The sequence below is a fragment of the Geotrypetes seraphini genome, chromosome 1, assembly GCF_902459505.1.
Source record: "Geotrypetes seraphini chromosome 1, aGeoSer1.1, whole genome shotgun sequence".
Lineage (NCBI taxonomy): Eukaryota > Metazoa > Chordata > Amphibia > Gymnophiona > Dermophiidae > Geotrypetes > Geotrypetes seraphini.
In genome coordinates this window covers 69,682,416-69,900,862 of record NC_047084.1, presented here as the reverse complement: position 1 = coordinate 69,900,862, position 218,447 = coordinate 69,682,416, and the positions used below count along the sequence as shown (strand labels likewise).

General features: G+C 43.0%; 2 protein-coding genes across 5 annotated transcripts; one reads left to right on the top strand and one right to left on the bottom strand.

Moving 5' to 3' along the window:
• Positions 1 to 12,969: 12,969 nt before the first annotated feature.
• On the top strand, positions 12,970 to 61,677 carry LOC117354866 (UDP-glucuronosyltransferase 3A1-like). Its single transcript, XM_033932833.1, has 7 exons — positions 12,970 to 13,077; positions 21,041 to 21,142; positions 26,130 to 26,247; positions 40,742 to 41,276; positions 48,327 to 48,558; positions 53,636 to 53,855; positions 61,225 to 61,677. Exons 1-7 carry the CDS (start codon positions 12,990 to 12,992, stop codon positions 61,496 to 61,498), a joined length of 1,569 nt encoding a protein of 522 aa, XP_033788724.1. The 5' UTR covers positions 12,970 to 12,989; the 3' UTR covers positions 61,499 to 61,677.
• Positions 61,678 to 71,950: 10,273 nt separating this feature from the next.
• Positions 71,951 to 204,888, bottom strand: LMBRD2 (LMBR1 domain containing 2). 4 transcript variants are annotated; one of them, XM_033932813.1, is made up of 18 exons: positions 204,263 to 204,439; positions 194,850 to 195,076; positions 182,924 to 183,042; positions 162,796 to 162,909; positions 157,609 to 157,776; positions 157,112 to 157,322; positions 144,926 to 145,000; positions 140,007 to 140,120; positions 135,252 to 135,435; positions 128,331 to 128,512; positions 117,220 to 117,353; positions 116,427 to 116,532; positions 110,323 to 110,420; positions 103,144 to 103,247; positions 95,621 to 95,667; positions 83,758 to 83,863; positions 81,120 to 81,249; positions 71,953 to 74,943 (listed from the first exon to the last, which is right to left on the bottom strand). In XM_033932813.1, the coding sequence occupies exons 2-18, from the start codon at positions 195,021 to 195,023 to the stop codon at positions 74,877 to 74,879; spliced, it is 2,133 nt and encodes a 710-aa protein (XP_033788704.1). In that variant the 5' UTR covers positions 195,024 to 195,076; positions 204,263 to 204,439; the 3' UTR covers positions 71,953 to 74,876. The 4 variants fall into 4 exon arrangements, with proteins under 4 accessions (XP_033788717.1, XP_033788704.1, XP_033788707.1 ...); XM_033932816.1 differs by lacking the exon at positions 204,263 to 204,439 and adding an exon at positions 204,715 to 204,888 and having other exon boundaries at positions 74,877 to 74,943; XM_033932821.1 differs by lacking the exon at positions 204,263 to 204,439 and adding an exon at positions 203,772 to 203,947 and having other exon boundaries at positions 74,877 to 74,943.
• Positions 204,889 to 218,447: the final 13,559 nt, after the last annotated feature.

Here is a 218,447-nt window from a genome sequence, read left to right as displayed (position 1 = left end):
AAGCAAGGTCTTGCCGATGCCTAGAAGAGGAAGCAGCAAAGCACACTGAGGACACAGACCTGCAGCCAGAGCGAAAACTGAAAAAAGGAAAGTCTGCGATCCTAGTGGGAGACTCAATCCTAAGGCAAGTAGATAGCCACATAGCAGGAGGGAGAGAGGATCGACTAGTGACCTTCCTCCCAGGAGCAAGAGCAAAAGACATCGTCGACAGAATTAAAAGGATCCTAGAAGGAGCAGAGACAGAAAAGACTACAGTGATGATCCACATCGGGACAAACAACATCAGCAGGAGAGACTACAGTAGGAATGCGCTGATCAAACAGTTCAAGATTCTGGGAAGGAAGTTGAAGATGAGGACTCAGAACATAGCATTTTCAGAGATCCTACCGGTACCAAGGGCAGATGTGAGGAGGCAGACAGAACTACAATCAATAAATGCATGGATGAGGAGATGGTGTGAGGAAGAGGGGTTCCACTTCATGAGGAATTGGCAACGTTTTGGGGCAAGAACAAGCTCTTCAGGAGAGATGGACTACACCATAGTGCAGCGGGAACAAGTCTTCTAGAAAACAACGTCAGGAGAGGAATAGAGTAGGCTTTAAACTAAGAAGAAGGGGAAAGCCGACAGTCGACCAAGTGTCGATGATTCAGAAAAAAGTGTCCCGAGAAGATACTGAGTGGGAAAAACATTGGGAAAACACAGCGGGCAAAAAACAAGAGTTGACAGATCAAGAGGATGATAAGAAGAACGTAGCACAGGGGGAAGACACAATGGGCAAAAAACAGGAGTTGTCAGTTCAAGATGAGGATGTTAAGAAGAACGTAGCTCAGGAAATGAAAAGGAAGACAAAAATACACCAGGACTTAAATTGCATGTATACTAATGCAAGGAGCCTAAGGAAGAAAATGGGAGAATTAGAAATCATGGCCAAAAAAGAGAACTTAGACATCATTGGGAACTCTGAAACATGGTGGAATGAAGAAAACAAATGGGACATTGTACTGCCAGGGTACAAACTCTATCGTGAAAACAGGTCAGGTCAGAAAGGAGGAGGAATAGCCCTATACATAAAGGACAACATATACTCGACCAGAGTAGACACAGTGGCGACGACCGACAAATTGGAATCACTATGGGTTAAAATACCGGGAAGAAATGGGCCCGAGATAAAGATGGGCCTGTACTATCGTCCACCTGGGCAATCCGAAGCAAACGATGAAAATATGAAAGCCAAGATGTGGCGAGAATACAAAAGCGGTAACACGACTGTTATGGGAGACTTCAACTATCCTGGGATAGACTGGAGTCTTGGAAACTCAAAATGTGCTAGGGATACCGGATTCCTGGAATACAGAACTGCTTCATGGAACAGCTTGTCAGAGAACTGACGAGAGGGAATTCCACTCTGGATCTAATCCTCAATGGGCTAAGAGGACCTGCAAAGGAAGTGGAAGTAGTGGGACCATTGGGAAACAGCAATCACAATTTGATCAAGTTCAAAGCTGAATTAGGAATATCGAAGGGGAAGAGAACCACAGCGATGACTTTTAACTTCAAGAAAGGAAACTACGAAGCGATGAGAGTAATGGTAGGAAAGAAACTTAGGAACAGCTCAAGGAAATCACAGACTGTAGAACAAGCCTGGTCATTATTCAAGGACACGGTGAGCGAAGTGCAAAATCTGTATATCCCCAGATTTAGAAAAGAATGCAAAAAGAACCGAACTAAAGACCCGGCGTGGATAACTAAAGAAGTGAAGAAAGCAATAGAAGACAAGAAATATTCATTCCGGAAATGGAAAAAGGACAAAAGTGGGGAGAACTGGAAAGAGCACAGGAAGCATCAAAAAGAATGTCACCTCATAGCCAGAAGAGCAAAAAGAGAATATGAAGAGAAGCAAGCCAGGGAAGCCCGAAATTTCAATCCGTTCTTCAGATATGTTAAAGGGAAGCAGCCGTCAAGGGAGAAGGTGGGACCGCTGGATGACGGAGACAGGAAAGGAGTGGTGCAGGAGGAAAAAGAAGTGTCAGATAGACTAAACATGTTCTTTTCGTCAGTATTTACAAAAGAGGACACATCCAACATGCCGAAACCTGAAAAAATCTTCACAGGAGATCAAGCAGAAGAATTAACATTGATGGAGATAAGCCTCGAAGATATACATAAGCAGATAGATAGATTAAAAAGTGACAAATCTCCGAGCCCGGACGGAATCCACCCTAGGGTTTTGAAGGAGCTAAAGGAGAAAATAGCGGAACTACTACAGCAGGTTTGTAATCTATCCCTGAAAACAGGCGTGATCCCGGAGGATTAGAAGATAGCTAATGTTACGCCCATCTTTAAAAAAGGATCGAGTGGTGACCCGGGGAACTACAGTCTGACTTCGGTTCCGGGGAAGATGGCGGAAGCGCTGATAAAAGATAGCATCGATGAGCATCTAGAAAGAAATAAACTGATGAAAACAAGTCAGCATGGCTTCTGCAAGGGAAGATCGTGCCTAACGAACTTATTGCAACTCTTATGTTCTTATGTTCTTATGTAAATGGACAAAGGGGACCCATAGACATCTTATACTTGGATTTCCAAAAAACCTTTGACAAGGTACCCCATGAACTTCTACTACGGAAACTGAAGAACCATGGGGGTGGAAGGAGACGTACATAGATGGATAAAAAATTGGTTGGCGGGTAGGAAGCAAAGGGTAGGAGTAAAGGGCCACTACTCTGACTGGAGGAGGGTCACAAGTGGTGTTCCGCAGAGGTCCGTACTCGGGCCGCTGCTGTTCAATGTATTTATAAATGATCTAGAAATGGGGACGAAGTGCGAAGTAATAAAATTTGCAGACGACACCAAACTATTTAGTGGAGTTGGGACTAAAGAGGACTGTGAGGAACTACAAAGGAACCTAAACAAACTAGAAGAGTGGGCGATGAGATGGCAGATGAAGTTTAATGTAGAGAAATGTAAAGTCTTGCATGTAGGGAACAGAAACCCGAAGTTCAGTTATACAATGGGAGGGCTGGTAATGGGTGAAAGTACCCAAGAAAAGGACTTGGGGTAAAAGTGGACAACACAATGAAGCGATCGGCACAGTGGCCTTTAAGAAGGCGAATAGAATGCTAGGTATTATCAAGAAAGGCATTACAGCCAGATCAAAAGAGGTCATCCTGCCATTGTACCGGATGATGGTGCACCCGCATCTGGAGTACTGCGTCCAATATTGGTCGCTGTACCTTAAGAAGGATTTGGCGATACTCGAGAGGGTTCAGAAAAGAGCGACGTGACTGATAAAAGGTATGGAAAACCTTTAATATAATGAAAGATTAGAGAAACTGGGGCTATTTTCCCTGGAAAAACGGAGGCTTAGAGGGGACATGATAGAGACTTACAAGATCATGAAAGGCATAGAGAAAGTGGAGAGGGACAGGTTCTTCAAACCTTCGAAAACTACAACATTGAGAGGGCATTAGGAAAAATTAAGAAGTTCTTCTTCACACAAAGGGTGGTGGATGCCTGGAATGCGCTTCCAGAGGGTGTTATAGCACAGGGTACGGTATCGGGGTTCAAGAAGGGATTGGATGAATTCCTGAAGAAAAAAAGAGATAGAAGGGTATATATAGAGGATCACTATACAGGTCCTGGACCTGATGGGCCGCCGTGTGAGCGGACTGTTGGGCAAGATGGACCTCTGGTCTGACCCTGCAGAGGCACTTCTTATGTTCTTATGAGTCTAATAAGCTTTATGTAAAATAAAATATGAAGATTGTAAAATAACTGTATTGTATATAAGGAAAGTCAAATAGATTTAGTCCAAAAGTTTTTCCGTTCTGGGGTAGTGAGTTGTAGATCCAGTTGTGTGTTCCAATTTTGGTTAATCATAGTTTGCTTCTTAGAGGTTTGAAGGATTTTATATACAATGGATGCTGATTTTGTTGATTGTAGAAGTGAAGAGGAAATACAGTAGAGATAATATGAGGATAGTTAGAAACATCTATTGTATTAATTGGAGAGTTACCTTTACAATGAATTAACATATTCCAAGTTGACACTTGTAAAGCTTTTAAACTAGAGAATGACACAGGGAAAAAATTTGTCCCCATCCCCGCAAGCTCGATCCCATCCCTGCCAGCTATGTCCCCATCCTGTCCCCGCACAAGCCTCGAATAGTTTTATACTGAACTTATTTTAATAAAGTATAAAAGAAACAATATTCTATACAATTGTCATTTTATAAATCACAAATAATACAGAGCAAGGATCAACAAAACCCTTGTCTCCCCTCTCCTCCCCCTCACAAATATCTCCTCCACTGTCGAGAAAACTGAAGTCAAATTACTACAGCATGCTACATAGAGAAATCAAGCAAACAGAATACTTCAGTCACGCATGGCAGGAATAGTGCTGGGGAGTGCAACTAGGGCAACTACCCCCTGGTCAGAGAGAGCCCTAAGCCAGCTGGAAGCTAAAGAAGCACAGCCTGTCTAACACCAGCTCTAGCAGGATACATATTTCAAATCTGATATATTCTAATCACAAAATAGAAAATATTTTTTTTCTATCTTTTGTTTTCTGGTCATTTTATTCTTTACATCACATTGGTCTCAGGCTCTGGTTTCTGTTTGCATCTGTCTACTCTTAACTCCCTACCCACCCCACCTCCACCACCATTGGTCTGGTAACCATCTTCTTCCCTCTGCTCCCCCCATGGACTGGCATCTCTGTCTTCTTCCCTTCCATCTCTCCCTCCCTCCCCCTAGGTGGTTTATAGCATCTCTTTCCTCCTTTCCTCCCTTCAGATCTGGTATCTATTTCCTCCCCCTCCCCCCATGCTCTGATATCTCTCACCCCTCTCCCTTTCCCTTCTTTTTCTGCTCTTCCTTTTCAAATTGTTTACTACTACTTTTCTACTTTCTTACTTTCCAGTCCTCAATTTCCCTTTCATTTTGTCTACCTACAGCTTGCCACCTTTTTCCCTCACCCCTTCCAGTATCTCACTAACTCTGTCCTCTTCCCCCAATCCAGCATGTGCTCTTTTTTCTTTATCCCCTCTGTCTTCTCCCACTTCCATGCAATGTCTGCTCCTCTCTCTCTCCTCCCCACTTCCATACGATTGCTCCCCTTCTCTCCTCCCCATTTCCCTTCAGCATCTGTTCCTCTCTCCCCTCCCCCTCTCTCTCCCCTTTCCTTCAGTATCTGCTCCCCTCTCTCTCCCCTCCTCACTTCCCTTCAGCATCTGTTCCACTCTCCCCTCCCCCTCTCTCTCCACTTCCCTTCAGCATCTGTTCCTCTCTCCCCTCCCCTTCTCTCTCCACTTCCCTTCAGCACCACTCAACCTGTTCCCCTTGTCAGGCAATCTCCCTCCCTTCCTGTCACCTTCACGGGCACTTTTCAGAATCAAAGTTTTTTTCTCTCTGACTGGCCCAGATGCTGCAGCCTTCTCACAAGTTGCTTGCGGCTGCCCTGAAACTTCTCCTCTGATGCAATTTCCTGTTTCTGCCTGGGCGGCTCACATCATAGGAGAAGTTTCAGGGCAGTCACACATGACTTGTGAGAAGGCTACAATGTTCAGGCCGCTCGGAGAGAGAAAACTCTGAAAAGCACAAGTGAAGGTGAGGGGAAGGAAGGGAGATGGCCTGATGAAGGGAAGAGATGCCTGGACCACGGGGCCCCCTGGAGCTGTGGGTCCCAGGGCAGCTGCCCTGACTGCCCTCCCCTAACACTGACCCTGCCTGGGTCGGCCCCTTCACGCTTCCTGGAGCGGGCCTACCAACCTCTTCAAAGCTTCCTGCAGGTAGGGCTGCTCGGATCGGAGCCTTGCCACTGAGTCCTCCTTCTGGATGCCGTCCTGCCTGGACAAAGTGCTGGGTTTTAAAAAGCTGTCCGGACCCCCGGACATCTGGTAACCCTACTTTGGGATGGAAGTTCAAAACCAAAATTGACCAAAAGGTCTCCAGCCTGAAACTATGTGCTGCTATGTGAAGAGATGTCAAGTTACCCAACATTCATGAGGCTAACCACTCTCTCTGTTTTTAATTCTGATTGCCTTCCTGTGTTTTGCAAAAGTTCACCTCTCTGCTCTTACCATTTCCATTACCCCTTTATACCTTTATGAATCTGCCTGGCAGGGATTTGCTGCGTTTTCCAGTGCTCTCTTTTGTTACTGATCAAAATTCCTCTGCATGATGTGTTGACATGAAAGTCTGCATGCCAAAGTCCTCCTGCTAAGATCAGGCAAGATATTCAAAATGTTGTCTACCTTATCACATTTGGAATTCACAAACTAGATTACAGTTAATGATTTGTGAACTTTGCCATGATTTAACAGAATACTAAATATTAAGAGTTACATTACTGTGGAAGAAAATGATTGAATCTCTTTTTATTGCCTGTTTCTTAAGGGACAGGACTGGGCAACATGAGCCTTATGGTCTATTGAAAAACTATCCAACTGACTGAGGATTTAAATCTCTGGTTCTCATTGTCCGTACTTTTCGTCTCTCTCCAATCATACATTTCCCTCCTCTGCAACCATTTCTTCCTGATCTTACTTCCAATTCTTCAGCTACTTCCATTAACATATCACAATCTCTCTCCAAAGATCCACTGGCCATCCACTTCAGACAAGTACTGTCCAAGTGTTGTTAGACAACTATTGATGGGCCTTTCCACTGAGAAAAGCTGTTTGTAAAAATGAGAATGTTCCTGCCTGTAACTTTTAACTCTGATTGATTTGTTCCCTTTACTAGTTAATAAGAAACACTGTTTAACCAGGTAAAGCATGAAGTAAGTGAATGAAAGATTTACCTTTACACTTAGGGCCAGATTTTATAAACAGTGTCATACCTCTGTCTAACTTAACTACTTTAATTGGTTTTAATTTTATGGTAATTGACTGCGCCATTAAAAAACAAAAACTCATTTTAAAAAGTATGCGCCGATAAACACCTACAAAAGTAAGCATTATAATTGCATCTAAGGAGATGTAGAATGGTGCCTAAGGTCAAAGTAAGCATGGTTAAGGGCGGAGGTGACCTTAGGTGCCATTAGACACGTCCTACTGCAGTCTAGCAGCCAATCAGAGTGCACATTTTTTTTTAAAAACCACAAGGCAGGATGCCTACACTGTAGACATTTGTCGTGGGTCTAGGGAGATAAGTAGGGACACTTAAGCTTACCCAAGGCTGGGGCAAGCATAAGTGGCCATAGGTATTTTCCTAGGGCCACAACAGATGCTGGCCTACATTTCAAATGTTAAAAGTTCAGGGAGTCCTGCCAGCTCAGCTGATTGGGGATTCCCTTGCTGTGATCTGCTCAGCTGGCTGTGTCTACATTTAACATTTGAGGTGCAATTCTCTAACCAGTGCTGGTGATATGGGCACTAGTTAGAGAATCGGGAAGGGGGGGTGTAAGACGTCTGTTTTTTAAGACAGATGAGATTCTGTATAGGACGCCGATACACCATTCTCAGCCGCTTCTTAGGTGGCCACCGAGACTGGCATCCTATACAGAATCAACCCCTGAGACTCCATCAGTCTTAATTCCTTCAGAAGAGTATTCCATAATGAAGGACCAACAACCGTAAAGATCGAGTCTCTATACATCTCCAGTCCAGTTGTTTGAATAAGTGGCAACAAATGATAGTGATAAATAGCATGGAAGTCAACATCTGTCCCATTAAAAAAAAATAAGTCATGCCGAGACCCTGCTGATGACTATCCACTCCACTTCTGTGCTTCCAACTTTGGATGTTTGGTGGGAAACGTCCATATTGGACTTAGACATCCTTTTCAAAAATAGCCTTCTTTATAACTTAAGAATAGCCATACTAGGTCAGACTGATGGTCCATTTGGCCCAGTGTCCTGCTCCAAAAAGTGGCCAATCCAGGTCACAAGTACCTGGTAGAATCCCAAAGAGTTGCAAGATTCATAAGAACATAAGAACATAAGAAATGCCTCCGCTGGGTCAGACCCGAGGTCCATCGCGCCCAGCAGTCCGCTCACGCGGCGGCCCAACAGGTTCAGGACCTGTGCAGTAAATTTCTATCTATACCCCTCTATCCCCTTTTCCAGCAGGAATTTGTCCAAACCTTTCTTAAACCCCAGTACTGTACTCTGCCCTATAACTTCCTCTGGAATTGTATTCCAGGTGTCCACCACCCGTTGTGTAAAGAAGAATTTCCTAGCATTAGTTTTGAATTTGCCTCCTTTCAACTTTTCCGAATGCCCTCTTGTTTTTTTATTCTCTGAAAGTTTGAAGAATCTGTCCCTCTCTACTCTCTCTATGCCCTTCATGATCTTGTAAGTCTCTATCATATCCCCTCTTAATCTTCTCTTTTCTAGGGAAAAGAGTCCCAGTTTTTCTAATCTCTCAGCATATGAAAGGCTTTCCATCCCCTTAATCAGTCGTGTTGCTCTCCTCTGAACTCTCTCGAGCAATGCCATATCCTTCTTAAGGTACGGTGACCAATACTGGACGCAGTACTCAAGATGTGGGCGCACCATTGCCCGATACAGCGGAAGGATAACTTCTTTCGTTCTGGTTTTAATACCTTTCTTGATTATACCTAGCATTCTATTTGCTCTCTTAGCGGCAGCTGCGCACTGTGCTGTCGGCTTCATTGTCATGTCTACCATCACCCCCAAGTCCCTTTCTTGGGCACTCTCATTCAAAAACTTTCCTCCCATCGCATAATTATACCTCGAGTTTTTGCTTCCCACATGCAATACTTTACACTTCCCAACATTGAATTTCATCTGCCATCTCTCTGCCCATTCTCCTAGTTTGTCCAAGTCTCTTTGCAATTCTTCGCAGTCCTCCTTTGTCCGAGCTCTATTGAATAGTTTGGTGTCGTCCGCAAACTTTATTATCTCACACTTCGTCCCTGTTTCTAGATCATTCCATGCCACCAATCTCAGGAATATGTAGTTGTTTTCCCCACATCTATCTTAATAGCAAATTATAGAGTTTTCCTCCAAGAACTTGTCCAAATCTTTAAAAACTGAACAGGGTAACTTACCAAACCCTGCCCTTAGTTGCCCAGGAATAATGACAATTGCACATATATTACCAGTCCAATATTGTTTATTAATATTAACCACAGATTCTTGTATCAAAAGGCATATGTGTAATGGAGACCCATCAGGCATGAAAATTACACCTCTCCTGAATACATGGTCTCAAAGAACCACTCCTGCAAGGTTCACTTATATACTTATGCAATGCCTAGTATGACATCACACTTGTCAACCAATCAACCAAGAGAGGCCGTCCTTAGGTTTGAACAAAGAAATTCCTTTTAACATAGTTACCAGCTCAAAGAAGAGTTTTACAAATTATACACAGCAATTTCTGAATGTATAATACATTAGAGCAGTAGTCTCAAACTCGCAGCCCGCCAAGTACTATTTTGAGGCCCTCGGTATGTTTATCATAATCAAAAAAGTAAAGTAAAACAGTTTCTTGATCATATGTCTCTTTAGCTATAAATTACAATATTATTATTAAGACTGAGCCAAAAGGAAAGATTTATAAACTATAAAGAGTTTTACCTCATGCAAAATTGTCATTTCTTTAATACCTCCAAATACCTCCAAATACCTACAAATCCAAAATGTGACCCTGCAAAGGGTTTCAGTTTGAGACCACTGCATTAGAGGAAAAGTTTGAATCCAAACCCAGTTCTCTATCAGGAACTTGTGCTTTGGAAAAATCTGACAGCTTCAAATTTCACTGACATACAAAAGAACAGAAAGACCCAGACCCCCCCCTTACTGAGAATTTCCTAATATGGGCTTAAAGGAGCCTTGTCTGAAACAGCCTCCTGGAATGTCACAGTGTAGAGAGAATTGCCTAGCTTAAAGGTCAGAGAGGTCAAACTGCAGATGTCTTCTCAGGATTTCTTCAAGTTTAAAATATATAAAATATGTTTTCAAAACCAATTCTCATGTTTAAACATACATTCACATTCATAATCACTCATGGGATCCTATCATCCTTACACAAGCAACACTCATATTTCATTCCTATCTCAGTCCTATTCCATAATTCTTTAAAACATATAAAAGAAAGATTCTTCTCTACCCAGCATTGGAATGCCAGGACCATCTGTTAATACTTAAGCCATGAGGTTTCTCTTATCCAAACAAAGAACACTAGAAACCCAGGCCTTTTTTAAGTGGGGAAAACTTCAGTATGTTTTACACCAAGAAGAGACACAAAGAACGACAGGAAACAAAATGGAGTCAGATTAATACAAAATGAAGTCATTAATACTTCTAGAAGTGTGCTATGTATTACCTGATTTCCCCTATGATCTGGGTTAATCCAGCCCTCCTGGTAACCCCTAGTGATTTTCTGTTATTCTCTAATATTATTTTTCTGGTCTTTGCTGCAATCCATATTCAGATTTGTTTCTATTTGTGTACCAACTTTACATAAGTTTCTATTGGGCGTGGCCTTAACTAACACATATACATGCATCTAACTAGATTTACCCAGAACCATATGAAAAGGTGACATCTCATATGTAGAAAAATCTACACATACTCCACAAACATGTCTTGCACACTATCCATTCCATTACCGCATTATAGTGCCCCTTGTCAGCCAGCCAGTGCCACTACTCAAAATCTAAATAGTTAACTGCTGTTACTACATCCTCCGGCAACAAGTTCCAGAGTTTATTCGTTGATCTCCAAATTCTATAAAGTTCACCACCTACATTGGCACACCTAGCCAATGTAGGTGCCTAACTTAATTAATAGGCCAAATTAGCACCAATCATTAGCACTAGAGAATGACACAGGACAAATTTGTCCCCATCCCCGCAGGAACTCAATTTCCCCGTCCTGTCCCCACAAGTTTTGTCACTGTCCCCATCCCTGCACCATTCCCGTAAGCTCTGCCTTAACCGCACAAGCCTCAGACATTTATGATTTTGCAGATGAGGACGGAGCTTGCAGGAATGGGGCAGGAATAAGTATACTTTGATAGACAGTATATCAAGTACAAAATAAACTTGGAAACTTGGAGCCCCCGTGGGGATGGGAAAAATTTTGTCCCTGTGTCATTCTCTACTTAGCACCTCATAATTGACATTAATTGAAATTGACAGGCACCTAACTTGGTAGGCATGATTCTATAAAGGTTATGTGCCTTGTCCAAAGCATCTACCTAAATGTGGGCATGGTTAGAGGGTGGATTGTGAGCATGTTTTGGAGTTAGGTATCTGTTTTTGACTTAGCCGCCATTGTGGGCCTAACTTAAGTGCACACCTCAAGAAAACCCTGCCATAAATATGGTGTGCCTAAAAGTTAGGACACCTACCAATGCCTAATGCCACTTAGGCAGCACTGAACATGATTCTATTTTTTATAGAATCACACTTAGCACCACCCTAGTAAATGCTGATTTTTTAGCCAATCTATATAGAATCGGGCCCTGAGTGAAAAAAACAGTCTTGTTTGTCATCCCTTTTCTAATGATTCCTAGCATCTTGTTTGCTTTTTTAGCCACCGCATATTGAGCAGAAGGTTTTAGTGTATAGTCTGCAATAACACCCAGATCTTTTTCTTGGATGTTGACCCCCAAGGTGGACCCTAGCATTTGGTAACTCTGATTTGGATTATTCATCCCAATGGGCATCACTTTGCATTTGTCCATGTTAAATTCAGCTGACATTTGGATGCCCAGTGTTCCAATTTCCTAAGGTCTGCCTGCAATTTTTCACAGTCCTCATGCATTATCTTTTTTAATCTTTTAATTGGCAAAGATACCTCATATACAACACGATGTGTAACAACAATATGTAAGACAGTGCATGAATTTTAACAACTTTGAACAGTTTAGTGTCATCTGCAAATCTCTCCCTACCTCCTCTCTTTGTCCAGCATCACTCCGCTCCTCCTCTCGTATCCAGCATCTACTGCCTTCCATCTTCCTAAGCCCCTCATGTCCAGCATCTCCTCTATTTCTCAATTCCCACCTCCCAAATGCTAGAACTTAGCATGACACCTAAACAATATTCTGTAACAGTGTGTGTAAGTGGCATGGTGCTTGAATGATGTGAGAGTATGGGCAAGGACATGGGTATGCCTGTCACATAATGACAGAATAGTATAACATATGTCCCTACCACATTTTACATGATCACAGTACCAGACTGATAATGAGTTACGCTACTGTTCTATAAAGCAAAGGTTCTCAACCCCAGTCTTAAGATGCCATAGCAAATTTGTTTGTTTTATTTGGGAAGAATGCACTTTTTTATATTCACCAGGTGAGGTAGTGTTTTCATACACTCATGGAATGTTCTGCATTAGAGCAAAGGTGTACAGATTACACAACTCCTGAGGCAGGCATTTTTATGCCAAAAGACAGCTCCATATCATTTGCTCCTGGTATTTCTAATAAATTTGTGCTCTACACATCCTTGAGACTTGTGTGCTATTCTTTTTTGAAAGGAAATCTGTATAACCCTCTGCATCCACAGTGGATATGCATGGATAGACTATGCAGATCTATCTTATGCATAGTCATTTAGGGTATCCTGAAAATCTGACTGGCTAGGTGTGTCTGGAGGACTGGGTTGAGAACCACTATTATAAAGGAATCTGGATACCCAGATACTGGTATGTTAGAATAGAACAGCCGTTGCAATCCAGTCCTCAGGGCACACCTTGTCCCATGTATGTTTCAGGATATCCACAATTAATATTAATGAGTTAGATTTGCATGCAGCTGAGGTAGTGTATGCAGATCTATCATATGCATATTCATTATGCATAGCCTGAAATCGGGGCGCCTAAATGGAAGGACCCCTAGATGTACAGTATAATTTCCATTCAATTGGACGCTATAAGGTTAGGGGGGAAAGCAGTGGTGGTTTTTAAAACCGGTCGAATGAGAACGAGAAGGGGGAGGGAGGCGGCGCTAAAAGTTCACGTCCACCCACTTAGTTCTAGTTTCTCCTTCAGTAGCAACAAGAGGATGGTACGAGCAGAAGCAGTGCTTCTGGTCTTTCTGCAGCTTTTCGTGCTGCCGGAGGCTGCCAGGATCCTCAGCATGTCCTTCGTGGGTGAGTGGGTCACATTACTGTGCAGGCAGGTTCGGGGTGCAACTGTTGCAAGGTGTGAAGCAGCGTTATCCGCAGGGTGAGGCCTTCGATTTATTGGGAATCTTGCCAAGGTTGGCTCGGCTATAGATGGGACACTGGGCAGGCATTCTTTATACTGTAGCAGCACGTGTCGCGGTGCCCCGGAACTGCGCTAGACGTATATTAAGAATTCAGATCGGAGCATTTCTCTCTTCTCCCAACCCCTCACCAAGTATATTAATTGCTTCATTAAACTAATGGTTAAGAATGCAGAGAGATCTGAAAGCTAGGAAGAGTTACTGCACACTTGTAATTAAATACCTTTAAAAGTTTCATCTCACATTAGCTTGAAAACAAATTTCTCCCAACTTTTTAATTTTAACACTTATTTCCTCTTTATCTCAATAGTCTTCTTACTTTTCTCTCCTTTTCATTTGACTGTCCATTTCTGCACACAGGTATAAGTGTTAGGAAGCCCTCAGCCTTTCTGACTTAGATCACTACCCCCCACCCCCACCCCCACCCCCACCCCCATCCCAATTAAATCAATAATCATGATCATTCCAAAACATTGCTAGTCAGTTTAGAGAATGGTTCTATAAAAAGCAGTTTTAATATCAGATAAGACATATGGAAACAGATAAGTAAATAAAAATACTGTACTGTACAAGTTATCAAAGGCATGGAAAGATTACTACAGTACTCTAATTTGATTGGAACAAATATGATTGATCAAAACACATTGTTCAGTAAAACAACATGAACATCCTAATGCCAATTCCTTGGCAAAATACTTTCAAGATAAGAATCAATTACTTTTAACTGAAAAGTTAGAATTAGAGGTATATATATGAATAGATGCTGGTCCTCTTTTGAGCAGCTTAATTTTGAGGAAACATTATTGAAAACATTTTTAAATCTTTCTGTGCTCTGGATAGCTGTCCAAATTATCTGTTGAGTAATCCACCCAAGGATATTGTATTTTGGATTATGACCTTGCTTAATATTGCCCTTACGAGGGGATTTTTTTATAATTCCATTGGAGAGATTGTTTTAACACCAATTCCAAAGGGAACCAGTTTAGATCTTTCTAGTGTATCTATAGATCAGTAGCCAGCATTCAATTATTTACTAAATTTTTATGCGTGAGGTAACAATGGATAAACAGGTATCCAATTACATTGACAAATTTCAATTCTTGTACAATCCCACTCAATTCCTGAACAAATCCTTTCTGTGGGGACAGCTCTGGCTATGGGAGATTGCAGACTTAATGGGCAAAGTCTATTTCCAGAGAGTTGGCTGCTTTGCAGTGCACCTACCTGGACAGCCTGCATTTACTGATTGGGGCTCAGGGACCGTTCCCTTGGGAGCATGGCTCATGCAAGGTTCACCCGCTAGTGTGTTTGAGCACAGGCTGCTTGACTCCATGGCAGTGTGCTCAGGATTGGGGCTGATGGCATTCTTCCACTTCTTAACATGTGCAGCATTTCCTGGTGAGGTGGAGGTCTCCGGCCGAGTCAGAAGACCAGAAGTCAAGGTTCCAACGCTCCTTAATAATTTTAATAATAATAATAATTTTAATTTTATATACCGCCAAAGCCATGAAAAGTTTGAGGTGGTTTACAACAAGAAGCGCTGGACAATCAGCGAAGAGGTCAACAATTCAAAGACATCTATACAATCTTATATAAAGGAAGAAGTAGAAAGCTATATAATTCTTAAGGTTAATGGTTGAATTTGCAATGCTATAAAATTCTTAGTTTACAAATTGATTGAACAAACTCGTTTTTATCAATTTTCTAAAATTGAGGTAGGTTGAGGAGTGCGTGATAACGTTACTCAGCCAATCGTTCCTTTTGCCTGCCTGGAAGGCGAGGATTCTGGCCAGGATCTTTTGTAGTGGCAGGCCTTTATTGTTGGGTAGGTGAACAGATGTATTCTTCGTGTGGGCCTAATAGAACTTGCCAGATTAAATTGGGAAACTAGGTAAGTGGGGGCCAGACCAAATATTGATTTATAACACAGACAAGAGAACTTAAACAGAATTCACGCCTCCAGGGGCAGCCAATGGAGTTTTTGATAATAGGGGCTTATGTGATCCCATTTCTTCAGCCCAAAAATCAGTCAAACTGCTGAATTTTGAATGACTCTGAGTCTTAGAATGGTTTTTTGAAGGATCCCAAGTAAATGATGTTGCAATAATCGAGCATCCTTAAGATGGAAGATTGAACCAGTAAGCGGGAAGATGCTGCATCAAAAAGTATTTTCTGATGGTTCTGAGTTTCCAAAGTAACGAGAAGCATTTTTTAACCAGTAAATCTGTGTGAGCATTTAGAGTAAGGTGGCGGTCCAGAGTCACTCCCAGAATTTTAATGAAATGGTCAATAGGGAAGACCTGACTGTTCAAGGAGATCGATGGGTCTTTGATTTTGTCGTTAGGGCTTGCCAGGAAAAATTCAGTTTTGTCTGTGTTGAGCTTCAATTTGAAGTCGGTCATCCATAATTCAATTTGTTTTAGAATGAATGATATATGAATCTTTGTCTCGGAGATCAGAGTAGTAATATAAAGATAGCAGATATAAATTTGAAAAAAAGAGAAATAACAAATCACTTTACAAATTAACAACTAAAAATAAAATGAAAAATGAAAAATAAGATAATATCATTTTATTGGACTAATACATTTTTTAATTAGCTTTCAGAGATCAAACCCTCTTTCCTTAGGTCAATAAAGTATACTACTGTTATAGTATCCTGTCCTGACCTGAGGAAGGAGAATTTGGTCTCTGAAAGTTAGTCAAAAATGTATTAAAATTAGTCCAATAAAATGATCACCATATTTTCATTTTCTATTTCTAAATATTTATCAACACAGCTATAATACTACTTTATCCTAAAGCAAAAAAATAGTAATTTTTCTACCTTTGTCATGTGGTTTTTGCTTTCCTCATCTTCTTGTCATTCTCTTTCTTCCATCCACTGTCAGCCCCTTCCAGAAACTGTCTGTCTCCCCCTGCCATTTCTCCTCTTGACCCCCCACCCCCTTTGGTCTGGCATCCATCATCTTCTCTCTGTTCCCTCATGGTCTTGCATCTCTCTCCTTTCATCTCTCTTTCCCTCACCCCTGTGGTTTTTAGCATCTCTCTCTTCTCAGTTCCTCCACTCAGATCTGATATCTCTATCTCCTTCCCCATTCTCTGGCATCTCTCTCTCTCCTCTCTCTTCCCTTTCCTTTTCTTCTCTGGTCTTCCTTCTCTATTTTCTGTCTCTGTCTAAATTAAATTCTTTCTTACTATGCAGTCCTCAGTTTCCCTCTTTTCACTGTGTCTACCCACAGCATGCGACCTCTTTCTTTCACCCCTCCACTATCTCACTAACTCTATCTTCTTCCCCCATCCAGCATATGTCTTTTTTCTTTATCCCCTCCTTCCATCCAGTATGTGTTCTCTTTCTCCACTTTCATTCAGCTTCTGCCCTCTTCTCTCTACTCCTTTTCCCCACTTCCATCATCTGCCCACTTCTCTCAATCTCTCCATCCACCCCAGGCCCATCTCCCTCCCTTCCTCTCACCTTTCTTTCTGATTTTGGCAACAAGATCAGCAATGGGCCCCCCCCCCCCAAATGACGGCACTCAAGATCGGCAACGGGTCCCCCCACGATGACACTCAAGATCTACAACAGGCCCCCGCCGGCATCAACAACACTTCAGATCAGCAACATGATACTCAATCCAAAGCGTCCCTCAATCCAAAGCTTCCCTCTGATGCGAACAAATACCTGGCAAAAAACCCCAAATAGTAGCAACATTCCATGCTATTAATCCCAAGTCAATTAGTGGCTTCCCCCATGTCTGTCTGAATAGCAGACTATGGACTTTTCCTCTAGGAACTTGTCCAAGCCTTTTTTTAAATCAGCTATGTTAACCACTCTTACCACATCCTCTGACAATGCATTCCAGAGTTTTAACTATTCTCTGAGTAAACAAATATTTACTTCTATTGGTTTTAAAAGTATTTCCCTGTAGCTGAGTGTCCCCTAAACTTTGTAAAAAATTGATCTACATGTACCCCTTCTACAACACTCGGGATTTTGTAGACTTCAATCATACTTCCCCTCAGCTGTCTCTTTTTTTAAACTGAAGAGCTCTGACATAAGAATAGCCTTACTGGGTCAGACCAATGATCAATCTAGCCCAGTATCCCATCTTCGTGGAGGCCAATTCAAGTCATAAGAACCTGTCAAAAACCCAAATATCAGCAGCATTCCATGCTATCAACCCATGTCTGTCTCAACAGCAGACTATGAACTTTTCCTCCAGGAATCTGTTCAAACCTTTTATAAAACCAGCTACATTAACCGCTCTTACCACATCCTCTGGCAATGCATTCCAGAGCTTAGCTATTCTCTGAGTGAAAAAATATTTCCTCCTATTAGTTTTAAAAGTATTACTCTGTAACTCTGAATGTCCCCTAGTCTTTGTAAATCTTGATGCAGTAAAAAAATCGACCCACTTGTACCCATTCTACACCACTCAGAATTTTGCAGACTTCAATCATATCTCCCCTCAGCTGTCTTTTCCAAGCTGAAGAGCCCTAACCTCTTTAGTTTTTCCTCATACAAGAGGAGTTCCATCTCCTTTATCATCTTTGTCGCTCTTCTTTGAACTTTTTCTAGTGCCACTATATCTTTTTTGAGATAAGGAGATCAGAACTGAATGCAATATTCAAGGTGAGGTCGCACCATGAAGCGATACAGAGGCTTAGTCTTGTTTACCATCCATTCTCTAATAGATAGTGGATGCTGTGGATGAGCAAACTGGATTGGCCATTTGGCCTTTATCTGCCTTAATGTTTCTATGTTTCCTCCATAGCTGATGATAGGAAAAGTCCTCCAAAGGATAAGGACCCACAAGGGGCAAGTAATTCTAGTGCCCCGTACTGGCCGAAGAGGTCATGGTACATAGACCTGGTGTGTCTACAAAGGGGCAAGGGGCTTAGGCTTCTCTGTCATATGAGACTCCTTTCACAAGGCCCAATTGCCCTGGAGGATCCAGACCACTATGGTCTTACGGCATTGCCCTTGAGCACAAACCTGTGGTGTGAAAAGGCTATTCAGACTTGGTAATAACCACCCAGCTAAGATGTAAAAAGCAGTCCACTGTGGCAGCTTATATGGGGAGTGTGTGGCGCAGTGGTTAAAGCTACAGCCTCAGCACCTTGGGGTTGTGGGTTCAAACCCACGCTGCTCCTTGTGACCCTGGGCAAGTCACTTAATCCACCCATTGCCCCAGGTACATTAGATAGATTGTGAGCCCACTGGGACAGACAGGGAAAAATGCTTGAATACCTGAATAAATTCATGTAAACCGTTCTGAGCTCCCTTGGGAGAACGGTATAGAAAATAAATAAATTAAAATTAAAAAAAGCTTAGAAGTGTTTCCACAGCTGGTGCAGTCAGAGACACACAGATCTGACTAAGGCTTCAATTGTCATGGCTCGATAAAGGTCTTGCATTGGGTTTTTTCAGGATACAGATAGTGGGTCTTTCCTGCTTTAGAGGGCCAAACATCGGAACTTGGCTTCTTATCCAGATGTGTCCAGATTTTTTAATGGAGAATTGCATCTTCACCCCACCAGCCCTTTCCATCCTGGAATCTTAATCTTGTCCTGCTGGCACTAGCTCAGGTTCCTAGGAGCCCTTGGAGGAGGCCTCACTCATGGACCTAACAGTCAATACTGTGTTTTTAGTGGCCGTAACTTCAGCTAGAAGGGTATCAGAATTGTAGGCTCTGTCCTACAGGGAACTCTTCCTCAAGATTTTGGAGACTGGTGTGTCGTTTCAAACGGTACCTTCCTTACTGAAGGTAATTCCATTTTTCACTTAAACCAGGAAGTGCATCTCCTGGCCTTTTTTCCCTCCAGGCAAAGATGGAAGCCAAGATCCTGAAATGTCTGGATGTCCATAGAGGAGTTATTCATTATTTAGAGATGACAAACAAGTTTTGCCTGTTGCATCATCTCTGTGTTCCTGGATGCAGCACGACAGGAATGGTCAGCATCCAAGGCAACCATTTCTAGATGGATTTGACTAGAAATTTCTTTCACTTATATTGGGAGTGGAAAACAGTCTCTCGTGGGAGTAAAGGCATACTCCACAAGAGGGGTGATATCCTGGCTGGAAGCTAGAGCTGTCTCACCTGAAGAAATTAGGGCAGCTATATGGTCTCGCCTCCACACTTTTATCAACTTTTACAGGGTGGATGTAGCAGCCAGAAGGGATACAGAGTTTGGTTCTGTGGTAGCAGCAGGCTCACTTGTCCTTCCCTAGGTACTGGGGACTCCTTTGGTGTGTCCCGTTGGTCAATACTGATACTCCTGTTGCACTAGAATGCAAGATTAAACTCTAACCTTTGCTAATCTTCTTTGTTGTAAACAGGAATATCAGTCTTGACACCTGCCCTGTCAGTTAGCCTGTTTTTTGTCTCACACATGTCTGGAGGGTCAGACGTCTTGTTTACTTCCATTGCCCTTAATGGTCAGGGAGGAGAAGAATTTATTACAGTAGAGTAAAATTTACAAATTGAGTAACTTTCTAATGGCTGATGCAGGTTGCACACAAGTTTCATTTTACCTTGTTATGCATTTCAAAATGTTTTAATTAATGCTGTTTTTGTTGAGCAGAACAGACTTGTGTTATCTCAGAGAGAATCCGCGCATCCCCTCTCTCTCTTTTTGTACCCATTCTAGGGCTAACTCACTGCTTTGATACAGACTGAGGAAATCTAGCACAGCCTGGAATGAGAGGAGGAGGAGCTGAAGAATATGTAAATTAGGCTCTCTAAAGACTTCACAGAAAGGGAAGGTAAATACCCACTCCCATTGGTCAAGACTGATATTCTTGTTTACAAGAAAGAAGATTAGCAAAGGTAAGAACCTAATCTTCCATTCCACAAGCAACTAGGAGGCATGCCCATGCCCCCTATGCATGTATGCCTCTTTGCAAATATGTGCTAATGCATCTATGTGTTATTTTATAGAATAGTGTACATACTGTACTTAAATGCCAATTATCTCTGCACATATGAGCTAATGCATCTATGTGTTATTTTATAGAATAGTGTACATACTGCACTTAAATGCCAATTATCTCTGCACATATGAGCATGTGAGCATTCGCACAATTAATAGAATTAATTATTAATTAATAGAATTATCTGAAGAATCCATTTATTTTGCTTCAGAATTTTTCAGTGCTAATATTATCTCAGAAACTTAGAGCAGGTTTAATTATTTTGCTCATTTGAACTTCCTCGTTTGATTACATGCCTTCTAGCCTACATTCCAAAAGGAAGCAGCTTTATGCAATTACTGTATGCATGTCTGTTCCAAAATAACTTTTCTAACTACACCAAACTTTCAGCACAAGTGAAGGGATCTAAGTGAATCGAGGGAGGAGGGAGATTCGTATAAAGCCAGGTGTGTGAGTGCCTTTTGAAAGTAAACTTACTTTGTCCTGCTTCTTGTTTTTATTTATTAGAGCTTTGTTGACTTTAAATTTCAGTTGCTGATCCTGCCAAGTAGATTTTGTAAAGAGCATTTGGGTGCAAATTAGATCAGTACTGAATAGCATATTTTACTATTCGGCCAAATACGAATATTGGACATTAAGATTTAACATAACAAATAATAAGAACATAGTGAAATCAGAGATCAAGATTTATTTCTGTAGGATTTAGCATGGTAGAGCAGATTATTCATGTTCAAATTTAAATCACTATTTGACCAAATTCAAATAATGTATTTGAGGCCAAATCGAATCAAATACAAATATTCAGTACAGCCCTAGTGCAGAGTCCTCTTGTAACTTGATGGAACCAGCATGAAAATCTTTTCTTTTTAAGAGCTGTATGTCCAACTTCTCATCACTTCTTATATCCTAACAGGAGGCAGCCATTATCTTATCTTTAATGAAATCTCCCGTGTTCTGCATGAGAGGGGTCATGAAGTAAGACTGTTAATGCAAAAAGACAGTGCCTTGATCACAGGTAAAGTAAAACCAGAGAAAGTTAAATAGTAAATATTTTAGAATGTTTTATAATGGAGATACTTCAATATGCCCTGTAATTCACACAGATGGTTTAAGCTCTGAACATTGAGCTCTTAAACCAGAGCTTCTCAAACTGTGGGTTAGGACCCCAAATGAGGTCACAAAACCTGCCTTTGGGTTCACAGCCTAAGTGGGCTGTCTATAGATGCATTGTTAATCTGCACTTCTAGAGGGTCAGAGTTTTATTTGGGGGGTCACAACTACAGAAAGATTGGGAAGCACTGTCTTAAAGAGTGTAGATTACTCACTGCTTCAGTTACTGAACATGAAATGTTTGTCACTGCAATATGCTCTCCCACCTTATGGAGCGAAGAAGTGGCCTAGTGGTTAGAGCAGCCACCTCAGTAGCCTGAGGTTGTGAGTTTGATACCCACTGCAGCTCCTTGTGACTTTGGGCAAGTCACTTAACACTTCATTGCCCCGGGTACAAAATAAATACCTGTAAAATATGTAAACTGCTTTGAAAGGGTATATAAAGTTCCATCCTCTTTACCTACTACTTTGGCATGAAGTGTAGGACCTCTTGTTTACTCAACGATGTGCTCTCTCTTCTCCTTCCACTCCTTTGGTTGGTGGAGCACAGGCTGCTGGCCCACCACAATACTCGGCTTCTGTATGGGTCCCTATTTATTCTGGTAGTTCGTTGATCTCCTTGACCCTTCATTCCATACTGCAGTAAAGCAAAATAACATATTAATATAAGTACTTAATCCTAAAATCATAGCTTGCATGGTCAAAGCAGTTGAAGGTGTGAAACAGGTTGAATTATAGGTTTTAGGGAAGTTTATTTTTTCATTAAGGAGAAGGAACCTGCCTGGTATGTGGTGCACAGGAGCTAGTGAGCACGAGGGAGCAGCAGAGTGTTTGGGTTCCAGGAGCAGGACTGTGACAACACACCCAAACCCACACTGCTGCCGACCCAAATTCTGCTAAACAAGCAGAGGTGGGGTAGGTGGTGCTGGACTATAAAGGAATATTTCTGTATTAGTTTTAACTATTTGACAGCATGCAGCCGCTCCGCCCTATTGCTACCGCCTGAAAGGATAGGAACTGAAGGATTTAACTCAGGGAAAGAGTCTTTCTCCCAGGCGGCCCCTAACTGCCGCCTGAAAAGAAAGATGAGGCCGTGGGTAGCAACAAGGCAAATTGGCCCAGCAAGCAACTGGAAATCCTATCCTAATACCAGCTCCAAGCTGGTGTTAGGGTTTGAAGCAGTAAGAGCAGGGTTTGACTTGTGCGCTTTTTCTGCTATCAGGAGGAATACCACGCACCTCGTTTACATCTGTTTGACTAACATTTGCATGTCATTTGCACTAATCTTCAGTTTTAACACTGTTCCCTGCACTGGTACCATCTGAACATGTTTTCAGTCTAATGCCAATACCAGTCCGGCGCTAATTGCCTCTAGTGCTTGGCATTAGGTTCTATTAGTCTCTTACTTTCCAACCCTGGGCAAGTCACTTACTCCTCTACTGCCCCAGGTACATTAAATGGATTGTGAGCTCCCCGGGACAGATAGGGAAAATGCTTGAAGTACCTATATTTAAACCACTTTGAGTGTGATTGTAAAAATCTACAAAAATTCTGTTGGCCTAATGAAAGGTATTTCAACATGCAAAATATCTGTCAGCTGTGCAGGATAAATTGTTTTTGATGCACACTATCTATTGCAATATCTGATGGTCAGGATTTATAAATATGTCATAAGGACATAAGAATAGCCTTACATGGTCAGACCAATGGTCCATCAAGCCCAGTAGCCTGTTCTCACGGTGGCCAATCCAGGTCACTAGTACCTGGCCAAAACCCAAAGTGTAGCAATATTCTATGCTCCCAATACAGGGCAAGCAGTGGCTTCCCCATGTCTGTCTCAATAACAGACTATGGACTTTTCCTCCAGGAACTTGTCCAAATCTTTCTTAAAACCAGCTACGCTATCCGCTCTTACCATATCCTCTGGCAACGCATTCCAGAGCTTAACTATTCTCTGAGTGAAAAAAATTTCCTCCTGTTGGTTTTAAGAGTATTTCCCTGTAACTTCATCGAGTGTCCCCTAGTCTTTGTAATTTTTGATGGAGTGAAAAATCGATCCATTTGTACCCGTTCTACTCCACTCAGGATTTTGTAGACTTCAATCATATCTCCCCTCAGCTGTCTCTTTTTCAAGTTGCTTGTTTTAGTCTTTCCTCATACGAGAGGACTTCCATCCTCTTTACCATCTTGGTCGCTCTTCTTTGAACCTTTTCTAGCACCACTATATCTTTCTTGAGATAAGGAGCCAGAATTGAACGCAATACTCCAAATGAGGTCGCACCATGGAGTGATACAGGGGCATTATGACATTCTTAGTCTTGTTAACAATCCCTTTTTTTAATAATTCCCAGCAAACTGTTTGTTTTTTGACCGCCGCCACACATTGGGCGGAAGGTTTCATCGTATTGTCTACAATGACACAAAGATCCTTTTCTTGGGCTCTAACCCGTAAGGTGGACTCTAGCATCCAGTAACTGTGATTCAGGTTAGTCTTCCCAATGTGCATCACTATGCATTTGTCCACATTAAATTTCATCTGCCACTTGGATGCCCAGTCTTCCAATTTCCTAAGGTCTGCATGCAATTTTTCACAATCCGCATGCGTTTTAACAGCTTTGAACAGTTTAGTGTCATCTGCAAATTTAATCACTTCACTCGTCGTTCCAATTTCCAGATCATTTATAAATAAGTTAAATAGCACCGGTCCCAGTACAGACCCCTGCGGCACTCCACTGTTACTCTCCTCCATTGAGAAAAATGACCATTTAATCCTACCCTCTGTTTTCTATCCAATAACCAATTCCTAATCCACAACTGAACTTTGCCACTTATCCCATGACTCTTTAATTTTCTCAGGAGCCTCTCATGAGGAACTTTATCAAAAGCTTTCTGAAAATCTAGATACACTATATCAACCGGCTCACCTTTATTCACATGTTTATTCACACCTTCAAAGAAGTCATGCAACTTTGTGAGGCAAGATATCCCTCGGCTGAACCCATGCTGACTCCATCTCATTAAATCATGTTTGTCTATTTGTTCCACAATTTTATTTTTTATAATCGTTTCTACCATTTTGCCCGGCACCAAAATGAGGCTTACCGGTCTATAATTTTCAAGATCTCCCCTGGAGCCCTTTTTAAAAATCAGCAAAACATTGGCCACTCTCCAATCTTCAGGTACTAGAGACAATTTTAGTGACAGGTTACAGATCACTAACAGCAGGTCAGCAATTTCATGTTTGAGTTCTTTTAGTACCCTGGAATGTATATAATCCAGTCCTGGTGATTTATCACTTTTTAACTTGTCGATTTGGCTCAGTACATCTTCCAGATTCACTAAGATTTCTTTCAGTTCCTCCGCATTATCACCCTTGAAAACCATTTGCAGTTCAGGTAGATCTTTTACGTCTTCTTCCGTAAAGACCGAAGCAAAGAATTCATTCAGTCTTTCCACTATGGCTTTATCCTCCCTGAGCACCCCTTTTGCTCCTTGGTCATCCAACGGTCCCACAGATTCCCTCACAGGTTTTATGCTTCTGATATACCTTAAAAAATTGCTTTGATTTTTTGCCTCTTTTGCAAGTTTCTCTTCATATTCTTTCTTAGCTGTCTTTATCAATGCTTTGCATCTAACTTGCCAGTGCTTGTGTTTCTTCTTATTTTCTTCATTCAGATCCTTTTTTCCATTCTTTAAAGGATGTTTTTTTGGCTCTAATATTCTCTTTCACTTCACCTTTTAACCACGCTGGAACTCATTTCCTCTTCCTTCCACCTTTGCTGATACATGGAATACATCTGGTCTGGGCTTCCACGACGGTATTTTTAAATAATATCCATGCCTGGTTTACAGTCCTAACCTTTGCAACTGATCCTTTTTGGTTCTTTTTAACCATTTTTTTCTCATTTTATCATAGTCGCCCTTTCGAAAATTAAACACCCCTACAGTAGATTTCTTTTGCAATGTTACTCCCAGTATCAGCTCAAATTCAATCACGTTATGATCACTGTTTCCCAGCGGACCCAACACAGTTAATTCCCATACTATGTCTTGCATGCCACTAAGGACCAAATCTAAAATAGCACTCCTCTCGTCGGCTCCCAAACCAGTTGCTCCAAGAAGCAGTCGTTTATGACATCTAGGAATTTTACCTCCTTAGCACTCCCCGATGTAACATTTAACCAGTCAATGTTGGGGTAATTGAAATCAAAGAAAAAACAAAAATTATATTTAACACAGTAATGATCACTCCACTAACCACTGTGTAGTACAATACAGGGTGAGAGAAAATCACAGTATATTGCACTCAGCTCAACATAGCATATATATATATATATATATATATATATATGGAGAAAAAAGCCTCAGTTACTGCTTCATGGGCTCAAAAAAAACTCCACATCAATATTTTCTGCAATTCTATCACAATGTCCATATACTGTTTCATCCACAGGATCAGTCAGCTATGTTGAGTTGAGTGCAGTACACTGCGATTTTCTCTCATCCTGTATTGTACCAGGGATCTTAAAGTCCCTCCTTGAGGGCCGCAGTCCAGTTGAGTTTTCAGGATTTCCCCAATGAAGATACATTGAAAGCAGTGCATGCACACAGTGGTTAGTGGAGTGATCATTACTGTGTCAAACATAATTTTTTGTTTTTTCTTTGATATTTGAATTATGTTATACTGATATATAGTAATTGAAATCACCCATTATTATAGTGTTGCCCATTTCTCCAGCTTTCTTAATCTCTAAAAACATTTCTTCATGTCTGCTCATTTTGTCCCGGGGGACGGTAGCATAACCCAACCTTTATATTCCTTCCCTTCACACATGGAATTTCTATCCATAAGGATTCCACACTGCTATCTATGTCAATTTCCTGTATTCTAGGTACAGATCTTAATAAAGAATCCAAGGATTATCAGATTACCATGTTGTCAGAGAATGAATATGTGAAGGAATTCAATAAATGGTTCTTAGAAATGCAAAAGGAATTTTTAAAGGGCAGGTAAGTGTATACTATTCTTAAGCAGACAGAGGTAACTGTACAAATGAGACATTTGAGTTTGTTGTGTGCTATATTTGTCAGGGTCAGTTTTAGAAATGCTGGGGCCCAAGGCAGAAATAAAGGAGGGGGGTCCCTCTTCTACCTGCCTGTCTCCCAATTTCCCCACCCACCTTTATATGACTCCTTCACACACAAAACAAACAGACAGGCCTTCACCAAATTTAGAACAATGGATCACAAATTAGAAATAGAAATATGAATGCCAAAGCAGAACTGGAAATCCCAAAAAGTTAAACTCGGCAAGTACTGTACTTCATTTTGAACACAATCAGTGGCATAACCATGAGAGGAGGCTGGACGTCCCACTTTGAACTTAGGCCCCCTCAAATGAACATCTCTCTTGCTGTAGCTGGTGGGGATTCCCAAGCCTCATCAACTGACGGCCACTCCCCCCACTTCCTCAGGTCCTTTTCAAGTTCTGCAGCTGGTAGCAATATTGCAGAGCTGTTGCTGCTGTCTGCCCTCCTCACTGCCCCCGCTGGCTTTCATGCATGCATGAAAGCAGTGGCAGCTTGAGGATATTGCCATTAGCTGCAAAGCTTGGAGATTTCTGGTTGCCAGACTGGAGGAAGATGTCTTCATTTGGCAGGGCTTGGGAATCCCAACGTGCTCAAGTACCTGTATTTATATATTGCACTCAGGCCAGGAGAAACTTTGGTGCCCATTCACTAATTTTGGGCTCCAGTCCCTCCCCAAAATCAGCTGTATGACTATGCCACTGAACACAATACAAAAATAATTGTGATGCACATATCCCAAAACCAAAATATTCCAGTTAATAAATTCAAAATAAAACAATTTGTTACAGCGTTTTGGGAATGGGTTAAGTACTTTGTTTCTGAGGTATTGATTGAATGCTGTCTGCTGAATGTCACCCCCTCTGGCATTACTGCCCCACCAGCGCAAATGGGTCACACAAGTAGTGACAGCTAGCCACCTTGGAAACGGCAGGAACTCCCCTTTTTGGATGGTATCCTTGAGAGAGTATACCATATATCTTTGATGTCCAAATTAACAGCTCTTCCTAGAAATAGGCTCTCTCATTTCCAGAAAGTTTGGGCTCCCTTTCTTGCATGGAGTGACAAATTTCAACCTGTGCTGTTTTAAGATTTTCATCTAATGCTGGCACTCACACTACACACCCTCATTATTTAGAGCTTGTTATATCATACAGGGAGGGGGGAAGGGGGGTGGTCTGGGTAGTGGTAGAGGGATACTTTCAGTATTGACAGTATTCTTAGGTTCGTAGACTCTCTTTAGGCGACATTGTCTAAAACCTATGGTATTATGCTGATGGTACTTTTATGTCCTTTTGCTATTGTCTGGTGTAATACAGCCTTTTTCTTGTATTTCGCTTCATATGGTTCAATAAAGTTTATACATTTTAAAAAATAAATAATAAAACAATTTGTTCTACCTTGTTGTCTGGACGTTTTGTTTTTCCATCATCTTGGTCCCAGTTTCTCTTTCTGCTTTTTGTCTATCTTCTACTAATTCTCTTTCTACTGTCTGCTGTCCATTTTATTCTCCTCATTTGTTCCATTCCCTCCTTATGCCTGTCTCCAACATATTGAATTTTTCCTTTCAGCTTTCCTAACTTTTTCTTTTCAGCCTCTGTTCACTCAAATCTTGCCCTCGTTCTTACCCTTCTTCTTTTTAAATTTTGAGCTCTCTCTCAATTCTCCATCTCCTCTCAATTCTCCATCTCTTCTCATCTATCTCCTCACTCCTTTCCCAGCCTCTGATGAGGCGCTTTTGAACCTGGGCGTGGCAGCCTATTAAAAATGCTCAGCTATGTGGTGGAATGGGCAAGCATGAAAAATAAAATAGCCATTATATTTTCCTTCCATTGCTCTGGATTTACTAGTCAGGGTTTGTTTATAAGATAAGGACCTATCCAAGGGCAAAGGAGGAGGGTTTAAATGGCTAGATAAAATTATAATTGGAGAAGCCAGAACACAAACCAGATAAGACAAACAGGGGATAATATATTAATCCAAATATGTGTTTTGTGCTGAGGTCACTGGAAACAGGAGTAGGCCTTCTCTCATGTTACTAGAATTAATATATAAGCTCTGTTGAAGACCAGAGAAGATACACACAGGCTGTAGCTTAGTTTTATGAAGTCCCATTGTTTCAATGTGTGCCCAGTCTGGTCTCCAGAGACCTGCAGAACAGATAAGGTTTGGCTTTTGATCTGGTTGCTACAGAGATGGACTTTTCTTCTTACTACAGAGATTACATTCAAGGGAAGGGGGTTCCCTCTCCTTTTTTGCAGGGTAAAGTTAGAAATGCTAATTGGATATACAAAATGATGAATTAAATTTTAGTAAACTAATAACATAGGGACTTTTATATTTAAGGGTTCAGATTGAAATATAATTACCTCTAACAATTGTACTGGAGGATGCATATAGGAAAATGTAGGGTTTGTGGGAGTGGATTGGCCACTCCCCTTTTCTTTCACTGAGACACGGGATTTTCAGTGCATGCTCTTAAATGACTCAGTCAAGCAAGAGCAAAGTGGAAATGTCCAATCAGAATGGTGCACAAAAAGAAATGTCTTTCAACTCATCTGATAAATCCAATGATCTTTATTCATCCAAACCAATTCAAACATCCAAAGCAACTCAACGACTCGACATGATCATGTTTCGGCCATCCGGCCTGCATCAGGAGTCTTAGGAGTCTTTGGGTATCAAATGGTCTTTAAAATAACAAGTGGACTAAAGTAAAATGTTCATGCCGTTGCTCCAAATCTACAGCACTGCAAAACAACTCAATCGGATGGCCGAAACATGATCATGTCGAGTCGTTGAGTTGCTTTGGATGTTTGAATTGGTTTGGATGAATAAAGATCATTGGATTTATCAGATGAGTTGAAAGACACTTTTTTGTGTGCACCATTCTGATTGGACATTTCCACTTTGCTCTTGCTTGTTCGATTTTGTGGAATTGGTTCCCCTGTTTTATTGTGCTTAAATGACTCAGTAACATGGGAGCAGTAGTTTGACTCTTAAAGAGAAATGATTTAAAGCTGTGTGAACGGATAATATTTCCTCTGTGAGTATATTATATTGTAATACTTTTTCCTGATTTCTTCTGTACCTTTTCTTTATTAGATAAGCTAGTATTAAAATGTAACTTTTAAGAATTCTTGTGTGAGGGGGACGGACTCTCCCCCAATATACATACAAGCGCCTTATATGGTATCAAGTATTCATGACCAATTAGATGCAGGCAGTAAAATGTCATCATGTATTAGGTATATTTAAGTGAACCTAGCAGAACAGAATTTTGAGGGCGTTAAGTCAGGGAAATTGCATTTATACTACCTGATTTGCAATGTGCCTCCATTGTACAAATGAATGTCTTGAAACAGGACTGTTTGTAAACTTTGAATAAAAAAAATATTTGTTGGGGAATATTTGTACAATTATCATCATTTCAGTGCACCTATGAGCAGGGTAGAACCAAAACTCTGCTCACCTCCCAAGTACTCACTGTTCTTGCACTCATCTTGTCATCTCCCTTTTGACTTCATCCAAATGGCTCACCACTTTCAGAATACTCCTCCCTCTCTCCACTGGCTATATCTCCCTGTCCCTTTTTTCCATCCCCTAGCACAGGCCTGCACAACTCAAAAATGATCTGGGGTCACATCAAAGTCGGAAAATATAGCGAGGGCCACAGGTAGTGGCCAAGGCTCAAGGTACCCGGAATTGTGCGGGCGTTGAAAAAATATGACCATATCACAGAAGCATTCCACGACTAACACTGGCTCCCAATACAAGCAAGAATACACTTCAAATTCTACTGCCTACTTTTCAAAGCTATTAATGGAGAAAGCCCATTCTACTGGAACAACCGACTAACTCAATCCACCTCAACCAGACACAGGAGAATCCACTCACTATTCACACACCCACCAACCAAAAATGTCAAACGAAGAAAACTACATGACAATCTAATGGCCACCAAAGCAACAAAACTAGACAGACATTTAAATCATCAATCTGCTGTCTTCAACCAGACTACAAAACCTTCAAAAAAGAAACTAAAACCCTACTCTTCAAAAAAATACATAAAACCTATTTAACATGACCAGTTCCTTCCCAGTCTCCACCTACCACACCATCTACCCCTTTCAAATCTAAAATGTTTCTAATTACCCAACATGTATCACCTCAAGTTCCCGACAATTCTTATGTAACTCATATGTAATTCCTTTGACAATTCTTATGTAAAGTTACAATTCTTATAACCTCCTGATAAATCTTATGTAATCTGCCTTGAACTGCAAGGTAATGGCGGAATAGAAATCATTAATGTAATGTAATGTAATCATGTGCATATGTGACATCATCACGTCTACAGTGTTCTCCCCAGAAATTTTTTCCAGCCGGGTGGCATGAAAAAGTAGCTGGGTAGGGCGGGACAGGGAAATTTGGTGATTAGAATAGGGTCATTAAATCCAGTGGCGTACCTAGTATATATGACAGCCAGTACTGATCATTTTTTAACAACCCCCTCCTCTATATAAAAAAGTTATTTTTAGCCACACAAGGGTGCACCAGGAAAAGGCAGCATTTTAAACACTGCAGTGAGCACTAGAACACCAACACATGCATTGTAAAACTAAACAAACCAGATCCTGCACAGTCGATGCTAATAGGAAACCATGTCTTTTTCATACAAACAGAACATAGAAAGACACTTTCGCCCAATATGGAATAATCACAAACTAAAAATAGAAATATGTAGACAAAAGTTAAACTAATGCAACACCACAGAAACAGTGACACATGTCCCCTAATACTGTGCAAAATATAAAGACAGTAGATGTAAATTTGAAAAAACTGATACATAACAATCACCACTTCAAAAATTAACAAATAGAAATAAAACAAATAACAAGAAATAAGAAAATACCATTTTATTGGACTAATCCATTTTTCAATTAGCTTTCAAAGGCCAAATCTTTCTTCAAGACAGTACAGTATACAGCTGTTATGGTATTACATTATATTACATTACATTAGTGATTTCTATTCCGCCATTACCTTGCGGTTCAAGGCGGATTACATCCAAACTAAAAACAAGAATTACATTTCAACTTTGAAGTAATAGAATAAACGATGAGATAAAATTTTAAGGGATAATTATGGGTTTTAGATAATGTTTGGTAATTAGAAAAAATTAGAGAGTACTAAGGGTTTATAGAGTGTTGGATGTTGGATTAGGATTGTTGTGCTGGATAGGTTTAACATGTTTTTTGAAGAGTATGGTTTTAATTTCTTTCTTGAAGGTTTTGTAATCTGTGGATGAAGATAACAGAGTGGTGAGTTGTTTGTCCAATTTAGCTGCTTTGGAGGCTATTAAGTTGTCATAGAGTTTTTTTCGCTTGACATTTTTGGATGGTGAATGGGTTCTTCTGTGTCTGATTGAAGAGGATTGATTTAGTCTGTTATTCCAGTAATTTGGGCTTTCTCCTTTGATAGCCTTGAAAAGTAAGCAGTAGAATTTGAAGTTCATTCTTGCTTCTATTGGAAGCCAATGCGAGTCATGGTATGCCTCTGTGATATGGTCATATATTTTTAGTGAATAGACAAGTCTCAGGGCTGTATTCTGCACCGTCTGCAATTGCTTCTTCATGGTCGTGGGACATGGTAGGTATAGTATGTTTCAGTAGTCCAGCATCCCAAGGATTAGAGATTGTACCAATAGTAGGAATTGCTTCTTTTCGAAGAATGATCGGATTTTTCTCAGATTTCTCATGGTCATGAATGATGTCTTTATTATTTTGTTAATTTGGGGTTGCATGTTACAGCTTCTGTCAATCATGATGCCAAACAATTTTAAAGTAGGTTGTATTGGGTATGAAAATGAATTTATTACAAGATTAGTTAATGTTGGAGTTTTGTCATTTTCAAGTAGAATGAAATTTGTTTTGTCAGGGTTAAGTTTTAATTTGTGCTCTATCATCCATATAGCCACCGATTCGAGGGTTCTGTGTATTGTGTTTGCTATGAAGGATTCTGGTTGGTTGAAGGGTAGAAGAATAGTGATGTCATGATGTATGAAATTATGCCGAGATTATCCAGGTAGTAGCTGAGGGAAGCTATGTATATATTAAATAGAGTAGATGAGAGGGGTGATCCTTGGGGAACTCCGCAGGGGTTGGACCAAGGTTCAGATTTTTCTTGCATTATTTTCACTCTGTAAGTTCTTGATTGTAGGAATCTTTTAAACCATGCAAGTACTTTGCCAGAGATTACTATTGAGTCAAGAGTTTGTAAAAGCATGTCGTGGTCAACCAAGTCAAAGGCTGCAGAAAGGTCTAATTGTATCAGCAGTATTTTTTTGCCTGTACTGAGGTGTTGTCTTGCAGTGTCCATTAGTGTTCCTAGAAGTGTTTCCTTGCTGTATTTGGCTCGGAAACCTGATTGTTTGGGGTGGAGTATGTTGCGATTCTCTAGGAAAGAGGCTAGAGTTTTGGCTATCCTGTCCTGACCTGAGGAAAGGGGTTTAGTCCAAAAGAAATTGCCTTATTTCCATTTCCTATTTATAAAACAACAACAAAATTATTTCTACCTTTTGTAGTTTCTGCTTTAATCATCTTCTCTTAGCTCTTTTCTTTCTATACGTTTGTCCTCTCTCCCTTCCATGCAACATCTGCCCTCTATATTTGCCCCTTCCACCCAGCCTCTGCTCTCTCTCTACCCCTTCCATCTATTGTCCACCCTCTCTCTGCCCTTTCCATTCAGTGTTCATCTATTGTCCACCCTCTATCTGCCCTTTCCATTCAGTGTCCGCCCTCTCTCTGCCCCTTCCATCTACTGTCCATCCTCTATCTGCCCTTTCCATCCAGTGTCCGCCCTCTCTTTCTTCCATACGGCATGTTCCCTCTTTTTATGTCCTTTCAGTAAACTGTATATCCTGTGCCCTTTCTCTCCTTTGTACATGATTCATTTCAGCTTCATCCCCTCTCCATTTTTCTGTCTCCACCCCTTCCCCTATGCTCTGGCATCTCTCTCTTCTCTTCCTTCCTTCCCACTCCACCCCATGGTCTAGTATCTCTATCTCCTTCCCTTCCCTCCCCCCTTGCCTGGCATCGCTTTCCTCTCCTATCTCTCCTTCATGCTCTGGCACCTCTTCTTCCTTTCCCTCTGGTCTGGCATTTGTCTCCTTAGTTTCCCTTCCCTCCTCCTTGCCCTGGCATCTCCCTCCTCTCCCCCTCCATTATCTGCCATCTTCTCTCCCTCTTTCCTTCCTTTCCCCTGGTCTGGCATCTGTCTCCTTCCCCCTCCCCTATGCCATGACATTTCCCTCCATGGTCTAGTATCGCCTTTCCTTTCCCTCCCTCTCATGGTCTTGGCATCTCTCTTTCCTATCCTCTCCCTTCTCCCTCCTTCCCTCTCTCTCCCCAATTGGGTGCAGCAGCAGCATTTCTCTTCCCTCATCCCCTCTCACTCTCCTCTGCTCTTCCCCATCCATTCTCCTTCTCCACTGCTCTCCCCTCAGTCCTGCTGCAGCTTTCCCTCTTCCATTTTAAGTCTAGCAGCATTCTCCTCTGTTCCCAATCCACCTCTCCCTCTCGCCTCCGTCCACCAACTCAGCTCCAACATCACCTCTCCCTCTCGCCTCCCTCCACCACTCAGCTCCAACAGCAACGCTCCCTCCCCTCCTCTATTCTTCCGTTTCCCCCACTGACTAGCTGCAGCACATCTCCTTTCCACCCCCAGGCCAGAAGCACCTCTCCTCTCCAACTAGCAGGGCTCCTCTCCCTTCCCTTTCCCTCCACTCTGGCTAGAAGCAGTACCTTATCCACTTACCTCCCAGATCTAGCAGCACCACTCCCTCCTCTCCTCTTTTCCTCACCTCCTATCAGCACCCCTCCCTCTTATCTCCCAGGTCCATCGGTACCACTCCCCCCTCCTGATTAACAGGCTATCACCGGCTTGGGGATTCCTCGGCCTGACTCGGCACTGTCTGAAGTTCTGTGTTCGACTCCAGCCAAATAAAGTTTAAAAAAAAAAAAAGACGATTTTTCAAACCCGCTCTGTAACACTAGCCTGGACTAAAAGCAGCACTGCTTTCTCCTTATTGGAATTTGCCTGACTGCTGCCCTAGTTTTAGCGAGTCTATTCCCTCCAACAGCCTCGGTACCTCTGCTAGGCCGTCCCGCCTCTGAGGAAGAAGGAAGTTGCATCATCGGAGGTCGGGGCGGCCTAGCAAAAACCCCGAGGCTGTAGAAGGGAATTGACTCGGGGAGGGTTTGAAAAATCGCCTGTTTTTTTCTTTTTTTACTTGATGGGCAATTGGTCTGACCCAGTAAGACTATTTTTATGTTCTTATGTAAGTCCATTTTGAAAGACCTCCCTGCTAAGGCAGTATTTCTGGTGGTCATTTCCTAGGCACATCATGTATTGGAGATTCAAGCTCTGTCTTGCCAAGATCTTACTGTATATGTCCTAACTAAAACTACCACTCCTCCATGTCTACCAGTAGATGAAGAATAAGACTTGGCCTACCCAGCTGCGTTTTAATTTAAGATGAGCACTATCAAATAATCTGTTTTTCTTGCAGACATGCTATATCGCCCATATGCCACTTTAGAGCAACCAATATCTTGGATCTCTTTTAATTGGAGAAGTTATGCCTCCCACTTTCCAAGATAGAACACAATTAGCAATTCACAACACTTTAGTTGTATTCTTTAAATGTGGTAAATTTCTCTCCCTCATCACCCTAAGAGCCCAGCCTTCCCCTGGGGTCTGTGCACATCTAAGAAGGAGCAGGGTCCCATAGTTCTGAGATATTACAGGGCCACTCTTTTGTACCAAACCATGATCCACAACAGCACACATACCAAATCCATAAATATCCAACAAGGTATCGGTTGCATAAGAACAACATAAGAACATAAGAATTTGCCTCCGCTGGGTCAGACCAGAGGTCCATCCTGCCATCTTTAACATCAACTAGGCTCAATGCAACAACAAACTGCATCACCCCAAAACCCCCTTCAAAACACGCCAAAAAATTGAACCCACCACATTCTGGGACAAAGCAGACCTCTTAATCGACACCAAAGCCCCCCACGAATTCAAATTTTAATGGCAAACCTTAAGCAAAACCATTCTGAATGAACTCACTCCAGAAAAACTAAAACTCAGAATCAGCAGACCGTCAGACAAATGGTTCGACACCGAACTTCTCCAATTAAAAAAGCAGTGCAGACAACTAGAAAGAGAATGGAAAAAAAAGAACCTAGAACACACCAAAATAGCATGGAGAAGCCTAATCAAACAATATAAGATCAAACTCAAGGAAAAACGGAAAGCCTACTACTCCAAAATGGTAAGCATGGACACCCAAGACACAAAAAAGCTATGCAATCTAGTAAAAAACCTCACTGATACCAAGCCTTTCCTAGCTACACAAGGAAATCATCCACCGTCAGCCATTCAACTTGCAGATCACTTCAAAAACAAGATAACCAAGATCAGAACCACCTTCAACAACACACGCACCCACCTTGAAGAAATAACTACAAACCCCACAATAGGAGAAGCCATCACCACTGACAGAAGCTGGACCAACTTCCCAGTAGTACATTGGTCTGACATGAATCGACTCTATAAAAAATACAGCCAAGCATCATGCGAACTAAACAATTGTCCCACATACCTGATAGCAAACGCCTCCACCAAATTCAGAGCTAGCCTCATGCAATGGATACAAACCATGCTAATGGAAGAACAATTCCCACAGGTCCTAGGAGAGATCCTAATCACCCCAATTGTGAAAGATCACAAAGGCCCAATAGACATCCCCTCCAACTACAGACCCATTGCTTCAATACCAATATACGATAAAATAATAGAAGGCCTAGTCGCACAATTCCTCACTAGCTACCTGGAAGACCACAACCTACTTCATCCCTCACAATCAGGATTCCGAACCAACCACAGCACAGAGACACTACTAGTAACCCTATTAGACACAGCTCGACAGCACCTTAGCAAAGGCAAAAAGATGCTGATAATTCAACTAGATCTCTCTGCTGCATTTGACCTGGTCGACCACTCCATACTACTACAGATATTTGAAGCCATAGGGATCTCAGGCAGTGTATACAACTGGTTCCAAGGATTCCTAAAATCAAGAATCTACAGGATAAAGTCCAACGATCACAAATCAGACCCATGGTCCAACCCCTGCAGAGTTCCACAAGGATCTCCACTATCACCTACGCTCTTCAACCTCTATCTCCTCCCTCGGAACCACTTTAGACAACTTAAATGAAACATCTTTCAGCTACGCAGATGACATCTCCATACTCCTCCCCTTTGACTCACCAGATCCCACCTCAACAATAAAACTGGAAAAAACACTAGATGTAGTGGAAAAATGGATGGTAGCCCACAAACTGAAACTAAACACAGACAAAACAAAATTCCTTCTGCTTGAAAAGGCCAAAACCCCCACCATCACAGAATTAGAAATTAAGGCCACCAAATACCCAATACAGCCTGAACTCAAACTCCTAGGAGTAACGATAGACAGATGCTGCACAATGCAGGCCCAAATCAATAAGACAATACAGAAAGTTTTTTTAACCATGAGAAATCTACGTAAAATAAGAAAATTCTTCGACATAGAGCAATATAGGCTCATTGTCCAATCCCTAGTCTTAGGTCTATTGGACTATTGCAATTTCCTCTATCTGCCATGCCCAGCCAACATGCTAAAACAGACTATACAAAACACCGCTCTCAGATTGATCTACTCACTGAGAAAATATGACCACATCACCACTGCTTACCTAGACTCACACTGGTTACCAAAACAGGCACGAATTCAATTCAAACTTTACTGCCTATTATTCAAAGCATTAAATGGTTCTGCCGGCTCTGCCCCCCCCCCCCCCCACACACACCTTAACAACCACCTAAATCAGACCCTCACTACTAGACAAAGAAGAACTCTGATCCCATTTACCTATCCTCCACTCAAAGGTACACAGCGCAAGAAGATGTTTGACAACCTACTTGCGACGCAAGCAGCAAAACTCGACCACTCCATTTCCAACCTGCTGACAACAACGAGCGACCTCAAAACATTTTGGAGATCAAAACCCTGCTATTCAAGAAATTTGTCCAGACACCTTAACTCTCACCCTCATTCCTCTCCTCCCTGGTAAAATCCCCTCTCAAAGCCTCCACTTCTCTGGTAATCTTTTCCTCTTCTAAATATCAACCAAGATTACAGTCCCCTAAAATGTAAAGCTCCTGGAAATGTCCAGCTTTCCCAATTGTTATCCTATTTATAATATTGCCTAGAAATGTTTACTCATCTTATTTGTTATCTAATTCGCAATTTCTCCTGGAAATATCCAGCTTTCTTATCTCACTTGTAACAAAAAATTGTAACTATCCTGGAAATGTCCAGTTAGCTCTTTTGTAATCCGCCTAGAACTGCAAAGTATAGACGGAATAGAAGTCACTAATGTAATGTAATGTAATATTCCTACTCTCTCCTGCCGTGTTGCACAATCATCTGACACTACTAACACCTCCCCAACCATCCCCACCCCTGCAGCAGGAAAGATGCCCACTCCTGCCGCTACCATAAGGTGACCCCCCCCAACTGGCAGCAGCAGAATGCCCACTCAGTCCTCCCACCAAACTGTGCACCTCCGAAACCCCCCTGGCAGTGGGAGAGATGCCCACTCCCTCCGCCATTAAACAGCCCCCATGCCTCCACCACCCCTATGCCCCTTACCTTACTTATGATGGCTGGTTGGAGGGATGCCTATTCCCTCAGGCCAACAGGCCCACCTCTTCAAAATGGCTGGCCTTCCCCTCCCTGGTGCATCCTGGGGGCCGCGCTGAAGAGAAGCAGCATTCAACTCAATATTCAGCGGGAGGTGCATCTGAGTTTGTCCCTGATGAAGGACAAGAAACGGGGCTCTGTAGGGTGATCAGCTAGCATTCCCTGTAAACAGACTTTCCTACTGATGGATGTTAGCAGTTTTGATTGAGATAAGTTCTTGTTGTAGCAGCCATTTTTGAATGCTCTTAATGATTGATATTTCTTGGTACAGCAAGGATTATTAGTAAATGACTTCACACTATTTAGTGTCTTTGATTTCTTGAATTGTATTATTTTTGCACTGGGTACTTTGGGTAACTCTGCATGTTTTAAATACTAATTTAAAATTTTAAAAATACAAATGTTATCAATTACAAGGTGTACAATATGATGTTTGTGGGCCATTCCTAAATGCACTCTAGGGTGCTAAATGCTGTGATAAACCCTGGTGAACGTTTGAAAAATGCTTTTAAAAAGTTTCCATGAACTGATCGAACACCCTGTACTTTAAAAATTAGTATTTTAGTATCTTGAATATTGTACTAAAGAGCCCTTAGTATCCACAGCTTTTATATTGATACCATTGAAACAAAATATCCACATTCTTTACAAAGTTATATTTAACACAATACAGAACATATTGGCTCTATATTCAGGGTTAACCTGTTTCTATTAAAATTGTTCAACAGATGTTGCTGCCATTTTTCCTCCCTATTGGAATTTTTTCTTTTGGAGGAATTTGCACAGAAAGACATGACATGAAGTCAGAAAACCATTCCATCTGCTAAGTAAAAGTAGAGTTCCTCATTCTCCTAGGGCAATCTTAGGCAGTGGTGTGGCTAATTCACTGTTCTATTTAATTATTAATGTTGTGACCCTAATGAAGCTGCTTACTGACTAGGTATTTAGGGGTTTGTTTACTAAGCTGTGGTAAAATGGCTAATTTCCTATTTTTTGTATTAATGGCAATGCTCTAAATCAGGGGTCCCCAAAGTCCCTCCTTGAGGGCTGAATCCAGTCGGGTTTTCAGGATTTCCCCAATGAATATGCATTGAAAGCAGTGCATGCATATAGATCTCATGCATATTCATTGGGGAAATCCTGAAAACCCGACTGGATTCAGCCCTCAAGGAGGGACTTTGGGGACCCCTGCTCTAAATGCTAAAACATATATTTCATTGTTGTAAGAAAGGAGGGTTTTTTAATGCCAATGACGTTCTTTTGACCCTGACTGTATATTACTCAACCTCTGGAGGGGAGTGGGGGGCTCTGAGGCTTTTTCCTCCTTATCTTATGTGGACTATATGAGCCATGCAATTGTTAGAATGATCTATTCACTTATCAACAATTGAAGACATTCTCTGTTTAGACACCCCTTATGTGAGATTTAAGGAGTGGCACATGGCTTTACATTAATTGCTCTGTTGCAGTTTTTTTGTTTTGATTTGATTGGTTTCTACAATCTTTGGGTTGGTAATGCTCTAATTTTGCCATTAGTGTGTATGGTGGCCATTGCATTCAAATTAAAAAAAAAATTACCACTTCCACCCATTTTGACAGAAAGTCTGGAGAAGGATTTTAGGCTTGCCTTGGACTGCCAGATGAACTAACAAATCGATTTTGGAAGAAATCAAACTGGCTAGGTCACGCGAAGCCCAAATGATGAAGTTATGACTGTCTTATTTTGGTCACACCATCAGAAGAGAGAGATCACTGGAGAAGGACATCATGTTTGGGAAGATTAAAGAGAGTGACCTGCAATCAGATGACTGGATACATTGAAAACAACCATGGAGATGACACTGGAGGACCTTTCCGGACAAGCACAAAAACGATTTCTTTTTAGATCCTCAACTCATCAAGTTGCTAGGACAAGAGCACGAGTCGATGGCACCTAACAACAACAACTTCAATGTAGATATGCTAACTGACATGTCCCCGCCAAATGAAATAGAAAAACATTTTTTTGTGTGGAATAGTGCATGCTAGAGAATGACATGGGGACAAATTTGTTCCCGTCCCCATGAATTTTGTCACTGTCCCTGTCCCATTCCTGTAAGCTCTGTCTTAACTAACCAAGCCTCGAACACTTATGATTTTAAAGTGTTTGAGGCTTATACAGATGGGGACTGAGTTTGCAGAAATGGGGCAGGGACAGGAAAAGAACATGCTGGGACGGGATGGGAAAATGAGTTCCCACAGGGACGGTGAAAAATTTGTCCTCATGTCATTCTCTAGTGCATGCTAAAATGGGCACTTACTGTAGGATGCCCGAGTGCATCCCACAGTACATCATTTTAAGCTGTGTTTAAACATGTGTTGGCAGCTTCTTAAAAGAGCCCCTTAGAGAGGAAAATATAAAGCTTGAAAATGGCATGATGGTAGTGAAGAGATCTGTTCTGCATTTCTGGTAGGCATTGTTACATTGAGTCTGCATAATAATTGTCTGCTTTCTCTATGACTTTTACTTCTCATGGATCTGTTCCCCTATTTAAATGCTATTCTGTAGTTATTTATACATAGCAAAACTAATTTGTTCTTTTATTTCCCCCAGATACACATCTGGTACTTATATCGAGTTAATGCATCACTTAGCAGTCCAGTGTGACAGCATATTAAACCAGTCTGATATCCTGAACTCTTTGAGGAATGAAAAATTTGATATTGCAATAATAGATGCATTTAATCCCTGCACTTTTCTGGTTGCAGAGAAGCTAGAGTTACCATTCATTGCCTTCTTTCATGGATCGATTATAAATGCTATCCAGATTGGTATTCCCAGTCCTCCATCCTATGTTCCAGTGTTTTTCTCCCGTCTTTCAGATCGGATGGATTTCTGGGGACGTATGAAGAACTGTTTCAGTTATTTCATGAGCCAAGTAATAAATTTCCAAGCAGAAGCACAGTTTAATTCTGTTATCCAAACACATTTCCAGGCAGGATCGAGGCCTTCACTGCCTGATCTGCAGCAAAAAGCAGAACTGTGGATTTACATCACAGACTTCTCCATTGAATTTCCTCGTCCACTTCTTCCAAATACGATATGTATAGGAAGTTTACTAGCAAGACCAACAAAACCAGTGTCTCAAGTAAGAAACTTTAGCATTTTACTGTTCTTCCTTGAATGTGATTATTTGTTGTTTTAGCCCATTTTAAGTACGGTAATTGAACAAAGAATCCAGCATAAATAAACTAGAAATAAATAACATTTGTGGTTAAAGGCAGAGAAAATTGATACTCTCAATTTATTCAGAGAATAGCCTAAGAAGAGGGAATGCAGGTCTCTTCATAAGGGACAAGAAGATGTTTATTCTTTCCCCCCCCCCCCCCAAATTAAAATAAAATTCTAGCTATGATAAGCAAATATTATTCCATACACCAACTGGAATAGCTTAGAGTCCAGAGAGAGAAACTATTGTTTTGACATTTTATTTCCCTTCTGACTTGAGCACAGGAGGGTATGGTATAAAACTACATTATACTTCTTGATGACACACCTCACCAACTAACCACAAAGTGAATTACAATTAAATTAATATCCCACACATAAGAAAGAGGGAGACTGGTGAGGGGGATGTGTGGTTAGTATGTATGATCAGTATATATGGTGAATATGTGCAGGATGGATGATGGACAGGGTAGGTATGTATGTTCTGAAATGCTCTTGCTATGAGTGAGGTATTGGGATGCAAAATAGTTTGTCTCTTGGGTTTTTTGATCATAAAAGACTGTGCGAAAAGGGGAATCAGTGGGATTCAAAGTTCTTGACAGCTATAGCGCCTGCTTTAACGTGATTGTTTCTAGTATCTATGGTTATATCTGTCAGACACGGTCTAGCTTCTAACCTAATATTTTGTGCTTTGGATTTCTTTTAGTCCTTGTACTTAAGTTTTTGCTGTACCTGGGTTGTACTGCATAAATAAAGTATTTAAACAACAAAAAAAAAGTAAAATAAAAATTTCCTACACATTATCTAATATAATAAAACGCTAGGCCGCGCATGCACACTCCCATCGCGTGGGTCCATTTTCCGTGATCTGTAGCGACCCATAGGAAGTGCGCATGCGCGGCTTACGGTTCTTTGAAAGACACAGCGGTAGCTACTCTCACGATCCCCGCCTGCGTCGGACTTTCGACGCTGGTGGAGATCATGAGAGGAGCCACCGCCGCGTCTTTCAAATTAAAAAAAAAATACGGCAAGGCGGATGTTGGCCGTGGCGGCTGTCGGCAGTTGCAGGCTGCAGCAGCTGTAGCCCACCGCGGCCGAGCATGGAGACGGGCCGAAGTTTTTTTCAACTTCTCAAAGACGCTGCAGCGGCTCCTCTCACGAGCCGCTCCTGCGTCGGAGAAGGCGGCGATCGTGAGAGGAGCCGCCGGGAAGTTACACTGCTGGGGGCTCGGGCTGTTAGGTCCGTGCAGGCTCCTCTCGCAGTAAATAGAGGGAGAGAGAATGCTGCGGCTGTTGGACAGGGAAGTAGGGAAGGAGATAGGAAGAAAGACACAGGGACAGGGGCAGGGAGAGAGACAGAAAGAAAGACAGACAGACAAAAGGGGCTAGGGAGGGAGAGAGACAGAAAGAAAGACAGCGGGAGGAAGAGAGACAGAAAGAAAAAGACAGGGGTATGGAGAGAAACAGAAAGAAAGAGGGACATATATTCTACCACCAGGGGGAGGAAGGGAGACAGAAAGAAAAGAAGAAAGACACAGGGACAGGGAGAGACACAGAAAGACAGACAGACAAAGGGGGCCAGGGACAGAGACAGACAGAAAGAAAGACAGCAGGACAGAGAGAGAGAGAGAGACGGAAATAAAGACAGACAGACAGACATATATTCTAGCACCCGTTAAGGTAACGGGCTAAAATACTAGCGAAGTAATCTATATATATAAAATCGGAGGTATGTATGTGTGTATGTATGTATGTGTGTGTGTATGTGCCGCGATCACGCAAAAACGGCTTGACCGATTTGAACGAAACTTGGTATGCAGATCCCTCACTACCTGGGATGATATGTTCTGGGGGTCTCGCGGCCCACCTGCACATGTGGGCGGAGCTACAAACATAAAATCAGATTTCACCCATTCATGTCAATGGAAAAAATGTAAAAAGCTGCCATTCTCACAGTAATTCAAAAACGGCTTGATCGATTTGAACGAAACTTGGTATGCAGATCCCTCACTACCTGGGGTGATATGTTCTGGGGGTCTCGCGGCCCACCTGCACACGTGGGCGGAGCTACAAACAGAAAATCAGATTTCACCCATTCATGTCAATGGAAAAAATGTAAAAAGCTGCCTCTCTCACTGTAATTCAAAAACGGCTTGACCGATTTGAACGAAACTTGGTATGCAGATCCCTCACTACCTGGGGTGATATGTTCTGGGGTCTCGCGGCCCACCTGCACACGTGGGCGGAGCTACAAACAGAAAATCAGATTTCACCCATTCATGTCAATGGAAAAAATGTAAAAAGCTGCCTCTCTCACAGTAATTCAAAAACGGCTTGACCGATTTGAACGAAACTTGGTATGCAGATCCCTCACTACCTGGGATGATATATTCTGGGGGTCTCACAGCCCACAACTCTATGTTGCTTGCTCAAGGGTGGGTTCACCCAAGAATTTATATGTTCTTGCTCCAGGAGGTGAAACTAAAAATGTTGTTTATAATCACGTTTTGCGTTAGTTGTATTGTATTCATTTTGTCAAATATTTCACATTATAATTTGAATATTGTACTTTTTATTAAGCTGTAAAAAAATAATTTCATTCACCACTATAAAGTATCTTTATTTGAATCCATTTACAGTGTTATTGCTATAATTAAATACCCGTGCAACGCCGGGGCATCAGCTAGTAATTAAATATAAATACGACACATTACAGCACTGTATATGTTTGGTAGGGCTATAGAAATAATTAATAGTAGTAGTAGTAGTAGTAGTAAATTCTATATATGGTACCTAAAAAATCAGTGCTGAAAAAAAGAGCTATTCCATAAATCATATATAAAGTTAGGCACGATTTAAAGACTAGCACTTAGGCCTGGGAACTGCACTTAAATTTAAGGGTGGCCATTTGCACTACCAAAAGTTGGCACAAATGTCTGTGCATAATTTTAGGTTTAGATGCCCTTATTCTATTACACCGTGCATAACTGCCAATGACCCGCCCATTTCCACACCCTCTCTTTTGATTCCCATGTAAAATTTAGGCGCATTACTTGTGTTAAAACACCAATTTTTGGCACTAATTAGCTTGTTCAATTAAATTGCATGCACATATCAGGTCTGCACTCAGATTTGCATGCATAACTTTCCTTACTTTTTATAAAATTAGGGGTCTACAGCATAGAACAAATGAGACAGGAATCGTTGGACCTCTGGAGATAAATCATCAATTCCAACATAAAACAAACCCCAAAAGTATAGGCATTTTCCATCCCCTGTCATCAGTTTCCAGTCATAAACGTTAATTTGAAAAACCATCTTTCAAGTACAGTACTTTTAAAATTTCCCATAATATTGAATCTGCCATAGTTCTAAGGCAAGATCATTCCTCAACCTAGAACACAATATCCCAAATACTTGCTTAAAAGTGGACTGCAATGTAATTACATTTAGCACAATTAGGTAACCTTGTTGGGAAGATCATAGATGTATAAGTGGTTCATACATTCTTAAAAGATCTCCTAAACACACAGGACCTCTAGAACAGGCAACTTTTATACCTAGCAAGCTGTACATAGGAAATTAACAAATGCACCATTATGTAATGTTGGAATCGGAAATGCAGAGAGCTGAATAGACTAAATAAATTAATAACTTTAAATTTAAGTAAAAATGAACAAACTGCTAGAATAGTTTGCTACTCAACTTGAAGCCAGTGTAATTCTACTAAAATAGGAGTCATATGATGAAACATAGAAACATGACAGCAGATAAAGGCCAAATAGCCCATCTAGTCTGCCTATCCACAGTAACCATTATCTTTTTCGCTCTCTGAGAGATCCCATGTGCCTATCCCAGACCCTCTTGAATTCAGACACAGTCTCTGTTTCTACCTCCTTTTCTGGGAGACTATTCCACGCATCTACCACCCTTTCTGTAAAAAAGTATTTCCTCAGATTACTCCGGAGCCTCTCATCTCTTAACTTCATCCTGCTTCTTTTTTGATTTCAATAAAATATGAGCAGTAGTGACAACCTTTTTAACTGATATTGTGGAAGACCACAATATAAAGCATTAAAACAATCTGTTCTGGAAATAACAAAACCATATAACACAACAGCTATACCTTTTGATCCTACAATGACTGCAGCCTACAAAGGAGCCACAAAATAACAATCCTCTCCCCCTTTAAAAAACTGTAGTGTTGATTTTAGCCACGGTGGTAACAGCTCTGACGCTTATAGAATTCAGAGCATCAGAGCTGCTACCACCACGGCTGGCGCTAAAAAAAGCTCCACAGTTTTGTAAAAGGGGGGATAAAATAGAAATACATAGACAAAGGTTAAATTGAACCAGCAAGAAGCTGGACTATGCAAAAAATGCAACACCACAGAAGCACTGACACATGTCTCCTAAAGCAATAAATAAATAGAAAATTTTTGTTCTATCTTTGTCTTCTCTGGTTTCTGCTTTCCTCATCTTCTTGTTACTGTCTTCCTTCCAGCCACTGTCTGCCATCTCTCTGCCCCTCCCTATATGGCATCTTCTCTCCTTCTATGCCCCTTCCAAAAACTGTATGCCTCCCCCTTCCATCTCTCCTTTCACCCCCATTGGTCTGGCATATCTCTCCTCTCCTTCCCTCTCCCACACCTCTCTTCTGCAATCCCTTTCTTCCCTCATTTTCCTTTTCAATTTATTTTCTGCATCCATCTAGATTACGTTCTTACTACCCTCTCATAATTTCCTTTTTTTTTGCTGTCTACCTACAGCTCGTCACCTCTTTCCCTTACCCCTCCAGTATTTCCCTAACTCAATCCTTTTACCCCATCATCTGCCCTCTTCTTTCTCCCCACTTCCATCATCTGCTCCTTCTCCCTACTTCCATCATCTGCCCTCTTCTCTCTCCCCTTTCTCCCACTTCTATCATCTGCCCCTTCTCTTAATCTCTCCCATCTACCACAGGCCCATCTTCCTCCCTTCCTCACCTTTCCGATTTTGGCAACAAGATCTGCAAGCCCCCCCCCCCCCATCCCGCGATGACATTTAAGATCGGCAACGGGCCTCCTACCCCTGGCATCAACAGAACTTCAGATCGGCAACACAGTGCTCAGTCAAAAGCGGAAACAGGAAGCTTTTGATGTGAGCACTAGAGAATGACACGGGGAAAAAATCTGTCCCTGTCACTGCACCGTCCCCTTCACCGCCCCGTCACCGCCATCCCATTCACTGTCCCGTCACCGTCTCCGCAGCATCCATACAAGCCTCAGTACTGCAATATTTAGCTTATTCCATCCTTATAAATCATTTCTGGCTGCTGAACTGGAGAAAGAGATATTCAGCTGGCAGGGCTTTGTTTATAAATTTTTATCAACACAACTAATATACTACTTTATCCTGAAGCAAAAAAAAAACAAAAAAACAAACGAATATAATTTTTTTTCTACCTTTGTTGCCTGGTTTCTGCTTTCCTCATGTTCTCATTCAATTCTTTCCATCCACTGTCTCTCTTCGTCTTCCATTTGCTCTGTTACTGTGCCTCTCCCTTTCTCCCCCTTTCCAAATTGGTCTGGCACCCATCTTCTTCCCTCTGCTCCCCCCATAGTTTGGCAACTCTGTCTTCTTCCCTGCCAGCATCTTCTCCCCACTCTCTCTTCCCCATTTCCCTTCAGCATCTTCTCTCCACTCTCTCTTCCCCATTTCCTTTCAGCATCCTTCCCCCCCCCCCCCCACCGGTCTTCCCCATGTCCTGTCAGCGTCCTTCTCCCCCCTCTGTTTTACCCATTTCCCTTAAGCATCTTTTCCTCTCCACTCCACCTTTCCTCCCTTTCTCCCTCCCTGCCTCCCCCTCCCCCCCGACCGACTGACAACAGCCCCAGTCCGACAAACCTCCCTGCCCTGTGGCTGCGAGTCTAAATTACTTTCTCACAGCAGCCGAGCGTTGTAGTTGCATATGGCTGCCGTAAAGGTCGTCTCTGATGCAACTTCCAGTTGCATCAGAGATTACCTTTACGGCAGCCACACACAGCTTCAATACTCTCTTTGCCTGTATATTTTATTGGAAGATTGAACAAGTCACTTTCTGACCATATCTCTCAGGTAGTATCTTCCTCATTTTACGACCTGCAACAACTCTGAAAAATAAGGAACTACTTTTCATAGTCTGACTTTGCCAACTACTCTATGCCTTAGTACTCTCCTTCGTGGATTACTGCAATGTGCTATTCAACGGTCTCATGGCGAAGAATGTATGACATCTCTAGCATGTTCAAAACATGATGATCAGGCTCCTAAAAAATCTCAGTATCCCATAAATGAAGACCACGTTTGAGATAAGTTTACATTATTAACTAAAGCTAAACTATTTATATATATATTTAATTGAATTATCATGAAATTATTATGATCCAATGAGGATTTAACACTTAAAGCCTAGGACTATGAATTATAGGAGTCCGAGGTGGTGTTTCTGAGGATCAATTGAATTATTTGAAACTATTCATATGAGAGCTACTGGTGGATCAATAAGTGATTGTTTCATCAATTGATATACAAAGCTAAACATACTTTTTCCATTTTCCTACAAATTAGCCAGCATGGACTGACTTTCTTCTTCCAAATGAATGCTATTTACTACTACCCTGTCTTCTGTCAGTCAACCACTTTTTTTTAATCCAATTGACTATTTTGAAACATATCTCCAGTTTGCTTATAAACCTCATATGAGGAACTGTATCAAAGGTTTTGCTGAACTAAGTATTATTCTACATCTAGTGCATACACGTTATTTAGTTCTCTAGTCACCCAGCCAAAGAAATCAGATTTTTTTTGGCACAATCTGCCTTTAGCAAAAACAGAATGCTTTGGTTCTTGCAATCCACAGGAATTATAAAAGTTAGATAATGGCTAATGTAGTTGTAAAGCCGACATTCTTCAAGGAAGTGTAATTTCATGCTTTTAATGCTTTCTACAGGAACTTGAAGACTTCATCGGGCAGTCGGGAGAAGCTGGTTTCATTATTGTGACAATGGGTTCCATGCTGTCCTCATTGGTACAGATGGACATGGTGAAGGAAATGAATGCTGGCTTTGCGCATCTTCCCCAGAAAGTGATTTGGAGGTACCAGCACTCTCAGTGGCCACAGGAGCTAAAATTGGCACCTAATGTAAAAATTGTGGACTGGCTCCCTCAGAATGATCTGTTAGGTAAGATAAGTTCTAATAGAAATGGAAGCTCAAATAACTATTCAATTTTGCAATAACTGAGTTTGAATAAGAATGAATCGCACAGTAGCCCATTCTCACAGTCAACAATACCTGAACAAAACCCAAGGAGTAGCAACATTCCTTGCTGCCGATCCAAGGCAAGCAGTGACTTCCTCCATGTCTGTCTCAATAACAGACTATGGACTTTTCCTCCAGGAAATTGTCCAAACCTTTTTTAAAACCAGCTATGCTATCCACTCTTACCACAACCTCTGGCAATGCATTCCAGAGCTTAACTAGTCTCTGAGTGAAAAAATATTTCCTCCTATTGGTTTTAAAAGTATTTCCCTGTAATTTTGAGTGTCCCCTAGTCTTTGTAATTTTTGACAGAGTGAAAAATTGATACTCTTGTACCCATTCTGCTCCACTCAGGATTTTGTAGATTTCATTGATATCTCCCCTCAGCCCTCTCTTTTCCAAGCTGAAGAGCCCTAATCTTTTTAGTCTTTCCTCATACAAGAGGAGTTCCATCCCTTTTTAACTTGGCCACTCTTCTTTGAACCTTTTCTAGTGCCACTATATCTTTCTTGAGATAAGGAGACCAGAATTGAACACAATACTCCAGGTGAGGTCGCACCATGGAGCAATACAGAGGCATTATAACATTCTTAGTCTTGTTAACCATTCCTTTTTTTATTATTTATTTATACAATTTTTTAGAATTACCAAGCATAAACAACTTGTACAGAAAAGTGCGATCAGGAACCAAATTAAGTTAATTTTTCAAAAATTGAAAAACAAAACAAAACATAAAAATGAAAAATACATAAAGTAAACTCACTTGATTACATTACATTACATTACTGACTTCTATTCCGCTCGTACCTTGCAGTTCTAGGCAGATTACAAAGAAGCTAACTGGACATTTCCAGGAACACACACTAGTCCTCATTAACTTAGATCCAAGATTTAAAGAGTGGAGCTAAATTAATCAAAATATTTATCAAAGAAAGCCATATGTCTACTGCAGTACAGAGAGCTAAATTTCATTAGGCGTAGCTATTCCTTTCTCCAGACGTTTCATTGAGAGGAAACTTATCAAATGAGATGGATCTGTAAAAATATACTTCAAAAAACAGTATTGGACTACACATTTGCATGGATATCTCAAAAAGAAAATACCCCTAATTTGAGTCACTTCAGGTTTCAAGATTAAGAATTCTCTTCTTCTTTTTTGAGTCTCTCTGGAGACATCAGGAAATATCTGAATATGGTGTCCCATGAAGTCCTTGGATCTATTTTTGAAGAAAAGTTTTAATATCCAATCCTTGTCTGGAGCCAAAGCCACAGACATCAAGAGATTGGCTGGAACAGCCAATTCTCTATCCGATTGTTCCAATATAGCGGAAATGTCCAATGGTCTTTCCCGAGATTCCCCACTTTTTTCTTTTTCTTTGACTTGGGATTTAACAGGAAGATAATATACCCTTGTAAGAGGAGATAGAGAGCTTTCAGGAATTTGCAACTATCCCTTTTTTAATAATTTCTAGCGTCCTGTTTGCTTTTTTGGCCACCACCACACATTGGGCAGCAGGTTTCATTGTATTGTCTAGAGTGACCCCCAGATCTTTTTCATGGGCACTAATCCCCAAGATGGACCCTAACATCTGGTAACTGTGATGAGGGTTATTCTTCCCAATGTGCATCACTTTGCATATGTCCTCCTTTTTTCACATTCTATATATTAGAGAGTGGGGATCTTACTATATGGTTGGAATTTTTTTAGTGTTGATCCCATTTACCATCTTTTTGAAAAACAATGTACAACCCTAGTCTAACACATTGATTGGTTACCATATGCTTGATTTTCATTGTCTATGATGCATATTTGTTTTTGTATTGCTTTGTACTACATTTTATGTATGTTTCTTAAACTTTTTTTTGTTCCCCACTCAACAAAGTTTTGAAAGAGTTAAAACAAGAAATTGGTGACCACTTTGTAATATGTAACCTGTCATTTAAAACTGTCATAGCTCCAAGGGATACTGAATGTAATGCCACAGTATAGATTTAACAAAGGGATATCTTGCCTTACTAAATGGACCTTTTACTAAAGCTTACTATGCACTAATGGACAGTAGTATACCCTAAGGCCCTGATTCTGCAAAATGCATCTAAAGTTAGGCGCCCTTTGTAGAATCGCGCTCAGCAGAATTCATCACGGTTTAGGCGTCTAACTTTTCATTTTTAAAAATTTTTTATTCAGTTTTTCATAAAACCATACAAACAGAAAAAGAAATAACAGGTCATGAAATATGTACATATTTGGAGATACATGGAAGTTGTAACCAAAGAAGAACTGACATGCAGAGGCATGAGCCAGAACCAGAAATCATGCCCTCTAGCAGGAAAACTGATAACATATCAACAGTAAAGTAGAGTCTTGCATTTGTGGATCAGAACCTTGCAGCAAAAATAAAGCTCAAATGTAAAAAGAAAAGCAGTGTTTTCATAATAGGCATGGGAAAGTGACATCATTCTATAAGTGGGACTGAATAAAAATGGGTGTATAGTAAGAATACATATAATTGCAAAAGCTTAAGAACAGAAAAAAAACCCCAGATACAGACCTTAGTAAGGCTTCTACTTCATTGCAAATGGAGATTTGCAGGTGCACAATGGTGACCTCATTGTGAGATCATCAAGGTGCTCCTGCAAGGTAGAATGCCACAATTAAAATATGTGCTGGGTAGCTGAACTTATGACCTCTGGAAGAGGAGCACAGGGCTTATACTTATTGAGCTATAGGCAGGCAGGTAGGTGTCTCTGATTGTCCTGTGATATGATAGCTAAGCTATCATATCACAGGGAAATCAGAGACACCTGCTTGGAAACTGCTATAGCTCAATAAGTAAAAGCCCTGCGCTCCTCTTCCAGAGGTCATAAGTTCAAATTCCAATCAGCTCCCCAGTGCATATTTAAATTGTGGCATTCTACCTTGCAGGTGCACCTTGATGATCTCACAATGAGGTCACCATTGTGCAGTTGCAAACCTCCATTTGCAATGAAGTAGAAGCCTTGCTAAGGTCTGTATCTGGTTTTTTCTGTTCTTAAGCTTTTGCAAATCAAGTTATGCATGCAATCTATATATTTGTAACCTCTATACCATTTCCAAGAAACCTCCCCTTACTGTAATGACTACGTTTTCACTGCAAACTTTCATATATTCATTCAGATTTTACTGGACCTCAGAAACACCTTCCTCCACCGTTACCCATACATGTTCTTAGAACGGGGAGCCTCACAGGTGTATTTAACTGGTCCTTGTTATTAAATAAACTTTTTTGAATTTTTCTTTATACGTTTAGGTATGTACTTATCTTTTTAAATAGTACAGCGGTAGGACCCGACATGTTTCGCATCCGCTTCATCAGGGATCCATGCAAAAACCGCTAACATCCACCCCGCTCTACATTCAAATTGTGGTGCCTTATTAAGTGTATTTTGAGCTTAAAAAGCAAAAATAAAAACCCAGAGAGCTATTTAGCAGACATTAAGGACATCCAAACTGTGCCTAAGTTCTGAAAGAATGTCCAAAGAGTGCCTAAGTTCCGTCCATAGAACTCAGGTCTATCTGAAGCCCAAACTGTGCACAAAAGTAGACCTGGCTTTCATTCGCCTACAATATAAGCATAATATGGACACCCTAAGTTGCTCAGTATTATGTAAATGAATCAAAGAAAGCTCAAATTGCATCATTGCCCAAATCACGCCCATTCCACACCCACATCTATTGAGTTAGGCGCAGGTTTTAAACATGGCTGCTTCTACAAAGTGGCGTCTACATCCTTTGAATGTCTAAGTACCAATTATCACTTGTTAAGACCTTTAATTGGCTCATTAACTACTTAGATTGGATGCCTAAAGCACGCCTAACGTTAGGTATGACTTAGGCGCCCTTTATAAAATCAGGGCCTAAATGCTTCACTTTCTATTTTATACCTATGGGCCACATGGCACTTAGGGGGAAATTCTAAAACTGGCATTCTACCAGCATCTAAGCTAATTGAAGAACGTCATTAGACATGACAAAAAAATAGCGAGGTTGAAGCACTTACCTGTGCCAGAATCACACCTATGTAGGCGCTTTAGGCTGCCAAATGCTGGAAGTGGTATTAAATGGCTTAAAGCACCTATGTAGGCACAATTCACACAAAGACAGGCTCCCTAAATGTAGACCTGGAAAACCCTGGCCTACATTTCCGGTGCCTATCTTTCCTGTAGCACAATTCTGAAACCGGTGTCAATGTGTGATTGATACATAATAGCGGCTGCCAATATCGGCGTAGTTACAGAATTTGGCCATTAGTGCATGTTAATGTACATTAGCACACACTAAGCTTTAAGAAAAGGGCCCCTAATTTATTACAGTTTATTTGGAGGTGTAAACATTATATATTAAGGCAAGTTAGTTGATGTGGAGACAGATTTTAGAAAGGATGTACAAACTAGAATTGAGACATCACAAGTTGTGTGCAGTTGAAGTATCCATTTTATAATCATTAATATCAACGAGTTCAATCTTGAAACAAATATGTGTACTTTTTCCAGCACAGTCTCAGACCCTGCTATCCTTTGCCAGTACCACTTTTGAAGGGAGGACAAAAAACAATGGGGAATTAAGGGGGTAACCACCCCTAATTCTTTCAGTAGAATGCTGTACAAACGAGCAACTTTCTTCAACCTTGTCATCTCCAACAGCACATGTAAAATATGCATCTTCTGAAACAGGGAATATATATACGTATATCTTTTTGACCAACCCTAGTCTCAACCAAAACATGCCCAGCCTATGTCCCCTTCCCAATGCATTTGAGTTTTGGATGTGTAGATCCTGGCCTTCAAAAATCAAGATTTTGACACATATGCAAAATGCACATCTAAATACCAGTTCGTGCACATCTCAAAAAACACCATAGTGTACTTAGATTAATAAATAATGAAATTACTTAAAAAAAACAAACTAATGTCTTGAAATGCCAGATGCTCCCATAACATGTATTTTGCTTTCATTCAGGCCATCCAAAAGCTCGTCTTTTGGTTACTCATGGTGGGCTAAACAGTTTAATGGAAGCGATCTACCATGGAGTTCCTATCTTGGGTATTCCACTTTTTGGAGATCAGTTTGACAACATGGTCCGAGCTGAAACAAAACAAATAGGAATATTCATGCCATCAGACCAGCTTACAGCAGACAAATTTGCCAAAGCAATGAGACAAATCCTAGAAGATGCCAGGTGCGTACTGTACAGAGTATGGTTGGAAAGCTTGTTTTATTTTCAGCTAAATACAACAAGCCAGACTGCCCTGGTAGTTTAGCAGCAGTGTATGCACTCCATTTTGAAGATCAAAGGTTGATTCTTGACCTGACTTTAGCTCCTCAAGCTGGTTAGAACCAACAGTGCTGCAGAGGAAGTGTTCATAATCACTAGGCTGGGGAGTCTCAGATATCATAAAATAGCACACTTACCAGCCAGCTTCATATTGGGTACAAGAGGGATAAGTGATCTGTGGCAGCTGTCTAGAGCAGTGTCTCTCAAACTTTCTCGAGCCGGGGCACATTAAAGGTAGTGACCATGGCTTGAGGCACCCAGAAGTGCGCAGACATCGCCATGATGTCATCACACTGACATCCATACATGCCCTCCAGATAGGCCCTGAAATGCCAGTAGGGTGTGCCAGCAGGGAAGTCTAACAAATATCAACTGAGTACCCCCAACCACAGACCTCTCAAACTGTACTCTAGACCCACCCAAGCTTTTCTCCAGATCCCACCCCCTTTACTACTTTTCATATATACACAATATACACAGCAGATATAAATTCTCAAAACTGACACATTTCAATCACTATATTGAAAAAATCATTTTCCCTACCTTTGTTGTCTGGTGACTTTATTTTTCTGTGCTTTTAACTATGTTTCCAGGGCCTTCTTATCCATTGACTGTTTTTCTCTACGTCTTCACTTTCTGCTTTGCATCCATCTTTGATGATGATGTTTCCATTTTTCTGCTTTCTTCTCAAAATCTACTTTTCCATGTTTTTCCTTCCCTTCTTATCTCTCTCTCCTTCCCTCCCTTTTTCCATGGTTTGACATCTCTCTCCTTCCTCCCAGTGGTCCAACATCTCTCTCCTTCCTTTCCTCCCTTTCCAGTCTGGCATCTCTCTCCTCTCCTTCCCATAATCTGGCATCTCTCTCTCCTGGTACTATTATTATTATTATTAGTTCTATAGCGCTACAGGACTCCTCTCCTTCCCTTCCATTCCCTGGTCTGATATCTCTTCCTTTCTTTAGTCCTCTCTCCTCCCCCCCAGTGTAACATTTCTCTTCCCCTTCCTCCTTTCTGCCCCCTGCAGTCCATCTCCTTTCCCTTCCTCCTTTCTGGACCCCCCTCCCAGTCCAACATTTCTCCCTCCTTTTCACCAGTCCAATATTTTTTTCTCTCTTCCTCCTGCATGCTTCTCCTCTGGACCTCCTTCCCTCCTTAAATTGGCCTCTTTTGAAAATATACTAATTCTCTGCCATAATAGCTTAACTCGGTATACTGTGTAATGCTCATATTATATGAGCAAACAAAAGGATTGTTTTCCTCATGATATGCAACATTATATGTAACCTTTAAGGTCTCAACCATGTAAACAGCACCCTAATTTGTAATTTTCCTGAAAATGTCCAGTTATCTTCTTTTGTAATCCGTCTAGAACTGCAAGGTATTGGCGGAATAGAAGTCACTAATGTAATATAATGCAAAAGATTAACAGCAACCTCATTCCCTTCAGCACCCATCTTTCCCTCACTCAAGCACATAGCCCTGTATTATCTAAATAAATAGTTATTATTTATTGGGTTTTATTTAATGTCTTTTGATGAAGAGATTTACCCAAGCTGTTTATAATATACTGAATAGTAATCAGGTACTGTTAAGTATTGTCTAGCATAGTTGTTGTCCAAATATGCCCATTTGATCTGCTCAGTTATGCTGTCCATATTGCTAAGGATACATCCCAGCTGATTGTTGCTGTTGTCTGGGTCTCGCCACATCCAGGTAGGTGAAGAAAGCCACACCATGATGGTTGAAATGTCAGTTCTACCTACCCAGCTGTGATGAGACCCGGACAACAGTAACAATCAGGACACCAGCTATGGAAGCCTAAGAGAACATATATCCCAGCTGTCAGCCCCAGAACAGACTTTTTTATGTTTTAATTAAGGGTTTGAAATGTTATATTCCAAGATAGAATAAGTAACCACTACATAAGTAACCACTACATAAGTTTTCATATTTAACTTACCCCCCTTTTACAAAACCACCCCCTTTTTACAAAACTGTAGTGTAGTTTTTAGCGCCGGCTCTGGTGGTAACAGCTCTGACGTTCATAGAAATTCACCGTGGCCATTGCTAAAAACCGCGCTGTGGTTTGTAAAAAGGGAAAGGTTAGTTTTCCTTCTTTTTACTTTACATCTTCTAAACCCAGATCACAGGAATGAAAAAAAGCATTCATATAGGCAAAATATAAAAAAGGGAATAATCTCATATTCCCAAACTACAATCAATTCAATTAATTATTCTTCCAAATTACTTTCTAACAACCAAGCAAATTACAGGAAAACAAAAACACTAAACCAGCAATTCTTGGAATTTCCAATTAGGTATGTTGATGCTGCATGCTCAGCACCAGTTCTATAACAGTATCGATGCACCAAGAAACCATCAAAGTTTCAAGTTTAATAATAATTTGTTATCCCGCCTTTTCAAATTACAAAGCGGCTATTAATAAAAGAAAAACAACAGAAAATGGGGAAATACAGACATATTAAAAATTAATTATATCAATAAAGACAAGTACAAAAGACGCACAAGACAGACAGACATGAGAGGAAAGAGGGAAGGAACTACAATAATCAAAGAAAAATAGAAAAGGAAAAAAACAAAGGGTAGGGGGGTATATTTACTAAATTATCTCTCTCACCACTTTGCGTTCCCAGGCACCAATCGAACTCGCAATGCCTATCTGTTTACTTACCCATCCTCAAAGGGATGCACCTACAAAAGATTCCTTAATAAAACTCTCTCATTCCAAGCTGGCAGATGGACAGATTGCCTGACCACCCTCATCTCAACTGCCCCATCTTACTCATACTTCAGGAAATCTCTCAAATCTTACCTCTATGATAAATTTCTCGAACCCCTCCCCTCCAAATAACTAAACCCTCCCACCTCTCCTCCCCCGATCTCTCTCGTACCGTTTCTTTCACTGTATAAATATCGCTGCTGTAGATGTACAGACTCCTGCACTGTAATTCTGCTTTGCTTTCCGCAGTATTAACACCTATGCTAAATATGTACAGTCCCTGCATTGTAATTTGCTCTCACCTGCATAGTACATTCCCTTACATTGTATCTTCGCTATATATGTACAGTCTCTTACATTGTAAACCGCTCTGAACTGTTTGTGGTATTGCGGTATACAAAAATAAAGTTATTATTATTAAAATATATCTGTCCTTAAAAAGACAATTAGACTGCAATCAAATTGCAAAAGCATCTTTAAAAAGTATTGATTATTAATGTACACTTGAACTGCCTAAATGTAGATGCAATCATTTACACCAGGTCAATGGTATGTGTAAGTAGGCATGCCTGAGTGAACCATGCAAAGCATATAATTTAAACTGTCTACAGAGCCCTTAGAAAGAAATTTTATAAAAATATGGGAGCCATTAACATCTTTTTGTCATGATTAAATGCCATTTTTCTATTAATTATACACCACTTAGTATTGGGTGGGGGGAAGGTTTCAATTGGGGGGTTTATGATCTTATAATGAATAATGGGCTTAGAGGGAGGGTGGGGGGAGGGTTGCATTTATATTTATAGGATACAATGATAAGATGTTCAAGTGGTCTAATTAATAGTGTTTATTATGAATTTTTGTACACTTGATGAAAGTTTAAAAATGAATAAAGAATTAAAAAAAAAAAAGAAATATTTCAATTTGTAGTGGCTCACAGAAGGTATATTAAGAAGTTCACCTCTAGTGTCACCAAGCACTGACAGGAAAACCTTAAATAGAATGTAGCATCAATTAACAAAACTTGTGCTACAATGTGATTGAATTGAACACAACATATTAGGAAAAATGTGTACCTTCTGGCCACAAAATGAGACACCCTTTTCCTTAAACTAAGGATTAAACACTGTAATTTATGCTGTTCAGAAACAAAAAGAGACAAATCCTATGTGAAACATTATTTTTTAAAAGTCTCAAGAAAAGCAGATAAATCAAAAATAATATTAGGCAACATCACTGCATCTAGGTATTCCTCAGGACAGACTTATGGTTGTTAGTTTTTGGGTTTTTTGGGAGGAGAGGGGGGTTGCCATCTTCCGTTGTATACCACTGTCTTAGGTAGTAGAAACATGATGGCAGATAAAGGCCAAATGGCCCATCTAGTCTACCCATCCACAGTAACCATTTTCTCTTTCTCTCTCAGAGAGATCCCATGTGCCTATCCCAGTAGAGTATGCAAGGTACCCTGTTAGTTCTCTCTAGCACACACCTTTCCCAGATTTAACCCCAGAATCCATAATAATCTAAGTAGCCAGTAGGTCTCATGTGACCATTGACCAACATCTGGTCTCCTGGCTTTCCTGCAGATCTGTCAGATAAACTTGACTACATGAGCACTAGCATTTCTGGTAGGGCTTGTAGTTATTAGAAAACATTCTGCATCTCAGACATTCCCAGCTGTCAATTCATTCTGCAAGGCAGCCTGTCAAGACAACCCAGCCTAATGGATGCCCATGTGACCACTAAAACTGCCAATATTTCATATTAACCTCTTTGTTGTACTGTATATTTTGACAGCCCAAATATTCATTGAATCATGTATGTAGGAATCCTCCAATTTAGTCACTAGCACATTTAGAGTTCCTTTTACAAAGCTGCAGTAGCAAGTTCCTCCAAGGCAAATGTGCTAAAGCCCATTCATTTCCTATGGGCTTTGTTGCATTTGCCATGAGAAAATCACTAACATTGTTTTGTAAAAGGAGCACTTAGCAACTAAGATCTTCTTTGTGCTTTTTAACAATTGGAGTTTAAATGCATACCAAAGTTTTGTTTTTTTCTTGTCAATAATTATCAAGCTATTTTGTAGCCAAATACTGATTTAAAGGCTTCTCTCTGAGGTCTTTTCTCCTTGTAAAATATTCTCATGTGGTGCATTTTTGGTCTGAGAATTTTTGTTTCCATTTGATGTGATGTAAGTATGACTCTCTTATTCTTTCTTAAATGGTCTGGAGTGGATAAGTGGCTTAATGGTTAGTACCATGGCCTGATAACCCAGGCAACTGGGTTCAGTTCCCACTGCAGATCCTTGTGACCCTGGGTCAAGACATTAAACCTCCATTGCTCCAGGTACATGACTTAGATTGAGAGTCCATTGTAGTGGTACTCATAGAAAGGCAGTATGTCAAATTCATGACCCTTTATCCCAGTGTTCTTCAGTTCAAGCCCCGTGAGCCAATGGCAGTCTGCGGAGACCTTCTGGGAGGCCTGTGCACATATCCAGAGTTCCCCCTCACTCCGCTCACCATTCTTGTTCTCAGCAGAGCTGCTCTTATTTTTCAGGCCACCGATAGCATGAGCAAAGTAAGCACGCTGCCTTCAGCAGCCCAGAAGGTTTCTCTCTGCTACTGCTTCCTGGGAGGGGTAATAGAGAGATGCTGGACTGTGGAGATGGGGAGGAAAAGGAAAGAAAGATGCCAGACCTCCAGGGAAAGGGAAGGGGAATAGAGATTCCAGACCATGGGAGGGGGAAGGAAACGAGAGAGAGATGCCAAACAAGGGATGAAAGGGAAGGAGGGAAGAAAGATACCAGACCACAGCAAAAGGGGAAGTAAAGTAGAGAGATGCTTGTTGCAAATTTCCAGGTCTCGCTGTATCTTTGTCAGGTAGAAACCATCGTTACACCACCATGCTCTGGCTTCCTTCAGGGTATGCTCTGAAGTCTGCAGTTTGACTTTGTAAATAGTGGGTTCACTGACCTGATTGGGAACAGGGCAGTCCACAATTTGAATTTTGGCAGGAAAGGCAGTTGGTCAGAAATTTGAGTTTTGTTGTAAAAGTCACACTGCAGACTTAAAAAAAAAAAAAAAATTTAAATTGAATCAGGTTGGGCAGACTGGATGGACCATTCGGGTCTTTATCTGCCGTCATCTACTATGTTACTATGTTCTCAGCACAACCTGAAGAAAGCCACAGCATGGTGGCTGAAACATCATTTTCTACCTGACAAAGACACAGCGAGACCCGGAAACCTGCAACAAGCACAATGCCAACTGTGGACACCCTGAGAGAACATCTAACCCAGCTCCATGGGGAGAACATCTTTAAACCTACCAGAGACTTTTTCCATTCTATGGATTTTCACAACAAAACTCAAATTTCTGACCGACTTTCCCGCCAAAATTTAAATTGGTGGACTGCCCTGTTCTCAATCAGGTCAGTGAACCCACTATGTACAAAGTCACACTGCAGACTTCAGAGCATATTTGAAGAAAGTCACAGCATGGTAGCTGAGATGGCGGTTTCTACCTGACGCAGAGACCTGGAAACCTGCGACAAGCAATTGCCAGCTGTAGAAACCCAGAGAGAAGAGAGATGTCAGACCACTGGATGGGGAAGGAGAGCGAGAGATGCCAGATCAGGGAAGGGAAGGGAGATATGCCAGAATAAGGTAGGGGGAGTTGGAATAGAGAGACCCCAGACCACAAAGGGGGGAGGAGGGAAGGGAATGAGGGAGAGATGCCAGACTATGGGAATGAGAGGAGAAAGATCCCAGACCAAGGGGGAGATGGTACATAGGGATGAAGATGAAGGGGAGAGAGGGAGGAGATGGTGCACAGGGAAAGGGGGAAAAGAGGCATGATTCTGGTGCTGGTTTTTTTAAGCATTGGTAGGTGCCTTGAAATTTGTTTTATAAGTTCTTTTAAACAGCATTTTGCACTTAACTTAGGCACTGGTAGGGCGCCTTTTATAAAATATGGGCCACAAAGTACTATAGAAACCTATGCTACTTTGTGTGCCTAAGTGCTTTGAAAATGAACCTCCATATGTCATAACTAAGTGGGTTCCCTCTCCTACCTCACTTACCTTACTCATTGTGACAATGGTTCTTGGCCAAGGGTCACTCACCAGGCATCTTGCAAAAATCCTGGGATCACAGGTCCTAAATATGACCACTAAGTGGCACTTGGGTGATGGATGAGATTCTGTCCCCAACCCAAATCCAACTAGAGCTGTGAACACTACCTCTATACCATGTACAACCACAGCCAGCCTTAGGAGCAGAGGCCTGGCTCCAGAAATGAACACAGGTGCTCTATTACAATTAAGTCACCAAACTGGCCTAAAGAAGTTCCTTTCAGCGATGAGAAAGAAGAAAGTTGTTATCCTTAGCCCAATTCATCAAGATCTTTTCTCGTATGGAAAATAAAGGACTAAGACATTTCCTAAACCATTCCTGTCCACTGGTTCATTCCTTAACTGTAGATTGAGAGGGGGAGGCTGTTATTTGGTGTATTTTTTTTTTCTCTTACACAGGTACAAGACAGCAGCAATGGCTCTCCGTAAAATCCGCCAGTCATATCCATTTACACCAGAGGAACAGCTCATTAGATGGGTGGAACACATCATCCTCTCAGGTGGAGGTGCCCACCTACGCCCCTATGGCTCTCAGCAGCCTTTGTATCAGCAGTATTTGCTAGATGTTGTTTTATTTCTAACTGCATCCTTTTTGCTGGTTGTTTACTGTTGTGTAAAGCTAGTGAAAATTCTTTTAAAGGTAATTTATCCAGGGAAACTTAAACAAACATGATTTCCACAAAAAAAATATTCACAGTAATTAAGAGCACAAAATGGCATCAATCTGACTTTAGACATGTTTATGTTATATGTGATAATTGTAGGGAAACAAGATTTTATGTATATGATATGGAAACTGCCTAGTTGTATGCGGTATATAAATTTTTAAATAAATAAATAATTATACAGTGACTTCATATTGTAGTTCTCTTTCTGATATACTGCCAGTCAAATTTAAGCATTTAAGCAGTTTGAGTACAGGTCAAATGAATTAGGGGTTTAGAAGAGGACAGGCACAATGGGTGACCTAGTCTACATGATATTCTCGATAATTTAGTCATTTTCTCCATCTTTTCCTTACTTAATCTTTAAAAAAAATGAAAAAAGGGGAGTGGTAAAAGATAGAACTCATGGGAAATGGTGAAGGAGTACATCTAAGTGGAAGAGGGAGTGTGTGGTACAGTGGTTAGAGCTACAGCCTTGGCACCCTGAGGTTGTGGGTTCAAATCCCACACTGCTCCCTTGTGACCCTGGGCAAGTCACTTAATGCTCATTGCTCCAGATACCTTAGATAGAGCTGGAGCGTGCTGGGACAGTTAGGGAAAAATGCTTGAGTACCTGAATAATTTGTAATCCGCATAGAGTTGTAGGATATGCGGAACATAAATTAAAAAAAAAAAAAGATCAGGACCTGGAAAGTTGGAGAGTACCCTAAACTAAAAGACAAAATTTAGTTCACTGGAAATGCCTTGAAATGATAGGTCTTAAGTGTTTGCTTGAATTTTTTAAAGGAAGTCTTAAGATTAATGTACAAAGGGAGCTGATTCCAAAGTGAGAGTACCTTAAAAAACAGGAATAGTTTATTGATTTAAGTTTTATGGCTCTATGTCATTCCTTTCTTGCTTGGGCTGAGAACTATTCAGCACCCCCTCATATGGGAAAATATATTATGGGAAAATGAAAATCTGTTGATGCTTTTAACAGTTACCTTACATCAATCTACTCAAGCATTCTAAAATTTATATACAACGCGATTCTCACCTTCCTTGTTACAACCTGCACCACAGAAAGATGATCTTTTGGGTTATGCAAAACAAATGTTATCCTTCCTAATGCAGAGGGCTTCTTGTGTCTAGTAAGATCTTAATTGCTCTTCAGTCCCTCTGGTATTCGCAACAAGAGCAGTGTGTGCGCAATGTACAATTCACAAATAATACATTTCTAGGATTTGTGGGATAATTCATTGCCCTTTCAACCAATTTATGATCAGTTAAAAATATGTCCCCTGGTACAGAAAATCACAAAAGTTTAAAAAAATTAAAGCCGATACACTGTTTAATATTATATACATTTATTTTTGTCATGCAATTGTTTAGCTTTTCCCAAATTGATGAGCGATTCAGACACAAACAGAAAATCTCAAAATCCAGATCAACCAATAAATGAAAATACTACAAAGAAACAACAGTTCACAGTATAATCAAAATAGACATTGTACATACATATGATTTTACATTAGGCAAATAAAACTAGTCCCTCAATGACTAGGACTCCCACAGCATTTAAGGTACACAGAGTTTAGAATGATAGCTATATATTCATCAATGCAAGGCCAATGGCAGACCCTGGAGACCTCTGGGGTAGCCATCATCATCATTCTGTTTCTTTGTGTGTGTTTGGGGGGGGGGGGGCTGCTTTACCTCTTCACCCAAGCTTGGGGTAGGGAATACAGCCAAACATTTGAAGGACAAGGCATTTTTCAATAGAAGAATACATTTGGAAGCATTCACCTCTTTGAGGAAACCCCAAATAAAAACGTTAAAGGCGGGTTGCAAAGAATGGATGCCATCGACACATACTGGTCAGCAGTGTCATGATCCCATATGGGAAGATATTTGGTGGCTTTCCTTCAGCTCAATTGATTCCAAAGTGGCTATATGTTGTACTAAGGATATCATGATATCAGATATTACACTTCTCACAGTAAGTCAAGTCTGACTTAACTGGTCACACTGCTTGGACAGAATGTGGTTGAGGCAATACAGTTGCATTGCTATTCGTAGGCACTGTTTACCCTTGTGCTGCTTTCACCTAGGTATCACGCAGTTGTATAAATGTAGATCACCAGGATCATCTTACTAACAGAGAATTTTAGAACATATTTTAAGATCATGAAATTGCTCCATTCCAACTTCCAAAATTCAGAGGAGCATCATGTTGTCAGCAAGAAATGTTTCTGCCTCAAATTGCAGTGAATAGCAAATAAATAGGATTTTAAAATATTGTTTCAATTTCCAGCTACAAAATCAAAACCCCCCCATAGCCATGGAATTAGTTTCCGCAGTTTCAGTTATCTGCAGTATACCATGGTCTGTTAACACTGAACAGAAATTTCAAGAAACTGCACCTGTTCCGAGTTACATGGCAAAACCTTCCAGCCTCACTGAACTCAGTACCTGACTCATCTGTCTTGATCCTCTGAACCCACACAGGCCCACTTTACTCACATCCAGTTAATAACCTCTAGCGTTCTTGCTGTCTGCTGTCATTGCTGCAGTATGTACTGAGTGTAAAGGGCACATTACTCACATCTGGTTAGCCTCTAGTGTTCTAACTATCTGCATTCATCGGCGCATCAAGCGAAAAATGTCTTATAGGGTTCGCTACTATCTGCAGTTTCGGGTGTTCACAGAAGTTCTTGGAATGTATCATCCACAGATATGGGGAGGGATTACTGTATTTCCAAAATGTGTTCTGTATAAAAATGATACAATCCATATTATCTCTTAACATTATTCAAGGGTAACAGATTTTATCTGCTGGAAAATTTGTCAGGAGAAAGGCACATTTGAATTAAAGCAGGGCTCATAAGGCATCCTCTCTCTGGAATTAAAGTATGTTTGTTTCTTGAATTGAGCCATTTCATAAGGTGGTAGACTACAAACCATACTCTCTCTAAATCTATAAAGCATGGTTTAAGGGGCTTTTTCAGAATATGATACAGCAGGGATATCACTCAGTCTTTTGAAGACAGCCATTTTGGCTATGACAATTCAGCTCAAAACAAAGCTAATGAAAAATGTAAAAATAAAATAACCAATTACTATAGAAGGCCCACTAAGCAAACTTGTTCACTTCATGGGCAAAAATACATTATAACAGCTGTAACTTTTGCATTGGCTCATGTCACTGCTTTCTGTATCCACACTAGTACTACTATAAGGATTGTTAGCAGCTCATGTCTAGGGAGTCTGTTGCTTTTACTATCTGGACGAGCTGCTGCTTATTTGGGTAATACAGACGTGCAGTATGTAAATATCTCATTGCCAAGACAGCTTACTGAAAGAAGACAGTGATCCTCAAGCCTCAGCATCATGTCAGGCCTGTTAAGCATGAGTCAAGTCTCAAAGAGGTACACTGCCAATCTTCTGCTTTAATATAAACTACAGTTTATCCTGTCTAGAAGAGCTGCATTAAAGACTCTTGAAGAATCATATTTGTTTCTTGACTCACATATTGAGTATCAGTGAACCAAAGGAACCATATAGGCGTCAGAGATTGTGAGTGCAGTAGGCAAAACACAGAAAACAGGAAATAAGACTTCAGTTAAAAAAAAAAATATCACCACTACAATCATTATTTACATAGACATATAACAGGTTTCCTTTTTAAGGAAAACTGTTAAAAGGGCCAACGATAAAACAGCAACAAAGCCAAAAGCCCTACAGTACACATGAGATGTAAAAATCTGGAACACTGAAAAATCATTGATAAATTACTCAATTCAGTTATAAAGCACAGACAGAAATTAGTAAATAAATATTTTCTCTTAGACCCGGACAATAGCAACAATCACAGTAAATAAATACTTTTCCTTCCCAATAGTGTAGACCACAGAGGTAGAGATTAGACTATTAGAACCATTACATCTTTACATTTAGTATAATAATTTGCCTAAATCATTTATAGCTTCAAAAGATGTTTAATATCAAATTATTAATGAAAAATAAGAGTTGCATTTTTTAAGCCTTCATATTACAAAAGAAGTACATAAAACCTACATCGTACAATGGAGGGGACATCCTTAAATAGCAAAACAGTCAGTATAGGCTCTCTCACAGCAATACTCAGGGTGAATAGATTTTATTAAATACTCTCTCAGTTCCAGAGATAATGCAATGATACTAAACTTTTTCTGAAACAGGATGCAGTTCTATGTTTACAGGAAAAAGTGGAAAAACAATCCACAAAATCACAAATCCTAATCCCTGGACTGGATGTGTGGTCTATGATCCTTTTAACACTGATGTAATTTCAACAAAGCCCCAAAGGAAAGAAAGGGAACTTCTGTTTGTCATGACAAAAACAATTTGGAAATTGTGTAGACCAGGGGTGCCCACACTTTATGGGCTTGCGAGCTACTTTTATAATGACTAAGTCAGAATGATCTACCAACAATAAAATTTTAAAAAAACACAAAGCACAATGAAAGGCAGAGAAAATGTTAATTATTCATATTCCGGGTTTTTTCAAAGAGGTCACGGCAGATGACTCTATGCAATGTCACCTCAGTAACAAAATACAAAAATAGACAAATACACCCCCTCCCTTTTTACTAAACCACAATAGTAGGTTTTAGCACAGGGAGTTACGCTGAATGCCTCGTGCTGCTCTCAATGCTCATAGGCTCCCTGCGCTAAAAAACGCTATTGCGGTTTAGTAAAAGGGAGCCATAGTGCAAAACACAGACAGCAGATATAAATTCTCAAAACAGACACATTTTGATCACTAAATTGAAAATAAAATCATTTTTTCTACCTTTGCTGTTTGGTGATTTCATGAGTCTCTGGTTGCACTTTCTTCTTCTGACTGTGCATCCAGTCTTTCTTCCTTTCTTTCAGTCTCCTGTATGTTTCCTCTCCTCCAGACCTCATTCTCTCCCCCAACTTTTTCTTTCTGTCTCCCTGTCTGCCCCCTTTCTTTCTTTCTCCGTGCCCTCCCCCAAGCCACTCGGTTTGCTGCCACCGCCATCGGGGAATAGCCCTCAAGCCACCGCCGTCCCAAGCTTTCCCTGCAGAAGCGTCGCGCTGACCAGCATTCCGCTCCCTGACGTCAATTCTGACTTAGGAGAGGAAGTTCCGGGCCAACAAGGCATTTCTCCTCATTCCATCCAGCCTGAGCCCCATCTCTCCTTGATCCAGCATTTCCCTTCTGTGTTTGTCAGAATTACCATTCCACCTATTTTCCAGCATCACCCTTCTTTGTGTCCATCTCACCTATATCCCTATCTCACCACTTTTTCAGAATCTTCATTTGTCTCTCTCCTTGTCTTTACCCCATGTTCACCATTTGCCCTTTCAATGTCTTTATCTCCCCCCCCCCACACACACTTTTTCAGCATTACTTCTATGTCTCTATTTCACCTCCTCTTCATGTCCCCTCTATATCTCTATCCTTATTCAGTAGGTCCTGCTTACCCTTTCTCTTCTTTGTGTCACTATCTCCATTTTCAGCTTTCCCCCCTTTTCCTTTGTTACTGCACCCGGTAGCCAGAATCTTTCCACCCTCCCTCCACTCCGGCCCAGCCCAGTATGAAATATTTCCTTTTGTTTCCCTCCCCTCTCTCTTTCTCTCTCTCTCTTCTCCTCCCTCACCCACGAGTCCTGCATCTGGCCCTCTCCTTTCTACCTGCACCTGGCAACACCCCCCCTGCTCCGCGGCTCTCTTCAGCAACTCGTCAGCAGCGGTGATCAAGACAAGCTGCCGACATCGAGGCCTTTCCTCTACGAGTCCCGCCTTTGTGGAAAAAGGAAGTTGAAACAAGCGGGACTCGCAGAGGGTAGGCCCCGACGTCAGAAGCTTGTGTCGATCGCTGCTGCTGAGTTGCCGAAGAGAGCCGCGGAGCAGGGGGTATGGCCGGAAGCAGGTAGAAGGGAGAGGGAGATAGGAAGGCTGTAGAAGCTCCGGAGCATGACACCGACCCCGGCCAGGATGATTTCTTTTTCAGGCTGCTGCTGCTGCCGCCGCTGCCACCCCCCACCCGAAATGACAAAAAACAGCCTAATGCTCGCGTCAGCGTCTTTGACGTCGGGGAGAGGAAGGCTGATAGGCCCGGTAGATCGGGACGGCAACACGAGTCTATCACGGAGCCCGGGATGGGCTCTGCGATCGACTCACGTTGCCTTCCTGAGCTACCGGTCGATCGCGATCGACGTGTTGGGCACCCCTGGTGTAGACTGTGATCTGTGAATGCAAACAATACAAGTCAGGGGGCTGATGAAAAGTTTACGTAAGAATCCTAGTAGCTTTTTATTTTTGTGCTGTAACCACACTTAATGAAATTACAAACCTTGATTATAGCCATAAATGAAAAAAAAAAAACCCAATATCTATCAGTGCACAACTAATTCTGTATGTCAGAAAATTTTACACCATTGGCAAAAAAATAATACCCTTTCAAACAACATTTTCTCACAACTGTACAATTTTGGGTATATGGAAATCTACCCCAGGTTAGGCTGTATATGGCCTTCAACTAATTTCATACTTCCTTTAAGGAAGGAAAATAATCTTCATAAAACTCACCCTCAAAGCTCCATTCTTTTCTATCCTCAACTTCCACCAGATTCAAAGATGAACTCCTAAAACTGTGTTTCTGAACTTGGGGCCAGATTCACTAAGATGATTGATCGTGTCCCGAGCAGTTTGCCCCCCCAACCTGATTCACTAACCTTCTGGCCGATCCTGTCCGCACCCAATCCGCACATGCAAATGAGGGGTAATGCATTTGGCAGCGATTCACTAAACAAACCGATTGGGCTGGACGATCCAAACGTGAGCAACTGCTGAGGACCAGATGCTCACGTCCTTGCCAACTGTCCTGCTCTCTGCTGCCCTGAAAAAAACAATTAAAAGCATCCTGCTCTCTGCTTCCTCAGTTCTCTGCCGCCCTGCTCCATTAGCCCAGTGCAGGATTCCCTCCGGCGACTGAACTCCCTGCTGCCTGCTGAGAAGCCCCCTCTGCGAGCCCAAGCTTTTAGCCCACGGTTTTAACCCACAGGCGAAAATGTTTTCTCCAGGGATCTGGGGCAAGATGTTTGAAATCAGCAGAACTCTATTGTTGCTTTGTTAAGTAATATGGTGAAGGGGGACGGGGAGAACGAGTGTTGCCGGCAACGGTCTTCTTAGGCAAAACCACAGACTACACGGCAGGGCTTCCTTGCGCGGAAAGCATGCGCAGACCATCTACAGGCAAAGAAGATGGTCTACGCATGCGTTGAGATCGCTGTTCAGCGATCCATGCAGTCAGTTGAGGCATCATTCCATTTCCTATTGCCCCTATTTGCATGCGAATCGTGAATCGAGCGGCTGGCAACCTCACAGATCGGATTGCTAATGGATTGGATCCGTGAGGTTAGTGAATCTAGCCCATAGTCCTGGAGTACTCCCCCCCCTTGCCATTGAGTACTCCCCCCCCTTGCCTTTTCACAATGAATATGCATGAAATACATTTGCATATAATCAAGGCAGTGTATTCAAATCAAGTTTATGCATATTCATTGTGGATATCCTGAAACCTGACTGGCAAGGGGGGTACGCCAGGACCGAATTGAGAAGCACTGTCCTAGAGGACAGGCCCACTCATTAGGTCCAGCAGGGATCCAAGCAACCATCCCTCCCAGTCCTACCAGCACCACCGCAAGCAGCTGAAAGTGCTGCACTCTAATAGAAAGCATATCACATTTTTCCCAAAAGTGCTGTGAACTGCTGTTTTAATAAGAAATGTGCCATATTACCATCTGTAACTATGTGCAATAAAACTACACATCTTAAATATTTAAAAAATACCCTTCTAGTTTAATTTAAGATACATTCTTATTTAAATAAGGTGCAAAGATCATATAATACAGTTTTTATTTCTAAACTAGCCTATATTTGCTTGAACTCACTAATATCACAATTGGAAATCTGGTAGAACCGTTAATCTCAGACATAAGATGCATGCCATATTTTAATATCTTCATACTTATAAAAAAAAAATAATACCACTGAAAATTTTAAAATATTTAAGCTTAGCAGATACTGCATATCTATTTCCAAATGTTACCATAGTGTGACAAACTAAATTCCTTGACCATGCAGATTTTAACCATCTTTCATGGCCATTAAATAAAAGAGACCGAGGTAGATCCTGGAGAAGAGGCCTGCCTGGTCTCAAAGTTTATGTAACAAATCTTTTCTCTTGGTCCTTTAAAAAGGTACCTCTGTCTACAAAAATGCCCCATTTATAAGGGTTAAAACAAAACCACCTTTGGTTTCAGCACTGCTGTGGGAATATTGTGTAAGTCATACAAAAAAATTAAAAGAATTATTTGTTCCTCCTCCACACTATCAACCTTATATATATATATATCTGTAATAATGCAGCTTGTCTGTCAGCTCATTTAAATCTGTTGACTGTTCTGTTGGTTATAAAAACCAAAGAAAATATTTAGAAAAAAAATACCTGTAGTGTTATCAAACATCCATTTGGAGTACAGCATTCCAAGTTCAAACAGTTTTATCATTATTATTTCTTTTCAAGTAAAAGCAGTAAGAGCTAGACACCAAAGCTTTAGAGTACTGCAGACATTTTTATAAAAACTACAGGCGTGTTTAGCTAATTTCTTGCAGATTTCTCTTGAACTGGTTTTAGGACTCAGAGACTAATGAAATATGTTTGCCACTGGGTCCAGATCTAGCTAGATGCACACCCAGGTCAAGGTAACTGTGGCTTGTATGATGACAGCCAATAGACATCTGCATCATTTTGCACAAAATGCCACGCCTAGTTCAATTTGTAAAAATATCCCATTCTTTTTCTTTAACATTAAAAGCATTAGCTCACGGTTGAGGCTAAGCTCTTTAGTTGCGCATAAACGCCCATCTTCACTTTGCAGCGCTGCTAAAACACAAGTCTGTGTACTCCACAATGTATTTAGCCAAAAGAATGTAAACTATGAAGAGATGGCAGGTTAAACAAGGTAAAAATATTTGGGGATATAGTTACTAACACGTTAAATAAGTGCTATTTTACCACACATCCCATTTTATTCAGTGAGATCTAGTTATTAGTAACTGGGGTTAACAATAAAATAGCAGATTAGTAATTATGCCCCCTAAGTTATTTCTGATAGCATAAAAATATTTGATCTACAGAGTTAATAAACAGGCAGTAGTGATAAAATCCAGCATATTGTTAACATGTATTCTTTTGTTAAACACATTTCACAAAAAAATATGAACTTCCAAGTATTGCATTTTATACTAACTAGTATGGGACTAAAATGACAAAGACATAAAATAATAATAATGATAATATAGGGCTCCTTTTACGAAGGCGCGTTAGGGCCTTAACGCGTGGAATAGCGTGTGCTAAAATGCCGTGCGTGCTAGCTGCTACCGCTTCCTCTTGAAAAGGCAGTAGTTTTTTGGCTAGCGCACACTAATCCAGTGCATGCGCTAAAAACGTAGCGCACCTTCGTAAAAGGAGCCCATAGTTACATTGACTTGGTATGAAGAATTCATCCACCTTACCCAAAGCTAAACATGCAGAGAATCGAGATTAAGTAGCACAGTAGTATGAGCAGGAGCTTGAAAGCAGAAAAGATTCAAGAAGGAATAGAAAAAAGTGCTGCGAGGATGAATAAGTTATACAATGAATTGGTAGGATGAAATACTAGAAAGTAATACATGATCCAACATGCCATGCAAACTTCAGGAGCTTCTGAAGATTTCTATCCATGCAATTAGCAATATGCATTTAAAACCCTAGCCCTCACTGAATCCATAGGACAAATCAGCCTGTGTCTCCCTAAGAAAAGTATCTACACTTATACTTCAAATACATGGATGTGTGTTACTTTTCCTATTACTGGTCATATGCTAATAATCCTGCAATTTGAAATCAAACAAGTTGATCTAATTTATTGTCTAAAATGGACTCTGTGTCATTCCAGAAAGCACTGCTTTCACACATGAAGATAATGTAAGGAGGACATGAAATCACTAACTATATCACTAGTTCAGGGGCCCTTTTTGCTAAAGCTGAGCACGTGTTAATGGAATTAGTATACCTATGTGCTTCTTAGCATTTAGCACACACTAATTCTATTAACATATGCTAAGCTTTAGTAAAAGGGACCCTCAGGACCAGATTCTGTATAGGACACCCGTCAGCTTCTGAGACCGGGCATCCTATACAGAATCGCGCCTAAGCTAGACTAAAATGAATCCAATTCTCTAACCGACATCCATGTTATAGACGCCGGTCAGAGAATCATGTTGCCGCTGAGGTTAGCAGCAACCCATCCCCACTCCCCATGAAGACTACTGGCAGAAGGGATTCCCAATCCTCCTGCCAGAACCCCCCCTCCCCGAATGATCGTGGCAGGGGGGATACCCAATCCCTCCTGCTGGAACCCCCCATCTGGACCCCTGCAACCCCACTACAACCCCCCCCCCCCCGACCTTAAGTGCTTGGGCCAATAAGGCCCCTCCCAGGTGCATCCCACAAATCAAGGGGAAGGGGCAGTCTCGCCATTCTGACAGAGGCGGGCCTGCCGGATGGAGGACCCGGCTGGTCAGACAACAATAAAGGTTAGAGGGGGGGGGTCTATAGAGGGGGGTGGGGGTTCTGGCAGGAGGGATTGGGAATCCCCCCTGCCAGCGATCTACGGAGGGGAGTGGGGGGTTTCCGCAGGAGGGATTGTGCATCCCTCCTGCCGCGTTTGTTAGGGAGGGGGGTTGCTGGGCAGGAGGGACTGGGCATCCCTCCTGCCACGATCATTTGGGGAGGGGGGAAACGGTCGGCCGCTAAACTTAATGCGGTAGGGAGATAAACATTTTGCTATCCTACATTGTACACATCTCCTGCTGGCCTAGGGAGACACGTACAGCCGCCTAGGTCCGCCTAAGGCTTCTTCCGGGCCAACCCACACCCGTGCCTAGCCTTAGGTGAGCTTAGGAGGGCTTGCGCACCTCCCTAGTCTCCCAGAGGCGCCTCCAATATAGGCGACCTGTCTCAGGAGGTTTTTTAAAAAAAACATGCATCCTGATTGGCTGGTTAGACAGCAGTAGGACGCCTACCACCGCCTACAATAGGGATGCCATTTACAGAATCCGGGCCTCAGTGTCCAAATAGCCAAAGATGATCAAAAAAACAAAAATATATTTTAATCACTAGTCTTTCTCAACAAAGGCCATATAACCAGTGTTTCAGAGGCACTATGTCAGAAATCCAAAGCGAGCATAAAGTCAGTTTGACTAACAGCTTTTCTTTATAAGTGGCCAAATAACCACTAAGCTTGGGATGAATTACTGCCATTTCAGCCATTACCCTAATTCTATAAAAAGTGCTAAAAATTGCACATACAAATTTGGGCACATTCCCAATTTAATTTGATGAACCAATTAGCACCGATAGGAATCTTAAGCAATTATTGGCATTAATTAGAATTAATTAAAATGTATGCCTGTATTTTTAGGTATGGGAAATATGAGTGGTTCATAAAAGGAGGTGTGATCATGGGTTGATCATTGGCATTCCTCCAATTTTTGCGCACAATTGTAGAATATGGGGGGGAGGGGGGATCCATATCTAATTTAGGCGTGGGGATTTGTACCATGTTTCAGTTAGTATAAATGGCCATGCCTAAAGTTAAATGCAATAGCACTTGGCACTGGGAATTCTATAAACAGCACCCAACTTTTAGCACTATTTTTTTCCATGCCATTTATAGAATTCAGTCCCATATGTGTAATGTTTTTTTTTTTATCACTACTAGCTGCAGTTACAAAATTGTTTATACATGTATTTGAAGCAAAACCAAAACTTTTACTATTTTATAAATATTTCCCTATGAAAACCCATTTACTGTGCTGCCAGCAGGCCTAGTAGCTAAAATGAAAAAAAGTTCTTATTATGAGAGACTGCATAACATTATTTGCAATTTTTTTTCATGTCAGTTGAATATTTTTATCCTAAAGTTTTGATAATGGATATATATAAAGCATTACCATAGGCTAAGCACCTTAATTATTAGTATAAATATTTAATATTCTACAGTACGAGTATCTTCCACTCATTTGCTCAGGTAAAAAGAAATAACATGATTTATAAAACATTTTGGGTTGAACCTTTGGCTTTATAAACATGCACTTATGTTATGGAGTTTGTGTTTCTTATCATTGAATTATGCCACTTTACATTTCTTGGTATAGGCTCATGTAAATAAAGCATGATAGCTCTTACTTGCAATGACGCTGACTTCAAAAGCACTTCTGTGAGAACCATTTGGTTCTACTTTGTACTGAGCAGTCAGTACACAGACATAGGCATACTGCAACCATGAGCAGAGCGGAGTGGAGCACAATGGATTAACAAAATGCTTTCTGTGAAATAAAAGTTATTGTAGAATAAGATCATGACAAACTTCATGTGCAAAGAGGTATGTTTATAACTTGATTTTTCTAAAATGAAATCACTTTTCCCCCAGACATCACTAAGAATTGTAACTTCTAAATCCTTCTTAAAAGCTGCTGTCTTTACAAAATGCCTTCGGTTAAAAACACTCTGGTTGATCTGGACATGTTAACATTCCTTTCCTAGGACTGGCAGGAGACTTCCAATTCAGGCCAGTCAGGTAATGAAAATAGGATCTAGAAGGACTTATCCTAGGAGGAGGTGGAGCTACCAGTCCAGGTTAACTGTGGGGATATACTGTAAATAGCCAGTTCTGTCAGGTAGACAGAAGTCTGGAGAAAAGGTAGGAACCAGTTTTTAACAAACCCCAAATCATATGGAATCATTTGGATCATTTAAGAATACAAACCAATGCAGACAGAAACCATATGCTGTCAGGGTGTTCTGTAGACACTATGCCTGGCCAGTTCAAGATTTTTATACTTGTACAGAAAAAACACTTGCAAAATCTGGATAAGGCCATATACATTTCATGTACTAAGTACCAATGATCAGTTTGACAACAGTTATATTTGTGCAATTTACTAAGAAAGGGCATGATTTTAAATAATTGTTATGCTGGTTTTCAATGACTGTGGTAGGAACTGAAGTCCATCCTGAACCTTGTACATATCTATTACTTAAAAATATTTCTGCAGTGTTTTATCCTCGTGCTTTCTGCTACCCTGATGTCTTAAAGCCAAAACACCGAGATGCCAATGATACAAGGTCATAGCTTAAACCAGAGCTCACTCAGCAGTGGCTGACTTGTATGACTGGATTTTTTTTTTCAGTTTTACAATCAGTTATCTTTTTTATCAGTCCATGTTTTAAATACTGTACAGCACAGGTGGTGAGCAGCAAACTTCTGCTTTAACTCTTCCAGGATTCAGACATCATCGAATATTCTGCTTTGAGAATGAGACATAGACAAATATCTCCCTCCTGGTTGATACCTGTGTATGAGAGACAGGAAAATTATATCATTTATTCTTCCACTCAAGGCCAGTAAAACCAGATTGCAGACTCATGCTGCTCATATCTAGGCAGCTTTGGGTTGTAAATCAAAATACAAAGGTGGGGGGGGACCAAGAAACACATGAAACAACCCCCCTAAAAAAAATTTCTTACATGTGACATGTTTGTAGTAGTTATACTAAACTTAGTTCAGCCAGCCATTTGCAAACTGACCTGCAGAACAACCATTATAATATTTATTTATTTAAAAAATTTCTATACCATTTACAACTAAACGGTTAACAAGGTATACAAACATAATCTTAAAACATCATAAAATAGACATACAAATGATCCTAAAACTCATAGCTAAAAAATGCTAGCAAAGCTTTACATAAAAGCAAACCTTAAAAGAGATAAACATATCTAATATATAGAACTTGATTTTGCAGAGACCAGCTTGTCTGTCTCCATTTGGAAGGTTGATAGAGACAGTGCAAGGAAATAGACAGTAGAAAAGCCTCCCTCTTCCTTCCATTTGTCGAGGACAAATGTTCTCAAAAAACATTCACAGAAAATGCCCAAAGCCTATTGAACAGCAATTAATTTTATAGCCAATGTTGAATTAAACAGTATACTGCCACTTCTTCAATAAACTCCCAACCCAACAGTAAACCCGTATACACTTCCCCCTCCCTATTTGTGGTTTTGATGTTCGCGGTTTCGATTATCCGCGTTTTTCCCTCAGCCCCCCCCCCCCCCCGAGAATCACTTGTTGGCATCAAAAAAATAACGGCCCCAGGACTTGGAGGGAGGCGATCAGAGGTGGCTGGGGGGGGGGGGAAGGAGGGCGATCGGAGCATGGACCTTACCTGGTGGTCTAGCAGTGAGGCGGGAACTCCTGCCCCATGCAGAGCCATGCTGCGAGTTCCCGTGGTCTCACGAGACTACAACAGGGATTTCCTGTTGTAGTCTCATGAGACCACGGGAACTCAGCACGGCATGGTGCAGGAGTGTAGGGACTCAGCACGGGAACTCAGTAGCTCTTCTCCTATCCTTTAATGGAAGAAGCAACCATCTCATCATATACACAAGGAATAGCCGGATATGCTTATCCATTCTTGCTCTAACTTAGATCATTTTCATGCATGTTTTCCGATTCCACGTGCAATTTTTCCTTAAGTTCCTTATTTCCATTCATTTTACTCTGTCGATATGTTCTACCTCTGCTTATGCCCTATGCTATTAATATGTTTTAATGAGTATTGTATAGCCATTCTAAATAACATACTATGCCAAAGTAAATATCTACTGTACCTGAATGTAACTCACCTTGACAAAAAGGCATGAGGTAACTGCTTAATATGAACTGTTTGAATATTTTGATTGCTGTTAACTGCCTATTGCCTTTGTCAGTTTTATTCTTGCTCTTGCTGTACACTGCCTTGGGTGAATTTCTTAAAAAATGTGGTAAATAAATACTAATAATAAACTTTGGTGATAAGCACCATACTGTATATTCTCCCCACCCACTCACAATAAAATTTTCTTTTTTTTTTTTCCATATCTTTATTCATTTTTATATCTCACAACAAGTGAACAATAATACAACAATTGATTCATACAAATCATCTGAAAATCTTTTCTATTATCATTGTAAATACATAAAATTTAAGTCCCTCCCCCACTCTCCCCTTCCGCCAATAATATAATTCAAGCATATTATATATATATTATAATCAAAGATACTGAAAAGCCAGTAAAATAACAATATACCCCCCTTTCCATTCTTATAACATACTATTTGTGCAAAAAAGGTGTCTAATCATCACAATATGCTGCCAATGGCCCCCAAATCTTTTTGTATGGCAATTATTCTTTCCATTATATATATATGGCACAGTGAATTCCACCAGAAGGTGTAATTAAGTCTGGTGTAATCCTTCCAATTGCTGGTGATATGCTGAATGGCAACTCCTGTCATTATTAATAAAAGTTTGTTATTATTTGCTGAAATTTGACTTCTTATTCTCATAGATGTTTCAAATAAAATTGTGTCATACGATAGACAATAAACAATTAATTTGAGACTAAATTGAATTCCAAAAGACCATGATGCAAGGGCAGAAAAATATTAAATGATCAAGAGTCCCTGCTTCCAGATTACAGTGCCAACATCTATTAGACATGGAGCTATCTAACTTTTGTAACCTAACTGGGGTCCAAAATGTTCTATGTAACAAAAAGAACCAAGTTTGTCTCATAGATGCAGACATTGTACATCTCATTCTCCAAGACCTCAGATAATATAAAATACACTAATCTATGTATTCATGTGACTAATCTAGACAGGGAAATTTATACCAGCTTGAGAGCAAGCAGATGAAAATGTACACTAGTATTTTAGAAAGACATATTAGTCTTATAGCCCGTTACATTAACAGGTGCTAGAATATATGTATGTGTCTGTCTTTATTTTTTTTTCTCTCTCCTTAGCCACTTTCTGTATTGCTGTCTTTCTTTCTTTTTTTTTTTCCTTGGCTGTCAACCACCACCTCTTGCCTGCTCCCCCTGTCCATTCTCCCTTCCTTTTACCTCCCCTGTGTCCTCCACCACCCCATCACTGCTCACCTTATCCAGCAGCAGCCCTTCTCCCTTTGTTTTACCTCCCCCCTGTCCATCATCACCTCCTTCCTGCTCCCCCTGTCCTGCAGTAGGCCTTCCTTCATTTTTCTGCCCCCCTTGTCCATCAGCACCTCTTCCCCTGTCCATCAACCCCTTTTTCCTGCTCCCCCTGCCCAGCAGTACGCCTCCATTCCTTTTTCTGCCCCTCCATTTCCCTGTGCTGCAGCATTTCCCTCCCACCCCACTTCCCTGTGCAGCATTTTCCTCCCCCCCATACCTTCCTCCTTACCTCCATGCCCTACCATTCTCTCCCCCTCTGCTCCCTTTCCTCCTTCAACTTCATCGGGCAGCAGCAGCTGTTGCCGGCTTCAGGTCTTCCTCTCTGGCGGGTCCTGTCTTAATGAAAACATGAAGTAGGCAGGACCCGCCAGAGAGGAAGGCCTGAAGCCGGCAACAGCAGTGAATTTTAAACGCTGCTGCTGCCTGAAGAAGCCAGGCCTTAACCACAAAGCTGGGGTGGTGGGGGTTTGAAAAGCCATCGGCCGTGAAGTATGCCGCCTGCATACTTCACGGCCGACAGCTTTTCAGGACTTTAAAAACTTGCCTGTTTTATTTTTAAATGCCATCCGGGCTCGGCCGCCGTGGCCTGCAGCCGCCGACAGCTGCCGCGGCCGACATCCGCCTCGGGCTGCCGACAGCTGCCGCGGCCGACATCCGCCTCGGGGGGGAGGGAGAGAGAGAGCTTCGCGTGCATTCGCACTCCTACCTGCAGTGCCCTACAGCGCACGGAAAACAGAGCACGCAGATGGAGTGCGCATGCGTGGCTAGCGTTTTATTATATTAGATAATTACCTATCAATAACCATTCATACGAAGTTAGGACACAACAACTACTGTTCTAACTTTATCCAAGTAACTGCTCAGAAAGCAGCAAAAATTGCCATAATCTGGATGCTAGTGCTGAATATCTGGTTTAATTTTCACTGCCGTGGCATTGTTTACTAAAAACTGCTAATAGTGGTGACTGAATATCAGCCCAGTAATATTTTTTTCCTATTCTGCAGCGTCCTCACTTTCTCCTCAACCTTTTCCCTCTGGTTCCTCTTGTTCTTCAACAGACCAGAAGGAAGCTTAATGGGGCCTCTCTGCTTGGGACAAAATGTACCACTAGAAGGTGGTTGGTGTGGCTATGTTTCTATACAGTTTCCAGATGGTGACAGGTCAAAAATGAAGCGTACCACAGCAGGCTTTTATTTGATCTATCATTTCCTTGATCTTATTTCTCATGTAGAAAAGGACATCTGACTAAGTGTCATTTTGTGTAGCAGAGACTCTCAATACAGTTTCAAAAACAGATCAATCTAACCAAAATTTCCCAGAATATTTACCCTTTGTAAACATGAGGCAATTATACCCCCCAAATTACAAGAAAAAATATGCACTGAAAAAAATCTGAATTATTCCAAATTATGCAAATGTAAATACATTAATTTCTTAAACAAATAGATTAAATCAGTGTTTCTCAACCTTTTCAAGCCAAGTACCCCCTAAGCCTAATAAATACCAACCGAATACCCCATCCAAACTCTGCCCCTGACTCCACCCCCATAATAATACTAGTTGTAATGCAATTTATTCCATCCATTTTTCATATACACACAATATAAGCTTATTAATACATAATGGTAACCACAAAATTAAAAAAAACACAAAGCACACTGTACGCACAGAAAATGTTAATTATCATTTATATTTGGGGTTTTTTCAAAGATGTCAAGGCAGACGACTTTAAAATATGCAATGTCACCTAGAAAAAGAGACAAATATAGTGCAAAATATAGACAGCAGATACAAATTCTCAAAACTGACACATTTTGATCACTAATTTGAAAATAAAATCATTTTTCCTACCTTTGTTGTCTGGTGATTTCATGAGTCTCTGGTTGCACTTCCTTCTGACTGTGCATCCAATATTTATTTATTTCTGCCTCCTGCATGCTTCCTCTCCTCCAGACCTCATTCCATTCCCCACCCCAACCAACATCTCTCTCTGTCCCTCCATGAGTCCAACTTTTCTTCTTCTCTCAACCCCCAGATCAATTTTCACCACTGCCCATTTCTCCTTCTATCACCCCCTAAGAACATAAGAATAGCCTAACTGGGTCAGGACAATGGTCAAGCCTAGTAGCCCATTCTCATGGTGGCCAATCCAGGTCACTAGTACCTGGCCACAACCCAAGGAGTAGCAATATTCCATGCTACCAAAACAGGGCAAGCAGTGGCTTCCCCCGAGCACCTTGCCACATCTCTTCCTCCATCACTATGCCCAACATTCCTCCCCCTTGTATCCCTTTCAATCTATTCCTCTGCTCCCTCTCCACCACTATATCCAAAAATTCTCCCTCTTATCCTTCTATTCCCCATGCATCTCTACCTCACTGCTCTCTGTGCCCAATTTTCCTCTTCCTTTCCCCATGTGCACCATCTCTTTCCCTCTCACTCACACATTCAGGCCCAACAATTGTCCCTTTCTATTCCCGCCCTCGCTCCTTCCTATGTCCCAATTTAGTGTCCCGTTCCTCCCTCACTCCTTCCTATGTCCCAAGTTAGTGCCCCCTTCCTCCCTCCCTCGCTCCCTTCCTATGTCCAAAGTTAATGCCCCCCTTCCTCCCTCCCTCCTATGTCCTGAGTTCGTGCCCCTTCCTCCTCACTGCCTTCCAGCCTTTGTCCCACCCCCTTCCTCCCTCCCCCAAAGCTGACCCATGCCGAAGCCTGCTTGCCAAGCCGACCCGCCACCGATTCCTCCTCTCTGACGTAAGAATTGACGTCAGGGGGAAGGCTTGTGGGCTTGCCCTTTCCTCAAGTTGCAGCAGAAGTGGGGATAATTAAATGGAGCGGGCAGGCGGTGGTGGGTGGCAGGGAGGAATCGGCGGTCAGCCCGTGTACTCCCTAGGGTACGCGTACCGCAGGTTGAGAAACTCTGTATTAAATTATGATTTGAATTTATAAGAATATATTCCTGGAATTAGATGCATCAGGCCAGTTACTGACTGTGAAACTACATGTGTAAATTAGCTGAGTGCTTTATCTTAGATGGAGAAACAGATGCAGCATGTTTGTGAGTGTGTAAATGCATGAGTAGTGAAGGATTGATTGCAATATGTTTTAAGTGTGCCCCCAGTGACTTCTAGGTGCAATATGTAAGGAATAAGAGACTAGATGGGGTGTGTGAGGATGCTCTCTCCGCTGGCTTTGTCTTTTTTTTTTTTTGCAAGAAACTTCATCAGGTAGGTCATATCGATGCTACATTGTGCTTTCAAAAAGTATATCATCAGGAATATTAACACAATATACAAAGTAGGGAAAGAAAACACAAGATCTAAACATCAATATTTTTTGTGGTTCACTAGTACCCCTTCATGGCAAAAGTATTTCAACACAGTGGAAACAAGGAACCCATTTACAATACTTCTTTTAAAATGACATTTATGGGTGCCTGCTACAATAATATTCACAATAGTAAAGTTTAATGGGAAAATACGCCTCTCACCTTCCTGACTCCGATTCTAAAGGATCATCAGTAAATGTGTCTGCATTAAAATCTAGAGGCTCTGCATCCTGAAGTAGTTCAATCCTGTCTATTTCAGTCCTGTTGTTTGTCCTAGTATACTTTGATGTAGCTGCAACACATATAGAAAAATGACATCATGGCCTCACAAAGAGAAAAAATAAAGATGATTCTTCTTGCTTGGGTCAGTCCAAAGACAGTGAATTACTCAGAATAGGTAGGAATGACAGCCTGAGCCCAGCACCAACAAGTCAGGTGGGCTAGGGCAGGGGTGGGCAACTCCAGTCCTCGAGGGCCGGAATCCAGTCAGGTTTTCAAGATTTCCCCAATGAATATGCGTTGAAAGCAGTGCATGCATAAGAACATAAGAACATAAGAAATGCCTCTGCTGGGTCAGACCCGAGGTCCATCGTGCCCAGCAGTCCGCTCACGCGGCGGCCCAACAGGTCCAGGACCTGTGCAGTAATCTTCTATCTATACCCCTCTATCCCCATTTCCAGTAGGAATTTGTCCAATCCTTTCTTGAACCCCAGTACCGTACTCTGCCTTATAACGTCCTCTGGAAGCGCATTCCAGGTGTCCACCACACGTTGGGTAAAGAAGAACTTCCTAGCATTTGTTTTGAATCTGTCCCCTTTCAACTTTTCCGAATGCCCTCTTGTTCTCTTATTTTTCGAAAGTTTGAAGAATCTGTCCCTCTCTACTCTCTCTATGCCCTTCATGATCTTGTAAGTCTCTATCATATCCCCTCTAAGTCTCCTCTTCTCCAGGGAAAAGAGACCCAGCTTCTCCAATCTCTCAGAATATGACAGGTTTTCCATACCTATTATCAGACGTGTTGCTCTCCTTTGAACCCTCTCGACTAACGCCATATCCTTCTTAAGATACGGCGACCAATATTGGACGCAGTACTCCAAATGCGGGCGCACCATCGCCCGATACAACGGCAGGATAACTTTTTTCGTTCTGGCTGTAATACCCTTTTTGATTATACCAAGCATTCTATTCGCTCTCTTAGCGGCCGCTGCACACTGTGCCAACGGCTTCATTGTCATGTCCACCATTACCCCCAAGTCCCTTTCCTGGGTACTCTTATTCAATAACATCCCTCCCATTGTATAGTTGTACCTCGAGTTTCTACTCCCCACATGTAATACTTTACATTTCTCAATGTTGAACTTCATCTGCCATTTTGCCGCCCATTCTTCTAATTTGTTCAAGTCCCTTTGCAACTTTTCACAGTCCTCTGTAGTCCGAGCTCCATTAAATAGTTTGGTGTCGTCCGCAAATTTTATTATCTCGCACTTCGTCCCTGTTTCTAGATCATTTATGAAGATATTAAATAGCAGCGGCCCGAGCACCGAGCACTGCGGGACACCACTCGTGACCCTCCTCCAGTCGGAGTAGTGACCCTTCACTCCTACCCTTTGTTTTCTACCCTCCAACCAATTTCTGATCCATCTATGTACGTCTCCTTCCACCCCATGGTTCTTCAGTTTCCGGAGTAGACGTTCATGGGGCACCTTGTCAAAGGCTTTTTGGAAATCTAGATATATGATGTCTATGGGGTCTCCTTTGTCCATCCGTTTGTTGATCCCTTCGAAGAAGTGCAATAAGTTCGTTAGGCACGATCTTCCCTTGCAGAAACCATGCTGGCTGGTTATCAGAAGTTCATGTTTTTCAAAATGTTGATCGATGTTTTCTTTTATCAGTGCTTCTGCCATTTTCCCCGGAACCGAAGTCAGGCTCACCGGCCTGTAGTTTCCCGGGTCACCTCTTGATCCCTTTTTAAAGATGGGCGTAACGTTGGCTATCTTCCAATCTTCCGGGATCTCGCCTGTTTTCAGGGATAAGTTGCAAATTTGCTGCAGTAGTTCCGCTATCTCCTCCTTTAATTCCTTCAGAACCCTTGGATGTATGCCATCCGGACCCGGGGATTTGTCAGTTTTTAGTTTTTCTATCTGCCTACGAACGTCCTCAAGGCTCACTTCTATGGATGTTAATTTTTCTGCCTGACTTCCGTTGAAGAATTGCTCAGGTTCCGGTATGTTGGACGTGTTTTCGTTTGTAAATACAGACGAGAAGAACATGTTAAGCCTTTCTGCCACTACCTTCTCCTCCTTCACCACTCCCTTCCTGTCTCCGTCGTCCAGCGGTCCCACTTCCTCTCTAGCCGGCAAATAAAACTCATGCATATTCATTGAGGAAATCCTGAAAACCCGACTGGATTCCGGTCCTCGAGGACCAGAGTTGCTCAACCCTGGACTAGGGCCAAGAGATATTAAGTACCAGTTAGAGTTACTGATTGAAAGAGGGAATTGATGTTTTTCTCTGAACAGCTCCTAGCTTATGCTGGGAGTCTGAGGCTCATACAGCAGGAGAAATTCATGCAATGTTTGGACCATCAACATTCTGTCACTCTCCCTCTCTTTTCCACCATTAATCCCACTGACATATCTGCCCTCTACTGAGCCTTACTGCCCTCTACTGAGCCTTACTGCCCTCTACTGAGTCCATATCTGTTGGATTTAAAACCACACTAAGAATTGTAATATGTGGCCCATTCCATGTCTCCAATTTGTAACACAATGTAGTCAAGTAAAAACCATGAGAAACTTACGCCGACTATTGCTTATCTCTGTATAATTCAATTCAGTAGGGTCCATGTGAACATTTCTGTTTCTAGTAGTTTCATCCTTCTGATTGCCATATCGTTCTTTCCACTCCTATGAAAAGAAACACAAATTGTACTGCACAAAAATATTTACTTGTAACCTTAACCCTCCTTAGCATTTGATTTAGAGGTCTTTTTACTAGGCTTTGGCAAAAATTGTCCTTAGCATACCTTTGCACAAGTCTACCCAAATGCAGATTCCATTTTTCTATTGTTTTGTATTAATGGAAACGCGCTGCTGTCATTAGCACATGGCAATTTTTTTAAAAAAATTTACTGCGTGAGCACTTACTATCACCTATTTTATAGGTGGTAAGGGCTCACATAGTAATTGTGTTCTAACCAGTTAGCATGTGCTAATGTGGATGTTTGGTTCAAGAATGCCCACTCTTCACCCCCTGACATGCCCCTTCCCCAAAAATATATATTTTTACCACCTGGATTAGAGCACACTAATTTGGCAGTCTGCAGAACACCTGAGCACATCCTATGGTACGCCATTTTAAGATGCATTAGGTGCATATTAGCACTTAAAACAGCTTAGTAAAAGGACCCTTCCTCTTTTTGGGGATTGGACCTCAGTATTCACGAGCTGTTGGGCTGGGAAGCTAGAAATGTAAAAGGTACTTATAGACAGAACAAACTATTTTTGAGCATTAATTCCTTATCTCCTCAAATGCATAGTCAGACTTTGAATCAAGTTTAATTAATTATTTATTTATTCCATTTTTTTAGCCCATCCTCCCAAAGGAGCCCAGAACAGGTTACAAAGTACATCCATAATGATTGAGACAGGACAGAGATGACACAATTTACATAAATTACAATATAGACATGACAATAAAACATATGCACTAAGTAGCATCTGGTGAGAGTAGGTGGCATAGGTGCGTTGACTGAGTGGCATTTCTGGGTGAATGACTTTAAAGCACTGGGTTTGTATAGAGAAAGGTTTTCACAGCCTTCCTGAAATTCCAGAGTCCATCTAGTGATCTAACAGATGTGGGGATGGTGTGCCAAAGTCTGGGTATGAAATGTGAGTAGGAACGTTTGCGGGCTGTTTCAGTTTTGAGTGAGCGGCCGGGAGGTATGGTCAGTTGTTTTTCTCCTTGGGATCTCAGTGGTCGCTTTGGGAAGTAGATTTGTAGTTTAGTTTTCATGTAGTACGGAATCGTTTCATGGAAGGTTTTGAAAGCGAAGACTAGGGCTTGAAGGTGCGTTTTTGAATGGGCAGCCAGTGCATGGAAGCTAATGCAGGGGTAACATGGTCGCAGATGCCTAGGTTTTTCAGAAGGCAGATTGCAGCGTTTTGCACCCTTTGGAGGCGGGAGAGAGTTTTGGTAGGCAGGCAGGCCCACTAGTAGAGTGTTACAATAGTCTATACGAGATAGTACAAAAGCGTAGAGTAGTTAGACAAATTCGGGTTCTGAGAAATATGCATGTATGGTTTTTAGCTGGTGGAGGTAGTAGAGGATGATACTAATTTGGATACGTGATCTGTCATTGATAAGTTAAGAGTCAAGAGTTACTCCTAGGCTGCAGACGTTGTCTTTGGTGTAAGGGTGTTTGTGCCCCAGGAAAAGGATGGAAGGGGGTGTATGCATAGATCTTTGTGGATCCAGAGAAGTTCTGTCTTGGATTCATTTAAATGTAACTTGTTCCCGATCATCCAGGTCTTTATTTCAGTTAAACAACATTGGAGGTTATAGATTTGTGTGTCTCGGTGAGGGCCTAAGGGAAGATAAGAGTTGTAGGTCATCAGCGAATGAGTGGATTCTGATTTGACATAGAGGTTGGAGAGGTGATAGTAAGGTTCCTTGCGGCACTCCATAGTGGAGTGGTTTGGGTTCAGAAAAGGATTTTCCTAGTAGAACTCTCTGCGATCTGTCATTCAGGAATGAAGAGAACCATTGAAGTGCATTGTCACGGATTCCGATGGACTTTAGCCTGGACAAGAGGAGAGTGATCGATGGTGTCGAAGGCCTAATAGTACCAGCAATGTGTCATTTCCGTCATCTAGGATTTTCCAGCAGTCGTATAGGCTGTCCAAAAGCACTGTTTCTGTGCTGTGGTGTTTCCTGATGCCCGATTGGAAGTTGGAGAGGGTGACGTTTGTCTCCATGAAGTCTTGTAATTGCGTGAGTACTGTCTTTTCCAATATTTTTGAGATGAATGGGAGGTTTGAGACAGGTCTGAAGCTGCTTGGGTTGTCTGGATCCATGGTTGTTTTTATCAGGAGTGGTTTTACTATGGCAGATTTCCAGCTCCGGAAAACTATACCTGTCGTAAGGGACTCGTTTATTAGGGATAGGATGGATTCCATGAATATCTTGTTTGTGTCCAGGAGTGTTGTGGAGCGACATGGGTCCAGGATCGAGGTTGTGGGGCATACAAAGTTGATTATAGTTTTGAGGTTGTTGTGGTAGATCGGATTGAAACTGTTCAAGGTTTCTGTCTTGAGTGGATTGTCATCTTGGGTGGTCTCTGAGATGTATGGGAGTGCTTTGGCCTCTGAGTCAAGATTTGCGCGTATCTTTGATATTTTGTTGTGAAAGAAGGTGGAGAGGGATTTACAGTCTAGGTTCGTTTGCTGGGAATGCATTGGACCTTGGGATGAGGAGAATAGGTTTTTCTTTATTGAGAAGATGGCCTTCGATCTGCTTGGGACCTTGGATAGTAGAGGGGTGAAATGGGCTTTCTTTGCTTCTTGTGTGGCTAGTTTGTAGTTTTGCAGCAGGTTTTTCCAGGAGGATTTGTCCTCGTCACTGAGTTTTGCGCCATCTATGCCACACACATAGCATACTCTCTCAATTTTTCTCCTTTCCATTCACATCAAGTACAGTATAAGTCCGGGGGGGGGGGCATGGAAGGGGGAGAGGTACTGATAAGAGGTGGAAGGGGGGTGAATGGAGGAACTTGTTAATGATAAGCTGTGTAATCTGATGTCTTTTTTTTGTATTGTTGGTAGTAAGTGTGGTTCTTTCAATCGTTGTTGGGATCTTGGTGGACAGGGGGAGGGAGTTGATACATGGAACCACAAACATGGATGACAATAGTTGCATTGTTTTATTCTGTTTATTGTTGTGTTATTGAGCAGTCATCAACAAAAACTGTTATAAATTAAAACAGCTTAGTAAAAGGGCCCCTTAGAAACATATCCACTGACCTATTAAATTGTCCTAGATTTCTTCCCAAATAACATTACCTACTGAATTTAAACCAACAAATTATCAGAACTGAAGTTAAAAAGCAATTTTAACATAATTATCATATTGAGACTAATTAAAAGCAGCACTACCCACCAAAAATGACTTAATTATTATTAAGAACATAAGAATAACCATATTGGGTCAGACCAATGGCCCATCTAGCCCAGTATCCTTTTTCCAACCATGGCCAAGCCAGGTCACAAGTACCTGGTAACAACCCTAATTGTAGCAACATTCTATGATACCAATCCCAGCGCAAACAGTGGCTTCCCCCATGTCTGTTTCAATAAGAGACTATGGACATTTCCTCCAGAAACTTGCTGAACCTTTTTTTAAACCCAGCTACATTAACCACTGTTAAAACATCCTCTGGCAACGAGTTCCAGAGTTTATTCGTTCAGTGAAAAAATATTTCCTCTTATTTGTTTTAAAGGCATTTCCATGTAACTTTATTCTTTATAATTTTTGAAAGAGTAAAAAAATTGATTTACTTTTACCTGTTCTATACTACTCAAGATCTTGTAGACCTCAATCATATCTCCTTCTCAGCTATCTCTTTTCCAAGCTGAAGATCTCTAACCTTCCTAGCCTTTCCTCAAATGAGAGGCGTTCAAACTTCCCCTTTATCATCATTTTGGTTGTTCCTCTTTGAATCTTTTCTAATTCTGCTATAACGGCAACCAGAATTGACTGTAATATTCAAGAATAGTGTTTAACCCCGTTACACTAATGGGTGCTAGAATATATGTATGTCTGTCTTTCTTTCTTTCTGTCTGTCTGTCTCTCTCCCTGCCCCTGTCTCTTTATTCCTTTCTTTCTGTCTCTTTCCTTCCCGCTGTCTGTCCGTCTCTCTCCTTGCCCCCTTTGTCTGTCTTTCTTTCTGTCTGTCTCTCTCCCTGGCCCCATGTCTGTCTGTCTGTCTGTCTTTCTTTCTGACTCTCTCCCTGCCCTCTGTCTTTCGTTCTCGTGCGCTGCCTGCCTGTCTTTCGTCTCTCTCCATGGCCCCCTGCCTGCCTTTGTCTTTCTCCGTGGCCCCCTACTGCTCTCCCCCCAAAAGCAAACCAAGATTGCTCCCTGCCCTCCCCAGCAAACCCCTCTTCCCATAGCAAGTTCACTCACTCTTTTCCTCTCTCCCCTCACTTCCGTGTGCAGCAGCATTTCCCTCCCCCCACTTCCCTGTGCAGCAGCATTCCCTCCCCCTCCATTTCCCTGTGCAGAAGCAGCATTTCCCTCCCCCACCCCACTTCCCTATGCAGCAGCAGCATTCCCTCCCCCATTTCCCTGTGCAGCTGCAGCATTTCCCTCCCCCTACCCCACTTCCCTGTACAGCAGCAGCATTTCCCTCTCCCTACCCCACTTCCCTGTGCAGCAGTAGCATTTCCCTCCCCCACCCCACTTCCCTGTGCAGCAGCAGCATTTCCCTCCCATCCTTCCCTGTGCAGCAGCAGCATTTCCCTCCCCCTACTTCTCTGTGCAGCAGCATTCCCTCCCCCTCCATTTCCCTGTACAGCAGCATTTCTGGCCAGCTCCCTCACCCAAGTTATTTTTGAGTTTAAAGCTGCCGCTGTGGCTCCTCTCATGATCTGCGCCTGCGTAGGAAGCCTTCTCTCTGACATGACGTCAGAGAGGCTTCCGACGCAGGTACTGCTCGTGAGAGGAGCTGCCTTGGTGGCTTTGAACTTAAAAATAATTTTGGAAAGGGTAAGCGAGCCGGCCAGACCTTGAGCCACAGAACAGTTGCTGGGGGGGGCCACGAGTTTGACACCGCTGTTGGAGTGATTCGGAGTCAGGGCGGAGTCGCCGGCGTGTTCCCTGCCTCCGTGTTCGAAAATGGAATTCGGCACAGATCCAGGGACCACAGTGGCAGGGAACACGCCGTCCTAAGGGCGCATGCGCGCTTAGGGTTTTAACTTTATAACAATTTTTATTGAAAGAATCAAATAATCAATACAATAAGAATCATAGTAATAATAATTCATACAAAATTATATAATTCTTTCAAATTATATTTCCATATAAACTAATCCAATTTATCTACACTCCCCTTAATTCCATCCCCTACCTTTCCCTTTATCATATAACATTTTATTGAAGGAAATAATATATTGCAAATAAATTACATTTCAAATAGAATTACAAATATCATAGTTACATAAATATTTCTAACCTTCCTTCAAAATAAATTTTCATATGAACCCAATCAACCCCCCTACTATCCCTCACCTCCCTTTCCCCTTTTCCTTTCCCCTTTTTTTGTATAACATTTTATTGAAGGAATTATACAAATACACAAATTTACAAAAATATGATACAGAGTAACTCTTAATAATTAAATTCATAAAAATATTTGTCAAACAATGTTCTATTATTCCTCCAAAATATATTTTCTATTATAAACCTCAATACATTTTCAAATATAAACCCGATTTTTAATTCCTCAATTCCCTCCTCCTCCCTTCCCTTCCCAATCCAAAAACTAAACCCCTCCAACCCAAATGGAAGTTGACAAAAATAAAGAATAATAAAATAATGAACTGGAAATTTAAATAAAACATCAAATTTCAATGTAAATCATTAAGAATTAAACTTCTTAACTTAGGAGAAAGACTCTGAATATACGGATCCCAAATTTCCATAAACATATGAATTTTCCTAGCCGAATGCCTAACTTCCCAAGTCTCAAATAATAATAGACAATGAAATTAAGAACATAAGAATTGCCATTGCTGTATCAGACCAATGGTTCATCCTGCCCAGCAGTCCGCTCATGCAGCGGCCCCAAGGTCAAGACCAGTGCTCCAAATGAGTCCAGTCTCACCAGTTTAGCATGAACTTGTCCAACTTTGTTTTGAAACCCTGGAGGATGTTTTCCCCTATAACAGACTCAGGAAGAGCGTTCCAGTTTTCTGGGTGAAGAAGAATTTCCTTACGTTTGTATGAAATCTATCCCCTTTCAACTTTAGAGAGTGTCCTCTCATTCTCCCTACCTTGGAGAGGGTGAACAGTCTGTCTTTCTCTACTAAATCTATTCCCTTCAGTATTTTGAATGTTTCGATCATGTCCCCTCGCAGTCTCCTCTTTTCAAGGGAGAAGAGGCCCAGTTTCTCTAATCTCTTGCTGTACGGCAACTCCTCCAGCCTCTTAACCATTTTAGTCACCCTCCTCTGGACCCTTTCGAGTAGTACCGTGTCCTTCTTCATGTACAGCGACCAGTGCTGGACGCAGTACTCCAGGTGAGGGCGCCCCATGGCCTGGCACAGTGGCATGATAACCTTCTCAGATCTGTTCGTGATCCCCTTCTTGATCATTCCTAGCATTCTGTTCGCCCTTTTCACCGCCGTAGCACATTGTGCAGATGGCTTCATGGACTTTTCAATCAGAACTCCCAAATCCCTTTCCTGGGAGGTCTCTCCAAGTACTGCCCCGGACATCCTGTATTCGTGCATGATATTTTTGTTCCTGACATGCATCACTTTGTACTTATCCACATTGAACCTCATTTGTCATGTTGATGCCCATTTCTCTAGCTTGATTATGTCACATTGCAGTTCTTCATAATCCCCCTGTGTCTTCTCTACTCTGTATAACTTCGTATCATCTGCAAATTTAATCATCTCGCTCGTCGTACCAATGTCCAGATTGTTTATAAAGATGTTGAAGAGCACAGGTCCAAGCACTGAGCCCTGCGGCACCTCACTGGTGATGCTCTTCCAGTCTGAGAATTGTCCATTTACCCCCACTCTCTGTTTCCTATGCTCCAGCCAGTTTTTAATCCACGTGAGAATTTCACCCTCAATTCCATGACATGCAATTTTCCGAAGTAGTCGTTCATGTGGAACTTTGTCAAACCGCTTCTGAAAATCCAGATATACAATGTCAACCGGGTCGCCCTTATCTATCCGTCTGTTTACTCCCTCGAAGAAGTGCAGCAAGTTTGTCAGGCAAGATCTGCCTTTACTGAAACCGTGCTGGCTGGTCCTCATCAGATCATGACCGTCAAGGTGATCAATGATGCAGTCCTTTATCAGCGCCTCTACCATCTTTCCCGGTACCAAGGTCAGACTCACCGGTCTGTAGTTTCCCAGATCTCCCCTCAAACCTTTTTTGAAGATCGGCGTTAACATTCACCACTTTCCAGTCTTCTGGAATCTTTCCCGATTTGATCGACAGATTGGCTATTAGCTGAAGCAGTTCAGCTATAGTCCCTTTCAGTTCCTTGATGACCCTCGGATGGATGCCATCCGGTCCTGGGGATTTGTCGCTCTTAAGCCTATCAATCTGCTTTCATACCTCTTCTAGACTGACCGTCAACCCTGTCAGTTTCCCATCTTTGTTTCCAGCAATAGCCTGATGGGTTCCGGTATGCTGTCTATTTCCTCTTTGGTAAATACAGATGCAAAAAATGTTTTCAGTTTGTCAGCGATTTCTTTGTCCTCCTTTAGCACTCCCTTTATTCCAGGGTCTTCCAACGGCCCCACCACTTTCCTCATGGGTCGTTTCCACTTAATATATCGAAAGAATGGCTTGAAGTTTTTCGCCTCCTTGGCTATTTTTTCCTCGTAGTCTCTTTTGGCCCCTTTTACCGCCTTATGGCACCTGCGTTGATTCCTCCAATGCCAAAAACTAGGCGCTTCTTTTGATAACCAAAATTGCATTATACATTATAAGCCTTTTGAAATAAGAGACACTTACGTTTTCCAAAGATACCACAAGCCGCAGCTTTACCAAAAATTACTCCCCTTGATGAATCCACAACAGAACTATCCCATAATGAGCCCAAGAATAACAAGATGGCAGACCAGAATGACCTAATTAAAAGGCAAGACTAAAAAGCGTGAGTTAAAGTACCAGAATCTTTATTACACTTAATACAAATTGGGGTATTAATCAAACCCGCATGAAAGGCTTGAATTTGTGAAAAATAAGCTCCATGTAAAACTCTAAATGAACATTCCCCCCAAACTGAACCTGTAATAACTTTAGGTATTCTATTAATAGCTTGTGTAAAATCCAAAAGTGAAATTTGACTTCCCAATTCCTCACTCCAACTCTGTAAAATTTTTGGGTTTTATTATAGAGGATGAGGTCACACCATGGAGCAATACAGAGGCATTATAGTATTCTCCGTCTTAGTTACCATCCCTTTCCTAATAATTCCTAGCATCTTGTTTGCTTTATGGCTGCTGTCACATACTGGGCAGAAGATGTCAGTGTATTGTCTACAACAGTGTTTTTCAACCTTTTTACACCTGTGGACCGGCAGAAATAAAAGAATTATTTTGAGGACCGGCAAACTACTAGAACTAAAATTTAAAAACCCGTTTCTGCCCCATCTCCGCGAGCTCGGTCACCTCAGTAACTATAGAAAAATAGACAAATATAGTGCAAAATATAGACAGCAGATATAAATTCTCAAAACTGACACGTTTTGATCACTAAATTGAAAATAAAATCATTTTTCCTACCTTTGCTGTCTGGTGATTTCATGAGACTCTGGTTGCATTTCCTTCTGTCTGTGTATCCTTTCTTTCATTTCTTTATTTCTGTACTCAGGCCCAAGAATTGTCCCTTTGTATTCCCTCCCTCTTTCCTTCCCATGTCTTTAGTGCCCCCGGTGCCTCCTTCCCATGTCTTTAATGCCCCCAGTGCCTCCTTCCCATATCCTTAGTGCCCATTCCTGTCTTTAGTGCCCCCAGTGCTTTCTTCCCATGTCTTTAGTGCCCCCAGTGCCTCCTTCCCAAGTCCTTAGTGCCCCTTCCTGTCTTTAGTGCCCCCAGTGTCTCCTTCCCATGTCCCTCTCACTGCCTTCCACACTATGTCCCACCCCCACCCCCGAAGCCAGCCTGCCTGCCTGTCTGTCTGTCTACCTTTCTCCCTCCATGGCCAAAGCCAGCCTGCTTGCCTGCCTCCCTCCTTCCTTCCCTGCCGCACAAAAAAAAAAAAAATGCCTCCCTCCTTCCTTTCCCTGCTCTTACCGCCCTGCTGCTGCTGCTAAAACCGATAGGAAGTCTTCTTTCCGACATCAATTCTGACGTCGGAGAGGACATTCTGGGCTAGCCAGGCAGCGAATCCTGTAGGCTTTAGCAACAAGAGCAGGGGACCGGGGGAATGAGGAGGGGGTGGGTCTTCAGGAAAGGAAAGAGGGAGGCTTTTTTTTTTTTTTTTGCGCGACAGGTAGGGACAGGAAATGATCGCCTGTTATGTTGTCCCCGAGCACAGCTTGTGGGGACAACGGGACAGGAGGTCTGAAAATGGTCACCTTAATCTTGCCGGCCCTGTGCGGACCAGCAGTTGAAGAACAGTGGTCTACAATGACACCTAGATCATTTTCTTGGGTGCTGACTCCTAAGGTGAACCCTTGCTTCTGCACCTATTATTATTATTAAAACTGGGACTGGATGGGAAATCCCTGTGGTGACTACTAATACATAAGACATGGGAAGTTTTAATAAGCCAGTACAGGGGGCAAAAACATGAAAAATTCACTAGTATGTTCACACAGAGACTGGTTTTCAGCTGTTTTTTACTTGCACAGGCTAAAATTTTTTTTTGTGGTTCTATTTGATACCTTATCAACCTGGGATCCCTGATGAAGGCATGTTAACCAAAACACGGACCATGTCGAGTCCTTTGATTTGGTTTAAGGTGGTAATACTAACCGCATTCATAATTTTGTTATAATAAACTTAGCCTGCATCCTTGTACATTTGTCTGCAGTTTTTCTTTGTTTTGTCTTGATAGAAAGGTAGTGACATATCAATGTAAGCACACTAGCTGTGCAATGGCCAGGTCACCAAAATGGTGAATGGTTTTACAAATCACATTTTAAAAATTGGTGAACATCATATGGAATATGAAAACCTCACTGGGGAACCAAAACATTGCCATATTGTTAATCTACAGAGGAAAGTAGTTTGACTTGAGATGCGCTAAACAGCCCTGCTGAGCAATTAAATATACACTAGTTTCCTATGCTCAACTAGGCAGAAATATTATGCTGTTTAAAAAGGGTTGAATCTAAACAGCTAGACAGAGTGGTATGATGAATACAAGCATGCTGTGCATACAGACAATAGTGGTTATGTTATTGTGCAGCCAAAATTTTTCTTCATCCAGAGTGTGGTAGAAATCTGGAATGCTCTTCCGGAGGCTGTTATAGGGGAAAACACCCTTCATGGATTCAAGACAAGGTTGGATAAATTCCTTCTATAACAGAACATACGCAAGTAAGGCTAGACTCTAACAGGGCACTGGTCTTGACCTAAGGGCCACCGCATGAGCAGACTGCTGGGCACGATGGACCACTGGGTCTGACCCAGCAGCGGCATTTCTTATGTTCATACATGTATAACCATATTGAGATCAGACATATTTATAAGCACACCACACAAATGTTTATGTGCTCTTTTTGAATTCCACATAGGGATCCTTTTATATAATAAAATTGCTAGGAATACAAGAAATTGTTACACTTTCTCCAGAACAGGTATAAGTTTGTGCACTATGACTGATATAAAAAGGCACCTAGGTACCTAAAATGTCTTTTTAAAACAGGTACTTGTTTAGAAGTTTTACACAGACACCTTCTTATCAAACTACCCCCTAAATGTAATGTGATTACTTGCAAAGCAGAATTCTGGATTGGTGGTGAAAAAAGTTGTTAGAAGAACTGGAAAAAAAAATGCAGTAATTTCTATCATCTATGGGACCCTCATCTTAATACATTTACATGAATGCTTAATAGTAATGATTTAGATTGAGCATAGTAATTATGAAGTAGGAGGGGTTTTAAAGTCACCATGCCAGCAAGTAAGGAAGAACTAATGGGCAATTTTTTTTGGTAGTTCACCATGTATTTCTAGTGTGGTGGCATAGAACGGGTAAAAGTGAACCATTTTTTTTAACTCTTTCAAAAAGTACACTCAACAAAGTTATATGGAAATACTTTTAAAACAAATAGAAGGAAATATTTTTTCACACAACAAATAGTTAAGCTCTGGAACTAATTGCCAGAGGATGTGGTAACAGCAGTTAGCATCTGGGTTAAAAAAAAAAAAGTGTGGACAAGATCCCAGAGGAAAAGCTCATAGTCTGCTACTGAGAGACACTGTGGATACCACTGCTTGCCCCGGAACTAGTAGCATGGATTTCTGCCAGGTACTTGTGACCTGGATTGACAATTGTTGGAAACAGGATACTGGGCCAGATGGACCATTGGTCTGACCCAGTAAAGCTATTCTTATGTTATGTTCTTATTCGCGCTAGGTTCACATACATAAAATCTGTAGTTTGGCACTTCATTATTTAATTTTCATTTACATTTTTATACTGCAGGTCTGATTTACTCCCTGGGTTCACAATTTAGAAAACATAGGTAACAGAGACTAGCCCAATATACCTCTCCCACCTACATTTAATCATAATTAAAACAGAAATTTAATTTAAACAATTCAAAAGTCAACAAGAACACTAGGTTCCCTGCAAGTGAACACGTCCTGTTTTAGCTCCACATCTCCCAAAGCTTTTGAGATATTCACTAAAGTATGCAACCATTCGCATTTTCCTCTCATAGAGAAGATGAAGCCAGTGCATTTACTTACCCTTCTTCTTGTTTCACCATCTTCTTGCCTCTGGCGTTTTCTCTTCTCTGGTATTAACCAAAACAAACAAAATGTTTAACGAATATGGTGGAGTAAAATATGTTGAAGATAGTACAATCATTCTGAGGCCAGTCTTGTCTATATTTTCTTCATACTCCACATAAATACCATGGAAAGAATGCACTGAAGATCAACAATTTAAGAAGTCACTTAACCTTCCATTGTCCCAGATACAAAAACTTAGATTGTGAGCCCACTAGGGACAAAGAAAGTACCTAAATATATGCAAACCACTTTGATTGTACCACTGAAAAGCAGTACATGCAGTCCCCGGGTTAAGAACGAGTTACGTTTTTAAAGCTGTTCTTACGCTGGATTTGCATGCAACTCAGAACTTGTAGATTTTAAGATTCTTGCTGCTTACATCTGCTCCCATCTGACAAAAGAGCCAACTGCCCCTACCAGTGTTCACTCTAAGGTACAGCATGCACAACCCCACACTGTTCTTAAAGTGGCCATGCATCATTCCTGAATCTGCTGCAGGAGAAGTGTAGGAGTTTATGCCACTGGAAATACTGCTCAGTGAAATCAAATGAAGCTGCAACCTTGTTCTTAAGTACGAGTCATACTTAAGTCAGGGACTGTCTGTGAATATAAAAAGTGCAACACAGAAAACCAAAAAGGGAGACCCAATAATCCACAGTAAAAAACAAAAAGGGAGACCCAATAATCCACAGTAAAAACAATCCAAAGATAAAACCAACAGGTTGTGGATGTCTTGAAAGATGATTTTCTTCACTCTTCACAATAAAAATACAAATAAAAGTCTGGATTAGTAATGCACGTCAGGACAATCATACGTGTATTACTAATCCAGACTTTTATTTGTATTTTTATTGTGAAGAGCGAAGAAAAAGCACAGTTACTTACCGTAACAGTTGTTATCCAGGGACAGCAGGCAGATATTCCCACACATGGGTGACGTCACCGACGGAGCCCCGCAGCGGACAGCCTCGAAAGCAAACTTGCTTGAAGATCTTGAACTTTCGAGCACTGCACCGCGCCTGTGCCTTCCCGCCCGAACTAGGGGGCGCATCTCCTGAGAGGATCCTCAGTTCAGATACCTAGCCAAGAAGCCAACCAGGGGAGGTGGGAGGGTTGTGGGAATATCTGCCTGCTGTCCCTGGATAACAACTGTTACGGTAAGTAACTGTGCTTTATCCCAGGACAAGCAGGCAGCATATTCCCACACATGGGTGACCTCCAAGCTAAGTGAAAAGGGATGGAGGGAAGTTGGCAATTTACGAAAAAAGATTTTGCAAAACAGATTGGCCAAAGTGGCCATCCCTCCTGGATAATGTATCCAGACAATAATGAGAAGTGAAAGTATGAACCGAGGACCAAGTGGCAGCCTTACAGATTTCCTCAATAGGGGTTGATCGGAGGAAAGCTACAGACGCCGCCATAGCTCTAACTTTGTGGCCCGTCACTCGACCTTGCAAGGGAAGATCAGCCTGAGCGTAGCAGAATGAAATGCAAGCAGCCATCCAGTTGGAGATTGTGCGTTTTGATATAGGACGTCCCAACCTGTTCGGATCAAATGATATGAAAAGTTGAGGAGATGTTCTATGAAGTTGAGTGCATTGGAGGTAGAAAGCCAAAGCACATTTACAGTCCAAGGTATGAAGAGCCGCCTCTCCTGGATGAGAATGAGGCTTTGGAAAAAATACAGGCAGAACAATAGACTGATTGATATGAAATTCTGAAACAACTTTAGGCAAGAATTTAGGATGAGTACGGAGAACCACCTTGTCATGGTGAAAAACTGTGAAAGGTGGATCTGCAACCAGCGCTTGTAACTCACTGACTCGTCGAGCAGAAGTGAGGGCGATCAGGAAAACAGTCTTCCAAGTGAGATACTTGAGATGAGCTTTGTCAAGTGGTTCAAAAGGAGATTTCATAAGTTGAGCTAAAACAACATTGAGGTCCCAAACCACAGGAGGTGGTTTAAGAGGTGGATGGAGATTAATAAGTCCTTTCATAAAGCGAGAAATCATAGGATGTGCAGAAAGGGGTTTTCCATCCAAGGGCTGATGAAAAGCAGCTATAGCACTAAGGTGGACTCGTATAGATGTAGTCTGAAGCCCAGATTGTGACAAATGAAGTAAATAGTCCAGAACTGATGTCAAGGAAGCTGATCTGGGTGGTAAGTTACGTGTAGAACACCAAGCAGAGAATCTAGTCCACTTCTGACCATAACATTGTCTAGTTGATGGTTTTCTGGAAGCAAGCAAGATATCTTGAACAGACGGAGAGAATTGAGAAAAGTCTGTTATACAGAAAGGTACCAAGCTGTCAAATGTAGAGACTGCAGATTGGGATGAAGCAAAGATCCTTGATTCTGCGTGAGTAGAGAAGGAAATATTGGCAGAAGTAGAGGCTCCCTGGTGCTGAGTTGAAGTAGAAGGGAGAACCAAGGTTGTCTGGGCCACCGAGGAGCTATCAGAATCATGGTGGCATGGTCTGATTTCAACTTGACTAGAGTCTTGAGAATCAGAGGAAACGGAGGAAAAGCATAAAGGAACTGATTCCTCCAGTCCAGTAGAAACGCATCCGCTTCGAGACGTTGAGGAGTATAGATGCGGGAGCAAAATTGAGGCAGTTTGAAGTTGAGAGGTGACGCAAACAGATCTATCTGCGGAGTCCCCCAACGAGCAAAAATTTGGCGAAGAGTAGGAGAATTGAGTGTCCATTCGTGAGGTTGTAGAAGACGACTCAATTTGTCCGCCAAACAATTTTGTTGACCCTGAATATAAACCGCTCTGAGGAAGATGTTGTGAAGAATCGCCCAATGCCACAATTTCAGAGCTTCTTGACAGAGGGAATGAGATCCCGTCCCTCCCTGTTTGTTGACATAATACATGGCTACTTGGTTGTCGGTACGTACTAGAATCACCATGTCGTGAAGTAGATGTTGAAAAGCTTTGAGAGCATAGAATATCGCTCTGAGTTCCAACAGATTTATAGGATACCGCCGTTCCGCTTGGGTCCAGAGACCTTGAGTGCAAAGACCGTCCACATGAGCTCCCCATGCGTACATTGACGAGTCGGTTGTGAGGACCTTCTGATGAGGAAGAGGGTAAAACAGTAAACCTCTTGAAAGATTCAAAGAGAGCATCCACCAACGGAGAGACTTCTTTAATGAAGGAGTGATGGAAATTAGTCGAGTTGGTGGATCCACTGATTGTTGCCATTGAGATGCCAGTGTCCATTGAGGAATGCGAAGATGAAGTCTGGCAAAAGGAACCACATGAACTGTAGAAGCCATGTGACCGAGCAGAACCATCATTTTCCTTGCTGGAACAGTGGAAAGTTGGAAGAATTGTTGAGAAATTTGAAGGAGTGCATCCTGACGTGGTTGTGGAAGGTATGCTCTCAGATTGATAGTGTCCAGAGTTGCTCCTATGAACTGGAGAGACTGAGAAGGAGTCAGTTGAGATTTGGGAAAATTGATGTGAAATCCCAAACTTTGTAGAAAATGAATAGTCTGTTGGGTCGCTGCAATAACCTCTGAAAAAGAGGGAGCCTTGATGAGCCAGTCGTCTAGGTATGGAAATACTTGGAGACCCTGGTTGCGAAGAGCTGCAGCCACAACCACTAGGCATTTGGTGAAAACTCTGGGGGAAGAAGCCAGTCCGAAGGGGAGAACTCTGTACTGAAGATGAAGATTTCCTACTTGGAATCTGAGGTACTTGCGAAACTCTGGATGAATAGGGATATGAGTATAGGCCTCTTTGAGATCGAGGGAGCACATCCAATCCCCTTGATCCATCAAGGAATATAGAGTTGGCAGAGTGAGCATTCGAAATTTCTCTTTGACTAGATATTTGTTGAGAGCTCTGAGATCCAAAATTGGTCGCAAATCCCCCGTCTTTTTGGGAACTAGAAAATAACGGGAGTAGAATCCCAAGTTCCTTTGGGGAAGAGGAACTTCCTCCACTGCTCGCAGGAGAAGAAGAGCTCGAGCCTCTTGAAGAAGAAGGGGAAGATGCGACTGATTTGAAAGACACTCTCTTGGATGGCGATCTGGAGGTACCTGAAGGAGTCGAAGAGAGTATCCCTCTCGTATGATGGTAAGTACCCAGAGATCTGATGTAATGAGCTCCCATTGATGATAAAATGTGGACAGGCGACCCCCTATGGGGAGGGGAGAATTTGGAAACAGAGAAATTTGAATGCTCAGGTCGAGATTGTCAAAAAGACTGAGCAGGCTTGGTGGCAGCAGGGGTCTGAGACTTTTGTTGTCTTTGTTGTGGAGGATGACGACGAGAAGGAGGTCTAGAAAAAGCAGGAGTTGTTTTCTGCGGATAGCGTCGTGGAGTTTGTTTGAAACCTCTAGTTGGTACAGGTTTAGGTTTTGGACGAATGAGGGAAGCAAAAGAGCGCTCATGTTCTGAAAGACGCTTGGTAGCCGCCTCAATAGAGTCATCAAATAACTCATTTCCTTGACAAGGAAGATTAGCCAATCTATCCTGAAGGTTAGGATCCATGTCCACTATACGTAACCATGCTAACCGACGCATGGCTACAGCAAATGCAGATACTCTAGACGAGAGTTCAAAGGCATCATAGGAAGCTTGTAACATAAATAGTCTCAACTGAGAAAGAATCTTAAGGATATTTTTAAATTCTGATAGACGATTGGTAGAGATGTCCGGGTAAAAGGAAGACAAAATCTTTAGAAAATGGTTGAAGTAGGACGTAAATATGTAGTTATAATTAAGAACTCTATTTGCCATCATAGAGTTCTGGTATAAACGTCGACCAAATTTATCCATGGTACGGCCTTCCCTACCAGGAGGAACTGAAGCATAAATTTTGGAAGGATTGATGAGAGAGTTGAGACTTTTCATAGCCCTTACATGGGACCGTTCGATAACGGGATTCTAACTTAGATGGGATAGCTGTGATGGAATAAGGTGTTTCCATATTGCGAGTGAAGGTCTGCTGCAGAACAGGAGTCATAGGTAATCTGAGTGACTCTTTCGGCGGATGAGGAAGTTCCATATCAGCTAAGTATTCAGGAGTATATTTGGAGTCTGAATGAAGGTCTAGCTTGAGAGCTTGGCCCATGTCAAAAATAAATTTGGCAAAAGAAATTGATTTTGGATCAGATGTTTCCTCAGGAGAGCCACTGCGAGATTTAGGCTGAACTGAGTAGGATGGAGAAGCCTCTCTAGAGTATGGTGAAAGGTCTGATTCCAGACGTAGAGTGACAGAAGAAGCTGCACTGTGAGGTGGAGTAAGAGAATGTTTTCTTTTCAAACTCCTGGATGGAGAAGTACCAGGTGTACATGGTACAGAATGAGTCGAGGTGTGAGGAGAACTGTCTCGATGGACTGGCTTCGACGGTGTTCTCGATCGAGAAGGGCTTCGAGTCGAGGCTCGATGATGTCGAGAGCCATGCTTTGTCTTCGAAGAGCGAGGTAAAGAAGTCTCGGTATCTAAAGTCGAAGACTCCCTCCGAAGCTTGGAAGTAACAGGTCTTGAATGCTTCGACCGGTGCTTCGGAGGAGGCGAGCCCGGAGAAGACTCCGATGAAGAAATGTTCTTCGGTGTCCTGGATCGGCCTCGGGAGACTGGAAGCTCTGGTTGAGTAACAGGCTGATCAGTCCGAGGCAAAGTCGAGGACGGGACCAGTTGAGCCACTAAAGAGGAAATCTGAGTGGTAAGTATAGATTTCAACATGTCCTCCAGCATCGGCACCGAGACAGAAGATTCTGACCTCGAAGGTGCAGCAGTACGCTCCGAAGAGGGCGACCTCGAAGGTGAGTATTCCCTTATCTTGGAGGTACGCTTCGAAGCTGGACGTGCCGAGGACTCTGGTGGCTTCTTGGATACGGCACCTGAAAGGGAACTCGGAGACTTACCCCCCGTAGAAGACTTCGTAGATGGCGTCGTCTTCGAGGCAACCGAGGCAGAATAGGTCGAGGCCTTCGAGACCGAAACTCCAGCCGGAGTCTGGGTCGAGGCCTTCGAGACCACAGGTGTCGACGTCGTCGGAGTCGAAGCCTTCGAGACCGGGGCAGCCGCCAAGGTCGAGGCCGGATCCGAAGATTGCTCCATGCCGAAAAGTTGAAAAAATTGAGCACAACGTCGCCGAAAAGCCCGTGGAGTAAGGGTGAAGCAGCGATGACAGTCTTCTGGGGAATGAGAAGAACCCAGGCACTGTAAACAACGGCAGTGGGGGTAGGTGACCGAAATCACCCGATTACACTGTCGACAACGTTTAAACCCGGTAAGAGGCCGGGACATGGAAAAAATAAAGTCCGTGTCGAACGAAGGAGCTAATGGGCCTAGGCCCAAAGCTCGACGGCCGGACAAAAAAGAAAAACAAAAAAAATTTCTTTTTTTTTTTTTTAATTATCAAGAGAAAATAAAAGATAAGACAAACACAGCGACCGACTTTAAATAAAGAAACAGCCGCGGTGATGAGAAGGCAATGCTGCAGAGAAAGAAAACGTGTCTTCTTGTCTCCGCGGAAATAAACGAACTGAGGATCCTCTCAGGAGATGCGCCCCCTAGTTCGGGCGGGAAGGCACGCGCGCAGGTGCGGTGCAGTGCTCGAAAGTTCGAGATCTTCAAGCAAGTTTGCTTTCGAGGCTGTCCGCTGCGGGGCTCCGTCGGTGACGTCACCCATGTGTGGGAATATGCTGCCTGCTTGTCCTGGGATAATCATCTTTCAGGACATCCACAGCCTGTTGGTTTTATCTGTGTATATAATGATCCATAACCTTTTGATTCTATGTTCTCATTAACTTTAAAAGCCAGCGTTCTGAGATAGCAGGGGAATTATGGCACGATATTCAGAGGATCAAGCCAACCTACACCAATTCACCAACAAACAAGTCATAATTTACATTCCAGGGAATATACATTGAAGTCAGAGCTTGAGAAATATGCTCTTTGCTGAATCCCCAAAGTTGTGTGGCTCTGCTTCCCACTTCCCATTTTCCATCTTATGATTATCCTTACAAGGACAGTATTTTGATTTACTCTTCAATTTTCTTACACCTCCTGCTTGAAAGTGTTGCTTGTTGGAGTATGTCCCATGTATAGTATTTGGATAAGAAAAGGGCACATTTACATCCTGGTAGAGGTGAGATTTTCTTCCTGAATCATTTTATTCACTGCAATGTACATTTAATGAACTACAGGAAAATGAAATGCTAAAGTCATTCAGCTAAAACCAAATTAAATGCATTTTTAGCATGAGAACAAAAAACTATGAGATTTTGATTTAATCTAGGAGGACTGTTGTAGAAATTTTTCACATAAACACCAAGTGCGGTAGCTACATGAACATACTTTTTTTCATTCAGAGAGTAGATGATTTGAAACTGTATAGAAATGATCTCAGAGACCTTTTCACTTGCTAAATTTCATGGCCAGACACAGTCAGGCTGACTGTGTGGTAATGCCAATGGTTTACCACTACAGAATGTGGAATAAAAAAAAGTTACCTCTTCGGATTAACTCTTTGCCTTCATCAGTGAGGTCAGAGGTCATATCATTGTCACCCATAAACTGCTGAAATCCTAGTAGGTTCAAACACCGAGTTCCCAAACTGAGACAAAAAAAAGGAGAGATATAACTACATACCTACTTCAGCATCTACAGCACAGGTGTCAAACTCAAGGCCTATGGGATAAATCCGACCCACCTGGTCATTTTATGTGGCCACGGTCTGATGCCCCCCGTTTTACCTTGTGGCCAGCTCCCTCCTCCTCCTCACAGCCGTAATGTGCTCGGAGCCACGTGCAGCGGCTCCTCACACGTCCCACACATCATCCAGAAGTATTCCCTCTGAAGTTGCGATGTCAGAGAGAAGGCTTCCGGTTCAGGTACAGGACTCATGAGGAGTCGCTGCACGTGGCTCTGTGCACACTATGGCTGTGAGGAGGGAGCCGGCCACAAGATGACACTGGGGGCATCAGACTGTGGGCTGTATAAAACGGCCAGGTTGGAGCCGGCCAGAAGGTTAGACACCCACCGGAGGGAGGCACAGCATGGAAGGAGGGAGGGAACAAAGGTAGGGGGAATGGTTTTACTTTCAAGTTAGTGTTTGAATTGAGTTTTGAGCATTTTAATCTGCTATCTTCTGCACTGCTTAGGAAGAAATACATTTGTTTCTTTTTCTCTGGGGGTTATACTGCAGAATCTTGAATCTTAGGGTGTTTCTTTTTTAATATATTAGTACCTTGGTTTACTAGTGCACTGGTTTGCGAGTGTTTTGCAAGACGAGCAAAACATTCGCAAAATCGGCACCTCGGAAACCGAGCATGCCTTGATTTGCAAGCGCACCCCCCACGATCCGGCACCCTCCCCCCGCGATCCGGCACTCTCCTCCCGCAATTGGGCACCCTCCCCCCGCCGCGATTGGGCACCCCCCTGTCGCTTCTTACTGTCATCTGGACCTGGGCACCGGCATGTCCTGTGCGTTGGTGCCAGTGCCCGAAGATCGGCCTCCTCTTCTTGCTGGGCCTTGAGCATCTACGCATGCTCAAGGCCTGCGAGTTCACGCTCTCTCCGAGATTCTCGGAGATCTCGGAGAGAACATGAACTTGCAGGCCTTGAGCATGCGCAGATGCTCAAGGCCCAGCAAGAAGAGGAGGCCAATCTTCGGGCACTGGCACCAACGCACAGGACATGCCGGTGCCCAGGCCCAGATGACAGTAAGAAGCGGCGGGGGAGTGACCAATCGCGGTGGGGGGGGTGCTGAATCGCGGGGGGGGGAGGATGCGGATGACGGATCGCGGGGGGAGGGGGAGGGATCGCAGGGGGGCCTTCGGGGGGAGCAATGCCGGTTCTCATGGGGGGGGATAGAGCAGCGCCACTGGCCTCGGGGGTGGGAACGTATCAAAGCGAGTTTCCATTATTTCCTATGGGGAAACTCGCTTTGATAAACAAGCATTTTGGATTACGAGCATGCTCCTAGAACGGATTATGCTCGTAATCCAAGGTACCATTGTACTTTTAGTTTTTGATCCCGTATTTGCATAGGGGTTATCTGTGTAGGAATGATTGTTGAGAAGCATAGTGTGTTTTGTGTAGTTTAATTTTGTGGTTAATCATTACCATTATGTGTTAATAAGATTATATTGTGTGTGTACTGTATATATGAAAAATGAATGGAAAAAATGGTGTTATAATTAGTATTATTTGGGGGGCGGGGTCTGGGGCGGAGATTGGGCAGGTTTTGGCCCGCGACAGCTTGTGTTTTGGATTTCGGCCCCTTAATGTGATTAAGTTTGACATCCCTGATATACAGTATTCAAGATGTATTGCTCAGAGTAAACCTATTCTTGCTCCTATCACTCAGCAGTTTATTTCAGTATTTCATTAGTATTTCAGCTGGCTTACGGTATGGACTTAAGATGCAGGAGACACAGAGACAAGGAAAGACTGCAAGCAAGTGCGAGATGCCTTGCAGAATACAAAAATATTTGATGTAATAATATACATATAGGCCTCCATTATCCTTATGTGCATGCTCATTACTCTCAGCATGCCACACTGTTTTTTCAGTGCTGGATTTGTAGCAGAGTTTCCTCTACCAGAAATTTTTTGAATATGGGCCTGTTGGAGCACCAAGGGGCTAAGGGATCTTTAAAACATAGGAAAAGGTTTCTGCAAATTTAAGATCTGAATATTCAATTTTCATTCTCTCAAGCCCAAAGTACAACAGTAATATTCTGGAGAGGAATTCTAGATACAGTATTTGTAAAATTAGCCATTTTCTTCATGCAGGTGTTCCCTTAAAGGTGGAGGCAGGGGACGAGGAAGTTTTTCACCTTAAAATTTTTACTATGTTAGTTGATCAACAATTTAGAGTTTAAGTTTGTTATTTATATGTTTCTGGAATATTTCCAATGTGAAGGTCTATGAGTCCAACATTCAATGAGTGTTATCTTTTCAGGCTGGGAGAGGAGTATCAATGGTGGGATGGAGTGGAGGAAGATGGGGGGGGGTTGCTATTATTTGGTGAAAAACGTAAACATTTGTGGATCTCTTGTGGCACATTTTATTTGAACAATAAAAAGCACAGTGTGGAATATAGGGATCAGAGATCACAAAGTTAAGTTATGAGAGATAAGTTAAGTTATGAGAGATATGTTGATGAAAAAATAAACTCGCCTACACCCCGTCCTGGAACTTTGAAACTCATCTTGTGGCGTACTAGGGTGTGCGGGTAATTGGTGAAGGAAGCAGGAGTAGCAGAGTTTATTGCAACTTGTGGAGATAAGGGGTGGTGAGCACAGGTGCAGATATCTGTGTCATGTGGTAAGCAGCTTCAGTTTCCTATTCAATTTTGGAAATTGTTTATGGCAATAAATCAGTTAAACGTGTGCTCCTTTGAGAATCAAGTGTTCCATAGGGAAAGTATATCAGAACAAAGAAAAGCTGTGCCGAGTCACACCAAGGTCCATCAAACCTAGCATCCTGTCTCCAGAAGTGATCATTCTGATAACATGTACCTAGCATATCCTGAAAAAGTAGATCTATTCTTCCTAATTAATTTCCAAGAAGAAGCAATGGCTCTCCCAAGTCTATCTAACTAATAACTTTTTATGAATTTTCCCTCTGTCATAGTATGCACAAACTAATCCATTTAGAGAAAATTGCCTCTCACAGAGAAAATCATATATGGTGGCAATCAGTTCAAAAGTATTGGTGAGTTATTTTATAATTTAAAGTTGCAAAAAGAATATGAAATTCATTAAGATTATTATATATATTTAAAATATTTTACATTTTTAAATAGACAGCTTTTACCTACCTATTACCTTGATAACCATAGAATGTATCAGTTAAGCCTACAATCTTTCTCTTCCCCAAGTTATAAGACAAATTCTTAGCAGGTACAGTAGACTCTTAGCTATCCAGCACCAATGGGGATTGCTGGTTGCTTGAGAGTTATTGTAAAAAAAAAATAAAATACTGTAGCAACAGAGCTGGTCCTGACAACACCCCTCCCTCCCTCCAGCCTCCAAAACAGCAGAGTCAGTCCTGACAAACCCCGTCCCTCCCTCCGGGCCCAAGGCAACAGCAGGAGCAGCCAATCCTGACAACCCTCCCCTCTTCCTCAGCCCCAAAGCAGTAGCAACTGCCTATCTTGACAACCCCCCCCTCAGCCCTGAAGCAGCAGCAGCAGCAGCAGCAGCTGAACCCAACGACCCCCTCCCCCTAACCAAGGCAGAAGCAGCAGCCGGTGAACAGAAATAGCACTGTAAAAGGCTGCTTCTGGCCAGAAACAGCTTATTTATGGCGCTTCTTCTGTTCATCGGCTGCCACTTCTGCCTCAGTAAGGTAGGGAGGGGGGTTGTCAGGATTGGCTGTTGTTGCTGCTTCGAGGCCGAGGGAGCGGTTGTCAGGATTGGCTGCCACGGGCCTGGAGGAAGGGGGGTTGTCAGGCCAGCTGCTGCTGCTGCTTCGGGGGCTGGAGATTTGTGGCTGCCTTCTGCTTTGGGGTTGGAGGGAGGGAGGGGGTTGTTTGAAAGTTGTCTGAGGAGCGTGGGAGACTTTTTTTTTTTTTTTGACTGGCAATTTTTTTGCTGGTTGGTTGAGAGTGCTAGTTAACTGAAAGTCGGTGAGATGAGATTCTACTGTACAAGAGCAGATTCTTTCCTAGAAAGTCCAATAGGGTTATCCAGAAAAACCTAAATTTGGAAAAACTGTGCTGATTAAAATTTTTCCCATGAATCCGATTGTGCTTGATCAGAAAATTTTTTTTTTTTTAGATTTTAAAGCCCATCCTGGGGTCGCTCAAAGCGATTATATAAAGCTCCGTTTTTCTTAAAATTTGTTATTATTTTGGCTTAATGGGGCACATTTCTTGATATTATAGCTATAACTTTTGTTTTCACATTCAGCAGTATTTATTAAAATAACCTTCAATATCTGCACATTATTGTGCTCACTTTCTAATGAAACGTGCTACTATATTCAGAAGCTTAAAAATATAACACAGTACCATAGCAAAATTCAAACACTGTTTTGAATATATGTGAACTTACACTTATCCGATATTGGGTTTATATAGATGTTGGCTTTAGATACAGCAAGTCATTCTTGCCTAGGCAAGTTCAGAACAAACCTACAACTAACTGATATCTGAGTAAAGATGGGCACTCACAAGCATTACTCAGGAAGCAGATTAACTGCTGATGTCTTACTTGCCCGGACAAGCCCAATCAGCCAAACATTTAGTTGTTCTATGAATTTCTGTATGATACTGTAACCCAGAAATTCTTTCACATATTTCTAATGTAAGATTTACTTATATTTACATGTTTAATCTATGTCCATAGCATAATGTTAGTATTATCACCTATTTAATGCAAAATTATCAGCCATTTTAAGGGAAAAACAAATTTGGGTGGTGCTTATGTTCATTGGCTTTGAGCAACCCCAGGATGGGCCTAAAAAACTGTACAAAAATATTTTGTGATCAAGCACATACAAATTTCATGGGAAAAACTTCAATTAGTAAAGTTTTTTTCTGGACAACCCAAAAGTCCAGTCTCACCACTCTTTCAAGACTGAGGGCAATTAAGCTCTAGTTTACCCACATATATATCTGTGCTTCTAAGGCAATCTCTCATAACAGATCCTTTGGACGATTCACACTGAAATTCATCTGATGGCATGATCCTTTCAAACCTTTTTCCTTTTTTTGTATAATAATGTTTTAGTGAAAAACTATAAAATATCACCATTCACTCTCAAATTTATAACAACAAAAACCCCTCACAAAAATCTTTTCTTCAGTGTAATTTCTCCAACAAAAAAACTTTCACTGTATGCAAAAAAATATTTACCCACTCTTTCTGCCTTACTTTATAAATAACAAAGTTTTCATTTGTTTCATTATTTAATTTCTAAATGGATCCTTATATATATCTTAAGAATCATAGTAACAGCAATAGAGCAGCATTTGTCACTTAGATGTAACATATATAATTATTAATAGCATGCTCAAGGTATATCAACTCAAAGCATATGCAAAGGATATGGCTGTTCTTAAAGCTCCTACAGTTAGCAGCAGGAAAGATTCTGCCTCATATTTTCCCCTTTCTACTAATCCTGTACTGTCTTCTCTCATTTATTAGCTTCATTGTTTTATTACTGTATATACTCGAATATAAACTGGGATTCTGGGGCCAAAAATGGGGGGGGTCTCAGTTTATATATTCGGGTCTCTCTCCTTCTCAAACCTATTGCAGACCTTTGCCGGACCTGCCATGAGACCTGGTGGTCCAGCGATGGATACCTCCTGCTTACTGTCCCAGCTGATTTTTAAGAATTTTTACCTCCCTCCCGCCTCCCCCGCATACCTTTAGTGTCCCTGGTGGTCCAGCAGTGGCCGGGACAGGAGGGATCCCTTCCGCCTGCTGTCCCAGCCAATTCTAAATCGAGTTCTTGCGGCAGCCAATTAGCTAGCAGGAATGAAGGAAGGTCGCTCCTGCCACGGTTCACTGCTGGACAACCAGGGATACTAAAGGTATGCGGGGGAGGTGGGAGGGAGGTTAAAATTCTTAGAATCAGCTGGGACTGGAGGGATCCCTCATATCCCAGCCACCGCTGGACCATCAGGTCTCACAGCAGATCCGGTGGAGGGAAGGGGACAGGGGACGGAACCTGGCAGGGAGGGAGGGGGGCTGGGTGCAGAGCCTGGCAGGGCAAGGGAGTGAGTGAGTGAGGGGACTGGATGCAGAGCCTGGCAGAACAGCAAGGGAAGGGGAACAAGGTGCAGAGCCTGGCAGGGCAAGGCAAGGCATTGCACTTGAATGTTAACCCCCCAGTTTATATTCACGTCAACCTTTTTTCCTCCTTTTTTTGGGGAAAAAAGTTTGCCTCTGTTTACATTCAAGTCAGTTTATATACGGTAGTTGAATTTTGACTAGTCTATCTTTTCAAACCTGTGCTCAAGCTAAATTACAGCTTAGGTATAGTAGATAGGTCCTTGCTTCAGAAAGGGTTAGTATCTAAACTGTAACAGTAGAGCAGTGGTTCCCAACCCTGTCCTGGAAGACCACCAGGCCAATCGGGTTTTCAGGCTAGCCCTAATGAATAAGCATGAGAGAGATTTGCATATAATGGCTGTGACAGGCATGCAAATCTGCTCCATGCATATTCATTAGGGCTAGCCTGAAAACCCGATTGGTCTGGTGGTCCTCCAGGACAGGGTTGGGAACCACTGCAGTAGAGAGTAAAGTGACATGAAAAGGATTTGAAATCTTGATTATCTGGTTTTCAGCCCACTGCTCTTACTACAAGGCTTCTTCTTACCTCTCTATAATTTTTTTTTTTTTTTTTTTCTATCTCATCTCCTCCTGAACCTTCTAAACTGTACTTATGTTTTGTGCTGCAGATCATGAATAGGACAGCTTCTCAAGACTTGTGCTAGTAACCTTTTAGGACAGCTGTGTGTACCATAGCCAGTACACAAATAATAATAATAATAATAATAACTTTATTTTTCTATACCGCAATACCACAAAACAGTTCAGAGCGGTTTACAGGATAAGAGACTGTACATTTACAGCGAAGTGACACTGTGGCTTTTAAATTCATATTCATACTCTGTTTTCAACTTGAAAATCCTAGACATGTATCAACAATAGTGTTATTCTTCTTACCTGAAGTAGGTGGCAATGCAGAGAATAACTACCAGCATGGGGTAATAAATATAAAACCCATCTGCAATGAATGGAAGCACTCTCAAGGAGCCCATAATCTGAAAACCAAAATACAAAATAAGTAGAACAAATAGGTCTATTACTTATACTTCCCTCTGTCTGTGATCTGTAACCTACTGAAGAACCACCATGCACACTAAGTGGGGTTCTTGAAAAGAAGATAAATTAAAGGAAAATAGCAACTCCCAATAAAATCAGTCTATAAATTTAATTTCAATTGTTTTGTTATATTCTAATGGAGGTATGGCTTAGTGGTTAGAACTGCTGCCTCAGCATCTTAAGGTTATTAATATGATCCCAGCCTGCTCCTTGTGACTTTGAGCAAGTCACTTAATCCCTCCATTGCCCCAGGAACCACAGTTAGATTTTGAGCCTGCTGGAACAAATAGAAACATGCTTAAGAGTACCTGATTACTATTCAGTATAATGTAAACCACTTTGGGTGAATCTCTTCATGAAAAAGGCAGCTAATAAATCCCAATATATAAATAAATATTAACTTCTATCAGAATTCATCTTTGACACAACCCAAGCATTGGTAGTTCAGTGGTAGAATTCTCACCTGCCACATGGGAGGCTCAGGTTCAATTTACAGCCAATGCAGCTTGGGGAAATCCACTGCTTATTCCAACGATAAACAACAAAAAAATGTGTTTTTCTCCTTGGGATCTTGCCAGGTACTCGTGACCTGGGTTGGCCACTATTAGAAAGAGGATACTGGGCTTATGGACCTTTGATCTGTCCCAGTATGGCAACTCTTTATGTTCTAGTTCACAGATTTTTTTTGATAATTACATATAGAACTAGAGAGATTCTTTGTTTGGTGCAATATAGATTATTAAGACAAAAGGTATGAATTGTGATTGGTCAGACTGCTGTACTACTGCAAATAAGAACAATGGGGGGCAGAGCAAGATGGCAGCAGCAAGAAGCAGCAGCAAAGTATTTTACCTGTTTGTTTCCTTTCTCATACCTCATTGATGGGGAAAAGAAAAGGGGTCACTCAGTCTTCTAAGGCCACTTTGGCTATTTCCTCAGCAGCTTATCTGAACAAAAAATATGTACACTGTGGCGCGGCTGCTAGGAGGGCAGCTGTTGAGTGGAGATACAGTGCCTCCCCCAAATGGGGAGACTTTACTATCTCCCAAAGAAAGCAAATTGCCTCCACAGCCAAATGGCGACACAAACTGAATTGCAGAAGGTGTGGGAGCAGAGGAACAAACTGGAGTACCTCTGGGTCTCACATTGTAACACTGTTCCTTTTGTTGTCTTCAGAGTATTTGCAGAATTTACCAGCTTCAGCGTCAGGAGTTACCCTTGGACCCGTAAACAAAATGCTGATACATTGAATTATATCTGAATGCTCTTATCAATTGAAAAGCCCCAGATAGTTACAATAAAATACTTAAGGCCCATGGTGATAGGCTCAGGAGTAATCTAAGGAAATACTTTTTTACAGAAAGGGTGGTAGATGCGTGTAATAGTCTCCCGGAAGAGGTGGCGGAGGCTCAGGAGTAATCTAAGGCAGTGTTTTTCAACCTTTTTTGGGCAAAGGCACACTTGTTTCATGAAAAAAATCACGAGGCACACCACCATTAGAAAATGTTAAAAAATTTAACTCTGTGCCTATATTGACTATATATAAAGTAATTCTCTTGAATAGGAATCAAATAAACACAAAGAAAGTATTTTATAATGCTGCCACCGCCAACAACACCGTTGGCGGCGGTGGCACTCAAGTGTCTAAAGAGCCGCAGTTTGCCGGCCTAGGGACAACACTGGAGGGTGGCCAGCTGTGCACCCCCTTGGGACGTAAACCCGGGGTGGGGCAGACCGCCCCCCCCCACCCTGGTATGCCACTATCTGTACCTCACTCCCTCCCTATGACAAAAAATTCTCCTTTCTTCTATTCCCCGTGTACACAACCATCTCTTTCCCTCCCTTCCTCTCTCCAAAGTCCATGCCTTCTGTGTCCAAACACTCATTCCCTCCCCCACCTCAGCATCTCTTTCCCTCCCTTCCTCTCTCCCAAGTCCATTTCTTCTGTGTCCAAAAACACATTCCCTCCCCCACCTCAGCATCTCTTTCCCTCCCTTCCTCTCTCCCAAGTCCATTTCTTCTGTGTCCAAAAACGCATTCCCTCCCCTACCTCAGCATCTCTTTCCCTCCCTTCCTCTCTCCCAAGTCCATTTCTTCTGTGTCCAAAAACGCATTCCCTCCCCCACCTCAGCATCTCTTTCCCTCCCTTCCTCTCTCCCAAGTCCATGCCTTCTGTGTCCAAAAACCCATTCCCTCCCCCACCTCAGCATCTCTTTCCCTCCCTTCCTCTCTCCCAAGTTCATGCCTTGTGTCCAAAACGCACTCCCTCCCCTCTTTTGTGTTCCGTGTTTGCCTCCCAGCCCATCTTTGCAACTTTCTCAGCAAAACGAAGCTCAAGCCGCGAGGCTTGTCTTCTGCTTCCTGCCTGCCCTGCCGCGCACAAATAGCCGAACGGAAGTATTCTTATATATACCTTCTTCTACTCTATGTTTATAACCTAACTAATTTATTTTTCTCAAGTACTTTAGCAAGAATGTGAGCCTTTGGGACAGTCAGGGAACTCTAAGTACTCTCTCTTCATCTTAATTAATCTTACTTATTGCATTTCTTGTTTCTACTGTAAACCGCTTAGAACTTCACGGTACAGCGGTATATAAGAAATAAAATTATTATTATTATTATTCTCCGACGTCAGCGCTGACGTCGGAGGGCAGGCTTTGCTTAAGCCCTCCCTCCGACGTCAGCGCTGACATCGGGGAACGCTTGCGATCGGCTATATGTTAGCTGCAGGGCAGGCAGGAACAGAAGACGAGCCTCGCGGCTCGAGATGTATTGAACTCTGTGGGTCCCCCGTCCAGCTCTCTCCTGTCCACGTGGGGCGGACCGCCCCTCTCCCTAGACTGGTGGTACTGCCCTGATGGCGGCCCTCACCGTACGGCACACCAGGCAACATCTTGCTGCACACCAGTGTGCCGTGGAACAGCGGTTGAAAAACACTGATTTTACAGAAAGGGTAGTAGATGCTTGGAATACTCTCCCGGAAGAGGTAGCGGAGGCTCAAGAGTAATCTAAGGAAATACTTTTTTTTTACAGAAAGGGTGGTAGATGCGTGGAATAGTCTCCCGGAAGAGGTGGCGGAGGCTCAGGAGTAATCTAAGGAAATACTTTTTTTTACAGAAAGGGTGGTAGATGTGTGGAATAGTCTCCCGGAAGAGGTGGCGGAGGCTCAGGAGTAATCTAAGGAAATACTTTTTTTTACAGAAAGGGTGGTAGATGGGTGGAATAGTCTCCCGGAAGAGGTGGCGGAGGCTCAGGAGTAATCTAAGGAAATACTTTTTTTACAGAAAGGGTGGTAGATGCGTGGAATAGTCTCCCAGAAGAGGTGGCGGAGGCTCAGGAGTAATCTAAGGAAATACTTTTTTTTTTTTACAGAAAGGGTGGTAGATGCGCGGAATAGTCTCCCGGAAGAGGTGACGGAGGCTCAGGAGTAATCTAAGGAAATACTTTTTTTTACAGAAAGGATGGTAGATGCGTGGAATAGTCTCCCGTAAGAGGTGGCGGAGGCTCAGGAGTAATCTGAGGAAATACTTTTTTACAGAAAGGGTGGTAGATGCGTGGAATAGTCTCCCGGAAGAGGTGGCGGAGACTCAGGAGTAATCTAAGGAAATAATTTTTTTACAGAAAGGGTGGTAGATGCATGGAATAGTCTCTCGGAAGAGGTGGTGGAGACAGAGACTGTCTGAATTCAAGAAAGCCTGGAATAGGTACGTGGGATATCTTAGAGAGAGGAAGAGATAATGGTTACTGAGAATGGGCAGACTGAATGGGCCATTTGGCCTTTATCTGCCATCATGTTTTTATGTTTCTATTAATATTCTTGGGGAAATCGTTGCACAAAACTTTGAGACTGACTAACTGAGCGAGCAAGCTTCTAGAATATCTGGAATTGTGTCAAACCACTCTACTCAAATGAGATTTCATGCAAGGAAAATTGAAACTTTGGAATCAAAAACTCTAAAATTGGAAACCCTCAATAATGTATTGGTTAAGAACAATTATATACTCCTAAGAAAACTGGAATTGATAAAAATCTTTCTAGAGCTAAAAATCTGCTGTTTATAAACTTTTCCAGATTTTCTAGATCGTCATTGGAAAATACTTAAAAAAAATATTTACTGGAACTGTTGAGGAATCTTCGCTGAGATGGATGTTTCACAGGATTGTATGAATCTACAGAATATTCATCACATGCAGCTACTTTGATAGTGACATTTGCATTGGAGTTAGAGAAAGACACTGTCTTTGAGATTTTTCTTTCAACATAGGAAACGGTGTTTCTTAGGACAGCAAATTTAGGTTTTTCTGGATATAGCTAGATCAACTCAGAACTGATAGCATATAATATTAATAAGGTCTAAAACGGACATTTTCTCCTGATCCGTCCTTGCTATTTTCAGGGCTCAGACCATAAGAATCTGTCCAGTATTGGCCCTACTTCCACTGGCATAGCGAGGGTGGGAGGCACACGGGGCAGTGGTGCCCTCTCGCCCTCTTCTTTGCCCCCCCCTCACCTCGTGCATGCTCATTCCCTTCCCCGTACCTGTTTAGCTTCCCCAGCATGAGCAGCATCTCCAACTTGCTGCCCGCATCGGCGTCGGCTTTCTCTCTGACGTGACTTCAGAGGGAAGCGTTGAGGCTGGCACGAGCAGCTGGTTGGAGGAAGAGGTACAGTGGGGGGAAGTGAAGGCGTGTGCGCGGTAGGGGAGGAGTGGGAAGGAGCTGAGGGGCGGAGAGGAGGAGGAGAAGTGCCGGCGCCCCCACCAAGATGGCACCTGGGATGGTCCGAACTCCCCACCCCCCCTTACCTTGCCACTACCTACTTCCCAACTACTGGAGCTGCTGTCAAAGCTCATTTCAGTCCATCTTGATCTACCTTGTCAAATACAACACACAGAGGCTAAGATTCTACATAGAATGCTGTCGGCGGCTGACGAAGCTTTTTGCGAAACAGGGAGCCCTGTTGGAAATTGTGGTAACAGTGTATGGGCGGCAAGGATTCAGTAGCTGCTCTGCACTGTGCTTATGCTCCATTTTGCTGTTTTTTTCCTGCTTCTACTGCCCAGCACTACGAAGACTACTTAATAAGCAGATAAGTGTGATAATTTTTTGATACTTATGCAACAATGAATGTTATAGGAAATTGAATTAAGCAGAATATGTTTTACACTTATCTTTGGAGTTTTTTGACCAAGGATGTGTCTTCCTGTCTTAATGAGTATGTCTATGTGGGAGCTGTATGTTTTTGAGAATGCCCCTATTAGACACTGAGGTCTTCTCTCCAATTTTGAGTATAATTGGGGATTGAAGGTATTGCTATATGTAGTGATGGGTTAAGTTTTGGATGTATATTTTTGAAGTGATTATTCTTGACATCCTTTTATTGTTCTTTGAGTTTTTTGTAAAAATTATGCAATTTATGTAAAAATTATGCAATTAGGCACCATTTACAGAATCGTGCCTTCGGGAAATGCAGGTGCCAGAAATGTAGGCTAGAGTTCTACATTTAAATATAATTATTCTTTTGAAATAAAAATTCCATAAACAGATAAGATTTCATATAATGCCTATCCATTACCTCCAATAAGAACACAAAATGTTATTCAATGTGGGTTGCTACACTTCTTTGGGTTTAGTAAAATATAAAATAAGAATAATTTTATTCACCGAAAGCATGGCGAGTACATTGAATATTCTCCTACTGGGAACCACTCACTCTTATATCAGAATTCAGAAAGCATTGGGTAAGCTCAGGGCAGGATTAATTTGTGGAGGGTTCTGTTCTTGTTAGCTAAAGCTGATATTGGTCTATGCTTTTACTGAGATATACCACAAAAGTAGACAGTTGTAACCTACTATAATCACACTGCTGGCCTTTCTACAATGCAATAGATAGTAGAGCAAATTCTAATCTTTTCCGAACCTCTGAGTTATTTTTCTTTACTTACCATTGTGTACGCTGTGGGCCGATTGTCCTGATGAGAGATGGATCCATCCATATGAGTCAAACCCAAAAAGTTCAGACACAATGGGGGAGTTAAACGGCAGAATAACCTGTTCCAATTCAATAATCCAATGACAAAAATTTAGAAATTGTTTTACTACTGCTTTGCAAAATACTATCTAATCTAATGCTTGGCTTTATATACCGAGACTTCAATCCAGGAAAGCTCGTCTCGGTTTACAGTAGTTAGTTTAGTTTCATTCAACATTCCTTTTAAGATATCCTGCAATGATGATTCTCTATCCTTTTTTATCATAATTGCTGTCTCACTATATCTTGCAAAAGGAGTCTGTTGCATCATCTGCTGCAACTCAAATGAACCCCTCCCCCTTTTATGAAGCCACATTCATCATTGTTTTTTCTTTTTGTTTAAGGTTAAGAGCAAGGTAGTTTCCTATTAACCAACCTGACATCTGTCATACAACTTGTAATATCAAGTTCTCTAAACTTGTTTGTTCATAAATCAAAATCAAAATATCATTAACATAATTTTGATATATTATTTATTGGATCTTACTTAGAAAGTAGACCTATAAGTAACTTATTAAAAAAAAATCAAGTTACTTGTGTTTACCTAAGATCCAATAAAATGCTTTCTATTTTACTGCTGGGTGGATGGACTGTATATAGATTTCTCTTGTTTTATGGTTTCTTGAGTTGTTTGCCTTACTGAAGAGGGTCCTTAACCCAGCAATATACAACATTTGTTAAGAAAATTACAAAATTTCTCTACTTACATGCCACTGAAAAGCAAACTGTATGCATCAGTTTGGTGGTGCGACGCTAAATAGTAATAATTAAAAACACGAATTCTGAAGACCGTTGAATACACACAGATACTTAGGAAGAAAATAGTAAGGAAACAAGCCATCTGGAGAAAAGAAACAAATATTCTAATTACTTAAATCTACAGCTTAAAAAGATAAAATTATATCAGTAACGGTTATATTTTCTAACAGTGTTCATAGGCTGTCAAAGCACACAGTACATGTGTTGCATGTGTGTTAAAAACTCAAAATGTGTGCCCAGGCACATACATTTACTCTCGGCAGGTGTAGTTATTTGTGCATGTGTCAATGCGAATAGGTACATATATGTGTATTTTACAAAATATTAGTGCTCTAAGAATACCTACATATATTTCACATAAAAAGTAGGTGTTATGACTTCCCTGCAAATACTTTTTGCAGACATATACATTGGGCAATTTAATAGGAACCCATCCAAGCACATAAAATATTAGACTGCATACTGAAGATTGCTCCCAACCAATTGTTTGTTTTCCCTAATTGAAAAGCAAGTGTCCGATTGAAAAATCTCTTGTAATGACAGGTCTTAACTGAAGGATACATAAACATAAAATTATTACGGGTATTTTTCAGGTAATAAAAATATGAAAACCAAACACAGAATGATGCATAAAGAGCCATGATAGGGGGGAAGTGACGTCACCAGACTTCATGGACGGTTGACTGCTCAGCTCGTGTGCCTTGAATTTAATTTGTATTGATTTCCCTCCCTAATTAGCGAGTCCAACCCCGCAAACTGCAGCTCTTCGGGCGGAATTGTCACGGAGGGTGTCCATGTCTTTATGGCTCAATCAGTCCGCAAGACCCTGAAGGATTTTGCCTTCAGCCCTTTGCAATCTGACGTGGCCAAAATGGCGTCGAAGGATGAAGAAGAGCCTGCACCGCTGCTCAGTGGAGAGCCTGCTGGTAGAGAGAATACTGTCCCGATGCCGCCGGATTCCCTGGCTGAAATGCTGTCTTTGTTTTGGGAGATACGGAACGAGATGAAGGGGCTCCGGGGTGAATTTACCACGCTGGCAACGGATTTCCGCTCTGAACTGACTGAGTTGGGAACGTGTGTGGGATATTTGGAGGTTTAGTCTGATGAACAACATGCAGCTCTTGCCCAAATTGATACACGCTCCAAAGATCTATAGGCGTAGCAAATTTATATATATGATAAATTGGAAGTCTTGGAGAACAGAAGCCGGCGGGCAAATCTGAGGATCCGAGGAATACCAGAATCCACACAATATATGTACTGTGAGAGGGTTGCCCAACAAATAGCATTTTTACTATTGGCTGATGGTTCGGAATCTGGATCCCTACCGGAGATCTCTATTGAATGAATGCACCAACTTTGACGGCCCCATGGGAGAATAAACCTAGAGATATTATCGTCTGCTTTGAGGATTTCAAGCTCAAGGAGGTTATTTTGCGGAAAGCCAGATCGCTTGCTGTACTTAAGTGGGAGGATATGGAATTCGAAATCTGGCTGCTGTTACCTTACATCATAGAGCAGATTTGATGCCTTTATTTCGTTACCTGGTGGACTAGAAAATTAAATACAGATGGCGCTACCCTTTTGCTCTGCTTTTTAATCTGGAGGGTTCCTTGCGCACTGTGCGATCCCTTTTGGAGGCCTCATAGATCTTTCCTGAGGTCCAGTTTACGGAGACCTCCCAGACACCATCGGATCAGATGACTGATGGTTGCCCACGCCGGACAGGGCTTTCACAACCTAGGTGGCAGTGAGCCCGGCGAGAGGGTGGTCGCCTGAAACGACATTCGCTTGACCAGGAGCAGTGCTCTCTACCTGGCACATGACGGGGGTCAATTAATGGAGATTTGGCCCCATTTCTTTTCTACGCTTGCAGCTTTCTCACTGTTCCAGTGGTGTGAATGACTCCTGTATTGTGGAGTGTTTTGGAGTTTGAGGTTTTTGAACAATTGGGTTGGACTTATACAAATATGTTGTGTTGACTACTCAAAAGAGGGTTTAGGTTTTGAGAACATAAGAATTGCCGCTGCTGGGTCAGACCAGTGGTCCATCGTGCCCAGCAGTCCGCTCACGTGGTGGCCCCCAGGTCAAAGACCAGTGCTCTAAATGAGTCCAGCCTCACCTGCGTACGTTCTAGTTTACCAGGAACTTGTCCAACTTTGTCTTGAATACCTGGAAGGTGTTTTCCCCTATAACAGACTCTGGAAGAGCGTTTCAGTTTTCTACCACTCTCTGGGTGAAGAAGAAATTCCTTACGTTTGTACGGAATCTATCCCCTTTCAACTTTAGAGTGTGCCCTCTTGTTCTCCCTACCTTGGAGAAGGTGAACAATCTGTCTTTATCTGCTAAGTTTATTTCCTTCAGTATTTTGAATGTTTCGATCACGTCCCCTCTCAGTCTCCTCTTTTCAAGGGAGAAGAGGCCCAGTTTCTCCAATCTCTCACTGTACAGCAACTCCTCCAGCCCCTTAACCATTTTAATCCCTCTTCTGTGGACCCTTTTGAGTATACCGTGTCCATCTTCATTTATGGCGACCAGTGATGGATGCAGTACTCCAGGTGGGGGCGCACCATGGCCCGGTACAGCAGCATGATAACCTTCTCCGATCTGTTCGTGATCCCTTTCTTAATCATTCCTAGCATTCTGTTTGCCCTTTTCGCCGCCACCACACATTGCGCGGACGGCTTCATCGACTTGTCGATCAGAACTCCCAAGTCTCTTTCCTGGGTGGTCTCTCCAAGTACCGCCCCGGACATCTTGTATTCGTGCATGAGATTTTTGTTACCAACATGCATCACTTTACACTTATCCACGTTGAACCTCATTTGCCATGTCGATGGCCATTTCTCGAGCTTGATTATGTTATGTTGCAGATCTTCACAATCCCCCTGTGTCTTTAATACTCTGAATAATTTCGTATCATCCACAAATTTAATCATCTCACTCGTCGTCCAATGTCCAGATTGTTTATAAAGATGTTGAAGAGCATGGGTCCAAGCACCGAGCCCTGCGGCAACCCACTGGTGACGCTCTTCCAGTCTGAGTATTGTCCATTTACCCCCACTCTCCGTTTCCTATGCACCAGCCAGTTTTTAATCCATGTGATTATTTCACCCTCGATTCCATGGCTCACAATTTTCCGAAGTAGTCGTTCATGTGGAACCTTGTCGAACATCTTCTGAAAATCCAGATATACAATGCTGGCCGGATCACCCTTGTCTATCTGCCTGTTTACTTACTCCCTTGAAGAAGTGCAGCAAGTTCGTCAAACAAGATCTGCCTTTATATGCTGTTTGGGGGGCACATGGGGGGGCCCTTCCTTCCTTTGGGTTACGTGGGTGCACTTTTTGTGGGTACTCTCGTGTGTGGTTACTATGGATGAGAGGGGGAGGGGAAGTTAGGGGGCGAGGATGGGTAAGGGGGATGCTAAGGGTATTGTGGGTTTCAGGTAGAGTATATTGCTGGTTTTCTGATCTTCTTTTGGGATTATGGGTGACCTAAAATTACTATCTCTGATTGTCCGGGGGCTTAATGTTCCCATGAAATGTCATCTCCTTTATAAGGAACTAGCTCATCAGAGGGCCCGGATTGTGTTTTTACAGAAGACACATTTGCTGTCTAAGCATGAACAAGTGTTGCACCCCCCTGGGTATTCAATTATTTATTTTGCTTCTAATCAATATCAACAGAAAACTAAGGGAGTGGCCATTCTTTTTCTTAATAGTTTACAGGTTCAGGTGGCTACAGAGCTGAGGCATCCGGAAGGCCGTTACTTGCTTCTGGGGGTCACTATTGCTAATCAGAAGTATACCCCTTTGCAATTTATATGCTCCTAATGTGGGTCAAGGGGAATTTTTTTACACAACTTGATGAGAACTTACACCCTTATATAGATGGTTTGCTATTATTGGGGGGGGGGGGTAATTGTAATTTAGTACTAGACCCCCAGCTTGATAGTTCCCTAGTAGATCGTAAAGGGTTCCAGCAGCTGCTCTTACATTGGCGGCTGCATGATATTTGGTGTATCAAGCATCCTGGGGAGCAGGAATATACATCCCATTACGCTTTTCACAACACTGATTCCTGCATAGATTATTGGCTGGGAGATGGTGTTGTCTGTCGAACAGTACGATGTTGTGAGATTCATACTACGATCTTAGCAGATCATTCTGGTGCTAACAGGTGGAGGGGGCCCCTGTAAAATCACCCAATAGGAGATTTAATAATAGCCTATTGGCAGACCCCTCCAATGTTGTGCAATGGCAAAGGATATCACGGACTATCTTGAATTGAATGATATTAATGATATCCATCCTATAGTAGTGTGGGAGGCATTGAAGGCGGTGCTGAGAGGGAAAGTAATTGCTTTGCAAGCTTATACTCAGAAACTGAAAACACAGGAGAAGCGGGCTAAACAGAGGGAACTTTCTGATCATGAATCCCAGGTCCGAGGGCGGCAGAGAACCACTCAGGTAAATGTTCAATTGGCCAAATTACAATTGGACCTGAAAAATCTTGAGCTGGCTAGCATCGAGGTGACCTTACATCAGAAACGACAGGAATATTTTGAATTTAATGATAAGGGTCGTAGATTTTTAGCCCTTAGATTGAAAACCCAGGCATCGGACATGGGGAATACTTTTTGGCAGTTCTATAGTGAATTTTATCAAGTTGACCCAGCCTCCCTAGAGTAGGAGATAGAGGACTATTTAGGCCAGATTTCGCTTTCGGCTCTTTCTGAGGAGGATGAGGCACAGTTATCTAGATCCATCACCGTTGCTGAGGTGGAAGAGGTGGTTCTTTCTCTTTCTCTGAACACTGCTCCTGGCCTGGATGGGTTCACTAATAAATTTTTAAAAACCTTTCAACATTTATTGGTGCCATTGTTGGTCAGAGCGTTTAATAGATTTGATGATACCTCAGACTTGGCGCATGGCAGCTGTAATGTTAGTACATAAAAAGGGGAACGATCCATCTTCCTGTGCGGTCTATCGACCCATCTCATTGCTTAATGTGGATTATAAAATTTTTACTAAAGTTTTGGCTTTGAGATTACAAGTCTATATAGTGTTGTTTGCAGTGGCGCAGTGGCGGCGAAAAGGGCAAACAGAATGTTAGGAATGATTAAGAAGGGGATCACAAACAGATCGGAGAAGGTTATCATGCCGCTGTACTGGGCCATGATGCTCCCCCACCTGGAATACTGCGTCCAACACTGGTCGCTGTACATGAAAAAGGACATAATACTACTTGAAAGGGTCCAGAGAAGAGCAACAAAAATGGTTAAGGAACTGGAGGAGTTGCCATACAATGAGAGGCTAGAGAAACTGAGCCTCTTCTCCTTTGAAAAGAGGAGACTGAAGATATTGAAGAGAATAGACTTAGTAGAGAAAGAGAGATTGTTCACCCTCTCCAAGGTGGAGAGAACGAGAGGGCACTCTCTAAAATTAAAAGGGGATAGATTCCATACAAATGTAAGGAAGTTCTTCACCCAGAGATTCAAGATAAAGTTAGACAAGTTCCTGCTGAACCAGAACGTACGCAGTTAAAGCTAGTTTTAGTTAGGGCACTGGTCTTTGACCTAAGGGCCGCCGCATGAGTGGACTGCTGGGCACGATGGACCACTGGTCTGACCTAGAAGCAGCAATTCTTATGTTCCAGAGACTGTTATAGGGGAAAACACCCTCCAGGGATTAAAAAAAAAAAGGTTAGATAAGTTCCTGCTGAACCAGAACATAGGAAGGTAAGGCTAGACTCAAATAGGGCACTGGTTTTTGACCCAAGGGCCGCCGCGTGAGCGGACTGCTGGGCACGATGGACCACTGGTGTGATCCAGCAGTGGCAATTCTTATGTTCTTATCCTGTTTCCCCGAATATAAGATCTATCCCGAAAATAAGCCCTAGCTTGATTTTTAAAGATGCTCCTAATATAAGCCCTACCCCAAAAATAGGACCTAGTTAAGATTGACCCCCCAAAGTGCCCTCCCCCCAGTGTCCCTGACTCCATCCCTAACACTAGTGCCGCCTGATTCATAAAAAAAAATCAGACTCGTCAATTCAGCGACACCTCACCCTGGTAAGACCTGACCTACCTCCGCTCTGAGGCCTCCCAAAACAACAACGGCAGCAGCGCTCTGAACAGGCTGCTTCGTGGCCTTCCCTGCTGGGGTCTTCCCTCTGCCGCATCACTGGTGACATCATCAGTGATGCGGCAGAGGGAAGGCCCCAGTGGGGAAGGCCGCGAAGCAACCCGTTCAGAGCGCTGCTGCCGCTGGTGTTTTTGAAGGCTTCGAAGCAGAGGTTTGTCACAGTCTCACGGTGGGAGGGTCAGTGGGGGTTCTGCTGCACAGTGGGATGAAAGGGATAGAAATGCTGCAGAAGAGGATGGGTGAGAGGGGAGGAAAGATGCTGCACAAGGGGGGGAGGGTAGAAAGGAAAGAGGAAGAATTGGGGTGGAGGAGAGGAAGGGACAGATGATTGTTGTACATGAAAAAAAATAAGACATCCTTGAAAATAAGCCCTAATGCTTTTTTTGGACCCAAAATTAATATAAAACAATGTCTTATTTTCGGGGAAACACGGTATATGCCTCAATTAGTCCATACCAATCAGGCAGGCTTTATTTCCCGACGACAGCCATCTGATAATATTAAAACAGCTTTACATCTAATTTGGCATGTTCGATGAGAGGGCATCCCTGCTCTTATTTTGTCCCTCGACACTGAAAAGGCGTTTGACAGGGTGAGTTGGGTATATTTAAGGTGTTGCAAAAAATGGGTATTGGACAGAGATTTTATGGTTGGCTCCAATTATTATACGATGCCCCTTTATCCCGGCTGAAACTTAATGGTACCTTGCTGTCTGCTATCATTTTGTCGCGAGGGAAGCGTCAGGGCTGTGTCCTCGCTCCCTTGCTTTTTGTACTTTCTATGAAACTTTTCGCAAGCCGGATTCATCATCAGGGGGATATTCTGGGGATTCAATTAGGAGCACAGCAACATAAAATTTTGCTCTATGCGGATGATATTTGCTTCTGTTGCGTGATCCTGAGATGTCTTTACCTAATGAGGTTCGAGAGCTGGAACAGTTTAGCCCGCTTTCCGGTTTTAAAGTAAATATGACTAAATCAGAGATCTTAAATGCCACTCTGGAGGATAGTGTTGTTCGCAGACTGCACTCTGCCTTCCCTTTTACTTGGGCTTCTAAGCTTTATCACTTACCTGGGTGTTAATTTAGTAGAGGATTAAAACAACTATATAAATTTAATGTCTATATAAATTGCATGTCTTATTTATGGATTTGGAGCGATGGGAGGGATTGCATCTTAGTTGGATAGGCCGGATTTTGGCTGTTAAAATGATGATTCTACCTAAATTATTATATGGTTTTCTGGCCCTTCCCATAGCTTTGCCAGATAGTTTTTTTCATCTTTTATCTCAAAAGGTTTTTGCATATATCTGGTGGAAGAACATAAGAAGTTGCCACCACTGGGTCAGACCAGAGGTCCATCACGCCCAGCGGTCCGCTCCCGCGGTGGCCCATCAGGTCTGTGACCTGTGAAGTGGTTCCTGATGATTTCTGTAACCTACCTCTACATCTATCTGTAACTCTCAATCCCCTCATCCTTTAGGAACCTATCTAAACCTTCCTTGAAACCCTGTAGTGTGCTCTGGCCTATCACAACCTCCGGAAATGCGTTCCATGTGTCCACCACCCTCTGGGTAAAAAAGAACTTCCTCGCATTTGTTCTAAACCTATCCCCTCTCAATTTCTCCGAGTGACCTCTTGTACTTGTGGTTCCCCACAGCCTGAAGAATCTGTCCCTGTCCACCTTCTCTATGCCCCTCAGGATTTTGAAGGTTTCTATCATGTCTCCTCTAAGTCTCCGCTTTTCCAGGGAGAACAGCCCCAGCATTTTCAACCTGTCAGCGAATGAAAAGTTTTCCATACCATTTACCAGTTTAGTTGCTCTCCTCTGGACCCCCTCAAGTACTGCCATGTCCTTCTTGAGGTATGGCACCAGTACTGGACACAGTACTCCAGATGTGGGCGCACCATTGCACGATATAGCGGCATGATGACTTCCTTTATCCTGGTCGTGATACTCTTTTTAATGATACCCAACATTCTGTTCGCTTTCTTTGAGGCTGTCGCACATTGTGCTGATGCTTTCAAGAAACCCCCCTCGGGTTCGCCGGAGTATTTTATATCAATCTAAAATGGAAGGGGGTATGGGGAATTCTCAATAGTGATGTGGGTTACTTATGAAGACCGCCCGTGGATTCACATTAAACAACACTTTATCCCCAGGTGTCTCTTTGGATGTTGCCTTGATTGGTTCCAGGAGACTGTTTGCGACCAGCGTTAAAAACACTTAATCCTTTTCTGCAAGTGGTTCTTCGGAATTGGTATGCACTTCGCAGGCGGATGTTCCCGGAACGTATGTTTTTTTTCCTCAAATGGCAATTGTGTCTTTGCCTGCTGCCTCGCCGGGTAGAGAGGAGGTGATTCACAGTAAGTGGATTCCTGTGGGCCTCCGGACCTTGGGACAACTTTGGGACAATATGCAGATGCGTCCCTTTCAGGATTTGCAAGAGGAATTTGGCTTGGAGAATAGAGATTCTTTTCTATATATGTGGCTGTGGATTTTCTTATCCCAATGGGCTTTTGGGGAGTTGTCCTTGGGGGAGACCTGGCTTGAACAGGCTCTTCAGGCAGGGAGAGGGGGAGTCTCTAGAGTATAACGAGCCTTACTAAAAAGAGAATCACCACTAGATCCTATAAAACACAATGGGAGTGGGACATTTCAGGAGGGAGGGGGCTACCTAGCTGGGACTGTATTTATAGGAGGCTATTTAAATCAACGTTAACGGTTTTAAAATGTATTATAGGTGGTACTATACCCCTGAGAGGATTTTTTCCATTTTTCATGTGGGTTCTGATCGCTGTAGGTGAAACTGTGGGGAGCGGGGGGATTTTGTACACATCTGTGTGAGACTTTATTGGCAGCGAGTGAGTTGTTTTTTTTAGTTAAGACCTTTCATAAGAATTGTTGCTTATTGCTGGAATGTTGTTTATTTAATGTGGGAGTTCCTGGTTTGACGACTCCTGAACAGAAATTGGCAGCCTTTGCTTTCACAGCTGCCAGAGTTGCATTGGCACAGTGCTGACGAACTCACAGGGAGCCTCATCTTCAAATGGTTTACTCTTGTTTGGATTATTTGCAATTGATGTCCCACCATTCTGCCTTGAAGCATAATACACTCTTAACTTATCATAAGATTTGGGACCCGTATCTACGATGGAAACAACACTCTATCTAGTTTTGATTTGTGAAGTGAGCCTCTCGGGGTTTTGGATGGGGGAGGGAAAGATTTGTGTCTATTTCTGTGTTGCTTTTTGCTTTTCTTGCTGATTTGGGAGCTGATATGCTGTTTATTTTGTTTGCTTCAGTTTGCTGTATTGACTTTGGCTGTTTTATATTGTGAAAATTTAATAAAGATATTGAAAAAAATGACAAAGAAACAATCAACAAAGAGCCATAATAAATAGTTTAGTCTGCACTCAGGGTGTGCACAAAGGAGCTTACATCATCATTACAAAGGAGAACAACATCCTATTCCTTATGTGTACTTCTTTGGCACGTGCCTGCAGTGTATGTTACAGATATGCAATAAATTAAACTAACTTCCTGATGATGTCACCTCCAATGAAATGAATGACTGGGAAGGGCTTCAAATCATGGCATTAGCAAGTTGCAGAGCAGGATACCTTCTTTTCAAATTTTACACCTGTGAATGCATAACTTTTAAAGTACAGTATTGTGTAGTTTTAATTTGTGGTTACCATTATGTGTTGTTAATAAGATTATATTGTGTGTACTTTTAAAGTAGACACTTACCCCCTCTTCTATTAAATTGCGCTAGTAGTTTGTAACGCAGAGAGCCATGCTGAATGATCCGCGCTGCTCCCAATGCTCATAGGAACTTTATGAGCGTTGGGAGCAGCGCGAGCCATTCAGCACGGCTCACCGCGCTACTGCTATCGCAGTTTCATAGAAGAGGGGGTAAGAAATCAGCCAAAAGCTAGCTATTTACAAGGAAGCATTCTGGAACAGGGCTAAAATACTGTATAAGTGGATAGTGCCAATATTCAGCACTATTTGCTTATCATTATCCATTTAAAGTAGAACTGAAGAAAATACTTATCCTAACTTACACATCACTTAATATGCTTTCCTAAGCTTAAATAAGTTGCCCCACTTAAACTGACTGTGCAGTTTAAAATCCATTTAAAGATAGCCAGATAAGTATCCGGGTATCAATAAGCGGTGACAGCCCCAATGAATATTGACCTCATTGTGTTTATAAAGCTCTCACAGGACTGAAAAGTCTTTATACACACAAAAAAATTTCAATAATCATTTTGCCACCTGCAGGATCTAGTTAGAAAATTAAAAGTTAGTGCCTAAATGAAAGAGGGCTATTTGGGGCGCATTCTTGGGGTGGAGTCAGCACTTAACCAACCAGGGTAACTGCATAAATGGGGCCACATAACTCACAATCCTATCTTTTTGTGGCAACCCATGGCCAGTTAAGTGCTGAACATCGACTTAATTAGCCATTTGTTAGCCGACACCACATAAACTGGATATTCTGCGCCAAAGCCCAGACATGGCCCAGCACTGAATATCCAAGAATAATGCTGAAGGTGGTCAGCAACTCTCCCACCACTGCCAGCTGAATATTTTACCTCAGCATCTTAGAACCTTGAAATAAACTTTACAACATATGAATGTGCCTCTCCAAGGATATTTATTTACATATCAAAATAGTAACATAGTAAATGACAGTAAAGACCACAGTTGTCCCATCCTTTTTTGGTAGAAGTGCCAAAGGAGATCCGACATCAATGACCCCCTTGCCTGTATCTTCCATCCAGAAGATATTGGCCTGTCACATGTTTCTGAAGTAAAAGGATGTATTCTTAAATTTCAATGTAGAAAGTGATGTCAAAAATAGATATCAATGAACAGTTAAAAACAGCCTTCTCTACTGACCTCAATGTAGATATAGTTGTATGTTCTCTCTGCCTGCTGTATGAAGACAGCAAAAAGTGAGAGGACAGGTTTTGTACTGAAGAATGTGCACTCTGACCACACAACAACTGCTGAGAATAGAGCCAGAGTTATAGCAAGTATGCGGTAAGACCACGGTTGCAGGAGACATTCCCAGTACCACTCTGGAAGGGAAAGAGGCAAAATAGAGTCTAAAAGGTACAGAAACAAACACAGGGCAGTAATAATCACAGCATCTAATATTTAGCAATAAACTCTAAGAAGGTAAGTGTGAAAATCCTCCACTATGGGGTTGTTTTTTTTACTGGTAACACAGAATGTATTCAGGATTTCTACTTCTATACTACTTTCCATCCAAAATATGAATCCAAAACTGTTTATAATTTAAGTAAAAACACCACATAAGATACAGTATGTTTATTAAAATATTTGACTGCTTAACATAAAAAAGCAAAAAAGATGAAAATAAAATCCAAAATTAAAAATTAATTCGAGTCTAAATAGTACCTGGAAGGCTGAGCTTCGCTTGGGGAAATAGTGTTAATGATGACGTTTTAGCTTTATGTTGTTGCTATTGAACTGTAGTGTTTAAGTTTTCATTAGTAACATAGTAGATGACGGCAGATAAAGACCCGAATGGTCCATCCAGTCTGCCCAACCTGATTCAATTTAATTTTTTTTTTATTTTTTTATTTTTTCTTCTTAGCTATTTCTGGGCAAGAATCCAAAGCTTTACCCAGTACTGTGCTTGGGTTCCAACTGCCGAAATCTCTGTTAAGACTTACTCCAGCCCATCTACACCCTCCTAGCCATTGAAGCCCTCCCCTGCCCATCCTCCACCAAACGGCCATACACAGACATAGACCGTGCAAGTCTGCCCAGTAACTGGCCTAGTTCAATATTTAATATTATTTTCTGATTCTAAATCTTCTGTGTTCATCCCACGCTTCTTTGAACTCAGTCACAGTTTTACTCTCCACCACCTCTCTCGGGAGTGAGAACTAAAGCGTTCGTGTCGTTGTTGTGATGTTTCCATTCTTCTTTTTGTCTTGAATTTGAAAGCGTGTTTGTTCCGATTCATGTTCTTTGAGAATACTAATAAAGTTTGACATTTTTTCAATACCTTTAGCTTTTCTAATTCATCTTGTAGGTGTTGTAGGTTGTTTTTCATGTAAAAGAAGACTGTGGTTGTAATTTTTGAAATTGTATATTTCTTTGAGTTGGCCTTCTAACAGTATAGTCTTTTTCTTATTAAAGTTGAAATGTTGCATTTTTTGTGTGGCGTCCAGGAGACATGCTGTGAAGAGTAGTAGGTAGAAGCAATAAATATTACAGAGAATAAATATACAGGTGTGTAATGGGTTTAGCTAGGATGTGGAGATTTTAAATGTTTTAAGAATGATGTGTAGGTCTGTAAGGTACCAATTAAACTTTGATGGAAGTATTTTCATTCAATTTGTCTCTGTAGACATGCTGGAAGGTGTTGTAGTCCATAGTTATGGTAGAAGCATGTTGGAAGTACAGTGCAAGTTTTATGTTGTGTTAGTGCAAACAGTTTTAGTACTGTCTGAATGACAAGGGAATGAACATCAAGCAATTGAAAGAAGCCATGGAAAAAGGGTCAAACATGATGGAATGGATAGTAGTAGTAGAAGTTGTTAGTTAGGGTTGTTGACATGACCAGTGGTGGCAAGCAGTCACAGAGAACATATAATTGTGGAGAGTTAAAAATAGGAAAACTGTTAGTTCAGCAATAAAAATGATAAAAGTTAAAAAAATAAAATAAAACACTGCTTCTGTATAGGGTGTGACTGTGTATAAAAACAGAGGCAGGCAGCTTCTCTCTCTTACTGTGTTGCATTAAATTTACATGAATGTTAGGCAACAGTTTGTATGATAGAGCAATGATTACGTTGTATTTTTAGGGGTTTCAAATTGAAAAAGGGATGTAGTTGGTGGTGGTTCCTGTAGAATTGTGATGTGGGCATATATGTGCTGTATGGTGGTGCTGATTAATTTTCTTCAGGTTGTGAGTTGAAATCTTGGTTTTATTTATTTATTCATTCAATTTTTTTAGCCTGTCCTCCCAAAGGAGCTCAGAACAGGTTACAAATCAGATACTCAAGCATTTTCCCTATTAGCCTAATTTCCCTCCTCTGTGTTTGTGAAGTGCCCAGGTTGTGTGTTGAAATCATGGTTCTATCACCGTAACTGCCCTTCTGTGTGTCTGTGAAGTGCCTAACCTCATTACTTGTTTAATTTTCCTCACACTGTGTGCTGAAATCAGTGGCGTACCTAGCATGTGTGACACCCAGGGCCCATCATTTTTTGACACCTCCCCATCTATATCAAAAATATGATTTTTAGTAACAATCCACATATCGCACAACAAGAGTGTACCTAGGAAAAGGCAGCATCTTAAACACTGCATTGAGCACTAGAACACCAACACATTCATTGTAAAACTAAACAAGCCAGATCCCGCACAGTCAGTTGATCCTGCAATCAATGCCAACTGAAAACTATGTTCTTTTCATACATACAGAACAGAGATACACCCTCGCCCAATATGGAATAATCATAAACTAAAAATAGAAATATGTAGACAAAAGTTAAACTGAACCGTCAAGAAACCAGACTGTGCATACAATGCAACACCACAAAAACAGTGACACATGTCCCCTAATACTGTGCAAAATATAAAGATAGTAGATGTAAATTTGAAAAAACTGATACATAACAATCACCACTTTACAAATTAACAAATAAAAATAAAACAAATAATGAGAAATAAGAAAATACCATTTTATTGGACTAATTCATTGTTCAATTAGCTTTCAGAGGCCAAATCTTTCTTCAGAACAGTACAGTATACTGCTGTTATGGTATCCTGTCCTGAGAAAAGGGGTTTAGTCTAAAAAACTGCCTTATTTCCATTTCCTATTTATAAACTTTTATCAATACAGTTACAATACTACTTGATTCTAAGTAAAGCAACAAAAAAAAATCTTTTCTACTTTTTGTCGTTTCTGCTTTAATCATCTTCTCTTTGCTCTCTTCTTTCTATACAGCGTTTGTCCTCTCTCCCTTCCATGCAACATCTGCCCTCTGTTTGTCCCTTCCACCCAGCTTCTGCCCTCTCTCTACCACTTCCATCTACTGCCCACACTCTCTCTGCCCCTTCCATCTACTGTCCACCCTCTCTCTCTCTTCCATATGGCATCTTCCCTCTTTCTATGTCCCTTCAATAAACTGTATATCTGGGGTCCCTTCTCTCCTTTGCACATGATTCATTTCAGCTTCACCCCTCTCCATTTTTCTGTCTCCACCACCTCCCCTATGCTTTGGCATCTCTCTCTTTCTCCTTTCCTTCCTTCCTTCCTTCCTTTTCACTCCACACCATGGTGTGGTATCTCTATCTCCATCCCTTCCCTCATGCCATGGCATCTCTTCCTCCCCCTCCATGCTCTGGTATCTCCTTTCCTTTTTTTCCTTTCCCTCCCTCCCATGGACTTGGCATCTCTGGTTCTCTCCCTTGTCTTCCTTCTCCCTTCTTCCCTCTCTCTCCCCAATTGGGTGCTGCAGCAGCAGCATGTCTCCCTCCTTGCCTGTGCAGTATTTCTACCCTACCCCCTTCCCTGTGCAGCATTTCTACCCTCCCCCCTTCCCTGCCCAGCATGTCTGGCAGGCTGCGTCAGAAGCCTTCTCTCTGACGTTGTGACATCAGAGGGAACGCTTCCGACGCCACCGCAGATGCCCGCGGCTTTCAGCAGGGGAGCCGGCCAGAAGATGAGCAACGCTGGTGAGCACCCGCGGACACCCCTGTTTACTGCCGCTGCTGCTGGTTAAGGAAAGCAGCATCGGCAGAATAGGGAGGGTGGCCGGCTGTGCACTAAAGAATTGCGCAGGGACAGAAATCCCACCCATGCCCGCAAAAATCCCACCCGTCCCTGCAAGGAATCCCCTTCGCCCCCGCCCGTCCCTATAAACTTCAGAAATAGTTATTTCATTTAATTATGCTACTGAATTAAAGGCTCTGGTAGAGAGACCCATTTACAAATAAGCAAAGACACTTTATTAATTTGGAAATATTAATTGGGAAGAATACATACTTTGTAAACGGGTTTCTACTAGAGCCTCTAATGTAAATACAAAATATAAATACTCAGCTGATGAGAACCCCCAAGCTGTCAGCTGAGGACTTCCTTTGCAGTTGGCCAGGGTCCCTTTTGCCAAGCTTGGCAGGCAGCAGTAGCGTCCCTGAGTCACAGATGCTAGCACCTCAGTGGCTCATGGATGTTGCCAGCGACTGCTGTGCTTGGTGGAGGGGAGTTCTGGCCGTCTCTAGAGGAGGTCCTCTGCTGGCGGTGCTTGGGGATCCCCACCAGTCACAGAAAGGGTCAGCAAGTACTTCAACACTGTAGAAATAAAACCAGAAATGTATTTCCTTTTCTTTTGAACACAATACAAAGACATCTGCTATATACATTTCCCAAAGCTAACATATTTTAGTCAATAAATTCCGTTTTTTACCTTTGTTGTCTGGAGACTTATTTTTCCATAAAGTTGGTCCCAGATTCTTTTTTCCGCTTTCCCATCTTCTGTAAATTCTTCTGTTGCTGTCCATTGGTTCCTCCTACCATGGTCCAGCATTTATCCCTTTCTCATCTTTCGTGCCTGCCCACCAGCAGCATGCCCAACATTTCTCCTTCTATCACCCCTCTCCAGCACCATGCCACATCTCTCTCCATTCCCTTCACCACTATGTCCAACATTCCTCCCTCTTACATTCATTTCAATCTGTCCATTCCACCACAATATTTCTCCCTCTCATCTGTACCTCCCTCCCTATGACCAAAAATTCTCCTTTCTTCCATTCCCCGCGTCCACAACCATCTCTTTCCCTCCCTTCCTCTCTCCCAAGTTCATGCCTTCTGTGTCCAAAAACACATTCCCTCCCCCACCTCAGCATCTCTTTCCCTCACCTTCCTCTCTCCCAAGTTCATGCCTTCTGTATCCAAAAACGCATTCCCTCCCCCACCTCAGCATCTTTTTCCCTCCCTATCTCCCAAGTCCATGCCTTCTGTGTCCAAAAACGCATTCTCTCCCCCACCTCAGCATGTCTTTCCCTCCCAAGTTCATGCCTTCTGTGTCCAAAAACGGACTCCCTCCCCCACCTCTTTCCCTCCCTTCCTCCATCCTCTCTCTCAAGTTCATGCCTTGTGTCCAAAAACGCACTCCCTCCCTCACTTCTTTCCCTCCCTTCCTCCATCCTCTCTCCCAAGTTCATGCCTTGTGTCCAAAAACGCGCTCCCTCCCCCTTTTGTGTTCCGCATTTGCCTCCCAAGTTTGACCTCCTTCTGTCCCGCATTTGCCTCCCACGTTCATGTCCAGCCCTCATCTGCCAACAAATTACGAACTTTCTCATCCAAATGGAGCTCGAGCCGCGAGGCTCGTCTTCTATTTCCTGCCTGCCCTGTCGCAGCACACATAGCCGACCGGAAGTCTTCCTTGATGTCAGCGCTGACGTCGGAGTGTGGGCTTTGCATTAGCTGACATTGGGGAAGACTTCCAGTTGGCTATGTGTGCTGCGGCAGGGCAGGTAGGAACATAAGACAAGCCTCGCGGCTCGAATTGTATTGAACCCCGTGGGATCCCTGCGGTTCCCCCGTCGTCCCCGTTCAGCTCTCTACTGTGCATCCCCTTGGGGCGTGCACCCGGGACGGACCGCCCCCCCCCCCTAGGTACGCCACTGGCTGAAATCATGGTTTTATCTGCCTAACTTCCCTCCTGTGCTTATGAAATGCCCATGTTGTGTCTTGAAAACATGCTTTTATAAGCGTAATTGCTCTCCTGTCCATGTTGCAGACGCCAGTTACAGAATCAGGTTTTTTGTTTAGAGAGTTTAGACGCGGCTGTTATACTTTTATCGCAGCAAGGGATCTTCCTGCCGTGATTAGCATAGCGGCTGCAGTTACGGCTGCCAGTCTCCCCAACGATCACAGCAGGAGGGTTCCCAACCCCTCCTGCCGAAAGAACCCGCCCCCCCCAAAGATCGCCAGCAGGAGGGTACCCAACCCCTCCTGCCGGACCCCCCTCCAACAACTCCCCAAACAAAATGCCCTAACCGCCCTCCCCGGACCCCCCCAGTGGCCTCCCCGAAGATCGCCAGCAGAAGGGTGAGAAGACCCGTCCATCCAATTTGGTGGTAAGCTTGAGGGGGGCTTCGGGGTGGGGGGTTCCTGGGGGGGTCCGGCAGGAGAGGTTGGGCACCCTCCTGCCGGCAATCTACAGGGAGGCCGCTAGGGGGGTCCGGGGAGGGCGGTTAGGGCATTTTATTTGGGAGGGTCGTTGGAGGGGGGACCGGAAGGAGGGGCTGCCTATCCTCCTGCCGGCGATCTTTGGGGGGTGCGGGTTCTTTCAGCAGGAGGGGTTGGGCACCCTCCTGCTGCGTTCATCGGGGGAGGGGGGTTGGGGAGACTAGCGGCCGTAGCTGTGGCCACTATGCTAATCACGGAAGGGAGATCCCTTGCCGCAATAAAGTATAGCGGCCGCGTCCACTTACTATGTAGGCCAGCATTGTAAGCCTACATAGTAAGCGTCTCCCGCTCTGCTAGGGAGACGCGCAGGGCCGCCTAAGGCTACCGCCTAGCCTTAGGCAAGCTTAGACGGGCTTGTGGGCCTCCCTAGGCTCCCGGAGGCGCCTTCAATATAGACGGCCTGCCTGGGGAGCATTTTTTTTTAGAAAACGTTCCTCCCGATTGGCTGATTAGACAGCTGTAGGATGCCTACAGCTGCCTACAATAGGGACGCTCTTAGCAGAATCAGGGCCTCTGTGTATAAAGGCTGCCTATCTCTAGTCTAAATTATGCAAACAGCAGCCCTGTAATCCATGGCACATACCAACAGTGGGTGTATAAAAGCGGCGGAAAAGGTAGTTCTCTGGTTCTTGGGGTGGAAAGGTATGCACAAATTGCCGTGTTGCACTGCTTTCATTTTTAGCCACATCCTCCAAGTAGAATGCTTGTTCTAAAAGAATCTTCCATTGCACTTGTGTGCGCCGATGCCGCTGAACTGAATAAATGACCTAAGTAAAGAGAAAGCAGGCAGTAGCTATTACAAAAAGCATGTTTTAGATTTCAATTAGCACATTGCCAAAAAATTAATGTGCATAATGCACTAGAGTACAAACTGCACAAGGCTTACTCTTGGAAAGTTATCCAATTGGAAAGTTGATGAGAGAAAATTAATTACCCAACTGGCTTAAAAAAATCTAGCCCTGTGCATTTTAATCTGTGTAACATACTACTATCTTTCAGCAGCACAGGCAAAGGGTTACACCAATGATTCATTTATTCACGATTTAACCAAGAGATGAAATGTACTCTTACCAAAAACACATGTAGCAAACAAAAATCTTTTTAATGGAACTTGTCAAAACAAAAATGTTTTTTTAAAGCTACTGCAGCACCTTGTGACTCTGGACAAATCACTTAACCTTCTCACTGGTCAAGAGTCACAAGATGCTGCAGTGGGGGAAAAAAATAACAGCATATATTTAATTGTGCGATTAATCACGATTACAAATTTTAATTGAAATGCAGTCCAAAAATTAAAGAATACAAAATACAAATTGAAAAATTACAAATGAATGAATCTAAAACGGCGAAGAGGTCACATGATAAAATGGGAGAGTACCTGAAGAAAGAGCTGTTAGGATGGGAGGACATAAAAGAAGTGGAAAAACAGTGGTCTAAACTAAAAGGAGCAATAAAAATGGCTACAGACCTTTATGTGAAGAAAATAAATAAAAACAAGAGAAAAAGGAAACCGATATGGTTCTCCAAAATAGTGGCAGGGAAAATAAAGGCAAAAGAGTTGGCGTTACTGAAATATAAAAAAATAAACAAACCAAGAAGAGGAGTACAGAAAGGACTACCAGGTGAAACTGAAAGAAGCCAAGAGAGAGATATATCTGTCGAAAGCACAAACGGAAGAGCAAATGGCTAAAAACGTAAAACAGGGAGAAAAAATTTTTTTTCAGATATATTAGTGAAAGGGGGGAAGATGAAAAATGGAATTGCGAAATTAAAAGATGCTATGAACCGACATGTGGAGAGTGATGAATAAAAAGCAAACATGCTAAACAAATACTTCTGTTTTGTGTTCATTGAAGAAAATCCTGGAGAAGGACCGCGATTCTCTGGCAAAGTTACACACGAAAATGGAGTAGATTCTGTGCTGTTCATGGAGGAAAGTGTTTATGAACAACTTGAAAAATTGAAGGTGGACAAAGCAATGGGACTAGACGGGATCCATCCCAGGATACTGAAAGAGCTCAGAGAGGTTCTGGCGGGTCCTATTAAAAAGACTTGTTCAACAAATCTCTGGAGATGGGCATGGTCCCTGGGAATTGGAGAAGAGCAGATGTGGTCCCTATTCACAAAAGTAGTCACAGAGAGGAAGCGGGAACAGGCTGGTAAGCCTCACTTCGGTTGCTGGAAAAATAATGGAAGTGTTGCTGAAATAAAGGATAGTGAAATTCCTAGTATCTAATAGGTTACAGGATCCGAAGCAACATGGCTTTACTAAAGGTAAATCGTGCCAAACAAACCCAATTGATTTTTTTGATTGGATAACCGGACAATTGGTTCAAGGACATATGCTAGATGCAATTTACTTAGATTTCAGCAAAGCCTTTGACACAATTCCTCATAGAAAGCTCTTGAACAAACTTGACAGGCTGAAGTTAGGACCCAAAGTGGTGAACTGGATTAGAAACTGGTTAATGGACAGACACCAGAGAGTGGTGGTTATTGGAATTTGCTCGGAGGAAAGGTGAATAGTTGAATCCCTCAGGGTTCAGTGCTGGGGCCAATCCTGTTCAATATGTCTGTGAGTGACATTGCTGAAGGATTAGAAGGAAAGGTTTGCCTTTTTGCAAATGATACCAAGATTTGTAACAGAGCAGACACCAAGGAGGGAGTGGAAAACATGAAAAAGGATCTGCAAAAGTTAGAGGAATGGTCTAATATCTGGCAACTAAAATTCAATGCAAAGAAATGCAGAGTAATGCTTTTGCGGATTAGTAATCAGAAGGAGCCTTATGTACTGGGAGGTGACAGGCTGATATGTATGAAAGGGGAGAGGGCGCTTGGGGTGATAGTGTCCGAAGATCCAAAGGCAAAGAAACAGTGTGACAAGGCGGTGGCTGTTGCCAGAAGGATGCTGGACTATCTAGAAAGAGGCGTAAACCAGTAGAAGAAAGACAGTGTTGATGCCCCTGTAGAGGCCCCACTTGGGAGTATTGTGTTCAGTTTTGGAGACTGTATCTGGCAAAGGACATAAGAAGACTTGAAGCGGTCAGAGGAGGGCAACAAAAATGGCAGGAGGTTTGCGCCAAAAGATGAGGCAGGGAAGGAGATGAGGAAGAAGCATAAGATTCATTCACTGACAACTCTGGACAATTACTAGAAGAGTGCAGAATTAAATTAGAGACATAGTCCTCGATACCAGGTTCTCTTAGTTGAGAACGACTTCAAGGAGATCAAGAGGAGCATCAAGGCTATAGAGGGTGATGTCGACATGAACATTGACTAGAGTGCCTCGATGAACATCGTTAGGAGCACTGAGAATGTAGATGTTCGATGTCTGGGTGCTGATGACGTGCATCAGTCATTTACGTCGACCATAGACGCTGATGCTTGAAAATGCATATTCCCAGATTTATGCCTTAATCAAGTATCCAGGCAATGCTCGGACTGAGCTGAGGTTGGCATTGTTTGAGCAGGATTTTGCATCTTTTGTGAATGCGGAACCACAGCTAACACTTTCTGAAACAACGTGGAAAGCTGTTCCTGCAGAGATTGCACTGTTAACAGGTACTGGCACTGGTATCATAGATGCCTTATTGAATCTCAAAGCACTTGTGACCCCGATATTGAGGCACATTTCAAAGGTGATGCCAACTATCCAGATGGTGATCTTTCTTTGGTGCATCGGTGCTTAGAATGCATCAATTCTGAAGATGCCCGAGATGATGCTGAAGCGTTCCTGGAGAGGGACGAGTGTTTATGCTTCTTAGCCTTTTAACAAGGCTCCACCAATGCCGGCAGCACCAGTGACGTAAATGATGTCGATGCTGTTGGTACTGGAGTTATCAGGTGCTGAGGATCAGCATTGGAGACACCTGCCATTTCTGATGTAGAAACAGACAACTCAAAAAGTTTTTCAAACTGTAATTTCCTGGCTTTTAGTGATCTTTTCTTTAATTTTGAACAGAGTGAGCAAGAAAAAAATCAAGGTGATCAGGACCTAGGTACAGAAAGCAACAGCCATGTGGATCAGTATGAGAAATAGCCCTGTGGAACCAAGAAAACCGCTTAAATCCGCTAGAAGCTTTGGACACTGAAGGAAAAACTGCGGATGTGAGGTCAAAAGACTGAATGGTTCGGAGAGGTTAAGCAGATTGGAAACTAAAAAAGGCTCGACGATCCTGGCCAAAAGAGAGGCTTAAGAGGGCCCAAAACAAAAACTCGATAAAAAATAAAACCAGGTTAATGGGAAGGCACAAAAGTATTAATAAAAAAACATATGCACAAAAAGTACATATAATAGTACATATTATTTATTGTACTATTTTTAACTTGTAAACCGGCTAGATACTCGTTGATGGTCGGTATAGTAAAAATTTAATAAACTTGAAACTTAAAAACTACATCTAAAATAGATGCAAATAGTACATGTGCTGAGAGAAACTGAAAGAAACGGCTTCTCAGTTCCATGGAAAGCTAATGCCGGCAAGGTCTTCAAGTTTTAAAGTTACACTGTACTTGTTGGACTTGTCGTCATCCAAATGTAAGAATATGCTGCCTGATTGTCCTGGGATAACACAGCCTACTTCAGAAGAGCAAGCCTAGAAACATAATTAGAACTGTTTCTCTACTACAAAAATTTTCATGCTTTCTCATTGGAATAGCAGCAGCCTCAAATAGTGCTGGTATTAGTAAATTTATTTTTATGCCTATCTATACTGAGCACAGCATAAACTCAGCAAAACACTTTACAATCCCTCAAAATGCAAAACCCTTTACCTCACACACAATTTCTTCCAGATAAATATTTTAAATGCTTTAATCTCTAACTCAGATCCAATCCAAAAGAAAGCAAACAGAAGCTGCCTTCCCCAAATGCACAAAAAGGCTGGTGGTGAGTGGCCTGGCTGTGCTACTATATTTCTTAGATAACACAAAAAGCCTAAGGGCTCCTTTTACAAAGGCACTAAAATGCCGCGCATGCTAGCCACTACTGCCTCCTCTTGAGCAGGCGGTAGTTTTTTTGGGTAGCTCGCGCTAATCCGGTGCATGCGCTAAAAACGCTAGAGCACCGTTGATAAAAGGAGCCCTAAGTGTTGTCCTTTCACTCATCTTACAAAAGGAAAGTATGCTTGTTCAAAAATGTCAAAGACAAATTTTTTTGTCTTCACAGAGGCCAGTGAAAGTAAACCCTGTTTCAAAAGGGTGAGAATTACCTATCTTATCTGTGTTACAAAAACATGAAAGCTGAACTCTAGGGCTAGGGGTTCAGTATACCTATCTTCAGCTGAAAACACCCACCCACCCAAATTTTATGGTTACTGTTGGGATTTTCAACATTTACCTGTTTGTGAAGTTTGACTAGACTTTTCTCACTTGGATAATTATTCTGCTTTTCATCAAAATCTTCATAATCATCCATGTTTCTACCCATTTTTTCCTGGTACTCAGGAGGACACTGAAGACAAATGATTCATTAATGAAAGATTTTGTTTGTGATACATCAATCATCACATTAAGTTATTCAAATCATGATAATTTAACAAGTGACTCTTTTTAACTCGAAACAATCTCTGAACCGGTGCCTATCAGGGGAACACAGGCTAAAAAATTGTCATTTTGTTTAGCTTCTTGTATCATTTAAGAGATTATTCATTTTGATTTTTTAAAATTTTCTTTTTGTTCAAGAGGCAATATGTCAACAGGACACAATACACACTAAAGACAACACAGAAAGAAAAACATTTCAAGCTTTTTCCCAATCATTTCAGGTTAAAAACATCATAAATTTTGTTGACAATTCCTGTGTCATTTTGATCGCTAAATTCAGTGCATGGCGAAGCAATGTTAGGGCATCAGTCAGTAGGCTAGTTTTAATATTAATGATCTTGTTTGCATGGCAGATTTGGAGAATGTACAAACACACTGAAAAGCATGTGGTGAGCCATTTTCTACACTGGGTCGGCAAATTAGGTCAATCGCTAAACCAGTCAAACTGGTTTAGTGATGATCGGAGCGTTTAGTGCAGATTCTTCAGGGAAAAGCTAAGGAAATTATAGAAAGACGGACTGAGTGATGAAATAATTTTAGATGAGGCTTGGGAGGGGACAGAAGACATGATGGAAGAGTTTCAGCAGGTTACTGAGACACATTAAGAGGATGCTGAGAGGGGTGAAACCATGTCCTCCATCTTTAGACAATTGTCCGAAATACTTGATGAAAGGTTTAGTGGGTCTGAGGTTAACGTTTTTAATTGTTCACTGAAGATAGGTCAGGTACCGAAAAACTGGAAATACTCAGTTATTAAGCACATTTTAAGAGTAAAGATAAAGATCTGGAGAATACTGCAAATTTTAGATCTGTAGCAAACCAGCCATGGATATAAAAATTAGTGGATAAGTTAGTCTGCCAGCAGATCTCATCTTTTTTGAAAGATTTTTCTAGATTAGACTAGCCCAGTCAGGGTTTAGAAGGCACTTGAGTACTGAGACTGTTTTGGTAGTGGTGGAAAGACTCAGTTTTAAAGCAACAGGAGAGGGGGAAGGATATGTTGCTGGTATTTTCAGACCTCTCAGCAGAATTTGACCTAGTCTAACATGTGCTGCTGGGGATATGATGTAGGGAATTATAGATTCAATCATTTTTATCCAATAGGATGATGAGAGTGGAACTGCAGGGAGATTTTTTTAAATTGTATTTATATACCACTTACATGCCTAAGTGGTTCACATTCAGGTACTCAATCATTTTTCCATATCTGTCCTGGTGGGCTCACACTCTATCTAATGAACCTAGGGCAATGGGGGGGATTAAGTGACTGGCCTAGGGTCACAAGGAGCGGCATGGGATTTGAACCAATGACCTAATAATAAAAGTGACTGGAGAAATATAGATATACGAGTCCCTCAGGGGTCTGCTCTATCCCCCATGCTGTTCAATATATTCCTAAAACCTTTGGGGGAGTTTATTAGAGATTTGGGATGGGAATGCTACATGCATGCCGATGACGTTCAATTGATCATCCCAGTGAATGAATGGTTTCAGGCCAATGGACTAGTACTAAATAAAGATAAATAAATACTGCACATTAATAAATGGGGTGGGAAGAGCCCAAGTTATAAGTTGACATTAAATAGCTCTTTGGTAGAATCATCTGTGGTGGAGTAAGAGACTTGGGTGTATGGTTGGATCCAAACTGGGATATGTCAATACAAGTTCAGCGTATTGTGAAAAATGCCTATGGGAAATTGTACTGGATTAGAGGACTGAAATCATATCTTTCTTTTCAGGCGATGACAAATGTAGTTATTTCATTTGTTCTCTCTGTTTATGACTATTGTAATGTTGTCCTGTTGCTATTACCAAAGTATTTGATTTGACAAATCCAAACAGTGCAAAATGTAGCAACAAGATTCTTGCTGAGAAAATCATGACAAACGAGTGCCACCCCATTGTTAAAAGAAGTTGCATAGGCTCCCAGTTGAGAGCAGGATGAAATTTAAGATTCTGCTACTGACATTTAAAGTCCTGCATTTAACTGAACCACAATATCTGTTTACCAGATTACACAAATATGTACCACTGTGGGCCCTATGTTCTGGACAAGAAAACTTGTTGGAAATCTCTTCTGTTAAAGGATTAAATTTGAGCCTATCAGGGTGAGGATGTTTTCAGTGATGGCCCCAGTGTGGAAGAATGCTTTACCTAAGGAATTAAGAGCGGAAATGGATGTTTGTAAATTCAAAAGAAAATTGAAGACACTGCCCTTTACAGACTACTTCTGATGATACTATGGTGTTAGTCCATTATGAGGTATTTTGGGTGAGAAATGTTATTAAGTTTTGATCAGTATTTCATGTGAAATGGTTTATATGTCATGTTTCTGAAATTATGGATGTTTACTGTAAACCACTTTGAATTGACTATTGAGTCATTATAAGTAGTATAGACATTTTTAATAAAGAAAAAGATGAACAGTCTTCTGAAAATTGTTTTAAGATCTGCCTCCCTTCATTCCTATTTGTGTTTGCTTTCTTCAGTCCTACTCCCAGACCTTCAATGTTTGTGCAACTAGCGGGAAGATAAAAATGAAGCAGCTAGCGGGCAACCCAGGCCTCCCCAATCAAAGTAATACAAGTGTCAGTAAGCATTTCCCATTATTTAGCAATGGGCTCTCTTACTAGTCTACATGTATGGTATGTGTGTTTACATTACAAAATGAAGGCATAGTAAGGTAGCCTACACTGAGTGGCCGCTACAACCCGAATCTCTTTCCAGGACAAACCAGATGGGTCATTTGATTTTTATCTGCCCTCATCTACTACAGTATATTACTATATATTTCTTATTTACAAACACATAGGAAATATAGTTGTTACAAATCCTTAACCTCAGCAGTGAAAACTAGAGAAACTGAGTAGGTAACTATGTCTGTTGAAATCTACTTTATTACTAAGCTATTATGTTACATGAAACACATAAACAGTTTTTTTTAATTGCTCAACTACTTACGCTAGTAAGACTTCAAGAAATATAACCATTTATTCAAAAAGTACTATGTAAGAACATAAGAATAGCCTTACTGGATCAGACCGATGGTCCATATAGACCAGTATCCTGTCTTCACGGAGGCCAATCCAAGTCACAAGTACTTGGCAAAAACCCAAATAGTAGCAGCATTCCATGCCATCAATTCAGGGCAAGCAGTGGCTTCTTCCATGTCTGTCTCAACAGTAGTTTATGGACTTTTCCTCCAGGAATTAAAACCAGCTACATTAAATTGCTCTTACCACATCCTCTAGCACAGTGTTTTTCAACCTTTTTTGGGCAAAGGCACACTTGTTTCATGAAAAAAATCACGAGGCACACCACCATTAGAAAATGTTAAAAAATTTAACTCTGTGCCTATATTGACTATATATAAAGTAATTCTCTTGAATAGGAATCAAACACAAAGAAAGTATTTTATAATTACTTTATTATGAAATATTAAGTAAACAGAATAGTGAAAAATTATAAAATACTTTATTCAGTGCGAAACCTGGGCCTGTTTGGCTGAACACAAAGCTGATATTCTGGCTGGAATCTTGACGCCCATAGGCTCCCTGCGCTAAAAACCACTATTGTGGTTTAGTAAAAGGTGACCATATTGTAAAATATAGACAGCAGATATAAATTCAGAACTGTGCATAGTAAGTGAAGGGAAGTTTTCATCTCTGGGAATTTACCCAGTTAACTATTAAGTTATTTGGGCAAATTCCTTTGAAAACTGTGGTAATACTGCCTCCACTTTGCTAAATTTAAAATAAAATAATTTTCCTACCTTGTCTGGTGATTTCTGGTTGCACTTTCTTCTTCTGACTGTGCATCCAATCTTTCTTCCCTTCTATCAGCCTGTATGCTTTCTCTCCTCCACACCTCATTCCCTCCCCCAACTTTTTCTTCCTCTCTCCCTGACCTTTCTTTCTTTTTTTCTGTTTCTCTTCTTTCCTTCTGTTTCCCTGCCTGCCCCCTTTCTTTCTTTCTCCCTGCCGTTCCCCAAGCCACTGCCACTGCTGCTGCCATCGGGGCACAGGACCCACCAATGGATAGCAGGCCCCAAAGCCGACGCCGACGTCGACGCATGCTCTCCCTGCTTCGGGCCGATCAGTCTTCCTCTCCCCGACGTCAATTCTGCAATCGGAGAGGAAGTTCCGCCCAGCCAGGCAGCGATTGGCTGGCCCAAACTTCCTCTCCGACTGCAGAATTGACGTCGGGGAGAAGAAGACTTATCGGCTCGATAGATTAGATCGCCAAGACAAAGTGAGTCCTGGGTGATCGACTCACTTTGCCTTGGCGAGCTACTGGCGCCCCTGCCTTAGAACACTGCCTAGGACCCTGGGGGAACCCGGGCTCCCTGTCAGCTCCGGGCCCCTGAATGCAGGACTGGTAGTACTGCCCTGATGGCGGCCCTGCGGCACACCAGGCAACATCTCGCGGCACACTAGTGTGCCGCGGAACAGCGGTTGAAAAACACTACTCTAGCAAAGCATTCCAGAGCTTAACTATTCTCTGAATGAAAAAATATTTCCTCTTATTGGTTTTAAATGTATTACTTTGTAACTTCATTGAGTGTCCCTTTGATGCAGTAAAAAATTGATACACTTGTACCCATTCAACACCACTCAGGATTTTGTAGATTTCAATCAATCAGCCGTCTCTTTTCCAAGCTGAAAAGCCCTAACCTCTTTAGTCTTTGAAGCAGCAACAATATCACTTAATTACCTTTCTTAGTATTGTGTCCACACATTTTCTCAAAGGATGGTTGTATTTAATACATTCGCTCACCTTACGGACCTCCTGCAAAAGAGAACAACTCCGTTACTCTAAATGGAGAGCAAAGTTAGAAGGCACAGAGCTACCACAATGGAATAATGCTGCACAACACAGCACAATTAGGTTTCACACAATCTCCTGAATATGTGAGCACATGTTCTTTTTCTGCGTCCTGGAATACTGTGTAATAGGATTATTATATGCAAAATCTGATTATAGTCAGATGGGTTAAAACTGTGAAAAATATCAGAGGAGGAGTTGTATATTGATTACAACAGCAGACAGAGAACCAGGAAAGCCCGGTTCAAAAACCACTGCTGTTCTTTGTTATTTTGCTAAAGTCTTTATGCACCTCAATTAACCAACAAGTGTAGCTAAACAAACTCAGAAAACTCTTGTAAGAAATTGTGATGGATAAGTATAGTTGTTATTAAGTATGATTGTCATTTGGCTTTATCACCCTGTAGGTGGATAACTGTGGATGTGTTATTTGTAGTTTGGGTAACTGCATTATTTTTCTTCTTCCTAATAAACATGATTTAAACATAAAACAAGCCAAACAGATCTATGTACAAGCTGTTACTGCAATAGTATGAAAACAGGCAATATGAGGTATATCTGTACCACCTTTCTTGTCTCCATCTAAACATCTACACCATGGTAAGCTGTATTGTAGAAAAACATTACCATCATATCTATGTTATCTGAATGCTCTAATGCGTGCTTATTAGGCGTTTCATTAGTATTATACTGACGTCATATTGTATCTCTGTTTGAATTCATTGCTGTTAAATGTGTATATTTTTTATATAGGTTTCATGGTAGTCCTATCATTAGTTTCAAGTTTAATGCGTTTATTGTATTTGGTCATTTTTACTATTGTTATACTGTTAAACCCTAAATTTTATATTAATCTATACCTGCTGTACACTGCCTTGGGTGAATCTTTTCATAGAGGCAGTTAATACATTCTCTGTTAAGTGGTCAAAGCAGGTCTGGTTGCAAGAGAGAGACAGTGAGTGCAAGACCATGGACAACTCCTCCTGCTTCAGGAAAGGGGCAAACAGTGTGGAGCTGAAGGATCATTCTCTTGTGCACAGATGGAGAAACATTCTCTGTTAAGTGGTCAAAGCAGGTCTGGTTGCAAGAGAGAGACAGTGAGTGCAAGACCATGGACAACTCCTCCTGCTTCAGGAAAGGGGCAAACAGTTTGGAGCTGAAGGATCATTCTCTTGTGCACAGATGGAGAAACAGCAGGAGCCAAGATATTCTTTCTATAGAGCTTAGGAAGAGAGAGCTGGGCCAGGAAATTCTCTTGCCAACCCACAGAAATGCAGAGTTGTAGCGTGGGACACGGAATCCATTCTCTAAGCCAGTGGTTCTCAAACATGTCCTGGGGGACTACCAGCCAGTAGGATTTTGAGAAAATCCCTAGTGAATATGCATGAGACAGATTCCATTACATATAAATCTCTCTCATGCATATTCATTAGGGATATCCTACAAACAGTGAGAACCACTGCCCTAAGCCACAGGCCTCCAAATTAGTGTGTGAAATAGCATCACCAAAACGCCTAAGATTTTTCATGAGCTTCTACTTGTTTTCCATTACTGTTAATATTTTAAATCAAGCTTCACATATGCTTTCCAGTGTTTCCTAGTGATCTCAGTTATAACAAACATTAGTATGGTTCCCCCAAATAATTCTTGTGCATTATTTCAACAATCAAATCCTACTGAGAATTTCTATAACTGCTATCTACAGATGCTGTACATATCAAAGAAATCACACACTTGATATTTGTTCAAGTTAGCTACTCAAATACACAATGCTCTTATCAATACAGCTGCAATAGTTAGGAGGCTGTCCAGTGTTCTGCCCAGAACATTTTGAATAGGCATGCCACCTGGCTGATTTTACTGGCTACCTGGCTAACAACAGAAAATTTTACAGTACTGTGTAATACTCACCCAGGTGGCTGGCATGTTGACAATAAGTTTCTGAGGAGAACACTGCTAGCCCAGAAAAACATAGAGTACCTGTATCTAATATAATAAAATGGTAAGCCGCGCATGCGCAGTTCCTATGTGTGCATCCATTTTCCGTGAGCTGTAGCTAGGAAGTGCGCATGCGCGGCTTACGGTCTTCTTCTTCCCCCCCTCCCCCCCGCCGGAGTGAGGGGCCAGAACTTAAGGGAAAGGAGAGCAGGCCCGGGATTCCTTGTCGGCAGAGAAGGAAAAGACAGCTCGGCGGCGGGTTGCCATGACAGCGCTAAGGCGGCTTGAGGCGCCGCCACGGCTGTCGGCATCGCTCTAAACTCCCATGCAGCTGACCATGGAATTGCGCACGGGAGCCCCGCCCCGCCCCACCCGCCTCCTCCAGGCCGACGCTGCGCTCGGGCCTAAGTCAGCCACCCAAACTAAAGGATCTGACACTGCAAAAACGGCCAATCACCCACTGCACACGGGAGCACCGCCCCGACCGGCTCCTCCAGGCTGACTATGCCTTTAATAAAGGGGGGGAGAATGCTGCTGCACAGGGAAATGGGGTGGGGGTAGGTAAATGTTGCTTCACAAGGAAGTGGAGTTGGAGGACATGATGCTGCTGCACAGGGGGGGGAGACAAAGGGGGCTAGGGAGCAATCTTGGATTGCTTTGGGGAGGATAAAGAAGGGGGCCATAGAGAAAGACAAAGAAAGGTAGGCAGGCAAGGGGCCACAGAAAGATAGAAAGACAGCGGACAGGGAGAAAGACAGAAAGAAAGATAGACAGCGGGAAGGAGAGAGACAGAAATAAAAAAAAGAAAGAGACAGGGGCAGGGAGAAGCACAGACAGAAAGAAAGACAGACATACATATATTCTAGCACCCCTTAATGTAACGGGCTAAAATACTAGTTTTATTATAAACCATTAGATCTGTAATATGCTTAAGGGGTATAGCAAATGTTAATAAAACAAACATAAACATAGAAAGACTCCAAGTTTAATATAATTTTAAAAAGCATATAGTACCAGCAAATTTGGGAGTACCTGCTTTATTATATTGTATCACAAAATTACAATGCTAAGGAGTAGTCAGTACCACTCGTGTTATACCAACTCATCTGGTATCATGACCATTTAAATAAGCCAATTAATCGGATACTTAAAACAAATACTTGTATATAGATCTAATTATAAAAATATTATATACTTACCCTGGTAAGCTCTTTTCCAATAGATAGGCGAGACATTCTAGACCAGACATAGGCAACTCCAGTCCTCAAGGGTCAGAATCCAATCGGGTTTTCAGGATTTCCCCAATGAATATGCATTGAAAGCAGTGCATGCAAATAGATGATATATTCATTGGGGAAATCCTGAAAACCCGATTGGATTCTGGCCCTCGAGGACCGGAGTTGCCCAAGTCTGTTCTAGACAGATGGGTAGTGTCCTCATGGTCGCATGTCATCTGAAGGAATCCACTCCAGATTTTTTCTCTGTGCCTCTGGTGTACTTCACTGGGCTCCTTATCTCCACCGAGAGTCACTACATAAACGTGAAGTAGAGACACCCATTGCAATCAAGTTCAGCAACAACCGTTCAGCTCAAGAAGTAACATTAGAACATCAACTGCAAACAGCCTGCAAACAAAAGCCTCAAAGGAGCTCAAAAACTACTCCCACAGAAAAGTAACATATATACAGAATTCATCCCAGCCCCCAAGGGCTGACAGGCATCCAAGAAACAACTTAGAGAAGCACAAACAGTAGGCAGGCGCAGAAAGGACAGGGCAGGAGTCTAGAATGTCTCACCTATCTACTGGAAAAGAGCTTACAAGGGTAAGTACAACATTTCTTTTTCCAGTGCAATAGGTGAAACATTCTAGACAGATGGGATGTACAAAAGCAGTCTCCCAAAAGCTAAGGTGTTCCATCCCAACAAGTTTTGAGGCACAAATTGCAGTTTTGGAGAAGCAGGGAGCTTTAGAAATAGAAGATCGCTAAAAATCCAAGATGACCACCGCTAAGAAATTCATGCCAAAACGCAATATTTTTTACATTAAACAAACTACAAAAACAGTGATTTTAGAATTTCTCAGATGAGGGAACACAAGGGGACAGGCAGAAACTCTCAAAACTTTGTATTTCAAACCTCCCCCAATTCAACTCACAGACTGTGACAGCTCTTACTCACTGTGCCCTGTGCTGAGAATGTGCTGCAGCCTGCCTCAGCACTCTTACAGTAGCTGGAATCAGAAAATCACTGCCTCATGCTGGGAATGCCTCTGCAATGCTGATCTTTGGACTGCCAGTCTGATCCTATGCCTGACTGTACCTCCACACCTGCGGACCAACAAAAGCGCACTCAGGTACAGGCGGAAGTGAGAAGAAGCAGCTGGCAACCTGTGAGACACCGCCGAGTCTCCAACAGATGCTAAACAGTCTACACTTGAACTTTTGCTTGCCAAAAGGAGAAAGATGGGGACTACCCTGAGCTTCTGTTAAGCAAATGCAGGCTGGCTGACAGGTACCACCAGGGAAGTCTGTATGATGTCAATGCAGGCAGATCTTAATAAATCGCTTCGAGCACCAGAAACCTAATCTAATCTTCAATTTATATACCGGATCATTTCCCTAAGGAGCTCGATTCGGTTTACAGTTCATTAAAAAGGAGATAACATACTAATAGGCCATATGAAAAGGATACTGAAAAAGGGATGAAAAACACACCAAATAAAATAATAAAATGTGGAGAGCAGAACAAACACACTCCTGCTGGCACGCATTCAGAAGGGAAAAACTATAGGTGGAGCTAAGGAGCCCAGTGAAGCACATCAGAGGCAGAGAAAAAATCCTGAGTGGATTACTTCTGTACATGGCAGGCGGCCAAGGGGACTCTACCCATCTGTCTAGAATTTCTCACCTATTGCACTGGAATATACATTACAATAGCCCAAAAAGCAAATTTATTGGAAGATATTCAAGACTGGATCTGACTCTCAAATCTGCACTGATGCATCCCTTATATTTATCCTAATACAATATCTCACAAGGTCTTCACACTCTTGTACATTTGTTCATATTTTGTCTAAAAATACAGATCAAAATGCATTAAAGCAGGAATTCATTTCATTGATATACAGTATTTAACACAGAACTAGATCTGCATTTCAATTAAAATTTTTAATAGCAATCAATCACATAATTAAAAATATTTTAATCACGATTAATCGCAAAAGTTAAGGCAATTATTTATTTATTTCCCCCTGCAGTTTCTTGTGACTCTGGGCAAATAACTTAACCCTCCATTGCCTCAGGTACAAAAAAGTACCACTATGTAATAGTGAATGTAGTCACAGAATGTAGTCACAGAAAGGCAGTGTATCAAATCCCATCCCTCTTCTCTTCCATAAAAGACTATTATCTCCCTCTCTCCCAACCCAGGATCACGACCTTGGCCATAGATTCTATATATACTGCCTGTAGTCCGTTCCAAAGCTTTCCCTTTGGCCCTTCCTACCTCCTCTGGTATCACTTCCTGTTTCTGTATAGGAAAGTCCAATCAGAGGGAAAAGCTTCAAACCATGCTGCAAGCAGCAAATGTGCAACGCTGTCGCTGCCATGAAGATCCGTCCGCGCAATGTGCAGCCGCCCATGCAAATGTGCGGCCGCAGCGAAAAGGGTGAACAGAATGCTAGGAATGATAAAGAAGGGAATCATGAACAGATCGGAGAAGGTTATCATGCCGCTGTACCGGGCCGTGGTGCGCCCTCACCTGGAGTACTGCATCCAGCACTGGTCGCCGTACATGAAGGACATGGTACTACTCGAAAGGGTCCAGAGAAGAGCGACTAAGATGGTTAAGGGGCTGGAGGAGTTGTCGTACAGCGAAAAGATTAGAAAAACTGGGCCTCTTCTCACTCGAACAGAGGAGATTGAGAGAGGACATGATTTAAACATTCAAAGTATTGAAGGGAATAGACTTAGTAGATAAGAACAGGTTGTTCACCCTCTCCAAGGTAGGGCGAACGAAAGGGCACTCTCTAAAATTGAAAGGGGACAGATTTCATACGAACGTAAGGAAGTTCTTCTTCACCCAGAGAGTGGTAGAAAACTGGAACGCTCTTCTGGAGTCTATCATAGGGGAACACACCCTCCAGGGATTCAAGACAAAGTTAGACAAGTTCCTGCTGAACCGGAACGTATGCAGGTAGGGCTAGTCTCAGTTAGGGTGCTGGACTTTGACCAGAGGGCCGCCGCGTGAGCGGACTGCTGGGCACGATGGACCACTGGTCTGACCCAGCAGCGACAATTCTTATGTTCTTATGTAAGAAGAAAGGAAAAGGGATTGGGACTTATATACTGCCTTTTTGTAGTTATACAACTACACTCAAAGTGGTTTACATACAGGTACTTCAAGCATTTTCTCTATCTGTCCCAGTGGGCTCACAATCTATCTGGGGCAGTAAAAAATTAAATGATTTGCCCAGGGTCATAGGGAGCCGTGCGAGGTTTAAAGCCACAACCTCGGTGTACTGAGGCTGTAAAAGTCATGTGAAAAAATTAGAACACCCCATGAAATATTCAGTTCTTTCTTAAAAAATGTTCACATATCAATGTCAAATCTTTTTTTATTTATCTCTGGAAAAGAAAGTGATGTAACTGCAAGTAAGCAACAAAACATTTCCTTGATTTATTCATGAAACAAAAGATATCCACAAAAATGTGTATTCTAACTAAGAAATAAATTAGGACACCCTACACCCTAATAGCTAGCGTTATCCCTTTGGCTGAAATAACTACAGTGAGATGCTTCTTGTAGCCATCTACCAGTCTCCAACATCGGTCTGAGGAAAGTTTGGCCCACTCCTCAATGCCGAATTCTTTCAGCTGTGAGATGTTTGAGGGGTTTCTTGCATGTACAGCCCGTTTCAAATCACCCCACAGTATCTCAATGGGATTAAGCTCAGGGCTTTGACTTGGACACTCCAGGACTCTCCATTTCTTAGTTTTCAGCCAGTCCTTGGTGGATTTACTGGTATGTTTTGGGTCATTGTCATGTTGCAGGATCCAGTTCCGCTTCAGCTTTAATTTCACAAGGCACATTTTTTTTTTCCAAATCATCTGACAACACAGCACATTTTTCTAAATCAGTTTTTCACGCTGATTTTAGATCTGTTATTAGTTGTGTTTTTTAAAAAAATTTATTTATCAATTTTCAATTACAATCAAGTTAACACTTATACAGAAAGAGAAAGTTAAGCGACAATTAACATACAATGTAAATTATATCCTACTAACCCATTAGTCAAGATAGCTTAACATAGCTTAACTTTAACTGAAGTCCTCAATAATAGAACCAAGATGTGGATAACCAAGTGAGATATAACCAAGATATATAAATGAAGATAAAATGAGGGTTATTGGCTGAGACAGGAAATCAAAATCTTTAAGTGCTTTAAATATCCACTCCCTTTTTCAGAAGAGTGGCTGACAAGAAGGTTGTCAGTTCACTGGGATCAAAGAAAACATATTTTTGCATTTGATACACTATCACACATTTACATGGGTGTCGAAGAAAATAAGTCGCCCCAAAAGCAATAACTCCCGGCTTTAACAAGAGAAATTCACGTCAACGTTTTTGTGTATCTCGTGACAAATCTGGATACATTTGTATTTTTTACCCTAGAAAGTCTTTCTGTTTATTTTTGAAGAAAAGTCTTAATAGCTAATTCTTGTCTGGTGTTAAAGCAACTGTAAAAAGAAGTGTTGCCAGCTTTGCAAGTTCGCTATCCGAAAGTTCCAAAATTGTAGAAATATTAAGTACTCGTAGATCATCTTCTTCCTTTAACTTTTCTTCCCTTTTTATTGGTAAATAATACACTTGAGTAATTGGCAGTAGCAATTCCTCAGAAATCTCCAATATCTCCTTCATATAGCGTTTCAACATATCCCTAGGAGTTATTGCTGCTATTCTGGGAGAATTAATTAGTCTAAGGTTATTATTCCGAGATAAATTTTCTAAAGGTTCCAATTTTCTCCTTAAATTAATGTTATCTTTCACAAATATTTCTGTAATTTGTTATTAGTTTTTTTTCAGTCACATAAATTTTTAAACTTATGACTAATGTTAGTTTATAGCGTTTTAGCATATAGAGTTTTAAAAATTGCAGCATCAACTTAAAGAAATGTTGCAGTATCTTCGGTCCAAAGTCAAAGAAACACACAGTATAGCATAATTATACTGGACTGTGTTACTTAGCAACCAATATTTCTTCAAAAATGCTTAGAGTATGATTTCTTTTTGCGAGTTGTGTCTGGATTGTCATGGCACAACATCCAGCAGTAGTCAGTAGTAGTCAGCCATCATACTCTCATTCCAGAAACCTTGGTAGCGATGCTCCATTAACTGAATGTCCTGGTGAAAATGTTCTCCTTGCTCGTTACTCACCATACATGCGACAGCCAAGTTTCTGATATGAATCAAGGAGATTCTGAACCCCTTCCTTGTATGAAGGAGACTTATGGTTGCCTAGAAAGTTTTTCACTAACCACTTGAATGCCTCCCAAGCTTCAAGCTCAGCTGCTGAGAGTGATTGCTTTAAAATCTTAATCCTGCATAACGGACTTGATATGTGGGCCTATAAATATCCCTTCCTTCAGTTTTGCAGTGCTGATTTTTGGAAATTTCTTAACAAGATATTGAACACCTGGCGAGTTTGCTTTAACCATGGCCTTTACCAGGTTCATCAACCCCAGCATGATATGAATAGGTAGAAAAAATATTTTATGAGGATCCACCAATGGCATAAATTTCACACTGCTTGTCCCTGGGTTACAGGTATCCCTCAGCTGCCAGACACACTTGACATAATGTTTAGCTGTAGATCTGCTATCCCACAAGCACAGGAAACAGCCTTCAGATCACCACAGATGTTCCACTGGTGTGTTTTATAACTGATAGCTTTTAGTAAATTCTTCATATTCTCATAAGACTCCTTTAGATGAGCAGAATGGGCAATTGGTATATTTGGTTTGGAAATTCCGTTGTGCAGTAACACTGCTTTCAAGCTTTTCCATGAAGAATCAATGAAGAGATGCCACTCATCTGGACAATGTACTTATGACAAACTGTTGAAAAGCCCGTTGGTATCATGACAAAAGCACAATGAGCCATTTACAGTGACGAATATTAAGTTATGATTCCTTTTTCTGTAATGAGTTATATTAGCATCTTTTGCAAGCAAGTGCTTTTGCTTAAGCCTTGAAGCAAGAAGTTCTGCTTTTTCTTTTGAAAGATTTTGATCATGAATAAGATCATTGAGCTCAGCTTGTTTAAAGGTCTCTGGTTCTGCATCTTCATTATTCACATGATCAGGATCAGATAATTCTGGATTGTGGCCAGCTGCTGCATCATCATCACATTCCTCATCATGTTCCACAGAAGCAAGTCCATCTTGTGGAGGTACAAGGACAGGCAGCGAGTCATCATGAGGAACAAGCTTAATAGCAGAATCCAGAGTAGGATATATAATTTTGTGCTTAGTTTTAGCTGAGAATCCACTTGTGTTCTCAAGGCAAAAGTAGCAATCTTTAATATGGTCTTGCAGTTCCCTCCATATCACTGGGATTGCAAATGACATCACTGCCTTTCGTCAATTGAGCCAGTCATGAAGTCCATTGGAATAACTGGTACAGATGATATGTGGAGCCCAAGACTTATCCTGGTCACCCAGTGGGCAGCCAATGGCCCCGAAGCCCATAGAGATTTAAAGGGCTTCGGGGCTGTTGCTGCACGGCTTTGTAAAAGAGGCCGTAAATGTCTAAGGTTTAAGTAGGGCAAAGCTCCTTCAAAATACTGAGTAACGATGTTCTAATCACGTGCACCTGATGTGATATACCTGTATGTGATCTGAGCCACTTTAAGGGGAGGATATGTGGGGGTGTCCTAATTTATTCCTCAATTAGAATACACATTTTTGTGGATATCTACATCACTTTCTTTTCCAGAGATATATGAAAATTTCTTAAGAAAAAACTGAATATTTCATAGGGTATCCTAATTTTTTCATATTAGCTCTAACCACTGTGCCACACTCTCCTCCTAAGCAACAGAAGACCATCTTTAAGATAGACCGGCAAAGGGGGGAGGGGTCCTTGTTGTTGAATTGCAGGTGGGGGAAAAGATGCTGGATCACACCAAGGACATGGGTTGAGAGTAAAAAAGAGCAAAAGAGATGTTTGGAGGAGAAAGGAGATGCTGCAGTGTGATTAACTTTCTTAATCACAATTAATAATTAATGTATTAATTGCAGAGTTAATTGTGGTTAACTTGCAGCCCAACACAGAACATTTATAGAAATACTAGGGTTTAAGCCCGTTACATTAACGGGTGCTAGAATAGATGTCTGTCTTTCTTTCTCTCTCTCTCCCTGCCCCTGTCTTTTTTCCTTTCTTTCTGTCTCTTTCCCTCCCGCTATCTATCTTTCTATCTATCTCCCTCCCGCTGTCTATCTTTCTATCTATCTCACCCCCTAAACTGGGTTTTTGCAGCCCATATGCATGACTGCATATTTTAGCATTAAATTTTAGCTGCCAAATTTCAGACTATTATTCAAGCTTCACTGGGTCTTTCGTCATGTTATTCACACCATCTGGGGTGTCTATTGCAGATTTTGGTAACATCTGCAAAGAGGCAAATCTTACCCGACAGCCCTTCGGCAATATCATTTATAAAAATGTTAAAAAGAATAGGCTGTCTCTCTCTCTCCCAGGCCCCCTTTGTCTGTCTGTCTTTCTTTTTTTGCTGTCTGTCTCCTTGGCCGCTGTATGTCTGTCTGTCTTTCTTTATTGCTGTCTGTCTCCTTGGCCGCTGTATGTCTGTCTGTCTTTCTTTATTTCTGTCTGTCTCCTTGGCCGCTGTATGTCTGTCTGTCTTTCTTTATTTCTGTCTGTCTCCTTGGCCGCAGTATGTCTGTCTGTCTTTCTTTATTTCTGTCTGTCTCCTTGGCCGCAGTATGTCTGTCTGTCTTTCTTTATTTCTGTCTGTCTTCTTGGTCGCAGTATGTCTGTCTGTCTTTCTTTATTTCTGTCTGTCTCCTTGGTCGCAGTATGTCTGTCTGTCTTTCTTTATTTCTGTCTGTCTCCTTGGTCGCAGTATGTCTGTCTGTCTTTCTTTATTTCTGTCTCTCTCCTTGGCCGCTGTATGTCTGTCTGTCTTTCTTTATTTTTGTCTCTCTCTCTCTCCTTGGCCACTGTTTGTTGTTTTTTTTCTTTCTCTTTCCCTGGCCCCCTGTCCTGTGTGTGTTGTCTTTATTTCTGACTTGTCAGTCTATCTCCCTGCCCATCTCCTTGCCTGCCTGTTTCTCGTGCCCCTTCTCCCACCTACCTGTCTTTCAGTGTGTATGTCTTTATTTCTGTCTGTCTATGTCCCTGCCCCCTGCTTGTCTGTTTCTCATGCCCCTTCTCCCACATACCTTTCTTTTTTTATTTTTTTAGAGTGCAAAGGGCAATCGGTGCACAGAAACCACTGCTGGCTCCAGCTGTAGGAAGTGTAGGAAAGCACCGCATGCGCTGAAAAACGCCACCCATGCACGCGCTACTACTACCATGTCTCTGCCTACTCTGCCATGAAGCTACGGATCACGGAGGCAGGGATCACAGAGGTAGAAGTGTGCATGCGCGCTTAGGGTTTTATTATTATTGATTTAAAAAGTAATTAAGAATAAAAAAAACCCAAAAAGTATGATTGCACAAGTCTTTACATTTCTTGACTCAATACTTGGTGGAAGTCCCTTTTGTAGCAATAGCAGCTATGAGTCATTTCATATTGAATGTGTAGATCAGTGAAACAAGCTTCTATTTTAATGCATTTTGCAATATATTTTTTGACAGTAGAATGTGAAAAGTGTACATGGGTATGAAGATTTTTGCAAGGCAATACGTCTATCTAAAGGAGACTCAGGAAATTTAATTTTTTCAGTTAGAATATAAACCAGTATATGATGCTGCACTGCAGCACAGCCAACTATATTGTACAGTAGTCTAATATAAAACAGTGCTACTGAGCACTGGATAAATGACTGATCAATTCAACCTGCTACTCAATCTCAACACATTACCCAGCAAGATCTCTATGCAAAGTTCAGTTCACCTCCATCATATCTTCCAAGTTTTCTTCAGCATCTGCTTTCTCTGTCATTAGCTTGGCTGCTTTGAAATATGTCTTCATGAGGAGATAACCCTTTTTGGATCCATACCAGTAAGAACGTGGAATTTCCACCAAACCATACCCCAGCAACAATACCAGAAGGAAGAGACCCCAGGTATTAGCAGCTGCAATGCCAATTGTCTGAAGTTGGCTCCTAAAATAGAAAGATCAAACAGTCTTCAAAACATATAAAGTTAAAGTATACTTGTCACTGTCCATACCGGGCACCATTGATGACATCACCCACATGTGAGAATATGCTGCATGCTTGTCCTCAGATAATTAATGTAATGAAGTACTTTTGCTTCTGTGGGCAGCATGTTTGGACTTCTATATCATTCAAAACTCAAATGAACGCATGTCCAGTTTCTTTTCATATCTGCCTTGCTCTATCTAGTATCAAAATGGCAAAGGAAGCAGCATATGAACACTAAACCTACCATTCAAGATGCAGATTAGGGTTCACAGCAACATAGATTAAAAATGCTCCAAAAATCAGCAGGTATGTGCCATAATAGATTGCATTTTCTATCAGCGCAGTTTTAATCTTTCCAGTAATGGAGAATCCTCCAGATCTGGCATAGGACTGCATAAAGGGCAGCAGAATCCTGGAAAACAAGAAGATATAATTAGGGCTTCTATATTTAGACTAGTGTTTAAGCCGTTATATTAACGGGTGCTAGAGTAGATGTCTTGTCTGTCTGGGGTTTTTTTTTCTTTGTCTCTCTTTCCTTAGATGCTGCCTGTCTGTGTCATTTTTTCTGTCTATGTCTCTCCCTATGTCCTTAGTGCCCTCAGTGCCTCCTTCCTATGTCCTTAGTGTCCCTTCCTATGTCCTTAGTGCCCCTTCCTATGTCCTTAGTGCCCTAGTGCCTCCTTCCCATGACCTTATGACCCCTTCCTACATCCTTAGTGTCCCCAGTACCTCCTTCCTGTGTCCATAATGCTCCCAGTGCCTCCTTCCCGTGTCCTTAGTGCCCCAGTGTCTCCATACTGTGTCCTTAGTGCCCCAGTGTCTCCTTCTTATGTCCTTAGTGCCCCCAGTGCATCCTATGTCCTTAGTGCTCCCAGTGCCTCCTTCCTATGTGCCCATCATTATCTTCCAGACTTTGTCCCACCCCCACCCATACCAGCATGCCTCCCATCCCCCTGAGCAGCAAGTTTCCATTTAAACCCCCCCACCCGCCCCGAGGCCAGCATGCCTGCCTCCTTCCCATCCCCCTGAGAAGCATGTTTACATTTAAACCCCCCACACCCCTGAAGCCTGCCTGCCTCCTTCCCATCCCCCTGAGAAGCATGTTTGCATTTAAATCCCCCTACCCCCCCGAAGCCAGCCTGCCTGCCTCCTTCCCATCCCCCTGAGAAGCATGTTTGCATTTAACCCCCCCACCCTCCCGAAGCCAGCATGCCTGCCTCCTTCCCATCCCCCTGAGCAGCATGTTTCCATTTAACCCCTCCTCCTCGCGCCGACCCTACCCGGCACACCCGAAACTCCCGTTGACCCTCCCAGCCGATCCTCCCACTGCTAGACGGCCGACAAACCTCTCAGCTCCAGCTGCATCTGAGGCACAGTAAACATGTTGCTTCGCGGTCTTCTACTGACCTAATTTCCTCTGCCGCATCTCTGATGATGCTCCTGCCTGTGGATTTTCACTCTGTTGTTCAAGCATTATTGCTATCTCGGATTACTGCAATTTTTTATATCTTGGATGTCAAAGAAAACATGCAAACCTGTGCAACTTCTAATGAATTCAGCAGCTAGATTGATAATGGGTATTCCTAGGATTGCCCATATTACTCCGATCTTAAAAGCTCTGCACTGGTTACCTGTTCAGCAAAGAATTTGCTTTAAGTTCTGTCAGTTGTTCATCAAATACTGTACTCCTCTTCTCCTACTTGTTTTTAAAGCTTGTGGGAAATCTATAAACCTGCAAGATGTTTGAGATCTGAGGGAGGAATGTTGGCTCATCAGTTTAAAAGAAAATGGGATTCGCTTTGTAAAATCTAGAACTTCTATTTTCTCAATTGCCGGTACGAATCTCTGGAATTCAATTCCAGGTAAAGCACAGTTACTTACCGTAACAGGTGTTATCCAGGAACAGCAGGCAGATAATAGTAACATAGTAGATGACAGCAGATAAAGACCCGAATGGTCCATCCAGTCTGTCCAACCTGAGCATCTGGAATTTCTCCTTGACCATAAATTTTTTGAGAGCTCCGAGATCCAGAATGGGTCGCAGTCCCCCCGTCTTCTTTGGTACTAAGAAGTAACAGGAATAGAATCACTGATTATGCTGAGAGAGAGGAACTTCCTTAATGGAATTCAGCAGGAGACGGGATTGAACCTCCTGGAGAAAAAGAGAGGTCTGTGCAGGGTCCAAAGCAGACTCTCTTGGAGAATGGTCTGGAGGCAGGATTTGGAAATGGAGAGTGTAACCCTGACAAATGATGGTGAGGACCCAGAGATCTGATGTTATGAGCTCCCAGCGAGTGATGAAATACTGGAGATGGCCTCCGATGGGCTAAGGCAAAGGCTGAAGAGTGTTGACAGTGGCTATGCTCTGAAGAAACACGTCAAAAAGGCTGTGTAGGTTTTTGGGGAGTAGCCTGTGGTTTCTGTTGCCGACATGGTTGTTGTTTCTGCCTCCTAGGTTGAGGTTGAGGAGGAGGTGCAGGTTTAGCAGCAAACCTTCTCTGGTAAGAAGATGCTAGCCGGAAGGGACGAGAGGGTGGAGGCTTCTTCTTAGGTTTGACTAGGGTATCCCATCTGGTCTCATGAGCTAACAACTTTTGAATGGCTGTGTCCATGGATGGACCAAAAAGTTCATCTCCCAGACAAGGAGCACTGGCCAGTATGTCCTGGTGGTTTATGTCCAGCTCTGAAACACGAAGTCAGGCCAGACATCTCATTGTCACTAACATGGCCACAGCATGAGAGGCAAGTTCAAATGTATCATATGTGGAACGGATCGTGTATTTTCTGAGTTGAAATAAGTCAGAAATATAGTGTTAGAAAGCAAGCAGCTTACGTTCTGGAAGGTATTTCTGAAAAGTGGACACTTGTTTCAGCAAATGCTTAAGGTAGAAAGAAAATGAAAATTAATGTTGCCAGACCGGTTGGCTAACATGGCATTTTGGTATAGACGCTTGCCAAACCGGTCTATGGCTTTGCCCTCTCTGCCAGGAGGTACGGAGGCATAGTTGCTAGCCCCCGAGGATTTCTTCAACGTAGACTCTACAAGAAGAGACTTGTGTGGAAGTTGGGGTCTGTCAAACCCAGGAATAAGTACCACTCTGTATAAGGAGTCCAACTTGAGAGGAGCCACATGGATGGTAAGTGATGTCTCCAAATTCTTGTAGAAAGTTTCCCGTAAGATGTCTTGAAGGGGAAGCTTGAGGAGTTCCTTGGGTGGTTGATCATAGTCTAGTGCCTCTAGGAACTGCTTTGAACATTTGAAATCAGCTTCAAGAGGAATAGACAAAGTCTCTGACATCTCACGTAGAAACTTAGAGAAAGATGACTTCTCAGAGAAAACAGGAGCCTCCTGGGATGAATATTGAGGAGAGTCATCATCTGAGGAGCCCTCAGCCTCAGAGAAAAGAGGATATTACTCAGAATCCCACCACAGATCTGAATCCTGAACAAGTCTGCCTCGGCACCAAAGAGTCGGGGTCGAAGTCTCAAGGTGTTTGAGTTTTTGTAATGCCTTAAGAGACTGGCCCAGAATCAACTCAAGCAATGTCTGCATTGAGGAGGAACAGTGCCGTTGAGTCAATGGTGTCGAGTCCTTGGTGGAAATGGTGGGCACCGATGGGGACTCAATTATAGGTGCTACCGGCATCGATGGCTCAGAATGGACCGGCACCAGATGAATCGATATCGACACAGGCAGGAGTTGATTAGGGAGCAGCCTGTGGTTTCTGTTGCTAGCATGGTTGTTGTTTCTGCCTCCTAGGAGGTGCAGGTTTAACAGCAAACCTTCTCTGGTAAGAAGAAGCTAGCCGGAAGGGACAAGAGGGTGGAGGCTTCTTCTTAGGTTTGACCAGGGTATCCCATCTGGTCTCATGAGCTGACAACTTTTGAGTGGCTGTGTCCATGGATGGATCAAAAAGTTCATCTCTCAGACAAGGAGCACTCGCCAGTCTGTCCTAGTGGTTTACGTCCAGTTCTGAAACACGAACCAAGCCAGACGTCTCATTACCACTGACATGGCCGCAGCACAAGAGGTATCTGGAAATGCTCACCCAATTCTTCCCGAAGCAGATTATCGAACTTCTGCTTAAGGGTAAGCACCGGTACTGCTGTCTTTTTCGCCGGTACTTTTGGTGCGGCTCTACGCTCCAGCAATGAGGAGGCCAATATCAAGGCACTCACCGAGATTGGAGCGGAGTGCTTCTTGGGTCTCTTCGAAGTCAGCAGGATTTGACTCACTGCTGCTTTTAACTAAGGCCCAGATAAGGTGGGGGAAGGCTTCTTAGCTGGCTTACCCACTATAGGCTGAGACACTGACAATGGTTCTGTCGGTGTCAATTCGTACGGAGCCACCTTGGACGGTGGCGTCGACGTCAGAAGTGGTGTCGAGTCTCCCTCCATCGCAACACCAAAGAGTACCTTTTACTGGATCAGGCAGTTTTTCAAGGTTCTCTTCTGAAGGGAAGAACACTTAGAGCAAGTTTCTGGACGATGCTCAGGCTCCAAGCACTGAAGGCACCGGTGATGTGGGTCAGTGACTGAGATGGGCCGAGCACAGCGTCTGTACTTTTTAAAACCCGTCTGCGGTCAGGACATCGACAGGAAAACACACTCCGCTAAATTAAAGTCAGAGGCCAAGGTGGCCGAATCTGCGACAGGGAAAAAAACGAAAGAGTGTTCAATTTAAAAAAAAAATTTTTTTTTTTTTAGAAAAAGAAAAAAAGTATAAGAAAAAATAAAAAAATATGACTGAAAATAAATCCGCGAGAGCAGGAAGGCAGCAAATATAAAAGTTTTAATGGCCATTGAAAAAAGCGTCTTCTTAGCGCCGCCGAAAATAAGAAACTGAGGGATCGTGCGCCTACGTCGGGCGGGAAGGCACTCGTGCATGCGCAGTGCGGGCTATCGTAAACTTTCTAGAGACTCGGGGGTCCTTTAATCAAGCTGCGGCAGGGATTTAACATGCGTAATACCACACGTTAAACTGCCTGCTGCGCTAGCCGTTAACGCCTGCACTGAGCAGGCGTTAGTTTTTTATCTGGCCGCGGGGGTTAGCGCGTGATTAAATGTGGCGATGTACTTTTGAAGTGGTCTGTGGCTCCGTCGTTGATGTCACCCATATGTGAGAATATGCTGCCTGCTTGTCCTGGGATAAAATGAGATTATGCAAAGATTGTATGTCTTTCAAGAAATTGTTAAAATCACAATTGCCTTTCTCTAACTCTGTGGTTATTATTTCTTTTAGATTTAAAGAATTCTGTATTAAGGAAATTTTGTGGGGAAGATTAACTTATTTGTTTACTGCATTTTATGTTTGTGCTTGATATGTAAATGTTTTGTACATCGCTTAGATTTAAGCAATTCATACATTTTAAAAATAAATAAATATATTACAAACCATTTCTTGGTTTTTATGTTCAGTTCCCCAACTTACCATGTCAAGAATTGTGATGTCCAATACACCACTCGCCAAAAGACAGGCATGATGCCCTCAGGGATGTAACTCCAGGGCTTAAAACACATTGGAGGTTCCAGTTCATTGTATTCTCTGTAAAACATACAAACCTAATACTATAACTGCAGTACTATGCTATGCAAATCACTGTGGTTTGTATGCAGCCTAGCCTCACACTTCAAAGATCAAAACCAGTTATTTAGATCACTATAAACAATTAAACTTCCTGTTTGTTATGCAGGCAAGTCTAATAGCTAAAAGTATATCCCAATACAGTGGATTTTAGAGACATCATCTGATTTAACCATATAAAGAAATCCTATTGCCACAGTTGAACCCCACAAAGATAGTCCCAGTTTCTCTTGTATGAAGAGCACATCATCAATTCAGCTCTTACAATTTCAGATTCCTATCCTCCTTCCTTTTTCCCATGCTGTTCTCTGCCTCGTAACTAAATAAATCAGATTGGATGTGTCATTTGGTCTTTATCTGCCATCATGTTTCCATAAATTCTTCTACCATTATTAATTTATATGTATACTAGATAGCAGAGTTATTGTGCCATCTACATAGCTATCAACGAAGAATTCAAAAGAAGGTCACAAATAAGACCCCCTCGTAATTTTACCAACATTCTGTTAAGTGTAACTGACCCTCAGAAATGCCACCAGCCACTCAAATGTGTTTCATAGTGGTTGGATTTAAACATTACATCCTCACCGGGTCACTTTGATCATTTTTTCAAATTTGTGAATATATTAATTTTTCATAAAGTGCAAAAGTGCAAAGGTAAAACTTCTTTTTAAATATAAAGCTAATACTTAGCTTAGCTTAGGACAGGTGGTCCATTCTAAGGGATTCTTACTTTCCCATCTTAATAGACCTTTTCAACAGTACAATCTACATAGCTATGCCATATTAAGATTAGAGATGGGCTTTCTACTTTCTCTAAACACAAATATTCTCACCCCCTCCCACCAACATTAATCTGTAACCTATACATTTGCCAAGTCCTCAGGGCCAGAACAAGGGTATTATTCTATTAGGTGCTGCCTTGTCACCCCATTATTATTATTCCAAAGTAATTCCATAAAGCACAGTTACTTATCGTAACAGGTATTATCCAGGGACAGCAGGCAGCTATTCTCACATATGGGTGACGTCATCAGCGGAGCCCAGATGCGGAAGCTCGCAAGCAGACTTGCTTGAAGAAACTAGAAGTTTCGAGTTGACCGCACCACGCATGCATGAGTGCCTTCCTGCCCAGCGCAGCGCGCGTCTCCTCAGTTCAGATAGCTAACAGAGAAGCCAACCAGGGGAGGTGGGTGGGTTGTGAGAATAGCTGCCTGCTGTCCCTGGATAACACCCGTTACGGTAAGTAACTGTGCTTTATCCCAGTTCAAGCAGGCAGGCTATTCTCACATATGGGTGACCTCCAAGCTAACCAGAATGGGATGGTGGGAGTGTTGGCAATTTAGGAGAATAAATTTTGTAATACTGTTTGGCCAAACTGTCCATCCCGTCTATAGAAAGTATCCAGACAATAGTGAGAAGTGAAAGTATGAACTGAGGACCAAGTAGCAGCCTTGCAAATTTCCTCAATAGGTGTAGATCTGAGGAAAGCTACTGAAGCTGCCATTGCTCGAACTTTATGGGCTGTGACTCTACTGTGTACGGTAATCCAGCCTGGGCATAGCAGAATGAGATACAAGCAGCCATCCAGTTGGAAATGGTATGCTTAGAGATAAGATGTCCCAACTTATTTGGATCAAAGGATAAAAAAAGTTGAGGAGCAGTTCTGTGTGGTTTGGTGCGTTCCAAATAGAAGGCCAAAGCAGGGGGGGGCACGTGATGCCGGGAGAGTGACCGGACGTGCCGCTGTGTAGCTCCGGGCCGCGCGCACACATCTCGCAAAAAAACCACTGCTTTTTGAGCCCGCCGGTCCCGTTCCACGAGCGACATCGATCCTGCTTCAGAAACCGATACCTTCTCCTCCTTTTTACTGGCAGCGGGAAGCATTGATGGCCGCTAAACCCGCTCGAACCGCGAGGGACAAACTGAAGGGAACGGACGCCAAAATGGCGGACGGACACGAGGCGCCGATTTTCACCCTGGAGGCAGCAGCAGTTCAGGAGCTGACCCGGTCCCTCACGTTGGTCATGGAGGACAAGCTGGCCACCATCCACACCTTCATGGAAGGCATTAAGGAGGGCCTTGACTCCCAGGCTGGGCGGCTGCAGAGAGCTGAAGACCGCATTGCTCAGCAAGAGGACGCTGTGGCTAATCATGAAGAGCGGTTGAGAACTCTGGAATCTACAAATAAAACGTTATTGGACCGCCTCGAAGATCAGGAAAACAGAAGCCGACGTAACAATCTCCGTTTTGTGGGGATCCCTAACACTATTCGTGATGTGGATCTGAGATGTTGGCTGGAGGACTGGCTGCCTAAGGCTGTTGGCCTACCTGACACACCGGCGCCGTTCTTTATTGAGCGTGCCCACAGGCTGGGAGCACGGCGAGAGGACGACAACAGGCCCCGACCGGTCATTGCAAGGTTCCACAACTACGCTGTGAGGGAGAGGGTGCTTGCTGCCTACCGTCGTGACAAAAATATGACCTTGCAATTTGAGGGGCAAAAGATTCTTCTCTTCCAAGACTTCTCCCCTCAGGTTTCATCTAAACGCCGGGCCATGGCGCCGTACTGCGGAGAGCTCTTCAAGCGCAACATCCGATTTGCCCTCTTGTACCCAGCTAGGGCGCGAGTATCTTACAACAACAGCACCACCTTTTATGATACTCCAGAGGCGTTGGAGGGCTTCATCAAATCCCTCCCTGCGATGGCTCGAGGGGACCGGGGGATCTCTTGATCTTTGAGGGACTCCTTCTTTTCCTGATCCCTGGACTGCCTCCATGTGCCTTGTTCTCTTGATCCTTGTTGGGCGAGCGGCCTGGCGGGGAGCTGCTGATGCGGATGCTGGTATGTAGACCCCTCACTTTGCACTGGTGAGCCAGGGGCGTCTCTTTCGAAACTCCTACGCTGGGCAGCGACACGATGAGACTGCCAGCTCCTGCATGTTCCCGGCAAGGGGTGACCTTATAGCTAAGCCTGGGCATATGTGATCCATTGGGGACTATCTCTGGGTAATGCTCGGCCCTTTAACTAATGCTCGGGCTCGGCTGCCTGTTATACTGTTATACTGTTATACTGTTATACCGAGCTCCCTGTTTTTCCTTTCAGTCTTGCTCGCAATGTGGTGCAAATGTTACTGTTACTGCTGTATATGCCCAATGATAACTGTGCACCATACTTGCCTTATGGGACTTGTCGGCCTTAGGTGCTCCCCTCTGACTGACTAGCATGTATGTCCTCATGTACACAACAAAAAACAAAGTACACTTTTCTTTCTAGGAGGCCTGAGTGACCGATATCACGGCCCCATCTGTCCTCAATACTGATAATTATTTTACTCTTATTTGTTGTTGATATTGTCTGGGTTTGACGCGCCTTATCTCTGTAAGGGCCCTGGTCATGATGTACCAGCCCTTATCATGTATTGCAGTGGCCCGGGGCTACCTGTTGGTTTTTGCTATAACAGTTGGGGATTAGCGAGGACTTTCCTCGCTGTGAAGCATATTGGGTGGGTAGGGAGGGGTGGGAGAATGAATGTGGGGGTGCCTGTGGATTGAAAGGTTTGTATGTCTTTTTGGGGAAGATTGCAAGGAAAGGGGAGGGACGAATGAGAATGACTGGGGGAGTGTGTACGTGTACAGTTCGGGTATGTATGAGGGACATGTGTGATGGATGGCTTAGCCTGAGCAGGTTGACTTGGTATTTTGAGAGCGGGTGGAGGCATTGGCTGGGACGGCCTCCACAGCTCATCCTATGGTTTTTCATTGTTTGTTATATGCACTTCTGTAAGTTCCATGGTACAACTGCATGTTAAATCACTGAATGTGGATGGCATTCATTCACCCATTAAGCGTACTAAAATCCTAGCATACCTTAAGCGTGAACACACTGACATAGCATTCTTACAGGAGACTCATCTGAGCTCTGGGGAGCACGGGAAGCTGCGCAGGGGCTGGGTGGGCCAGGTACACGCGGCCCCATTTACTTCTCGTAAATGCGGAGTAGCTATTCTTATCCACAGGAACATACCCTTCCATGTCCACAGCCAAATCGATGATCCCAAGGGGAGATTTCTAATTTTGGTGGGTGAACTCTGGGGCAAATCTTTAATTTTATGCAATATTTACGCCCCTAATAAATATACCCATGCTTTCTTCACCTCAGTGGTGGGTCATTTGGCACCTCTCATGCCCCAACCGATCATCATGGGGGGAGACTTCAATTTTGTTGCTAACCCTCAATGGGATCGTAAACCGGCCAGACCGGTGCCAAGGGGCCACTTCTCTAGGGGCATACACTTCCTCATTAAGGAACTTGGATTGCTGGACACATGGCGCACACTACACCCCACTGAGTTTGACTTTTCTTTCTACTCGCACCCTCACAAGTCTCACTCGCGCATCGACTATTTCCTAATTTCCGCCTCTCTATTTTCGACCCTATCGGCCTCGTCTATTTTGCCACCTCTTGTATCTGATCATGCTATGCTCGGCCTTGATTTACATTTTGGGACACAGGTTGAAGGGCGTATCTGGCGGATGTCTCCCTTCCTATATAAAAACGCGGAATTCCGTGAATTCTTTCACAAACGATGGGAGGAGTTCCACAACTTTAACTCGCCTACAGACGTGGACCCTGTTGTCTATTGGGAGGCGGCTAAAGCAGTCATGCGTGGCCACATACTGGCATACACGGCGTCCCTGAATAAAAAACGAGACGGGGAACTTTTGGCTCTGTCGAGGGACCTCGCTGGCTTTCGTTCTCTTCACATCTCTCGCTTGGACGATGCCTCCAGACAGGCTATGCATAACGTTAAGCAAAAAATTAATCTCCTGCTGGACCAAAGAGCTACCCGTAACATCTATTGTTACAAATATAAACTTCACCGTTGGGGGGATAAAACGGGGAGATTGTTAGCTAACCTGGTGCGCCCACACAGAACCCGCCACACCATTACCGCCATCAAGGATAAAGGGGGCGGCACTCATGTTACCCACTCAGCCGTCACAGACCAATTCGTACGCTTTTATACGGACCTATATTCCGCGCAACCCTATGACAAGACCGCTAGTGAGTGTTTCTTCCAGGGCCTCTGTCTACCGACCCTGACGGATGCGCAATGCCAAGCCCTTAACGGTCCCATCTTGGGAGAAGAACTACAGACTGCTATTAAAAAGCTCCGGTTGGCCAAGACGCCAGGCCCAGACGGCTTTGGCCCTGAATTCTATAAATTGTTGGACCCCCCGGCACTAGCTTCTCTTCAACAATACTTTATGGGACTACGGAGCGTCAGACCTCCAGGTAATTCGCATAATAGGGCACATGTGATCATCCTTCCTAAGCCCGGACGCCCACTTGATGCTTTGGGGTCGTACCGTCCCATCTCCCTGCTTAATCAGGACGTAAAACTCCTGGCTAGCATCTTGGCGGCGCGTCTTAATAAGTTCTTACCAATACTCATTCATGAAGATCAAGTTGGTTTTGTGCCTGGTAGGCATGCGTCCATGAATCTCCTAAGGGTTCTCGCTGTGCTACAACACCCACGTATCGCCTCCGACAGGGCACTTATCACTAGCTTGGACGTAGAAAAGGCGTTCGATATGGTCTCTTGGCCCCATCTTTTTCAGACACTGGGTAGATTTGGGATCCAGGGGGACTTCATGGCCTGGCTCTCAGCTCTGTATCATTGTCCTACGTCCCAACTCTTAGTGAATGGAGGACTTTCCCAGTCATTTCCTCTGGGACGGGGAACTCGACAGGGTTGCCCACTCTCACCCCTCCTTTTTCTTCTCTCGCTGGAACCTCTAGCGGCGCGTATCCGCCAGGATGCAGAGCTGGAGGGCTTAGGGGTGGGCTCTAATGAATTTCGCATAAGCATGTTTGCGGACGATATGCTATTATATGTTAATCATGCTGACCGAACGATGCCCGCCCTGATGTCCATCATCCAGGCGTATGGAGTCTTTTCTGGTCTGAAGATCAACTTTGAGAAAACGGAAGCTCTAATTTTAGGGGGCTCTCGGAAGGAGTCATGGTGTCGGAACCTTGGAGTGGGTATTGCACCAGGAAAGTTGAAATACTTGGGTATTATGCTCTTCCAGGACCCACGCAAAATGTACGAGGCTAACATATCCGCTACTATTGGAAAGATCAAAACCTTATGCCTTAAATGGCACTCGTTGCCTCTCTCGCTTATGGGGCGTGTCGCCTTGGTTAAAATGGTGATGTTCCCGAAACTTCTTTACCCCCTACAAACTATACCCGTCTGGGTGACTCGTGCGGATGAGAGAATCTATCAGTCCATTATTGGCTCTTTTGTGTGGAGGGGGAGGAAAGCACGTATAAATGCTATTAAATTGTCCCAGAACCGAGAACGTGGGGGCCTGGGCTTACCATCTCTTCGCTTATACAATGTGGCTGCACTTCTTCGCTGGATTCATGAGCAACTAGTTTCTTCACGCCGCTATTCCCCTGACTCTTTATTAGAGGACTGTTGTCTGCCGTGGACCTTTTCATCCTTTCTTCATGGAGCGGGGAGGGGGGGTGTACGATCCCGCTCAGCCGCTTTACCATTTCTCCTTCCGTTCAGACGGGCATGGCGTTGGTGGCGCTCTCTTCAGGGAAGGTCGCCCATGGTATCGCCCTTTCTTTCTCTCTTTGGGAACCCTAATTTTGCGTCTGGAGTGGGGAGTCTGGCGGGATTGAGGGATAGAACCGCACGCAACACGACCGTGGGGGATGTCTTAGCCCTGGGCGGGGGGGAATTCCCTTCCTTTGTACAAATGCGGACAGCATGGCAAATACCCCCAGCGCACATGTACACTTATTTACAAATTCATCACTATTTTCACTCTTGGGCGCGTACACATGGGGAGGCCTGGAGAAGTGGCCCCTTGGATCTACTCTTCCTCACCACCCCTACTGCTTCAAACAAAATTTCCACGTAGTATAAGGCGGGGAGGGATCATCTAGGAGAAGGTTGCCTACGTATTGTGGGGGGAGAGTGGGCCACAGAACTTGGTATGCGGGTAACGGGTGATGATCTTAGGCCTCTATTTCAAACCCTGTACTTATATGTGAAGGCATCCGGCCTGCAGGATACACAATACAAGATACTACATAGATACTACCTCACCAGGGCTAGAGGCTATCACATGGGCTTGTGGGACTCCGACACATGCACTAAATGTACGTCTGCTAGGGGTGATTACGTTCATTCTTTTTTCACATGCCCCAAACTACATTTTTGGAGTCAGGTACGGCTCCATATGGCGGCCGTCTTACAGCATGCTGTGCCATGGAACCCACCTGCCCTGTTGCTGGGAGATGTCACGGATCTCACCCATAATGGACTAGAGTTTTCGGCCCACAAATACATTCTCCACGCGATTCTTGTGGGCAAACAACTCGTCCTACAGTTCTGGGCTGCCGCAGAGGTACCGACCTATTGTATGTGGACAGCGAGGATGCAACTTCAAGCACAATTCGAATTGGACACTTATGGATCCCGCCCCCAGCCCCACTGGAAGCAGTACTGTTCCCTTTGGAAGGACTCTTTGGCTCGGATTGCTTAGCCTAGCTTTTCGGTGGTTAGAGGGCTTAAGTATTTCTGTATTGTATTGCATTATGTATCACATGAGTCCCTCACGACTCCCACTTTTGTGCATCATATCTCAGTATCCCCTTACAATGCACTGTCATGCTTATTTCATGTATTCTTTTCTCCTCTCGAATAGGGTGTAACAAGTTTACATCTGCTTCACTGAATATTAGTGTTATGTTTAACCAAATACCATTCCATCCTTGCTCAGGCGGATAGAGTTCCTCTGATTAATATGCTGCAGTATAAGAGTATGACTGACGGGTTGATTGTGGTTCGCTTGGGTTGTGTGTGTCTGATTGCAGTATGCCTGATGTGTGATTGTGGAGGATCGTTTGGGGATCCTCGCCGCTGTTCTAGATCACCTCCCGAAAATAAGAACGAGGAATGCTGAACAGTTCACTGTTTTTTCTTTTCTCCACTGTGCACCACTACAAGGTGTGCGAGGTACTTCTTTTGTGTTATCTTTTATGAGCATATTCTGAGCCCGTTCATGTTTATGATCTGCTTTTATTTGCTTTGTTTGTTTGTTTGAGTGGGTGAGCACACTGTATTCTTGGGATGTGTATTCGCTCCCCAGGTGCATAGCTGATTACTGCTGCATTTATGCATTGCTTTCTTGATGTACCACTGTGTCTCGATGTACCACTGCTGTTTGTGGATGTTCATGCGTTTCTTGTTTAATAAAAATGATATTTAAAAAAAAATAAAAAAAAAAAAAAAGAAGGCCAAAGCACATTTACAGTCCAGAGCTATTTCTCCAGGATGAGAATGAGGCTTTGGAAAAAACACTGGAAGAACAATTTATTGGTTGAAATGAAATTCTGAAACCACTTTAGAGAGGAATTTAGGATGAGTTCGAAGGACCACTTTGTCATGATGGAAGACAGTGAAAGGTGGATCAGCAACTAAAGCTTGCAGCTCACTGACTCTTCGAGCAGAAGTGAGGGCAATGAGAAACACCACTTTCCAAGTGAGATACTTCAGATGAGCCTTGTCAATTGGTTCAAATGGAGGCTTCATTAGTTGAGCAAGGACAACATAGAGGTCTCAAACCACAGGAGGTGGTTTGAGTGGAGGTTTGACATTGAAAAGTCCTTTCATGAATCTGGAAACCACCGGATGAGCAGAGGGGTTTCCCGTCAATAGGCTGATAGAAAGCCGCAATTGCACTGAGATGGACTCGGATTGATGTAGACTTGAGGCCAGAAGTGTGGCCCGATGTGGACTGGAACAAACCCTCCGCTACAACCAGCGGCAGCAAGAGGCTCAAGCACGCCTCAAGCAGATGGTACTGGAACCCACCAGGAACCAGGCAACCCTGGACCTGTTGCTCACCAACGGAGACACTGTCATAGAAGTATCGGTGGGAGACACCTTGGCATCCAACGACCACAACATGGTTTGGTTCCACCTCAAGAAAGGAACCACTAGGTCTAATACATCGACCAAGGTCCTAAATTTTAAAGGCACTAACTTTCAAGGCATGGGGACCACGTCTACAAAGTGCTGCAAAACCAAAGCACGATGGACAATGTAGAAGAACTATGGACGACTCTAAAGTCCACCCTCAATGAAGTGACCAACATATACATAAAAACCGTAAGCAAAAGACACAGAAACAATAGACCACAGTGGTTCTCCACGGAGATCTCTGAACTAGTAAAACAAAACAAAAAAAAAGGCCTTTGTTACCTACAAACAATCACAACGACCGGAAGCTAAAGAAACCTATATGGATAAATCCAGAAAAGTTAAAACAATAATCAGAGAGGCCAAACTTAGGATGGAAGAAAACATAGCTAGGCAGGTAAAGAAAGGGGAGAAATCCTTTTTTAAATACGTTAGCGACAGGAAGAAGAACACAAGCAGTATTGGGCGCCTAAAGAAACCTGACGGCAACTTTACGGACTCGGACGCAGACAAAGCAGAAATACTCAATAACTACTTCTGCTCAGTCTTCACCTGTGAAGCACCAGGATCCGGTCCTCAGCTACAGACAAAGGGTAGTTCAGAGGACCCTTTCCGGGACATGGAATTTACTGCGAGCGGTCTACCAGGAGCTATCAAAATTAAAAGTAAACAAAGCTATGGGCCCGGACAATCTACACCCTAGAGTACTTCGTGAATTGAGTGATGTCCTAGCAGAACCATTAGCTGGGCTCTTCAATCTTTCCTTAAAAGCAAGGGAAGAGTTTCCCTGGATTGGAAAACTGCCAACATTATCCCGTTCCACAAAAAGGGATGCAGGTCAGAGGCCGAAAACTATAGACCGGTGAGTCTCACATCACTAGTGAGTAAACTCATGGAAAAGTTGATTAAGAACAAATTGGACACGTTTCTGGATGAAAGATTAAGGGACCCCCACCAGCATGGCATTACAAAGGGAAGGTCCTGTCAATCCAATCTGATAAGCTTCTTTGACTGGGTAACAAAAAAACTAGATGGGGTGAGTCCCTGGACATAGTATATTTAGACTTCAGTAAGGTTTTCGACAGTATTCCACACCGTAGGTTATTGAACTCGCTAGGACTAGGAGACACACTAACAGCTTGGGTACAAGACTGGCTTAGCGGCAGACTTCAAAGAGTAATGGTAAACAGTATTCCCTCGAAAACGTCGAAAGTGACCAGTGGAGTGCCACATGGATCGGTCTTGGGTCTGATGCTATTTAATATCTTTATAGGGACCTGACTAGGGGGCTTTGAGGCAAAATCACATTATTTGCCGATGAAGCTAAACTATGCAACATCGTGGGCAGGGCAAAAGAACCCGAAAGCGCAACCAGGCCAAGCGCTATGGAGCAGGACCTACTTCTATTGAAACAATGGCAACTTGGCAACTAAACTTTAATGCCAAAAAATGTAAAGTAATGCACCTCGGGATCGGAAATCCATGCAGAACATACACCCTGAACGGTGAAAACTTAACAAGAACTACTGCAGAAAGGGACTAGGGAGTTCTCATCCGAAAAGACATGAAAGCTGCCAATCAGGTGGAGAAAGCTTCAGCAAAGGCTAGACAAATGCTGGGTTGCATCAGAAGGAGCTTCATCAGCCAAAAGCCTGAAGTCATACTACCATTATACAGATCCCTGGTGAGAGGGACTCACCTAGGGTACTGTGTCTAGTTTGGGAGGCCACATTACCAAAAGGATGTGAAGAGAATGGAGTCGATCCAAAGAATGGCCACTAGGATGGTCTCAGGACTTAAGGATTTCCCATATGAAGAACGTCTGACGAGACTGCGCTTATATTCTCTCGAGGAGCGCAGAGAAAGGGGGGACATAATAGAAACATTCAAATACATCACAGGTTGCATTGAAATGGAGGAAGAAATCTTTTTTCTGAAGGGTCCAACATCAACACGAGGGCATCCGTTAAAACTTAAGGGGGGAAGATTTCATGGCGACACCAGGAAATACTTCTTCACCAAACGGGTGATCGATCGATGTAATAGTCTTCCTCGCCAGGTGGTCGAGGCCAGTAGCGTGCTTGACTTGAAGCGTCAATGGGACCAACAGGTGGGGTTACCACAGGGTTTTGCTTAAAAGATGGATACTTCAGGGAGGGAGGGTTCGTCTTGAGTAGACTTGTGGGAGTGAAGGGTATTGTGTGGGCAGACTTGTTGGGCCGCCGGCCCTTTTCTGCCATCAAACTCTATGTCTCTATGAAGTGGATAAGTGCAAAAGGTAATCCAAAACAGAAGATAAGGAGGAATGTTGAGGCTCCTTATCATGAAAAAAACACCACGTAGAAAATCTGGTCCATTTTTGGTGATAGCATTCTCTAGTAGTAGGCTTTCTAGAAGCCTCTAAAACGTCTCTTACAGATTGAGAAAATTGAAGAGGAGTCATATTGAGAGGTACCAAGCTGTCAGGTGTAGAGACTGCAGGTTGGGATGAAGGAGAGATCCTTGACTGTGTAAGCAGAGTTGGAAAAACTGGTAGAGGGTATGGCTCCCTGCTGCTGAGTTGAAGTAGAAGGGAGTACCACGGTTGTCTCGGCCACTGAGGAGCAATCAGAATCATGGTGGCATGATCGTTCTTCAACTTGACCAGAGTCTTGAGAATGAGAGGGAATGCTTATAGGAAGAGATTCATCCATTCAAGAAGAAAAGCATCTACCTCGAGGCGATGAGGAGAGTATATTCTGGAGCAGAACTGAGACAGTTTGTAGTTGTGGGGAGCTGCAAAGAGATCTATCTGAGGCATTCCCCACTGTGAAAAAATGTGATGAAGAGGCGAGGAATGGAGTGTCCATTCATGAGGTTGCAGAAGACGACTCAAGTTGTCTGCCAAGCAATTTTTCGCCCCTTGGATGTAGACAGCTTTGATGAAGGTGTTGTGGCAGATTGCCCAGTCCCAAACCTTCAGAGCTTCTTGACAAAGGGAGGCAGATCCCGTCCCTCCCTGTTTTGTTGACATAATACATGGCGACTTGGTTGTCCGTCTGAATGAGGACTACCTCGTCATGAAGAAGATGTTGAAAAGCATTGAGAACCTTAAAAATCGCTCTGAGTTCCAAAAGATTTATGTGACACTGATGATCTGTACTGATCCAGTGGCCTTGTGTACGAAGACCATCGAGATGAGCTCCCCAATCGTAGGTCTAAGAATCTGTCGTGAGGACCTTCTGATGAGGGGGCGTTTGAAAAAGCAAGCCTCTGGAGAGATTGGAAGAGAGCATCCACAAACGGAGAGACTGCTTCAAAGAAGGAGTGACTGTGATGTGTTGAGAAAGTGGGTCGCAAACTTGCGTCCATTGAGAAGCCAGAGTCCACTGAGGAATTCTGAGGTGAAGTCTGGCAAAAAGAGTCACGTGTACTGTGGAGACCATGTGACCTAGTAGCACCATCATGTGTCTCACAGAGATGGAAGAGCGGGAAGATACTGCATGACAGAGTTGAAGTAGAGCTTCCAGACGTTGTTGTGGAAGGAATGTTCTGAGTTAGATAGTATCCAAAACAGCGCCGACGAATTGTAGATGCTGTGAGGGCTGAAGTTGGGATTTGGAAAAATTGATTTCGAATCCCAAACTTTGTAGGAACCAGGTAGTCCGTTGGGTCGCTACAATAACCCCCTGAGATGTTGAATCTTTGATGAGCCAGTCATTGAGGTAGGGAAATACCTGAAGACCATGGTTCCATAGAGCTGCTGCTACCACTACCAGGCACTCGGTGAACACCCTGGGAGATGAAGCCAGGCCGAAGGGCAGCACTCTGTATTGAAAATGCAGATTCCCCACCCGAAATCTTAGGTATTGACGGGAGGCCAGATGAATGGGAATATGAGTGTAGGCCTCCTTGAGATCCAGAGAGCATAACCAGTCATTCTGCTCGAGGAGGGGATAAAGAGATGAAAGGGATAACATGCAAAATTTTTCTTTGACCAAAAATTGGTTGAGAGCCCTGAGATCTAGAATGGGCCGCAGATTGCCCATCTTCTTCGGAACAAGAAAGTAACGGGAGTAAAACTCCCTGTTCTGCTGTTCCAAAGGAACTGGTTCAATGGCATGGAGACGAAGCAGAGCTTGAGCTTCCTGAAGAAGAAGGGCGGTCTGGGATGGACTGGAAGGATACTCTCTTGGAGGAAGCTCTGGTGGACCTGAATGAAATGAAGAGAGTATCCTTCCTTGATGATGGTCAGCACCCAGAGGTCGGATGTAATTGTTGTCCATCGGTGGTAAAAATGATTTAGACAACCTCCTATAGGGGGAAAAGAAGTCAGAGTCGGAACGGTGGAGGTATGCTCTGTTTTTAAACAGTCAAAAAGGCTGAGTAGCCTTAGGTGCAACAGAAGGTTGAGATTTTTGTTGTTTCTGAGGCTGTTGTTTCTTAGGAGGAGGGCAATTGTAAGGAGCCGTCCTTGGAGCAAAACGCCTCTGATATATAGGAGGAGGACATGTAGTTTTGGCAGGAGCTGGCTTTGGCTTAGGTCTGACAATAGAAGCAAAGGATTTTTCATGTTCAGACAATTTCTTGGTGGTTGCCTCGATAGATTCATCAAAGAGGTCATTGCCTGCACAAGGAATATTGGCCAAGCGGTCCTGGAGATTAGGGTCCATGTCAATGGTATGAAGCCAGGCAAGGCGACGCATGGCTACAGAGCAAGCAGCTGCCCGGGCAGACAACTCGAAGGCATCATAAGATGACTGAAGGAGATGTAATCTGAGTTGTGATAAAGAAGCAATGATTTCTTGAAATTCAAAGTATTTTTGAGTATCCAAATAACTCAGAAATTTAGGTAAAAGAGTTATGAGGAACTCAAAATAAGTAATAAAATGAAAATTATAATTGAGGACTTTAGAGCAGTGATTCCCAACCCTGTCCTGGAGGAACACCAGGCCAATCGGGTTTTCAGGCTAGCCCTAATGAACATGCATGAGAGAGATTTGCATATGAAGGAAGTGATAGGCATGCAAATTTGCTTCATGCATATTCATTAGGGCTAGCCTGAAAACCCAATTGGCCTGGTGTTCCTCCAGGACAGGGTTGGGAACCACTGCTTTAGAGGACATCATAGAATTTTGATAAATGCGACGTCCAAATTTGTCCATAGTTTTCCCTTCCCTTCCAGGAGGAACGGTGGCATAAACCTTGGAAGGATGGGACCTTTTTAAGGAAGACTCCACAAACAGGGATTGATGAGATAACTACGAGTTGTCAAACCCTTTGCGATGTACAGTTTTATACCTAGAGTCCAATTTGCCTGGAACAGCTGGTATGGTATAAGGGGTCTCCAGGCATCTGGCAAAAGTCTGAGACAAAAGCTTGTGAAGAGGAAGCTTAAGTGACTCTGCCGGAGGTTGAGGTAGATGTATGACTTCGAGATACTCCTTAGAGTATTTGGAACCAGCATCTAATTGAAGATCCAAGTCAACAGCCATCCGACGAAGAAAAGATGAGAAAGATAGCTGATCTGCCAATGCTTTGCCTCGAGAAGGACTCGAGGACGTCGAAGCAGCCTGGGTCGAAGATGAAGCTTTGGCAGGAAAAAAGGCATCAAAAGAATATGGAAATTTGGATGAAGCAATTGAAACCGCTGCATCCTCGAGGTGTGGAAGTGGAGACCTCGATCGAGGAGTCGGCGGTCTAGCCAAAGTAGGAGTAGATCGAAGCTTAGTGGAAGAGGGACGTTCTTTAGAAGAACTATGCCTTGAAGTATGCCTCAATGAAGGCCTTGATCGTCGGTGAGAACGGTGCTTGGAAGCAGATCTCGAAGATTGAGGAGACTTCGCCTCGGAGACAGAAGCAGCTGATGCCACCAAAAAATGGATAGGACTGGAAGCTGTAGATTGAAGCTCCAGAGGCTTGATGGAGGAACCTCGATGCTCTCCCAAAGACTCTGCTCCTTGTATAGAGTGTGAGGATTCCTACTGAGGCACTTGCAAAGATTCTGCTCCTTGCTTCAAGTGCTTAGATGCTAGACCAGACACTCGCAGAGACTCTGCTCCCTGCAAAGAGTGTGCAAGCTCAGACTGAGACAAAGGAAGCGACTCGACCTCGCGGGAGTTTACATAATGCCCAGGCTGGTTAAGAGGAAGAAGCTTCGGTCCCATATTAGTAAGAAACTGAATGAATTGCTTCTCCAACATGGGCTGGAAAGAAGCCGGCAAGGATGGATCCGCATCTGAAACCGGACCACCTGCTTTGACTAGAGGTTCCACCGAGGCAGTGTAAATGTGCTTCGACTTGGAAATCTTAGACAATTTAAGCACCACTGCTGGAACTTTCTGTTGAGCTATCTGACCTGAGACAACAGGGGAAGATACAGCAGATGTCATCGAAGAGAGAGCCGCAGCAAATGACGAAGGTCTGATGAAGCTCGAGGTGGAAGCAGTAGAAGCAGGAGGAGTCTCGGTCGAAGGTAAGGCCGAGGTCGGCTTCGAAGTCGAGGGGTCGGAGGAAGAATCCATTCCGAAGAGCTTCTCCACCAAAAGACGACGACTTTTAAGGGCTCGAGGTTGAAGAGTAGCACAGCGCTCGCACGACTTCGTTGATGATCCGGCCCAAGGCACTTGAGGCACTGACGGTGTGGGTCCGTAAGGGGAAATCGCACGCTGACACTGGCTACACTTCTTGAAGCCTGTTACTTGCCGGGACATAGAAGGAAAAACGGCCGCCGCAAAATTGAAGCCCTTGGGCTGCAGCCGAGCGGCCTGCCCCGGCAGTCGTACGAAGATTGAAAAAAAATTTTTTTTTTTTAAACTATAAATAAAAGAAATAAATTATGAACAGTGATTCGTGAAGAAAAAAATACAAACCGCGGTTCAGAGAAGGCACGAAGTAACGAAGTTAAATGCAGAGAGTCAAAGACGGACTTCTCGGCTCCACGGAAAACTAAGAACTGAGGAGACGCGCCCTGCGCTGGGCAGGAAGGCACTCGCACATGCATAGTGCAGTCAACTCGAAACTTCTAGTTTCTTCAAGCAAGTCTGCTTGTGAGCTTCCACACCCAGCTCCACTGATGACGTCACCCATATGTGAGAATAGCCTGCCTGCTTGTCCTGGGATAAAAACACAATTTAACATCATATTTTTAAATATTAAACTTTGTTTCATACTGCATATGTGTATGGCACAGTCAAACCTCGGTTTGCGAGTAACCTGGTTTGCGAGTGTTTTGCAAGACGAGCAAAACATTCTCGCAAAACTTGTCTCGCAAACATAGTGTTAACTCGATTTGCGAGAACCACCCCCCCCCCCCCACCAACCCCGAGAAGCCAGCAAGCCTGGCAAGATCCCAAAGAGTAAAATAGATCTTATGCTGCTTATCCTAGGAATAAGCAGTGGATTTCCACAAGTCCATCTTAATAAAGACTTATGGACTTTTGTTTTAGTAAATTAGCCAAACCTTTTTTTAAACCTGCTAAGCTAACTGCTTTCACCACATTCTCCGGCAACAAATTCCAGAGTTTAATTATGCTGCCTCGGATTCTCTCACCCCAGTCCCGATGCTCTATTGCAATGCCAGATCTGCATGCAACAAGATCCAAATCTTGAAGGACCTTCTAGACAAGCTCGACCCTGGATTCCTGTGCATCATGGAATCATGGATTGCCAAAGTCGATCTATTTACACAAAATGAACTCCTCCCCCACGGTTATCAAGGCCTCTTCTCCCCCAGATCCAATCGAAAAGGAGGCGGACTGGCACTCCTCTATAAATCCTTCTTTGACGTCCAGCTCCTCGAGAAGGACACTCACGCTTCTCTAGAATATATGCTTGCCTCAGTCAATGATGAACTCCGCACCCACCCATTGGGCATCCTGTTATTATACCGCCCACCTACCCCTTGGACCAACTCCTCAAATCTCGTCTTTGAGGCCATAACAAATGCCTTCCTTAAATTTCAAAGACTTCTGATCGTTGGTGATATCAATCTCCACCTTGATGACACCAACAGCAAGGACACGATTGAATTCAACAACTTCCTTACCTCTCTAGGTTTCCCCTCACCCACCCCATCTCCAACCCATGAAAAAGGGCACACACTAGACTTCACCACTTTCCTCGATCTTACCGCCTTCAAAACTTCAACCGACGACACCCGCTGGGAACAAGTCCCTTGGTCTGATCACTTCCTAGGGCCTTCCTGCCTCCCCATTTTCATGTCACACCTTGAATCCCCACCCCATTCCTCTCATTCCATAACCTTCCGCAAAAAAAACCTCGAGCAATCTATTCTGGTCCAAATTCCTCAACCAACTCTCCTCCAACCCTAGGCCCATAGACTCCGAATCCTATTGGCGCAACTGGATCTCCCTCTCCGAATCCACCTACCACTCCCTCGCTCCAATAACCACTAAAACCATCTCCTATCCCCGAAAGGCCCCCTGGTATCTACCGGTTCACAGAGAACTGAAACAGAAATGTTGCGCTTTGGAGCGCTAATGGAAAAAATCTAAATCCCCCTCAGATAGACAGACCTGGAGGGTCAATATTAAACTTTACAATTCAACACTAAAAAAAGCCAGGAAGAACTTCTTCGGAGATAAGATCTCCAGATCCAACAATCAGATCAGTGCGCTGTTTAACATCTGGCGCTCCTTAACTACCAAAAAAGACCCATCCTTGCTCCCCTCGTCTCTATCAGCCGATGCCCTAGCAAACTTCTTCAATGAAAAGGTTACCACCCTAAGATGCTCCTTCCCACCCACAGTCTCCTACAACTCCCTACCCTACCTGTCTCCATCCCCATTCCAGCTGACAGATCCTGGACCGTCTTTGAGATTGTTTCCGAATCGCAAGTCTCCAAACTCTGCCTCAAACTAAAAACTTGCAAATGCACCTTGGATCCTTTCCCCTCCTATCTATTCGAGAATATCTCTACACAGGCCATCGCTTCCCTCACCAAACTTATAAACTCTGCCCTAACATCGGGCCTTTTCTCCTCTGATATGGGACATATTGCATTGACCCCTCTACTGAAAAAGACCGACCTTGACCCCTCCATACCATCAAATTGCCGTCCAATAGCAAATATTCCTCTCCTAACCAAGTTGTTAGAATCCATCATATCCACTCAACTCTCATCCTACCTAGAAAGATTCTCTATTCTCCTATCCCACCAATTCGGCTTCAGACCCAACTTCAGCACCGAATCCCTTTTGGCCTCACTAATCTCTAAGGTGCAACAACTCCATTCTCGCAACAAATTTGCTGTTCTTCTACAATTCGACCTCTCCGCAGCTTTTGACATCATCCATCACGATATCCTAATCTTCCAACTCTCCGAAATAGGCATAAGCTCCACAGTCCTAGATTGGTTCTCGAAATTCCTACGCTTCCGCTCCTACACCGTTAACATAAACGGTACCTCATCCCCCCCTGGAAGCCGATATGTGGAGTCCCGCAAGGCTCACCCCCTCTCTCCTATCCTGTTCAACATCTACATGCCCTCTCTGAAACTCCTTCATCTATCTCCCCTAGAAACTCTCTATACCTACGTTGACGACATCCTCATCCTCCTCGAGACCGACTCAAACCTCGCTAACCTCGCTGAGAACATATCCGCATGTATAATGAACCTCCAATCCTGGGCCCAATCTGTACAAATGAAACTAAATGAGTCCAAAACAAAATTACTTTGGCTCGGCCCATTATTAGATCATTTACCCACTTCCATCCCACTAACTTCCGGCCCCACTCTTCAGCTTGAGTTTTCAAGCAAAGTCCTAGGCATCGTCATAGACTCCTCCCTCTCCTTCAATGATCACCTCAACTCCTTGGTACAAAAATGCTTCTTTAGCCTTCATATGCTGAGGAAAGTGAGATCCTGCTTTCATCATTCTCACTTCGCCGTCCTTGTTCAATCCACCATCCTCTCTAGACTGGATTACTGCAACTCCATCTATATAAGCCTAACTAAGAAAAACCTACATAGACTTCTGCTAATTCAGAATGCCGCGGCTAAGCTTATTTTCGCAAAAGGCAAGTTTGATCACGTCTCCCCACTCCTCTCTAAGCTTCACTGGCTTCCAGTACATTCCAGAGTCCTGTTTAAATGTGCCTGCTTAGCCTTCAAGATCTTACATGGCATCCTTCCTCCCGTTATCCCACTCTTTTGGAATTCCTCAAACCCCCACTCCACCAGACCCTCCCATAAACTGAAATTATCATTCCCCTCTATAAAAGGTATATCCCGCGCAGGAAAACTTGGAACATCCCTCCCCTTTAGAACCACAGAACTCTGGAACAACCTCTCATCCCCGCTCAGAAATTCAAGCTCCCTCCAATCCTTTCGCAAACACTTGAAAACTTGGCTCTTTTCAAAAATCTAATTTCCTCCCGCTCTCTGGTACCCTTGTCCCTCTCTATCTTCTTAGTTCCCCTCCTATAACCCTTCATTGTAGTTCCTTTCCTCCTAACTCTGTAAACCGTGCCGAGCTCTACGCTTGTGGAGATGGCGCGGTATACAAACCTAAGGTTTAGTTTAGTTTAGATTGAATGAAAAAATATTTTCTACAGAGTTTTAGATTTATTACTTAGAAGCTTCAGGTCTTCTGGCTTGTCAGGACCACCTATCTCATTCTTGCTAAGTAGTTAACAAGCAGTAACCTTGGAGAAGGTAGCTCTACAGACTGAGAAAATCTGAAAAGCCAATCAGTCAGAGAAACACTGCACTGCAATGAATGAAGTGGCAAGATAACCTGGCTGCATTCCTCACCGAATGTTTTGACCAGAACTGAGCAAGAAAGGGCCATACATCTATACAGATCATGCTTACAGACTGGACTTTCTGACCCACCCACTGGTAAACACCCCCACCCCATCCTCAATGCATAAGAAGTTGCAATTTCACTGTCAGAAAGACTAAATGGACTGATCTATAACATCTTCATACAGTTTTTGTAAGGTGAAAACAATTCATTTACCTCCGAGGGATTGCAGGGATAGTTCCATTCACAGCTGGCAGAGTTGTGGTGTGAGGCTGGCTGAAATTGACTGGAGCAACTGTGACTGCATGTCGGTTAATGCAGCGATTGTAGATAGTCTAGGAATATTAACAAAAACAGACAAAACGAGCCAATGACAGCTTATGATTTGGACAATAAAAAAATTAAGGACTCTCCTCACTCCCCACCCAGCGAACTGGGATCATTCCTTAGTACATTAGGACCTATGAGCAAATGTTCAAAATACTGGCACACTGTGAATCAGCAGAAACCGAAAGATGTGCTCACACATCTGGCAGGAGTGCTAGTTATTCTTGTACATATTAAACTAAGTAGTGTAACAGCCAAGTGAATCCCATTTAGATGTTTAAAAATGTTACTCATTTTCATTTATATGTATCATAATTCACACAAGTATGTCTCTTGGTCTCCAGACATACTTGCTAACTTTTACTATACCATGGTACATATATTGTATAAGGCAAATTTTCTCAATGTGGTTCTTCAATACGAGTGAAGTAAATCTCATGTCCACTCACAGTGTCAAAGGTTAGGACTGTAAACCAGATGTGGATGTTATTTAAAAATACCATTGTGGAAGCCCACACCAAATGTATTCCACTAATTTAACAAAGGTAGAAAGAAGAGAAAGAGATTTGGGAATCACAAAACATTGTTAACTTCTAAAATATTATACTGTATTTTTTGAAGATTATGTACCTGAATTTACATTATCTTTTCTCTTTTTCTTTGTAAATTTTTTTTCAAGTCAAGAGCACCACTACCAGTGTTAGTATGCGAAAGAATACGAAAAATTTATGTGGGTGACTAAATTCAAGGCCTTGTATCTTACATAATTTGAATCAAAATGAGCTTTTGCAATGATTACAATACACTGAAGACTTCAATATGAAAGTGATCATGTAAGAGACTTTACAATTTTCTGTCGTTATAATCATCCATAGTGCCCAGACTGGAAGGTGGCCAAAATAGTGCTGATTTTTAAAAAGGGTTCAAGGGCTGATCCTGGAAATTATATACCAATAAAACAGATTTCAGTGCTGGGCAAGATAGTGGACATTATAAAGAATAAAATTACGGAACACGTAGACAAACATGGTTTAATGGGACAGAGTCAGCATGGAGTCAGCCAAGGTCTTGCCTCACCAATTTGCTTCATTTCTTTGAAGGTTGAATAAACATGTGGATAAAGTTGAGCTGGTTGATATACTGTACCAAGATTTTCAGAAATCTCTTGACAAAGTTCCTCATAAGAGACTCCTTAGAAAAAGTCAATGGACAGGAGGCAATGTTTCTCAGTGGATTAGGAATTGGTTATTGAACAGAAAACAGGGTAGGATTAAATGGCCACTTTTCGCAATGGAAGAGGGTAAATAGTGGAGTGACGCAGGGATCTGTTCTGGGACAGTGCTATTTAACATTTATAAATGATCTGGAAACTGGATTGACAAATGAGGTGGTTAAATTTGCAGATAACATAGCACTTCAAAATTGTTAAAATCCATGCAAACTGTGAGAAATTGCAAAAAGTTATTAAAAAACTGGAAGACTGAGCATCAGATGAAATTTAATGTGGAGAATTGCAAAGTGATGCACACTGGGAATAATATTCCAAATCATAGTTACCTGATGCTAGGGACCATGTTAGGAGTCAGCACCCAAAAAGAAGATCTAAGATTAATTGTAGACAATACACTGAAATCTTTCACCAAATGTGTGGATGTGGTAGCGATGGCCAAAAATGCCAACAGAATGCTAAGAATTATTAGAAAATAGATGATAAATAAGACCAAGAATATTATAATGCTCCATATCTAAAAAAAAAAAAAAATAGCGAAATTAGAAAAGGATCAAAGTAGAGTGACCAAAATGATAAGGGGATGGAACTCTTCTCAAATGAGGAAAATCTAAAGAGGTTAGGGCTCTTTAGCTTGAAAAATAGCTGAGGGGGGATTATGACTGAGGTGGTGCAGAATGGGTAAAAGTGAATCAATTTATTAGAATGGGTAAAAGTGAATCAATTTATTACACTTTCAACAATTACAAAGACTAGGGAACAATCAATGAAATTACATGGAAATACCTTTAAAACAAATAGGAGGAAATATATTTTTTTTCAACAAACAGTTAAGCTCTGGGACTCGTCAGCAGCAAGACTCTTATTGTACAAATCAAGATTTGACCACGTCACACTACTACTTATCTTTAGTATTAACACGGATAGGGAGGGGATCAAGTTCCCATATTTGTTTCAAGGAGAATAATTAACTCGGCTGCATAAGGGGAACTTCCTTGCCTCTACCAGTAATCAAGCTTGAGCATGCTTAGACTATATGCTCTACCGGACAGGCTGATCTAGGTCAGGCTTACCAAGGGTTAGGCCGAAGCCAGCATTCCTACCCTTAAAGCTCATTCTCCTCTCAGCTCTCTGTGCTGTAGCTCTCCTTTTCAGCACCCTACTTCACTCAGGATGAGTAGACTACTCCAACAATCTTTGCAAGAAATTATACAGATTAGTTCTTATCGGCTGCTAAGGTTTCCCACTGCTGGCCCGTGACAGGATCTTCACCCTGTCACACCAATCCAGTAGTAGCTAGTAGCTAGTTAGATCCCAAGTAGTAAAACAAACAGATTTAATGCTGCGTATCCTAAGAATAAGTAGTGGATTGATTTCTCAAAGCCATCTCAATAATGGCCTATGGACTTTTGTTTTAGGAAATGATCCAAACCTTTTTTTAAACCCTGCTAAGCTAACTGATTTTGCCACATTCTCCAGCAACAAATTTCAGAGTTTAATTACAAGTTCTAGTATTTTTGAAAAGAGTAAACAAGCGATTCATATCTACCCTTTCCACTCCACTTAGTATTTTATAGACCTCTATAATATCACCCCTGAGCTGCCTCTTCTCCAAGCTGATGAGCCTTAGCTGCTTTAGCCTTTCCTCATAGAGAATTTGTCGTCCTTCTCTGTACCTTTTCTAATTCCGCTATATCTTTTTTGAGATACGGTGAACAGAATTGCACACAGTATTCGAGGTGTGGCCATACCACATTCTATTTGCTTTCTTAGGCACTGCTGCACATTGAGCTGAGGGTTTCAACATATCTTCAATGATGACACCTTTTCCTGGGCAGTGATTCCTAATATGGAACCCTGCATCATTTAGCTATAGTTCGGGTTCCTCTTTCCCACATACATCATTTTGCACTTGCTCAAATTAAATGACATCTGCCAGTTTGATACCCAGTCTCCTCTTGCAATTTTTCATAATCCTCTTGTGATTTAACAACTTTGAATAACTTTGTGTAATCAGCAAATTTAATTAATTATCTCACTAGTTATTCCCATCTATAGATCATCGATAAATATGTTAAAAAGTGAAGTTCTGCTGAATCAATCCCCATACCTCGAGTAGAACGAGGAAGAGGCAAAGTTTGGGAGCCTCCCCCAGCTTCGGTTGCAGTTCCTGCGATAAAGCCAGCCACACTTGATCATTTATGAGCTCCCGTTGGACTAATCATTTTCTCTTCCCTCAGTTGCTTCGGGCAGCAGTTTAAACAGACTGTCTTTGAGCCTTGTGGAATGGGTGGCTCCCCCACAGCCAAAAATTGCCTTTATTGCTGAGCAATGCTCTGCTGAAGAGTCCCTTGTGGAGATAAGCTTTGGCATGCAATGGGTCAGCCAGTAAATTTCAAGCTTGACTCTCTACAAAGATCCAACTTTGCAGGCAGCTATCAGGGTACTAGGGCAGAAAACTGTAGAGCATTAAGAACCAGGCTACTCATGAATTAAGAGCTCGGTAACACTGCTGTGACGTTGGAGTCACTTTGGGAAGATATCAATGATATGTACTCCTCTTTATTGGGAACTGTAAAACAAAGTACTAGTAATATTGTGACTATTTCTGATGTTGCTCTTGTTAAAGCTCAGTTAACTGATCAGCTTTTCTCAGAACTGGATTCCCTGAAAGCTAAAATGCAATCTGTGGAAAGTTTGGAAGTAGCTGCCACTAAAGATAAGAACTATACCCATTGACGTTGGAGTATTTGGAAAATCAATCTTGCAGGCATGATTTGAAAATTCTTAGCTTTCCTAAATTTCCTTCTGTGTCAGTTGTAGATATGTTTAAAAATATTTGATTGAACTTTTAAAGATGCCAGCAGACTCACTGCCACCTATGACGAGCCTTGTATATTCAGGGCATGAGGAGAGCTACTGACAGAGATTTTAGGTGCAAGAGATGGTGCTATGAATCTTACATTGTTTTTGGAATCTTCATTAGAAGTTGTTGCACAAAAAACTACACTGCTAGTGTCTTTTATTTTGTTTACAAACCTGTTTTTTTTTTGGGTTCAAAAATAAGAGTTTATCCTGACTCAGCTAGAGGAACACAAATGCGAAGCAAGGCCTTCCTTGCTCTTCGAGTAAGGGTGCAGGTCATAGCCTCTAATTTTGGTATGATTTTCTTTTATATGTATCATTGTTTATGAGGATAAACAATTTCAATTTTTTTTACCCTAAACAGCTAGAAGTTTTTCCTGAGAGCTAAGAAGAGAGTTACGGTCATTGTATAATCTCATATGTTCACTAGTTGGTGAGGGTGTTTGGGGGGTGATCTTTTTAATTTATTATCCTTAGTCTACTTTGATTTCGGATTTCCTTAATTCTTGAATCATATTGCCTATAGTTGTGGACAAAGAAAGTAAATTTGCTATAAGACGTTGTTAGGCTTTGCACCTATTTACCTTTCAAAACATTTTGGGCCTCCCAACGCTCACTGAGTTCCTATGAGCGTCGGGAGCAGCGCAACCATTCAGCGAGGCTCCCCGCACTAAAAACTGCTATTGTAGATTGATAGAAAGGGCCTTTGTATTTTCTGAAAATTTATGATATACAAGTGGAGTTTCTTTGTTCTCATTTCCTATGTTGAAAGGATGTGTTTATAAAAGATTCCTGGATAAAACGCTATCCTATCAGGCTGGTATTTGAGGTAAAACCATAAGTGAATTGCTACTAAATTCTTCTGCATATCAAACATTTAGAAGATCTCTGAAAACTTATTTATATGATAAATTTGTTTAAACTATCTTTCCCCCTCCTTTACTAACGCGTAGTGTGGGTTTTAGCGCCAGCAGCGATAGTAACTCATAGGAATTCTATGAGCATCAGAGCAGTTACCGCCGCTGCTGGCGTTAAAACCCGCACTATGCATTAGTAAAGGAGGGGGTTAGTGATGTGTTTCAGGCATGTGTTCGCAGTTTCTCTTGATGTAAAAACACTGAACTGTCTTTGTATTTACTTTTTTTTCTATTTTTTGCTCTGTATCCTATGATTATGGTGTTGCATATTTAAAATCTGAATATCTATAATAATAAAATGCTAAGCACGCATGCGCACTCTTACTGGCGTGTTCCCTGAGATCTGATCTGTCGGGCTGTGGCCGGTAGGAGTGCGCATGCATGCCAGACAAGCCTCCCTGCTGTCCACCTCGTGCCGCTGCAGTGAGGGGAACCGCCATGGCACCTTCAAAATTAAAAATAAACTTTGGGCAGAAATGGCCCCACATTCGCAACTCGGCTTCAGGCGGCTGCCAGGAGGAGGGCTTCCAGGCGAGGCAGCTGGCGGTGCCTGCAGGCTGCGACGGCTTGAAGCGGTGTCGGTGGAGGGCAGACGCGAGAGGAGGCTCTCCCACGGTGCAGCTGAGCGCTGGCGGCCGGCGATCCCCGTCTAATGCTCCCTCTCAGCCAATCCCACTGCCAAATAATGCGCTGTTCATACATGGAGGCACAGAGTCATGAGCGAGCATGCGCATTGTTATCTGCCCGGCTTCGGCTAAATTCCGCCCGGCTTCGGCTAAATTCTCACTCCAATATTTTCAAAAATTTTCCCTGCACCTCTTCAAAGACTTGCTTAAACTTTAGGATTCACTCCTTTTTTTACTCTGCTTCATAGACCCTACTATGCCACAGAAATTCAGAACATAGATCAGTCACTCACCTATATAACATTGTGGCTCAGCAAAAATAAATTATCCCTTAACGCTTCAAATCAAAAGTAGTTCTATTTACACAGCAAAATATCAGTACCCAACGTCTCCAATACAGGAGCACTTAAATTTGATCACATCACTCCTCTGCTACAAGCCTCACATTGTCTTCCCATAAAGCACAGTTACTTACCGTAACAGGTGTTATCCAGGGACAGCAGGCATATATTCTCACATGTGGGTGACGTCATCTACGGAGCCCCGATGCGGAAGCATTTTCAAGCAAACTTGATTGAAGATTTAAGTTTGCTCTGCTGCTCCACGCATGCGTGCCTTCCTGCTCCACTAGGGGGCGCATCCCCTCGTGGTCTCCAGTTCACTTAACTAGCAAAGAAGCCAACCTCGGGGAGGTGGGCGGGTTGTGAGAATATATGCCTGCTGTCCCTGGATAACACCTGTTACGGTAAGTAACTGTGCTTTATCCCAGGACAAGCAGGCATGATATTCTCACATGTGGGTGACCTCCAAGCTAACTGAAAAGGGATGGAGGGAAGTTGGCAATTTAAGCAAATAGATTTCGCAAAACCGATTGGCCGAACCGGCCATCGCTCCTGGACAGTGAGTCCAGACAGTAGTGGGAGGTGAAAGTATGAACCGAAGACCACGTGGCAGCCTTGCAGATTTCCTCAATAGGTGTGGACCTGAGGAACGCTACGGAGGCTGCCATCGCTCGGACCTTGTGTCCCGTTACTCGACCATGCAGCGCGAGACCAGCCTGAGCGTAGCAAAAGGTGATGCAATCGGCCAACCAGTTGGACAAGGTGCGCTTGGAAACTGGGTGGCCTAACCGGTTTGGGTCGAAGGACAAAAACAATTGTGGGACTTTCCGGTGTGGTTGAGTGCGTTGGAGGTAAAAGGCCAACGCTCTCTTACAGTCAAGAGTGTGAAGCGCCACCTCTCCGGGGTGAGAGTGGGGCTTGGGAAAAAACACGGGCAAGACGATGGACTGATTGAGGTGAAATTCAGACACTACTTTAGGCAAGAACTTTGGATGTGTGCGGAGTACCACCTTGTCATGGTGGAATACTGTGAAGGGTGGGTCCGCTACCAGAGCCTGTAGCTCACTAACCCGCCGAGCGGAAGTGAGTGCAAGCAGGAAAATTACATTACATTACATTAGGGATTTCTATTCCGCCATTACCTTGCGGTTCAAGTGAGGAATTTAGGATGGCATTTGTCTAGGGGCTCAAACTGAGGTTTCATTAGTTGAGCCAGAACCACGTTAAGGTCCCAAACCACCGGAGGAGGTTTGAGAGGAGGGTGGACATTCAGAAGACCCTTCATGAAGCGAGAGACTAAGGGATGGAGCGAGAGGGCTTTTCCTTCCAGGGGCTGATGGAAGGCCGCAATCGCACTGAGATGTACTCGAATGGAGTTGGTCTTTAGGCCGGAGTGAGATAATTGAAGTAAATAGTCGAGGACCAGAGGGACGGGGACCGACACCGGGTCCTGGCTGTGAGAGGAGCACTAGGCTGAGAATCTGGTCCACTTTTGGGAATAGCAGGTTCTCGTCGAGGTCTTTCTAGAGGCCTCCAATATCTCCTTGACTGATTGAGACACGGGGAGAGAAGTCAGGGGGAAAGAAACGAAGCATTCAGATGAAGAGATTGAAGATTGGGATGTAACAGCGAATCCTGACTTTGTGATAGTAGAGAGGGAAACCGAGGCAGAGTTGAAGTAGAAGGGATCTCTGACACTGAGTTGAAGTAGAAGGGAAAACCAAGGCTGGCGTGGCCAGCGAGGAGCAATCAGGATCAGGGTGGCTTTCACCGTTTTCAGGTGGACCAGCGTCCACAGGATCAGAGGAAACGGCGGAAACGCGTACAGAAACCTTCCCTCCCAGTCGAGGAGGAAGGCGTCGGCCTCGAGTCGGTCTGGGGAGTGTATCCGGGAGCAGAAGAGAGGCAGTTTGTGATTGTGGGGGGATGCGAACAGATCTATTTGAGGTGTCCCCCACTTTTCGAACACCTGTCGTAGGGTCTGAGAGTGCAGTGACCACTCGTGTGGCTGGAGGAGGCGGCTGAGTCTGTCCGCCAGACAGTTTTGTTCTCCTTGTATGTACACCGCTCAAAGGAAGGTGTTGTTGGAGATTGCCCATTTCCAGAGGCGCAGGGCTTCCCGACAGAGGGACCAAGACCCTGTCACCCCTTGTTTGTTTACGTAGTACATTGCTACCTGGTTGTCGGTTCGGATGAGGACCACCCGGTCGTGAAGCAGATGTTGAAAAGCTACAGCTGCAAGATAGATGGCCCGGAGCTCTAGCACGTTGATGTGACAGCGGTGGTCTTCTGCTGACCACATCCCCTGAGTGCGGAGGCCATCCAGATGGATGGTACTCCGACGAGTCCGTGGTGAGTACCTTGCTGTGAGGAGGGGCGAGGAAGAGCAAACCTTTGGAAAGATTTGAAGAGTCGGCCCACCAGCGGAGCGATCGTTGCAAGGAAGGAGTCACTGTCACGGGACGGTCGATCGGGTCCCGGTCTTGACGCCATTGAGAGGCCAGGGTCCATTGAGGGATTCTCAGATGGAGGCGGGCGAAGGGTGTGACATGGACGGTGGAGGCCATGTGGCCCAGGAGAGTCATCATCTGTCGAGCTGATACCGAGGTCCTTCGACTCAGACTTACTAATGCCTCTAGACGCGGAGGGGGGAGGAAGGAACGGAGACGAACCGTGTCCAGCGTGGCCCCGATGAACTGAAGGGACTGCGAGGGGCGTAGTTGGGATTTTGGGAAGTTTATCTCGAACCCCAGACTCTGTAGGTAGATAATAGTCTGTTGGGTCGCTGAGATAACCCCTTCTCTGGACGGGGCTTTGATCAGCCAGTCGTCCAGGTAGGGGAATACCTGAAGGCCCTGGGAGCGTAAGGTAGCTGCGACCATCACGAGGCACTTGGTGAAGACCCGAGGTGACGATGCTAAGCCGAAGGGGAGGACTCGGTATTGTAGGTGCCAGTCCCCTACCTGAAAATGCAAGAACTTGCGATGAGCAGGGTGCACTGGAACATGTGTGTACGCCTCCTTCAGATCTAGGGAGCAGAGCCAGTCGCACTCGTCGATCAGGGGGTAGAGGGTCGGTAGGGAAAGCATCCGAAATTTTTCTAGTACCAGAAATTTGTTGAGGCGTCTCAAGTCTAGTATTGGGCGTAGGTCTCCCGTTTTTTTCGGTACCGCTGAGACCCTGGAGGGGTGAGCCTTTTTCAAGGAGGATTCTACTAACAGCGACTGGTGGGAGAGCTGTGGTTGTTCAAATCCCGGGAAGGGTACTGTACGGTACTTGGCCTCCATTTTGGAGCGTACGGCTGTGACCATATAGGGGGTCTCCAGGTTCCTGAAGAAAGCCTGTTGGAGTACCGGGTTAGGCGGTAAGCGAAGGGACTCTCTGGGCAGTGATGGCATATCTAGCTCCGCTAGGTACTCCTTAGAGTATCTGGAGTCGGACTGGAGGTCTAAGTCCAAAGCGTGGCCCATGTCCTGGACAAAGCGAGAGAAGTTTGGGCGGGATGTTCCCGAGGCCCCCTGCGGGGTCGGTGAATGAGACCTCCGTTGGGTGGAGAAGGATGGGGAGGCTTCCCTCGAGTATCGAGGCTCCTGCTCCGATCTACGCTCCGAGACCGGGGAAGTACTGTGAAAGTGTTCCGGGGTCATGGATCTCCGACGTCTCGAGGAGCCCCTCGGAGACGATGCCGGGGTTCGGGGTACCGATTGATGTCGAATCGGTGACCTCGACCTGGACTCCCTCGGTGAAAGCCTGAAACCTCGGATCGGAGCCCCGGTCCGAGGGGGAGTTCGGAGGATGCGCGGGTTGGAGAGTGATAACTCCGTCACTCTCAGTGGTCCCGTACGAGGTGTAGGTGAACGGCCTCGTAGAGTGGGGGAACCCCGGGCCTTCTTGGAGGTACGGCGGTTCGAGGTTTCTGTCGTTTTAGCACGACGTTTTGCCCCGCGGCGGTCTGTGGAGGGAGAGCGCCCTGGGTGCCTCGGCGAGGAGTCCGAGGAGGATGGGATGCGGCGAAGCTTGCGCACTTTTCCCCGAGGTGGCTCGACGCGAGGCTCAGACTGGTCTGGCACATGCGGGGTCGAGGCCGAGGCTGGTTGTAGATGGGCCATTGCAGCGGACAGCTCCGACGAGATCATTGCTCGGAGTAGGTCCTGGAAAACGGGCACGGACAGCATCGAAGGCATGTCCACTGCCTCGGTGCACTCCACCGGGGGCGACCTCGTATCAGAGTATTCCCGTGTGGTGGAGGCACGGCCCGAAGGCTTGGAGGGCTTCGCCGGGGCTGTAAGCATGGGACTTCCGCCATGCGTCGCCGGTGTCCCCGAGGCTGGTTTCTTCGCTGTTACGGAACCTGAAGAGGGAAGAGGGGACTTACCCGGAGCCGAGGCTTTCTGTTGTTCCAAGGACTTCGGATTCGAGTCTCGAGGCGATGCCGAGGTATTCGGGGCTGAGGTCAAGGCCGGGGCCGACCTCGAGGCCGAGGTAGAGGGTTGGTCGGCGGCGAAAAGATCCGCCATGCGGGCTTTTCTTCGGCGGAGGGCCCGGTTCTGGAAAGTAGCACACTGGGGGCAGGAGTCGGTTGGATGAGCGGCCCGTAGGCAGAGGATGCACCGGCGTTGCGGGTCTGTGATGGAAAGAAGCCGCTCGCAGCGGGTGCACTTTTTAAAGCCAGTCAAAGGCCGGGACATAGAATCGAAACTGGCCGCGGCTCGAGTAGCCACGCGGCCACAGGGACCCGGAGGCCTCCGGGTAGGTCAAAAACGAAGCAGGAACAAGTTGAAACAAGAAAAAATTCACGCACAGCGACTAAATCGAGAAAAATAAGAAAAAATCGCGGTGCTAGAAGGCAGTTGGGGCAGAGCCTGAAAAAACACGACTTCTAGGCTCAGCGAAAAATTTTGAACTGGAGACCACGAGGGGATACGTCCCCTAGTGGAGCAGGAAGGCACACATGCGTGGAGCAGCAGAGCAAACTTAAATCTTCAATCAAGTTTGCTTGAAAATGCTTCCGCATTGGGGCTCCGTAGATGACGTCACCCACATGTGAGAATATCATGCCTGCTTGTCCTGGGATAATTCACAGATACAAGACCCTCCTTCTAAGTTTTCAAAAGTAAACAAACCAACATTCCCTCTTTCCTTGACCGGTATCTTATTCCATACCCACCGCATATTTCTAATTTTTGCAGAGTGGAACATTTTCCAATATACAAAGCCGCCGCGGCGGAGGCTCCTCTCTCGAGCTGCACCTGCATCAGAGAAGGCTTCCGACACAGGTGGAGATCGAGAGAGAAGCCACAACGACGGGTTTAAACTAAAAAATAAATTTCTCAAAATAACTAAGGGAGCCGTTAGCCTTAAAGCAGCTGCCTCTTAACTTAAGGGAAGTCTAAAAATGTTATCTGTGCTTCGAACTGTGAATTTCTCCAGCAGCTACACATATTGAAAAAATAAATGACTGTGGCACCTCATAGACCGATCTGTACCAATGAGAGTAAATCTGTGCCACAAGATGAACATTTCCACAGCAAGACAAGTATGTATGCTAACACACATTTATCTATTTTAGAATTAATATACCACCTTAATCCACCAATAAGGAGTGTACATGCGCATCTCACCACTTCTGGCTAAGTGCATTATACACCAATCTTTTTCTGAAAGATATTAATTACAAAGTTTGACTGTTATTCTGTGGTGGGGCACCTTTACTACACACACTGATGGAGAATGCATGCATGCATAATCAGTAAACATGTATGTTTCACCACACAAATGAACCTTATGCCTTTATACTGTTCAACAGCTCCAAAAACAGGAGAAAGAGTTGTTTCTTACCGTGCTAACATCCAAAGGCAAAATGAAGATGATCAAGAAACAGAGGTACCAGGCAAGTAGTGTTGCTAAGATTACAAGTCGATGCTGTTTCTTGAAGTCTCCATAGCGGTGAAGAATGAAGAGAGCCAGAAAAAAGACAAATACTATTTCAATCCCCAAAGCAGCACCACTCATCGTTACAGGGACACACTGGTATCCAAAGCAGCTCTTACAACGAAAGATGAAAACTGGAAGACATAACATTTTACCACATGACAAGTTACAGAAGAAAAGGTTCAGCAGCAGGTGTCTGAAATTTGCACACACTAATGTCAATCATCAAGGCTTGAATCTTTGCCAGTGACTATTTTGCACACTTTTTAAACATGGAGTCTGAAAGCTGCACAGTCTGCAGTGAACGCAGATGATTTGATGATAGTGGTACAGCTCATATGTTTAAAATTTTTTAACTTTTCTGTGTAAGTTACGTAAATATCATGTGTACATTTTAATGTCATATCTAGAACAATCAATCACTTACCCCCACCTTTTACTAAGGGGTTTCAGAGCATTTAGCACTCTGTACCTTGGTAGAAACTAGAGAATGACACGGGGACAAATTTTTCCCTATCACCGCAGTAAGTCAATTTCCTTGTCCCATCCCCGCAAGTTTTGTCGCTGTCCCTGCCCCATTGCTGGAAGTTCTGCCTTAACCGCACAAGCCTCGAACACTTATGATTTTAAATTGTTTGAGATTTGTGTAGATGAGGACAGAGCTTGCAGGAATGGGGGACAGGAAAAGAACTCGCAGGGATGGTAAATGAGTTCCCACGGGGAAAGGGAAAAACTTGTCCCTGTGTCATTCTCTAGTAGAAACCTCTACCGCGGCTTAGTATAAGGGGGAGCTAGTTAACACAGCTCTGAAGTGCTGTTTTGATTCCTTTTGGTATTTATTTGTTTATAGCTGCTGGACAAAATTAGGTTACGAGTGATTAAGTAATGTGAATGATTTTATGCTTGTTAGATAATATAGCATATTTGCTATATTTTCACTCATGTTATTGTTCAAAACAAAAGAAAAAAAGTCTCAGTTTATGTTGAGCCAAATAAATATGACTCTACTAGTTAAGCAAAGAACAAAAGAAACTGTGGAGGTGATGATCTTGATGTAAAAGTTTAATAAAAGTCTTCACAAATAAGTGATGAAGGCAAATGTTAAATCCGTATAACACACAGAAACAATGTGGTATGAACCCGTTTCACATTTTTTTTTTTTTTGTGTATTATACAGATTCAAATACCTCACTACTCAGTTGCGATGTCCCAAGGCCGATTAGTTTAATAACTTCTGTTTTAAGAGTTAATAGGGTGAAAAAAAAGCCTCAGACTCTGAAGCCGTTTACGCAGTCTGGGTTCAAAATGTGATCGCTCACTTTGCTCCTAATAAAGTCATAGGCAAAAAAAAACAAAACCCCTTTATCTACTTTTTTTCTCTTTTTATGTATATTCGGTTTTCCTTATTTTTTTCTCTTTTTTACACTCTTAGTTCAATAACATATCACTTTTATACCAATCCCAAATCCCTCTTATTTCAGCCTCAAGTGAAATCACAACTCACAATTACCAGCAGTTCATCTCAGTTTCAACACTTGTCTATTTTTCATATCAGAAAAATCAACAGGGCTTATCTTAGCTTGAGTTCTTCTTGTCCGATCATCCTTTTATCTTAAATTAGCTGTTTTGTAGATCTTCTAACATTATGATCCTTATCTCTGTGATATTCTGGTTCCTTCACTGCTGCATTAGTTCTGATGCGGCCAGGCATTTGCAGATTCTCTCAATCCTGCTACATCAGGGCAAGTATTTTGCAGCTCTCTTTTTTTCTGGTTGTGCTGCTACAGGTTTCACTTCCCGAGTCTGCTCTGTGCTCGATCACGTTTTGAACCCAGACTGCGTAAACGGCTCCAGATTCTGAGCCTTTTTTCACCCCATTACCGTAACTCTTAAAACCTAAGTTATTAAACTAATCAGCCTTTGGACATCGCAACTGAATAGTGGGGTATTTATATCTATTATTATTTGCTTTTGGATCACTAGGTCAGACATAGATTGTTATACGGATTCAACATTTGGCTGCATCGCTTTTATTTGTGAAGACTCTTATTAAACTTTTACATCAAGATCATTGCCGCCACAGTTTCTTTTGTTCTTTGATTTCTCTATTTTGCTGTGGAACTGCTTGGTGGATTTTTTTTGTCTTGGCTTTCTACTAGCTAAGCATCATAGGCATTAAAACTTTTGTCATTGTGATTGAATGAATAGTACGCATAAGCACCGCGAGGAAAACAAATATACTATAATCTTCTGTTGTAAGCAACAAAGAGGTTCCACTTTATACAGCCAACGATCGTTTTGTGGCATAAACATCACTTCCTCAGAGCCATTGAACCTTCAAATAGTCAAACCTACAATAAATGATTTTACCAGTATAAACAAGTTTTTTATGTCTATGATACTTAACTGGTAGAGACAGTTACTGTATTTGGCTCACCATAAACTAAGACTTTTTCTTTGATTTTGAACAAGTACAGAGGCACTTAGCAATTGTTTATCAATTGATTATTATGAGTTGAGGCATAAGAGTATTTTGGGTTGTTTAGTTATGTGAACTCTCACTTACAGCCTCTTTTACAAAACTGCGCTAGAGGCTGCGCTGCGCTAATGGCCCCGAAGCCCATAGAGATTTAAAGGACAGCTTCTTCCTGTTTTGGTCTTCTATATCCAAGGTTCCCAATTTTATTTCCTTGTATGGACCCTTTATTAAGCTCTAAAAGGATATTCCCACCATTCTTGCTGGACTCCTTTCCCTCAGCACCAAACCCGTCTCCTTTAGCACTCTATTTCCCATTCCCCTAGTGTCTCCACCAGTTTCTCTCTCTCTCTCTCCTGTGCAGCTACCTCTGATCACATTCCCACAGCTACTGCTTTTTCCATCCCCTGTAGCCACTGCTTATCCTGCCTTTACAGAAGCATCTGTACCTTGCTCATTTAGCTTTTTAAAACATGAAAATTTGTTTTTCTTTCCACAGACCACAGGTTAGGAACCTCTGTACAAATCATTTAAAACCTACCTCAATTAGGGGCCTTTTTACTTTGCTGCAGTAAAATGTGGCCTTTGATGCGGAGATGCGTTTTGGCATCCCATTTAAAGGTATGTCATGCTGGTTATTAGTCTAATTTTTCGAAGATGTGCACTGGTCCAGTTTAATCACACGGTTCTTGTTTTATTTTGGTTCCAGTTCGATCGGATACGTTACATCCTGAGGCAGCAGACTTGTGTACCGATCAAACAGAAGATAAGTGGAAAGTGATCTTTTTCTTCTATCTTTAAGCACAAATAGCATAAACAGCACTGTATAAGGCTTTTATCCCTCTGCAATGAAATAGAGGTTTTTTGCCAGTGAGGTTAACGCCTAACCACCTTTTGTGGCGATGGAAGGTCCTCAGTCTGAGGCTTTTCCCTCTGTTTTTTTTTTTCAAATTGCATACTGTGATTAAGCCTGAACTGTGCTGTTGGTATCCATCAGACATTGTATATCTTTTTTGTGAAAGTGTTTATTAGACTTAGCATGTAGGAATGACATGCATAAGTATGTGCTAAGACTATTTTTACCGTGAAGGTAAAAACGTTCAGTTTTTCTATTTCCAGCATTAATGCTCATGTGCTAATTTAATCATTAGAGCATGAGCACTTACCAAAACTTATTTTGTAGATGATAAAGACCCATGCATCAAATGAATTTGTATGTGGCAACGTAGCTATGCTAACTGATTAGTGCAGTACATGCCTACACTCCACTCCCTGACCCACCCACGGGTAGTGTGCACACATGCAAAAATTACTGTGGGATGCCCGAGCTCACCCCACAGTAAGCATGCATTAGCACCACAGCTTAGTAAAAGGGCCCCTTACTGAGCTACCCCTTAATTCCCCCCTCTACCCTTCTAACATTCAGCCATCAGTAGGGGTGCGGGAGTCATTTAGAGCTCTGCAATTGTACATGATGAATCCCCCTGTTGAATAAGAAAGGTGGAATTCCCTCCTTAGATCAGTGCTGTCTGTGCTTCTCCCACAACCCTCCTAGTGGAAAGAGCAGAAACTAAATTTTGGACCTGAAATCTAGACTACTTCACTGCAGTGCAAAGCAAAGCTCATTCATCAGATCATTCTGTTTAGAGAATATATTCGAGGGATTGCTGAAACATTCTCAGCCCAACCAAGAAGAGATTGACATGGATGTGATTCAATTGATGATCTGAAACAATGTCAAAACATAGAATTTAGTTTCTGTAGATTGGCACTTAATAAAATAAGATAACACTCTTTTCAGCTACAGTGACAAAATAACACTCAGAATTTAGGAAGTTAGGTGGTTGGTTAGCCTGAGAACTTTTCAGCACCCACCTCATAGATAAGGTTTCTCTAGGAGTAATGTCTCCAAATGGGTTAATTTTGCACATACCAGTATAGGAATGAATCTCATCCTATGCTAGGCTATGTTGGAGATGATCGTAATCTCTCAGATTCACTGCTAATATTCAATTTGACATTTGCATTGTTCCAAACAGAGCCTCCTTTTGCAATTCATAAAGTATAATATACACAGGCATCATATCAAGATATGCTTGGAATTTTATCAGGAAAAGTGGCACCCAATGCAATTGAGATTACTACTGTATTTTCCACATTTTCTGTCTCTGTGTTGGTGTTTGAGGGTCTTCTTTGTCTATACATAATAGTCACTTAGGAATTAAGTTTTTTTGCATCAACCTTTTTATCAGATAATCACAGCTTCTTCATTTTCCACTATTCTGTCATTCTTGATTCCAGTGTTTTTTTCTGGCAAAGCCATGTAATCCACTGGAAGTTATGCAAATATAATACACTAGTCTTTAAGCCCGTTACATTAACGGGTGCTAGAATATATGTTTGTCTGTCTTTCTTTATTTCTGTCTCTCTCTGCCGCTGTCTTTCTTTCTTTCTGTCTCTCTCCCTGCCCCTGTCTCTTTTTTCTTTCCTTTCTGTCTCCCTCCCTCCCACTATCTGTCTTTCTTTCTCTCCCCACTTCTTTCCAATGTCTGCTCCCCCTGTCCCTCAGACTTCCATTCAGCGGCTGTCCCTCCTCTTCCCCACACTTCCATTCAGTGTCTGTCTCCCTCTCTCACCCCTTTTATCTACTGTTCACCCTCTTGTTTTTTCCCTTCCATTCACTGCCCTCTTTCCCTTCCATTCTCTTTCCATCCAGTGTCCGCCTTCTCTCTCTGTCTGTTCCATAAGGCATCTCCTCCTACCTTTCCCCCTTCCTTTTCACTTGGTGTGGCATACCTTCCTCCTTCCCTGCATGCCCTGCCATGTCTTCTTCCCTCTAAGCCATTCTCTCCCCCTCTGCTCCCTTTCCTCCTTGAACTTCATCGAGCAGCAGCAGCATTCATAATTCATTGATGTTTCCAGGCTTCAGGTCTTCCTCTCTGGCCGGTCCTGTCTTCATGAAAACAGGAAGTAGGCAGGACCCGCCAGAGAGTAAGGCCTGAAGTCGGCAACAGCAGCGAAGTTTAAATGCTGCTGCTGCCCGAAGAAGCCAGGCCTTAACAACAAAGCTCCCTCCAGCGTTGGCAGCCGTGAGAGCGAGGTAGGGATACCGCTGGACTACCAGGTTTTTAAAAAAAAACAACAAAAAAAAACTTACCAATGATGGCGCGGTGCTGGGGGGGGGGGCGGTTTGAAAAGCCATCGGCCGTGAAGTATGCCACCTGCATACTTCACGGCCGATGGCTTTTCTGGTCTTTAAAAACTTAGCAACGATGGCGGCAGTGCTGGGGAGGGTTTGAAAAGGTGCCGCGGCTCCTCTGTCGATCCCCGCCTAACATGTCTCACAACAGCAGTTTAAGTCCGAGGTAGGGTGAAAGGAGCCGACACGGAGAGCAGGAAGTCCAGCGCTAGCGGCAAGTGGTAGGTGCTGGAAACTTAAGTAAGGGTGGGGACTCGCGCATGCGCACTCCTGCAAAGCCACAGACCTACATCTCACGGAACAGGGATCACAGAAGCACGCAGTTGAGTGCGCATGCGCGGCTAGCGTTTTATTATTTTAGATGCTACCTTATTGAGCCTTTCTTATTCATAGTCCACCATACTATGCATTAATCAATCTCTCATCTTTAAAAATGTAGTTCTTCTTAATCATTCTTTGTCAGGTTTTCATCTATTTATGTTTTAGCCAGTTTCCTTGCTTGCTTGTCCAACTCCTTAAAGCAGCTCTGGGTGACCCTCAACCAGTCGGGTTTTCAAGATATCCTTAATGAATATGCATGAGGCAGAGGCAGATTTGCATATAATATAGGTGACAGACAGGCAAATCTGCCTCTGCCTCATGCATATTCATTAGAGATATCCTGAAAACCTGACTGGCCAAGGGCCCACTAGGACAGGTTTAAGAACCACTATCTTAAAGAGTTTTTTCTCTTGTTTTAAAAAATTCTGTTGCTCCTTTCCCTTCATATGCTGGTGAACTTTCATTCATTCCTTTCAATAACCAGAATTCTTGTTCAGGTTTAAAGATGGAGACTGATTCTAGCTGTTTTCTTTCACATCTCAGCACTTGAATATTGAGTCTACTAATGCTGTTGAACTACTGTATGCCCACCAGCTTATAATCATAGCTCTATATCTGTAATCTATTTTGATAAGGTCCATAACAAACATGGAATACATAGTATACATTGGTTTTTAGAGATTACCTAGTAGCTAGAGAGGGTTTTCCTGTTCTCACATCCAATTTTCAAGATCTTTATTTTATAATTCCTAAGATATATGGGGAAACAGTGATTGCAAGTTAACTGATAGCTCTTATCTTACTCCAGAGCATTCTTCAATGTAGTTTCAGTCTTCTGTAAACTGATCTTTTCTCTCAATAATTTGTGCTTGGATTGCTGCACCTTCTTTTACTCCTAAATATTTATATACACTTTCCTACTCAGACAGATGTTCTCAGTTTTCCATATTTTATCATTGAGGAATGTTGTCTTTACACATTTAACTGATAGAAAAAAATGTTATTTATGGTCCGAAAAAGTATGATTATATAACTCACGACTATCAAGAACTTCATTGGTTGCCTGTAGAGGCGTGGGTCAAGTTTAATAATAAATTTGATTAATCGCTTAATTTTAATTCTAAGCAATGTACATATTAAAATACAATGTTGGGGAGACAAAACAGTGCATTACAAAAACAGAGTCTTGCAGGGTAATTAACAAACTCGACAATACTAAACACAGAAGGAAAAAGGAGTAGAACTACAAATTATTTGATAGAAAGCAAGACATTTAAGGAAAAAAACATAGGGAGGGTAAAGTTAAAAAGCTTCAATAAAATGATAGAGTCGAATTAAAATTGACTAAAATAACTAATTTTCAAATGCGTCTTTGAAGAGAAAACTCTACAATTTACTTTTAAATTTAAAGCTGGGTTGCATTTATTATAAAGTAGCGTTAGGCCAAGCTACATTCTATTTGATAGAATGAACTGTTTTGTCACTCTCGTCAACACTGCCCTCAAAGTACTAAAGCTTTTTTCATTTTTTCACTGGTCAAGGGTTGTAGATTTAAAAGATATCTCCTTCCAGGCAGCATTTTGGGATAAAGATTTTAAATGGTTGTTATCTATGTCTACATCTTATTTACAGATTAGGAGACACTTGAAAACATTTTTATCTTTGAAGTTTCTTGGCCCTTGATTATTCAATTCTCATTATGTATTATTAGCTAAACTTTTGTAAACCGCATAGAATTTTTTGGTATTTGCAGTCTAGAAATGGATTTTTATGTTATGGGAGTTATATAGCCTCAAATCATCCATGTACACTACAGTAAGTCTGATGTTATCTGGTGGGATCATTTCTGGAATTAAACAAGATAAATCCACAGCTCTATTAGTTCACAACAGTAATGAATGGATTTAATGCCAGACTTAACAAAAGTGATTATAGGATTCTCCTTAGAATATTCTTTGCTGGACCTTGAAATTAGGACTGACAAACTGTTCATCATAATTCAAACAAAGTATAATTTGCCATATTTTCATTATGGACTTCAAGTACTCAATCAGTTTAAAATGTACTCTATACATTTCAAGGCAATGTATTAGCCAAGAGTGTGAGATGATATTAGAAGATCTCTTATCAACCCATACTATTTTTCTTATAGGTAGTCATATCTTTACTCAACATTATCTGGTATTTGCTTCCATATGCTTCTCTTATGGACCTTCTATTAAACAGCTTTAAAAAAATTAGGCCCCCTTTTATCAAGCTGCATTAGGGTTTTTCTTATCGCAGGCTACTGTGGTAAAAGCTCCGACACTCATATAAACCCTGAGCATCAGAGCTTTTACTGCTGCAACTCACAATAAAATCCCTAACACAGTTTGATAAAAGGGAGCCTTAGGTAGACAAGCTATTGAGTGGTAATTATGGAGGGGTGATATTAATTAGGTCTCCCTTTCACAAAAGAAATGTTCAGTTATTAACCATTATGGTATTAATTCTGGCCATCTGGACAATTGATTTCTGCAATTTGTCAAATCCTGGTGGATAGATGTTAAATGTTTGAGCCAAAAGTTGGACATTTCAGGGGGGCCCGCAGATGGGTAATTTTTTCATGCAAAAAACAGAGATACTCTTCCAATTCACCATTCGATATGCTAATCTTCAGAACACAAAACAGCTAAAATACAGATATTACTCTAACCATGTTCAAGTACCATACACCAGTAGACATGATAACATTTCACAAACTTCTGGTATCCTCAGTTCTAAACAGCAAAAAGGTAAAAACAAACAAGTCAAGCCCATTTAAGTCCATAATTGAGTGACTCAGATTCATTACCAAGACAGTTAAGAACATGTTTAGCGTAGACAGAAACCAGCCACCATCACATCACTTGTTGCATCCATGACAACAACACGTTTCTCTTCATCATACGTGTCCAGTGAGGGTCACGTATCTTCACTTTATCTTTTTGTCCCATCTATGCCTCCTTGTAGCTTCCTCCGCCTGCCTCATCCCTCAGCTCTCTATCCTGCCCTACTCTTCTCTCTTCCTCACGTTATCATTTAACTATTCACCCGCAAACCTTCTCTAACCTTAGTTCACCCCCTTATACTCCTCGTCTCTCTCTAGTCGTCTTCCTACTATATCCCTCTCTCCCGCTTCTCCTTGGTCTCCCTCTTAATCGCTCCTTCTCCTTGTTCGTCTGTCACATCTTTCCTCCTTCTCCCAGCTCCCCATAATGCATAAGCCGACTCCCGGGAGCATTTCCTTCTCTTTCTCTCTGCAGCTCTCCCAATCAATACCCAGGACGCAAGCTGCTCACTTACCCGGCCATAATCTGGATCAGCCGGTTCCTGCCACAGACAAAACGGCCTCAAAAGATTCAGTAACGCAGTGACCACCAAAACGTTTCTCCACACCGGTGCCAATACAGAGGGTAAGCCTCCAGCATATCACTTCCGCTCTGCTTCCGCAAGCTGACGCTGGCAGTGCGAGAGCGGAACGGAAAAGAAAGCAAAGACTTATGGGGATGGGAGTTTATTGATTCATTGTAGATTTCTGCAAAGGTGCTGGAGCAGGAATAGACTCTTTCAAAGGCAAATGTAAAATTTAACTTAAAGTACTCTAGAGGGGTTTCTTTTGCTGAATCAACAGCTGAACTGCAAGCAGGGCTTTTCAAACTTATCCTGGTGACTTCAACAAGTAATCGAGTTTTCAGAATATCTACACATGAGATGTACAGTATTTGCATATTCTGGGTCTCAACATGAATATTTACCTCGTGCAAATTTATCCTCCAACCCTTTAATTCCTTATGCAAGTCAAATTTGAAAGAAGTCCTGAATTACTAAAATGCCTAACTTCTATTCTTTACTTCCTCCCTATTTCTCACTACAAATCTAGTCCATAGCACCGTATTTTATCTTCTTAAGCCTTTAGGACTTTGGTTTTCGCTCATTTTTAAGCGAGGGCCGTTTGGGGGTCCAAAAGGGGAGCCGACAAATATGTTCCTACTTTGGGCCGTGATTAACGTGACCATTTTCCCCCCTTAAAATAGGACAGGAAGGCCCCCCCCCCCCGACTCTTAAGCATTACCCACTTCCCTAAGCACTACTTAATATACCACAAATCAGTATGAAAGAACATCTAAGGAATTATAAAAATAATCAAATCAAGGAAACAGGGAACACATAAACTACTTCAAACTGCAGGGCATGACACTGAGGTAAAAACTACAGCCAAATTTCAGTGAGCTGCGCGACGCTTTGCCGTGCCGGAAGACATCAGGACAGGAGGCAGCCGAGGGGGGCCCTCGAAAACGGGACATTTCGGCATCCCGAAATTGTGCTTGGGGACAAATGAACAGGCTACCTAAAAACAGGATGGTCCCGTTCAAAACGGGATGTATGGTCACCTTAGCCATGATACCAATAACGCTTTTCTGTATTCATTCCTACCAGAACACCTGGCTTTGATCACATATGCAGAATAGATAAACCCTGTGCAACTACAGGACCACAACTGCATGCAGTACAACACCAGAGAAATAGAAAGAAATGCAGTGAACAGTGAAAAATATAGACAGCAGATGTATATTCTCAAAACTGACATATTTCAATCACTACATTGAAAATAAAATCATTTTCCTACCTTTGTTTGGTGATTTTATTTCCAGGGCCTTCTTACAAAGTATGAATTCTTCCCAATTAATATTTTCAAATTAATAAAGTGTCTTTGCTTATTTGTAAATAGGTCTCTACCGGTCTTTAATTCAGCAGCATAATTAAATTAAATAACTACTTCTGAAGTTTATGGGCAGGGGATGTGCAGGGATGGTTTCAATTCCAGTGGGTATGGGCGGGAACAGATTAAATTTCCAGCAGGGACCGGCCAGGATGGGTTTGATTCCAGCGGGGACTAGAGGGGATGGGTTTGATTTCAGTTCCTCTGCAACTCTCTACTTTCCACTCTACATCCATCTTTGGCACTAACTTTTAATTTTCAACTTTTTTCAATTTTTCTGCTTTCTCCTCAAATCTATCTACTTTTCTATGTCTTACCTTTCCATCTATCCATGTGCACAATCTCTTCCCTCTCTTTTCCCTTCCCTCCATCCATTTGTATCATCTTATCCCTCTTTTTTCTCTCCTATATTCATCTTTTCTTAAACAGCAGTTTCCATCTCTCTTCCCTTCCCCACCCCGTGCATCCCTGTGCACCATCTCCTCCCTCTTTCTCCCCTTCCTCACCATCTCCTCCCTCTCTCATCCCCTCTAGTGGTCTGAAATTTTTCTCCTCTCCTTCCCACAGTCTGACATCTCTCTCCACTCCTTCCCTTCCTTCTCTCTTTGTGGTCTGGCATCTCTCTGTCCTTCTCTTCCCCCTCTCCCCTAACTTAATCTAGAATCTCTTTCTCCTCCTTCCTTTCCCTGGTCTGGCTTCTCTTTATCCTTCCCTCCCCCCTCCAGTAGTCCAAATCTCTCACCTTCCCTTTCCCCTTCCTGTAGTCTAGTATCTCTCTCTTCTCCTTCCCTTACCTCCTCCTCCCCTCCAGTAGTCCAGCATCTCTCTCTCCTTCCCTCCCCCTCAAGTAGTCCGGCATCTTGCTCTCCATCCCTATCCCTCCAGTAGTCCGGCATCTCTTTCACCTTCCCTCCCCCTCCAGCAGTCTGACATATCTCTCCCTCACTCTCCAGTAGTCTTCCTATGCTCCTGCCCTCCTTCCTCTGCTCTACCTGCCAACCCTCCCTGCCATCTATCCATCTCTCCCCTCCCCTGCCATCTCTCTCTCCTGCATACCCCCCTGTGGTGCAACCCGGACACCAACCCGACCCCACCGTGCCATACCTTATCATCCCTGGTGGTTTAGTGGCTTATTTGGGAGCAGGAAAGAAACCAATTCTTTCCTGCCCCTGCTGCTGCTACAGTGCCGCTGGTCCGAAGTCTTGCAAGGATGCCCCATGAAGTCTTGACCATTGTTTTAAACATCTTCGAACTGGTGGCACTCTAGCAGGGGCAGGAAAGAGTTGGGCTCAAAGAAGCCTCTAGCCCACCAGGGATGATAAGGTATGGAACGGGGGGGGGGGGGGGGGGGTTAAGTCAGCGTCAAGGGAGGGTGCCCTGGGTCCCCATTGCTGCAATATGTGGCAGAAGTTCCCATTCCCGTGGCACTACCATGGAACAGCCAATCATCACCACGGTAATACCGAGCAAATTTGACAATGGGTTCCAATTACCATATAAATTACAATAACCGCGGAATTCCTGTGGTAACAGTTATCATGTCACTTCTACTTTCAGCCTTATAATTCTATTTCTATTTTTCTTCCTTTCATTAATATACCTGAAAATGTCTTGTCACCTCTCTACATTTCTAGACATTTTTCTCTTTGCCTGTGCTTTTGCCAGCCATATTTCTCTCTTCTCTTTTTTGAGTTTTATCTGGTATTCTTTTCATTCGGGTCCTTATACAAAGGTGCACCTTTGAAAAAGCCTGCCAGTGTTTCTTATTATGCATTCTTCTGCATTTTTAGTCACTTTTGCGTCTATTTTCTAGCCAGTTGTTGGAAAACCATATCACTTTCCTTTTTCTCTTGCATTTGTTTACTTACCTTACTTAACCCCCCCCCCCTTTACTAAGCCATGGTAGAGGTTTCTACCGCGGCCTGAAGCACTAAATGCTCTGACGCTCATAGAATTCCTATGAGCATCAGAGCATTTAGAGCCCTAGGCCGCAATAGAAACCTCTACCGCGGTTTAGTAAAAGAGGGCCTTAGAGATCTGTTGCCATTTGCATAGCTTCTTCAACCACTGTCTTTGCACTTCTCTTATGTCTGCCCATTCTGTCACCTCCTTCTTCAGGTATTCCCCCCTTTTACTGATATGTTTGTTTGAAATCAAGGACTATTTGTGTGTTTACATACCTCTTTAGCTCTTATATCAAACCATATTGTGTGATGATTACTACTGCCCAGGTGGGCACCCTCTTGGACTGGATGTTAGGCATACTTTCTCCATTTATGAGCACTAGATCCAGCATTGCCTCTAACTTCATGGGTGCTAATTTTCAAAGCACATAGACTGATAACATTCCATTATAATATACTATATGTAACTTTGTAAATCTATGTGCTTTGGAAATTAGCCTCATGGGTTCTGTCACCATTTGTCTGAGCAGAACAATTTGAAAAGTATCTATTATCACTGTTCTGCAGAGAAGACATTTCAAGCTGCATCTTCCATTCCCAGCTTTTTAATATCTATGACCAGATCTTTGTCCAACTTCTGTACTGTGTTGGAAATCTGTTGATGACACCTGTTGCTCAAAGGCTTCATTTTCTCTGTCCAAGACAATCCATATTGCTTCTTAATTTCTCCAGGCACCCTGCTTTTCAGCCACTTTAATATTGTTTTCGCATACAGAGATGACCATCTCTGTCTTTCCTAAATTGATTATTGCCCAGAATGGTTCTGTTTCATTCATGGGAGTCATTGAACCATGTCTCTAGAATAAAACAATATCTGAATCTGCCTCTAACATCAGAGCACGCAGAGCCTGATCTCTGTTGGTTGCACTACAAGCATTTGGTCAAAACTGACCAACAGAGAAGGCAATCGCTGGTAGACCATGTATTCCAAAGAGGTAAATATATTCCTCAAATTCCTGGGTAGTGTACGATGTTTGACAAAGCCAACTTGCAGCTCTGCCATTATGTGAGGCAGGACCCTGGCCATACGGTTGGCCAAGACCTTGGCAAAAGGTTTGGCCTCCAGTTAGAAGGGAAATGGGACAAAAGGAACCTGGAAGATTTGAGTCCCATCCAGATTTCAGTAAGACAATGATCTATGCCCCCTACAACAAAGAATACAGCGACCCTCGCTACACAAAGGCATTAAACTTAGAAGTCAAAATAGGGATGATCTCAAGATTGCAGCAATTTGTAGAATTCAGAATGAAACCCTTCAGGGCCTGGGGCCTTCGAAAGCTAGCTAGCCTGAATAGCCAAACATATTTAATCCTCTCTGAGATAGAGGCTTCCAACAACCTCTGATGCGTGTCTGAGATTCGAGGCACCGGGACATTATCCAAGTACATCTCACTATCCAGTTCAGGAGTTGAAGGCCAAGCGTACAATGCTTGATAATAAATTCGGAACACCTCAGCTATCTCCCAAACAGTATGCACCAAAACTCTCTCACCCACATCTACCTGCACCACCCTCGTGGAGCCTTCAGAAGTGCGAACCAGGTTAACGAGCAGCTTCCCACATTTATTACCATAAAGATTAAAGTGATGTTTAAAATACTGAAGAGATCTCAAAGTTCTAGTATGGATCAACTCATTTAGTTCTGCCTGCGATGCTAGAAGAGCCTCCCATCTTTTTGCTGAAGGAAGACAAGCATACCACAGCTGATCCGCCCTCACTTGCTTCTCCAAACAGAAAATCTCCCGATCCTGGGCCTTCTTCTGATAGCTCATATAAGCAATAATTTCCCCCGTCAGCACTGCTTTGGCAGCCTCCAAATACAAAATGGGATCACTCTCATGAGCTGCATTGTGTAATTTATATTCCCTCCATTTACCCAGCAGATAATCCTGAAAACCAGGATCTCGATAGAGAAATGGAGGAAATCTCCAGCAAGGTATCCAGTCCCTGACCGGCCCGGCATGCATCATGCATCATATAAGAGCATGATCAGAAGCACTATAGGGGACTATACTTGCCATGTACATATGAGAAAACAAACTCTTAGATAGTAACCAGTAGTCAATTTGAGACTGAGAGGCATGAGCATGAGACAAGTGAAGGTTGTCCCGCTCTCCTGGGTGAAGTGTGCACCAAACATCAAGGAGGTCTAATGAAGAACATAAGAAAGGAATACTCTTAGAAGAGTCAAAGCGTTCTGTGGAATGGGGATGGTCTTTATCTAGCCCAGGGTCATGAACTATATTACAGTCTCTGCCCATTATGATAGCCACTGCCTGCCACTGGCTCAGCACTTGGAACAATGCTCTATAAAACATTAGGGGTATATATACATTAGGGGTATATACATTACACAATAACAATGGTTGTCTACTCAAGAGTACATGGGCCAACACAAACCTGCCAGACACATCAGACCAGATCTTATTCACTGACACGTCCAAACCCTTCCAGAGTAGGATCAGTACTCTGGCTTTCCTCTGGATTACCCTCACTCCTATCACGGTGCCCACCCACCACTGTTTAAACTTATCATGCTCGCTGTAAAAAAAGAAAGATCCGCCTTGTGGCGATTTAAAGTCTGTAGAATTTTTTTGCCTTTTCACTGGGGAGGTCACACCATTCACGTTTCAAGATATCAACTTAATAGGCATCTCACTGAGCAAGAAAAAAACTGGAAGGGGATTAACCGGTCAGACTCATAGAAGAGGGGAGGCCAACCCAGCCTACAGTCCACTTCAAAGCGCCAAAAAGAGAATACTGGTATGATGACAAGGAAGATCATCACCATCCAGCCCTCCAAGGAGAGACCCACATGCCATTGCAAAAATAGAACAAAAAGAATAAAAGAAAACCCAAGAAAACAAAGTTTCCCCCACCAGGAGCAAAATAATAAGGCAAGCTGCTATGAAGGGATTCCAAAAGAGAGCATCTCTGCCCTGAGAAGAAAAGAATAAATCCACCCAAGAAATCCCGCCCCACCAGAGAAATTAAGCATAAACCATGGATTCCAAAGAAACCCCCAACAAAAAGGGAGAAAAGTGAAAACCACCTCCAAGACACCCCGAGAACTTACCAAACATGTCCTAATCAGGACACCTCGGGACAGCCCCGTTCCCCCCCTCCCCCAGCAGGAAGATAACCAAAAGGTACATCAGATAGCAAAGTCTCAAGATTTGGTAAGCAGAGCCACAAAGGCACACCCATCTGACTAATGTAACAGCCTGAAACACCTGAGTAAAAATATCAGATAGAATGCAATATTCCGGAACCAAATAGCCCATCACCTCCCCCCCCCCTTCAAGGAAACCCTTCACATGCCACCACTCAACCTCATACATCCATCACACAACACAGACACACCCGCACTCATAACCCAGACCCAAACTTTGAATATCGTGCCCTCTGTATCCCCACCACACCCGACCCCTGAAACCCTGGTAAAACCATACAGAAAGGTGATCCAGGAACCATTACAATAGATGGGCAAAAGTGAAAGTCTCAAAGCGATAAGTCCTTCTAAGCAACAAATGTCCAAGAAGGCTCACGGGTTGCTTTAGTTTGAGGTTCCCTATAGATGGCCCAGTAACTAATGGGGATAACAAAGGAAGACTGCATTTGGACATCCGGAAGATAAATCACGGGACCTGGGGAATGGTAAACAACTGTAGTCTCCCAACAGTTCGAGCTAAAGTAAGGCCAAAAATCCAGCGTGCAGTACACTATCACAACCCAGCAGCTGTAATGACAACACTGGGTGGGTGTAAAGTCTTCCACTGGAGCCCATTCAGTACTGGTGGCGCATGATGATGAGTAACAGTAGTAAAGTAAAAGAGATAGCACAAAAAAAAAAAGAAAAAAAATTTTAAAAAGGAGGAAAAAATCAGGACAGTGTCTCTCCCAGATCTGCGAAAAGTTCGCACATGCTGTCACACATTACCAGAGACAATCCCATCCGAATCACCAACTTTTAGATAGGAGGTTCTCCTACTGGACTGCTAGCAGTTGGACTGAAGCAATGTTCAAAGGCTCATAAAAGTGCCAACTCAGTGAGTCAAGTGCCAGTTCTACTGGACGAAGAAGCAGCCATCTGAGAGAGAAAGCATGTGGCCTCCTCCAGCTTATCAAAGAGATAAAGTTTCCCTTTGTAGTAGATCTTCAGCTTAGCTGGATAAAGAAGGGAAAACTGGATGTGTTTTTGATGAAGTTCAGCACACAGGGGAGCATAGGCCCTGCGCAGTGCAGAAACACGGGAAGAATAGTCTTGGAAGCAAAGCACTAATTTGTTGGCATAGGTGAGGGGGCCTCGTGTGTGAATGGCTTGGAGGATCTCCATTTTGTGAACATAATTAAAAGAGTTTAAATATCACCACACAAGGCTTCCCCTCTGGCATCCGCTTCAGTTCCAAGCAATAGGCACACTTTATGTGTAAGGGTCCCGCCGTAGAGTGCAATACCAAAGATTCCACTAGCTAGGATTCTAGGAACCCATGCAAGTCTGCCTTCGTGATAGATTCTGAAAGGTCCACTAGGCAAAGATTGCCCCATCATAAATGGTTTTCAATGCAAATCAGTTTATCTTCCAGGGCTGTGATTAAATTTGTGGACGATAGAAAGTTATTCAGAGTAGTGAGGACACAGAAAGATTGCGAAGACCTACAAAGAGACATAAATACGCTTGAGGAATGGGCTGTGAAATGGCAAATGAGGTTCAACGTGGATAAGTGCAAGGTAATGCATGTCAGTGACCAAAATCATATGCATGAATACAGGATGTCCAGTGCTATACTTGGAGAGAGACCCCAGGAAAGAGACTTGGGAGTACTTGTAGACAAGTCAATGAAACCGTCTGCGCAATGTGCGGCGGCGGCAAAAAGGGTGAACAGAATGCTAGGAATGATTAAGAAGGGGTCATGAACTGATCTGAAAAGGTTATCATGCCGTTATACTGGGCCATAGTTAGCCCCCCACCTGGAATACTGCATCCAATACTGGTCGCCGTACATGAAAAAGGACATAATACTACTTGAAAGGGTCCAGAGAAGAGCGACCAAAATGGTTAAGGGGCTGGGGGAGTTGCCGTACAATGAGAGACTAGAGAAATTGGGCCTTTTCTCCCCTGAAAAGAGAAGACTGAGAGGGGACATGATTGAAACATTCAAGATATTGAAAGGAATTGACTTAGTAGAGACAGAGAGATTGTTCACCCTCTCCAAGGTGAAGAGAACGAGAGGGCATTCACTAAAGTTAGAAGGGAAACAATTCCATACAAATGTAAGGAAGTTCTTCACCCAGAGTGGTGGAGGTCTGGAATGCTCTCCCAGAGGCTGTTATAGGGGAAAGCACCCTTCAGGGGTTTAAGACAAGGTTGGATAAGTTCCTACTGGAACAGAACATATGCAAGTAAGGCTAGACTCAAATAGGGCACTGGTCTTTGACCTATGAGTTGCTGTGTGAGCAGACTGCTGGGCACATTGGACCACTGGTCTGACTCAGCAGTGGCAAATCTTATGTTCTTAGCTTGACGTGCTGCCTGGGTTGTATTCAGGTGCTGCATGTCATCTTCTAGGACCAATACGCGCTGGCAGTAAGCAGAAAATTTGCCTGTCAGAGACTCCAACCAGCCATCCATGATGTCCAACTTATCTGTAATGGTTTGTAAATGCTTGTCCAAGGAAGACAGAATCACCCCTTTTAATTTGGTGACAATCTTGGTCACCCAGTCTGAGCTGACTGAAGAGCCCACCAGGTCATCCGTTCAAGACATCTTGGAATCCATGTTTCCCTTTTTCCTTCTCCTTGTCTTTTCGGGGAGTTTTCACTGACATGATTGTGCAATCGCAAAGATGGTAAGTAAGGATGGTGCCAGGGGTGTAACATGCCACAAAAAATTTGCAGGAAGAATCTCAGTTTAGCAGATTAAGGGAGAGGGGCCCAGGAGCTCAAGGCAAGAACATCTGTACCTCAGCACATCATGTGACCCAAAAAGTCAATCTTTAAATGTGCTGGGTTTAAACCAATAAAAGAAATGTTATAGCAGGTATAGCTCAGTGTTATGAAGGAATAAATATTATATCAGATGTTAACACATCTAATAAGAAGTGTTTCTGTTCCTTTTTATGAACATATTGACATTTACTAATAGCTTAATGTATTATAAAGGAAAATATAGTAAGCAAGTGGCAAATTTAAAACTTTATGTCTGATCATCAAGGCCCTCAAAGATTATAGCCCAGAGTGCTTGAAGAACAGAATTTCCCTTTACACACCTTCAAGGTCACTAAGGTCCTCCCAAGGAGTATCCCTAACCACACCCTCTCTGAAGAATATCACACAATGTGATACCTGCCAGCAAGCCTTCTCCAGCATTGTCCCTTGCAACTCTGGGCAAGTCACTTATCCCTCCATTGCTTGTCACACCTACAAAACAAGTACCTGTCATATAAACTGCTTTGAATGTTTAACCACAAAAAGGTGTTATACATGTCCCATTCCTTTTCCTCAAAATTAAGCTTGGAATAAGTCACAAGAAATGTTTGACCTCCTCCAGCAGGGGCTCTGCAAGAAATAAGGAGAAATTAGGTTCTTACCTGCTAATTTACTTTCTTTTAGCTTCTCCAGACCAGTAGAGGTTAACTTTACGATTGGGTATATATCTAATCATGACCAGCAGGTGGAGACTGAAAACAAAACTTTGGGACAGTATATCCTAGCCCCTCCTCTCTATTTCCCTCAGTCTGCCGAATAGCCAAGCAGAACCAAGAACTGGAAAACAACAGAGAGAAAAAACAATACTCCGAAAGGAGTAACAAATAACATACCCAAAAATGCTGTTGGAAAATGCAGAGGAGAAATTCCCGAAGGAAGAAGGTCCCCACAGCTCGCCAGCTAAGCCAGCCGAGCCACAGCCGCTGTTCTTCAATTCTCCCCGGCCCTAGAAAAATACTAGAACCCGCAGCAAAACCAAAAACTGCCCGCGCAACAGCCCCAACAACAACAACCACAGACAGGGTGGGGACCTCTACTGGTCTGGAGAAGCTAAAAGAAAGTAAATTAGCAGGTAAGAACCTAATTTCTCCTTCTTTAGCACTCTCCAGACCAGTAGAGGTTAACTTTACGATTGGGACGTACCAAAGCAGTCCCTCTCACGGGCGGGACCCCCGAAGGGCCGATACCAGAACACGCTCACCGAACACCGCGTCCCGACGCGCCTGAACATCTACCCGATAATGCCGAACAAATGAATGCAAGGAGGACCAAACCGCAGCCTTACAAATATCCACCGGAGGCACGAGCGACGACTCAGCCCAAGAAGCCGCCTGACCCCTAGTGGAATGAGCCTTGAGAAACTCCGGAACCGGCTTCTGACTCAGAAGATAAGCGGAAGCAATCATCTCCTTGATCCAACGCGCAATAGTAGCCTTAGAAGCGCCAGCCCCCCGACGAGGACCCGCCAGAAGCACAAAGAGATGATCGGAGCTCCGAAAATCCCGGGTCCGCTGCACATAAGCATGGAGGACCCGACCGACATCCAACTTGCGCAGCTGTCGTTGCTCAGAAGAACCCTCCCGACTACCCAAGACCGGGAGGACCACCGATTGATTGACATGAAAAGGAGACACTACCTTCGGCAGAAAGGAAGGAACAGGCCGCAAAACAACCCGCTCCTTCGAAAACTCCAGGAAGGGAGCCCTACAAGAGAAAGCCTGTAGCTCAGACACCCGTCTAGCGGAAGTAATGGCCACCAAAAAGACCGACTTCAGCGTAAGGTCCTTCAACGAACAGCCATCCAACGGCTCGAAAGGAGGGCGCACTAGAACAGAGAGAACCAGATTGAGATCCCAAGAGGGAATCGAGGGCCTTATGGGAGGCCTGATCAACTTGGCCGCCCTAAGAAAGCGAATCACATCAGGAATGGCTGACAAACGCTGACCTGTCACCAGCCCCCGAAAAGCCGACAGGGCCGCCAGATGAACCCGAAGAGAAGACCAGGCCAGGCCCCTATCCAGGCCATCCTGCAAAAACTCTAGAATGTTAGGCAGAGAAGCGCGAAAGGAGACCACTCCCCGCGCTCGGCACCATTCCTCAAAAAGACGCCAAACCCGTACATAAGCCCGAGAGGTAGAAAGCCTCCGGGACCCCAAAAGTGTAGAGATCACCTTGTCGGAATATCCCTTCTTACTCAGGCGGCCCCTTTCAAGAGCCAAGCCGTAAGACAAAAGGGAGACGGGTCGAACATGGGAATGGGACCCTGCGTCAGAAGATCGCACTCGAGAGGCAGAGGAAGAGGATCCGCCACCAGATGCCTCACCAGATCCGCATACCACGGACGACGAGGCCAATCCGGAGCCACCAAGACCACCAGCCCCGGATGGCGAACAATGCGAAGCAGTACTCTGCCCACTAATGGCCAAGGAGGGAACACATACAACAGCCCCTCCGTTGGCCACGGTTGGACCAGAGCATCCAGACCCTCGGCCAGACCGTCCCTGCGACGACTGAAGAAGCGGGGTACTTTGGCGTTGCCACTTGTAGCCATCAGATCCATCAGGGGCTGCCCCCAAGCACGCACTAGCAACTGAAACGCCTCGGCGCCGAGACACCACTCTCCCGGATCCAAGAAGTGACGACTGAGGAAGTCCGCCTGAACGTTTTCTACCCCGGCAATGTGAGAGGCCGAGAGGTCCAGAAGATGCGACTCCGCCCAAACCATGAGCCGAGCCGCCTCCAGCGCCACCAGAGTGCTCTTGGTGCCCCCCTGACGATTGACATAAGCCACCGCCGTGGCATTGTCCGACAGGACTCTGACCGACTTGCCCAACAAAAGGGAGTGGAAAGCCAACAGCGCCAGCCGGACCGCCCTGGTCTCCAACACGTTGATCGACCAGGAGGCCTCCTCCGTGGACCAGGTTCCCTGAGCTGAGTGACCCAGACACTGGGCCCCCCAACCCAGGAGACTCGCATCCGTAAGGAGCACCGTCCACTGCGGAAGATCCAGACCCACCCCCTGAACTAGGTGAGGGGTCCGGAGCCACCAACGCAGACTGCAGCGCGCCAAGCCTCGCAGGGGAACCGGAACATCCATCCCGTGCCTCTGGGGAGACCACCTCCGGAGCAGAGCATACTGGAGAGGACGCATGTGGGCCCGCGCCCACCTCACCACGTCCAGGGACGCCGCCATCGACCCCAGGACCTGGAGGAAATCTCGCGCCCGAGGACACCGGGACGCCAAAAGCAGGCGAATCTGAGACTGCAATTTGCTCACCCGGGCCTCTGGGAGGAAGACCTTCCCCAAGGAGGTGTCGAACAGCACCCCGAGGTACTCCAGACGCTGAGCCGGAACCAACCGACTCTTGGAAAGGTTGACCACCCAGCCCAGCGACCGGAGAAACTCCACCACCCGAGCCGTAACCCGGGAGCTTTCCTGCAACGACTTGGCCCGAATTAACCAGTCGTCCAGGTAGGGGTGTACCAGGATGCCCTCCGACCGCAAGGCTGCCGCGACGACCACCATCACCTTGGTGAACGTCCGGGGAGCCGTGGCCAGCCCAAAGGGAAGCGCACAGAACTGATAGTGCCGACCCAAGATCGCAAAGCGCAGGAAACGCTGATGAGAGGTCCGAATAGGAACATGCAAGTAGGCCTCCGTCAGATCGAGAGAAGTGAGAAACTCCCCCGGCTGAACCGCCAGAATGACCGACCGCAGCGTTTCCATACGGAAAGAGGGAACCTTGAGAGCCCTGTTGACCCCTTTCAAATCGAGGATGGGCCGAAAAGTCCCCTCCTTCTTGGGCACCACAAAGTAAATGGAGTACCTGCCCGTGCCCCACTCCGGGGGGGGCACTGGAACTACTGCCCTGAGATCTAGCAAGCGCTGAAGGGTCTGGCGAAACGCCAGCGTCTTCCCAGGAGTCTGACACGGAGAAGCGAGGAAAAAATCCGGCAGAGAGCGGGCGAACTCCAGGGCATAACCGTCCCGCACCACCTCCAGGACCCACTGATCGGACGTGATCTCGGCCCATTTGGGAAAAAAGTCGCGCAGCCGGGCCCCCACCGGAACCAAGGGGGGCGCCGGCAAGGCGTCATTGTGCAGGACGGGAAGCGGGGGAACCGGCGGAGGGATTCCCTGCCCCCCGACGGGCCCCCCGAAAGGGCTGCATGCGCTGGAAGAACCGACCCCGGGAAAACCCCGGAGACTGGAAAGAAGCAGCCCCACGCCCAGGGCGATACTTGCGAAATTCCCGCAAACGCCCCCGGGCCGCACCACCCCGAGACGCCGGGCGGGCACGGTCCTCCGGCAAACGGGGAACTTTCGAGTCCGACAGAGTCTGAATCAACTTATCCAAGTCCTCTCCAAATAAAAACGACCCCCGAAAGGGAAATTTAGTAAGCTTAGCTTTGGACGCAGCATCTGCCGCCCAAGCGCGCAGCCACAACACACGCCTTGCGGCCACGCCAAAAGCCATGGACTTAGCCGAGATCCGCACCAAGTCATACAGAGCATCCGAGAGGAATGAGGCAGCCATCTCAATCTTCGCTACCTCCTGATCCACCAGAGACCAGTCGTCAGACTCTCGATCCAAGACCCGCTCCGCCCACCGAAACACGGCGCGAGCGACCAGTCCCCCACAAATAGCCGCCTGGACCCCAAAGGCAGAGACTTGAAAATTTTGCTTAAGGATGGTCTCCAATTTGCGCTCCTCAGAGTCCCGCAAGGCAGAACCGCCCTCAACAGGCACGGTATGCCGCTTGGAAATAGCTGAGACCACCGCATCCACGACTGGCGAAGCTAACGTAGCCCGAT

Bases quoted from the DNA above. Each gene is read 5' to 3' on its own strand.
- LMBRD2 (XM_033932816.1), bottom strand. From the start codon at position 195,023: ATGAGTGGTGCTGCTTTGGGGATTGAAATAGTATTTGTCTTTTTTCTG. The intron at 110,421-116,426 runs GTAAGTAAAGAA...TTTGGTTTTCAG, and splicing joins GGCCCACAGCGTACACAATG to ATTATGGGCTCCTTGAGAGT. The intron at 74,944-81,119 runs GTGAGAGGCGTA...TCTCATACACAG, and splicing joins TTAGAATCGGAGTCAGGAAG to GTATCAACCAGGAGGGAGAT.
- LOC117354866 (XM_033932833.1), top strand. From the start codon at position 12,990: ATGGTACGAGCAGAAGCAGTGCTTCTGGTCTTTCTGCAGCTTTTCGTG. The intron at 13,078-21,040 runs GTGAGTGGGTCA...ATATCCTAACAG, and splicing joins CCTCAGCATGTCCTTCGTGG to GAGGCAGCCATTATCTTATC. The intron at 41,277-48,326 runs GTAAGAAACTTT...TGCTTTCTACAG, and splicing joins CAACAAAACCAGTGTCTCAA to GAACTTGAAGACTTCATCGG.